At 44.6% G+C, this 282994-nt stretch overlaps 2 protein-coding genes across 5 annotated transcripts; one reads left to right on the plus strand and one right to left on the minus strand.

The window, feature by feature from the left end:
* The first annotated feature begins 104778 nt into the window (after nucleotides 1-104778).
* On the plus strand, nucleotides 104779-209051 carry HPCAL1 (hippocalcin like 1). 4 transcript variants are annotated; one of them, XM_048498590.1, is made up of 4 exons: nucleotides 104779-104923; nucleotides 198758-199159; nucleotides 200505-200610; nucleotides 207893-209051. In XM_048498590.1, the coding sequence occupies exons 2-4, from the start codon at nucleotides 198782-198784 to the stop codon at nucleotides 207988-207990; spliced, it is 582 nt and encodes a 193-aa protein (XP_048354547.1). In that variant the 5' UTR covers nucleotides 104779-104923; nucleotides 198758-198781; the 3' UTR covers nucleotides 207991-209051. The 4 variants fall into 4 exon arrangements, with proteins under 4 accessions (XP_048354547.1, XP_048354538.1, XP_048354557.1 ...); XM_048498581.1 differs by lacking the exon at nucleotides 104779-104923 and adding an exon at nucleotides 104976-105353; XM_048498600.1 differs by lacking the exon at nucleotides 104779-104923 and adding an exon at nucleotides 105828-105931.
* Nucleotides 209052-238001: 28950 nt separating this feature from the next.
* On the minus strand, nucleotides 238002-247840 carry ODC1 (ornithine decarboxylase 1). The gene is made up of 12 exons (XM_048498568.1): nucleotides 247598-247840; nucleotides 244227-244365; nucleotides 243966-244120; nucleotides 243678-243851; nucleotides 243392-243564; nucleotides 242911-243045; nucleotides 242728-242809; nucleotides 242348-242431; nucleotides 241580-241742; nucleotides 239599-239711; nucleotides 239117-239331; nucleotides 238002-238471 (listed from the first exon to the last, which is right to left on the minus strand). The coding sequence occupies exons 3-12, from the start codon at nucleotides 244065-244067 to the stop codon at nucleotides 238330-238332; spliced, it is 1383 nt and encodes a 460-aa protein (XP_048354525.1). The 5' UTR covers nucleotides 244068-244120; nucleotides 244227-244365; nucleotides 247598-247840; the 3' UTR covers nucleotides 238002-238329.
* Between the last annotated feature and the right edge of the window lie 35154 nt (nucleotides 247841-282994).

Genomic DNA, 282994 nt, shown 5'->3' on the forward strand with positions numbered 1-282994 from the left:
CCCCCCCCTACTCCACATGGAGTTTGTGGGCAGGGTACACAGTTGAACACTGGATTTGGATGTAGAGTTCAGTGATGGGGGCACAGTGGAGAGCCGGGCTTCTGGAGTGGGGAGATCTGAACTGCGTGGTGCCCCTGTCAAGCAGTGCCCGGGGCACAAGTTCTGGCTTGCCCCACCCTAGATATGCCGTTGGCTGCCTCTTCTTGGAGCCTCCTTGGATCCTTATCCTTTAATAAAAATAGTACACTCTTAGTAATTAGTTCTAACAATAGATACTAAATTACCTAAGATTGGAGCCAGCCATTTTGCTGTATATAGATCATACTGTGGGCAAAACAAGACCATATGATTCAGCGTTTCAAGCTTTTTCCATTCACATCTGCAATATCTTTCTTGGAACCCAGTCTTCGTAAAGCAGGATGGCTGATGGGATTGCATTCATCCAGAAAAAAGCTCAACGATCAGTGCGAATTGTTAGAAATTTCAAATAGGCTGGCAAGGCAGACGGGGGTACAAGACTCTAGACAATGTGGATATCCTATCTACTATTCAGGAGGGAGACAGCTGCAACTTTTCTCAACTCTTGCAATGTTTCCATCCATATTCCTAACATTCTTATTTTTTTAATCAATTAACTGGAACCGTCCATTCCCATAGTGGTCTTGTTTATAGAGAACAAAATGTTCATTCTCATTTTATAGTTTGGAGCTAGGCGCATACCTTCAACAATCTCAATGCAAGCTCTTCCCTCCAAGCAGCACCGAAAATACAGTTTCAGAGCTCCCAAGATCCTTTTTATGAAGTGGGTTAGAGGTTGATCAATTTTTTCATTCACTTCCTCAATCTATGACTGTCTCATCAGTTATTTATGGAGTTACTTTAGCCAGAAATATGGCCAGCTCTGAGGAAATAGAGCATCCTCGCTCCTTATAGCAATATCCTGAGATGGTATTATCCTGGCAATCTCAAGTGCTAATGTCTGGTGGTATTTCCAGCTACGATATATCTGAAATAGATCCTTAAATACTTGTTTTACCTGCTGCAAAGTCTGACCATCCACTGATCAATTAACTTTATTCAGGGCTGCACAATAAGTAAAAACTATTATCTTTGATTGATCATAATTAATTATTAATTAATTTACATAATTCTGAGGAAGACCTTCGAGCTCAGTGTAAACCAATTCCTGGCTTTCATTACTTAGCTTCTGTTGAACAGTAGCAAGCAGCCAGGCCTAAGTGAATCATGCAGGTCAGGTAGCAGTAGGTAGCTGAATAATATTTAAACATGGAAGATTATGGAAGATCAAGGTGAGATCAAGATATTTTCCTTTACTATGTACTTCAGAATAATATTTATAGAACTGTAAATTTATTCCACTAGAGGCAGTATGCATTATATTCCTTTCATCTTTGATCAAAGGAATATAGTTCTTATTCTTTTTCTGGCTTAAATAAAATGCTAAATTTTTACCTGGCCTCTCGCTGCTTTCCCAATATGACTGGCACAAACAAGTTAAAGTACATTTTGCTTTCACTTATACAACATTATTCGGCACACAGTTAATCTGTTGCAGTTGCCAGTAAATGTCTGGTGTGGGCAATATAGCAAACTGGCTTAAAAATTCACTCTATATTTTGAAGTCATTTCTTTCATTTTTCTAAGCTTCTTCTTAGGGGAAGCATATGCAATGATTCTCTCTCAGTAAAAGCTTAACAAGCATCTCATTCAGTAGCATGAGTACTACCGTGTTTCCCTGAAAATAAGGCCTACCCTGAAAATAAGCCCTATCATGATTTTTCAGGATTTTTGGAGGAAGCTTAAAATATAAGCCCTACTCCAAAAATAAGCCTACCGGTAGTTACAGATCAGGATAGTGTGATCCAGCAGGGTGCTCCCTGCCAATGTGGATGCATCTTGCATTACACATGATGGGGAAGCAACGGGGCTGCCGAGAGCCCACCTTAATGAATTGTGAAGGTACCGTATTTCCCCTAAAATAAGTCCTACCCTGAAAATAAGCCCTAATGCATCTTTTGGTGCAAAAATTAATATAAGACCCTGTCTTATTTTCAGGGAAACACGGTAGCTGTTCTTTGATTCATATTAAAATATTCTGTTAACACAGGCATTATTAAGAAGATAAATATTAAAACACCATAAATCAGGTGATCTAACGAAGTCTGGAAACTGAAGAACTAATGATAAAGGGAATAATATTAACATCTATATCACAGGCAATAATTTGGAGCATCAGAGAAGATGAAACAAGAAAGTAGTCTAGCTAGAAACAATTATGATGCACAGAAGAATAAAAGTATCACCCCTGTCCATTGGGTGTAATATACGCTAAGGATTAATAAAACCTTGTTTAGCCACATAGTCTTCTACAGCTCCTCATTCCTGGGGGGAGGGGTGGGTGGCCAAACACACCTCCCACACATCTCCTGCCCCCTCTGGCCTCCCTCACAATGTCTCTGGATCACTGTCCTAGCCATCCATCTCCAGTGGCTCTCTCAGCCACCTGTCTGTTCCCCACCCCCATGAGAAGTAGTGGTTGTAGGGGGCCTGGCAGAAGAGCCCTTCAAAGCTGCAACTTTGGTGGCAGGGCTCCAGGCAGCTGGCAAGTCCCTCCAGAGCCTCCATGTTGGCAGTTGGTCTTCAGCGACTGGTGGGGCCCTCCAGATCTGCCACACTGGTGGCTCAGGTAAGTAATCTGAGCATGCACAGAAATAATTTTACTTTTTTGGGAGGGGGTTAAACCCACCCCCAATGTAACTTTTGCAACTTTCAGGATTTTTCTTCAAATCTGCTTTCTCTCAATACGGACTCGATCAGTGGATTTATATATCCTCAGATATGTCCATGCTTGGCACATAACGAAAGTGAAACCTTTGGTGTGGTACAATTCTTAAAAAATTAAACATTGCTGAATTTGTTGGCAGTTGTTGAATTGAGCTGCAGTATGGAAGCCATAAATTATGCCAGTCATTTTTTTTAAAGTGCTAAGCATTTAGCTTGGCTGTAGAAAAAGATGAATAGTACAGTCGGAGCTGAATAACTTGGACTACATCCAGTACACTTGCATAATTAGAGGCTCAGACGAATAGGGATGGTAACAGATGGAGTTTTTTTTCCCTGGCATTCTCAGTGGGTTCATCACACAAAGTATGACCCCGGCCATACAACTAATGGTACATGTACACTCAATAGAAAGTCAAATGCTGGATTATTTCTGCTTGTCCATCAACCAGCTTGTTTGACTTTTTCATATTTCTACTGATGGACCTAAGTAGTCATGGGCATCCTTCATTTTATAATACTTTTTTGAAAGAAGGGCTGTAGGGATTGAATAGGCACAGAGGATACATTGGCTTTTCTCAAGTTCATGCAGATAAGCCGCACAATTGGTTTAAAGGAGTTTTGTCCAGTTGGCTTGGGGTGGTGGCGGCAGAGGTTTAGCAAGGGGGGAAAGCGCCAGGTGCACTGGTGCGTCCTCCGCCCCTGCCACCCCTCTGCCTCTGCCTCTGCCACCCCATCCCACCCCGGAACGCCCCGCCATGCCCCCGGAACGCCCTTGCCACGCCCCCACAGGGGTGCACGCCCGGTGCATCGCGCACATATACCCCTGTCACCTTGGAGCTACACCTCTGGGTGGAGTTAAGAGAAGATGCATGCATTTTTGAAAAGCAGTTAAGATACTCTGATACATTCTTCGCCATTTTAAAAACATATTTGTCTTTACCCAGGTTTGCCAAGGGGAGAGTGTTCTGTTGCCTCAGAAACTCAAGGTGGTGTTCCTACTTATTGCTGATGCTGCAACCATTCCTTTCATGTGCTGATTTGTTTATTCCTTCAGAACTATTCCTTTAGAACTATATAGCCACCTGCTTCTGCACACAAAATAGCTTTTAGAAGTAAAATGTGGACTACAACACCAGCAACAAAATAATCAGACATAAGTCCAGCATTAACCCTAGCAAACTCTTGAATTCAAACCAATATTAATTAAAACCTTACCCACCCCCCAACCATAAATGTACACTTTGGCATCAGTAGGTCTTAAAGGACTATAGAAATAAAATGACCTTCTGCAACTTCTGAACTTAACTACCAAAACCCACCTTTTTCAACAACTTCCCCGCCACAGCCAGAAAGCCCTCCATAGGGCTTAATGGACTTAAGCCACCCAAAAGGGTGCGGTAAGTCCAGGATCCGAGCCACGGCACAACTCCAAGGTGGAATCAGCTTCACACCTGTGAGTGCTCAGACCTGCCCCCACCATGCTGGTATCAGACTTCCAGCTTTTGAGGTGGCAGAGAGGACAAGCATGTTGGTGCAGCCTGTGCTTCCTCCTCAAGCAGATTCGGGCTCCCCCATCTGAGTTTTGTGGTTAATCTCTTGCTTTGAAAACCCCACGACAGGTCACCCTAAATTGACTGTGATTTGACAACCCTGTACAAACAAACACAGCTAGTTGTTCATGTTTTGAAACAGGGTACTGGACTAGATGGGCCGCTATTCTGATTCAGCAAGTCAGGAGGGAGCAAATTACTCACTCCAGAAACTCTGGCTTCCAAATTCAGATTCATTTGCCAAAGTCATTAAGTGTAACCATTTTGTTACCGCTGCTGCTTGGGTAACAATAAGTGATTTCAGCTCAGCAACTTATTGAGGCGCAGGAAGCCGATGTTCTTCAAAGCAAAGGATTTTATTTGCAGGTGATGGTCACAGCTCGGGCAGGAGAATCGCGCTCTTGCAACTCAGTGCAAGAACTTTTATTCCCCAAACTTCAAAGGGGCAAAGGGGCAGGAAAAAGAGGAGGTGAGGGGGCAAGTCCCTCACCAGACACCAATAAGAAAACAATAATACAAAAGCAAGATACAGTTACAACTTTTGAATGGGATTACAAAATCCCGCTGTCAAACGTCTTCTCGCGGGATCTTGCAATGGTGCTGAAGGGAGAGCAGATAACAGTTCATTCAGGAAATCCAGGTGGGCTCGCTACCGCACCCAGCTATCTCCTTTATCAGATGGCTGTTTCCTTTACTAATGCCCTGAGGCTCCCGCCTCACATCATTGCAACAAAGAAAAGTTCAAGCTGTCCAATGGTGATCCCTGCACGTTTTCCAACGACTGGGGACCTCTGGGTGCTGGCCACAGATTTGATTTGCAAGTCCAAAGGGGGTCTTTGTCTTTGCTACGGAGTCGGTTGGGTGTTGGTCTAAGCTGCATTCCAGAGCCAACTTTCTTGTCCCTTAATATCAGCCTTTACAGGCTACTGCTTTTGCTATTAGACACAAATTTCAAAAATAACATTTCTAAGCTTAAATATTAGGGAAACCTTAAGGGATAAACACATATACTTATAGGCAAGACTTTCCTAAATTAACAATAACAAAACCTTAAACTAACTGAAAAACCTAGTCAAACTAAAATCCTAAACAGCAGGCCCATCATAAATTCAACTAATTCAACCACCATATGCTACCCTCTTAGAGGGGAGTCCGGCCGTTCCCTTTCCTTAGGGAGGCCTCTAATTAAATTGGGTTTTGGGGCACCTGATATCTTTGTACTGACCGCTGCTTTTAATAGATTTTAATAGATTTTATTGGTTTAATAACTTTACTGATTGTAATGAATATTGTTGTGCACCGCCCAGAGCCCCCCAGGGATGGGGCGGTCTACAAATTCAATAAATAAATAAATAAATAAAAAAATAAAAAAAAACTAAAGAGGGGCTTTTATTACAGCTTGAAAGGGCATAAGCAAGAGGGAAACCATATAGCATTGGCACAGTCATACATAAGCGTTCTCTGTGAGTCTTATGGAGGCTTCTGAACCACACAAGTCTCTGCGTCTGGGCATGGAACCAGTGTAGTCAGACAACCTGACTTAGGAAAATATTGTGTTTATTTTCCTGGGCGGTAACAATCTGTCTTCAGGAAGACATGTCAGTTATAGATCCTCCTATATTTCAAACATGTTTGCTGAACAGGGATGACTTTCTGGTAGATCAATCTGTCAATCTGTTAGCAAGGCAGGTTTTTCCATATTGGAGCTTAAAGCAGCTTAAAGATCCAAAGACAAAGGCCTGATGCTTACATATAAAACCTAAGAAATGAACAAACATGGGTGTTTCCCTGTGATATTACTTCCCACAGATTTATTTGCTTTAAAAACTACCTGGTAAATAATAGTCAGGTCTCCATTTATCTTGTCCAGCATAACAATAGATATGAGGTGTTGTTTTTCATTCTGTGGATTTTGGTGCATGAGGAATTTTTCCAAGTGATAGTGTCTTATGTTTCCAAAAACCAATGAAGTGGGAAAAACTGGATCTGTATCACCTTTAAACGCCAGCAATTATTTACATAGTCTAATGGAATGTTTCTAGAACCTAAAAAGATCTTGCACATGAAGTGCCATGTCATGATAGGCCCTTTCTCCCTAACATCTAATTTCCTATATGCAGGGCTGCTTCCACACTAGGGAGATTTTCCATGGTCACCTGGTTGTTTATGTGATTCTGTGTGAAACTATCCTTACAACAAAGATTCGGGACAGACCAGGGTAATTTATTTTCTCTCTATTTTAGTGTTGGTTTCTCTTTCACACCCGGTATCTATTAAAGTCTTCCCTGCTGTGTTCTCATGAGACTCTCAGAATTTTCTGCTCATTCTGTTTTAATTTTTTTTACTTTGAGAAGCATGGGGAAAGCATAAAAAGTAGCACTGTATCTTTCAAAAAGTATTTAAAAACCCCGTGCATATTTACGAACACCTTCAGTCGTCCCCATCTAAAAGATAGTCTGAGCTGGGGGTGATTCTCCTCCTCCTCCTCCTCCTCCTCCTCCTCCTCAGAAAAACAAATGCAAGAGTAATACTGGATAGGAATAATGTAATACCTTTAACAACCGTTTAAAAAACTCATCGTTGTATAACCTCTGACAACCTCCTGTGTTTTCTGGTGCTGTTCTGGAGCAGCAGTGGCGTAGTGGTTAAGAGCAGGTGTACTCTAGTCTGGAGGAACCTGGTTGGATTCCCCGCAGTGCCGCCTGAGCAGTGGAGACTTATCTGGGAAATTCAGATTAGCCTGTACGCTCCAACACACGCCAGCTGGGTGACCTTGGGCTAGTCACAGTTCTTCGGAGCTCTCTCAGCCCCACCTACCTCACAGGGTGTTCGTTGTGAAGGGAGAAGGGAAAGAAGCTTGTAAGCCCTTTTGAGCTCCTATAGGAGAGGCAGGGGGGGGGATATAAAGTATCACAGAGCAATCCAAAGCAAGGTTATACTCTTCTAAGCCCATTGGTTTCAATGGAGTTAGAAGGGTATATTTCTGCTCATGACTGCCCTGCTCTTTCATATCTGGACTTTATCATTTCATTATAGCAGGGGTCCCCAAACTTTTTAAACAGGGGGCCAGTTCACTGTCCCTCAGACTGTTGGAGGGCTGGACTAAAAAAAACTATGAACAAATTCCTATGCACAAATGATTGTAAAATGTTTGATTTCACCTTTCAGCCTTTCTGTCATGGTCTATTTTTAGAATAGTGACCAAAGTATGTCAAGTACAGAGTGGGTTCCAAATATTGTTGGGGAGGCTGTGGAATACCTTCCCCTGTAAAAAAAAGCAGAACTTTCCCAATGAAGCATTCCATCTAATCCAGGATCAGGTATCTTCCTCCCTAGCAGCGAGCGATTCGCCAGCCTGGCTGATGCCAATGGGAGTGAGGCGGAACAGAAAGTCTGAGAGCAACACATGGAGTAGCCGAGAGGGAAGGGCGGAGCAGGCGTTGCCACATGTAAGGGTTAGGGTTAGAAACTCTGGGTCAGAAAATTCATGGAGATTTGGGGGTGCCATCATGTAACTGCAATCAACAGCCGTTGGGGCCGGTTCCTCCTCTCCCTCGAGCCCCCACTGCACATGAATGGAGCCATCGCCGCCATGCCTGGCGGGCCGGATAAATGCCTTCAGGGGGCCACATTTGGCCCCCGGGCCGTAGTTTGGGGACCCCTGCATTATAGCCTAGACATTCCATATTTTGTGTTCTGCTGCACATAAATATAGCTTCTAGATTTTACTCATCTCTGTGGAATGATAATGTGTGAGCTAACTCCATTTGGGTGTCTCAGAGGAAGCTGGGGAAATGAAGTGTGTATACAAACTGAGTTCTTTTATAGCCTGCTAAACTGTTGACAGTGATGGCAACAGACAGAATGAAACATCAACCAGTGCAGTGAAGCAAGAAGTGAAGTTAAAGGAAAATGTCTATAAATAGTCATTTTGCAGTGGTCTGTGAAACATTTTAATGGTTTAATTCCTGATGTGGTGCCATGGTACCCTTTGATGTGTTTCCCGGTGGCCACTGGTTTCTTGAGCTTCATAAGGTCCCTTCTGCACATGCAGAATAATGTACTTTCAGTCCACTTTGCAGCTAGATTTTACTGTGCAGAATAGCAAAATCCACTTTCAAACAATTGTGAAAGTAGAGTGAAAGTGCATTATTCTGTGGAAGGGGCCTGAGCCATTACCTAACTGTGTGACAGTGGCAACTGCTTCCAGGGGACAGGGGAAGGCTTTGGTCTCAATGTTCTATTTGATGATCCTTCAGGGCAACTGATTGGCTGCTGTCCAGGTGGTTGGACAATTACAGACACTAGCCTGATGTTCTTACATCAGAATTTCTTCTCTCTGCAGAATAATTTCTTTACCTGCCCTTTTGTTTGACCAATGTGCTTAGCTTTGAATATTCATACCCTTCACATGTCGGAACCCCCACAATTTTTGTCAGAAAGGATGATTGTACACTTTTGGATGAATTAATATGGTCTCATGCACAAGGGAAGCTGGCTCGGAAATGATTCAGGAAAAACATTGTGGTAAAAGTTTTTATGAAACCAACAGAGAAAAAGTTCTGTGGAAACATTTCTGGAACCAAAAGTGGGGGGGGGGGGGACGTGTGGAATACCAACAAAAATGTAATATTTGGTGGCAGGATGCATTTTAAATGGCTCATGCAGAAAAGGACTTTATTAAGGTGACAGGACAATACTTCTGCAGGTAAGCCTAGTCCTCACACTGATATTCAGAGGTTTGCTATCTTTGAGTACAGAACGTCTCTTGACAAATCACAGTATAACGGACCTATCCCCCTTGAAGTTGCATAACCCTCTTTCATAGCTATCAATTCATCCACTGGCAGTAAATTCCATAATTTAATTATTCTAGTAAAAAAATACTTGAGTACATGTCTTCTTAGGTTTTGGTAGCTGTAAAATGTTGATGGAATGTTGCTGTTTTCAAATGGTTTTATTGTATTGTTTTGAAATTGCTGTATGCCACCCAGAGCCTGACAGGGGAGGGGCAGGATATTAAAACAGATGATGGTGATGGTGATGATGTGATGCAAGGAAACTGACGAGATTGTAGATTACGTATTCAGCTGCTGCAGAAAGGTCACCCAGACTGAGTACAAACAGAGTAAAAACTCAGTGAACATAATACGTAGACATCACAGTTATTGAGGACAAGAAAGTGACCATTGTCAACATAGGAGTACCTGGTGACAGCATGACTGTTGAAAAAGAACATGAGAAGGTCACTAAGTACCACGATTTTGAAATCGAGATTCAGCAACTATGGCACAAACCAGCTGAGGTTGTCCCAGTCATAATCAGCACCCTTGGTGCCATTCCAAAAATACTAGAGTGGCACTTGAAGCATCTTCAAATCAACAAAATCAGTACCTGTCAAATTCAGAAGACAGCCCTGCTGGGATCTGTACGAATACTATGCTGATACATTTCAATGTCCTAGGCCTCTGGGTGAGGCTCAGATTGTAATGAAAGGACAACAACCAGCTAAAGAACTGGAAGCTGTGCTATTAAACAAAATTAAATAATGAGGATGATGATAATGCTTATGTTTCACACTTCCCCTGAAGTATCCTGTGTGGCTTTCCCAGCTACAACTGATGGCCAAATCACTGCTATTTGCTATAAATTCGTGAAAACTCTCCAGATAATTTTCAACCATCATTTAATTGTAACCATTCTCTAAATTAGCCCATTTTTACATGCTGCCTGCTGAGTTTCATGTTGAGTTTAGCATCTTAACGTAAAACTGTCTTTGAAGCTGAATGGAATGCTTGTATTGAAATTAAATCTTACTCTTTCCCCCTCTTGATTCAAGTTCCTAACCCCAGAGAATGGGATCATATTTAAAGGTTCAGGTGTTACTTTCTACTTACACTTTGGTCAGTACAAAACAAACTTATTTAAATGGGGAAATGAAATACAAAGAGATATTGATACTATATCCAACATAGGCCAAGATGCGGAGGTGTAGATCCAAGGGGACGGGGGGAGGTGCATGACACACTGGGCGTGCGTCCCTGTGGGGGTGTGGCAAGGGCGTGGTGGGGGCATGGTGGGGGCACTCCTGGGTGGGACAGGGGTGTTCCGGGGCAGGGCAGAGGATGCACCAGTGCACAGGATGCTTTCCCCCCTTTCTACGCCTCTGCCAAGATGTTCCACCACTTCAAAATACTCACATCCTAAATCCAAGTCTTATGGTACAGAGTACTATAAAGTTAAAGTACTGTACACTGTCTTTTGTAGAGATGTACCTCCCATTTTGTGTCAGTTGGAAAACTGAGCTTAGTCTAAAGAAGAACCAACATTTTCCCCTGTTACGTAGGGCCATTTCTATGCAAGTCTGGCCCGCAGGATTACTTCTTCCAAGCTGGCCAGCCAGGTCTGGCACAAGCCACCAACAAGATGCCTAGGGATTCCTGAAACCTCTTTGGTAAAAGCCACTGAGATTTGGGGGTTCCTGGAGTGTAGCCCACAAACTATTTCAGTTCCTCCCAGGTTCTCCTTCTGCATTGGTGAGCAAGTGAGCCCGGAGATGGCTGGGTGGCCAGCTGGTCAGAATATTCCCTGAGCGGCTGGCCACACAGCCAGAGTCCACCCTGAGCCTTTGAGTGGATGGTCAGGTGAGGCTGGGGGCACTCCCGGAGCTCTCCATCCTCTGGCATTTAAGATTATAGCCTAGGGATGCCTCATATATATACTTAGTCATTCAGAAGATTTAACATGAGAGATCTGTGATATCATATTCTGTTAGCTTAGCTTTTTTTAAAGTAGCCACAGGACTTCTCCCCCAGCCTTTCATTGGTCTAAATCAGGGGCCTGCAACCTGTGGCTCTCCAGATGTTCATGGACTACAATTGGCCATGCTGGCAAGAGCTGATGGGAATTGTAGTCCATGAACATCTGGAGAGCCACAGGTTGCAGACCCCTGGTCTAAATTGTTCTCCTCTCCCAACTGCTATGAGTTTTCCAGCAGAACAGCTGCAATATGTGTGTTTTGCATAGTGGAGCCAATCCACTTTGGGAGATTTAAGTCCGAATCTTAAAGACAGTTTTGTGGGAGTAAGCCCTATTAAATGTTACAAACCTCCCAGTAAAAAAAAATGGTTTGGATTGCTCTGTTAGATGAGGAAGTCTATTAGAGAAGAGATTGAACACAATACATTTTACTACCCCCACTGTTTTCAAGTTTTTAAAAAGGGGCGGGGGGCGGGTAAGAATCTGATTCAGCAGGGCTTTTATGTTGCATTTTGTTTATAGCTGAGTCACAGTTTTCTCAGTCTTTAGGACATACAAAGAATGTTCCATTTTCCCCCTTGCATTGTTTACCATTCCTGTTGGAAAAGCCTGCCAGAAAAAGAAAAAGAAAAATGCCAGCCACCATTTCTAGCTTCGCTTCAGCAATTCTGGATATTGAAGAATTTAACCTCAATCATTCTTCTTGGGTTAACTGTGGGTTATCTCCCATATTTAATGTGGTGGTGTGATGTGAGGCAACCAGATTGATGGGAAAGCCAGCCGGGCCAAGCTCACATAGCAGCTGCTGCAAGTGAAAAATCAACCCTCCTGTGCCTGAAGTTAACTTCAAGGGAAAGGCTTTTGGCAGCCGATCCTGAAGCAAAACAAGGTTTCTTGAGGTCAGTCTTCGCACTCTTGAGTCACTGCCTATTTTGTCCTCAGTTCAGCTGCTGGAGCAATTAAATCTTTGCGGTTGTTGTCCTTCCCTTGCTTTGAAGGATCCAGCTCTGTTATCCTGTGGGAGGATTAATAAAACTAACAAGCACAGGAAGAAGGAACTAGCGGATAACCATCTGTATACTAAGCGCTACAAAAACCAGGGAGAACCATATCTCTCTGTTGCTTTTGCACGAACCAAATGGCTGGTCATTAAGGTGGCACAAGACTTCAGTTCAGTTCAGTTCAGAGACCTTTATTAGGCAACAGGAGATAAATACAGATACAAACTGTGTGATAGTATAATCCGGATACAATTTGACGAAGTACAACTGCTCGTATTTCATAAAGTGAAAACTTCAGGGGGAGGAGGAGGAGGAGGAGGATTTGAAGCTGTATGGGAAATCAGACACAGAAATCCAGTCACTAGTAAACACAGTCCAAATTTTCAGCTCAGACATTTCGATGGAGTTTGGCCTGGAAAAGTGCACTACTGTGGCAATAAAGAGGTGCAAGATCACTGAGAGTGATGGGATTGAAAAGCCTGATGGCCACCTCATCAAGTGCAACCAAGATAACGCCAAGCACGGGCAAGTGAAGACTGTTGTCAGCAGAGAGTACACCCAGAGGGTCAGGAAAATTTTGAAATCTAAATTAAACGGCAGGAATACCATCAAAGCCATCAACACCTGGGCCATACCCGTCATCAGGTACACTGCGAGAATCATCAACTGGACACAGGCTGAGTTGGAAGCATTGGATAGAAAAACTCAGAACCTTATGACAATGCACCATGCCTTACACCCACGCAGTGATACTGATAGATTATACCTTCCCTGGAGATCTGGAGGCAGGGGCTTACTGCAAGTACAGCAAACAGTGGAAGAGGAGAAGCATGCACTGGCCGATTATGTGAAGGAAAGTCAAGAGCAGGCATTGATTGAAGTGAAGAACAGACATTTGCTGCAAACCCAGAAAACCAAACAAGAATACAGAAAAAAATGTGATTAAAATGAGGACTGAAAGAGGACACAACAAAGTACTGCACAGCCAATTTCTGGAGAAAATCAAAGGCAAGGTGGATAACAAAAAGACCTGGCTGTGGTTAACAACTGGAACTCTGAAAAAGGAAAAGGAATCCCTGATTTTAGCTGCCCAAGAGCAAGCCATTAGAACAAATTCGATCAAGGCCAAAATCGAAAAATCCTCAGATGATGCAAAATGCAGATTGTGCAAAGAAGCTGATGAAACTGTAGATCATGTCCTCAGCTGCTGCAAAAAGATTGCCCAGACTGAGTACAAACAGAGCCACAACTCAGTGGCCAAGATGATCCACTGGAATTTATGCAAGAATTACAACATAAGAACAGCTAAGAACTGGTGGGAACATTGTCCAGAGAAAGTAATGGAAAATGAGAAGGTCAAGATCCTGTGGGACTTTCGAATCCAAACGGACAAAGTGTTGAAACACAGTACACCAGACATCACTGTGATCGAGGACAAGAAAGTGAGCATCATCGACATAGCAGTCCCCGGTGACAGCAGGGTCATTGAAAAAGAACACGAGAAGGTCACTAGATACCGCGATTTGAAAATTGTGCTTCAGCGTCTATGGCACAAACCAGCTGAAGTCGTCCCAGTGCTAATCGGCACGCTGGGCGCCATCCCAAAAACAGTAGGGCAGCACTTGAAACATCTTCGAATTGAGAGAAATTAACATCTGTCAAATTCAGAAGGCAGTCCTGCTGGGATCCGCACGAATACTTCGCCGATACATTACAACTTCCTAGACCTCTGGGTGAGGCTCGAATTGTAATGAAGGCCAACAACCAGCTATAGATCTGGCAGCTGTGAAATCTACAATAATAATAATAATGATGAGACTCAGAGGATTATTTCACAATATTGAGGAGGAATTTGGCCACCATTTCCAATTGCTTGAGATCCTCATTGTTCAAGAGGTGGTTCAATTTAAAATTGGGGGGCATAGGTATACCGGCATTGGGGCCTCAAAAAATGAACTAGGTCTGAGATCTGTAAATTTTGGGCAGGCACAAGACTTGTGTCAAGCTGGAAGGGGGATGGAGTGAGGGTATATTGCAGGGGTAGGGAACCTGCGGCTCTCCAGATGTTCAGGAACTACAATTCCCATCAGCCTCTGTCAGCATGGCCAATTGGCCATGCTGGTAGGGGCTGATGGGAATTGTAGTTCCTGAACATCTGGAGAGCCGCAGGTTCCCTACCCCTGGTATATTGGAAGCTATTTTGGTGTCTAGTCTTCAGTTCTGTCGATAGAAGTCTGAATGCTTAATCCTGATGCTGTTTTCAATAAAGGAAGTCACTTGAACATGAAGTCTCATTATTGTACAATCCAGGGGCATGACACCAAGCTTTGGTCTCTTGCCAAACAATCCTATGCAGCATTCTTCCAGTCTAAGTCCACTGAAATAAATGAGCTTACTGGAATAATTCTCTATAGGGTTGCCCTGTTAATTTGCTATCGTCCTTTTCCTATCATCCTCTCTACCAGGAGGCCTGGGTGGAGAGGTCTTTGGTCAATGGGGTGACTCTGTCCAGGGAAGGCAAGTCACAAGAATATTGTCTGTGGGTAGTGAGCATAGAATCATGGAGTTGGAAGGGACCATATAGGCAATCTAGTCCAACCCTTTGCTCAGTGAACGAACAGCCTAGAGCATCCCAGCCAAGTGTTAGTCTAGCTGCCGCTTAAGCCCCTTCCGCTCATGCAGAACAATGCACTTTCAATCCACTTTCACAGCTGTTTGCAAGTGGATTTTGCTATTCCGCACAGCTACAATAATGAATTGAAAGTGCATTATACTGCACCTTTGGAAGGGACCTTGATGACTGCCAGGGAAGAACAGCTCACCACCTCCCTAGGTAGATGATTCAACTGTTACACAACACTTACTGTAATTTTTCCCTAACATCTGACTGGAACCTTTCTGCCCACAATTTAAACCCATTACTGTGAGTCCTATCCTCTACTGCCACCAGGAACTACTCCTTGCCCTCCTCTGACAGCCCTTCAAATACTTAAAGAGAGAAGCCATGTCACCCTCAATCTCCTCTTCTCCAGACCAGAGGCATAGCAAGGGGGGAAAGCATCCCGTGCACCAGTGTGTCCTCCGCCCCGTCCTGGAATGCCCCGCCCTGTCCCAGAATGCCCCCACCACGCCCCCGGAATGCCCTCATCACACCCCACAAGGGCGCGCCTCAAGTGCGTCACGCACCCATCCACCCACCCCTCCCCCTTGGAGCTACACCTCTGCTCCAGACTAAACGTTTCTAACTCCCTCAGCCTTTCCTCATAGGTCTTCAGGCCCCTGATCATCCTCATCTCTCTTCTCTGCATCAGCTCCATTCTGTCTGCGTCTTTTTTTAAGGTGAGCCCTCCAGAACTGCACTCAGTACTCCAGGTGAGGCCTGACTAATGCACAGTTCAGCAGGACTGAGACATCTTGCAATTATGTCTGTGTTAATATGCCCCAAGATCACATTAACCTTTTTATCACTGCATCACTCTGGCTGCTCATATTTAACTTTGACTGTTCACCTGTACCCCAAGATCTGGTTCACGCACACCGATACTAAGATGTGTATCCCCCATCCAGTATGCATGGCCTTCATTTTTGTTTCCCAGATGTAGAACTCAGCACTTACCACTGTTGAATTTCATCTTGTTCACATCCGCCCACTTTTCCAGTGTGTTCAGACCTCATTGAATTCTATCTCTGCCTTCTGTTGTGCTGGCTGCTCCTCTCAATTTAGTATCATTTGCAAATTTAATGAGTAATCCCTCCACTCCCTCATCTATATCAGCTCCTAACTGTGCCATGACCAAGAACTGTGACAGAAGCCACCTGATTTTAATGTCTGGCCAAAAGTGTGGGTTAGTTACTGCACTAGCAAGAAATATTCTTGTCAAAAGCTGAGTAATTGCTTCACTGAAAGCTGTCGTGCATCACCAAAATAGGCAGAGGAGGTATATGACAGCAGAGAGATCTGGCATGATTCATCCATGTAGCATCCCAAAGGTACATTCTTTTATAATAAGACTACAAAGAATGACATGTGCCATTTTCCTTAGATTGAATAGTGTTACAGCTTTGTCTATACATGCAGTTGATGGCTCCCACTGTATTCTGCAATTTGCTTTTTTTTGCTGTTTTAAGCCTTAGTTGTTTACTTTGTTTTAAATATTCACATCCCACTGTAAAAAAACAAACAAACCAAGTCTAGGTCTACTGAAATCCATTGCCTTTGACTGGTGTAATTCTGCATAGCATCATACTGTCAGACCCAATATAGGATTCCCATCACCATCTTGCCGAATGAGAGAAGATTTTGGGAGTGGCAATTTGGGAGGGTGGAGTTTGGGGAAGATGTGATTGCACTTCACCCCCAAACAGCATCACTTTCAATGTTGTTTTAACTGGGGACCCCAGATTCTCCCTTTAAGGTGGATTTAAAAGGAGAATCTGGGCTCCCTTGTTCGACCATCATTGAAAATGATGCTATTTGGGGGTGGATTCCAGCATCACAGTGGCCACCTATTTTGCACCGGAATCCATTTTCTCTAAAACTCAGATTTTGCACCGGAATCCATTTTCTCTAGCTACGCCTCTGCCCAGAGGGGAGGGCAGAGGGGACTGCTGGCTGCCAGCTGGGAGCCCAGCTAGTGGGGGGCGGGGAGTCTGCTGTCCTTGGCCTTGGAAAGCTGCTTTTATAAGCATTGGGGCGGGGCTTGGGGAGACATGGCCACAGCATGGCCCCTCCCCCCTGAACCCATCCCATAAAAAACCTATACCTACGTCCCTGGCACAGACCAAATAACTGGATCCTACAGTGGCATTACTGGTGTTTCTGTCAACTCCAGTGCATGAAGTGTGTTGCCCACCTAGCGCTCCAGGGGATGTCTCCAGATCTGCATGAGCTAGGGCAGTGGTGGTGAACCTATGGTACTCCAAATGTTCATGGACTACAATTCCCATCAGCCCCTGCCAGCATGGCCAATTGGCCATGCTAGCAGGGGCTGATGGGAATTGTAGTCCGTTAACATCTGGAGTGCCATAGGTTCGCCACCATGGAGCTAGGGCGTGAGAGGTACCATTTAATGACCTTCTTGGCTTGCCATACTAGGAAGTGCTGGCATTTAGCCTCTTAGCAAGAGCTGTTTCACCTTTCCAGGTCCAGTTCAATTTGTGTCTTACTTATATCCAGTTCAGTTCAAAGTTTCTTCCTGATGTAGCTTTGTTCTTACAATACTATTATCTGTTGGTTCTGAATCGTTTGTGAGACCTTCTCTTCATGATATTTAACAGCTATCATATCAGCTTTGTTTGATGTGCCCAGGCACCAGATTGAGAAGAAAATTGCATCCAAGTGGGAACAGTTACAAATTTGCTCTACTTGGCAATCATCCTGCATCCAGCTGTTTGTTTTTAAAAAGCAGGGCCAAAGACCAAAGTCTGTTTTCCCTGTGATTTTGTCAAAAGTTTCCTTAAGACGTTACTGCATTTTATCGATGCTTTTCAGATTCCTACTCTGTGTAAGTTTGCAGAAAAACTGATTGTGGGCAAGACTGCTGCGCTTTTCCAGCTTACTGTTCCAGTCAGAACAGCTGTTCTAAATTTATCTTTTAAAATGTATTTACTTTAATTTTCATCCTTTTTCTAGGATTATACATATCCCCCTCCCCCCTTACTTATCCTCACAAGATGCATTATGTTGAAAGAGAGTGACTGGCTCAAAGCTTTGCAGTTTAGTAAAGATTTGAACCCCTATCTCTTCAGCCTAGGGTTGTCCCCACCCCACCATTGGCTACCAGCTGGGGGTGGGTTGCCACGTCCAAGTTGGGAAGCTCCTAAATATTTTGGGAAGGATAGGGGCAGTAGGGCACAATACCACAGAGTCCACCCTCCAAAGCAGCCATTTTCTCAGGGGAAACAGATCTTTGTAACCTGGAGATCAGTAATAATTGTGGGGATCCCCAGGTCTCACCTGGAGGCTGGTATCCCAATCTCAATCTCAGGTGAAACACTCTAACCACTGCACCACACTGGATCTTGCTCCTTGGTGTTCAGTGGCTGACTTGTGGACATGCCTGCAGTAAAAGGGCTCACTGTGGCCCAGCACTCAGAAGAGCAGATGAAGTAATATAAACTTGGCCATTGATAGAACTTAAGCTAAACAGCAAGAGGAGCTTCAGAGTATATAAAGGGGCTCCCTCTACCACAGCTCATCATGGAAGAGTTTGATGGCTGTTTCTGAGATAAAAAAAACCTGCACTGGAATGTAAGAAAGACAGGAATAGGAAGCAGGAGACAGAAAAGGCAATTGGCTGTATGTTGTAGAATGATAGGATTCCCAGCCTCTGGGTGGGGCCTGGAGATCACCTGGAATTACAACTGATCTTCAGATAACAGAGATCAGTTCCTTGGGGGGGTGGGAAGTCTACTTTGGAAAGTAGCCTTTGTGGCATTGTATTCCATTGAGATCCCTTCCCTCTCCAAAGCCTGCCCTCTATCCCCAAATCTCCAAGAATTTCTGAACCCAGAGTTGGCAACTGTAGGTGACACAATGATCTTTTGTTAATCAGCAAATGAAAGGACTAAGATATAAATGCTAGTACAAGAAAGAAGAGGGAATTCCAAAGGACCCCAAAGCAGAAGATGGGCACCCAGAGAATCCTAGAACGCACAACTTCACACTCTTTCATGAACATTTTAGAATATTGCATTTGTTGGATTTGTATGGCATATACTGGATTGTACATATGCTTAAAAAGTAAATTTCCTAGAGTAGATGGAAAAGTATATTTTCAAGGTTGACTTCTCCCCCCCTTTTTAAGAAAATCTAGTTCTTTTTGTTGTTCATTCTGTGGTGATAAGGAAAGGTCACTTGATGTGGAAAAAAATGTGGAAAAGTTTTCTGTTACCATAGTCACCAAGTAGCAGACTTCACAGAAGAAGTTTATTTAGCCCTGTACCTTGCCTGTCCCTCTGTGAAGTGCCTCTTTCACACATAATGCCAAAAAATGAATGACTCTCCTTCCATCAGTGTATTTGTATGACTCATTTTTATGGCATTGCTGCAGCATAAAATAAAACCATGTTCCCATTCAACAAATATTTTATAGGTTTGAATATAGAAATATACTTTCTGTAGCTCCAGCATAACTTGCTTAGAAAACAGATAAGTCCCCAGGCCTTGGAAGAGCTGTTGTTCTATTGGGAATGTTAGACTATGTAAGCATTTGCTAAAATTATCTCTTGGCTCACTTTTTGAAATCATTATTACAAAATTATTGCACACCCTGCATGTGTAAGCATCTCATAGTAATTTCAGTTAGGGATTTCATTCTTTTTAGAGGAAATGTTTCTTATTTTCATTTTTTCATTTGCTTCATTTATAGTCTGCCTTTTTGCTGAGATTCAGGGTGGATTATGCAATTAGAATAATCACACAATGCAATAAAAACTAAATGACAAAACTAGAGAAAAGCTGCATAATACTGACGATGTAGCTGGATTACAAAACAGAAGAACCATGTAATAAAAACAACAACACAAAATACACAATGGGCAATGCAATTCTTTGCAGCCATGGCTGGATCTAATAGAAGCTTAGCTCAGTTATTGCCAAGGCTAAACTGACTTCCTCAATCTACAACCTGCTTGTGAAGTTTTTGTACATTAAAAAAATGGAAGGAAGGAGGACATGTTAGGTGCAATCTGACTTTGCCAAAAGCTTTCTTATCATCCTAATCCTTGGTTGCTGAGGTGACCAAGTATGTGCAGTTTCCTATGTGATACAAAACTATTCCTACAGGTAAAATATATTTGAAAGGTAGTAGCTATAACAGGAGAGGTTTTAGGAACAGTGATATGATGGCATACTTGGTCTCCTGCCCTGTACCCAAAGTGGGATGTAAACTTCCCTTCCAGTAGAATGGAGCGCCAGAGAGGACTACAAAAAACTGGATATGTTGACCAGAGCTCCTTAAAGTAAGGGCAGAATATAAATGTACTAAATAAATAAAATAAATGAACAAGAGGAAGGAGCCACCAGCCAGAGCGGAATACCCAGACAGCCAGATCTGAGTAACTAGAAATCTGTTTTTGATCTTTAATAAAACTGTTGATTGGATAATTACACAGATTAATCAATTAATGATTTTTGCTTACGGAAGACACTAAAACCAAACAGAGCAGTTGCCATTGTGATCAAGTGGAGGGCTTGTTTACTTGCTCTATGTCAGGCTACCATATTCCCAGTGGACTGAACAGAAGAATAACAGAATTACAAAGCCAGAATGGTTTGTTGTGTTTTTAACCCGCATTATAGAGACATGATTTTAAAAAATCCTTTCAGTTGTCTCTAAATTCATCTCTTGTGTGTCTGCCAAGATGGTGGCTGTCACATTATCTCTTTACATCTCTGTGTGTCTCTGAGCCAGTCATTCATTTGTCCAAGTTCACATTGTTTTCCATTTGCATAATCCTCTTTCTACAGGATCTTATGATTTGACAATAGCAGAATTTATCCTGTTCAGTTACGTTTATGTTTTGTTTTTTACTCCACATAATACAGGGATTTTCTTGTCATTCTACACAGTACTTGGGAAAACTGAGCCAGAGAACTAATCTCTATAAATGTAAATGTGTCAGGAGATTAAAAAACAAAAACCAAAAGTAGTAATGTATCAGCCTAAAAAGGTTTGGCATTTTTTTTACTTCACCAGTTACACATATTTATTTGAGAAATTCATTGTGATAGGGAAAGACCACTTCAATAAAGTGGCCCATTATGCATGGAACTCCTGCCTTGGAACTCCTTGTGGGCTTGCAGTGGGCTCTCCTTACATGTTTCTGTTTACACATGAGGACGCACAGTTTTTCTAGAGAGAACTCTCTGGTCCTGGTTCTCTTAACTTCACCCATCAGTTTAATCTTAAAGGCACAGATCTTAAAGGCACTTAATCTTAAAGGCACAGATCTCATACACTCAGTAGTCAAGATTGCTGGCTTAGTCTTTAAACTGCACTTTTATCAATATTACTGTTTCAAAAATACCCCCCCCCCCAATAAAAGAGCAAAGTAATTCCCTGGACCATATGCTGCTAAAGAAGGTGACCTTTGAACCAATATTCTCTGCCCCCTCCCCCCATTCCCTGCTGCCATGGGAGGACAGAGTGGCTTGTTATTTCCAAGTACTCCGTTATTATTATATAGAGATATCGATATATCAATGTAGAGGGTTAATGAGCTTCTTTTGGTTCACCTGAAGGACATGGCAACATGGAAGGAGGAACAAGGGGGAAGGCGTGGATAGTAGTGGGAGGGAGTGGGAAGGCTGGCTGTGGGAGGAGGGAATGTGTCCAGGGCAACTCTACGCTCACTGGCAAATCTGCCTGCATGGTGGCAAAGCAAAATTAAAATGGTGCTGTAAGTGGTCTCACTTGCCGTGGAGAGAATGAAAAGTGAAAGCTGGGCTTGAAGAATTATGTCTATACAAGAAATATTGCTGTGACAGACAATTGCCCCCACCATGCAGCAAACATGTGCCTAATAGCCCATTAAATACATTTAAAATCTAAAATAAAGTAAATACCTTTACAATTTAGAATACAAGGGGGGAGGAAATCTGTTTTTGTAGAATCTAGATCTGTATGTGCAGAAATCAAAGAGGAATTATGGGTGATATACTGAGTTTTTTTAATTCAACAGCAAGCTCCAGACGGAATACTTTCTTCTAGAAAGGGACTGCTCACTTAGTAGACAGCAGTAAGAATACTATCCAGTGTTGGTATATTTAATATTTCTTGTCCTACTGGTAATAATAATTATGACCCCTGAAGAGGGTCGTTTCTATTAAAAAACACGCCCAGTGCAAGGAGTAGAAAGTACGCCTTCCCTGTGCCAATGAAATTCTGCCCCCAGCATCCTCCCTTCTGACCCTTGCCTGCCCTGTGCCCCCCCACTTCTCTCCAGAGGCTTGTGTGTGTGAGCAGTGCAGAACTTCTCTTGGAAGAACAGCCACGGCTCCATTCACTTTGGCTTTTCTGCCCCCCACATGACTAAACGGCCACAGCCTGGGGACATTTGATCCCATATGTCCCTCTGGTCTACCCCTGCCCCGATGCACCATTTTAATAACCACAACAAGTATGTTTACAAAGCCATTGGTGAGTACATAGGCACAGGGTCACTGTTGCAGTGGCTTCTACACTTCAAAACATTTTGCTCACTATGACTCGGAAACAGCCTGTAAAATGGGACATGTAGTTCCTTAAGAGGAAATGTCAGTGACCGCCCCTATTGTCTCAGCTTCTGTCAATAAAAGATGGTTTTGAGATTCAGGACATGGGTTGGATTGGATGCAGAGCATGGGGGAGAGAAAAATATTGGAGTTACACACATCCCATAATCTCCAGTGTGACTTTGGAAATTGCATTGATCTCTGGCTACCTGATCTGTTTGCTGGGTGGGGCCATCCTTGTTCTTACCAACAGAGAAAGATGTCACAATATGGTGAGTGGAGCCAGCCGTGATTGATGATGTGGACTTTGAAGTTGGCAGTACATGGGCACTGTGATGTACTATTGATAATATTACTGGGGAAAGGAGGAATATAAGGAGAGGGGGCATGGCTCAGTGGGACAGCAGTTGCTTGGAATGCAGGAAGTCCCCTGTTCAATCTTCAATGTCTGCGGTTAACATAATCAAGTGGTGTAAAAGATCTCGAGAATCTAGACAGCCATTGCCAGTGGACAGTGCTAACTACTGGTAGTTGCTTTGTCTGTATCACAGGGGACACCTTCTCCTTTCAAATTGAGGTTTATAGGAGAGATACAGCTGCCTGTTTTATAGAAGTTAGGTTGAATCCAAAGGATTTTCAGTGGGAGAAAAACAGCTGCTGGGACTGTTCTAACAAATGCTTTTTATTTATTAGGTTTTTTGCAGCAAAAGCTCATGCAGTGATGAACAGGTAGCTTCTGTAGTAGTTCTTACATGACATTTGCATACCACATTGCGCAAAAGCTGGCACGAACAAATACCACCTTTGGTTTAATTTTTTCTTATCCTTGCATGAGGTCTAAACATTTCTTATGTCAATGGAAGATGCTGCCCGGTATGTGGAAAGGCATCTCTGGATCCAACGCATAGTTGATATGAATATTCATGTGCAAGTGTTATTTGAGTGTGTATGTGGGGTTTGCTGCTACAGGCATCTAGTACTGTGTGAGAGAAAGACTGTCTGATTTCTTTATACATTTGCTTTAAAATAAGTAAAGGTGTTCAAACATTATCCAGACCTTTTTCTTTTTTAAGAAGCAGGTTTTTCAAATACCTGTCTTCCTCTGGTCTCTGTTGCAGTGTCTGCAACAGTTTTGGGAAGATAAATATGAAGGTCAAAATTTTAGCATGCCAAAAGCTTGTAAAGAATTCCAACAAGGGATACATTTAAGAGTTTTATGATTTTCTTAAATAGCAGGTATATGACACAACTGCCATCTCCAGTAATGTGCTTGATTAGGCAGGCTGCTCTGGAGATCACACGACCGATTGTTCTCTTTGCAGAAAAATTGTGAGAGGAGCTGGTGACTGGGTGGGGCGGGGCTTTGGCTCATGAGCAGAATATGTGGTTTGCTTGCAGAAGGTCCCAGGTTCAATTCCCCAGAATCTGCAGTTAAAAAGGGATCAAGCAGTAGGTGATGTGAAAGGTCTGTAGTTGAGATCTTGGAGAGCTGCTGTCAGGCAGAGAAGATAATACGGGCTTTGAAAGACCAATTGACTGGGTATAAGGCAGGCTGTGATGGATTTGGAAAGGGCAGTTAGCAGGGGCATACTGCCCAGGGGGACATATGGGGTAAAATATACCCAGGCTGCAGCCATTTAGTCATGGGTGGGGGGGGGGGAATACATACACACACACCCCTCCTCCTTCTCTCTGGTCCATACACTGACTTCAAGACCTGGTGCAGAAAAACATTATTTGGTCGTGGTAGTGGAGGGCAGTCGCCCATACCCGGGGGTGGGGAGGGGTCTGAAAACTCAGATTTTGCACCAGGCTACATTTTCCCTGGATGTGCCTCTGGCAGTTAGTGTGGAGTACACCATTTGGTGTCATATTGATTGGTCCTAATAAAATGTCATATCGAATCATAGAATCATATGTAATTGTGGTTTTTGTTGTGCTGTTGATTCTGTTGCTAACCAAGCAAAAGAATTGTGATGACGTTTATACCCTGGCAATGCTGCTGCCTAGCATTTCAAAACCATAGGATCACCCTTTGGTTGGGAAAGAACAGAGCCAGTTACCAAAAGCAGAGTTCTTTTCATCCAGCCAGAACAATGACACTGTGTCCTCCTTTAAACCAAGCATGCAAAAAATAATAGATATTTCCATTTTTAAAAAAGTATTTCAAAATGGATATGTTTCAAAGAATAGTTGTTGGTATTTATCACTCACTATTTGAAAATTATTTATGTGAACTTTACAAAAAAGACCTGCTCTTCCCAGAACAAAAGGCTGGAGATGAGAAACTGACTCACTGGTCCATTTTTAAAGTGTTTGCCATCTCTTAGCTGTCTTGACCCCACGGGAGGAAGGGGAAGAAGACAAATTATTCCAACATATTATGGCTCCAGCTTCCTTAGAAGATAACATAACAGTTTGATAGGAAAACAATGACTTTGTTATCTTTTTTGTTATGGGTGAGGTGGGAGGAAGTGATGCAGAAAAACATTCAAAAATAGTGTACAGTACGTGTTGGATGCTGACTCACTGGTCCCTTCTGAAATGAGTCAGAACAAGAAGAATGCATGTCCTCTTATGAGCTGGGTTTTTTTAAAGCAAGGTGATCATTCGCTTTATTTTGTGCATGCATTATTTTGACGATATTGATTAATTCATGACAGATTAAGTCCTGTCCAATGTAAATCAAAGAGGAAGCCACAATTATAGATGGGAAAACTTCTTTTCATTAATGAACTGCTAATAATGGTCACAATCCACCCAAATCCATCATAACATCAACACGACACAGTCTAGAGGCGGACATTTGGATTTCTTAAAGACATCAGATTAGCCTTAGACATTCCTCCAACCTAAAAAGCCTTTCTCCAGATTAAGTGGCTCTTCCATTGGAGGCTAATGGGGTACATGCTTGCGGTTGTTGTTGGGAGGTTTTTTTGTCCCAATCTCTCCTGTTGTCCAGCAGGCATTTTTGTAATATTTGCTTTATTTAAAAAGTTGCGCTGATGGAGGCAGAGGCATACCTACAGGGCAGCATGTCTGTTACCCCTCATCAGATCACCAGAGAGAGACAAGCCGCCGACACGCCCCTTTAATTGAAAGAGGTAGATATGCTGATCCAGAGCAAATCCCAAAACAGCATCCATGTAAAAATGTTTACTAAGATCAATCAAACTAACAGAGTGATTCCAGAGGAGGAGTTGTGTTGATTTGTTGCAGCAAAAATAAACAGTCATGACTCTTTAAAGGTGAACGGGTTTTATTCTAGCTTAAGTGTTCATGCACTAGAGTTTACTTTGTCAGATGCGTGGTGGATTCTCCTTACACAGACATTAATTTATCAAGTCACGAAATCAAACAGCAGGGTCAAAGAGCAATAAATACAGGGTGAACTGTAATTATATAAATATAATTATGGAAAAAACAGATTTCATTCACAAGTACAATAATGGGGCATTTCTCTTGTGCTAAACTGTAATGGCTGAGGAATCTTAGGTCAGAAAGATACTTAGCCTCTATAATGTCTCAGGGAAAGCTGTTGTGGAATTCTAATTCAATAGGTGCTTTAGAGAACAATCATAAACAGGTCTCCTCAGAATCCTGCTTAGTGGAGCTCACTTCCAGGAAAGTGTTCTTAGGATGGCACTGAAGATGGCACCTCAGTCAGCTCATGATGGCTTTTCCTTTCTTCCCAGACTCCAAACTTCTGCTGACACACAGCTGGTGCTTCATGAGTGTGAATGTGGAGAGGGGAGATTGAATCAGAGTCCTCACAGACTGGAAAAGGCAAACACACAGCTTCCCTGCCTACTTGAAGAACAAGCTCCAGACCATTAACTCACATTAAACATCAGCTGACCATCTAGGACCATCAGCCAAATTGTATTGTCGAATGCTTTCAAGGCCGGAATCACTAGGGTGCTGTGAGTTTTATGGGTTGCATGGCCTTGTTCCAGTAGTATTTTCTCCTAACGTTTCGCCTGCATATGTGGCTGGCATCAGGAAATGTCAGAAGAAAATACTACTGGAACACGGCCATACAACCCAAAAAACCCACAACACCTTAGTCGTATAATTCTCCTTGTTCCTTCCTAGATGGCCTTCAGGAACCAAGTTAAAATGCCTGGGGTTTTGAATTTATGACTAAAGATAATTACTGTGGTTAAATTGTGTTTTCCTTTACCATTTATACAATCGTGGTCTGTTGTGCAGTGAACATACAATCTCTTCAAGTCAGATTCTTGGTTGCACTCATGTTTTCCCCACTCCTGAACTCACAGTGCCACAGATCAGATATTCCCCATGGTTTCTGAAAGTGAGTAAAATGTGACTTTCCCTCTTCCTTCACAAGGAAAGCAAAGGAGATGGCCATGTGTCACTATCTCTTCAGGTTTCCTCCCCCCACCTTTCCCTGCCTATCCAACAGCTCTTTCAGCCTCATTTTCACACGGCTGTTCTACCAAGAAGTCAATAGACCAGTTAAGTAAGTTCAAAAACACCTTTGTCACCTTGTGGAAGTGAAAAGTCAGGATAGAAATATATTAAATAATATATTTTTGACCTAGATTTGCATGAAGAAAAATATGTCCTGTCCCTTTAATTGAGACTTAGTGGGAAATAATTTACCTGATTATCATGAAAAGCTTCAAGTCCCCATTTCCACATATTAAGTCTGTATTAAACGAACAGGACACAATTTGTCCGGGCCTGTTAGGAACCCTAATCGGTCCTGACACACAAAGGTCCCAGTTAGCACAAATGAACAAATTATCATTTCAGACTTCTAAAATACACACATACAAAAGCAGATGATGGATGATATGGAAGCCATGACCTTTGAGGGGTTTTTCATTACCTCTTTGAAATTAATGATAAAATATATATGAGGTAGCAGGAACTGAGAAGGAACGAGATAATTTTTTTCCTTAGAAACTGGGACAGGCCACCCATTTCAGTGACAGAAAAATATTTTCTGTATTGCTGATAATTGACTGCTGTGAACTGTAAGCCATGATGATTTGCAACACTTTCAAATAGGGTTGCCAGCTGCTTAGGGAAAAAATGTTCCATCCTGCCATTTTTCTCCTTCCACTGCCCTATCAAGTGGCAGTAAGGAACAAAAAGTTCAGAGTAGGTCTCCTAGCATAGCATGAAACTTGAGAGCTCTGAGTGCATATCTTGTCTACAAGGTGTGGTGAGATCCATAAAAACTGCATCATGTTGCCCATGCCTCTGGTTAATAACATAAACAAACAGTGCTAAAGAGATATATATGAATGCAAGATGTTTATAGACAGGTATGGGTTGATTCAGAGAACTTGAATGATAAGGTGACTAACATAATATTGGCTGTTTTCACAAGGAGGTCTCTCTTATTTAGTTATTCTTCATGCATGTAGTTTCATGGTTTGTTCTTAGGTTTGTTTCTGCATTTGCTAACTTATGCTTTTTCTTTAACGTAGACATGTTTTGCACTGGATACTGAAAGAGATAGGCAGTGTGAGATAATGGTGTACACTTGTGGTTTTCCCCACCAAGCAAAACAGTGCGCACGTGACTGTTGCAAGTTGGGAAAATAGTGCAGGAGGCAAGCTGAAGCCATTTCACCATGTGACCACCTCATGATCTGTACTGGGCACCATGTGTGTGCTGACTGAGGCGAATCTGCAACACAGACTCCCATCTGACGGTTGCACTCAGGGTTGGGAGGACCCTGGACCCATCCTGTGCAGTGTATAAGCATGACATTCAGAGGTCCACTGGGTGCATTACTCTTGTTTCAGTCTACTTTGGAAGGAGCCATGACTCAGTAGTACAGCATCTGCCTGGCATGCAGAAGCCAAAAATTCAATCCTTGGCATCTTTACCTAAGAAAGAACTCTGCTGCTGCCAGTCTGAATAGACCAATTGTCTAACAGCCCAATCCAGACATGGAGGCAGCTGGGGAGGACACTGCTGCTGGGCCTCCTTGCTACCTCCAGAGGGCTTTTCAGAGGCATGGCGAGTGAGAAAATAGGAACAACCCTCCTGGCCTCCAGGAAGTCCTCCATTGGGGCCAATGGATTTACACCAACCAGGATCGGGGCTGCAGCACAATTGGCCACAAATCCTTGGTGGGAGCTGACTAACGTTGATTTCACCACAGGAACACCCCGCCCTGCCCCCCATACAGGTGTCCGTTTTGGGTGCTAGTGCAGCCCTGCTATACCTGGGAGTTCTGGCTTTTGCAGCATTGTAGCTGTGGGGTTCACAGCCTACATATTGGGCCCTCCACTGGCGCATTTGTCCCTTTCACTGGCAGGGTGTGCACCCGCACCAATGCAAGGCTGTGCCAGCTCCATGGATAAGTACGGACCTTCCCTGGGTTGGAGAAATGACAGGATAAAAATATAATAGGTACTTGAAATTATTGTTAAATGTAATTGAAGCCTATAAGTTTAAGTTACCTAACAGTGCACCTAATTGCAGCCTTGGAATAACTAAACAAGAGGGAACATCTTCCTAAAAGTATTGAATATAAATAAATATGCAATCGTGATACTGATGTATTCAAGGTAAACAAGGTGTTACCTTGAAAAATCTGTCAACCTGGCTGCTGCTGTAATCAGACACCAAATCAAAATTAATGAATAGCTCGTCGCATAATTTGTGGTGAATACATTAAAGTGAACTTGCGTGTGGTTGTATCAGCTGAGATGAAAAATGAAAATTGGTAATGAGTTAAACCTTTTAATTCTTTCGGACATAGAGTGTTGCATCACATTGTAATTACTGTACTGAAAAACCACAACACATTTAAACAGGCAACAAGCCAAAGATATGTTAGATACAAATTGTCCTGGGTATGAGTTAGGCAGTGTTTGAATTTTAAAATTAACAACCAAACTAAGAAAGCATCATGTTTATTTAAGTATTCTGTTCTGTGCTGCAGGGCACAATCCAACTGTATTCCAAAGTGCTGGTACCTGTCGAGCACAATCATTCTATATTGTCATTCAAAGTATGTTAAAATATGGGCAGAGCAGTGGTGGGATCCAAAAATTTTAGTAACAGGTTCCCTCGCCAGCCCCCCCCCCCCTCAGCAAGGGGGCAGAGGCATACCTAGGCAAACCTGAGCCCTGGGCAAAACCTGAGTTGGATGCCCCCCCATGGGCAGCCACCCCACCATGACCCCCCCCCCAAATTTTTTTGCACCAGGTCATTTCTAAATCATCATCACATTTTAGAAAATGCCCCAACTCACAAATCTGAACACAGCAATGATGAAACACACAGGTTCTTTGATAGAAACTGGTGAGATAAAAGGTACGAAAGGCTGAGAATCAATGAATTGCAGTACCTGAAAGGGATTAACCCAGTTCATGGAGTTACATTATTAGTCACAATTGATATATGGAACCTTCACGTTCAAAGGCAGTATGCCCAGGGGCATAATGCCCATTGAGCAAGGTGGGCACCTGCCCAGGGCACCACCTTGTGGGGGGCATCAAAATGCAGAGTTCGTTTTTGGGTATTTTAGTGTTTTTTCATTTGTGGCCTGCAGGGGGCGCAGTTTTTACGCTAGCACAACCAAAATTTCAGCGTATCATCAGGAGACTGTCCTTATGCTACCCCCCAAGTTTGGTGATGTTTGGTTCAGGGAGTCCAAAGTTATGGACTCCCAAAGGGGGTGCCCCCATCCCCCATTGTTTCCAATGGGAGCTAATAGGAGATGGGGGCTACAGTTTTGAGGGTCCATAACTTTGCCCCCCCTGAACCAAACTGCACCAAACTTGGGGGGTATCATTAGGACAGTCTCCTGATGAGACCATGAAAGTTTTGAGACTGTGCCTTCAGAAATGTGCCCCCCCAGCCTGCAATCCCCATTGACAGAAAACTCAATGCAGAACAAAGATTCTTGGGCAAATTTCTGGGATGTTCCTGCAGGGGGTGTGTTTAGACGTATCAGCACCAAAATTTCAGGGTATATGTCACATTTGAGTGGCATATGTCCTATAAGCCCTATGAGGCTTTCTAGCAGTGAGGGGTTTTGGAACTTTTATTTTGCTCCCCATGCCTCTGGAAAGCCCTCTTGGAGGCAGTAGGGTGGAGCTGCATTGGTGCCGCATCCCACTGCCTATGGGTTTGGTTGGGGCTGAAAGGGAGCTCTGACTTTTGAAAGCTTGTACCCTGAAAATGTTATTGGTCTCTAAGGTGCTACTGGACTTGACTCTAACCATATATTTTAAGTTAATTTCACAATGAAGACTGTGTTCACACATCAGTAGATATTTATTTATTTACTCCATTTATGGCCCACTTTTCCTTCCAGTGGGGACACAAAGAACCTTGCTACATTCTCCCCGTGTCCATTTTATCTTCACAATGGCCCTTTCCCCACTTACCTTTGACCACCCTTTGCTGCGTAAAGCTCTCAGCTACATGTGTATCTTCTGGCTGCGCTCCAGGCGTTCCCAGGACCTCGGGCTCTAAGTAGGGCTAGTCACTGTGCTTCGGTTTTGAGGAGCGCCAGGGATGCCGCGCGCTGATGGGGCGCGAGAACGGCAGCGTCGGGGCGGCTGCGCTGTCGCCGCCCTTGTAGTGGGGAGTGCCCCGGGACCCCGCACTACTTGAGGAGAGTAGTGCAGGGCTTAAGGTAAGTGGGGAAAGGGCCAATAACCTTGTGAGAGAAGTTACGTTGAGAAAGTGTGACTGGTCCAAGGCCACCTAGCATGCTTCCATGACAGAGTGGGAATTGGAACCTGGACCTCTCAAATCCTAGTTTGGCACTTTAACTGTTAGACTATGTTGAGGTGATATAGATGGATAAGACAGTTCAGTTAAAAATGGTTGCTATAATGCAGCAGTGGAGCAATATTTAATAATGTCCTGATTCAACCTACATTTCTTGTAGGATGAGCATATCTTTTATTTTCAAACATATCTATTATTTTCAAACATCTATAGGATTCAAAGGATATCTTCTATTTCATATTCTGAAATGTTTACTTAGTTTTGAAATGTTGCCCTGGGAATTGTAGCCTCTGTTTTCAGGAAGATCCCTGCTCTGTGAAGACCATTAAAACAGAATCCCATGCAAATAAATAGAGAACTGCTAACAAGGGACAATTTAATGCTTGTTCATATATGTAGAACTTCTTAGTTTATCTAAAATAAAAAAATGTTTGCTCAAAGGGTTTGTTTCTCAGTCAGGATTATCACTCATGAATTTGTTTACATGGAACTTACTTAGCAGTTGCTGTCAAAAAACAAGGATTATGGTAACACCAGCATTCTCAGGCCAGATATCTCAGTGTCTGTCTTCTGAAGAACAAACATTAAAAATGTTCATTACACAATATTTTCCCAGAAATACTGGGAGCCAATATTGACTAGTTGGCGGGTGGGGGTTTAAAAAATTCCATTCAGTGCTTCAATTATTTTGAAATTTTATTTTGATTAGTAAATATGTGGAGTAGAGAAAAGGAATATGCAGAATATAATAAAGACTGGTTAAATATCACAAGTGTTATGGAGGAGAAGTCGATCTATGGCTACCAATCTTGATCCTCCTTGATCTCAGATTGCAAATGCCTTAGCAGACCAGTTGCTTAGGAGCAGCAGCAGCAGAAGGCCATTGCTTTCACATCCTGCATGTGAGCTCCCAAAGGCACCTGGTGGGCCACTGCGAGTAGCAGAGTGCTGGACTAGATGGACTCTGGTCTGATCCAGCAGGCTAGTTCTTATGTTCTTATGTTCTTAAGTGTATATTACAATCAATATATAAAGATGTGACAGCAGAAACATGGTAAACATGAGGGTTGTGCACGCTGGCCTCCTCCATGACCATTCATTGTCAAAGGCTTTCACAGCTAGAATCACCTGGATGTTGTGGGTGTCCTGGGCTGTATATGGACACACAGCCCAAAAAACCTACAACACCCAGGTATTTCAATTTATTAATTAATTTTAAAACATTTATTAGCTACCTTTCTAATTTATAGGAACTCAAGGCAGCTTACATTATAGCATCCCCACCTTTTCCCCTGCAGGAACAGAGGTACTTCAGAAAATGGTAGTGTTTCGTTTAAAGCACTTCCCCATAGCCCTGTAACGCATCCAGAAGGTGAAGGAAGCCTTTTGACTTTATTCCTTTCCAGGCACACCCCTCATTGAGGCACTTTAAAATAAATACTTGAGGCAGATTTAAAACTTAAACAAATTAAAGATTTATTAACAGATAGAGAAAATGGGAAAGGAGGAATAATAACTTGGAGATGGATTTTGATGAGGCAAATAAGACAGGAGGCAGGATAAATATGTATAAACCATACACAAAAGATTGGCACAGACGTTCAGAGGTTTTGTTTCTCAGCACAGCACTTAAATAAGATTGTTTCATTTCAGTTCAGCTTAGATGTTAGATGTTATAGTTTCTTAGGTGTTTCACAGATTTTATACTTTAACTTTATAGATGATACTGGCGATTGGTTTCTCCACATACAGGGTTTTCCTAACACTGGCTTGGTACTTATACACAGTACCTTCACACAGTTAGAAAAACCCTCAACATATTGCGTAAACTCTCTACTGAGGTAAACCAAAGCAAACCCCAATACCCCAGACCAGGGGTAGGGAACCTGCGGCTCTCCAGATGTTCAGGAACTACAATTCCCATCAGCCCCTACCAGCAAGGCCAATTGGCCATGCTGACAGAGGCTGATGGGAATTGTAGTTCCTGAACATCTGGAGAGCCGCAGGTTCCCTACCCCTGCCCCAGACCCACTGGACTACAGGAATCCTTCTCCCATTAGAAGATATTCCTATCCTGATTGATTATGTCCCTACAGCTTGACCCTCCAGTAAACCCTTCCAACAGTATACTTTGTGTGTACATTTGCTTTCACCCAGCACTCAGGTTGATAACAGTCCCACACTTTGTCCCACACTTTGACTGGCTTCTTCCCTCAGAGATGTTTAGTTTTAGACACAATTATAGCAGATAGCATTTAACAGCAGGAATGTTTAAGATCAAAAAGGAGCTTACCTCCTCCTCTCTCTGCATCATACAGTTACTTGGCCAATCAGAGTGCAGGAGGTCACAGCCAATCAGGTGGCTCCCCTGTTCATCAGCCTTTCTGCCTCACTCTGGCAGATTCCACATGGTTCACTACAGCGGCTTCCCACCAGCATATATGATGCTGGTGGAGCCCAGGGCCGTTTGCACACTGAAGTGCGAGTGGCCCCAGAGCAGCTGCAGCCCGCAGAGGCACCTCCACACAGAGGGGACTTCGTTTTGTTACCTCCACGTTTTGTTTCCCCACTCCCCACAGGGTGGCATGCCCACACTGCCCTCCGACCCCCGGGGATCAAAGGGCAGTGTAGACATGCCTCCACATCCCTGCGGAGCTCCACAGGGAGAGAAGGTAAGTGTGCGTGGAAATGGAGGCGCCAAAAAGCCGTGCTGGCAGGAAAAGAAGCATTTCCGCCCCGGGGGGTGGGGGGGGGAACACGGGGCTGCCTCATTGTGGAGGTGGCAGTCATGTGAACAGTGCCCCAGGGACGGCGTTTTTACCATCCCTGGGGTTCGGTTTTTGGCCCGTGTGGAATCTGCCTCTGACTCTAAACAGTAAGTTGTTTTAGACAGAACTGCACTTTAAAAAAATCGTATTTCCATGCAGCCCATCACAATAACTTTTCTAGACAGAAGACTTTTATAGTGATTACATTTACTGCCATGGAATGAAAAAAAACACTGTTTTCAAAAGATGAAGCATGAAAATCTATTAGGCTTCTCCCCCACTCCCAAAAACCCCTCCCTTCTGATTCTTCCTTCCCTATGTAGCAATATATTGCTTGCAATGATTATGCTATTCTGATGTTTACAGTTTTACATGTAGTTTTCCATAAGGCTGACTGACTTCTCTCTCCTTCCCCCCCCTCCCCCCCCCGTGGCTGCACTGAAAGTACTTTGAAAATGCAAATTATCATATGATAAGGAAGGATTCATCATATTAACTCAGTCTCGACTTTTCAAAACTTTTCTTTCTCCTAAGCTGAAACCTCTAAGGCAGGAGGCTTTCGTGGTTCCCACATATTTTATGTAACATAAAAAGATTAAAACATACTTTAATAAACAAAGCTGGAACCTTTTTGTACAGCACCATTAGGATCACATACATGCTCAAGCACCAATTTGCCAGTGTGTTGGAATAATGAGTAATTTGAAAGCACAGACTAAAGTACAGATAATGACTCTCCTATTTATTCACTTGTCATTAGCAGTACAAAAGAGTTGAAATAATCTCAGTTGCTATTCATTCCATAATGCACAATCATCACTTCCATTTTTTTTTTTTTACAAAAAGGCTTGCTATAATTATTGCGCAAAAGGAAGAAAAGAAGGTCTAGATACTGTTTCCAAGGGATCAGGTTAAGCATCCTCATGGAAAAATGAGTTTGGAAAAAATAAGTAATTGTGTATCAGCTAGTCAGGTTTATTCATTGTTGAACCATCTCAGGTTACGGGTAGAATTCACATTGCAATGATGAGTGACCTTATATTTCAGAGTTCACATGCAGGAAGTTCATCCTCACACAACTACGGTACACTTTCAACCTTTATGCATCCAATTATGCTTAAAATTAGGAGTGTTGAGGAGCCCAGCATAGATAGAAGCCTTTCACCCTCCTCCTCCACTACAATAGTTATAAGTGCTAACCACTGAATTTAAATATGTTGTCAGGAGTTTGCTCAGAATTCTGACAAGCTCTGTCAAATTTGTACCGACATAGGTGAAATGTGAGCTTCCTGGAACAGCAGTGTCAACAGGAAATGTACATTAGAAACAATTACTTTGAGACTCAGTGTAGTCTACAGAATACAGAACAAATAAGAAGTCATGACATCTGGAAGTTAATTAGGAAGAATTCATGTCACTTGCAAAGTTAGGTTTTGTTATGATCGTATGTTCATGTCAGCTAGTATGGAGTAATTATCCATCTTTCAAGAACAGTTGTTATCCCACCCTGTCTCCAAGGAACTTAGGGGCAGTTGCATCATTTTTCCTTCCTCATTTTATTTATTTGATTTTTACCCCACCCTTCCCAGACAAAAGTCAGGCGCAGGGTGACTAAAAACATATAAAAATGATACACAATTAAGATAAAATACACTCTTTGGGCGATTCCCCCTGTCGATTAATTGTGTGATACTCACGTGATAAATCACGCTTTTAATCAGAGCTCCCCACCACTCAAGTGCTTCACCAAGGTTCTGGCACGCATTCCCCCACTCATCATGGTTTTTTTCAGAACCTGCATTGAAGTGCACCTTTAGCCAATCAAGCGCCAAAGCCAGTCCAATGGGGAGAAACAGAGGACAGACGCGTCTTATTGTTCCCACACTTGGAGCCTTCCTTTTTGTCAGAGGCTCTTTACTCCAAGCCTTTTGCAGAGAGAGCTGAGGAAGTGGTGGGATCCAAAAATTTTAGTAAGGTTCCCATGGTGGTGGGATTCAAACTGTGGGGTAGCGCCAATGGGGCTGGACGGGGCATGATGGGGGCATGGCTGGGCATTCCGGGGGTGGGGCATTCCTGGGCGGGGCTGTGGCAAGGATGCAGCCGCTGCGCCGGTCCTTGGGCGAGAAATGAATGCACGCAGGCACAGGCTGCCACGCACACCGGTGCACCTCCTGCTAGACTGCTTCAAGTTCTGCACACTACTGCTGAGAGGAGGGGCGTAACTAAGGCAAACATCACGTGGCAAAATCACCAATTAATAACCCCCTCTCGGCACACACAAATAATTAGTAACCTACTCTCGGGAACCTGTGAGAACCTGCTGGATCCCACCTCTGGGCTGAGGGCTGAGTAACTGAGTGTCTGCTTTGTATTCAGAAAGTTCTAGGTTCAATCTCAGGCACCTCCAGTGAAAAACACATTAGGGTGATGTGAACAAACTCAATCTGAGACCCAGAGAGCTGATGCCAGTCAAAGTAAACAATATTGACCTTGAAAGACCAATTATCTGAGAAAAAAAAACTTCATGTATGCAAGCCCACAGGATAGATCCATATACCAGAACTGAATAAGATTCCAGTTTCACAACATCATTAATGTGGTCAAGTTCTGAGGGATGAGAAAGTAGCTGAAATCCCACACACACCAAAAAAAGAGAATGAAATAGAAAGTACTGTGTTAAAGCAATAACTCTCATGTTGTTAAAACAATAACTCATGTACTCCTGGTTTTCCGCATAGTCAGTCCACAAGCTGCCAGCATGACTTGGTAATGTCCCTTCTACACATTGATTTCTCCTCTGCATCTTTTGCCTCATGGAGTTGGAGTGGAGCTGTTTATTTCTTCTGCCCATTCCAAAAATAATGAGGATTTTTCTTCTGTGCATGTTTGTCATCATCAGTGGTCTCATGCCACCTCTACCCTTTAAAAATCTTTTTTTTCATATGTTCTATTGCGTTACAATGATGTCTGCTATAATAGGGTTGTCATGTTCTCATAATGACAAATGCTGATGCCGTGGCTCGCCTTGCACTGTACCCCTAGAATTCCGTCAAATACGACATTAAATAATGTGTACATTCTGCAGCACTGTTATTGTGGTGCCATTAATAAAAGTAAGCTCGTTGGCCATTTCTTACAGCACAAAAAAGACGTCTGGGGGGCTTCTTAAAAAGAGACAACTGGTTCTTGTCACTCAGCACACCCACAATAAGAAAAAGGTGACTTCTGGGTGGTTTTCAGTCAGCTAAGGTGTCAAAGGGGGAATGAGGCTATTTCCTGCCCGACGGTTTTGCTCTCTGGTCAGTTTCACCCTCCACTGTCACCCGCCATTTTGTGTGCTGGTGAAGGGATTCTTCTTGCCTCCGTTTGCTGAAGATAGTCCCAGGACGTTTGCTCTGCAGGCTCTAATCCTATGCACTTTTTCAGCCCAAAAAGTACATAGTTGAACTCAACTGGTTCTGCCGATTTCGGCGACACATAGTTTTGCTATTTTTTATTTTCGAGGAGCTATCTTCGTAGCTACTTAGAAGAGAATCTTAGCCACTCAGAAGATGGATCTGCCGCCCACTGAAAAGCATTGGGTTGACCTGCCGTCTGCCAACCGACTTGGTTTTTTCTTACTGCTCAGAAAAACTGTGGCCCTGAGGCCATTGTTCTTTTTCTGAGCAGACATATTTGTTGTTGTGTGCTGCAATTGACAATGAAACAGAAATGTCACCTCTCATTTCAAGGGAAAGAGTTCTCTCTGCTGTCCAAGTATGCCACCCACATACAGATGGATCTCAATCAGAGAATGCAAATATTTTCCTCAATAATTGGCTGAAGTCTTATTACAAGGTGATTCTCTGATCAGTGGAAGATCAGCAGACATGCTTGAGAATTGCCAGGAAACAGTAAATGAAAGAACCCGGAAACAGTCACCATTACAGAAATGCGGTCATGGAAAACTTCCCAAAACAAAATGGCACCCCAAAAGCAGCACTGTACTATCCTTTTAGGTTTATGTACAAAAACTATTTAAGTGTCAATTTTGGAAAAAATATGTTAGTCATGTTGATCCCACAGTGAGGTGTAGAAATAGCATTACTGTGCCCCACACTTTAAGAAAAAACAGCAAAGGGGGCAGATGTTTACAGAAAGTTGGCAATAAATAGGACAGGGACATCCAAATTATACACCCAAAAGAGATACATTCAGTAAACAATAACTAATCAGCACTGATTGGGGAGGGAGAGGGAGAATTTTGATGTAAAAAAACATATGGAGAAGTACACTAATTGCTTAACAATCAAAATCACATTAAGAGGAACAGCAACTCCAAGAATATGATCTTGACTGTCACAGTGCTTGAACAACACAGTGTAAACCCTGGTGCTGTCTCCCAGTGATATGACACTGTAAACATGTTTTTTAAAAGGTACATGTCTTTCAGCAATATAACACTATAATCATTAAGCCAAAACAAATGCTTGGGCACAGGGGAGGATGAGAGGGCACAGTGAGGAAAATGGGTGACCCCAAAAACCCTGAATGAAGAATTCTGCACAAGCAATAAAGGAACTTAAAATCATTTCAGAAAAAACATCACACTAAAAGCGCAGACAGAAAAACTGGGGGGAAACAGCAGAAAATCAAACCTACTCCTAGAGGCACCCAATCGTGCAGAGAAAATATACACCCCCAAAGCAGCATGGGGCCAAAACTAAAGGTAAAGATCTTGGTTAGCTCCTGTTGGTTAGCTCTTGGTTAGCTGCTGTTGTATAAATATTGTTTTCCATCTCTCCCACCCAAGACAATCCCCATCATTAATTAATGAAACACAAAATGCTGGCTTATTCTCCTTTTTCTCTTCCTCATTTTCATATCGTACAATTCTCTGCTTGGCACTGTATGGCACCTTTCATCTGGCAATCTCAGAACACATATAACAGACATGAATTATTCAGACAGACTGTATCTATCTCAAACATAACTGGAAACTATAATTACTCTGTTGGTAAAAGGGTAACCTGAAGCAAAGGGGTTGGTGAGTGATTTGTACATGCTCCAAGAGAGTCCTGATGGTTTTAAAAGGAACAGCCACTAGGGAAGAGGGTAATTTACAATAGGAAGGAGGGGTGCTTCATCTCTGTTCTGCCTACTGCATTGTCTACTGCTCATTTCTTAAAATCAACATCTTTTCAATACCCCCCCCCCCCCAAAGTCTCTGGATTGCTTATTTGAAAAGGAAAATGAGATGCAGAGAAAGAGTGGTTAGAATGTAAAATAGAATGGAGTTGTGTGGATGAGGATTTGAATTCCCACTCAGGTCCATGAAACAATTCCCTGGATCTGACTCATTTTCCCCACAGTTGCCAAGCACTAATCTGCAGGGCCCATTTCAGACAATACTACATCTAGTGAGGGTAAGAAATGAGACTCAACAGGCCTGAAATATAACCAGGTTTATTGTCTCAGAACATTGTTAAGACCAACATTGAATTTCTCCTTCTGGGGTCACTCCCCAAATTACTGGGCTTAAGAGGTCCAACTACAAAGCACAACAGTACACACGGGACAGGCAAATAGTTCCCTTCTTGGGAAAACAGCATGGAGGGAAGGCAGGAGTCCCTTCTCCCTCCCATGACGTGGTCCTGAATCAAATCAGGTACCTATAGACTTTTAAAATGCAGTTTCCAGCAGTTACCCAACCTGTTAGGAACTCTATCATATAGCTTGACTCTCAGTCATGAAGTTTACTGGGTGCCCTTGGGCCAGTCACTACCCTTCAGACTAACCTATGGCACAGGATTGTTATGAGGGTAAAACCAAGATGAGGAGCATGTATGCACTGGCCCTGAGGTCTTAAAGGTGGAGGATAAATAGGGTTGGGCCATTTCCACACCATCAGATAAAAATTAGGATGTTTGCATATTATTGTTGGGATATTTTCCATACTTGGAAAAAAGTCTGTTGGTAATTGGGAGGAGGCATTGATGCTGGGATCAGTTATAGTGCCCTACCAATCATACTTGGTGGAACAGGCTCCCGGGTGAGATCAGGGCTCTGCGGGACTTACAGAGTTTCCGCAGGGCCTGCAAAACGGACCTGTTCCACCAGGCATTGGGCCAGCCGAGGTAATATCGATCTCTCGCCACATAATCAACATCTGGCCTCCCGTGGGTACGAGTAAGGGGGGAAGGGTGGCAGTTGAAGCCATCTGTGAGTTATATATGGTTCTTTTTTTAATCGGTTATTGGTTGTTGTTACTGTTTTAATTGTTTTAATTGTTTTTATGGCTAATGTTGGACACCGCCCTGAGCCCTTTGGAGGAGGGCGGTATATAAATGTGATGAAATTTTAAAAAATAATAATCTTGATATCATACAGAGCCTAGCCTCATGGACCAGAATAAGGGTAAGATGGATGTCAATTTTGACTCAGGAGTTAAGCAAGAGTTTGATGTCAAGAGTTTGATACCTGACACATGACATAATTCTTCCCATACATCTGTCCATTGATAGAGAGCTCAAACGATGTTAGGCTACCATCTGTTATGAATTTTCTACTCAACGGTTCCTGTGATCTTGTTTGTGAGAATGTTGCAAGTTTTTTGAGGAACTACTTGGTCAAGTAGCAATCATTGCCTTACCACATAGTAGTAACGGCTAAATTATTTTATGTGTGCGTGAATGTTGTGAATGTTCAACGCTGTTTTAATGTATTTTAATATTTTAATGTCTCAGTTAGTAGATAAATGCCCCTTTTTACTAACTCTGTAATTTATAATGCCAATAAAGGCTTTGGATGGGTTTGGATAATTCTTCCCGCTCTCAAATTAGTAATGCAGAGGCTTCAGATAATGTCCCTTCCTGAAGGCATAGCCACTTGAAACTGGTTAACAACAGCCTAGCCTAGGGATGCCACACCTAGCTCTGGTCTTACAATGACCAGGTCCGCTCCTTAAACTCACCAGCAAACCTCCTGCACCACCCTGCACCTTGTTTCTGATAGAATAAGGAACATTAACTTTATCCTGGAAACCTCCTGTCTAACAATTAAAGGTTGCCAAGCTTCCTGGGTTTGTTTATTTTAATCTAAATACACAGTGTTCACTGGCTCATTCCTGTTCACATGCTTATTGACACTTTCAAAAAAGGTTGGTGAGGCAGGACCTACCTTTGTAGAAGCCATATCAGTTTTTGCTCAGCCTGGTTTGCCCTTCTATATGCTTGGCAATTCTACCTTTAGGATGTTGTGGGTTTTCCAAGTTGTATGTCTGTGGTTCAGTAGTATTTTCTCTTGACGTTTCGCCTGCATCTGTGGCTGGCATCATTATAGTTTCCAGTCTTGATGCCAGCCACAGATGCAGGCGAAATGTCAGGAGAAAATACTACTGGACTACGGCCCTACAACCCGGAAAACCCACAGCATCCTAGTGATTCTGGCTGTGAAAGCCTTCGATAATTCTACCATTAATAATGCTCTCCACCAATTTACCTGGAACAGATGTCAGACTAGTTGGCCTGTAATTTCCTTGGTCCCCCTAGAACTCTTTTTATAACTGGTTATTACATTGGTCATTTTCCAATCCTCAGGCTGGTCTTAGGGACATGTTACAGCAATTTCCCATTTGAGCTCCTGAAGAACTCCAAGATGAATACCATCTGGTATTTACCATCTGGAATACCATCTGGAAAACCATCTGGTATTCTGGACTTGTTAGTTTATATGTACTAGAACTTCCTGCATTGTCACCACTATTTGTCCCATCTCCTCATTCTCCCTTGCCCAAAACATCTGTTCAGGAAAAGGTATCTGGTGTATATCTTCAACAGTGAAAACAGATGAGAAGAATTCATTTAGCTTCTCAGCAATTACTTTATCCTCTTGTTATTCCAATTGTCTTCCAATGGTAGCTGCTTCCCTAGCTATTTTTCTGCTCCTAATCCACTTAAGGAATTTCTTGTGAACATGGATGTGTTTGGCCTAATTTGATTGGTCTTGATTCAATTTAGCCAAATGTTAGGCCCAGCCTGGAAACCAGCAGGAGACTGGTGGGGCATTGGGACAGAGGGTGGCCATCAACAATGGCACGATGACACTTCTGGGAAAACTTGACATCACTTCTGGGGAAAATTGCCAGTATTCTTGAAATTCTAAGGCAAGATTGGAAGTAGCATCACACTGTCAGCCAGTTTAAAATGTAATTTATTTTTTTTCCTACCACCACCCAAGCTGACAGCAAGAAAGGTGAGGTGTGGGTGGGAGATTCCCTACTCTGTCTTGGAGGCTAGCAACCCTACCTAAGACTGCAGCACAAGCATATTATTTCAAAGAATCCTAACAGATAGGGATGCTAACCACCAAGGGAACACATGATTCTACCTTATACTGAATCAGACCTTTTGGCCCGTAAAGATAAATATTGCCTATTCCAGGGTTCCCCGATATGTGGGCACCACGTCACCCTCCAAATCTCCACAAACTTCCTAACCTAGAGCAAGCAATCCTAGTAACCACCCTCACACATAGATGTGTAAGACTGAGGACTTATACAGCATCCACTTTCAATCAGCAACCACTCATGAATTGCTAATGATGTGTGAAACTTTTTACAAATTAAAATCTATCTGGAATATGCATTTAATTAATGCCTTAAGGCAGAATAAGTTGGGTATTTCTCCTTTCTTTTGACAGAGCTTTCCTGTCGAACATAAATTATTTAAAAAGGCTTTGGACAAATCTAGCTAAAGTCACTTGTAATTAAATTCTATTAAACCAAAGTTATTCAAATTAGTTTGGACTAAGTTTGTCATGGCTAACTTTAGCAGGATCAGGCCCAGCGTTACTGATGCCATTAATTCACTTCAGCAATCTCAAGCAAAGGATTCAATTCAGAATGGAGATGTTCCATACAAACTCACGAATATCCCCTGAGATTCGGGGAGTGATGGTGAGCGACAGTGATAACAAATGATGAATCTTCTGTTGTTATATCGACTTCTATGGTTTTATCTTTTGTGGATTTTGATTGTAATTATTTGTTAGCTGACTAGGAGACAATTTTAGTCAAACAGCAGCTTATGAATAAATACATTATCCTTTTTTTTATTTAGAGAGGTGGTTCTTTCCATGGATGAGGAAGGTCTCATTTTTCAGTGTTGTACATATGGTTGTGATAAAAGAATCTTGTTTCTTTCACAGATCTTTTTAGTTGGCATTTTGCTTCATGTTAAATGGCTTCGGAACGTTTCATTCCATCATTTCACCGCCTTCACAAATGATCAGTGAAACTCCTAAGGTCAGTTTTGTAGAAAACATCTGGGATTGATCATCCAGGCATTTGGGGGAAAGCGTATTGATTCTACCTGCTTAGAGGTTACATCACTGTAATGTAGTCATACTTTTGCAATCGGAAAGGTTGTGTCTGTAATACAAAAAGGATTTTGTTTTACTACTATCTTCATGCAGCTGCAAAATTTTGTCAGTAGGATGGCACTGTAAACTTTTTATCATTTTGTTTTGAAGATTAAATTAAAACAAAGATACTGGGCAATTAGCTAGAATCCAGTCCAGTAGCACCTTACGAACCAAGAAGATTGGTATGTGAAGGGTGGGAAGTATATATGTTCTGGGCCAATCAGTTACTCAGAAACTAACTAGAGTTCTATAGGTATTATGATTTTTTTGAGTACAGAACAGAGTTCATTGCCGTGTCAGTGCAGAATAATTATTAACGGTTGATGAATTGGGGTGGGTGGGCTTATGACTCTAGTTCTCAAAAATAATCCTGCCTATGGAATAAATCAACGTGTTATCTGTAGCTATGAAGTCTCCCTTCTATTTTCCTCATTTTACAATTCCTGTAATGCTAGGTCATATACAAAGTTTAGATAAGAATTTGAAAGCCAGTGTTTCAGTCAATCATGTTTAGCGATGCCTGTATGAAACTATGAAGTATGAATTGCTTTACCACTTCATTAAATGAGATTTTGTGCAATCATTGTCAGTTTTTATGACAACCTTTTATTACTTCTGTATTTTTTTTTTTGGAAAAAAACCTCTCCGCTGGGTCAGCTGGTGCACTGCAATGCTATGAATGAAGTAGCACAGGCATTCACAGTAAATGACTATGTATTATTTATGCAGCACCATCAGCGTAAATGACATTTTACAAACCAAAAGGACAGGTCTACACCTCAAGGAATTTGTCATGCAAATTTCAACAGCGTAAAAAACAGGGAGGAAAAGGGGAGAGATGAACGGGAATTGTAGGGGTGCCAGAGATTATATCAGCCACCTATGTCGAATTTTCTCCTCTTCTACGGTCACAACAGAGTAAACCTTGCACCGCATTGCTCAGTGAAGAGCTGTGAAAAAAAAATCATTTTAACAATCAAAGCACATGGCATAAGAGTACACTTGCTATATTTCCAGTCAAAGAAAGTGCTAAATTGAGCAATTACAAATACCCAGAAAGGCTTTTAGATGTTGCTGAAGCCCTGAGATAAACCCAGATCAACAGGCATCATGCTGGCTTTTCTCTTACTGTTGCATGACAGCAAAATGGCTTCCTGCAAGACTGCCTGGCTTCCTGGGCTCCCAGGGATTTTGTACCCTAGTCTCCCCTCCCCCCATGGATCTGCCTTGCTATTTACTGTAATCCTTGCTGTGTTCATGAGACTATCTCTTCATGTGATGGTCATTTTTAGCTCAACACTTTGTCATGATTGGGACTCTGAAACCATGGCAACTGTTTATTTGCCCAGGAGGAAAGAGTCAGAGAAAACAGGAACTTGGGTTCTGCAGGAAAACCAGAACAGTTGGCCCATCTACAAAGATAGACAGATGGGAGTGCATCGCCCTAGAAACCTGATGAGGAGAGAAAGAGAGACATTGAATTACATTTTTGGTAGGCCATACTGGCAGTGAGCTGTACATCTCCAGGGAAGGGGGGCCGGCTTCGTAACTCTAGAGTAGGGGAGGGTTCACCTAGGCAGACAAAAGTCTTAATAGGTGAAATCTTACTTTCTTCTGGGTTCAAATACTTTGCCCAAGTGAGCAGTGAACCTCATGTCATCCTCCTTTGTAACAGTGCAGCAAGGGGATATGGGAATGTATTTGCTCCATCTAAGGTAACGGTCTTGTAATGTACCTTAGAGCAATAATTTCATTTTATTTCCTTAGACCTATATTCTCCTAAATATGTTAGCTATTTCCCACAGTATATATACTCCACTTGCTTTCCATTCCTACTATCAGATCCTCTGAAGATGCCAGCCACAGATGCAGGCAAAACGTCAGGAGAGAATGCTGCTAGAACACGGCCATACAGCCCGGAAACCAGACAGCACCCCAGGGCCTATACACTCTAAGGATCTGAACACATGGCAGGAAGGGAAGCTAAAGTTATTGGAAGCTCTACTCTATGTACTTATTCAGAGGCACTCTTACCAGGGTACCCCCAAGGCACTGGGTGAGAGGCTTGGGTTTTATATCTTGCGGTGATGGCAATGATGAGGAAACAGGCAAATCCATGCTTGCATATACCGAGAATAATCAGCATGCATGAGAGGTGCAGGACTGCTTGACACTCATCTCTTGTGAAACCTTTCAAGGCTAATGGCAGGTGGGCACATGGGGTGCAAGGTTTACTCTGTTGTGGTCCCAGAAGAAGAGAAAGAGCAATGTCATTAGAAAGTGCTGACAGTTGTGGATCTTTCTCTTGTTCTCCTACCCTAGCCCAGTCCTCTCAAACCCCAGGAACAGAATTGGAAAGGACTTGTGGGCAGAGCGAAACAAGGGAATCCATAATCCTTGCCCTCATGGACTTCTAGATCTAATTTAGTAGGTTGTGATCCTAAGAGCCATAAATGGACTTCCAGTCACAGAACAAGGTTTTACTGCTTCGTTCTTCCCAACTCATCCCTCTGAATTTACCGAATTGTGGGCAATTGGAGATCCTCAGGATTACAGTGGGATGTAGTACAGGAAGTTGCCGCTGGGAGAGAAATCCGTAGAGTTTAGAGGAGAGACTCCTGCGTGGAAGTGCCTTCCACTCGCAAACTTAGTCCTCTGGATCCAACGAAATACATGTTAGAGGGAGAAAACAAGCACATGCCACGCTAAAAACAGTAGAGAAGGAAACTGCTGCAAACTGACAGCACTAATGAGAGAAGATATATAAAGCAATGAAGAAATGACACAACGTGGTTGGAAATCCAATTAGAATAAAATAGAGCCGGAGCATGTGGTTTTTTGTTGATCGTTATTAAAGACTTTTTATTTAAACCTTCGTTGCATTTCCTTTGGGATGCATTATACTAGTGAAAATGACATCTGGACCTCCTCCAGAGATTTTCATATTATTTGTCCAAACAGGGGGAGTTGCATATAAAGCAGGGGTGGGCAATTATTTTTTCCATGGGGCCGCATAAGAAACAGAAAATATTGTGGAGGGCCGGGCCAAAAGGCTGAACTCGATTCTGCATAATAGGGGCTGATAAGTGACAGACAGGTGCACAGATCAACTTGGAATCAGTGGCAACAGTTCTGCATACAACACTATTTGGCACAAAGAATCACAGGCTTAACCTACCTGCATAGTTGTCCACTGTGACAATCAAGCAAGTAGGGAGACTTAAGTCCCTTTTCATCGACTGGTGCTTTTGAAAACCCCGCAGAAGCCGGCAGCCAAGGCAACCGGCTTCTGCGGGGTTTCAAAGACGCCTCGCTCCCCAGCAAGGCAGGGGGGGCAGTCAGGGTCATCCGGCAGGCCGGAAGTGGCCCGCGGGCCGTATAATGCCCAGGTCTGATATAAAGTGTTACTTACTTTATTCCAGTGGCAGGCTAGCTCTTGCTTGCACATATTGTTGGATAATGCACTCTACATGCACTGTAGCTGTCATTTGCAATTGCATTTTCTGTTGGCGGGGCAAAGGTGCACAACCTGATTAGAAGTGTAGATAAAGGTTGATTCGGGAACTAACATACTTGATAGTAAAGAGGAAAGAGAGAGAGAGTAGCCTAACTACAGGACTAACTGAGAAAATGAGAGCAACAGTCAGAAAGGAACTTCCCCGAGAAGGAGGAGGATATTGCCTTAACAGTAGCAAGCTGGAGATAGACAAAGAAAAACACCTAACAGGCAAGAAAATACCGATTTCACTATACTACCTAATTGTCTTCTTGCTGCCCCCTGTAGGGACATCTTCTCTGCTTCTTTATATACCAGACATTGCCTATTATTCCAACATTTTCCCATTTGAAATAAGGCAGTTACTGGACAGTCATGTCCCGACCAGTTGTTTTTAGTATAAAGCATTTTGTAGGGGTGGGGATTGTCTTACATTCAGGATCACATTTCTTTCAAGTAAACAGGATAATTTTTGTTTTGAAAAAATCAGATGAATAGCCAGTTGGACTGCAAAAAATGCTTCAGACAATGGAGTACAAAGAATAAAGGCAGGATAGAGGGGAAGGATTAGCATCCAAACCTTTTCCATTCTTCTTTAAAAGCAAACAAAACCAACACATTTCATTTTATGTATTTACATCCTGCCTTTCTTCCATTTGAAATAATGCCTGCAATAGAACAACACATAAAGAGCACGAGATCGAAAAAGAAGGGCAAATCAAACCAATTCAGGCACAAATTCTTTGATAATTTACGTAACTGTGCCACAGTGGCCAGATCAGGGGTCTGCAACCTGCGGCTTTCCAGATGTTCACGGACTGCAATTCCCATCAGCCCCTGCCACCATGGCCAATTGGGAATTGTAGTCCATGAACATTTGGAGAGTCGCAGGTTGCAGACCCCTGGGCCAGATGAAATGGTTGCTGCAGGAAACAGTCTGGGAGGGGAGAATGCAAATGGCTGTTGGTCCTGGGCAGGCTAATGGAAGGGGCCTCACTCTTTCACCTCTTTTTCCCATGCAGCCAGGTAGAATGGCTGCTGAGGGAAGCAGCATAGTAAGCAAAATGGCAATTGATCCAAGATGGGCAGTTGGTCACTTTACCGGTGAACAAACGGATCTGTGAATCCATACATCCTTTTTAGTTTCACAAACTTCTTTTTCAGAAGCTGGAGACATAGGGCGTTTTCCCACTTACCTTCTGCTGTGCGCTTCACTGGCTTAATGCCAATGTGGCTGAGGGTCCCCAGCACTCCCCACTACAGGGGCAGCGACAACGCAGCCGCACCAACACTGCCGCTGTCACACCCCCTCAGCGCTCATCATTCCTGGTGCTCTTCAAAACGGCACCTTTTGATGACCCCGCGCTTTGCACAGGGTCGTGGGGAAGCCCGGTGATCGTCAAAATGGCAGCTGAGAATAACGTAGACGGCATAGGGGAGAACTCTCTACATCATAAGTGGGAGAAAGCGGCATTTCATAGATGTATAGATGTCTTTTTCTCCAGCTTAGTTCAGATTGTCATGTGAAATCATGCTTTTTGAAAATTAACCAAGGTTAATGTGATTGGACAACTCACACTAATCCACAAACTATGGATTGTGAGGTTAGTTTTACTTTTAACTATGGTTTTGGGTGGTATACGAACATTGCCGTTTTTGCTGCAGTCTGGGTCAAGATGCCAAGGAATCTTTGTGACGGGGAGTGTGGAAAAGAGTAAAGGCATGAAGCTGGCATTTGTGGAGGCAAACCCAAAACTGGAATGATCATCTATAAGCCAAACCCTGGTTTCACAAACTAACTGTTGTTACAATAAACCATGGTTTCTGTTAGGTCTGAACTCTGAACTGTTACCGGATCATTCACCAAAGCTGGACCATGACAACTCTTTCATACATCAAGAAGATACCCCTCATAAGGACTTCAGTGGCACATAGTACAGATGCCAGGTACACTGTTAATGAGCTTTACTTCTTTTGGCAGCCTTCTAGTTTCAAGCTACCCTTTCCTGAAATGAATGCCAAGATCCAACTGCAGCTCTTTTAATTAGAAAGAATAGCCCAGCTTCCTTACTGTTGCCTAGTTATTGCCATAGTTTTTAAAATTAGCCACAGCATGGAAGGCTGCAACCCAAAGGGCACTGTTTCATGGTAATGACTGATGGTCTCCCTCTCTTTCCAATGAGCAAAAGGAAGAAAAGTAATTAATTTTCCATCAAGCAACGTATGTCTAAAGATGGGGGTGGGGGACTAGAGAACCAAAATTAAAGCTTCACTGGTTCCCACTCTTAGCTCTCGTTAAACAATAGTCACAGTCCATTGTTTCTTTTAAAGGTCAGATTCTGACAGATACAAGTCGGCTGGATATGGTGGGAAATTAATGATTTCTTCCAGGTCTTTCTCTCCCTTGTGAATGTGTGCACATAAAAGTTGGGAAAGGTAAAAGATGGTTGTTGTTTAACTGTGCAGTCTAAAGCAGAATTACACCCTTCAAAATCAAAAGCAGGTGTTAACTCTGCTTAGGGCTGGAATGTAAAGGAGTAGGAAGGACCATAAAATGTTTTGTGGGGCCAGGACCGCGTCTCTGGTCCTACACAGCTGAATTAGTTTAAGAAAAACTTAAAGTTAGAAAACACCCAAGGAACAGTTTTGAAACAGAAGATAAGTTTACTGGACAGCATAAGTATCTGACCAGGGTGTCCCCTTTAAGGGTAAGAGGCACACCCTTCATACAAAGGACCAATTTTATAGACACAAAATTTAGAAAGTTACAGAAGGTTACCCCTCCCGGGTGGCTCTCAAAAGAGACACGCCCAGCATAGGAAGAACCTTAGTCTTTATAGATACAAAGTACAGACGTCACACAGTTCATCCCCTTACGTTTCACGTATTATAATCCACACCTCTTTCACGTGCTACAAGCATGTACCTTAAAAATCTCATTGGATAGATCTGTCTCCTGGTCACAGTAAGACAGCCTCTTATTCTACGTATTACATTTCTTGGCTCATGCTGTTAGCGCGTGCCCTCTACCCATATGCAAAGGGCTGCCATAAAACTAGCCTCTGTCTCCAAGAAAAACCTGTTTTCCTAAGTTTGCTCCCAGAGAGAGATATGTCCTTAGGGTATGCAGCATTCCTTAGGATCATAAAACTTCCCTTTTCCAGCATGATTCTAACTTCAAATGATTTTACATACACTGATTCTAAAACAATAGAATTATAGTGAAATACTAATACACGTGAATCTCTCATCATTTCTGTGTTCATTTAACTATATAGAAAAACACTTTTAATTTAACTAATCACATTCATTTCTAACCCAAAAACCAAAGTTATAAAATGCATATGTTTGCTGTCACGTTGGCCCTCAGTGACAAGATCCTAAAGATGTTATCTTTGCTTGCCTGCATAATCACTAGTAAGCTGGTAACATTCCTTTTGACCTACTGCAAACATGCAGGCTTCAGTTGGTCACTATACAGAAGCACCCATTTTGATTCTTAGGATCTTTGGTTCATTTGGATTTCCATATTCCTTGATCAAATACAAATTTATAGACATTCTGGCCCATCCCCACAGTTTGTTTGTTAGATTTTAAAAGCTGGAAAACACTGTAGTTGTCACAGTTCTGCTACCAACAACAGCTTTTTCAGAGTGACTGACCCTGGGCCATGGAAGGAGTGGAAGCATGCATTTTATATAGAGATTGGCCAGAATTTTGGGATCCTCCATGATTGATCAGTTATGGAATCAATAGAGAGCTAACCTACTGCCTGAGCAACACATCAGAATGTTCATGAATATTAAAGACCAGACCAATGGGAATCAGTTACCCTGAGGAAGCTATTTTCAGCATCATCCCCTTGGTGAATGTCAAGTATTCTTCCATCTCCTAAGCCTGAACTGACCAAAGACAATGTTGGGGGCCATGTTATTTCCCAGGCTAGAGATGCAAGCCTCTAGGTGGGACTTGGGGATCCTCTGGAATTACAACTCATCTCCAGTCTACAATCACCAGTTCCCCTGATAAAATGGTAGCTTTGGAGGGTGGACTCTATGCGATTGTACCCCACTTAGATCTCCTGATAGTTAACAGGAGGGTTTCCAACACCGCAAGGATAATTCTCATTGTTCTAATTAACTTTCCACCCTCCCTCAATTGCCAAGATGGTTCATTCCACAGCATGTGCCTGGTTCTCACAATTAGGTTTCTGGTAGGAGGAGGGGAGAGAAAGACCTTGCAGCTTTTGGTGGTAATAACAACAACTTTGGTAAGGCAGAAGCTGAGGCAGTTAGGCAAACCTTTGGAGAGCAAAGAGGAGGGTGAGCGAAAGGTTCCTGACATTCAAAGATGCCAAGTTCTAAGCAGTAGGAAATGTTGGAATAATCGACTTCTGCATGCCTGGATACTGGGGGTGCTGTGTATCTCACTCTAACTGTGTTGTTGCCTCTCTTGTTTGCCCTCCTCGTCTGGGCCAGGAGACCACCCACTAATTTCCTTTCTTCCTCCATGCTGGTCACTTCTCTCCTGGCATTTGTGCTGAGCGCATGGACAAATGGCTGTGTGCTCCCGTGGAGCTTTTCCACTGAAGCACTCTCTCACTTGCACACACGTGACGGTGCGTTAGAGCGCCCACTTGTCGTAGGGAAAGTGATTTTTAGATTAGGGTTTCTTTCTATTTACCTATTACCAGAAACAAAGCTGTGAACTGGAGATTCTTGAATAAATATAAGTTTTACCTTTAACCTTTATCTCTTGGGAAGTTTCTATAAACTGCACTCACACACACTACTGGGCTGATCCATAATTCAACTAAATCTAACAGGAAACACAGACCCAAAGGTAATCTTCTTTGGCCAGACTAATCTCCCTGCTTCTCAACTGAGGCACTGTTCCATTTACAGGCCCCTCCAATTCTTTGTATCCCCACTCCCCCCCTCCCCGCTTCCCCCATTCAGTGATCCACTTGTGGCTGGTATAGTCTTTAGCCATGCAAGACTTGAGTGGGGGGCTTAGGGCTGGTGACCGTCACAGGAGGGCCTTAGGGTTGGTGACCTAAACCCTCACAGGAGAAGATTTGGAGGGGCTTGGAGCTGGTGACAGCTAATGGTTTAGAATGTGCTTTTCTTTCGCACCCCCCTGCCCAGTTCTCTCCTGAGGTGCTGCAATCCCTTGTGTGGCCTGGAGTCAAATGGGGCAAAGAGAAAGAGGATGGTACTTCTCTTGCTTGCGCCCCCCATCCCTAAAACTAGGAGCTGTGATATGCTTAGCTTTGCCAAAGGCCACAAGTGGATCTCTCCTCCTCATCTGACATGTTGCCTTCCCCAAAGGGGCTAATTTTACATCTTTGGAAGTGAGAGGAACAAGAGCAGAGGACCATGTATTAAGTGGCATCAAGTCACTTCTGACTTATGAATTAATGACCTCCAAAATATCTATTATTAACAGCTTTGCTCAGGGCATGCAAACTGAGGGCCATGGCTTCCTTTATTGTGACAATTCATTTTGTGTTGGGTCCTCTTCTTTTCCTACTGCTTCAACTGTTTCTTACTGCTTCAACTGTTATTCCTTTTCCCGTGACCCTTGTCTTCCCATGTCCATCAATAATAAGACCGCCATACTCCGAGATTTTCCCGGGGTTCAGCAGATGGACCTGGCTTGTGTCACCAAAACCTGGGTGCGTGAGGGCGAGACCGTTGCCTTAGGCGAGGTCGCGCCACCAGGTTTCGCGTGCCTCCACCGGTCACGAACCCGTGGCCGGAGGGGTGGGGTGGCAATGTTCATCCGTGATTCTATTCCCTTCAGGGCTGCCCCAGTCCCAGAGATTCCTGGCATGGAATGTGTCGGTCTTGAGTGGTTGGCCGTGGAGAGATTGGCTGTTCTTCTGGTGTACCGGTCGCCTAGCGCGCCGGGAGACAGCCTGCCACGACTGCTGGAGGTGGTGGCAGACTGGGCATTGCGGTTCCCTAGACTTATTGTCTTGGGTGACTTCAATGTCCATGTCGACGCCGCCTCATGTACAGCGGCTGCGGACCTAGTGTCATCCATGGCGACGCTGGGCCTCTCCCCTGTAAATTCTGGCCCCACTCATCAAGCCGGTCACAGGCTGGATCTAGTCTTTGGGTTGGGGATCGATATGGTCGTATCCTCTGTTGATAGAGTGCCATGGTCTGACCATTACGCCCTGAAGGTCCGGGTGGACCTGCCGCAACACACCTGTCTAGGCGACGGGCTAATTTATGCCCTTCCGCGGAGACTTATGGATCCTCTTGGTTTCCTGAATGCTCTGCGGGACCCTGACCCTGCCGGCACACTCGATGAGCAGGTGGAGGACTGGAACTCCTGGCTCTCCGATGCCATCGAGGTTGTTGCCCCCCGGCGTCCTCTACGCCCCTGTTCCCGGCGGGCTCCATGGTATACGGAGGAGCTACGCCACATGAAGCTGGTGCTTAGACGACTAGAGCGAGTATGGAGGAAATCTCGTGACGGAACTGCGCAAGCATCTTATAGGACGTTTATTAAAGCTTATGAGATGGCGATGAAGGAGGCGAAGAGAGCATTCTTCCCCTCCTCTCTCGCATCTGTGAGCTCACGCCCAGCACAATTATTTCGTATAATTCGGTCTTTAACCTCCTTATCGGAAGGTTCTACAAATTATCAATTGGCTATCAGCTGCGAGGCATTTATGAGCTTTTTCGCAGATGAAGTCACGTTGCTCTGCCATGACCTTCCCCCTACATTGACTACAATGAGTGAGCTGGAGGCTCCCTTGCCGTCTTCTGGCCCTTGTTTGGCCCAGTTCTCCCTGCTCTCCGAAGCCGCAGTTGACAGGGCCCTGGCTGCTGTTAGACCTACTACTTGTCCTCTGGATCCGTGCCCCTCCTGGCTTATCCAAACCTGCCAGGCGGAGCTACGACCCCATCTGTTGAATATCATCAATAGCTCCCTTGAGCAAGGAGTTTTTCCGAATGGGTTGAAGGAGGCAGTGGTCTGCCCACTCTTGAAAAGACCATCATTAGATCCAGGGGATCTGGCCAATTACCGCCCCGTCTCGAATCTTTCGTTTCTGGGGAAGGTAATTGAGAGAGTGGTGTTGGAGCAGCTTCAGGGTTTCCTGGATGACACATCGGCTTTCGACCCCTTCCAGTCCGGCTTCCGTGCTGAGCATGGGACGGAGACGGCTCTTCTCGCCGTCACAGATACGTTCCGTATGCAGCTTGACCGAGGCGGATCGGCGCTGCTGGTTTTGTTAGATCTCACAGCAGCGTTTGATGTGGTCGACCACGACCTTTTGGCCCACCGCCTGGCCGTTTACGGGGTGCGGGGCATTGTCCTTCAATGGATTGTCTCGTTTCTCCGGGACCGACGCCAGCAAGTGTGGTGCGGGGATCAAGCCTCCCGGAAGTGCCCACTTCATTGTGGTGTACCCCAGGGGGCGCTATTATCCCCGCTATTATTTAACATCTATATGCGACCACTTGCTCATCTGGTACGGAGCTTTGGGCTGATCTGTCATCAGTATGCTGATGACACTCAGCTCATTCTGTTGATGGAGGGGGGAGCGGTCACGGCCCCTGCAGCTCTACAGCATTGTTTGGAGGCGGTCGCTGGTTGGTTGCGACAGAGCAGGCTGAAACTGAATCCATCGAAGACGGAGATCCTTTGGCTTGGCCGCAAGGGAGAGGTGGGGGATTTCCAGCCGCCGGAGTGGGAGGGGGGCATTTTGGCGCCGGCCTCCTCCGTCCGTAGTCTGGGGGTCCACCTGGATTCGTCTCTTTCAATGGAGACCCAGGTGGCCCTTGTAACTCGGACTGCTTTTTTCCATCTTCGTCAGGCCCGGCGGCTGGCCCCCTTCCTCTCTCAGGCGGACCTAGCCACAGTGATCCACGCAACGGTCACCTCCAGGTTAGACTATTGTAACTCGCTGTACGCGGGCCTTCCCTTGCGTTTGATTCGGAAATTGAAACTGGTCCAGCATGCGGCGGCACGCCTGCTCACAGGGGGCGCTTTCCATGATCACATCCAACCTGTGCTGCGTCAACTGCATTGGCTCCCAGTGGAATTCCGAATCATTTTCAAGGTGTGGATTTTGACCTTTAAGGCCTTACGCGGCCTGGGACCCTCGTACCCATATGTCCCTACTCGGCCTCTGCGTTTAGCAGAGGCCAATCTGCTGGTGGTTCCTGGCCCCTCAATTATGCGGCTGGCCTCCACATGGGCCAGGACCTTTACGGCCCTGGCCCCGGCCTGATGGAACACTCTCCCTCCAGCTGTCCAGGCCCTGCGGGACCTTGGTGAATTCTGCAGGGCCTGTAAGACTGAGTTGTTCCGCCAGGCCCTTGGAGTGTCCAGTCGCTGAGATGCGCCCCCTCCCCCTCCCCCCTCCTTTGCTTTGCTCGTTGGGTTTTTGCTCTCTATTTTATAATTTATTTGTATATTTATTGTTATTTTAAGAAGAGTCTGGCCGCTCCCTCTTTTTGGGGGCGGTTTAAGGAATTGGGTTACGGGACGCCATCATCATTATTGTTGTTACTGTTTTGTCCACTGCTTAAATGGTTTTAATGGTTTTAATGGATTTTAGTGTATTTGGCCACCATTGTGACCCTTGTTATATATTGTGTATATAATGTTGTACACCGCCCAGAGCCCCTCGGGGATTGGGCGGTTTATAAATTCAAATAATAAATAAATAAATAAATAAATAAATAAATAAATAAATAAATAAATAAATAAATAAATAAATAAAGTACACGTTAGTCATTTTAACTTCTAGCAGCAAAATTACCAGATAAAGCTTTTCTTGGGCTGTACTTTATCAGGCGCATGTGGTGTGCTTGGTGTTTCCCATTTCAAAATTATGTGTCCTGTATTTTTTAAAAAATGGCAAGGCCATGCTGGCAGGGGCTGATGGGAATTGTAGTCCATAACATCTGGAGTGCCAAAGGTTCGCCACCACTGGGCTAGGCAGAAAAACTGTATCCTTGGATAGAGTTTGTGTGCATAGGGAATATTCAAACATGCAAACCCCCACCTGTTCACTGAATGATACAGGCCAAAGAAAGCTCCCTTCCCTTTCTGTGTCATTCTGCTGGTTGTATGAACTGCTGTTAAGATTTTACAAGGGCCTGCTTCATCCACTCAATCAAGAGTTAAGTATTGAAGTCACATGACTAGAATCACACGAGCTTCTGGAAATCTCTCTTTTCTTCTTTAAGCAAAAGAGGAGAGGTAGACATACAGGCTCAGACAGATCGGATATGACTGAAGGGGAAACTACCTTTTTTTTTTTACAAAATTTTCTACAACTTTTTTCTACAAAATTCCCTTGCAACTTTGCTATATTATTTATTCTGCTAGTTCATTGCAGTACAATAACTGCCTCTGATTTCGACCGTGATTCACACATTTCTTTTGTGTCCCACAAAGGGAATGTTTTCAGTACAAGGCCCATGACGTTTTCTCTTGGGTTACTTGTGGTTCTTGCATGTAGTTCTTGTATGTCAGTAAATATAGGTGCATTCTGAAAATATGGATATGTTCCTGGTTTCCACTGAAAAAGCTACTTCCTTTTATCTGTTACAAGTGTGTGAAGGGAAAATCCTTTCACTTTATGCCACTGTGGGTTGGGGTGTCCCTGCTGCAGTGTGTGTTTAAAATTCATAGTTTCAGTTCTGAGCAACAAAGAAACAGCCCTGTTTCGGTAGATGAGAAACAACTGTGTTTATTTCAATGGGGCTTGCTCTCTTGTGAATGTATTTCAGACTGCAACTAAAAATGTTCTAACTCCGCTTCTGATGTGTATGACTTCTTTTGAACTAAGCATCTCAGTTTTTTGACTTTTGAGCAAGGCTTGCATTTTAAACAGACTGCTTTTCCAGGTTTTGTTGTTTAGTTTCTAATAACCCTTGTTTTGTTTCTAACAATAGATCACAAACATTCTTATTTTAATAGATGAAGAGCTAAGGCAAACAGTTAGGGTTGGAGCCAGAAAAAAACTGTACGGTGTCCTTCTTGTGAAAAGGAACTTCCCTCGCTGCCACTCCCATTCACCCATTTTTCCACTGTCACCCGTTGCCATTAGAGAAGTCATGCACTCCGTTGTCCCTCTGATTGGTCTTCCCATCCCTATTCTTGGCCTCATGGCTGCTAAGGAAATTCTCTCCATCCTTGATCTCATGAAGGGCACAAATCCAATCCTCCAGGCTCAGAACTTTCTTCTCTATGACCCCTATCAGCTTACAAAAGTGTAATTATTCATAGAAGATAGATAGATAAGATAATGCACAAGTATAATTATTCCGTAACTGTTCATAGAGCTCAACATTTCTTCTCATACAACCCCCCCATATGAAGTAGTATACACTTTTATTACCACCCAACTGTTTGTCTGTGATTTCATGTGATTTCTAAAAGCACCAAACTCATGTGATTTCTAAAAGCACCAAAAGAGATAAATAACTGTGGTATGACTATTTTATTGAAGCAGTAAATGTTTCGTCCTGGTAGTGTGTTGTTCCTCGCTTTAAGTGGTGGTGAACCTATGGCACACGTGCCAGAGGTGGCACTCAGAGCCCTCTCTGTGGGCATGCATGCACAGAGTTTGTCATGTGGGGGCGGAAAATCACCCCCCCACACACACACACATCTAGGCTGGCCTGGACCTCTGGGCATGACGTGTGCTCACCGTGACGAGCAGGGAGGACTCGACTGGTGGACCTGGTACCTGTGTTCTGGTGGCTGCTGCCCGAGGGGAGGGCAGAGGCAGAGGAGGCGGAGATGCTAGAGAGGCACAGAGCAGTGCGTGCAGGACTTGCTAGAGGCTAGAGTAGGCTGGCCCCTGCTTGAGCGGGTAGAGTGGAGGCAGAGGGGTGGAGCGGAGGTGCTGGAGCAGAGCAGGGCAGAGCAGTGGGTACATGCAGGACCTGCTGGAGGCTGGAGCAGGCTGGCTGCTGCTGCTCGAGCGGTTGAACAAGCAAAACAGGTGCCTTTCCAAACACCAGGGAAATGCTCAGACCCAAGTTTTTGATGATCACCTGGGCAGATCAAGTCTAGGGTGGAGGAACCGAGATGCATTTAGGATTTTTTTTAAAAGCACACCAAGGTCTTTGCTAGAACTGCTTTTATTTTTCTGTTCCTGTCGCATTTTTTTGTCGGAAGTCAAGTACTGTGATGACATGTGAAGGAAAAACCGCAGATAAGATGGCTGCTCCACCAATTTAACTTTCCTGAAGTTATCCCACCCCTTGCACAGCAATCTTGCTTAGGATTGCCTTCCTTGACTGCTTTCCTTGACTGCCTTTTTACTTCTATTTTGTGGTGGGGGGTTTATTGGGTTTCGGAAAACGAAAGTTTTACTTCCCTCTCCCCCAACATCCCTCCCCCTTCCCCCATCAGGGCCCCAGTATGATAATAGTGTAATTATTTCAGGGAGATTGTAAGCATTAAACCTAAGACCTAGTTTTGGGGAAGCAGTGTAGGTAACCCTGTTAAGTGCTGTTAAACCCCACTGATTTTCATGGGAAGAACTAAAGTGTAATCCTTTACCTGGGAGTAAGCTCAGCTGCTGACAATGGGGCTTGTTTCTGAGTAAACCCTCCTAGGGTCGTGATTCACCCGTTCGAAGCGTTGCACGGTTGCTTCACCAAGCTTACTCCCGAGTAACATGCGCCTTGGAGCCAGTCGTTTTTTCTAAACTAAATCCTCAGTATTCAGGTTAAATTGCCATGTTGGCACTTTGCGATAAATAAGTGGGTTTTGGGTTGCAATTTGGGCACGGTCTCGAAAAGGTTCGCCATCACTGTTATAGGATATTGATACAGATCAGTTTGTGCTGTTCAAAGTCACTTGAGATTTTTATTTTGTTCCACTTGCATTATATGCATCTAAGACTGAAGTTTGTTCTGAATTATCTAAATATATGAAGCAATAAAATCCATTTTGGCTCACACTCAGACTGCTCACTTAGTTCCAGTTATGGCAGCGGTCATAAGTCAGCAATCTGTTAATGTTAACTACAACATGATCAAGCTGTGCATGGACAGTAATTGGATGTCATCTTGCTGAAGTCAAAACTGACCTCCCTTTTTCAGCTGTTTGCTGTTAGTCTGAGCATTTGGAAAGTAACGATGGAGCTGGGTTAGTGCTCCACAAAAATCTACAACACACATGTCAGCAGTGACAATTTCATTCAGTTTCCTTCTCCTATTTGAATAATAGTTTTCATTAGCACTGATTTATTTTTTAAATGAATCTTTGGCATCCAGCTTTTGTTATGGGATGGTAAATGACAATCACACACAGCTCAGTGCAAAAGAACTGCTGTTGTGCAATCTATTTAAGCCAGACATGTTATCTCTGGACAGTTGCTTAAAAATTGGTGGGGAAGGGTTCTTGTGCCCTTTACTTCAGAGGACTTTGTGGATGTATATTGGGGAGGTGCTTTAAAATCTCATAGCCTCCTGTGGACTCCTCCATTGAATCTGAGTCTCTTGGGGGACCATTTGGTCCCCCCTTCCCACAGTTCATCCCTTCAGGTAACCCATGGTGGAAACTTGAGGGGATGGCTCTCTTCCCAGTTTTCTCCCTTTTAGTTCTTCACCAAATATCCCTTGAGGGGATCAACCCTTGGATCTGGTAACCTGCTGCTATTTGATGAGTAACAGAATGTGAGATTATTCTCTCATCAGCTTGCTCCTCAGCTTTTCGAACAAGGCCTATTGCCATGGACTGGCTCTTGGATATTTATTTATTTAAATTAATAATTAATTGTAATTTTCTTCATTGTTGGGAACTTAGTGGAGGGGAGCTAACAAAGTTGCATCTGGTTCTTCACATATCCATCCAGCAGATCTTTGCAGTGGCTTGGGGGGGGGGGTTACCTAGGAATGGAGGGGCATAGAGTGGCAAACCACTGTTTCAGAGGATGAGATGGCAAGGACCAAGCTGCTGTGCCCAGACTGAATTCTACAGCAGATCAAACTAACCAGTATACCATTTCAGCAGAGTACAGCAGCAAAGCAAGGATTCACAGAGGGTCCTGCAGCAGAGCAAGGCGGGGAGGCAAATCATGTGGCCTACCAACTCTGCCCTTGGAGGGAGTTGTGGAGAAGATGGAAACTCGGGTCTCAATAATCTTCCATCTTTCAAACTTGCTACTCCTTTTCTTTTAGTTGGTTAAAGGTTACTCAACTTAAATCACTACAACAAATGATTTTGAATGTTGCTCTTATGAGTTTCCTGGACCAAAATTATTAGCCTTTTCTTTTGGTAGCTTATAATAACATTCATCTTTTAGGGGGCTCGTTAAGCCCACTTGTATTAACTGAGAAGAACTTTTTTTGATTCATTATAAACACAAATCACAAACAGTTAAAAAACTTTAAGAAATTAATAAACTGATAAAAATATTGTTTTACAGCCTTTCGGCTTGTCTGTAGTCTTAATGTTTTGAACTGTACCACGTAACTTAAATGACAATCTAAAAGGAAAACTCCAGCTATAAATAATCCCATTATTTTTCAGTGTATCTGTTAAAAACTTTAGGTTTATACATTTTTGTACCATTAGTGGGGAGGGTCAGAAAAAACTATACCAATTCCCTCTCTATGGTTAGTGGTACTTCTCTTAACTTTTTAACAATTAATTATTTAATAGCCAAAGATTCAACTATGTCACAACACACTTGATGGGTACCTGGAACCTTTGGATTCATATGGAAAACTTCCTATTTTCATCCCATCTAGTTAGTTTGATTCAATTATGCCTGAAAAAAGGCTTTCAAGAGATCCTATCACATCATTACTCCCCTCCTTTTATTGAATTCCATGTTATTTTAATTACTCCTAAGTTTATCTAGCTCCTCCACTTTGTCGTCCAACTCCAAGATCTTATCATCATTCCAATGAGAAATAACTTTTTAAATAGTACATTTAAAGTTTAGTTTCCATTTTCGAATGCAACTGGTTTAAAATTAATTGTTGATCCTTAACCTCACAGAGATTTATAAGTATCGCTGCTGTTTCCCCCCCTCCCATTTTGTTTCTAAATGCTTATTTAGAAATTTCCATTTCTTATCAAGGTCTCCACTAAATTAACTAACCAATCATTCCTTGACATCTAACATTAGCAAAGAACATTAGAAGAAGGAGAAGGAAAAGGAGGAGGAGAAGAAGAGAAGGAGGAGGAGGAGTTTGGATTTATATCCCCCCTTTCTCTCCTGTAAGCGACTCAAAGGGGTTTACCATTTCCTTGCCCTTCCCCGCTCACAACAAACACCCTGTGAGGTGGGTGGGGCTGAGAAAGCTCTGAGAAGCTGTGACTAGCCCAAGGTCATGCAGCTGGCATGTGTGGGAGTGCACAGGCTAATCTGAATTCACCAGATAAGACTCCACAGCTCAAACGGCAGAGCAGGGAATCAAACCTGGTTCCTCCAGATTAGAATGCACCTGCTCTTAGCCACTACGCCACTGCTGCTCCTAGTAGGTGAGGAACTGTCTTCAGATGCTTCATTTTAGGCATCTTGAGATTTTCTAACTACACACACCTCACTCAGCTATTTAACTATTACTGCTCAACTGCAAAGTAACAGCCCATCCAAAGAAGGGACTGAAAGAGCTCGAGGGAACAGTGCAGCCTTGCACCAGTGCATTTGGCCTCCTTGGCGGCCGTGCGTCCCACAGCCTCATCACCACAAAACCCGGAAGTTTGGGCCATGGCAGGGCTTGGATGCCAGCATGGGGAAGGGGGTGGGCCAAGGAGTTTCTGGGGGCGGAGACAACATTAGTAAACTCCTTCACAGGGTTTAGGGCTGCTTGCACAGTGCACCAGCCCTCAGACATATGCCACCCTTTTGGCAGTGTATGCTTTAAATCCTATGGGGCTTTCCTGAGGTGGGGGAATTTCAGAGCTTTCCCAAGCTCCCTGCGCCACCAGTAAGCCCTATTGGAGGCTGCAGGGTGGCATAGCGGCACCGCGTCCCACTGCCTCCAGTTTTAGATGGGGCTGCCCACCTTGAAATAAATTACATGTTCAAAAAGATAATGCAGACTTCTGCTAACAGCTTACCTAACCTCTCTAAAAATGCCTAAGAAAAGGTTGGCAGAGTTCTTGACCAGTACCTGAGTTCCACACCTGAGGGCCATGGAAGAGGGCCTACACCCTTTTGGTGCTGCCCTTCTGGTGCTGCCTAAGGCAGAGGTGTACCAGGATAAAATGGCGCCTGGGGCAACACCTCCCCCCGTGCCCCCCATATGCAGTGGATATGGCAGTGAATACTTCATTGTGACTGGCAAGTCTTTGGCAAGACCATAATTTTGTTGCTGTTGGCTTCAACGACCTGAAGATTGCTCTTTTGGATAGTCATTCTGGTTGGAAAACAATGCCTCAGCAATCACTGAAACCCTCATTAGTTTCTAAAGTCAATGTCAGCTGCAGTGCGAGTGACAAATCTCATTCTTCCAGAAGGCTTTCTATCTGCTGTCTTGCATGTGGGCACAAAGAGCAGAGTGAATTACTTCTCAAGAATATTGCTTTAGTGCAGTGGATATGGCAGTGGATATTTTATTGAGACCTGCGCATCTTCGGCAAGACCATAAACCTGTTGCTTTTGGCTGCAGCAACCTGAAGATTGCTCTTCAGAGTGAATTATTTCTCAAGAATATTGCTTGTGTAATAACTGATCTCCATCATAGTTACAGTTATTGCCATTTGAAAAGTCAACATTTACCCATCATGGTATCTTAGATACCGCAGTTACTCCGTTTGAAACAGATGAGAGAACTGGTTTATTTACACCGTGGCAGGCAGATCCTTGCTCTGCCCTTATCAGCATCTTCAGAGGTATGTCATGGTAAGATGTGTTCCTCTCTGTGCCAAGGAGAAGAACATATCTTACCATGACATGTCTCTGAAGATGCCAGCCATAAATCCAGTTGAAATGTTTGGACCAAAACTACCAGACCACGGCCACACAGCCCAGAAAATCCAAAATAGCCAGTTGATTCTGGTCAGGAAAGCCTTCAATAATGCTACAGTTGTTTGATTAAACCAATGTTAAGGTTGTCACCCTAGAAACAATAATAAAAAGAGAAGCAAAATATAAATTTGGAGAATCTACATAAGACTATGGCACAGCTTGGAGAACTGCAGAAAAAGTGTTTTAGTATCTCACTCCCAACTTTCTCTTTTGCTTCCTTTATTCTGTTTTTGGGCCCAAATTTATATTTTGCTTCTCTTTGAAACCTATCTTCATTCAGTGTTATGTTAACTTCAAACCATAAATAAAACGATATCATCTTTTTTTGTTTGTTTAACCCTGTGGGCTGGTTGTCCCAGAAAAAGAAACACATACACAGGCTTGAGATCTCTGTCTATCTTTCTGAGTATAAATAAATGGCAGCAGCGCGTGAATGGAACTGTGTTTGTGTCCCCAACCCCAACTCCAGATGCTTTCACACATGCTGAATAATGCATTTTCAAACCACTTTTAATGCACTTTGCAGAGGGGTTTTACTGTATGGCATTACACAATCCACTTTCAAACAATCATTAAAGTGCATTGCAAGTGGATTGAAAATGCATTATTCAGCTTATGTGAAAGCACCCAGTGTAGTATTAGAGTGAAAAAAAATATTAAAGTAGAATGGACTACCCCACCTGCTGATGTCTCTGTGAGTGAGAAAGACAACCTGGGAAGTGAAATGGTCACAGCTCTTTATATTTTAAAAGAGGCAGATGGGAAACAAGATTTTAATTCACATTGCATTGGAACCTGTGGTTCATCACCAGCTATTCCAGTGACAAATTTTCACTTTGCAGGCAAAGAAATGTGTTGACAAGTTGATCAGAGTAAATAGGTTCCATCTGGCTTCTTTGAACACTACAGGATAACTGCCCTCACTATTTAGTTTTTAAACCCTACAAGATATTTTCATAATTTCTGGATTTTACATTATCTAAATCCTCCCAGAGGACCCTACCTGTGATAAACCCTTTTGAAGGAGGGCACTAACAACAGCATACTTGGCCTGAGCTTTTCTGGAATTTGGTGTGAAAACTGTGAATTATGAAGACTACTAATGCTTTTTTTGGAAATACCCATTAAAAGACATTTCAGAGGATTAGCCTGACTCGGCAAGATCTATGTTGTACTCATGTTAATCTGGGAGATATAAACCACAGGAGAGATAGAAAGGAAATAATGAAAAAAATGTGACATTAAGTCCCATGGTTCTTCAAAATCCCTTTTATTGATCTGATCTGCTCAGTCCATTATCCCCTGCTGCGTGTAACCAAAAGATTGACCTTCATTCTTTTGAGAGGTTGAGGCTGCAACTGTTCTAAATACTATGAAAAAAGAAGGTAGATTGACAGTGCTGTCCTATACAGAGTTACACTCTTCTAAATCCCTTTACTTAAAGAGACATAGAAAGATGTAAAAAGCTGTTTAAGATTGCAGTGATTTCATCTAGGACCCATAGATAGGCCAACTGAACTATTTCCATCTGGTCCCGTACTTCTCATAGGATTTAAAAACAAAACATTAGAATACCCTGATAGAAAAGGCAACACTGCAGGATAAACATCTCTTCGTAATCCAAGAGACTGTGGGAAAATGAAGGATACTTTATTGAATACGATTGTTTCACTGAGAGAGAAGATGAATTCATTCTGTAAAGTCTAATGGATAATAATATCATGCTGCTATTTGTTCCCTGTTGTTCCGTATAGCTTTGAAAATCTCAAGTTGGGACAAATGTAGTTATTATTTAGCCAACCGAGGAGAAGGATAAAAGAACTGCTAAATATTATTGCCCTAGATGGGTAGAACTATCTAGCCATTCATGAAATACAGCTGTACCTAATTCCTCTTTTATCAGCATAGAAAGGATGTTTGAACAAGGTCTGTGGCTTTGCCAAGTAGTACAAGGAGCAAAAAGTTAGAAATTAGCAACTATAATCAACCAAGCAGTGTCTATGCAAAACAGCTGAAGTACAAAGGTTGTGAGTGACTAGACTTGTTGATTTGTTAAAACTGAATCAGTAAAAAAAACTTGAAAAAAGCCCGATTTAGCTTTTTGGGGGTTTATTTGGACTCAAATACAAGCCACGACAGACCCCCAAGTTGAATACTTAGAAAACCCCAAAAACCGAATCTGTATTCAGCTTATCGGATTTCAGCCACTTAAAAATTAAAGGGAGTTCTCCATAGTGACTAGCCACGACTCCCTTTGAACTGGCTTGGGTTTTTTTTTTTCCAAACTGGAGAATTCTCCCCCTTTCACCTTACCTACCATTTCTGGGTGTCTGTTGGGCTTTCTGTTGGGGGCTGGGGGGCTACTTAAAGCCCACCCCTCCTGCATTGCTGAAGTAGGTCTGGCTGTACTTACTCTCTCCTTTCCTTCCCTGGCCGCACTTTAAATGCCCCTTTGGTTTCCAGGGCAACAAATGGAATAGCTCCCTGGAGATTCTCTCCCAGCTAATGTTTGGCATACATTTTGGCAAGAAGGTTTAGCTCCCCACAAAGCTTTTGCATCTTTAGATATGGGGGTTGGGGGAGGAGAAGTAAGCTGGGGCCTCAGCAGCATAGCTGCAAAGTGCAAACACTACTGTTTGGCTAATCAGAAAAGGTTTTATAACCCTGGGATATTTGGGTGCCTGGCTGGCGCAAACATTATACAGTTCTGGTTCCTGGTGAGCCCATTGTGTTCCAGACTGAGGTAGAATGATAGTTCAAGATTTCCTTTGGTTCTTGAACTTGCCCTCCCTCTGGTCATTGGACAACCTGTCTTTGTGGGATACCACCTGTCCTGCAGAGGAGACCTGCCTGGAGAAGACACTGCTGAAGGGTTTGACTGACACAGTTTAATTTTTTTAATTGACTTAAAATTTTCATTGCTGTTTGTTTAGCTGTGCTTCATAGTGGGTTAATGACGAGGGAAGGAAGGCTGAGGGCTCAGACCCAAAGGACCAGGCTAAGCCTACCCAGGCTGAGTTTGATCTGTTTATTTAAAAATTACCTTAAGAGGGGGGAAGTGCTTGTTTTTCTTTGTTCTACCCCTTCTGTAAAAGTTTGATAATTGACTGTTCTGGCATCTTTAAAGAGTTCGAAAGATTTCTGATTTAAGATTGTTGTTGTTGTGCTGTTATACTGTGGTTGGTTTTGTTGCAGATTTTTTTAATTAAGGATTACATGATATCAGAGGGCATTTCCCCACTTACCTTTGCTGCCCTTTGCTGTGCACTACTCTCAACACGCAGCATCTCTGGTGCTCGCCCGGGCGTCCCCACAAAAATTACCTTAAGAGGGGGGAAGTGCTTCATAGGTGGTCATCAAAAGGCGCCGTTTCGAGGAGCGCTAGGGATGCCGCGCGCTGAGGGGGCGCAAGAGCGGCAGCGTCAGGGCGGCTGCGTTGTCGCTGCCCCTGCAGTGGGGAGTGCCGGGGGACCCCGCGCTACTTGAGGAGAGTAGCGCGGTGCTTAAGGTAAGTGGGGAAAGGGCCAGAGATTCATAACTGATATCAGCTACTTAGGCCTCAGAGTTTTTAGAGTAGCTCCTTCCAGGTTCCTTTGGAATTTGGGGCACTTTTAGTATTTGCACAGGAGGACTTCCTTAGACTAAATTTTAGCTAGTTTCCCCTGTTCTAAAACTACCCCCACCCCCGAATACTGACTAGCTGTCTTCCCAGGATCTACAGTAAAAAATATGCTCATGGAATGTGTCCGGGTGGTCTAGTAAGTGGGCAATCCAGGGGGGAGGCACTTTTGTGGTAGCTGGTTACTGATCCATGCGGTGATGTCACATCACAACATTTATTAGGCCGACTTTATTTACAAGGTGATTTGCTGTTGCTTTCCCCAGTCATTTACACTTTGACCCCAGCAAGCCATTACTGGAGATTATTGAGGAATTATGTTGCAAATATTTGTAATCTACATCCAAGTAGATAGGATATTGGAGGGCTATTTTAATGTGAGGCCAGGCAGATTAACGTTGGATCATCTTGTTAAATTTGATGGGGAAGATTTAGATTACTGCATAGACTGAGGTAATTTTGATAGAAACTATTAACAATCTTAAATTTAACTCTGCAGGGAAACAACTGTTAAAAGTTATGTTCATTAAATAACTTAATTCTCAACAGCATCACATGATAGATAACTGGGATAACTGTATATGTGTAAATTCCAGAGGGGTTAATAGATTATTTTCTAATTTTGGAAGGAATACTGCAATCTGTCAAAAATGTATGTAGGCAATTTCTTGGGAGCATTTTCCTTTGCGCTTAGTATTCCAATTATCGCATACATGTTTCTCACTAAGAGAGACTCATGCTGATCTTACAAGATGTGATACTAAATTAAAGCTCAGTATATGGACATGAGATAGAAACTAGAATCAGAGAAATTATGTTCTCTGAACCTTGGAAGAGCTTGGTTAGATGAATTAAAACTGATATAATATTTCAGTAGCTCCTCATTGGAAATCTTGGGTTCTCTTTTTGATGTATTTAAACCAGTTACGGTATTTTAAAACAAACATGTGTAGGTGATTACTTAATCCCTAGAAATCTTTGGTTTGATAAGGACTGTAAGAAACTAAAACAACTAGTTAGGCAGAAACATGTGTTTTGAAATTATAATACCAGAACCAATCTAGCAGAACTGTTCCAATTAATTAATTGCAAGCAAGAAAAAAGAGGTTATGATTCATTGTTGGGAGTTCTTGCGTATGGCTGGGAATACATCTAATGTATGTTTTTTCTGGAAGATTATAAATGAGTCAACAACATTTGGTCTGGAAATTCCATTTTATATGCCTTTGTCTACATAAGAACACTACCTTTTAACATTATTTTCAGCGTATCCCAGTAACAGATGAAGAACATGAGACGCCAGAAGTCCCAGAATGGCCACCAATATGCATTAAAGAAATGGCCCATTTAAAGATTAAAATCATGGAAGGCTCCAAGTCCAGACTTTTGCCCTGCAGAATTTCCGAAAGCAAGCTTTTCTTGGTGGCCCAGGATTCTTGCTCCTGTCTGTTCACAAATAAATGATACATGTATAATGCCTAAAATCAGGAAAAAGAATATTTTCTATAAAAATCAGGAAAAAGAATACTTTCTATTAAAAAAGGAAGTAGTTAGACCTATAAAATTACATCTCAATCAGTCCATTATCTATGATTGTACACTGCCTTTTCATAAGTTAAACTACCGGTAATCTTTTGGTTTCAATCAGCTGAATGTTTTGGACTGGAACAAGCTGAATTTCGAAAAGATTACTCAGCTGTTGATCACTGTTTAGTTCTTTTTTATTTATTAATGTGCCTTGTTAAACAGAGGAGTTCTGTTTGCAGCTTTTATTGATTTCAAGCAGGCATTTGATTCCAGTCCAAGGGAGAGACTTTGGATTAAGCTAGACAACTCTTCAATTGATAAATGCTTGTTGTGGTTAATTAAGCAACTGAATTCTAAACCTTCTGTCCAGATACATGCTGGTATTGAAGGACAATCTACTGATGAAATCCCATTCCATAAGGGATTTTATTAGCCTCATTCTTATTTAATATCTATATAAATGATTTGGCCCCTTATTTGTCCAGATACAGAACCCATATACTAGTACAGGCAGGATGGAAATTGCCAATTTTGCTGTATGGGGACAATTTGCTTCTACTACCATGCCCTCTGCTTGATTTAGGTAAACAATTAAAAGCATTTGTGTAATGCTGTGTAAAGACAGACTAGTCATAAATATGGGGGGAAATTAAATTATGGTGTTTGCTAAATCCTATACCACTATATAAGTTGTTCATAAATAGACAACCAATTGAGCAGGCAAAGCAATTCAGGTATCTGGCAGTCATCTTTCAATCAGGTTTGAACTGGAAGACCCATCAGACTAGAGCTACAGAAAACAGATTAATCAGTAATGCAGTTACTCAGTTCTTCACCTGAGGTGGCAATTACATACCAGATACTATTCAGATTTTCAATGCTAAGGTAATATCCCAATTACTGTATAGAATTGGTGAATAATTGAATTGATGAATAATTTAAAATTGCTTGTCTTGCCGACACCAGAGCTCATCACCTCAAGGATGGGTCAGCCATGTTTTTTCAACTCCTTGATGAATAATTTGATAAAGTTTATCTGAAAGATCTGCTTTATACCAAGCTGTGTTTCACATATTGCTCTTAGAGCTGATTTGGCACAGAATTCATTGGAAGCTTGTGCATGAATTTTGACATTTAAATTAAAGCCCCTCCCAAAAAGCCCTTTAATGTAAGGAAAATTATTTTGAATCTTATTCCTAAAGACCCTTAAATGCCATGGAAGATGATCCTTAATGGTAGACTCTAATGATTGGGTTCAGTAACAAAGATATGGACACATCGTAAAACAAATCAAACAGTTTTGAATTTGAATACAACAAGTACCTTACAGAGCCATGGCATGTATGCTTACCAGCATTCTTTGGAGTTCCTTCTCTTGTGCTATCCAAAGTACATAACAGCCCAATCCAGAACGGGCTGGGAGGCGGGGACGGCACTGCTTCGCCATCACCACACCATCACCATACACAGAAAAACCCTCTGAGAATGTCTCGGAATACAGAGATACATCACAAAACATGTGATGTATCTCCATTGGTGCTGGGTGGGCAGTGGAAGCCAACTAAGGTCAGCTCCATCCTCAATCTGCCCCCAGTACACCTCCTCAGCTTTTTGCACCAGCAGGCCTAGGTGAGAGTGGTGGCTTCCAGGTCGGGCATTGTGGATACACACAGCATTCAGATGCCAGAGTAAGTAACCCCCCCCCCCGGTGCATTTGTCCTTTGTGCTGGGAGGGTGGGCATCCACACTGGTGCAGGGCTACGTTGGCTCCAGATACGCGTCCATCCTCCCCCTCTGGATTGAGCTGCCCAGGGCCCAACAACCCCTCATTATAGAACAGCATTTATTCTTGCCCAGTTAAATTATTTTCCCTCAGCCATGTTTGAAGGCTGATTCACAGTCATAGCATATTCAGGCTGAGTTCATATATGTCGATCTAGTCAGGTCGATTCCTTCAAACATATTTTATTGGAGTGTGAAATCTTGTCTGATTTGAGAGAAAGGCATTTGTCCTCCCCGTTTATGTGTTTAAAGTGCCGTCAAATCACAACTGACTTACGTCAACCCCAGCAAGGAGCTTTCAGGGCACCTTCTTCTTACTAGGTCATGTGAATTCCTCATCTGAAAAAATGTCCAGTTTTTCTTTATAGAGGAGGTTCAGAAAGCTACCTTTGCAGTCACAAAATATTTAGCTGCAATGATTGCCTATAAGACAGTTGGGTCTTGACCTGTTCAAGACCCTGTGAGTCATAGAACAGTAAGATAAGAAGAAAAACCTCTGAACATCTCTTACTTTGAAAACTCTTTGGGGTCACTGTAAGTCAGCTGTGACTTGATGGCAAAAAAACCCAACCCCTCATGTAACTGTGGTGTCTGGAGAACAATCTTATATAATCTCTCTGTTGCTATGTGGCTGCTGATAAACATGGCAGGTTTCCCTGCCCCAGTTCCCTCCCTTCCCTCTCCCTCCGCTATGGTGGGTGGGTCATATCCAGATGCTGGGCCCTCTCCCTCCCCTCCCTTGCATGCCATCCCTCACTCTGTCCCCTCCCTCACTTCTCTTCCCTTGCATGCCTCCTCCTCCGTCCCTTCCCTCTCCCTTCTCTCTTCCCTTGCATGCCACCCCTCCCCCTCCCTTCCCTCCGCTAGGGTGGGTGTGTCATATCCAGATGCTGGGCTCCCTCCCTCCCCTCCCTTGAATGCCATCCCTCACTCTGTCCCCTCCCTCACTTCTCTTCCCTTGCATGCCTCCCCCTCCCTCCCTTCCCTCTTCCTCCCTCTCGCATGCCACCCCTCCCCCTCCCTCCCTTCCCTCTCCCTCCGCTAGGGTGGGTCATGTCCAGAAGCTTGGCCCCCTCCCTCCCATCCCTTGCATGCCACCCCTCACTCTCTCCCCTCCCTCACTTCTCTTCCCTTGCATGCCTCCATCTCCATCCCGTCCCTCTCCCTCCCTCCAGCTGTCTTTTACATTCAAGCTTGTTCAATATAGATGTGGAATATGGGTGAGGAAGTAGTTAAGTGGTGGTTGGATGTGAGGGAGGGCAGAGTGAGGAGTGTGAGGATGAGCTGAATATGTATGAGAGTATGTGTGTTGTGTGGTAGTAGTGGGTGAGGCACAGAGAGTGAAAGGTACCCGCGTGAGAGGGGGGGAACCCCAGCTGATGTCTCACACGGCAACATGCGTATGTGTTTCACTTCCACCTATGTACTGTTTCCACTGCTCATATCTGGCCATCTGAGCGAACATTCTAAGGGCACGAACATTCTAAGGGTGACAGTTACACACAGTCAGCTGCATGTCCTTCACCATGGAGCGCCAGGAAAAAGGCGTTTTATCTGGGTCAGGTGTGAAATTTCAGGTATGTGAACATTTAAAAACACTCTCGCCTGGCTGACTAAAGTGGCTGGAAATTGTCAGAGGAATTGGCCCAGCAGTTCCTGTGCTAGACCATCAGGAACAAACTGACCGTTTGCTTTTTATATATAGATAGATAAATGGTCATTCTTTCAGATACATTTTTAAGGCATCAGTGAAAAGCATCAGCTTGTCAAACTCATTATTTTTACATCTTGCTTTAAAAAATCCCAAGTCACAACAACTGTCAGAACTGTTACTAGAAAATTCACACTGGGACATTTTTTTATGTCTTCCAGATTCACTTGGACTCAAATTAGAGATTGGATTTACAATTGAAATTTCTCCTCCATGAAACTATTGAGGTAGACAGAAAACTGAACAAAAGGCAATGACCATTCTATGTGGAAAGACTTTTTTTCTTTGCCATGTTAGCCTCACTCTTTCTCATACACTGGATAACTTTGCTATCAAACGTATGTACAGGAAGTTTCTCATGATTGTGGAATGCAGCATTAATCATGTGCTGCGCAAAATGAAAATGCAAACCCTAGCGGAGGGAGAGGGAAGGGAGGGAGGGGGAGGGGTAGCATGCAAGGGAGGGGAGGGCACGTTTTCATGAGCACATACTGCTGGCCTCTGCAATTGATTTGCCGCTACTGTTCTTTTCCCTTTTCACCACAATAACCCACAGCAACACGTAGCCAGGTACTGCTAGTTTAAAATATATATACTTAAATTCAAATATCAGAAACTGGTTATGTTTGAAACTTTGACAACCTGTATGTGAGTCCAGAGATTGTGCTAAACTTTGTATTTGCATTACCCCTGCCTGAAGCCAGTTTCAGGGCCAAAGTGGTTAGGCTATGTGGACAGAGGGGTTTTTTAGTCATGAGATGACACTGAAGTTCAAGAGAAGGGAAAGTGGAAGAAGCTTAGATGAGTCATGGACGGTACCCAGACTTAGGCTATGATGGGAGTACAAAAATAAAAGGATCATTATCTACACAGATATCTAGGCTCAGTACTGAGTACAATTGTATGTCAGTGGATTTACAGATAAAATGGCAGCTGATGGATGTTGGCTTGAAGGTTCAGAGTAGATAAGGAGCAATCCTGCAGTCCTCTATGAAGCAGGAGAACTGTTTTAGAAGCGGAGTTCCAATGGCATTGTAGACATCATCAGTGATGGACTCCAAACTGTCAAAATAAACTCGTACTTCCTTCCTGAGCTCTAGCCCGTCTTCTGCTCTTTAGTTGTGGGACTTTCATGCAGGATTGTGCTTGCTTACTGGCATGTAAGATTTAATTCTTCTGGGTTGTGAAATGATATATCTCTGTGATATTTCATCTGAAAATATGTTGACACTTAAAGGTCTGTTATCTGACCCGTGAGTATCCAAAAAACTTGATTCACTGGCATCACTCAGAATGCACTCCCCCTCCCCATTAATGCTCCCAGCATTCCACTGGCAATCCCTGGGAGGGTTTCAGGGATGGAGCATGGAGAGGGGGATCATCACAGACACTCATGTTTGATACTCTTGGTCATGGTAAAACTATACAGATTGAGGGAGTTCCTAGAGCTGTGGTGGTGAACCTATGGCACTCCAGATGTTCATGGACTACAATTCCCATCAGCCCCGCCAGCACGTCCAATTGGCCATGCTGGCAGAGGCTGATGGGAATTGTAGTCCATGAACATCTGGAGTGCCATAGGTTCGCCTCCACTGTCCTAGAGTATTACAGATAGCATAACATCACTTCCGATGTTCAACTTATTGCCCACTTCACTCTTCTACTGCTCCATAGATCCAGTGTGGGAAATTTTGTGCAGGAGCAAATGGCAGGCAATCCAGTAAATCTACTTCCAGTCATCATATCACCCCATGGACACAAGAATGTGTTGTCCAATTCTGCTCACTCAGCTGGTCAGCTTGTGCCCCAGACGTAGCTCCTGACCTTGCCAACGTTTAGTTGGCAGGGTAAATACTTGTTCATGAGAAACCTGGAGGACTAGGAAACCTGAGGCCAGAATATCACCACTGGAAGCCTGCTCTGTCAGTGGGCTCCTGGGCCAAAGACAGTTCCATGTTTTGGGCACCCTGGGCACAGAATGCCTAGGAGCCCCTCTTCTTCTGTGCCCACTATCAGGATCCTTGCTGGTGCCCACCCACAGCCCCCTGCCTATATGTCTTTCTCCTGTCCCAGTTGTCTTTCCACTGACCTGCATCCTTTCTCTAATCGTATTGAGTGGTACATATAGATGGAAACACCACCGCTGCGCCAGCCAGTTGGTGTATGGATAGGGGATAGGGGATTAAAAGGCTCCCAGCTGCTGTCCCATCTCAGGATTTGCTGATACTGGCCCTGTCCCAGAAAGCTGACCTGTCATCTACCTGCCATGTACCATGTCTCCGTGGTGAGGAAGGAAAGGAAGGGTCCCATCCAACATGGAGGTTCACAGACATAGTGAGGCAGTGTGCTGGGGGCTAGAGCCCCAGATTCCCCTTCCCACAGATTCCTCTTCCCATTCATGTGGGGATGCATTTCAGGGCTCCACCCCAACTGCGCCCCACCCCTGAACTCCCCATGGAGTTTGGGACAGGGGCACAGTTGAACACTGGGCAGCAGAGCTTATCCTGCCTCTGAACTACACATGGGCTCATTCCGCACATGCAAAATAATGCACTTTCAAACTGCTTTCAGTGCTCTTTGAAGCTGTGCGGAATAGCAAAATTCACTTGCAAACAGTTGTGAAAGTGGTTTGAAAACGCATTATTTTGCGTGTGCGGAAGGGGCCATGGAGTCCAGAAGTGGTGCAGGCCCATTTGATGCCTCAGCTCACTCAGGTCCGGCTTTAAACTTCAGCCTTTGAGCCTGCATTTTAAAGCTTGACCCAGGCCTCACTGCAGGCCAGGATCAAACTGAGAGGATGGGGCTGACTGGCTTCCACGTTATACTGTTGGCTCCGCCCCTAAGCCTCAGCTGCTCAATTTGATCCTGGTCTCAACAAGGCTTGGGTTGAGCTTTAAACTGCAGGCTCAAAGCTGGACACGGGCGAGCTGAAACTAGCAACAAATGGACCTGTGCTGTTCCTGAACTCCATGTGGACTTTAGCGGCAGGGCAAACCCTGCTGGCTGGTGCCTCCGCACAGACTCCACGTGGAATTCAGGAGTGGGGTGCAATTGTGGGGGGGGCACAATTGTGAGGGGGCCCTGTGTCCAGGGTGAGCCCCAGATTCCAGTGTACACAGCTACAACCCTGTGGAGTTTGTCACCACGGTGTTCCCAGGGAGCAGGATTTCCTCTAGGTAGGGGTAGGCCAGAACAATAAACTTGAGTATTTAGCCCATTTGGTAACTGGAAACACACATTTCCCATGACTGCCAGATAGCAAAGTTGTACTGAATTTTAATCCACCCCACTCTGCTCCTTTGTCTTTATAGTAAATTAAATTTGAAATCTTACCAGAAGAGAGACGTAATGACATTGCTGCAGGAGAAATTCAGATAAGTATTATTGCAGTATCACTCTTTGTAACACACTGCAATGACTTATTATTTCTTTTTCATACTGACTCTTACCTTTATCAAGATACAGATAATATTATATTCATGAGCAGAATATTTACTATGCCCTCCTAAACCAAATTACAGCCTTCTGAGTTCATAGGTTTTAATGGATTCAGAAGGGGGTAACTCTGTTTAGGATTGCATTGTAAGAAAGCAAGCAGAAAAGCCATAACAACTCGGAGGAAGCGGAACAACTTTGATGAAATGGAAATGAAAAAGAATAAGCATGTCACAAGCAAATGTCACTGGGCAATATCAGAAACTAGTTTAGTATACCCAAGAGATACTCTAAATGACAGTTGCAAAGAAAAGCAAAACTATTCATTGTAAGATATGTTGATCTTCAATGTTTTCTTCCTGTTCCCCACCCCCCCCCCCCCCCACCCCCCCCCCCCCCCACCCCCCCCCCCCCCCACCCCCCCCCCCCCCCACCCCCCCCCCCCCCCACCCCCCCCCCCCCCCACCCCCCCCCCCCCCCACCCCCCCCCCCCCCCACCCCCCCCCCCCCCCACCCCCCCCCCCCCCCACCCCCCCCCCCCCCCACCCCCCCCCCCCCCCACCCCCCCCCCCCCCCACCCCCCCCCCCCCCCACCCCCCCCCCCCCCCACCCCCCCCCCCCCCCACCCCCCCCCCCCCCCACCCCCCCCCCCCCCCACCCCCCCCCCCCCCCACCCCCCCCCCCCCCCACCCCCCCCCCCCCCCACCCCCCCCCCCCCCCACCCCCCCCCCCCCCCACCCCCCCCCCCCCCCACCCCCCCCCCCCCCCACCCCCCCCCCCCCCCACCCCCCCCCCCCCCCACCCCCCCCCCCCCCCACCCCCCCCCCCCCCCACCCCCCCCCCCCCCCACCCCCCCCCCCCCCCACCCCCCCCCCCCCCCACCCCCCCCCCCCCCCACCCCCCCCCCCCCCCACCCCCCCCCCCCCCCACCCCCCCCCCCCCCCACCCCCCCCCCCCCCCACCCCCCCCCCCCCCCACCCCCCCCCCCCCCCACCCCCCCCCCCCCCCACCCCCCCCCCCCCCCACCCCCCCCCCCCCCCACCCCCCCCCCCCCCCACCCCCCCCCCCCCCCACCCCCCCCCCCCCCCACCCCCCCCCCCCCCCACCCCCCCCCCCCCCCACCCCCCCCCCCCCCCACCCCCCCCCCCCCCCACCCCCCCCCCCCCCCACCCCCCCCCCCCCCCACCCCCCCCCCCCCCCACCCCCCCCCCCCCCCACCCCCCCCCCCCCCCACCCCCCCCCCCCCCCACCCCCCCCCCCCCCCACCCCCCCCCCCCCCCACCCCCCCCCCCCCCCACCCCCCCCCCCCCCCACCCCCCCCCCCCCCCACCCCCCCCCCCCCCCACCCCCCCCCCCCCCCACCCCCCCCCCCCCCCACCCCCCCCCCCCCCCACCCCCCCCCCCCCCCACCCCCCCCCCCCCCCACCCCCCCCCCCCCCCACCCCCCCCCCCCCCCACCCCCCCCCCCCCCCACCCCCCCCCCCCCCCACCCCCCCCCCCCCCCACCCCCCCCCCCCCCCACCCCCCCCCCCCCCCACCCCCCCCCCCCCCCACCCCCCCCCCCCCCCACCCCCCCCCCCCCCCACCCCCCCCCCCCCCCACCCCCCCCCCCCCCCACCCCCCCCCCCCCCCACCCCCCCCCCCCCCCACCCCCCCCCCCCCCCACCCCCCCCCCCCCCCACCCCCCCCCCCCCCCACCCCCCCCCCCCCCCACCCCCCCCCCCCCCCACCCCCCCCCCCCCCCACCCCCCCCCCCCCCCACCCCCCCCCCCCCCCACCCCCCCCCCCCCCCACCCCCCCCCCCCCCCACCCCCCCCCCCCCCCACCCCCCCCCCCCCCCACCCCCCCCCCCCCCCACCCCCCCCCCCCCCCACCCCCCCCCCCCCCCACCCCCCCCCCCCCCCACCCCCCCCCCCCCCCACCCCCCCCCCCCCCCACCCCCCCCCCCCCCCACCCCCCCCCCCCCCCACCCCCCCCCCCCCCCACCCCCCCCCCCCCCCACCCCCCCCCCCCCCCACCCCCCCCCCCCCCCACCCCCCCCCCCCCCCACCCCCCCCCCCCCCCACCCCCCCCCCCCCCCACCCCCCCCCCCCCCCACCCCCCCCCCCCCCCACCCCCCCCCCCCCCCACCCCCCCCCCCCCCCACCCCCCCCCCCCCCCACCCCCCCCCCCCCCCACCCCCCCCCCCCCCCACCCCCCCCCCCCCCCACCCCCCCCCCCCCCCACCCCCCCCCCCCCCCACCCCCCCCCCCCCCCACCCCCCCCCCCCCCCACCCCCCCCCCCCCCCACCCCCCCCCCCCCCCACCCCCCCCCCCCCCCACCCCCCCCCCCCCCCACCCCCCCCCCCCCCCACCCCCCCCCCCCCCCACCCCCCCCCCCCCCCACCCCCCCCCCCCCCCACCCCCCCCCCCCCCCACCCCCCCCCCCCCCCACCCCCCCCCCCCCCCACCCCCCCCCCCCCCCACCCCCCCCCCCCCCCACCCCCCCCCCCCCCCACCCCCCCCCCCCCCCACCCCCCCCCCCCCCCACCCCCCCCCCCCCCCACCCCCCCCCCCCCCCACCCCCCCCCCCCCCCACCCCCCCCCCCCCCCACCCCCCCCCCCCCCCACCCCCCCCCCCCCCCACCCCCCCCCCCCCCCACCCCCCCCCCCCCCCACCCCCCCCCCCCCCCACCCCCCCCCCCCCCCACCCCCCCCCCCCCCCACCCCCCCCCCCCCCCACCCCCCCCCCCCCCCACCCCCCCCCCCCCCCACCCCCCCCCCCCCCCACCCCCCCCCCCCCCCACCCCCCCCCCCCCCCACCCCCCCCCCCCCCCACCCCCCCCCCCCCCCACCCCCCCCCCCCCCCACCCCCCCCCCCCCCCACCCCCCCCCCCCCCCACCCCCCCCCCCCCCCACCCCCCCCCCCCCCCACCCCCCCCCCCCCCCACCCCCCCCCCCCCCCACCCCCCCCCCCCCCCACCCCCCCCCCCCCCCACCCCCCCCCCCCCCCACCCCCCCCCCCCCCCACCCCCCCCCCCCCCCACCCCCCCCCCCCCCCACCCCCCCCCCCCCCCACCCCCCCCCCCCCCCACCCCCCCCCCCCCCCACCCCCCCCCCCCCCCACCCCCCCCCCCCCCCACCCCCCCCCCCCCCCACCCCCCCCCCCCCCCACCCCCCCCCCCCCCCACCCCCCCCCCCCCCCACCCCCCCCCCCCCCCACCCCCCCCCCCCCCCACCCCCCCCCCCCCCCACCCCCCCCCCCCCCCACCCCCCCCCCCCCCCACCCCCCCCCCCCCCCACCCCCCCCCCCCCCCACCCCCCCCCCCCCCCACCCCCCCCCCCCCCCACCCCCCCCCCCCCCCACCCCCCCCCCCCCCCACCCCCCCCCCCCCCCACCCCCCCCCCCCCCCACCCCCCCCCCCCCCCACCCCCCCCCCCCCCCACCCCCCCCCCCCCCCACCCCCCCCCCCCCCCACCCCCCCCCCCCCCCACCCCCCCCCCCCCCCACCCCCCCCCCCCCCCACCCCCCCCCCCCCCCACCCCCCCCCCCCCCCACCCCCCCCCCCCCCCACCCCCCCCCCCCCCCACCCCCCCCCCCCCCCACCCCCCCCCCCCCCCACCCCCCCCCCCCCCCACCCCCCCCCCCCCCCACCCCCCCCCCCCCCCACCCCCCCCCCCCCCCACCCCCCCCCCCCCCCACCCCCCCCCCCCCCCACCCCCCCCCCCCCCCACCCCCCCCCCCCCCCACCCCCCCCCCCCCCCACCCCCCCCCCCCCCCACCCCCCCCCCCCCCCACCCCCCCCCCCCCCCACCCCCCCCCCCCCCCACCCCCCCCCCCCCCCACCCCCCCCCCCCCCCACCCCCCCCCCCCCCCACCCCCCCCCCCCCCCACCCCCCCCCCCCCCCACCCCCCCCCCCCCCCACCCCCCCCCCCCCCCACCCCCCCCCCCCCCCACCCCCCCCCCCCCCCACCCCCCCCCCCCCCCACCCCCCCCCCCCCCCACCCCCCCCCCCCCCCACCCCCCCCCCCCCCCACCCCCCCCCCCCCCCACCCCCCCCCCCCCCCACCCCCCCCCCCCCCCACCCCCCCCCCCCCCCACCCCCCCCCCCCCCCACCCCCCCCCCCCCCCACCCCCCCCCCCCCCCACCCCCCCCCCCCCCCACCCCCCCCCCCCCCCACCCCCCCCCCCCCCCACCCCCCCCCCCCCCCACCCCCCCCCCCCCCCACCCCCCCCCCCCCCCACCCCCCCCCCCCCCCACCCCCCCCCCCCCCCACCCCCCCCCCCCCCCACCCCCCCCCCCCCCCACCCCCCCCCCCCCCCACCCCCCCCCCCCCCCACCCCCCCCCCCCCCCACCCCCCCCCCCCCCCACCCCCCCCCCCCCCCACCCCCCCCCCCCCCCACCCCCCCCCCCCCCCACCCCCCCCCCCCCCCACCCCCCCCCCCCCCCACCCCCCCCCCCCCCCACCCCCCCCCCCCCCCACCCCCCCCCCCCCCCACCCCCCCCCCCCCCCACCCCCCCCCCCCCCCACCCCCCCCCCCCCCCACCCCCCCCCCCCCCCACCCCCCCCCCCCCCCACCCCCCCCCCCCCCCACCCCCCCCCCCCCCCACCCCCCCCCCCCCCCACCCCCCCCCCCCCCCACCCCCCCCCCCCCCCACCCCCCCCCCCCCCCACCCCCCCCCCCCCCCACCCCCCCCCCCCCCCACCCCCCCCCCCCCCCACCCCCCCCCCCCCCCACCCCCCCCCCCCCCCACCCCCCCCCCCCCCCACCCCCCCCCCCCCCCACCCCCCCCCCCCCCCACCCCCCCCCCCCCCCACCCCCCCCCCCCCCCACCCCCCCCCCCCCCCACCCCCCCCCCCCCCCACCCCCCCCCCCCCCCACCCCCCCCCCCCCCCACCCCCCCCCCCCCCCACCCCCCCCCCCCCCCACCCCCCCCCCCCCCCACCCCCCCCCCCCCCCACCCCCCCCCCCCCCCACCCCCCCCCCCCCCCACCCCCCCCCCCCCCCACCCCCCCCCCCCCCCACCCCCCCCCCCCCCCACCCCCCCCCCCCCCCACCCCCCCCCCCCCCCACCCCCCCCCCCCCCCACCCCCCCCCCCCCCCACCCCCCCCCCCCCCCACCCCCCCCCCCCCCCACCCCCCCCCCCCCCCACCCCCCCCCCCCCCCACCCCCCCCCCCCCCCACCCCCCCCCCCCCCCACCCCCCCCCCCCCCCACCCCCCCCCCCCCCCACCCCCCCCCCCCCCCACCCCCCCCCCCCCCCACCCCCCCCCCCCCCCACCCCCCCCCCCCCCCACCCCCCCCCCCCCCCACCCCCCCCCCCCCCCACCCCCCCCCCCCCCCACCCCCCCCCCCCCCCACCCCCCCCCCCCCCCACCCCCCCCCCCCCCCACCCCCCCCCCCCCCCACCCCCCCCCCCCCCCACCCCCCCCCCCCCCCACCCCCCCCCCCCCCCACCCCCCCCCCCCCCCACCCCCCCCCCCCCCCACCCCCCCCCCCCCCCACCCCCCCCCCCCCCCACCCCCCCCCCCCCCCACCCCCCCCCCCCCCCACCCCCCCCCCCCCCCACCCCCCCCCCCCCCCACCCCCCCCCCCCCCCACCCCCCCCCCCCCCCACCCCCCCCCCCCCCCACCCCCCCCCCCCCCCACCCCCCCCCCCCCCCACCCCCCCCCCCCCCCACCCCCCCCCCCCCCCACCCCCCCCCCCCCCCACCCCCCCCCCCCCCCACCCCCCCCCCCCCCCACCCCCCCCCCCCCCCACCCCCCCCCCCCCCCACCCCCCCCCCCCCCCACCCCCCCCCCCCCCCACCCCCCCCCCCCCCCACCCCCCCCCCCCCCCACCCCCCCCCCCCCCCACCCCCCCCCCCCCCCACCCCCCCCCCCCCCCACCCCCCCCCCCCCCCACCCCCCCCCCCCCCCACCCCCCCCCCCCCCCACCCCCCCCCCCCCCCACCCCCCCCCCCCCCCACCCCCCCCCCCCCCCACCCCCCCCCCCCCCCACCCCCCCCCCCCCCCACCCCCCCCCCCCCCCACCCCCCCCCCCCCCCACCCCCCCCCCCCCCCACCCCCCCCCCCCCCCACCCCCCCCCCCCCCCACCCCCCCCCCCCCCCACCCCCCCCCCCCCCCACCCCCCCCCCCCCCCACCCCCCCCCCCCCCCACCCCCCCCCCCCCCCACCCCCCCCCCCCCCCACCCCCCCCCCCCCCCACCCCCCCCCCCCCCCACCCCCCCCCCCCCCCACCCCCCCCCCCCCCCACCCCCCCCCCCCCCCACCCCCCCCCCCCCCCACCCCCCCCCCCCCCCACCCCCCCCCCCCCCCACCCCCCCCCCCCCCCACCCCCCCCCCCCCCCACCCCCCCCCCCCCCCACCCCCCCCCCCCCCCACCCCCCCCCCCCCCCACCCCCCCCCCCCCCCACCCCCCCCCCCCCCCACCCCCCCCCCCCCCCACCCCCCCCCCCCCCCACCCCCCCCCCCCCCCACCCCCCCCCCCCCCCACCCCCCCCCCCCCCCACCCCCCCCCCCCCCCACCCCCCCCCCCCCCCACCCCCCCCCCCCCCCACCCCCCCCCCCCCCCACCCCCCCCCCCCCCCACCCCCCCCCCCCCCCACCCCCCCCCCCCCCCACCCCCCCCCCCCCCCACCCCCCCCCCCCCCCACCCCCCCCCCCCCCCACCCCCCCCCCCCCCCACCCCCCCCCCCCCCCACCCCCCCCCCCCCCCACCCCCCCCCCCCCCCACCCCCCCCCCCCCCCACCCCCCCCCCCCCCCACCCCCCCCCCCCCCCACCCCCCCCCCCCCCCACCCCCCCCCCCCCCCACCCCCCCCCCCCCCCACCCCCCCCCCCCCCCACCCCCCCCCCCCCCCACCCCCCCCCCCCCCCACCCCCCCCCCCCCCCACCCCCCCCCCCCCCCACCCCCCCCCCCCCCCACCCCCCCCCCCCCCCACCCCCCCCCCCCCCCACCCCCCCCCCCCCCCACCCCCCCCCCCCCCCACCCCCCCCCCCCCCCACCCCCCCCCCCCCCCACCCCCCCCCCCCCCCACCCCCCCCCCCCCCCACCCCCCCCCCCCCCCACCCCCCCCCCCCCCCACCCCCCCCCCCCCCCACCCCCCCCCCCCCCCACCCCCCCCCCCCCCCACCCCCCCCCCCCCCCACCCCCCCCCCCCCCCACCCCCCCCCCCCCCCACCCCCCCCCCCCCCCACCCCCCCCCCCCCCCACCCCCCCCCCCCCCCACCCCCCCCCCCCCCCACCCCCCCCCCCCCCCACCCCCCCCCCCCCCCACCCCCCCCCCCCCCCACCCCCCCCCCCCCCCACCCCCCCCCCCCCCCACCCCCCCCCCCCCCCACCCCCCCCCCCCCCCACCCCCCCCCCCCCCCACCCCCCCCCCCCCCCACCCCCCCCCCCCCCCACCCCCCCCCCCCCCCACCCCCCCCCCCCCCCACCCCCCCCCCCCCCCACCCCCCCCCCCCCCCACCCCCCCCCCCCCCCACCCCCCCCCCCCCCCACCCCCCCCCCCCCCCACCCCCCCCCCCCCCCACCCCCCCCCCCCCCCACCCCCCCCCCCCCCCACCCCCCCCCCCCCCCACCCCCCCCCCCCCCCACCCCCCCCCCCCCCCACCCCCCCCCCCCCCCACCCCCCCCCCCCCCCACCCCCCCCCCCCCCCACCCCCCCCCCCCCCCACCCCCCCCCCCCCCCACCCCCCCCCCCCCCCACCCCCCCCCCCCCCCACCCCCCCCCCCCCCCACCCCCCCCCCCCCCCACCCCCCCCCCCCCCCACCCCCCCCCCCCCCCACCCCCCCCCCCCCCCACCCCCCCCCCCCCCCACCCCCCCCCCCCCCCACCCCCCCCCCCCCCCACCCCCCCCCCCCCCCACCCCCCCCCCCCCCCACCCCCCCCCCCCCCCACCCCCCCCCCCCCCCACCCCCCCCCCCCCCCACCCCCCCCCCCCCCCACCCCCCCCCCCCCCCACCCCCCCCCCCCCCCACCCCCCCCCCCCCCCACCCCCCCCCCCCCCCACCCCCCCCCCCCCCCACCCCCCCCCCCCCCCACCCCCCCCCCCCCCCACCCCCCCCCCCCCCCACCCCCCCCCCCCCCCACCCCCCCCCCCCCCCACCCCCCCCCCCCCCCACCCCCCCCCCCCCCCACCCCCCCCCCCCCCCACCCCCCCCCCCCCCCACCCCCCCCCCCCCCCACCCCCCCCCCCCCCCACCCCCCCCCCCCCCCACCCCCCCCCCCCCCCACCCCCCCCCCCCCCCACCCCCCCCCCCCCCCACCCCCCCCCCCCCCCACCCCCCCCCCCCCCCACCCCCCCCCCCCCCCACCCCCCCCCCCCCCCACCCCCCCCCCCCCCCACCCCCCCCCCCCCCCACCCCCCCCCCCCCCCACCCCCCCCCCCCCCCACCCCCCCCCCCCCCCACCCCCCCCCCCCCCCACCCCCCCCCCCCCCCACCCCCCCCCCCCCCCACCCCCCCCCCCCCCCACCCCCCCCCCCCCCCACCCCCCCCCCCCCCCACCCCCCCCCCCCCCCACCCCCCCCCCCCCCCACCCCCCCCCCCCCCCACCCCCCCCCCCCCCCACCCCCCCCCCCCCCCACCCCCCCCCCCCCCCACCCCCCCCCCCCCCCACCCCCCCCCCCCCCCACCCCCCCCCCCCCCCACCCCCCCCCCCCCCCACCCCCCCCCCCCCCCACCCCCCCCCCCCCCCACCCCCCCCCCCCCCCACCCCCCCCCCCCCCCACCCCCCCCCCCCCCCACCCCCCCCCCCCCCCACCCCCCCCCCCCCCCACCCCCCCCCCCCCCCACCCCCCCCCCCCCCCACCCCCCCCCCCCCCCACCCCCCCCCCCCCCCACCCCCCCCCCCCCCCACCCCCCCCCCCCCCCACCCCCCCCCCCCCCCACCCCCCCCCCCCCCCACCCCCCCCCCCCCCCACCCCCCCCCCCCCCCACCCCCCCCCCCCCCCACCCCCCCCCCCCCCCACCCCCCCCCCCCCCCACCCCCCCCCCCCCCCACCCCCCCCCCCCCCCACCCCCCCCCCCCCCCACCCCCCCCCCCCCCCACCCCCCCCCCCCCCCACCCCCCCCCCCCCCCACCCCCCCCCCCCCCCACCCCCCCCCCCCCCCACCCCCCCCCCCCCCCACCCCCCCCCCCCCCCACCCCCCCCCCCCCCCACCCCCCCCCCCCCCCACCCCCCCCCCCCCCCACCCCCCCCCCCCCCCACCCCCCCCCCCCCCCACCCCCCCCCCCCCCCACCCCCCCCCCCCCCCACCCCCCCCCCCCCCCACCCCCCCCCCCCCCCACCCCCCCCCCCCCCCACCCCCCCCCCCCCCCACCCCCCCCCCCCCCCACCCCCCCCCCCCCCCACCCCCCCCCCCCCCCACCCCCCCCCCCCCCCACCCCCCCCCCCCCCCACCCCCCCCCCCCCCCACCCCCCCCCCCCCCCACCCCCCCCCCCCCCCACCCCCCCCCCCCCCCACCCCCCCCCCCCCCCACCCCCCCCCCCCCCCACCCCCCCCCCCCCCCACCCCCCCCCCCCCCCACCCCCCCCCCCCCCCACCCCCCCCCCCCCCCACCCCCCCCCCCCCCCACCCCCCCCCCCCCCCACCCCCCCCCCCCCCCACCCCCCCCCCCCCCCACCCCCCCCCCCCCCCACCCCCCCCCCCCCCCACCCCCCCCCCCCCCCACCCCCCCCCCCCCCCACCCCCCCCCCCCCCCACCCCCCCCCCCCCCCACCCCCCCCCCCCCCCACCCCCCCCCCCCCCCACCCCCCCCCCCCCCCACCCCCCCCCCCCCCCACCCCCCCCCCCCCCCACCCCCCCCCCCCCCCACCCCCCCCCCCCCCCACCCCCCCCCCCCCCCACCCCCCCCCCCCCCCACCCCCCCCCCCCCCCACCCCCCCCCCCCCCCACCCCCCCCCCCCCCCACCCCCCCCCCCCCCCACCCCCCCCCCCCCCCACCCCCCCCCCCCCCCACCCCCCCCCCCCCCCACCCCCCCCCCCCCCCACCCCCCCCCCCCCCCACCCCCCCCCCCCCCCACCCCCCCCCCCCCCCACCCCCCCCCCCCCCCACCCCCCCCCCCCCCCACCCCCCCCCCCCCCCACCCCCCCCCCCCCCCACCCCCCCCCCCCCCCACCCCCCCCCCCCCCCACCCCCCCCCCCCCCCACCCCCCCCCCCCCCCACCCCCCCCCCCCCCCACCCCCCCCCCCCCCCACCCCCCCCCCCCCCCACCCCCCCCCCCCCCCACCCCCCCCCCCCCCCACCCCCCCCCCCCCCCACCCCCCCCCCCCCCCACCCCCCCCCCCCCCCACCCCCCCCCCCCCCCACCCCCCCCCCCCCCCACCCCCCCCCCCCCCCACCCCCCCCCCCCCCCACCCCCCCCCCAGATGTTCAGGAACTACAATTCCCATCAGCCTCTGTCAGCATGGCCAACTGGCCATGCTGGTAGGGGCTGATGGGAATTGTAGTTCCTGAACATCTGGAGAGCCGCAGGTTCCCTACCCCTGGTCTTGACATATACATTCTGTGACCCCAGTCTCAATAAGGCCCATTAACACTTGGGAAGGTTGAAACTTTAGAATAGGTATTTCCACCTGGCTTGGTAACAGATCCAGAAAAAACAGCACATATTGTTAGGTCCCCCTTCTCTAGATTGTGGACTGGGAATCCCAATAAGGAGTTTGCAGGTCTGCAAAGTGATTTTTTTTTTTAAAAAAAAAATCTAGTATTGATTTGGCTCTGTAAACTTTCTTCCTAAGAAACAAAAATGAGATCTCACAAATGATGTACTATTTTTGCCCTTTTTTAAAAGTTACATGTTATTTCTTTTTTTTTCTCTAAAAGTAGAAAATAATGCCAGGCAGAGAGGACCCCCCACCCCAAATTAGGCCATTATCTATAGCCTTCATCTGTTAGTGCAAATTACAGTTATAATTATTAGTGGCAAAAGCAGCTGTGGCAGACAGAAAAAAACACAATTCCGTGTTTCCATTTTGCAGGGCATTTGATGACGTGCCAGTATGAAGCAGCAGGGATGTTAAAACAGGAGGCTCCCAGGTAAGCTCTGCCAAATCAAAAGTTGTTTTTTCAGATGGTGGTTTCCCCTCCCCCCCCAACCTTAATCATGTTCTCACAGGACTCCATACTTGGATTCCTTCCATTTCTTGCGTTGTAAATAGCCTAGATATAGAGATCAGCTACAAAAAGGGGAGTGGTGGAAAAATAATTCAAAATCAAAATACAAAGGGCACAGTGAACATAAAGAACCTTCAGAATCACACTTTTTATCAACCAAGTTAACAAGGATTTGACAACCAAGTTAACAAAGATTTAATAACCAAGCTAATAATGATTTAACAGAGATAATTCAGTGACAAGACTCTTATTCTGTGACTAAAGCAAAAGGAACCCCAGCACGATAAAAGAGTTTTGAATAATGAAAAAAATATTGTTAGGGATATTTGTGCACTTTCTGTCACATGCTGGAATATTAATCAGATTTATAATTCTTGGATAATTGCTTGTTTCCTGGATGATTGGTTGTTCCCCTGCTATTTACTTGTATCTTGAGCCTTTATATCTTCTGTTTCTTACATGTGATCTTGAGTGTAATATATATGTAGAGAAGACCAATGTGGGAGAATTATCATGAAGGTGAATTTAAAAAACTCCTTGAAGGTAGAAAATATGCCCTGAAGGCAAAGTGAAGATATAGAAACTTTCTGCTGTTCTACTCTTTTGTATGCACAGAGCTTTTTAATGTGAAGGCGCATTAGCATTAGAACCCATTCCCTACAGTCCAGAATGTTGCATTCTTTCCTACAGTCTCTGTATTTTTCACATTCGTTCTCTGGCATGTGAAATCCAAGGCCTGGTGTTTGTAATATGCCATTATAAAACTGAATCAATGACGAACATAATGTTATGAACTTTTGAGTTACCTGGGACAGCAGGAGACCACGGTGAAGCATGGGGGCTGCCAGTGATGGTGTGATGTCACTTCTGGGAAAACCCCAGAAATGATCTCACATATTAGGGTGTTGTGGGTTTTCCGGGTTGTATGGCCATGTTCCAGTAGCATTTTCTCCTGACGTTTCACCTGCAGCTGTGACTGGCATCTTCAGAGAATCTGATCAGATGCCAGCCACAGCTGCAGGCGAAACGTCAGGAGAAAATGCTACTGGAACTCATCCATATAACCCAGAAAACCCACAACACCCTAGTGATTCCGGCCATGAAAGCCTTCGACAATACCATCTCACATATTGCCAGTGGACTCCAAGCTGCGATGGGGTAAACCCTGCTCCCCCCCCCCCCCCCGCTACATGGGGTCTGGCAGCCCTGGTTGGGAAGTATCTGAAAAATGGGGATGGCAAACAATGATAGAACAGAATTTTTGTACATGGCGTAAATGAGTACACGTTTTTCCAATATTGCGTCCAATCATCTAGAGCAATGGTTCTGCCTAAGTCTTCAGCCCACGTTATCATGGTTTGTTTGACTTGTTCATGATGTGTTTTCAACTGAAGCAATACCTTATATATTTTACTAATGAGTTTATTGTTTGCTTTGAATAAAATTTTGTCAATTAACGTTTCTTTTAAATCAAAATCCCAGGTTGTTTTATCTTTTTAAAAATAACTAGTTATTTGATTATATGTATACCACTGGCAGTTACCACCATTAAAGGAGCAGCAGTGGCGTAGGAGGTTAAGAGCTCGTGTATCTAATCTGGAGGAACCAGGTTTGATTCCCAGCTCTGCCACCTGAGCTGTGGAGGCTTATCTGGGGAATTCAGATTAGCCTGTACACTCCCACACACGCCAGCTGGGTGACCTTGGGCTAGTCACAGCTTCTCAGAGCTCTCTCAGCCCCACCTACCTCACAGGGTGTTTGTTGTGAGGGGGGAAGGGCAAGGAGATTGTAAGCCCCTTTGAGTCTCCTGCAGGAGAGAAAGGGGGGATATAAATCCAAACTCTTCTTCTTCTTCTTAAGTGCAATTGGTATCTTAGCAAGCTTTTCAAGGTTAAAAATTTGTGATTTGCAGTTTGAAGATGTCATGTATCGAAAATCCTATGAGATCTCTTTTCTATAAAGTCCTGCTGGGTCTCCTCTTCCTCAAGCAGCAGCCGGAGGGAAAAGCCTGATCCGTGTGATACAGATCAGGGGCACTACTTAGGAAGGGGGAAGGTAATCTTCCTGCCAAGCTTGGATAATATGACAAAATAAACCAAAATTCACTGGCACCTGAAAGCTGCCATTGAGATTAATGTTGTTAGCCTTTAAGGTGCCACTTGTCTTTGTTTTATTTGGCTACGATACACTAACAGCCCCTTTGCTATCATTTTGTCAGGAGTAGCTTTTTACCTAATAGCTGAGGAGCTGGAGCAGAGTGGCAGCTAAGGGTGCGCTGAGAATTGCCTGGTTCAAATGCACTCACCAGGTGACTTCAGAAAAGCTGTTTGTCTTGCAAACTTCAGTGCAATATGAAGAAAAAATAGCAGCCTTGACAGGTCCAAGTACATTTCGGTTTGGTGAGTGCCTGGGTGGTATATTGTCTTGGGTTTCTTCCATAAGGGAAGAAAGATGGGGTATAAATAGATGAATTTATTATTACTTATTACTACATCATTACTACTAATTTATTATGTTTTATTACTACATTGCTCATGTAATTAGTTGGTAAACCAGTCACCCTGTCCAAATATGTAAAATACATGTAGCAAAGTGGTTTTTCATAACTCTTCTGGGTCGACCAGCAGCTCTGTGATCTGGCAACTATGTTGACATGCTACTTATTTCTTTCTTTCCATAGTCAAAGTCACACTGCCCTGACTCAGGATGGAGAAGGAGGAGGTTATACCACTTTGCTGCTCCATCTTCCTGTACCCTCTGCTGTTCCACAGAGAGTGAGCCGGGATACTTCATTCTTCCTGGACTGCTGCAGACCCTCCTTAAATAGATGACCCTTCCAATCCCCTCCCCCTGGCTTGTTGCTCCCCTTTACCCCTTCACCCAGCCAGAAATGCCCTGAAGCCCTGTCTCAACAGCAGCTACCTTCCAAATTGCTCCCTTTCTCAGTCAGGACTTGATGATGTGATGGGCTCCACTGGGCTGCCAATCTATTACTGAATCTAGAGGAGGGGTCTGCAACCTGTGACTCTCTGAACATCCATGAACATCTGGAGAGCCACAGGTTGCAGACCCCTGATCTAGAGTCTGCTACCCACCCTGCCTCTTCTGGATGTGTCTGGGCCCAGCTTCTGCAGCTGCCAGTCATGTATGGCTTGTCCCTGTCAAGCTAAGCTGACCCTGCAAGTCCAGGGCAGATCCTATCACAGAACACTACTTTTCTTCCTTTCTGTACACATACCGATTCTACATGCAAAGGGACATCTCCTTCTCAGCTCCCCCTCATGTATGTCACCAGAGTAATTCACCAGTGTGGTCTTGATGTTCTTCAGCCTAAAAGCTCCCAAATCCGGCTTGTCTGATAGACATGTGTTAACATACCAAAGAGATGGCATGTTTTCTCTTTTGGTTGTAAAAGCCACTCGCCCGACTGGATGAGGTCTTTTCCCAGCCTGTGTGACTCCTTCTGGGTCACTAAATCTCTGTATCTGTCAAACATTGCCTGTACGCCTCTCATCTGTCATAACAACGTTGAGGGGGAGCTGCCAACTTCCCAAAACGTGAATCTTGTTTATGAGGGTGTGGGCCACTTGATGAGCTCCTGATAAACTGGATGTCTAACACTGGAAGACCCCCCCCCCCCCTTTGCCTATCAGGCACTAAGATAGCCATGAGAATAAGCCCTAGTTTAGTAAATTAATGATGTTTACCTTTTATTTTTAAGCGTATGTTCTGATTATTATGTAAAGCACATCCACTTGGTTGAATGCACCCTTAAATGTGTGTGTGTGTTATTAGAATTTTTTCCTATAAACATCTTGGTGCTTTATTTAGATAAGAGAGCTACTTTTAAAAAACCCAGAGAATCAAATTTGATGCTGCTGCTATAATTACTGTATCAAACATGATGGCTCATTTTAGCTTGTCTCATAAATGTATAATGATATATTTTAGAGACGGCACATCTAGTTTCAAGATCTCCAAGAGTGACAGGGATATTACTTTGGTTATATTTTCCACATCAGCATTATAGCTGACTGGAGTAGCAGCTGTTTCTTCGTTTGTCTTTCTTTTTTTAACAGCTTGTTTCTGTTTTGTCTAGTGAAGATGGCATATAATGAGTTTTTCATCTGCTTTTTCTTTTCTTTTTTTAAAAAAATATGAACAACTTACCAAAGTATGCTCTTTTTATTGAAGAATATGCTGGAAAGTCACAACTGACTCCTCGTGGCCACATCCGCAGGGCGTTAAAGGCAAAAGATGAGCAAAGGTGGTTTGCCATTGCCTTCCTCTGTATAGCAACACTAGTGTTCCTTGGTGGTCTCCCATCCAAGTACTGACCATGACCAACCCTGCATAGCTCCTAAGCTTTAATTAGCCGGTATTACTTACTTACTTACTTACTTACTTACTTACTTACTTACACACACACACACGCACGCACGCACGCACGCACGCATGCATGCATGCATACATACATACAGAGGCGTTCCTCCCATTGGGCAAAGTGGGCAGGTGCCCAGGGCGCCACCTTGTGGTGGGCGCCAAAAATGAAGGTTCGTTTGTGGGATTTTTTGTATTTTCAGTGTTTTTTCAGTTTATGGCCTGCAGGGGGCGCAGTTTTTAGGCTAGCAGCACCAACATTTCAGGGATGTTTCTGGAGACTCTCCTGATGCTATAACCCAGGTTTGGTGAGGTTTGGTTCAGGGAGTCCAAAGTTATGGACTCCCAAAGGGGGTGCTCCATCCCTATTGTTTCCAATGGGAGCTAATAGGAGATGGGGGCTACACCTTTGAGGATCCATAACTTTGGATCCCCTGAACAAAACTTCACCAAACCTGGGAGATATCATTAGGAGTGTCTCTTACTGATACCACACAGGTTTTGTGACGTTTGGTCCAGGGGGTCCAAAGCTATGGACTCCCAAAGGGAGTGCCCCATCCCCCATTGTTTCCAATGGGAGCTAATAGAAGATGGGGGCTACACCTTTGAGGGTCCATAACTTTGAACCCCCTGAACCAAACTTCACCAAACCTGGGTGGTATCATTAGGAGAGTCTCCTAAAGATACCCTGAAAGTTTGGTGCTGCTAGCACCCACCAAATTTTCCCAGATTTTCCTTTTAAACCCCCCCCCCCCCTTTGGCATGGATTTAAAGGGAAAATATGAGGTCCCCAGTTTAAACATTGAAAGTGATGCTTTTTCAGGGTGGGGGAGAATCCACCCCAAAATAGCATCACTTTCAATGTTGTTTAAACTGGGGACCCCAGATTCTCCCTTTAAGGTGGATTTAAAAGGAGAATCTGGGCTCCCTAGTTTAAACACCATTGAAAATGATGCTGTTTGGGGGTGGATTCCAGCATCACTTGTTTAAACGAGGGAGCCCACATTCTCCTTTTAAATCCACCTTAAAGGGAGAATCTGGGGTCCCCAGTTTAAATAACATTGAAAGTGATGCTGTTTCCCCCAACTGGGGGGACTGGATACAACACCATGAAATGTTTTCATAGCAGTAATAAAACATTTTGAAAGAATTTTGAAAATGTTTTCAAAAATTTTTTTCTGCTGTGGGCATGGCCCATTGCTATGTTCAGATTTGTGAGTTGGGGCATGTTCTATAATGTGGTGGTGACTTTGAAACGACCTGGTGGAAAAAATCATTGTTTGGTCACAGTGGGGGAGGGTGATGCCCCCCCTCCATGGGGAGGGGGGCATCAAACTCAGGGCTCCAGTTTGCCTAGGTACGGCACTGCATGCATGCATGCATACATACATATATACATACATAGTCTTTATGAGCATATACATTAATCATAAAGTTGCAACACGAAATTCAATAAATCAAAACAACTAATAAACTTATTTTAAATTATCAATAATCTCAGATAGAAATTTTGCAACTGTCTCAGAGTAATCCGCAAGTGAATCGTCCAGGAGAAATTTTAGTTTCTGTTCATCTGCTAAACCATCACATTGCACAGAGTTGTGCCCGGTATTTTGCTCTTATGTGATGAGCCGGTATTAAGTTGGGCTGTTTGGGCATCTCCTTTTGATGAACATGGGAGGTATTCATCTAATGGATGTGGACATTAGGGTTGACAGTTGTGGAACCCTAATGCGCGTGGAACACTTTTTTGTTTTTCAAAAATGAAACTTAGACATGTGAGCATATGTATAGTAGTTGTGCATACTATGCAGTTCAGCAAAACCTCAGACTCAGTTTAATTTATGGGATAGCTAAACTTTTTTCTGAGCGCTTTAGTTTGTAGAGAGATAGTAGCTATTTGGAACCCTAATGATAGTAGAGAGATAGTAGCTATGTGGAACCCTAATGCGCGTGGAACACTTTTTTGTTTTTCAAAAATGAAACTTAGACATGTGAGCATATGTATAGTAGTTGTGCATACTATGCAGTTCAGCAAAACCTCAGACTCAGTTTAATTTATGGATAGCTCGCTTTTCTGAACGCTAGTTTGTAGAGAGATAGTAGCTATTTGGAACCCTAATGATAGTAGAGAGATAGTAGCTATGTGGAACCCTAATGCGCGTGGAACACTTTTTTGTTTTTCAAAAATGACTTAGACATGTGAGCATATGTATAGTAGTTGTGCATACTATGCAGTTCAGCAAAACCTCAGACTCAGTTTAATTTATGGATAGCTCGCTTTTCTGAACGCTAGTTTGTAGAGAGATAGTAGCTATTTTAAGTCACTGTGAGGGAACAGAATCAATATGTGCAAGGGAAGCAAGACTGCAGTATCTGGATCCACACCTTGGTTCAATTCCTTCATATTGGCTTGAATCAATTCCCATTGCTGAAAGGTACTTCCTCCATTTTACACTCACAGCAAGCACTTGCAAGAATCCTAAGACTAGGTTGCCCACTAGAAATTGGCTAAAGGTCCAGTAGTAAGATCTTGTAACATGGCTTACCGATAAGACTGCTTATTCCAGGTTAAGAAATTCCTGGAGATTTGGGGAGAGAGCTCTCCCAGATTGTGATGCCAGAGAGCCTGCCCTCTAAAAGTGCCATTTCCTCAACACAGTAGTCTGGCTATTATTAATTTTAGTTCTAGAACTTCAAGCCCCCAAGGTTGACAGCCCTACTTACAGGTTGTCACAGGGATATTGTAAAGGTGGAATGCAGGAGGGGAGAACCATTTACACCATCCTGAGCTATAGGAAGAAAGGTTGGATAAAAAATATAAGAGAAGACCCTAAGAATGCATTCTTGCTTTGTAAATTGAAAGCATAGTAATGAATCAACAGGTGAGTGGGTTCTAGTTGTAGTTTTTTAAAAGTAGTTAATGGGCAAAATCAGGCCAGCCCTGCCTTAATACACCAGGCACTGAATAATGCCACTAAAATGATTCCCTAATGGGCTGCAGAGTTGTGGTGTGTCTATATCTGAAACCATTCCCCCGCATCAAGAGCTTGCAGAGGATTGCTGAATTAAGGATTACCATGAACTGACACTTTTTCCTAGTGATATTACTGTGAAGACCGTATTGCGACATGTTTTCACAGATGAAGAAATAGATGTTCTGATAATAACAGTGTACTAATAGCAAAGACTTCTGCCCTTGCTCTTCGCTACACTTTGTTGGAAGTTTTCCTCCACTTCTGTATGTATCCAGCACAGTTTTGAAATGTAAAAAGGCCCTTGTTGTTTTGCTTAACAATGTGCTGGAGAATGGTAGTAGTTCTCTCACATCTCTTCAGAAGTTCACTACCAAGAACAGGGACTAGGGGTGTGCAAAAAACCCCAAACTTTTGGTAAAATTTGGATTTCGGTCTAATAGATCTGAAATTTTGGGGGGAACCTGGATATTCCTGAGCACTCATATAAGAACGTCTGAAAAAAAGGGTCCATTAGAACCAAATCTGAATTTTACTCTCTCCCTCCCGCTCCCTCTCACCCCACTTACCTTTTATTTCTGAAGCCATGGTGGTGGCCACCAAACCCCACATGGAGGCTGGAGGTGGCAGTGGATGGCTGCACAGAGCTGCAAACCAGGCCAACCGGGCCAAGTCCACTGGCCACTACTTGGAAATTTTGGGAGTGGAGCCTAAGAAGCTATGGTTGGGGAGGGGGGCTTCAATGGGACATAACGCCATAGAGTCCACCTTCCAAGGCAGCCTTTTTCACCAAGTGAATGGATCTCTATCGCCTGGAGGTTGGTTGTTGTAGTGGGAGATTTCTGGTTGCAGAGGTGCATTCTGAGCCTGACTTTCAGCTCTACACCACCTGCCGCCTTCGAAACCACATGGAGTGCAGAGGTGGACATGGAGTACAGAGGTGGCAGTGGTGGAGTTCTGCCCAGACCTGACCACCAGGTAACTGAAGCAGAGAGGGAAGGAAGGGAGGGGGTGTCTTAAAAAAATGAGATGGAGCAGTCTAAAAATGTCCCTCCAAATCATCATTATTCGAGTTCAGCTTATTGGCTCCCTTTAAATGCCTCCATTGGGGGGAATCCCCCCAAAATACTGATAAGGAACTAAAAAATACCAGTAAGGAATTTTTGGATTTTTTTTTTCAGTTTGACTTAGCCAACCACACACCCTTAACAGAAACAGTGATTGTCAGGGACTGAAGGATAAAATGTAAACAGCAGTGTTAAAAAGCAATGAAATGCAAGAGAAATGATATTTTGATCCTGCAGTCAATAAATCTGGCTGTAAGGTACCACATGATTCTTTGCTGCCGCAGGCTATGATTTTTCCCCCCTGTAAGAATAAGGTAGGTAAGGAGTATATATGCTAGTCAGTATAGATCAGAGACTTCTTCCTGTTTCTTTGAATGGAGGATGATGTGTTAATGGATCTCAAGAGTACACAGTAAGAGCTTCCTTTCATCTCGTTAGGTGTGACTATGGAAGACAATACACGAAAACTCACACTGACCTTTTGTTTTTATTAAAAAGGCATCATTGCAGAAGCTGAGCCAAATTTCTCAGCAGGGGCCCATCGCTGTGCTAAATCAGAAGAGTTTCACTGCTTAGCAGTGAGAATCTGCCCCACTGACTTCTTTCTCTCTCATTTTTTAGAATAAATCTAAATGTAACGGAAATTAATAACCGTTCAAGTAGAGAATAGCCTTTTCCCCTCCCAAGAACTGTGAAATTAGCTTTCCCACCTCTCCTCTGATGAAGTAAATAGGGCAGGCCTCTCAGACAGTGGCCCTAGAGGGCTGCTAAGTAGACAGCACTGCCCTTGCTAAACCAATGGTTTGACTCCATATGTGACAGCTTCTTGAGAAGGTTTCCAGGGGTTTCATTAGAAGGCTTGCTGGACCTCCCTGGCTTCATCCCCCATTGTTGTAAACTGAACCCAGGCCACTAGGTTAAGCCCAGCTAGCAACAGTGACAGAAGGTGTATGCTTGGCTCTTATCTCACTTCCTCCAGCTTTGCCAGAGGTTGCTTGGTTATCACACTGCCAATTGCAGCATCTCCTCCCCCACTGTCATTGATCAGTCCAGGTTGCTAAGTGTGTCTGTCATCTAATTTTCTTTTGTGCAATGGTTGACTTGGTTTGGGCTGCTTGGTTTAGATTCAAGTAGCAATGGCATGAGGTGCCTGTACCCAACATTTGTCCTAAGCAGTTTCTGCAGGTTCTTTTTGAATCAACAGCATCCAAATCTGCCCCTGCTACAATCCATAACATTATCATAAGAACAAAATTGCCTGTTATACTACCAGCTAGTTAAACGCCAGTGTGGTGCTGTGGATATAATGTTCCAGTTGGGCCAGGGAGACTTAGGCCCCTTCCGCACACGCAAAATAATGCGTTTTCAAACCACTTTCACAACTGTTTGCAAGTGGATTTTGCCATTCCGCACAGCTTCAAAGAGCACTGAAAGCAGTTTGAAAGTGCATTATTCTGCATGTGCGGAACAAGCCTTAGATTCAGACACTGCATTTAGCCATAAAGTTTGCTGAGTAGCCTTAGAGCTACACTCACTCACTCAGCCATGTGGCATACTGCCAAAAAAGATAAATAAGTGGGTTCTAGATCAAATCCAGCCTGAACTCTCCTTACAAGCTAAAATGACTACAGTACTCGGGTCACATTATAAGAAGACAAAAGTCACTGGAAAAACAGCAGTGCTAGGGAAAACTGAATTCAGCAGGAAAAGAGGAAGCCCAATGTGAGATTCATTGACTCCATCAAGAAATCCATGGCCCTCAGTTTGCGAGATCTGACTAAAGCGTTTTTCTTTAATAACTTCATGCCACTGTTGACTCAGTATTCCCATTTCTATGGTTATAAACACATTTGCTTTGTCCTCTGGCTTTTGATTTGGCTGCAAGCTTCGGTTGCGAGTTTTGGGGATTATACTTTCTATTCCATCAGAGAACAAATTACTTCTATCATCTAACAATTATGCTCCTTTCCCTGTAGAAATCACACATAGTTAGTTGGAAGCACTGTGGACGTTATTTGTGACTTTACTGAAAAATCAAAAAACCCGTGCCTTCCTAGTTATAAATCTCACAAACTTCAGCTGTGACACACTCGTGCCTTCAGAATGTCCGAATTACTGTCAAAATAATAGTTGTATTACTGACCTTCTCCCCTGCTTATTCCAAAGCACAGTATTATGAGCAGTTTTCTGGTATCATGTTTGGTTGCTATCCTAATGGATTGTGATGCTGTGTTTATTATATCCCAGTGCCTGCTAGTATCACAGCTGTTTGAAACTATACTTCTAAAGATGTGTATGAAGTATGAATTAATTAACCACAAGCACGTTTGTATATGATAAATCTCTTTTCAGAAGTTTAGAAGAAGCCTGAAACTATAGGCTTTAATCTAGCAATGCACAAGTGGAAATTTTTGTGAGATTGTGAGATCTCAGTTATTTTCCTTCGATTCGCCTGCAATAATGATCCTGTCCATAAAGCCAAATATTTTGACCACATGTTGTTCCTGACTCTCTCTGGAAATTAACTGATTAGTGCTTACCTGTGGCTATGCAAATTTTTATAGATGGCTATACCTGAGAGCAGTCAGTGGTCCTGAGGTCAGTGGCTGGAGCTCAGGCTCGATGGCATCAGACCTTATTGTCATTCTGAACAAAAAAAAATATACAATTTTGAGATATTTAATAATGTACAATAAAACAGGTACCGTAACTATTTGGATTGCTGAAGATACTCATTGGTACTGGAAATATTGCATTTAGGGCCATTAATAGTCAATAATAATCAAACAATAATCAAAATAATAAAATAATAAAGGTAGCATATCAAAAGCTAGGAAATCATTGAAATGAGGGAAAATGAAACAACCATCACCACCTTATATATTCTAATAGCAAAATCAGCCAATCTTTGAATATTTAAATCCAGTGACTGGAATTGTGAACAGGCAAACAGATCTTTCTATGAACCTGAAAAAACTTCCAGGTTTGCAAAAAGAAAAGAAAAAGAAATCTAAAAAAGAGAAAAAAGCATTGGAAGGTTTAAAAAGTCCAAAAATGTTAAGAGTGCTTGTAGCTTTAAGCAACATGTTCCCTTAGTGGCTGTTGCTACACAATCATACCATTAGAAGACTTGGTTCTGTCAGTAAAAGTGAGGGGAAGGAGGCAGAGCTCTTTCCAAGCCTATATTGATGTTTGATGGTGGGTACCTTGGGGCCAGCCTTGACTAGGGTTGCCAGCTCCGTGTTGATAAATTCTGGAGATTTTGTGGTGGGGTCTGAGGAGGGCAGGATTTGCGGAGGGAAGAAGTCTCAGCTGAATACAATGCCACAGAATCCACGCTCCAGAGCAGTTATTTTTCTCCACGGTGACAGATGTCTGTTATCTAGAGTTCACTTGTAATTCTATATCTCCAGATCACACCTGCAGAGTGACAGCCCTAGGCCAGGAAACAACCTCTGAGTGACTTGATATCACCTATGATATAGTGAAGCCTGGCTGCTTGCTATTGTTCAACAGCAGCGACTTTGTGAAAGCCAGAGTGGTATAGCAGGAAGAGCTTCAGAGTAGGGTCGAGAAGCTCCCTGGCTCACTTGGCCCAGTTAGATACTTTCAGCCTAATCTACCACACAGGGTTGCTGTGAGAATAAAAAGGAGAGGAGAATGATGTAGGCTTCGTTAGCCTCCACTATAGAGAAAGATGGATATAAATATGCCAGATAAAATATAGACTGGTGAATGGATGGAAAGGAGAGAATGATGCAGAGAAAGGGGAGAGGATATAAAGGGTTGCCAGGAAGAAGTGAAAGGCAAATATATGGGGAGGGAGATACAGAGGAAAGTGACATTCCCCCCAAAAGTCCTTGCAGTTATCCTGCCATGCAAGTGGGCCTGACCTTGTGACCAGCAACACACAACTGAACCATTTTGCACTGGTATTATTACTTCTCTGACAATTGATTTCTCTCCATTCCCAGAGAGCTGGACTGTTGCATATTTAGATTCTTAAGCTATTTTTGTCAAGACAATTTCCAATATTTTACTCATTTTTTAATCCATGCCCTATAAAGTTTCAAAGTGCATTCATTCTAAAAAATTATGCACCATTTTCTAGCTTTTGCAGGTGCGGGTCCAAACAAAATAACTGACCCTATGATCACTCATATTAAAATTTAATAAAAATTAATATCTCACAGCAGGTGGCAATTTCGAAAGCTTCACTGTGTTAGGTCTTGGAACCTTAAGCCAATAAATGGACTCTGAAGTGTTGATCAGTAGCGTTTATTATTGAGGTATACAAGCACCATACTTAGAGAAAGCCAGTTCTGGTGAAGCTGGCATTCCCAGTTCCCTTTATCCCCCACTGAAAGCCCCCCTCCCTCTTTCCCAAGAATTAGTGAAAAAGTCTTTGGAACCAAGACACCCCAAGGTCGGCAGCTGATAGCGAGAGAGACACCTTGCTTCCTGTCCCTATGAGATAATGGATGTAATTATTTTCTCACAGGACAGAGGTGCCAAGGGGAGCCTAGTTTTCTACAAAGCGTGTGAAGCCATAAATTAAAGATCAAGGAAAGAATGCGCAAATGGCAGTGGTTACATATAGCAGGCTGGTTACATATATCTCAAAGCAGCATTGGTTTGTTATTTCAGTCAGTTACATTGGATTAGGAATGCACTCTAATCACTCAGATAGCATCCACCTGACATTCTGTCCCCCTTAAGATCTTCCCCACATAGCCAATGGGGATATTGCTTGTGGAATGCTTTTATTAGCTGAGGGGCTCTGACTTTCGTCGCATCGGCCCATTCATTGAAACCTTCTAGGAAATGAGTCCAAGACACCAGGTACCGGAGCTGGCCCTCTAGTCCCGAGATGCATATCTTCTCCAATCCATTTGGGAAGAGGCACAGCTAACTTTGACTTGAAGCAGTTTAAAATGCATAGTGTCATATAATGGGCAATATAAGGAATAGAGAATAAGGTCCTCAAGCTGATTAGGACATCATGGACGACATCTCTAATCTGTAGGGACTGTGTTAAATCTTCCCTGCCAAGGGCATGGTTTGACATCCTGTGCTTGTAGAAGCTTTCCTTAGAGCTGGATTTGTTTAAGTAGCGAGAGAAAAATTGTTTATTCTGTTTTCAGGAAGGATCACAGCACGATTGACCATTGTATGACCCTATCTGCATTAGTCCAGAAATACACAAAAAACTGAGTAGCCAGTTACCAGTCGCATTTGCAGACCTCTCATCAGCATTTAATTCTATCAATCATTCTAGATTATGGCATTAATTAAATACATTTAGCATTGATAGAAGACTCTTCAGGCTCTTGAGGGAATTTTACTCTGAAACCTACACTGGCTCCCAATCTGGTCACAATCAAAGATGCTGGTACTGGCCTTTAAAGCCTTATATACTTGGGGACCAAGGGACCTGAAGACCACCTGCTCCCTTATAAATCTACCCAACCACTATGGTCATCTTTTGAGGCTCTATTTTGAGTGACTACACCTTCTTATATCAGGTGGGTGGCAACCTAGGAGAAGGCTTTCTCAGTCATGACACCAAAACTCTGAAACTTCTCCCCAGGGAGACTTGTTTGTCCCCTTTGTTTCCTCCTTCCGCCTGCAAAACTTTTCTTTTTATAAGTGTTCCCTCAATGATCCCTCCTTCCCGCCCAGTGTTTCATTTGTTGTTTTTATGTTTCATGTGCATTCTAGCTCTGGATTTAATTGTAGATGATGTCTCTCTGTTGGTTTTAATGGTTTTTAAGATGTAATTTTATTGTGTGTGTTTTTAATTTGTTAGCCACCTTGGTGGCAAATCAGAAGGAAAAGAACAATGAAAATCCTAGCAGCTCTTTTTTAAATAATAGAAATTAATAGAAAAAGTAGAAACATAATTATTTTAACTGGTAAGCTATAGCTCGACACCCGTTCTTCTTCTATGAAACCAATACAAACTGTCTTAGCTGCCGCAGCCCAAATCTAACTGCATAACTAGAAGAAGAAGAAGAGTTTGGATTTATATCCCCCCTTTCTCTCCTGCAGGAGACTCAAAGGGGCTCACAATCTCCTTGCCCTTCCCCCCTCACAACAAACACCCTGTGAGATAGGTGAGGCTGAGAGAGCTCGAGAAGCTGTGACTAGCCCAAGGTCACCCAGCTGGCGTGTGTGGGAGTGTACAGGCTAATCTGAATTCCCCAGATAAGCCTCCACAGCTCAGGCGGCAGAGCTGGGAATCAAACCCGGTTCCTCCAGATTAGATACACGAGCTCTTAACCTCCTACGCCACTGCTGCTCAGAGATTTTCAGAGCAATTCTAAGCAGAGTTACACTTTCCTAAATCCATTGCAGGTGATGAGTTTGGAAGCATATAATCTTTTTAAGGATTGCACTGTTGTTTACAACCCTGGCCCATCCAATCAATGTAGAGGAGTAAGAAAGTGCTGAAGAGCTGATATGAAACGGGCAAAGAATCAAGCATCAGCATCTGTTAGCAACAAATGTCAGCCCTTTTGGTAATTTATACCAAACATTCATCTGACCTATTGTTTCAAGAAAACAGTTCCTTGTGGGAGAAAGTAGTGCCTTTTGCACAGATTTACTTGAGATTTGAGAAATGAATGGATTACCTCTTTCAGTAGTGATAATTGCTGTGCATTTGAAATCCTCTAGAGTAGGGGTGACTATGGTGCTCCAGATGTTCATTGACTACAATTTGCCACCGTTTACACACCACTTGGCCATTCTGGGAGGGGCCGATGGGAATTGTAGTCCATGAACATCTGATGCACCATAGGTTGGCCACCCCTGCTCTAGGGTATCTTTTGCTGAGAAATTAGTATGACCGGCCCTAAACTAAGTAGGGGCAAAGACTGCAGAACGTAAGACTCTTATGTTAGTAAAGAGGTGATACTGCCTGCTTCCACACCAAAGATTTTCCATGTTTCAGCCACCTAACTGGTGTAGTTTTTCTTCATATTGCTCCATGGCATTCATCCTATGTTTGTACATTGATTGTTAACAAACGGATCTTTTGGCAAACACACAGACAGACACACCGCTTTATATTAAACCTGTTCAAAAAACCCCCCATTATTTCCCGGTTTGGATGCTAGGAAACAGCACAATTGCAAGGATTCAGTGAAATTCTCGTCGGTTACTCCCTTGACTTGTTGATGTCTGCAAGGGGGAGTGAATTGTTGGAGGTAGTTTTTTTTTTTAAGTATTGTGTTATTTCTATGCAATGCTGCATTCCCTGTGTGCCTCAAGAGAATGTTTTTAAAAAAGTAATACAGGATTGGTAGAGAATCCTGAGGATTATGAGAGAGTTCAATGCACATCCACTGTGAAATGGGACTGCTAAAATGGAAAGAAAATGGATTAACTCAAGCTGTTTGGGATCTCTTTCTCAAGGGCAGTTTCACACAGAATCACATCAGCATCCAGACTACCATGGAAAAACAGCTTGGCTTGAAAACAGAATATTTGCTTTGTGGAAATAAATAAAAAGCCAAAACTTCTGCCTAGGAAAGAACTGACGGATCAATTACTTCAATACACAAAGGATATAACTCTGCTTAGGATAGTAGTGTTAGATTATGAAACAAAAACCAGAAAACATTCTGCTTGGATCATTGATTAGCAAAAAATACAACTAGCAAGAGATACAGCAGCATTTGCCTAGCCCTAGAGGCATGGGCCTTGGGTTGCTAAATCCTACTTCCTTTGTTTCAGTAAGAACAAATGTCTATTGATGGAGCTACAGTGCAAAAACACCAGGGCAAAGAACCACTCACAGAGAAGCTCCCTGTTGTCTAATTTATCAGAACATAGCTTGCATTGCCAGCAATGTCATCTCTCTCTCTCTTATCCCAAGATTTATAATAAGGCTTTTTATAAAAATGGGGAAACAGTGGTCTGAACGTGGCTATCGTGTCTTATTATTTTGCCCCTTAGCAACTGCTCAAAGCTTGCATTCTGGAAAAGAAAATACCCAGAGCTAAACTGCAGTTGCCCATTTGAAAAGCACTCATTGCAGGGAAATAAAAAGAAAATCTCATGAATGATTAGGAAAACCAATCCTTTTAATGTCAGATGATTTTTCGCAATGCTATGAGACAGCAGGTTTTACAGCAATTGTTAATCAGAGGCATTAACATTAATAGCTAAATATATTATTAACAGGCTAATTGGATCTAATTGGCATGGATCACATGAATGTTGAAGTCTTCTGGGACAAAAAAGCTGTTCCAGTAAATGGAGAATGCATGGAGGTGAAGGCCAGGCCACTGTGCTCAACTGGAAGTGGGCAGAAGGGATAGCATGCTCACTCCCATATTACCTCGATGCAGACTGGCTTGCACATGCGCACAGGATTGCAGTTATTCATGCGCTGTATTGGATCGGATTGCATAAAGAGACAAGAAAAAGCTACGAGGACAAGGTATTCACTTTCTGTTGTGAGTGGATAAATAAAATGAGACCACTTTGCAAATCCATGAGCATTATGTGTGACATTCAAAATGGATTGCCATGGCTTGTTTAATTTTGTGCTTCAAGTAACTTATTTATGATCACATTATATTGACCATGAGTTGATGATCCGCCTCCTCACCAATGTTGGATTTCATGGGACAGTCCTTCAGTGGCTGATCTCACGTCTCTAAAGCTGAGGACAGAGAGGGGTGCTTGGGAAGAATAATTCAACACATAATCCTTTGATATTCAGAGTCCCGCATAGGGCAACAATATCACATTTTTATCTTTACTGTTAGCTAGATTCAGCTGGAAATGAATTATTTTTCCTGGAGGATATTTGCCAGGGAATTGAAAGTAGTAGGTCACCCCCCTCCAGATTCATGACCAAACAAGTCTATAGTGTAATCCATGAGGGGCAGGGGGGTGAATTTCATGGTGGCTGGAGATGACACCAGAATGGCACATCTGTTCCCCCTCTAAAGGGTAGTGGGGGAAACATGTAAAACAGCAGAAATGCCCAACTGCCATGAAACCCTCTCTGCAATTGGCTGCACCACATTTTTAATTGCAGGGCCACAGGAAGCTGACTAAAGTTGGCTCCACCCTGGGAATACCTGCATAGGAAACTCACATTGGAAACCCTAGCACCACATCCCCCCCCCCCCCCCCCCACAGCCTACCCCAGTGGATAGCACGCTGAGACTTTTAACTACACTACCAGATTTGTTAAGCATCATTTGCATCAGTGGCCACAGTATATTCCTCCTTTAATTGTTGGGGAATTTCAACAGAAGGGAGAAAATAAATAAAAACATAAAGAAGAGAAAGCTGAATACATACTGTAAAACTCAGGCTCCTTCTGCATATCCACTTTCATAATTGTTTGATGGTGGATTTTGCTATTTTGCACAGTAAAATCCAGCTGCACTGAAAGTAGATTGGAAGTGCATTATTCTGCTTGTGTGGAAGGGGCCTCAATATTCGAGTTGGGAATTACAGGTAGATCCTGGCTCTACGGATATTGACTACAGTTGTACATCAGAGCGTTTTTTAACAAAATGTTTCTCTTTACACATATTTTAGTCTTGTCTCAGATCTAAACCTTCTGGAGGTAGTTAGATTGAATTTATTGATTAACTAGATATCATATCCCTTGAGGACCAATACCACTGTGGTTTTTGAAAAAAAGCAGCACTGTTGACAGCAGCAGGGACACAGCAAATCTGCAATTCCTAGCCAAAATAAGTATTGCTGCTTAATGAAAATAGAAAAATGCTCCATCTATTTTTACTTGGCATATTTGGAAGTAGATTTTAAAAACTGAAATCAACATGCACATAGACATTCAAAAGACTCAGAGACAACAGATTCAAGTGACGCAGGATTCATCTCTCTGTGTGTACATTTCTATTAAGTTTGCAGAAAAATAGAAAAGACCTTTTCATAGTGAATTGAAATGGCAAGTCCAGTGATCAGACTTGTTGTTCTGGTCGTTGACTGTAAATAAATGATTTGGATTTGGAGACTTGGTCCTATTTTGTCATTGTTTTCTTCGTATGAACTTTAAAATAATACAATGGAAAATGCCCATTTGCAATCATTGTAGCTGCAGAAAGGAGCATACGGATAGAAGCTCTTCTGATAATTTGGCTTACTATATTTATTTGGAGGGACAAACTCCATGAAAGTAGTCCCGGAGCCACATTAATCGGTCTACAGCAAAATTAAATAGGATTTAGAAGACTCGTCTTGCAACCTTACCTAGCCTAGATTCAAAGACACTGGCAAGCGTTACAGGCTAATTGCCTACCACCTCAGGTACAGCAACCAAGCAGGGCTGTTGTTCAGACATCCCTGTTGTTCAGACATTGTTCATTCATAGGCAACTGGACATTTCCCAGCAAACCCAAACCTCCCGCTCAGAGACTTCCTTCCAACTTCCCACTCGCCTTCGGCTAGCTAGGCGGTGTGCATATTTACTAGGGGTGTGTGGAAGGCGAGACCAAACGCTACGCAACAGCGGGAGGCGCCCAGGCCCTCGAAGCTGTTGGCGGCGCAACACAACCCAGAGAACGCCCCCTCCTGTGCAGAGCGCGGCTGCTTTTCCCGAGGACACCGACCGGGCAGGTGTGTGCAGGCTGGGAGGGAAGCCGTGACGCGGGAGCGGGGCAGCTCTTGTCCTCGCAAGGGCCACCCCCTCGGGGGTCGGGGTCGGTCCGCTCTCTAATCTAAACTGCACTCCCTGCGGTTCCTGAGGGTCGGTGCGCGCAGTGCTGGCGCGCGATGGGCCACTGAGCCGAGGCTGCAAACTGGCCGGCTGCAAACTTCTGCCTCCTTCCTCCGCCTTTGGCCGCCGCGTGGGTCCGTTGCTGGCTTCCTCTCGTCGCTCTTCCTGCTCTGCCTCCTCGCCAGCTACGAGGGGAAGTAGGAACAGCGGCGGCAACAGAAAACGCTCAGCTGCTGCTGCCCCCGCCGGCGGCCGCAAACCTTCAGTCCCGCACGGTGCCCTGCGGAAGTAGCAACTCCGGGGAAGGACGAGCGCGCAGCTGGGAGGCTGGTAAAGAGGGCTTGGGCGCGGCGCTGGGGTGGGATGGGTGGGCTCCGAAGACCCCCTCGCTTTGGCATTTCACCCTATGCCTTCCACCCTATCCCTCGCCAAGGGAGTTGCTTAAGGGGCACCTTTTACCCTTTGGGTGTAGCAACAACTTGACAAGGATTAATCCCCTTCCCGACGCGTTATGCTTTTCACGTATACACACTTTGGGTGGGTGGGGGGTGCCTTTTTTACCCCCTTCTCCTCCTGCCTTAAAAAGGATCTCGTGAGATTGACTACTCTGTAGGTAAAAACGGTGGTGCCTGCCTGGAAAGGCGACATGCCTGGTTGCTCAGAATCGGACTGGGGAGAGAGCTTTGCGCTCCTTCCAGTCTGCCTGCGAGGATCCCAGCCGGAAGAGTCACTTTTTTCTCTCCGCGCAAGTCGTGGCAGCCTGAGTTCCATTCATTTGCAACGAGGTGGTGCTTTCGCTGCTACTACTTCGCCCGTTCGTAGATGTTGTTTAAGTTGTAACTTCCTTGCATGCCGGAAGTGTCTGGTTAGCCACAAACGTGTGTCGAATTCCGACTGAAGTCCTAAAGGTGACGTTCTTTCCCCCCTCGAAACAAATAGCTGTCCTGTGTATGAGGCGAAGCGCGCTTAGCTGTAGGGTAGAACAAAGAATGTTAAGTTTTTCCCTTCTGTACATTTTTGTCCGGTATATGTGTGCCCCCCCCCCCCACCCCGTGTGCTTGGTGCTTGTGCAGATGCAAATTAGCAACTACAGCAAAATGCTACTATGATGACTATTATGCTCACGAGGCTTGAGTTAAGTGTAGTTAATATTTGATTGGACAATTGTACAAAGTTCTAAGCTGTTATCAAATTATAAAGGATGCTTTCTAACTGAGATTAACTAGATACTCCTTCCCCCCTTCCCCTGTACAGGATGATTGCATTTCTTTCTGTATCATTCACAACCTGCTTTTCTCTTGGTATAAAAACCAAAATCTGGCTAATTATCTGTATACCCAGTAAAAAGGTATGGCATTTAGGAGTTGTGCGTGAGATTTGCATGGCCGCGCTTACTGGTAAATTATTTTGAGTAAGAGGGTCTGAGTTGGTTCAGCAGCTTTTCTTTGAGGGTGTATTTTTAGTTTCTGACTGTATTTCTGAATTTTGGAGATTTGGGGAATGACACACAAAATCCGCCATATGCCCACCTTGTACAAGTAGGTTTTGCTTCAGGAGAAGGGGTACATTTTGCTTGACAGCATCTGAAATGTGAAATTCTGTTTTTGAGTTGACTACCTTTTGTCTTTCAAAATTTTGTGAGTTTACTCTTCTAGTCTTAAAGCTTATTTAGCTATAGTATGGATTTAAGTGAAGCTTATTTCCAAGTAAATATAATTCTGAGCTCTAGGACTGATCTCAAGTTCTTGTAAAGTCTGTCCTGATCAAAAAATCGTAGCCACAAAACTGTGTAGGTTCAGGTAAATGCTTCTTGCATTAACGGGACTGATGACAGCAGAGGAGAATGATGGCCCTATCGTAATGTTTGAGTTAAGGAGCCATCTTGAAAAGAAAACCTTAAACTAGAGTGAGAACTGGGGTAAACTATTGCTGTGGTAAAGCTTGCCTCGCCTCTGTTCTTACAAAAATCCCTTCACTGCTTCCTTACCACACTAAAAAGAAAAGCTGTGACAAGAGTTAATCTATCGTGACTTTGGAGTGCCCTGCCAATTGGTCTGTGAGGTTTATTTTCCCTAGTAGATGATGGGTTGTACGGCTATTCCGTACTGCTATTCCTTCTCTCGCACAGCTGGAACTGCTCTTGCATGCACAAAAGCGCCTTCAGATGTACTTATTAATGAGCTTTCTACTTTAAGAAATCTTCCCTGAACCCCAGTCTAGCTTTCCTTTACCTGCCTGACTATCCCTACCCCTTATCATTATTATGTGATCACTGTCCAGTCTGTCTCGTCTAACCAGCATAGGTGATAGCTCTTTCCCAAAAGGTTGATGTCACATGTTCAGTAGTATGTCTCAATGCTGTGACCAAAACTGTGTCCCTGATTATTTTAAGGGGTGTCTAGTTGTATTGTCAGTTGGATTGGATTTACTTGATGTATCTGTGTGATCTCACTTGTTTAATTGAAGCCTCGCTGAGGTAGAAAGTATGTTTTGGTAACAAATGGATTTTATCTGATGAATTATGAGTGTTGATGTTCTTACGGAATGAATCTCCCCCCCCCCCTCCAATATGGGTGCAGCATAGAGGGCTGCAGCTTGGTAGGGGAGCATATGGAAATTGTGAATTCACCAAGCTGGTGAAAGACACAAGGGCACCTTTGGATCTGACTGACCATGGATATGGAACTGATGTCTGTGACAAACAAATTTGCATCTATAATTCATTTCTGAATCAAACAGAAATTCTTCTAGAACTGTGTTTATTACGGATTAGTCTTCCTTCATTCTTATTTTGTTTTGCAAACTACAGAACAACTTAATGAAACTCAAGATAACGAACATTTTATTTCAGATTTGTTGTGCCGTTATTTTGAAAAGGTTTACCAAGGCAACTGATGAGGGGGGGAAGGATAACCTGCATAAGAAATTGATGCATTATTTGTACTTCCAGCAGGGAACATTTACTGTTATATTGCACCGTGTTTGGAAAATATTACTTTCAGGAGTTGATTTTATTTTATTAAATTTAGTAAACGACTGTTCTTTGTTAAATATAGAATAGTATGATAATCTCCTTTAGTGCATTCTTCTATAATCAAGTTTTTTAAGAAATGACCGAAGATCATGCATGAATCCAACTGTATATACTTGGTCCCACTAAGTTCAATAGGTTTTATAGACTTTGAAAACCAGATATACTTTGTAGAATGTTATTAGGTTCCTTCAATACAAACATTGCTTATGTTGTCAAGTTCTGGCTCTGTTTCTGCACATATTGATATAGTTATGATTTGGTAGTAATTGCAGTTGGTTTTGTAGTTAGAGGAGCTGAAAGACTAGTCAATCCTTTTTCTTTGTAAAAAGAAAGGTGGTAATTTTTCTTTAACAATTAAATTTCTTGTGCTTGATAGACTACAGCATCTCAATCTTTCTTCATAGAAAAATGTGTATGAATTTGGGACGCATGACATGATGAAACAGGAGGGAGCTTAGGTCACAGTGGAGTTAATTTCTCCTGGCAAGGAGTAATTTATCTCTTGCTAAGGTTGACCGTATTAGTAAGGTAACAGTGGCTACCCGCTGATGTCTGAGCTATAAATGTTTCCATTATGAAGACAGGCTTCTGTCTATAGAACTCATCAGTTAAATATACAGTGCTCATTTCATTTGAAAGTGAACATGTTGCCATTTTGAAATGCAGCAAATGCATACGATCTGAACTTTGCCAGTTTATTGCTGATAAACAATTTCCCCTGGCCTGTTGATGTCTTCGCTTGCTTTACTTCAGAGAATAGAACAAAAATGAAAGAACTTGCGAAGAAAATGAATAGAGTGAAATGTTGTTCAGCCTGCACGAACACAGAGGAAGAATAATAAACCTTTAAAATCCCGGTTTGGGAAAGAGGGGCAGCTCACAAACAAACCAGAGGAACTGTAGGTGCAGACAGGCAATAATTTTACTAGAATGGGGTTTTAACATAATTGCTGAATTCATTGGTATTTCGGAATTAAAATTTGGAAGGAAAGTAGCTTTTAAATCCAGAAATACAGCATTTCCCCCTTAGAATGCTCTAACTAATAAACAGAATTGTGAGGCCTACAACACTTTTCTTGCTGGACAAGACTGGACGTAGTTGTGTCCATTTGTTCTGTAAAGCCCCGACATGGATGCCCAGGCTAGCTTGATCTCATCAGATCTCGGGAGCTAAGCCGGTGCCAGTCCTGGTTAGTACTTGGATTGGAGACTACCAAAGAAATCCAGTGTCAGGGTGTTGTGGGTTTTCTGGGTTGTGTGGCCGTGTTCCAGTAGCATTTTCTCCTGACATTTCACCTGCATCTGTGACTGGCATCTTCAGTTGATCTGATGGTAGTAAAGCAAGTAGAGTATATATACCCGTGGGATGTCCAGGGTGGGAGAAAGAACCATTTGCATGGATTAAAAGTGTTAAGGGTGCAGTTTGCAAGCGTGATTTGCATGTGTTAAGTGGAATCCGCCCATGTTAGCATATGTATGTAACACTAAAGTTGCATAATCAATTAGGAGAAAATGCTGCTGGAACGTCAGTCCAGTGTTGTTGTGCAGAGGAAATGAATGACAAACCACCTCTATTTGTCTCTTACCTTGAAAACCCTATGCGGTCACCATAAGTTGCCTGTGACTTGACAGCACTTCCCACCATCCCATTCTGTGAATTCTTCACAATTACTCTTAGCCATAATTTCCTCTAAAGGTTTCTTTTTTTTTTTTGTGGATGGTTTTTAATGGAGAGGGAGAAGGATTCAAACATGTTGTTTGCACAAACTTCCTATATTGCTCCTTCTACAAGAAGACTTTGCTTTGGCATCCATCTGTGCTTGTTTTGCATCATCCATACAAACATCACTCCTATTTGTCCACTGCCAAATTCTCTCTAATTTATTTTCATCCTTGCTGTAGCTGGTTTGACACGAGATTTGAAAGAAATTGCAGTCGTAACCTATATATATTTTTACAATAGTACTATTTCTTTTGCCTCAGCCCCTCCCCCAGTACCACCAGGGTGCTTTTTCTGGTCTTTTGAAAACAAATGGTGAATACTGTATTGCTATGTTGCATTGTAAAGCAGTTTTGGATTCTTTTTAAAGTCTGAAAAATCTGTCCAGTGGTGATACAGGAATTGGCAACTGCAGAGGGCTGCATTAAGGAAAATGTGGAGGGAAGCAACCATGTGGATGCTCTTGTCTTTGCATTCACAGTGGCAATAAGAACTTCATGGAAAATTGTTGCCATGTAACAACCTAAGATTTATTGGGGGGTGGGGGTTGACAAACAAGGATTGACAGCCTAGTTACAATATCACTTTTTTAAAACCAGCCTCATTTTTGTACGTTTTGCAACCTGCTTTGATAAGACGTTTGTTTTTCTTAAGCAGTGGTGTGGAAGAGAATGGATTATAGGATAGAATAAACTATACAAGAGTGGAATGCACATCAACAGCATATATCTTGACATGTCCACAGGCAGTTGAGTACAAATGTGACACGATTTAATTATTGTCTGATTTGAAGCTTCCTTGCAAAGTAATTAAATGGAGGCGAAGAGAATTTGCCGCTCCATTGTAACTTTAAACAGTTGTCATGGTATCAAAGACAACTCTAGAGGACCAATAATCTTGCCAGTGGGAAAATCACTCTGTGTGCCTGTTCAACACCCAAGAATGCAAGTAAGCTAGCAAGATCTCACACTTGCCTTTCAATCACTGCTACCACCCAGTTTATTCAGGGAAGCCAGGAAAAAAATGGATTCCTGGGGATCTTAGAGACAACTAGCAGGGTCCGGCCACACGTTGCTGTGGCAATTGTCCTTCTCATCACAGTCTGCAACCCACACAGATGTCCATGCAGGTCCAATGATCCCCAGCATAGCCTTTTGGGAGCAGCAGTGGCATAGTGGCTAAGAGCAGGTGCACTCTGATCTGGAGGAACCGGGTTTGATTTCCAGCTCTGCAGCTTGAGTTGTGGAGGCTTATCTGGGGAATTCAGATTAACCTGTGCATTCCCACACACACCAGCTGTGTGACCTTGGGATAGTCACAGATTTTTGGAGCTCTCTCAGCCCCACCCACTTCATAGGGTTTTGTTGTGAGGGGTGAAGGGCAAGAAGGTTGTAAGCCCCTTTGAGTCTCCTACAGGAGAGAAAGGGGGGATATAAATCCAAAATCCTCCTCTTCTTCCTCTTCTTCCTCTTCTTCTTCTTTTGGGGTAGTCAAATGGAATCCCTCTTTCCCTTTTCAATTCACAGTATTATATGGTTCTGTCTTGGTTTTTGGTATAAGGTAACCCTTTCCATTCCACAACGGAACTGTCCAGAGTGCGAGTCCCTCTGTCCATGAGGCTGGTTGACATGCACAGTCCTGGCTTGGGTAAGGCAGAACTGGGGCAAGGAGGCTATCCCAGGCAGGCAGCAGAGGCAGGGTGGTGAGGCGCTCAGATCGAGGCCAGCTCCCTGGGTTTTTAAAGGGCCATACGCAAAAGAAGCAGAGCCAGTAGTGTTGGTTCGCCCCCATCCCGCAGATTTTCTTAGAAGAAAAAGGCAAACTCCAGCTTGTTTTTAGTAAAAGAGAGCTGTGGCAAATATGGGTGAGGAAGTGGGTAAGTGGTGGTTAGCAGATGTGAGGGAGGGCAGAGTGAAGGTGTGTGAGGATGAGCTGGATGTGGATGAGTATGTATGTGTGTTGTTAATGGTAGTAGTGGGTGAGGCACAGAGAGTAGAAAGTTACCTGCATGTGTGTGTAGGGGGGGCCCCACCTGGGCGTCTCACCACGGCAAAGTGTGTTAATATGTGTTTTACTTCCACTCGTATTACCTAACAGTATTACCTGTTTACTGTTTTCACTGCTCATCTCTGCCCATCTGCACGAACATTCTAAGCCCTCATACCAAGCCCTCAGACCACAGACAGACAGGCTGCACGAACATTCTAAGGGTGACAGTTAAACACAGCCAGCTTCATGGCCTGGTGTGCCAGGAAAAAGATGTTTTACCTGGCTCAGGTATGGACTTTTGGCGATTTGAAGGTCCGATTACCTGCCCGCAACAGGGAGGGACGTCATGTGAAAATTTGGGGGCGATCTGTCCAGCCGTTTCGGCGTTAGGGAGTCACCAACAAACAGATGGTTAGCTTTATATATATAGATAGATTGGTTTTTGGGAACTTTGGTGGCTGCTGAGGAGAAAGAAGAAGAGTTGGATTTATAGCCCCCCTTTCTCTCCTGTAGGAGATTCAAAGGGGCTTACAAACTCCTTTCCCTTCCCCCCTCACAACAAACACCTTGTAAGGTAGGTGGGGCTGAGAGAGCTCCATAGAGCTGTGACAAGCCCAAGGTCACCCAGGTGGCGTGCGTTGGAGTGTACAGGCTAATCTGAATTCCCCAGATAAGCCTCCACAGCTCAGGTGGCAGAGCGGGGAATCAAACCTGGTTCCTCCAGATTAGAGTATACCTGCTCTTAGCCACTACGCTACTGCTGCAGGAGGAGAAAGAGGAGGAGAATGCGTGGGATGATCTACCTTTCAAAGAATTGACCTTTAGTGTTTAATTTCAGATTTCAGAAACCTTTAATAGGCATTAGAAAAAAGAAACTCCTAAAACAGTTAAAACTAAATAAGTTAGTTAAAAGAAAATTATTACAAGGCATGCAAAACATTTAATTTATAAAACAGTTTTATTGAAGTAAAATCTTAAATTAATTTTATCTATGTATTTATCTGCATAATTATTTCCCGCCCATCACTGAAGTTCCTGGACAGGGACAAATGAAATTATTTGTTCTGGATTACTCTAGTCAGGCCTGATTCAGGTACAGGCTTGCACTTAAGAAGCCCTAGGCATCTAGTTAGCTTTCATATACCAGATAATTTAGCTTGCCAAAAGGTACACTTCAGTAACACTATAGGTCCATTCTCAATATAATACAGAAGTAAATGCTGTTATAGAGTCTTTGCTTTCATTCTAAGCTTATTTTGTTAAGTATAAGGATTCTTAAAATAGACTAAATCAACAAAATATTATTCTATCTATCATTGTTACATGAATATCTAAAGGAAAGCAATTCATTTACCCAAAGTGAGCAGGTCACGGGCAAGGAGCCCCTAATGAGATGAAACTCTCCATCAATAGAACTTCTCATATTTATATTTTAGAATCATTTCCTAAAAATGGCCCCCTTGTTGGAGGTGCAAATTCTTATCCAACTCATTATCTTGTAACTTCAAATGCCATGCAAGATTAACTATAAATATCTTTTTGAATATATAAAATTGTTAGTTCATTCTCACTACTTTTTATCCTGATAAAGTCTGATCTAAAAATGATTATAAGTTTCTCATACGTGTGAACATATTTTGGTCTTCAACCAATATTTCCATCCTTGAATCATATCTTCAACTCTTGGACATTTTCACAATTCTCAGATGCTTCTGCACTCGGAGCTGAACAGATTGTATCTATCGATAATGTAGACTTCTAATCTATACCAGGCTGGGTAATCGTCATCACTGTGTTCTTCTTACAGTTCTTCAAGGCTATTCTGTTCTGGGCCACCTGGGTGACCTTGGGCTTGTCACAGCTCTATGGAGCTCTCTCAGCCCCACCTACCTGTTCTGGACCTATTCTGTTCTTGGACCTCTTTTCTTTGCATCCTTTCCTTAGAGGCCAAGTTTATTCTATATATGTGTGCTGCAGCATCTTCTATGATCTTTTTGGTTAAGTCCAGCACTGTTCCCCTATGTTTCTGACAATATCTGTGACAGATTGATTTTTGTCACCCCTGTAAAATTCAAATTCAGCATTCCAGAATTGTATACATTATTTTAAATTTCCAGTGTAATATGCCTGCTCTTAGCTCGTGTAGACAAAAGAAGATAGAGGAGGAAAAAAGGAAGGAGGGATTATAGAAAGTCATACCTAGACTGGTATAGTTTGGAATTTTATAACCTCTTGACCAAATGAAAGGAGAAGGAAAAGAACTTGACTTCAACACTGATGGTGTCAGTCAGTACACTGAGCAGTCTTTATATCCAAAGCATGTTACTACCATGGTATCCATAGACTGAAAATCCTACAAGCATATGGGTTGTTGCTTCAGGAACGAAAAAATGGAAACTGTTAGAGTGAAGATGCCAGCCACAGATGCAGGCAAAACGTCAAGAGAAAATTTTACTAGAGCATGGCCATACAGCCCGGAAACCACACAACATCCCACTGTTAGAGTGAAGTTATCTTTGCCACTCACTTATCCATCTCCAGCAAGAGAGGTACAGTTCTGAAGGTGGTGTGACCCATGGAAAGAGGGAAGCGCTAAGAAGGCAAGGTGCTACTTTTTAGTCTGTTGCTGAAGAAGAATGTGAGCTTTCCAATTACAAAGAATACTTTGTGTTTGTAGTCCCCCGTAGGTGCTCTAAGGAAGAACAGAAGAACAAGGCTCTTATTTCTTGTATTTCTCTGGTGAGAGAGTGAAGGTGGTTAGAATGAACTATCTATTTAATGCATTTTATCGTATCTTTCTTCCAAAGAACTCTAGGAGACATACACAGTTCTTCCCCTCCTTCCATTTTACTATCACAACAAATCTGTGAGGTATGTAACTGAGGTTGTATGAGAATGACCAGTCCAAGGTCACTCAATAAGTTTCACTGCAAGCAGGGATTTCAGCTCAGTACAGCACACACCTGCACATTTCTTTAAAATAAGTCTGAAAGCAGATTTACTTATTGATGTACAACAAAATGCTCCATATTCACCACTTGGTCACTAACCTTGGGGAGAAAAGCAGGGTATAAATAAACAAAAATACCTGCGTAAAAATAGGCCAACCATTACTCATCTGCAGAAAGGTTCAGCCGCTTCCCTTTCTCCTCCATCTTTCTCCTGCTCCCCTATTTACAAATTAAACACATTCATAAAAATTAATCAGTCGTGTCAGGTAGGAAAGGAGACAGCGAGTGGGAAGGCCAGACTCAAGAAATCGAGCGAACAACAGCAGTGCCTCTCCCCTTGCTGTTGTCAGAACAAACATCACAGCACTGGCAGATGCACTTCCATGATTCTTTGTGAACACACAGGAATGGGGGCGGGAGAGGAAGGAAGCAGTCCTCCCCCCCTCACAAGCCCTGCCAATTGAGCTGTGGATTCTGACTGAGGGTACCTGCTGCTGAACTGACGGACAGAACTTTCGCACTGGACTTTCCTGCAGGGAACGAAAGGAACTTCTTCGCCAGACCAGATGGGGCATGACGCATACCACCTCCCAGGATGGAGGGAAGCTGCTCCGTTCCCTGCCCCACCTCCCAGCCCGGCTCTTTCTGTGTGGTCCACACTGAACTCTGCAGGGTGGCTGCAAAGTAGGCTGGTCCCATCACCTCAAACTTTTGGTGTGTGAGGAATGGAGGCGAAGCAAGGGGTGGAGGTGAGTTTGCAGCCAGTCTCTCCCTCTCTGGGCACTAGCTTGTCTCCACCCTTTGCCTCACCCCTGCCCACCAGGGAAAGCCAGCATGGGGTGAGGAGAGGTGAGGTGGTGGTGGGACTAGCCTGCTTTGCAACTGCCCTGCAGACCCTGCAAGAGCAACATGCATGATGTGTGAGTCTCATTGTGCCAGGCACAACATGCTCAGCAGTTGAGCTAGCATGCACAGCCTCTCTGCCCACACCTGGGGCAGTTGTTTCCTCTGGCCTTCCCTAACTTTGGAATGAATTATATGTGTCCTCTGTTGCCTTTAAACAAAAACCTATTCAGTGCAATCCTATGTTGAACTACTCCAGCCTAAACACATTGAAATGAATGGGCTTGAACTGGAGTATCTTTCCTTACAATCACGTTGTTTGCAGATAATGTACTTGGCATAGTTTCATGCAGTCTGTTAGTGTTTGGTTACTATATATGCATTTGTTTTTTTTCTGGGAAGACTGTTGAACTGGCTAGGATAAGCAAATGAATTTTGTTGATGTCTTTGGGTTTTGGTACTTTCATAGCTTGCTTAGTTAAGATAGCTCACCTATAAGCTTGTTTTATTGTAAACCACTTTAAGCAAACTCAATTTAAAATTGGTGGATACTAGGTTAAAAATTGGGAATATGTGTGGTTATAAAAGGTGCCTCTCTTTCCATGATTCACTGAGCAAATATTTACTTGCTTCCAAATGCCTTTGACCTACAACTGTATGATTCCCTCTCTCTTCAGTTTTATAAAAATGTATTAAATAGAGCTCCTCTACTTATGGCTGAAATCCCATCAGCAAATGGGAAAAAATCCATGTAGTTTGCAAGTGCTCTGATAACTGCAGTCCATCTTAATTTTACCGAGCTGTCTGTCTTTTTGCACTGTGTACATTAAAGCCACTTTCTAGTAATTGACACTGTACTCTGGAACTAACTTTTGCAAATGCCTGTTGGTAGCTTTTCATTTTGTGTAAGTACATTTTAAAGAAGAGGGTGTTACCACTTTTTTTTAATGCTTTCCTTTGGATCTTCAAGCTATCAACTTTTTGTAAAAGTAAACTTTCCACCCTGCCTTGCACTGCATATGATTCAATAAGGATAAGTGCAGAGTTCTACTTTTGGGTAACAAAAATGAGAAGGACTTAGGTTGAATGGGGGATGCACTCTGTGTAGCCATGTGTGAATGACATCTTAGGGTATAGGTGGACTGTAAACTGAATATGAGCAGTTAGAATGATCTCAGTGGCAATAAAAGGCTAATGCGATCATGGGTGTCGTAGCCTTGTTGTACACTACATTGGTCAGACTGCACCTGGAGAACTGTGTACAGGTCCTTGTGTTTCCTTTCCAAAAGATTGAGCACTGACTGATTAGACTCCTGATCTCCAGTTTGAAACCGTAGTTAGTTTGTAATGGCAAACTGTTGTTTGCTGCAGAAGGAATTAATTAGCTTGCTGTGCATGAGGCAAGGAAGCACAGATTGCATGACTGAGTTGGAAGCTCCTTCATGGTTAGCTACTGCATGATTTTGCCTTAGTATACCATTGTGTCTGAGCCAGGCCTGAGAAGGGATGTGATTTGTATAACTGCTTAAACATGAGAAACAAATGTGAACTGCTTGACTCAGTTCTTTTCTGTTTGGGTAAATTCTTTGGAGATGACAGAATCATGCTGCTCAAGTTCATGAAAATAAGCTCCATGAAATAATTGAATTTGCTTCTTTTAAACAGCTTTTGTGCTTTGTAACCTTTAAGTGCAAATACTTCACAAAAAACTGGAGCTGTTAAACTGTGAGTAAAGAAATAGTTTGCAAAAAGGAAGAGCTAAAGGGTTAGGGTTAGGGTTAGGCTTGTGTTGACATCAGACTTTCAGGATGGTAATATAGATGCTGCTAAATTGCTAATCGAACCAGACTTTGTGGAGGAAGAACAGGAACATTGTAGTAATAGAAGGTAATTGGAGAACATGCTGATTTCTTGAACTGGGGTTAATTATTTCATCTATGGGCAAAATGAGATTTTTTTTTCATTTTGGACAAAATCTACCCTAATATACACTGTGCTAAGCCTGATAGATCACTTTTATTCCAGAATGTTCATTCCCTGAGTTCTGTTCACTATACATTAGACAGTGGAAAGAACTGATGGTTTCAGATGCTTCTCTTGTTTTCCCCACCCTCAGCAGTCCCCTCTAAGCCCCAAGTTGATTCCCAGGGGTTGCAGGATCCACTAATAGCCATGCGGGTCAAGATCTCTGCTGAGAGGACAGCATTGCCTTCACGTCACTTTCCTTCAGTTCTGTTCTGCTTATGGTATAGATAGGTGGAGTGATCTTGGCTCCTGGACTCTCCTCAATTCAGTGTCTAATCCAATAAGCCGTTAGTCCATATGGATCCCATGACCGTAGAAATTAACTTTCCTAGGACTGGAAAGGGTTTCTCAGGATGGAGAAAGGGAAAGATCTCAGATTATTATATTTACTGATTACTGGATTCAGCTCAAGGAATTTATGTTTTCAGAAAGGCCTCTGCAAAAACATTTCTCCATTTGCTGATTGAATAGTACTATCTATTACAATAGTTCAATTTAATTAGGATTGTCAACTCTTTTCACTACTGATGTTGTTTCACATGTTTTATTTTTCAGACTGTTAGAACTGTGCAACAGTAGTTGACTGCCATAAATCTTCTCAAGAACCAAATAGTGTGTAGGTAACTATTTGTGTAATGTGGTCAGATAATAAAGGTAGCTGCTCAGATCAAATAACTGATCTAAATTGTATGATGAGATTCCAGCTTCTTTGCCTTCAGGCTTGGTCAGAAAAGTGGTGCAGTTTGTGATTATGAATATTGGTACCAAAACATCACTTCTGGATAGCCAAAAGTATTTAAATGAGCAGCTGCAGCTCTTCTTTCCTTCATTGTAGTTCTACCCCAATCAGAAAGGAGAGGGCTCAATTTCTGAAGATGTAGCCACAGATGTCAAGGATGTGGCGACAGTTCTTCACTAAACATGCTTTCTAATCCTGACTTCCTTTTATCCCTGTCCCTCACAAGCTATCAGTCTATTTCCCAACCTAACAGACTTTACTGTTTCTAGTGCTGTATTAATAATGGTAGACAAATCAACTGTGCACTTTCCTATCAGTGCCCTGAATTGCAGAATCAGACACTAAATGAAAGGTGAAGTTTCTTCACTAGGTAAAAGGCCAGAATGGGGCCTTGCTTCATTATATTGCATGGAGGAAAGTCATGGCAGTCCTCTTTATTGTTTACTTTCAGAAATAATAATTGATTTCTTGAGGAAAATAATACAAATCCGAAGGGCCTGCTGAAGTGTAAAGTTGCCTTTTTGTAGCTTTGGCTAAGTTAACTTCTGCATTGTGTCTTTTTGAGCCTGCAGGCACCTTTTGGAGTTTTGAGGCAGAATAGTGGATACCACTACAAAATGGCTGCCACAGGAGTTGGAATGGAACCAACTACACTCGTATACACACACAAAAGTAACTCAAGGGGGGATAACACACACAGACAAACACACACCCAAGATGACCAAGTTGAACAGCTGTTTTTATCTTGCATCAAGACATTCAGTCAGTACTTCTACTTTCACAATGCCGCTACCTACTTTCCTGATGCTGGGAAAGCATGGCAGACCGTGGTTTATTGTGCAGTTTTAATAATCTGTAAAAGTCCCCTTTAAAAACCAGTGTTCCAGAAATGTCAAGATGCAGAGCACAGTATTGCAAAACTATGGTAGTCGTATTGTGAAGCATAGTAAGATCTGTCCATGAGTTCAGATGTTCTGCTCTGTGACAGGAGAGTAGCATGTTACACACTGTTTTCCAGAACATGCTTTTCTTCAGCAGTTCTCAATTAGTCCTGCAATTTTTAATTTCTGCTTCCCAGATGTTCAAGGCTATAAACTTGCTTGGTTTTGATTACTTTCCTATTCATATTACAAAAAAATTCATTTGTATTATTTAATGTAATTTTGCAAAAAAAAATCTAATTGAAATTCTACTTGTAAAAATTTTCTAGCAGATTAATTTCCTGTTCTTTCATTTTCTTCCTTCAGCATTCCCACAAAGCTTGTTAGTTCTTCTGCATACATGTAATAACAGTAGCAGTTGACTTCCTGTGCAGTTGGAAAGTGTGGTGGGTTGAAAAAACATCCTGAGCAGTTAATGTGTATAGATATAATTACGTTATCCTTACTGGAAACGCTTTGGCCTTAAGAAGAAATGAACTAAGTAATGGACACGGTTCTACATTATCTGTGTCCTCATTTCCCCTCTTATTTCCTCTCTCTCTCTCTGCTTCTCAGTACTTTATGATCAACTGCAACATGTTATGCGCAACAGTTGTCAGCTAATAAATGTACTACAATCCAAATACATGAAGGTGAAAATAATAAAACCATGCGTTGCTTTCAGAGTTCACCAGATTTTCTTAAACGATGTCTACTAAGATATTGCATTCCCCCTGATTCTGGATTCTTTTCCTGAATGATCTAAGGCTTTTGAAGCAAATGGCTTTGGAAAGCTTCAGGTTCAATTGTTCTATGCATGGATCCAGATCATATAGAATGTGCCTTAAAGATCAGGATTAGTTGACTATCATAACAGCTTTTGATTCAATGTTTTGAAATCACAATGAGAATTATATTAGAACCTTGGCAGTTTCAGTCACATACTTAGGAATTCATTGGAAATGTTAGTAGTGTGGTAGTTAGTGTGGTAATAGCTGTGAGACCGCAGTCCCAGAATGAAGCGACCTGTAGTTTTTCTTTTAAAAAACATAAGACTTTATTGAGGACTGATGCATGCGAGGGATAGACGAATTCTGGGGAATATAGAAAGAACCAAACCTTAAATCCCTGCTCTCCTTGGCCCACCCCCTTGCCTGGCCCAAGAGACACAGTTACAGTAAGATAACAAAGGGAAGAATACCAACATTCAAATACAGAGTTAACATTACAAAGGATAGGGGCTTGGCCACACCTTGGAGAGCTGTGGCTGCATTTTAGCTTTCGTTTCCTGGAAGGCTGAAAGGGGGAGGGGGGGATGAGCCAAGGGGCCCATCCTGACAATAACATCCTTCATGGTGTAGTGGTTAAGAGCAGGTGGATTCTAATCTGGATAACCGGGTTTGATTCCCAGCTCCTCCACCTGAGTGGCAGAGGCTTATCTGATGAACCAGATGTGTTTCCACATGCCTACATTCCCGTAGGGTGACCTTGGGCTTCAGAACTCTCCCAGCCCCACCTACCTCACAAGGTGTCTGTTATGGTGAAAGGAAGGAAAAGGAGTTTGTAAGCCACCTTGAGTCTCCTTACAGGAGAGAACGTGAGATATAAATCCAAACTCTCCTCCTCCTCCTCGTCCTCGTCCTCCTCGTCCTCCTCGTCCTCCTCCTCCTCATCTTTTGCATAATTGAAGTTGCCTTAGAACATGGATTCATATAGCCGAGAAATTCCTAGAGATTTGGGGGGGAAGCCTAGAGAGGGCGGAATCTGGGGAGAGGAGGGAGCTCAGCAGGAATATGATGCCATGGAGTCTACTCTCTGATGTGGCCATTTTGTCCATATTTTGGATATCACTTGTACTTCTGGGAGAACCTTAGCCTGCACCTGGATGTTGGCAAAATTACTGAGAACTCTGATAGTGGCTGTCTGGGGCCTGTGGCACAGAGTCTCTTTCAGCATTGTTTTGTGGTGGAGCTTGAACCTTATGTATTCATAGCATATTCAATGTCACTGAGATTTAGACTTCTTAAATCTGCTTAAGAGCTATAAGAATCCCAACTATCTGATTACCAGAAGCTGTTGCTTAAAAAGCTGAAATATTCGCTGGATAGTGCAGAATTTTACTGATTTGATGGGTAAGATCAAGTAGTTAGCAAAGTACTGTTCTTCTGGCACATAAGAAAAACTGTAGCCATACCTGTGAGTGTTTTGGCATGCCTATTAAACATGCTTTTGTTGAAGGTTGATTTTCACTTGAAACTATGCATCATTTGTAGAAGAAATATTTTTTCAAACTTGCCTAAATTTGCAAGACTCTCTGAAGACTTGAAGCTGCTGCTTTTATGGTGACTTATGACAGTGGCTTATTATTAAACTTGTGTTCATCTTCAACAAAGAGATCCCATAAAATCAATGAGACATTTTTCTGAATCAGTGTGTGTGCTCTGATAGTTAACTTGTTTTTAGAAAAAGAGTAATGAGTCCAGGTTCTTTTTCCTACACTGCCTTATCACTCTGGCGATAACACCATTCTTAGCTTTGGTCTCTGAAGGGCTGGCTGGTAGGTAGTGTCTGTATCCATAACTACTTAATTAGGCTGTTGTCATCTTTTTTCAAGATAACTCTATATTTTCATTATTATATATCCAATTCTCAAATTGGCTGCAGTGTGCAGATTAAAAGGTCCACACACTGTGGCCGTTTTGGTGGCATTTTGTGTGGCTGGAATAATCCCAAATGTTGCCCAATGTTGCATGGCTACAGATGAAAGATGGGAAGATAGGTGCAAAAATGTTGTTGGGGAGATGATTAGGAGGGGAAGAATGTCGTGATTGCTCAGGAATAAAAATTGGCAGATGATGGGAAGAGAACAAAAAAGAAGGTGGAGAAAAGGTAAGGAAGCAGAGAAGGGGGCGAGACCATGGGGGTCTGCAAGGAAGAGGGAAGGGAGGCTTGAAGGGAAAAATGGATATAGCATGTGTGATCTAAGTAATGGCACTGAGATGAGCCAAGTAGGACTAAAATTAAATACATAATTGCAGGACCACCAAGATTTGTATGTGAGTCATTTTTATATATAAGAGAAATTGGCAAATTGGCTCCAATACCTTTAGCTGGTAAGCAGTGGAAAGGACAACACATTGAAATTTGTCTTAGATTAGTATTTCTGCAGTATTCCAGAGAACAAGAGACCTCCCCAGGTTTGTTTTCCTACCCCTACGCATGAAGCTTGCTGGATTACCTTGGGCTAGTCACAGAACTCTCTCAGCTTCACCTACCTCACAAGGTGTCTGGGTGGGGAGAGGAAGGGAAGGAAATTGTAAGTTGCTTTTAAGATCTCTTATGGCTGAAAAAAGGGGGGTATAAATCCAAACTCTCTTCTTTCTTCTTCTCTTCTTCTTGGGCCAATCACTCTCAGCCAAATTTACTTAAAAGGTTTGCTGTGAGGATGGAATAACTCCCATGTATGCACCTCTGCTCTCTAAATTATCTTCAGCTCTTGCATGCTGTACCTTTGTTTTTTGTTTATGAAACCGCTCCCCTCTTATTAATCCATCTCATCCAAGGTACTTCCCAAACGAATCCTTCACTGCTCATCAGTCCCTGATAGTCATAACACGCTGCTATAGCTGTCTAATACAGATGATTACAAATCCACACAATGACTATGTCAGTTCAGTATTCTGGGCCTTACCTAGAGTGCTTCTGACGCAATGAAACATTGAGGAGGTTGATTCAGTATGCCAAAACTTGTGCACACTTGTGCTTTTACATAATTGCTCTTCCATACTTGTTGCTGTGCCAACTTGTGTTTCCTTTATGCATAGTCCTCAGTGTGATCTAGTATGCATTTTGATGGTTCTAGTTCTTAGGTTGTACAGGTAACAATTGCTGCTTAAAATAGACTTCCTTGAAATGTAGACTACAAATCAATATACTAAAACCAGCCTCTGAGAAACTTTTACAGTACTACTCGTTAAAAGAAGATGAAGGGGTTTGTTCCCTGCCAATAATTAGAAATGATAACAAGCCACAAAAGAGGTTGACTTTGGGTGATATTTTGAGCCCACATTTTTACATTGCAATACAGTGTAATGTAGTGAGCACTACAGTGTAATAATTTTCACTGGCTCTTTTATAGAGGGAGGCTGTATCCTGGCATATGTGTGCAGTAGGCCAAACTATGCTTGGCATGGTATCATCCTTGCTCTACTTCAAATGCTATAGTGAGCTGGGGTCACAGCAGACAGGAGGAAAGGCAGGTTGGATGCTAGTAGATTTTTCCTGTACAGCAGCATTAATTTAGTATTAAAATTCATATCGTGTTCAGACCAAAAGTAAAAAAAATTGAGTGAGGCCTTCGTGCTCAGTAGATCCCTTCTGCTCATAAAGCATCTATTAGGACCAGCCATTGTGCAAGTATTGCTTACATCCATCACAATACGAAAGGGACAAAAGGCCTGTTTTAGGACCATGTGAGCCCTTCCTTTTTCCTGGAGTACATGAAGGTCTAAGCGAAAGTTCAGCATAAGGTGCTATGGGACTTTTCGGACCAATTTTGATTGAAGAAATACACTTGTGTTAACACTAGTAGTCAAAATGAATCAAGAGGTCTAACTTTCTCTACAGTTACTGCGACATTGGAATGCAAGAAAGCACTGAGTATACCATGTGATGAAGTTTCATTTGACTATTTAAATTTATTTGCATTCAGTTTCAAGAGCTATTTATGGAATTTCCAAAGCAGTGGACATGCCCAGCAGGATTATTTCCCTCTTGGAATGCAGCTCCACTCATGATGCCATTTCTCAATTTATTTTAGAAAGTTTTCTTGGCTCCAGAAGCTGTTTACTGTAAGTCATAGGGAGCTGCTGTTCAAGAGAAAGAAACTCAGCATACCCTGGGATGTGCAGTATCCATAGGTGTCCAAACATTACAGTTTGTGTCCTAATTGACATATTAAGTGTTTCGTGTCTTTCAACTATAATGTGTACATTGGCACTTACTGCTGATTCTTTTTTCCAATTATGATGTTTATTTCTTAAATTTTAAAATCAGATTAATTGTCAAGCAATGTTCATGAAAGATTTGCAGACATGTGTGATTATACTTGCAGTGTTTAAATGTTGTGGAATAATGTAGAATATTGTGCTAGAAACTTGGATTGTAAACACGTTTCATAGAAACAAGCCATCTATTTTCAGTGCACATTTTTTTGCAAACAAGCTTTATAGGAACATAATCCATTGATTGTTGGTGGTTACAAATGGCTCTGAACTTAAAGTACAACACAGGCTGTTCTGTCTTGCTATGTACTGAACATTGTCTTTGTAGAAATTTGAACATTTGAGCATATCAGAATGAAGAGATGTCTCAGCTCTGGCCTCTTGCAAGCTTCTGCTGCTGTTTCACAGCTATTTCAATGTTCATCCTTTAATAGCATGGGATTACACAGTATTATCATTCTCAGATTGACTCAGGTGGAACTATTTTTATTTAATCTGTATTAAGGTATCATTGTACATCTCTGGTCTTGCAGTGTAGCGGTAATGCGATTTGCTATTTTTAATAGAAAAATCAGCATGACTGAATAAAGCCTGTCGCTACCAAGAACTGACAAGATTAGTCATGAACGCCCTTTCTGTGTTTGAGAGAATCTATATTCTTGATTTCTTTCAATTGAACATCAGTGGTTAGTCACAGAACATCACATCCCCCCCCCCCCCCCCACCTGTAATGCACTGGCTTCTTATCATCGGAAATGATAATATTTGAAAACGTTTGGATTTCAACTCCAGGGAATGTTGACATTTTCAGCCAAAGGAAAACTTGTAGCATAGTGCTTTAGTGCTAGTGTAGTATCTCCGGTAACAGAAACAGAGCTGCCAGCTGTCTGGTTTTCTCTTATTCAGCCCAGTATTTGTGCTAGGGCTGTTCATTCAGATATACCCAATCTGAAAATATACCTGATAAAACCTTATTTGGGGGGTATATTTGGATAAGAATACACATCAGAGAATCTTCACCAAAGCTGGTTAACTCAATCCTAACCTATAATTGCTCCAACGCCAAACCCTCAGCAAATCACTGCACAGGACTAATTTCCAGCTAAGCCCTGTGAGTCAACTTGGTCAAATGCTAGCCAGGACTGAACCTACTTCTAAGATCCCTCATAATTGCAGAGGCCCTGTGCACAGACTGTACGCATGATGTCTTCTCATTTCTGTTTCAAACAGAAAGAAACATTTCTGTTTGCAGTTGGTCTGCCACATCTTACCAAGTTCAAGTTCACAAGTATCACATTTGACAAAAGCATTTTAAAATTCTCTTGATGAGAGCACCTGTAAGAGATATTGTACTACATTCCCTAAAATCTCAACATCATTACTATTTAGTAATTTTATTATACAAGCTTTGGGAGAGATGTTACACATAGTTTGTGATAATAGAGCTTCTCTCAAGAGGTTATAATTCGGACAGGAACATGAGATATGTTCCAATGTTTCAACCTGGGATGGACAATGGTCGATTTCCCACCGAAAAAATGAATGTAGATACAAACCGGTATGGGAAAAACCGGGACCTTTTCAGCACGGTTTCAGCGTCCCCACTGCAGCTTCTGCCCCACAAACAATCCTTTTTCCCAGAAATGCAGCAGCATCGAAGGATTCCCCACTGAGGCGGATTGAACACGCGATCCGCTCAGGGGCTATCCCGATTGGCTGTTGCGTTGTGTTGGGGTGGGAATTGTTTTTTCAAACTTCCGGATCCACTTCTCTGCGAGCATGCACAGAACGACCCTATGCGGAAACGAAGAAATGGACGATTAAAGCGAACCCCTGTTTCTGCATGCCTCAATGTAGTCGGATCCACGTGGATACGATGTGTAGCACTGCTTTGTATTGCCTTCTACTCAGTCAATCAGTCAAAACCCGTCTCCAAACATAGTACTGTATATGGTACGCAATGGGGAACGCCCATGATTCTGTACAAGAACACTGATTGGCCCCTTTCTATTGTTTTACACCAGTCACCAATCCATAATGGTACTTCATATAGAAGCATTATCTTACCAGTACATGGAATTTTCTCAGTCTGATAGTTCCTTGGAAGAAAAGTTTTTAACAATGTATTCAAAGTAGATTTTGTAATGATCTCTTTGAAGATCCCTCATACTTCCACAGGGCTTTCTCTGGCATTCAAGAAGTAGTCAAGTGCTGAAGGCTCTAAAATGCAGGTTACAAGACCAATGGCTATAAGAACTGAAATTTATCCAAGCTATTGTAATAAGATGAGGCCAGAAATGTGCCCATTTGACACATCTGCACAGAACTTGCAATTCTAGTCAGAGTGGGTGTTAATGATTTTGCCTACAAAATGTTTTACAGTAAATAACATATTACAACACACACTTTTTTTTGCCCTCAAGTCATAGTTGACTTATGGCAACCTGTAAAGTTTTCCAGACAAGAGATATTTGGAGGTGATTTTACATTGCTTTCTAATGCACAGTGATCCTGTTATTCTTTGGTGACCTCCCATTCAAATACTAGCCAGGACTGAAACTACTTCTAAGAGCTGACAACATGGGGATAGCCTGGGCTGTCCAGGTCAGGGCACTTTGTAAATATCCCATAGTAAAGACATGGCTATCTATAAGCCTTGAACCTCTTGGGAAGTGGCTGACATTGTACAAATGCAGTTGTCAATAGAGAAATAAGAATTCTCATGCCATAAAGAACTCTGCAAAATAAATTCTAGCTCATGCTGCATCTTCTGTATACCTGCAATCTAGCTATTTTACCTGCTGCTTTATTGTCTGAACCTGCCTGTTATACCGAGAAGCAGTATGGGTTCCAGTAAGTGGAAGAGGGCTTTTTGAAGCCATCATGTCTAAGTTATCACCCTATTCTGTGCTTTAATATTTAATAGCAATGACAGGGAAAATACCTGAGGACCTCTTGAAAACCACCTGGATTTTTCAGATGCCAGGCACCATATGAATATTCCCGCCAGTTGAGATTTGGCACATCAGGATCCTGACCTTCCCCAGATAGTAGTTTGGCCTTGAAAAAGATGTATTATTCAGAGTCCTATCCAACTCTGAGTAGAACACAAAGTGTAGTGTATGACTTGCAACAAACATAGGATCAACAATGTATTGAGAAAATCCCATTTCATAACTGTGGTGGCAATAAAATTCTGAGCAATGCAATAAAAAAATCTATCAGTATGAATATGGAAGCCTTCTAGAACTCATCACCTGGGGGATGTGAATCCCAAGGTCATCTCCAACTGCTCTGTTAGAAAAGCTGCAGTTGGTGAACGTAGCATATAAGCAACCATCTGTTTTGAGTTTTAAGGATAAACACTATTGGGACAAACACAAGATGCACCTGTTCTGGATACACGGCTTGATATGGAATCTGGCTGCAGTCAAAATATTGAGAAATCCAAAGTAGGTTTCCCTATCTATTGTTGCAGTTTTGTGGGGCCTATAACATTGGCTGGACTTCACTGAAATACAATGAGATCCCCTGTCATCTTCCAACTAAATTGCTCCTGAATTGGTATACAGAGCAGGAATTTGAGAGCCACTCTGGCTACTGTCTAAAGCAGGGGTAGGGAACCTTTAACGCTCAAAGAGCCATTTGGACCCGTTTTCCACGGGAAAAGAAAACACTTGGAGCCGCAAATAATTTTTGACATTTAAAATAAAGATAATACTATATATATTGGGTTTTTTTTACCTTTTACTCCACTCATTCTGAGAAGCGCATGGATGTGCCTGCCCTGCTGCCTGCAGGGCAGGTAAGGATGAAGCCGGTGGCTTGCCCTCGCCAGCCGCCGGGAAAGCGCCTGCCCCGCTCCAACGGGGCGGGCGAGAGGGGAAGCCCGCAGTGCGGCCCAGCCGACCGCAGGCAGTTGGTGCGCCCGCCCTGCTGCCTGCAGGGTGGGCAAGGATGGGGCCGGCGGCTCGGCTCGTGGAGCCACAGTGCAAGGGCAGAAGAGCCACAGGTTCCCTACCCCTGGTCTAAAGCAATGAATAGCACAGTGTTAGTTATTAATTGCATCCTCCGAGGTTAGGTAGATCCCAGAGAACAACTTGTATGCTTCCACAACCTTAGCAGATGAGCAGACAGTCAAACTCTTGTACCTAAAGAAAAGTTGAAACTAATACATTGTATTAATAAAAGTCAACTGACTTTTGAGGAAAACAATGCTGTTAAGACACGCTATTGATTTCAAAGCCAGCGGTGACAGCTATGATGTACAGCGTTTGAGAAATAAGAAACTATAGTCATTAAGAAATAATGGCTTCTGAAATTAATGTCATCTGTCTAAACTGTTTTGAGATAAAATGAATTCCTGTAGGCTATCACTCTTCCATTACGAAAGGGTTATTGTCACTTTTTATGCTGGTAAAATTGCTTCGGTTCTGAAATCCGTTCAAAGTTTCTGTATTTTTATGAGGCAATGTTTTCAAAGGAATGGAAGGAAGCGAAAGACTTGTTGCATAGCACTGACACACAGTGAAATCTCCTATGGTATCTAGTAAGTGATATTATTAGTGTGGTCTCCCCATTTCCATAGGCACACATTCTCTTTTGCAAAGCTGGATTGCGCCTTTGTGGGGTGGGGGGTGGGGAGGGTACCTATGAACTCTTCCCATAGGCACTCATCCCATTTGCAAAGCTGGATCCTGGCTTTGCAGAGGGATTCAGAAGCTTATGGGGTGCCTGCGAAGATAGAGGAAGGACTGCCACTGTCTTCCTGAACATCTGAACAAAGGTAGCCGCATTCCCTATAGCGGCAGCCTTTGCAAGGGCTGCTGGGAAGTGTAGTCCTTGCCCCTCCAGAAAGAGCTAGAGTCTGAGCTCTTGTGGATGGCTGAGGATTACACTTTCCAGCAGCCCTTGCTTTTTCTGATTCATTGTCAGGAACACGCTGCTCAATTGTACAGTGGGATTGTATGTGTAATTTTGTGATCTTGTCCAATTAGTTAAATGTGATCTGGGGGAAAAACTAGTTTTCCAGTTTCATTTACTGTAAGTATTCTTCTCTTTGAGGACCTGTGTTTTCTCTTTTTCTTTATAAGTTTTGTCTAGAACGTATTTGGGAAACAGACTTCCTGTGTCTTGTTTGTAGCTCTGGTAGGCAGAATTAATCAAATGTTAAAAAGGAAAATGAGATGTGCATGCAGGCCCACATGTCCTCTTTTGAAGCATATGAAAAGCCTATTTAATTAGCCATCAGATCCAAACTGCAATATATTGTTTACAGTTGGTCTGCTTGGTCTGTTTAGTTTCATGATTAACTTTTTTTTTCTGAGACAAAAATGTGGCTAGAGGGACTGCAACTTAATGGGAACAAGCACAGGCCTGACTTTGCCCTGAGTACACTTTTTCTCTGAGAATTGCCATTCCCAAGTAGCTTTTGGCCTTCCTTGGAGTGAAAACATGTATTTTTTTCTCCTCCTCCTCCCCCCCCCCCCCCCGGGTGTGGGCAGTGGTGTGTTATGTGCCTTTTATCTGTGAAGGATTGCACAGTATAGAGGTTTAAAAGTGCCAGTCAGTCAGTGGAAGAAGGTTCTGTCATAACAGAGTGGTGGGGGGGGGGGGGATCCTAGGATCAGGAAAGTACCCCCTGATTTGGTAAGCTGACCTGCACTCTGATTGGTGGAGCAACCAGCTGATTCAGAGAGGGAGGAGGTATCTTTCTGAGAGGATAAGTTTTATGGAGCTTTTGGGATTTGGATTAGTGCAGGTTGACATCAAATCCCTTCACTGCATCTTGTACAGAAACACAAGTGTTCATGTGGGTTTTTTAAAATGAAACCATGTGTATCATTTAGTTCCACGGTTCCACTCTGGAACAGTGACTGAACAGTTGGCATGCCTAACTCTCTATTGCTCATTATACTTAGAGACTATAACATGAACCTACACATTCTACTATTTAGGTGGGAACATGTTTAAGATAGATTATTATCTGGAGCAGGAATCCTCAACTTTATTGAGCCTTTGGGTACTTGTGGAATTTTCAGAAAGGGTAATGGATTAAATAAAGAAAAACAGTAAATGTTAAAGTTACTGGATGAAGTGAAATACATTGCAAGTCTGCCGTGGGACAGGTTTGGAAGCTGTGGAAAGCCAAAATACTTTGTTAGAAATATTTTATTAGAGAGATGTGTGGAAAATGTGACACAGGCACACAGAATAAATGTTTGTTGAATTCTTCTGCTATGTGTCCAGCTACTGTTAATTCTGTGTGTTTGACAGTTGCTTTTACTTTGCATTATTTCACTTTTTTTCTTCATTTTGTAACTGTAGGATGATCTTGGTGTTTCAGGTATAAGCTAAGGAAAAGTTATTAATTTAATTGTTCATATTCACAGAAACATTACCTTTTTAAAAGTTAATGTTGGGGGGAGGTGTAATTAACCTGTATTTCTTTTTGTAACAATGTTAATGCATTTGTTACGTGACTATTACTTAATTAATAGACTGGTCCTTTTCATCGATGTGTAGGCTAATTGTTTCTAATGGGCCTTGTGATGAATTCTGCGTAATACATTCAAGGCTGCTTGAACTATGCAGTTCTATATTCAAGCACAGCATTGGGTATCAGACACAGAAAGTAGGATTGTGATTTTGGTTTTAAACTACCCTCTCTTCGTTCTCAGGATTGTGATGATGGCTTAGAAGCAAATGCCTGCAGAATCCAGAAATCTGGGCTGTTGCAGAGCTGCAGTGGTGTCTGGAATGAATGCTGGTGTGGGGGGGAGGCCAGAAAGTTCCAGGGGATGGACCCGACATTAATTGGCTTCCACCCTGGGTTTGCAGTTACTTGCACCCTGGTCCTGGACCTTTTGTGTGGCTCAAATCCATTAGGCCCTATGGAGGTCTTCCTGGTTGGGAAGGGTTTTGTTTGTTTTCCCCTCCCCATACCTCCAGAAAGCCCATTGGAGGCGCCACAGTGCTATCGCGCCGTGCTGCCTCTGGCAGCCACAGGAGGTCTGGATTGCATTCTTAGTTTTCCCAAGTGCAGAAATGTAATCTATATTTTTATAGAGATTTTATATAGCTTATATAGATTTTTTTAATATAGATTTAGCACAGAACAGATGGATCTGCTTACATATTGTGGACAGTACCGTGTTTCCGCAAAAATAAGACTGGGTCTTATATTAATTTTTGCACCAAAAGATGCATTAGGGCTTATTTTCGGGGTAGGGCTTATTTTATGGGAAATACAGTACCTTCACAATTCATTAAGGTGGGCTCTCGGCAGCCCCGTTACTTCCCTGATCTGTAACTATGGGTAGGGCTTATTTTTGGAGTAGGGCTTATATATTAAGCCTCCTCCAAAAAGCCTGAAAAATCATGATAGGTCTTATTTTCGGGGAAACACAGTATGTATTATAGACTGGAGCAGTGGCGGAGCGCCAAGGGGACCGGGGGTGCGTCGTGCACCGGGCGCACGCCTGGGGGCGGAAAATTGCCCCAGCCCCTCCCCCTTTTCCCCGCAGCCCCCCCCGGTGGCACACACACACCGCCCCCCTTCCCACACTTCCCTACATTCCTTTTCTTCTTTTAGTACTTTCTGAGGCTGAAAAAAGCGGCCTATTTACAGTTCAGGCTAAAAACTGCCTGAGGAACTACAGTTCCCAGGAGACCTTGGGGCCTAATCCTGCAACATTTATCATGCTTTTTCCAGAGGGCTCCCTAACTTCAACAGCAAGGTGGGAGGAAAGCGGTTCCATCTAGAGTAGCAGTGTTGATGGAAAGGGAAGCCCCAGTGCAGGAATGCCTGTAAACTGAACTTAGTTTCTGAGGCTTTCCCTTTCCAGAGAATAATTAAAATTAGTTTTTGTTCAGCTAATATTGTTGTGAAACAAAAGGACAAATAATGAAGAAGGGAGGGAGAGAGGGAGGTGGTACAGGACAGCAATAAAGAAATTTTATAGAAATGAATTTCAAATATTTCTCAATGGTATAAGAAATTGATTACTTTCAAACAGCATTTTCAATAGAAATTGTTTATCTGATATTTTCTTTTAATCCTTATGAGGATCCTTTTTAATGTGCAGTCTGATTTACTATAATTTTAACTGATATGTGTATCTAGTGCTGTTACTTTGGTAACTGTAATGTATTGTATGGTTTTAAGAGTCTGCAGCTGTTGCACTGTAATTGGTAATTAGTAAGTGTGTTATATTGAGCACAGCTGCAGAGTGATTTTAAGCTATGTGTGAGTAGCAGCTATGGAATAAAGTACTATGTTTTGTTCCTCCGACTCCTGTTTCTTGAGACATGACAATTGGCGACGAGGATAAACTTATGACGAGTCTAGCAGAGTTTTGCTGGAAATAAGGACTTACGTGAGTAAATTATGGCCTTTCAAGGGCAGCTGGAACAGTTTAATTTGGAGTTTCCTTTGAAGTGGCAGAGTTATGAGGCCCGATTGGAATTTTATCTTCTGGCAAATGGCATAACAGACCCAGAAAGGAAAGAGCCGTGTTTTTGAGCCTCTGTGTAATTTGAAGAGGGTGTTTGACCTCCCATACCTCAGCATTGATAGCGCCAAGAGACTTATCCAGCAACTTACCAGCTTGTAGAAATACTGACTGCATTTAAGGGAACGCATTTTCATTCCCCAACCGTCACAAATAGCTAGCCCCAGTGTTTTTTATAAACGTGATCACGAGGGGACTGAAAGCATTCCAGATTATGTTGCAGTCTTATGGCGGTTGGCACAACAATGTAATTTCTCAATTTGGAAGGAAATGTTAAAGGGATACGTCTGGTCTGTGGCCTGAGAGAGGCACCATTGCAAAAGTTGCTGCTGGTAAAGACAGACTTGACTTTTCAAACGTGACATACCAAGAAGCCTTGAATTTTGAACTTGCTGCAGCCTCTACTCGGGAGGTGCGACAAGCCAGGAGCCCACAGAGATTGCAAACAGCTAGCAGTAGGACTGTAGACCCGGGTAATGGGTAAAAAAATTCAGGACTGCAGCATGAATTGCAATGAAGATGGGGAAGACCACCACAACAGAGGGAGGATGTTAACAGAGAAATGTATATGAGTTGTGGTGGGTGATGAGAGAGAAAGGTGTAAATTTAGGAAGAGGCACAATGTTTCTGTGTTGTAAGCGTTGGGGGCATATTAAGGAGGGTGTGCAGGGAAGAAGGGCAGCAGGGACCAGGAAGAGATGTTCCCGGGTCATCTGCTACACACTCTGGGGATGCACCTTGCTGTCTCCTTTTAGCTGAAATACGACTGGCCAACCCCCATATGAGCAGTGTGATGAATTGTGTTTACGCAGCTGATGTAATTAACCCGCGTGCAACCCGAGATTCAGCGTAAGTTGGTCGGTGACACATGTGAAGATCCAGGATGTCCCTTGTAGTGATGGGGAAGTGGATTCTGGAGTCAGCATTCTCTCCATCGTTTTCATGGGACACTTATAAAACAATTTGCCCACAGGGTGATTTGGACATTCAATCTTGGTGACTTTACCACTTACGGATTATCAAGGACATAGAGTACCTGTGGTTGGCATGTGTAATGTCCATGTAAAATATCATATGTTTGATGGATGTTTAGGAAATTGTTAATAGTGGAAGGAAGGCGGACCCGAGCGAAACCTCTTAGAGGGTTGGACTGGTTTGGGAGGTTGGGAATTTTGCAATTACTAGATTCATGAGGTTATAGGAGAGGATTAACATGGGAGGAGTGCTAGTGGAAGAATTTAAGGAGTGTGTTTGCTGAGGGACTGGGAGGAGCCAGTATAAGGGTCCATCTATATCATTGTATCTTGATCCTTCAAGTACCCCAATAAGTCTAAAATCTGCGCCCGTATTCCATTTGCTGCATCTCTAAAATTTGGATGCAAGAACTAGATGGAGTTATTGGAACAGGGAATATTTGGAGCCAGTGGTAAAAATGCAAAGAGGTGAGGAACTCCAATTGTGAGCCTGAGAAGGCCAATGGGGATGTGCGCATTTGTGCTGATTATAAGTGCACAATTAACAAGGCATTGCAGAAACATCATTACCCAGTGCCCCAGTTGTCAGTCAGTTGTTAGCAACATTGGCATTGGCGGGAAAGGTTTTTGCAGAATCCAGATCTAAGCGCCCAGGCATACCAACAGCTGGAAGTGGATGATGCTACACTGCAGAGAAGCCCGAACTATAGTGACTCACAGGGGGGCATTCAGAGTAAAAGCGGCTGCAATTTTGGAAGTGTAGCTCCTGGGATATTCCAGAGTTTGATGGAAGAAATATTAAGAAACTTGCCGGGAGTCATACCGTGTATTTTGATGATGTCTTGATAGTGGGGTGCAACTGAGGAGGAACTGATGACACGCGGTCTGGAAAGTACTGCAAGTGCTTCTCAGATGTAGGGTTGCGTGTCAAGCGTGAAAAATGTGTGTTTGGAGTAGCGCAAGTAGAGTTTTTGGGATACATGGTAGATGCAAGGGGAATCCACCCGACATCAGCAAAGGTGAGGGCCATCCAGGATGCCCCAGCACCACAGTCAAAGCAAGAGCTACAGGCATTTTTGGGATTGCTAAATTTTTACCATTCATTCTTAAAGCATAAGGCCACAGTGGCAGAGCCACTGCACCGTTTATTAGATAAGCGGGCAGTGTGGCAGTGGACAGGTCAGCTAAGGACCCAGTGCTTGCCCGAGTCTTGAATTGGGCATGGAAGGGTTGGCCATTGGGTAAGTTAGAGGAAAAATTTAGACCATTTGGAATGAGGCAGCACGAGATATCCGTCCACAAGGGGTGCTTACTGTGGGGAAATAGAGTAGTGATCCCAGCAGCTTTAAGGATTAGCAAAGTGCTGGAGGCTTGCTTGCATGTAACAGAGGCACCCTGGAATAGTGAGAATGAAGGCATTGGCCCGTAGTTATGTGTGGTGGCCAAAGATGGATAAGCCGAGAGAACTCTAGAAAGAAGAATGGGTGGCCAGGTGCAGGGGAGTGTCCAGATAACGCGACCTGCCCCACCTCAGGCCCCTACCTATCAATGGGAGTCCACAAAAAGACCGTGGTCAAGGGTACATATTGATTTTGCAGGGCCTTTCCAGGGCCAGGTGTTTCTCATTGTAGTGGATTCATATTCCAAATGGCTAGAAGTAGTGCCAGTAATGTCCAATGACATCCTACAAAGGCAGTAATTAGGAGCACTCGTAAAGTTATTTGCAACCCATGGCCTCCGGATCTCACGGTGGTATGTCGGATAATGGGACAGCGTTTGTATCTAAGGAGTTTAGAGTATTCCTGGCTAATGAGGTGTTATTTATTAAGCCCAGGTTACCTCGACCCCTTTTCATCCCGACTCTGAATATATGGGCAGGCAGAAAGGATGGTCTGCGTACAACAAAGGGATGCATTCGCGGTGAATAGTAGAGAGGGGATTAGCGCATGCCGGTTAGGCGAATTTTTTGTTAACACAGCACATAACACCGTGCACAGCCACGGGGAGGAGTCCTGCGGAGTTGCTAATGAGATTCGGAAACTTACGGCGTTGCTGGACCCGAGATGCATCCCGATTCAGTTGATGATCGATCAGCTGAAAAGAAGACCAAGAAGTGTTGAAAGCACCTCGGACATTTGATAGGGATGACCCTGCGGTGTATGTCGAGAAATTATGGAAACGCAAGTCCGTGTTGGAGTCCCAGCAGTTCGAAGTAAAGAGGCAGCCAACAGGGCCCTTGTCAATGTATAAATTGGAAACTGAAGAAGGGCAGGCTGATCAAGAACATGTTGAAGGCAAGTAAAAGGAAGAGTGCCGGAGTCCAACAGTAAGATCAGGAACCCCAGGTCCTTGAGGAATCTAGGAAGCGTTAAGGGGGCAGATGGAGCTGCAGGATGAAGGAAGCAGTAAAATAGTCCAATTGTCCCCGAGGAACCTGGGGCGTTAAGGGCGCAGACGGAGATGCAGGATAAGGAAACAGCAAAGGGTCCAATTGTTTTGCAGAACCAGGAACAAACACAGACTCAGGAGCCAGGCCGGGCTAGCTGAAGGCGATCGCAGCGAAAGAGAATCCCACCAGATTATTACAGGAGTTAGGGGGGGGAAGGGGTGTAATGTATTGTATGGTTTTAAGAGTCTGCAGCTGTTGCACTGTAATTGGTAATTAGTAAGTGTGTTATATTGAGCACAGCTGCAGAGTGATTTTAAGCTATGTGTGAGTAGCAGCTATGGAATAAAGTACTATGTTTTGTTCCTCCGACTCCTGTTTCTTGAGACATGACAGTAACGGAGATAACAAATAAGTGCAATGTTCTCCAAAAAAAAGGAGACAAGGAAGGGGACGTATCAGTTTGTTTGTTTTAGCTCACATGAACATACCGGATGCTGCTTTATACTGAGGCACGCAACTGATCTATCAAGGTCAGTGGCATCTGCTGACTGATGGCTCTCCAGAATATCCAGTATCGATCTCCTACTGTCTGCTCCTTTTAACTGAAGATGTTTGAGGTGGAACCAGGAACTTCCTTCACGCAAAGCAGGTGATCTTCACATACTTTACTCAATAGCAGGATACCCTGGCCTGCAGTGTAAGCACATTCATAGTGGCCCCTTCTGCACACGCAAAATAATGCGTTTTCAAACCACTTTCACAACTGTTTGCAAGTGGATTTTGCTATTCCGCACAGCTTCAAAGAGCACTGAAAGCAGTTTGAAAGTGCATTATTCTGCATGTGCGGAATGAGCCAGTGAGAAGTTGATTTTTTGAAAACGTATAGAGATGCTAGCGCGTCTTTGTTTAATTCATTCATCATTTTATAATTCTTGAACTATTCTTGGAGTTCTGAGATAAAAGCCAATAATTGCTCAGTCCATTAATATTATTCCTATATCCTGTGCTGAATCTTTAATGATTACTTAACGGGCTGAGATTAAAACTGAACATTCTCAGCCCTTGAGGCAATAATTGTGGGATTTCTATTACAGTATTAAAATTATTAATAAGCTTTCTGTTGGTTTTCCAAAACAGAGTCCTATTGGCAAGCCAGACTACACATAACTTTTTTGGGGTTTGGAGGGAGACAATCATCTGCCTGATGATTGTCACGCAAGACTGAATAGTCACAAATGTCAACCCTTCCCTGCCTTCCTGGCCATTGCTATGGTCATTTGTGATCTGATAGACCAGCTCTAACAAAGCTGATGCTCATGCATGTAAAATTCATATTATTATTATGCATTTGTGTTCCCAGGTGCTCAGAGTGGGCTCAGTGGTGCACCCAGAAGGCCTGCAGTTCAGTGCTTGGCTTTTCCTGTTAAAGGTCTTGAGAAATACATACTGGGAAGAGAACTTTCTCTGCCCTACTGACAGTTCTTCTCCAGAGTCTCAAGAGCAGACTGTGCTGAGCTAGATCAGTGAATGGCGTGACTCTGTATGAGTTAGTTCCATGTGTTCTGATGAATCACTTAGCTACGTAAAAGACATGAATTTTAAAACTGGAGAGCAGCAGCAACTTTCAAAATGTATTGCTTGATACATCTTAGCCCAAACTATACATTTGGTCATCCAATGTTGTATGAAATATCAGAGCTGATTAAAATCTAAATGGGTATTTCCTGATTAGCTTTATCACTGAAGGAATGGGATTTTCCCCCCTCATGTTTTCCAGCACTGTCCAGGCCTTTTCCACATGTCCAGCTTACCACAGATTTTTCCCAGCGGTCAAACCTTTTGACTTGGAAATGCTGTCTGTTCAGTCATTCCGCACACCTCTTTTTCCCCAGTCATTTTGGGGGTTCCCCCTTTTGTCTCTTCGGTTGCATTTATTTCACGTGCTGCAGCTGAAAATGTATTATTCTTGATGGTGGGAGGTCATCCGTGATGCAGAAGAACAGCCCTCCACCTTTTTTGCTTTTGCACAGGCATTCTAGGAGTACAGTTCAGTTGCATTTTGAAGTGGCGATTCAAAAATGTTTCAGTCTCAATTTCCACCATTGAGAACCAACAACCCAAAATGGAAGCCAGGACAACTTTTAAAGCAAGCACCATTACCTGAAGAAACAGAAACATGTTGGGGAGGGGAGGGGGAGAAAATCTCAGCTTCTTCAGCAGCCTGGGGTCCAGAAAATTGCTTTACCTCCTCCTTTTGGGTGGGGGGATTATTTTTTGGAAAGGCCTACAGTATTGACATAACAGCAATATCAATATAACAGTATTTTAAAGGCTTTTACAAAGCCAGCAAACTTGAGACTACTGAGTGTGATGAGATCTGTGCCTTTGAGAGAGAAAGTTGATGGGCGGAGTTAAGAGAACCAGGAAAAGCAGGCCTGGGAGACTTCAGCAGACAAGCTGCTCATCACCGAGTGAGTGCCTCCTCGTGTGTAAATAGAAAAGTGCGAGGAGATCTCACTACAAGTCCACTGCTCAGTAAAGAGCCCCAAGGCAGAGGCATACCTAGATAAACTGGAGCCCTGGGAAAAACCTGAGTTTGATGCCCCCCATGGGCGGCCCCCCTTCCCCACCCTGACCAAACAATGATTTTTTCCATCAGGTCATTTCAAAGTCACCATCACATTATAGAACATGCCCCAACTCACAAATCTGAACACAGCAATGGGCCATGCCACACAGCAGAAATAATTTTTGGAAAACATTTTCAAAATGCTTTCAAAATGTTTTATTACTGCTATGAAAACATTTTATGTCATTGTATCCAGTCCCCCCAATTGGGGGAAACAGCATCACTTTCAATGTTATTTAAACTGGGGATCCCAGATTCTCCCTTTAAGGTGGATTTATTTGTGTGTGCTGAGAGGGGGTTACTAATTGGGTCTGTTTTTCTGTTAGAAATTTCCATTAGGTCCAAAAATCATAAAGTCCTGTTGTTTCCTATGTGGCTGGTTAGCGAAGGTAGAAAACGGGATATTTCTCCCTGTTGGGCTGTTTTAAAAACATGTTTTAGTAATATGGTAAAGTTCCTTGTTTAAGGAAAGTATCCTTCTTTTGATTTCTAGAAACAAAATTAAGTATTTGAAAGTATTAAGTATTTGACAGGCAGTCAATTAGAGGAGAAGTAGTTGTTTCTGTTGGCAGTAGACGATAGGACTTGCTATAATGAGTTTAAATTATGGACAGAAAGATACCAGCTGGAAATTAGGAACTTTTTTTACAGTAAGAGTTTTTTACAGTAATAGAGAAATTATTAATGCCCTGTCCCCGGAATGCCCGACCACGCCCCCATTGTGCCCCGCCCAGCCCCGTTGGCACTACGCCACTGTTTGAATCCCACCACCATGGGAACCTGTTACTAAAATTTTTGGATCCCACCACTGATTACGAGCCACTGCCATCAGTTTTTATTACAGTCACAGACCAGCTTAAGGTAAATAAAATAAAGAATAAAACATATTAAAACAGTAGATATGTATGTATCTAAAATGAATAAATGCAAAACCTACTGGTAGAAGGAAGTTGGGGCACGAAACGTATGGGAATATAAAGGAAACAAAATGAAAGCATAAATACAAAAGGAAAATTTAAAAAAAGCTTTAAAACTATAAAAGGGTGATAAACAGAATAAACAACAAAAGTGTTTATAGCTAGCAAATCACTGAGCCTATTGCACTGATCATTCTGAGGTGTACTTCAACAGCTGCTACATAGAACTTGGCCACATTGTATGCTATATCAGGATTGGTACCTGAGAGTGGCATGGGAATATAAAATTGTTCAGTGTGGCCTGAGAATTTATACAGCAAAGGTGAAATAATATGACTGCATATATTTTTATAATACTGACAGTGGAGAGGCCCATGTTCTATTGTTTCCACAGGGACATTTTCTCTCCCAATAAGAAATCTTCCTGTATCGGCCAGCCACTGCTCCAAACTTTAAGCCTGGCCAGTCCAAAGATCTGGTACCTCTCTGAGGAAATCTGACTGGGCCCAGCTGCAGCGCAGGATTCGTGTCTTCATGCGGTTGTTGAGGCTGGATGTACCATTTATTGAGGATAACCATTACTTTTTGTCAACTCAGTGGTAACAACAAATTTCCAGATCAGAGCAAATAAATATTTCTGTGGTCTTGTAAGCTCGCTGTCACCATGTTGGGTGCATGTATGTGTAAGAATTCCTCCAGCATGAAAAGGAGCCTCTGCATTTTTATTGAAGGGTTTCAGTTTTGTGACATTTCATCCCTCTGTGCAGCATAAGTACCTAGAAATCTGTACAGGTGCATACTCTATTGTGGCTCCCACCTTCTGGAATAGCCCTTCCAGAGAAAGTTAGGAAAGCTCCCACACTTCTGAGTTTCCAAAACCCAGAGACATAGCTCGGGGGGATGGGGGAGAGGTGCGTGACACACCCTGTGGGGGTGTAGCGAGGGCTTCCAGAGCGGGGCAGGGGCAGAGGGCGCACCAGTGCACCAGATGCTTTCCCCCCTTGCTACGCCTCTGCCAAAACCTATGTGGCACAGAATTGATCAGGTGACAAGAGTCTATTACAATGGAAAGGATTAATAAGAGGCTTTTTAAAAATAATAACACTGTAGATGAGACCATAGCGTGTAGCATGCAATTATCTATTTTCTGTATTTATTATTCTGCTCCCACCACATTTTCTCCTACCTATTTAGCACCATTGTTTAACATAGCATGCCCGTTACTTCTTTGCTTTGTTTCAAACCTCTGTAATACTAATCCAGTTACATTGCTGATTAGATGTCACATCCTTATTGATTTATACTACATAATCTGCCTGGAGTCCCACTGAGAAAGGTGGACTATAAATCAAGTTTAAAAAGCTATTGATTAGAATTTAGGATTTTATACTAGTAGGATTTTTAAAAGACTGCAACTGAGCATTCAGTCAGTGGTTAGTAGTGTAATGTTCAGTAGTTAATTTCACACAACTGGATTGGCCACGTATTGTAGTTGTAAAGTACCTACATTTGAATCAGTTTATTCCTTGACCAGGCAGGGGAGAAGGAAATATCCTTTTTTTAATCCTGATCCAAATGCTTATTAACACTCTTAAATAACTTTGGTTGTTGAAGAAGATACCCCTTTGCAGAAGTCATTCTGATTCGTCCTAAATAGGGCATATTCTTCTGTGTGCTTAAGAATGCTTTCTTCCAAACTTACACGGTACAAACATTTGACCAACTGGCATGTACTCTAAAAAAAAACCTGGAAGGTTTTAGCAGAGGGCATATGTGGCATGCCATGTATGTGTATCAACCTTTTTGTAATAAGGAGGTTTATTTCATGTTTAGATGCCATTTTGGATACCCATATTGCCACTAGAACACATTCTGTAGAGTGGCAGTATATGTATGTTCTAAATATATTGTAGTCTGGTGAATTAGCATGTGGGAGACTGAGGTTGAAATCCTTTCTTTGTCCTGAAGATCACTCGGTGACCCTCCCTCAGTTACATCTCACAGCAACCTTCTGCAGTAAGTAAGGCTGAGTATAATTTGGAGGGGTATACCATTATATGCTGATCTGAGCAATTTGCAGCAAGGTAGAATAAAATGGAGATTGTAAACGGATGGATATATTTTATTTATTAAAATACTTATAACCCACTTTTCTTCTTGGTTCAAGGTAGCTAATGGATAATCTTGATGCTCTGAGTAAACTTATAGGTCAGTGATGGCAAACCTTTTCGAGACCGAGTGGCCAAAAGCCACTTATTTATCGCAAAGTGCCAACATGGCAATTTAACCTGAATACTGAGGTTTTAGTATAGAAAAAACAGTTGGCTCCGAGGCGCGCATTGGTAGGTAGTCAGTGGCTTTGCTTTGAAGCAACTGTGCAACGCTTCGAATGGGTGAATCATGACCCTTGGAGGGTTTACTCAGAAGCAAGCCCCATTGCCAGCAACCAAGCTTACTTCCAGGTAAAGAATCATGTTTTAGTTCTTCCCAAGAAAATCAGTGGGGTTTAACAGTGATTAACAGGGTTACCTACACTGCTTCCCCAAAACTAGGTCTTAGGTTTAATGCTAATAATCTCTCTGAAATAATTGCACTATTATCACATGACAAACTCTGTGCTCGCATGCCCACAGAGAGGGCTCTGAATGCCACCGCTGGCACCCGTGCCATAGGTTCGCCACCACGGTTATAGGTAGTAAACTGTTGAATGACAACTTCTTTTGTTGGTTTTGATTAAATCAAATAATTTTGATTTAAATAATGAATAAATTACTGTAGGATGTATGAACTGAAGCATGGAGAAATCCAGCCCTAAAATTCTTTTTTCAAGCCATATCCACACAGGTTACTTGCCCAGGGTTCAATTCTTGGGAAGGATTTTTCCCCCCTCTGGTTCCTTAGAATATTATGGGGCACTGGGGCACTCTAAGGGTTTCCCAAAGTTGATCTCAACTCTTTGTATTGTTGAGATATAAGTGGAAAGCAAATCTCAGCAACAAAAGATGCTAGAGATTTTTGTGGTTTATGAAAAGCTGAGCTTACATATTCTTGGGAGAGAAAGCAGCCTAGGTGAAAAGTATTTACTCAGCTGCTGAATTAATGGAAAGGTTTTGAGAAGATTTGACCAGCAGTTATTGAAACGATAGGCTTTCCCACTCAGTGAGGGTTTTTAATAATTCCCTTTCTTCGTTGCTATCCTAAGAGGCCATAGAGTGGATTACAGCCTAACGTATACTAAACTGCAGGTTGCTCTTTTATGCCACTTGTTTAATAGAGAGAGAAAATTGGATCATATACGCTAACAAATGAGAATCACATTTCTTAATGTGAGTATTATGTTAGGAGAAAACATTTAGAGCATTTGTCAAGGCCGATAACAAGCTGAGATTGCTGGATCGATGGAGTGATTTATTTTCCATCAAAAAAGAGACGAAATCCTATTTCTAGATGCAATGCTTTTACTCTGCAGTCAATATCTAAAACTGCAGTTGACATTTTAAAGTTTCGAAGCAGGATGTGCCTACATTATCCTTGCCATTTTATATTATATATAGATAGATTTTAAAGATTTGTGTGGTTAGAAGGAGAAATGTAAGCATTTGTTCTGACAAATCTGTGTAATGTATCTGAAATTACTTTTTCAGAACTTCAAGGCAGAAGCCAAGGTCAATCTTGACACAGAAGTGTATCTAAGATGTATAATTAGCCCCTACACGGTTGACATTTTTGCCATCTTACAGTTTGGATTGGGATTGACAAAAGTTCCATCAGTGGGTACTTTTTGGATTAACTTGAGCTGGATAAACTCCATGTGTGATTCTCTTTGAGCTCAGAACAGCCAGAAGCATTTCCACTCATCTTGGCACTGCCTAACACATCCTGGCATTAAGCCAACGCCATGCAGAGCTTAGCTGACACCATAGAGAAGGAAGGCAGGTAGAAAGGGGAGTAATGAAGCCGAACAACGAGGATATGGAAGGAGTGCAAATGAGTGGAACAGAAAAGAGACTCCTAAATAATTGACAAGGATGGGTGTCTTTTAGGCCATGCCACCTATTTCTTCAGTTCATTGAATAAATCTTGATTACACTGACCAGGTGAAAAAAAACTAAAATTAGATGGATCGCCATGTTCCTCAGTATGGGTGTCCTGAAGCCATTCTTACGAGTGGTCACTTTTTTATGGCAGGAGAAGCCCATAACAGAACATGATATTTGATAAAAAAATAACCCTTTCCCTCTAACTGGATTGTGTTCTATTTCTGTCTCTTGCCAGTCCTTTCATTGGTATCACAGTCTCTCCCCTTTTTGTCATCTGCACGCCCCTCTGCATCTCCCAGTTCATTGGTATACCATTTTCATGTCCACTGCTTGCTCAAAATGCTCTTCTGTGTGTGCCCTTATCACTTAAAACATAAGCATGCTTAGTCCCCTAAGCTCTTTTTCTAGTGGCCAAAACTTGCACCCATTTTCTAAGATGACCCTTTGATTGCAAATGTAAAGCCTAAACGTGTTGACAGCTGGGTTAACGTTAAATGGAATGAAGTGAGGAATGTTGAAATACTACTGGTAGGTTATTCCTTTTAGTATTTAATCTTATGGCAGGGAAGGCTGCATGGTAGCCTGATCTCATTAGATCTCACAAGGTAAGTAGGGTCGGTGCTTGGAAGGCAGACCCCCTAAGGAAAACTCTGCAGAGGAAGGTTTCTCACTCGCCTATAACTGAGGGCCCTTTACGTGCACATATGTACACATGCACAATTTAATGACTCAGAAGATCCACATTCCACCCTAAAGGTTGTTGTGAGCTGATAAGGGTCCTGTGTTAAGTGCATACGTCTGTATATTTGTTTAATTGGTCAGAAGAAGCAGGTTCCCTTGCAACAGCAGTAATAGCTCCAGCTGGAAGTGAGGTGGTGGTATTTTGCCATATAAATAGACATTTCATTTCTTTGTTTTAATGTGGAGTTTTAATGTTTTAATGTGGAGTTTTAAGTGTATATTTCTGTGATCAAAAATGTAGTCCGGTAGAGTAAGAAAGAGGGGAATGGATGGGGAAGTGAAGTGTGCTGTGATTCGAATAGCAGCAAAGCCCATTTCATGTCGAAATGAAATGGGCTCTAGAAAAGAATCCTCTTCCCCTGCCACAGGCTTACCCCCATGCCTTCCTTTCCACACCAGGTGGCACACCTGCTCAGCTGCTGAACCTCTCACCCTGACGCCCCTAGAAATAAAGACGAATGAACCTTTCTGGCATTTGGGGAAGGTGGGCAAGTCTTTCCCAGTGTTGTCCTGCTGCTGATGTCTGCATCAGACGGACCAGGGTAACTTGTGAGAGTGGTGGGAGGGCGGGGTGGTGGTGGAGGTGGGAGGGTTGTCAAGGGTGGGGAGAGTGACGGCAGGCCCAGTGGGAGGGGTAGTGTAATAATTGAAGGATTGGAGCACCTTCCCTATGAGGAGAGGCTGCAGTGTTTGGGACTCTTTAGTTTGGAGAGGAGACGTCTGAGGGGGGATATGATTGAAGTCTATAAAATTATGCATGGGATAGAAAATGTTGACAGAGAGAAATTTTTCTCTCTTTCTCACAATACTAGAACCAGGGGGCATTCATTGAAAATGCTGGGGGGAAGAATTAGGACTAATAAAAGGAAACACTTCTTCACGCAACATGTGATTGGTGTTTGGAATGTGCTGCCACAGGAGGTGGTGATGGCCGCTAACCTGGATAGCTTTAAAAAGGGCTTGGACAGATTTATGGAGGAGAAGTCGATCTATGGCTACCAATCTTGATCCTCCTTGATCTGAGATTTCAAATGCCTTAGCAGACCAGGGGCTCAGGAGCAGCAGCAGCAGCAGGCCATTGCTTTCACATCCTGCATGTGAGCTCCCAAAGGCACCTGGTGGGCCATTGCGAGTAGCAGAGAGCTGGACTAGATGGACTCTGGTCTGATCCAGCTGGTTTGTTCTTATGTTCTTATGTTCTGCCGCAGCTGATGGCTGCATCAGGTGGACCGGGGTGGCTTGTGAGAGTGGTGGGAGGGCGGGGTGGTGGTGGTGGAGGTGGGAGGGTTGTCATGGGTGGGGAGAGTGACGGCAGGCCCAGTGGGAGGGGTAGTGTAATAGATATATGGTAAGATGGTAGCTGTACCGTAAAGATAAGGATTGAGTGGGTGGTTCAGAGGGAGGCTTTGTATGAGAGTGCTGAGTAGTGTTTGTGTGGAAAAAGACGCTCGAGTGAAGTGCTGAACAGTGTGAGAGAAATCTGTTTTCTGCTTGGAGGTTTTTAGCTGGAGTGGCAAGTTGGGAAGTTAAACTTTGTAGAAGTTATTGGCCTAAGTGGAAAATGAGAAAATGAGCCTGTGTGGCTGGGTCCAATCGAAGAATCATTTTGCTTATGTGTTACGTCCCTCTCAGAAATCATTAAGCTTGTTAACCATGCAGAAACAGTTATATTGTTTTACTTCAGAACTCAATTCATGTTTAAGAAAAACTGTTTGTTTAAGAAAAACTGTTTATTTTAGAGAAAAGGATCTATTTTTACCCAAAAGCCATCACTATACACTGACACTTCTGTCCCTCTACCATATACAACTAAGCATGCTGTTCTTTGGATCCAACTGAGACACGGGTCTGCAACTGCATGCAGCTCTTTCGTCCTTGTAGTGCGGCTCCGTTTGGCTTGGGTCCTCTCAGCCTCCTTTGGAGAGTCGCCCTAAGGGTTAATGGGAAAGAGTTCCCATTCCTAGAGAGGCACAACTTGAGATGGCTATCCCAAGCCACTTCCGGCTTCCGTGTCTCAGCTGCCTGGTTGGCTGATGCTGGTGATGACAGCGCGGGGCAGGGGTGGAGAACTGCTAGTGGATCCTCTTGAACAGGTGAGCGGCGAAGGGCGGGAAATGGGAGTGAGTTGTAGCAGTGCAGATTTTCAGCGCAATCCTAACCTCAGTCTGCCCCCCTTGAATGGGGGGTCAGGGGTTGACCCTGCTTTGGGTGGCCTCATTTCCCCCTCCCCCAGGTCTTTCTTGGGGGGCAAGGCCACATGGGGGACCCTAGCACCTTGGGTTGCAGCCCCCCCAGCAGCCCCACTGAGCTTCAGGGGCTTTCCCAATGGATGGCAGCCTGGCTGAGTCCAGGTGAGAAAGACAGTGTCAGGTTTTAAAGAAATTACCTGCAGCCCTGCAAGGTTGCACTCGTTGGGGCTGTTTGATGGGGAGGTGGGGGTGAGTGGGAATTGTTTGCTTCTGCATTGCCAAGGAGGGCAGGAGAGCATGGGGGAAAGCCTTGCACATGGATCTTGGAAGGTTTACTTCAGAATAAGCCAGTGGAGGGTAAGCTTGTAGATCGTGGAAGGGAGGAAGGCCAGGATCATCCTCAGCCATGGTTGTCGCGGGTTGCTAACTCCCGTCGGGCAAATCCCAGGACATTTGGAGGTAGATTCTCAGAAGCTGTGGCTTTTGGGACCAGGGTGGGGGCCATGCTCAGTGAGGAATATGGCTGTTGAGTCCACCCTCCATGGCAGACATTTTCTCCAGAGGGTGGGGGAGAAGCTCAGCCCCCCCCACCAGAAAGTTGACAGTCCCATTAAAGACATCAATTTTGATCCACCATCCAAGTGGAATTTGAGGGGGTTCTTTTGGGGGGGGGGCATAATCAGTGTCTTTCAGCACAAGAGAAATGTGTGAAATGGGGGTTCTATTGCTGGTCATTTGAATCATGTACAAAACAACAGGCTTTTTACTCCCCCCCCTTTTGCTTTGATGGGTAAAAATGGGCCCCAAAGAAGGGAACTTCTCCCTGCATGAGAATATATACAGTGTTATCTTCATTTTAGATGTCAAAAAGTATTTGCGACTCCAAGTGTTTTTTTGTGTCTAAATGGCTCTTTGGGTGTTAAAGGTTGCGGACCCCTGAACTAAGAGTTCTAAAGCAAGATTCTTGGGCAGAAGCGCAAATAAGGAAGGCAAGGAGAGATTGTAACACGCATCACTTTAGAGCACTATTGAGAGTGAGGCCTTTACAGAGGTTACACACAAAAGCATCATAAAGAGAAAAATGTTAAAATAATGATTATATATTATATACCTCATCACTTGTTGAGCAAAGAGACTTTGAGGCAGACTTAGGCAATTAGCTGTCTTGCTTGCAGACTGATCCAGCTGGCTGTCTTTATTAGAGGCAAGATTGTGTACGTTCGACAGATTGTTTGGTGATTTCCAGTGCTTTAAGGGTTTTTTCTCCCAGTCAAGGAAATGTTGGAGAACATTGAATAGAATTTCTGCTGAATTTTTAAATTTTGAAATGAGAGAAAAGCTGTTAAAATGTTTATTCACTAAATGCATAGCAGCAGTGGCATATCTGCCCAGGGCCAGGGGGTACTACTAATCTGGTCACATGGGGGGGCACAAAATTGGCGCAACTAGGTCCAGCAAGAAATAGACAAGGCAGCAGGAAGTCCTGCTGCTTTGTTGTCTTCAGGCTCCCTCAGCCCCGCCCATGTTGTCATCGACATGGGCGGGGTCAAGGATACCTAAGGATGCAGCCCCCACCCCTACCTCAGGCTCCCAGGAGCCCGGCAGCCAGCAGCCCGGCTTCTTCACTCCCCAGTAGTGCAGAAGAGACTGCCACCCTCCTTTTATAAGCACTGGGGGCAGGGCTCAGTGTTTATAAAAGTACCTCTTGGAGGATGGAAATCTCTTCTGCTCTCCCCAAGGGGAGGATAGAAGATAGGCTGCTGGCTCCGGGAGCCCGGGGTGTGGTGTGTGGCTTGGGGCAGAGCCCCGCCCCCAAGTGCAGCGGGGCGGGCGCCCAGAGAAAATTTGTCTCTGCGTACCATTTCCCCCCAATATGCCTCTGTATAGCAGAAAGAGGTCTTTGTCCCCAGTTTTTCCATAAGAAAGACTGGGAACATTTGGAGAGCACTGCAATTTTTAAAGAAAATCCTTTTCAAATGAGCGATAGTGTAGGTTGCAGTACCGTATACACTCGCGCATCAGTCAAGTTTTTCAGCCCTTTTTTAAGGCTGAAAAATGCCCCCCTCGACTTATACGCAAGTCAGTGATTCCCCCTCCGCGACACCCCCCCCCCCCCCACACACACACTTACTTGAACAAACAGAGTAGGCTTCAGAAGAGGCCTGCTGCCTGTGTTCCCTTCCAGGCTGAAACGGCCTGCTGGGAACCACATTTCCCAGGAGACCCTGGGAAATGTAGTTCCCAACAAGTCGTTTGAAGCCTGGAAGGGAACACAGGCAGCAGGCCTCTCCTGAAGCCTACTCCGTTTGGTAAAGTAAGTGTAGAAGGAGCGCTGGGGGGGTGGGGGGCGCCGAGCAGGGAACCCCCTCTTCCCCAGATGAGATACTCATTGAAGATGACATACTCATTGCTTCTGACAAATCTTGGCAATTATTTGTTTATAATAAAATCTCTCTTTTGAGTCCTGCCCTTGGGGAGGAAAACAATCTAGGCAACTGACAATCAGATGCAACTAAAAGCCCCAAACTTGCAGCTAAAGGCACATCAAACAGCTACCACCATGCTAAACCAGCAGCCAATCTTCCAGAGTGCAATTACCAAAATACAACATTTCAGAATACCCCCAAGAACAGCACAGCCTCTGCCTGGTTTCTGAAAATCAACACAGGGCCCCAGATACAGGGGATATGCCCAGGGTTGAAAACAATCTTTTATGAAGGCCAGTGAAATTGATCCAAAATGTGGGGCAAGCTTTTGAGCTCACTAGAACTGCTCTTCAGGTTGGTTAAAGGGACAGAAAGCAGAGTTTGCCAACTCTAGGTTGGGAAATTCTTGGAGATTTGTGGATGGAATGTAGTTAGGGAGGGCTTAGGGTTAGTGATGGTGAACCTTTTCGAGACCAAGTGCCCAAACTGCAACCCAAAACCCACTTATTTATCGCAAAGTGCCAACAGGGCAATTTAACCTGAATGCTGAGGTTTTAGTTTCGAAAAAATGGTTGTCTCCAAGACGCGCGTTACCCAGGAGTAAGCTTGGTAGTAGTTAATGGCTTTGCTTTAAAGCAACCGTTCAACGCTCTGAATCACGACCCTAGGAGGGTTTACTCTGAAGCAAGCCCCATTGCCAGCAACCGAGCTTACTCACAGGTAAAGGAGTAAGCATAGGCACCAGTCCTCCCAGCCGAGTCCTACCTGCTTGCCGCGGTGCACACACCTAGAGGTATGTGGGGGATGATTTTCTGCCCCCCACATGACGAACTCTGTGCGTGCATGCCCACAGAGAGGGCTCTGAGTTTCACCTCTGGCACGCGTGCCATAGGTTCTCCACCACTGCCATAAGAGCTTGTTTGTGTGTGTGTGTGTGTGTGTGTGTGTGTGTGTGTGTGTGTGTGTGTGCGCATTGTAATAAATATTTGATTGTTTAATTGGATTTAATTTTTCCAAAACAGGGGAAATGTGAGTTTTTCCTCTGCAGCTTCAACATTTCCAGAAACTGTACATCTTTATTTTTCTGCAATTGAAAATGTTCTACTGGATCCAACCTAACTTTTCCAACAGCAGATTTGCCTCCATTTATCCACATGGTGGTTCATTTTTTCTGCATTTTAAAAATTTAACACTTCATTCAAAGGGTGATTTGTGAATAAACACATATGAATATGCTCATCACATGGACCCTGTCTGTCTTTTTATACAGCTGTATCTGTCCTTTTTATACAGCTGTTAACTTAAATGCTGATGTGCTTTTGCTCACCTTGCAATTCTTTCTCCGTGTTTTGGTAGTGAAGAGGTTCCTTAATGCATGTGTATGATTTAAACTACTGGTATCTTGTCTTGATGACAAATGTTCTTCCTAATGTCATGACTAAGTTATATAGTCATGACTAAGTTATATAATATGCAACTTATCCTTGAAATCAGGCTCCATCCCTGAAGACTGGAAGATGGCCAATGTCACACCAATCTTTAAGAAAGGATCTAGGGGGGACCCGGGAAATTACAGGCCAGTCAGTTTGACATCTGTTCCTGGTAAATTAGTAGAATCTGTCATTAAAGATAAAATTATAAAACATGTACAAAAGCAAGACCTGCTGAGAAAGAGTCAGCATGGCTTTTGCAGAGGCAAATCCTGTCTTACAAACTTACTAGAGTTCTTTGAGGATGTAAACAGGCATGTGGATAAGGGGGAACCAGTGGACATTGTCTACTTGGATTTCCAAAAGGCTTTTGACAAAGTTCCTCCCCAGAGACTATTGAGAAAACTCAGCAATGAAGGAATAAGAGGGGAAGTCCTCCTATGGATTAAAAACTGGTTGAGAAACAGGAAGCAAAGAGTGGGTGTAAATGGGAAATTCTCACAATGGAGAGATGTAGGGAGTGGTGTCCCCCAAGGATCCGTATTGGGACCAGTGCTCTTTAACCTATTCATAAATGACCTGGAAGTAGGGGTGGGTAGCGTGGTGGCCAAATTTGCAGATGATACCAAATTATGTAGGGTGGTGAGAACCACAAAGGATTGCTGAAGGAGCTCCAAGCGGACCTTGATAAATTAGGTGAGTGGGCTAAGAAATGGCAAATGCAGTTCAATGTAGCAAAATGCAAAGTGATGCACATAGGGGCAAAAAATCCAAACTTCACATACACGCTACAGGGGTCAGTGCTATCAGTCACAGACCAGGAAAGGGATTTGGACGTCTTAATTGATAGTTCCATGGGAATGTCAACTCAATGTATGGCAGCTGTGAAAAAGGCAAACTCTATGCTGGGGATAATCAGGAAAGGAATTGAGAATAAAACTGCAAAGATTGTCATGCCCTTATATAAAGCCGTGGTGCGACCACACTTGGAGTACTGTGTTCAGTTCTGGTCACCACATCTCAAAAAGGATATTGAAGAGATAGAAAAAGTGCAGAGAAGGGCAACGAGGATGATTGAGGGACTGGAGCACCTTCCTTATGAGGAAAGGCTGCAGCGTTTGGGACTCTTTAGTTTGGAGAGGAGACGTCTGAGGGGGGATATGATTGAAGTCTATAAAATTATGCATGGGGTAGAAAATGTTGACAGAGAGAAATTTCTCTCTCTTTCTCACAATACTAGAACCAGGGGGCATTCATTGAAAATGCTTGGGGGAAGAATTAGAACTAATAAAAGGAAACAGTTCTTCACGCAACGTGTGATTGGTGTTTGGAATATGCTGCCACAGGAGGTGGTGATGGCCACTAACCTGGATAGCTTTAAAAGGGGCTTGGACAGATTTATGGAGGAGAAGTCAATTTATGGCTACCAATCTTGATCCTCTTTGATCTGAGATTGCAAATGCCTTAACAGTCCAGGTGCTCGGGAGCAACAGCCGCAGAAGGCCATTGCTTTCACATCCTACATGTGAACTCCCAAAGGCACCTGGTGGGCCACTGCGAGTAGCAGAGAGCTGGACTAGATGGACTCTGGTCTGATCCAGCTGGCTTGTTCTTATGTTCTTATGTTCTTATAGTGTTTGGATTTTAGTGTGTTGGTATACCAAAAAGAGTATTTTAATTAAAATCTGTTGCATGTACTTTATTCTTTGTATTTTGGAGACTAGTGTTGCCATTGAGTAGGAGGTGGAACAGGATGAGGAATGTTTTAGTGATAATATGTTTTCTTACAAATTAAATCAAGGGATTAGAATCTAGCTGTGGAGCTGGCGTGGGGTTGTACCAACGCATTTACCCCTTCTGCCAGCACACGTGTTGCCCCCACTGGTGGAGGAAGGCAAAGGCAATGGTGGCAAGCCATCCCTCAGCTCTGCCCCAGCAAAACCTGGAAGTCAGGGCTGCTGCAGAGTTGTGCTAGCATCCAATTGGACCTGACACGGGGTGGGGGGGGGGGGGGGCTAGGGCATTCTTGGAGATGGAGCCAAAGTTGGTTAGCTTCCACCCCTGCTTAGCGAGCAGATATACCACGGCTCAAGGCTTGTACTTATGCCTCCCTTTTGGCTGGCATAAGTTCATTAGACCTATGGAGGACTTTCTGGTGGCTGGGTGTTGGGGGGGGGGGGCAGGTTCTGACTCCCTATAGTGCCGGAAAGCCTTCTTGAGGTGACAGGATGGCGCAGCAGTGCTGCTGCCCCTGGCCACCTCAGGCTGTGGATCGGGCTTCGTAAGTATAAGTGAGATGATTAACACAGAACCATGGTAATCCTAGAACTTTATCTTGGAAGGAATCCAGGCAGAACTCCCTGGTAGACTTAAGCTCATTAAATAGGAAACAAATATGTCCTTGGCTGAAGTTTGTGTGCGCCCATTTGCTCACATCATTTTATTGCCTTATTTTTGTCACCAGCCTAGTTCAGTTTTCCAGAGGACAAATTCACACAATAAAGCGCAGTCACTCTGAAAAGATCAGTTATGCAAACAATGTGCCATTCTTGCCTGTATCTAGGTTTTCTCCTCTGAAAAAAGGCCAGCTTGAAATCTGATTTTCAGCTGTTTGGGCAATTTAGCAAATGGTGTTACTTTTGAAGTATCTTTGACATGATATGTCCAAACCTTCAGATGAATAGGTTTTAGCCCTACTTTTAAATAATACTGGGAACCCATGGCTTCTCATATATGTCTTGTTTATACATTTTAGTACTTCAGTTCAGTAGATCTATCTTGCATTGATTATGAACTGTAATGATTATGAACTGTAATGAAGAATGGTGGGTTCCATGCAAACCCCCCCATGCGAATTAAAAGTTCAAGTTCAAAATTAGCATCAAGGAATGAAGAATTAATTAATTTTTATTCTCCTTCAGACTCAGATTTCAATTAATGCATAATACCTGGGATGTGGGGGGAGATTCTGAAGCCGTTGAAAGGGAAGGAGAGATTTGGAGTGGAGGGGAGTGAATAAAATGGCTGCTCAGTTAAGACAGAATTGCTGCCATTTTACTTAGTCCCTTGAATCCTTAACCAAATTTCCTCTGACTTCTGACTACTTAGATATTTATCAAATTTTAGCTTCAGAATAGCTGGCTGTTTTTGCCAAGAGAAATTATGATACCATTTTTGCCAAATAAGTTCTTGTATGGTGCATGTCTGGATCACACAATTCTCCCATTGAGCAGAGGTCATCTTGTGGGTATTTCTCACCATCCAATTGGGGAGGCAGGAAACAAACCTTTTCGTCTTCCAGGTTGTAATAAGACCACCCCTCTTTCCTCAGTTCTTTTCCTGGTTAGTCAGGGAGAGCAATTCTTCGGTTGTCTTAACTATTTTTATTATATTCTATAGTCTGTTTTCTCCGTTGTTTTGCTCCACAGTTTGTTTGCTCTGTTGTTTGCATTTTTATTGCCTTATTACTTACCTCTATCCTTTTTATCTCTATCACACTTCCACTTCACTTTCTGTTTCTATTCTCATTCCCTTCTTCTCCAGGCCTTCCCCCCATCCCCCAAGAAGAGTGGGAGTCAAGAGTTGTTTATTTAATCAGCTTGTAAGGCACTCTGGGCATCCAAGCATCAGTGACGTAGGTATAGATTTTTTATGGGGGGGTTGGGGGTGAGGCCACACTCCCACCTGCCCCTGGGGGTATGGCCACACCTCCCCAAGCCCCGCCCCGGCCTCAGTGCTTATAAAAACAGCTCTCTGAGACCAGGGACAGCAGACTCCTCTGCCCCCCGCCTCGCCCCGCTCCCCCCCCACCGGCTGGGCTCCAGGCTAGTAGCCGGCAGTCCCTTCTCCCTCCCCTCAAGGCAGAGGGGTAGCTAGGGAAAATGGAGCCTGGTGCAAAATCTGAGGTTCTCCCCCCCATGGGCAGCTGCTGTGATGCTGGAATCCATCCCCAAACAGCATCACTTTCGATGGTGTTTAAATTAGGGAGCCCAGATTCTCCTTCTAAATCCATCTTAAAGGATGAATCTGGGGTCTCCAGTTAAAACAACATTGAAAGTGATGCTGTTTTGGGGTGAATTAAGTGGTGAGCTTCAGCAGGTTCGCACCACTTCGGCAGAACCGGTTGTTAAATTATTTAAATCCTCCCACTGGGTGGATTATCCCCCATCCTGAAACAGCATCACTTTCAATGTTTAATCTGGGGACCTCAGATTCTCCGTTTAAATCCATGCCAAAGGGAGTGGATTAAAAAAGAGAATCTGGGGAAATTTGGAGAGTGCCTGCTGTCAGGGGTGCAATTGTTAAGCTAGCAGCACCAAACTTTCAGGGTATCTTTAAGAGACTCTCCTGATGATACCACCCAAGTTTTGTGAAGTTTGGTTCAGGCGGTCCAAAGTTGTGGACCTTCAAAGATGTAGCCCCCATCTTCTATTAGCTCCCATTGGAAACAGTGGGGGATGGGGCACCCCCTTTGAGAGTCCATAACTTTGGACCCCCTGAATCAACCTTCACCAAACCTGGGTGGTATCAGTAGGAGACTATCCTGATGATACTACCTAGGTTTAGTGAAGTTTGATTCAGGGAGTCCAAAGATATGGATCCTCAAAAGGGTAGCCCCAAGCATGCATGGTTCCGGAGATGACAAGGATGACTTGCACGCCCTTCTAACAGCCAAGCCGGACCCAGACTCGAGGAACACACTTTCCTGGGCTGTTACCAGCATGGTCAAGTCCAAGGGTGGCAGAACTTGTCAGGGAGCAGAGCAGACAAAAAAGTGCGCCAAAACCTCACTCACAGACAAAATTGCCACCACTAAACACCAAATCCAGCCTAAATCTGCCGTGGGCCCCAGCAGCGGTGGTGTGACCATGTCGCTCCCTAGCTGCATAGCCCTACATCCTCCTCGAGAGTAATCCCTAAAGAACAACAAAAGGTAATGTAACTTCTCCTGGTCCTTAGAGGAGCCGGTGTTAGGGATACCTTAGAGGAGCAGGTCTTGTCCTGGGTGCAGTAATGCATTTTGGGTCTGCACTCTAGAAATCAGATCCAGACCTCCTCTCTTATGGTCACGAATAAATTGGATCCCAGGGAAGGGGAGAGTAAAATGATGTCCAACAAAAGCAGCCTGAAAAAGAAGCCTCTAAACTCCCTATAGACAGGCATCTAGAGGCTCACATAGCAACTCACATTTCAGAGTGGGGGATAAATTCCTTTCTGAGGAGCAGGAGGATGGTGAGCTCCTGTCAATGCTCAGACACACAATGCTTTCACCCAGTGCCCACAGGTTCCTTGGCATCACCTTGGCCACAGGGATTTTACTTGGCAACAACAACTGTGGTTCTCCACCCTCCTTCAGATGTCAGCATTATCTCCTGTATGCTCCTCTGAGCAGAGATATGTTGCAGCCAGTATTTTATCCAAATCCCTCCAAACTGAATTTGGAGATTATCAGAAGGCCCTTGATCAGAGAAGGCTTGAGTGAGGTGGTCATCAATGCTGTCCTAGCCTCTAGAGTAAGTCTACCATCTGGAGTTATGACATGACGTGGAAGGCCTAAATGTGTAGGTCTAATTGGAAGAAATCGATTCCACTTCTTCTGGACATTCCTACTATCCTGGCATTCCTGCAGGTGGGTCTCCAGACAGGCATTTGATCAGCCACAACCGGAAGGCAAGTTGCAGCACTGGCCATGGTTGTCCCATGGCTAGATGGTTGGCTGCTTACTCAACATCCACATATGGTTTGGTTCCTTAGAAGAGCCAAGGCGATGGTTTCACTGACAGTGCATAGGCTTCCTATAAAGGCAGCTGAATGCTGTTTTCCTTGCACTCACCAAGCACCCCTTTGAACCTTATCTTCAGTTACAGTGAAATTCCTGAGATTAAAAATCTGTAAAGTAGAAACAGAATTTGCTTATACTGCCAAGCAACTTATTGCTAGAGGTTCTCATGACAGTATTGCAGCCCACAGACACTATTGTGTTTATAGTAGATCTAGTCTTGGGCATACTACTTGTGGAGGGGCTGTCTGTTGCTTTATAAACCTCTTGGACACTTCCCTTGTTAAATTAGATCTAGCCTATGGCTTGCTCAATTAACTGCAGTACTCATTGCGCACAGTGTTTTGTTAAGGATTTTTCTGCCATTGAGAGGTGAAGGACAATTTGTCTCCGTCCCCTTCCAGCTAGATTACTGGCTCATCACATCCTTGCGCCATTTTTTGGCATCTTGCTGAAACACTTTCTGCTAACACGCTTACTTTGGAGAATTTAAATCCTTGTTGTACTTGCCTTTCACAGAGGTGTAATGTCTGACTTACCCTAGATCAAACTTGGCTTCATGGTCCCTATCTAAGACCTTTAGCACTGTAATATTCCATTTTACGCGTGGGTCAGGGTACTCACTCAAAATCCTGCCCTCAGGTTCATACAGTAGAAACGGGGGCTGCAAACAACATCCATTTATTAGGAGAAAATACAGAAGTTGGAGCAGTTGGTTTCAGAACAAGTGAGCCCATACATACTCCAGTTCTAGCTAGCAAATAATACTAACTAAACAGGGAGTCCACCCCATGAGACTAAATGAACTCACACAAATATTGGAGAGAAGCAGATTGTTCCACTGTAATATATGTAATAAATATACTGCAAACATGTTCTTCTGTTGTCTTCTTTTGTGTTGCAGCAACTGAGTCTGTAAATGTATCTAGAACTAGACATTCCCATGATGCGACTCGTGGATTGCTTGCTTTAGCAGTAATAAAATGATAATCATATTTTGGATACAATGCACAACTGTGTCCAAAGAAGACACAAGTAATGTATTACCCTGAGTGCCTATGTTACTACATTCTTTCCCCAGCCCCAAGAGTAAAACGGGAGCAAGATCTGTATAAACTTCCTGCTTCCTCATAATCTGCAACTTTCAGATAGCATGGGTCCGTTTCCTGCCAGCCCTGATCTATATTTTGAAAGTCATGGCTTTAGGTCACTATGTGTTGCCATCTGCTATAGCAATTATCTTCCTCTTGAAGAGTTCATTCTTGGGACAATAGCATAGCGGGAGTGCCTGAGGGAATAGAGGCTTTTCTGAAAATTGCTTTGTGCCTGAAGGAATCTGCTCTTAAGGAAAGGGGCTTCCTGTGAGTTTAGTTGTGGTGGTTGTTGTTGTTTTAGCCTTCTGTATCAACAGTAGCTTTCTTCTGGTACACTACTGGAAAGTTGGAGGATTACTGCTGTGACTATAGCAGATGAATAGAAGTACTAGTATCATTCTGTTCCTGCCACTTTATTGTGATAGAAAAGTTTCTTTTCAATAATTGCTGCATTATCCAGAATTCCCCATATTCTGGAGGGGTTTGGCTACAGTAGCAACTACGGTTCTAAATTTCAAAACAAAGGAGCACTCATGGATTGAAATACTTGTTGTATGGGATATGAAAATGTCTATACTCTCTGGGGCAAGGAAATAATTGACCACATAGGTGATTTTAAATTATTCCCTGCTCTCTGGAGTTAGCTGCTTGGCTGATAGCACTGGCAGTGAGATCCTTGCTGGTTAAGATATTTGACCTTAAGACTTTCCTATAGAAAGTATTGGTTCTTCACTTAACTGTGTTTAAATACTCAATTTACCCAAGGTGAAGATGACCCTGAATGTAAGACAACTCCTCCCCACCAAAGAATGGCTAAGCAGATGTTTTACTGTAGATAACTCTTAACTGATGATTCCTTTTTTCTCTTTTGTTTTTCTTTTGGTAGTGTACAAATATTGAAAGTTTTTCTAACCTTGACACTGTAGCAGAATTTATATGGACTATAAAATGTTTTAAGAGGCATTTCTGCTATTACTGTAGAACAGGCAGATCTAAATGTGAGAGTGACTTTTGAATATGCGAACATATATTTGAACTGTTTTTTTCTGAATTGATGGATGGTTATGCACGAAAGTGTCTCACATTTCATCCTTTCTGCGCTTGCAAATGCATAGATGGTTTTGCACAGATGATTTTGGTCTCCGTGATTATGTAATGTGGGTTGTTTTTTTCTTAATCCACAGCTCCATGCCTGAATAAATGTCTGGGTTCAGGGTGGGGGCTGGAGGGAACAGCATTTGGTTGTGAAAGCATTGCTTTTTATTTTGAATACTATTTTTAGGGTTTTTTTACAGTAGGTTCAAGTCTGACTGAAGTGTTTGGGTCAGTATGATTACCTTTCTCTGTGGATTCATCTTAATATAACTAGGTCTCCAACCCTACGTATACTCATCAGAAAACCATGCTCCCTAAGCTAATTGGAACACAGTTCCAAGTGAACATACTTTGGCTTGGGCTCTAAGACCTTTTCTTAGTCTAATACTTTGTCTAATACTTAAGAAAGATTTTGTGCTTATGTGTGTTAGTCTTTTTTGTTCGGAGGTTAGATAAAAATGCCATGAAGAGGCATGCGCGTGCATGGCCGTGGGGTGGGGATTGAACAAATTATGCCTGTTCAGTGGAATTTTATAGTGCTAGGTTTGTTCATTATCAACTCCAGAGAGTGTTCTCTATTACAAGTTTTGCCTTCTGGGCAATGTTTTTAATTGATAATAGAAGTATATAAAAATAGAACTGTTCTCCTTTGAAGAGTTAGACTGAATGTCACTGGTTTCATACAGTAACTTTGCACATAGAAACCTGGTTAGCTGATGCATACCATTTGGCTTGAAGTGAGCAGTGCTGGAGGCATGCTACATCTTCCCACGCCCACGTAGCATAAATAGACACATAAGCTGATCTGCTCTTCTCTTGGCTTGCATCTGGTAAAAGTCAGCTACGAATTCCTATTTTAAAACAGTGTCTTGCAATTGGAGGTATTTCTTAATCTTATTTTAATTTCTGACGTATCTAGCTACATAGGGCATTTTGAGGAGTTCATAAGCTGTTGTCTAGTATGCAAGTATGTAAACTGTTCTTCTCTTTTTGAGTTCAGAAGTGGAATGCGTACCAAGGCTTTTTTTGTATTATGTTCAATTTTTGTATATCTTGCTGGCAGGAATGTGATTTGGAACGTGATTTATTTATTCAAATCAGAATATGACACAAGAGAGGCTGAATGAATTATGAACTTGAAATTTTACTTTTCTCCTTTGGATAAATGGTAATGTTAGGGTGTCAGGGATGTTTCACGAATAAACTGGGCAGGTAACACGACAACAGGAATGAGGAAACTTAGGATAATGATATATAACAGGTATTTTGTAATCAGAATGTAGCTGATTGGTTTCACAGATAGGTGCTTCCTATTTTTGCGAGCTAGTCACTGGTCGATTCCCATGGGGGAAATATCCTGGGATACTCATGGTAGACATCCCAGTTCAAGGAGGGACTCCCCATGGCTCCTGGGCCAAATTCAGCTCTGTCCTGGCCCTGCCCTGCAATATCCTCCTCATCCCAGGATTTTCAAAAATCTCCAGGATTTCTGACGATCCCGGGATGAGGCCAGTATCATGGGGAATCGTCCACCGTTATCCTGGGTTATTTTTTCTGCCCTGAGTCTCCGTTTGAGCTGTCAGCCAATCACGGCACACAATGGGCTGGGCATTCTTAGAACGGGTGATGCAGGAACGTACCTTTTTTATGTTGTCTTCTTGGATACGAAGCTACAACCATGCAAAGGAAAAAATTGGATCACACCTTTTTTTGTGTGCTGCTCTTGGCCATGAAGCTCTATGCTTTGTGACGATGCAGCTATGTAGCCATGACGGGGGGGGGGGAACCCCCCAAAAAGGGACCGTTCGTTCACATTCCTGCCCCAAAGCAACTGCCAATCAGAGAATTAGCAACGAAAGAGCCGCCAAGCTGATCCCAGGCTCGTGGAAAGGAAGTGGATGTTTTGATCCTGGTTTCAGTTTGAAACCTTGGCTGTGGTGGGGAGGGACAGACCAGGATAAAAAAGTACTAGTATTTTATGGTCCCAGTCCAATCCCAGGATATTCCCCATGGGGAATCGACCACTGTTTACTTGAACTGACATAAGCTTCTTTGAAACAATATTTGTGGAGTTGGTGGAGGCAGGTACAAAGCACACAGTTTCCCAGTTTTCTTCCTTAAAACTAGTTTGGAATCATCCCTTTTACTTTTCAGCTATTTCTCTTAGGGAAGGATACTCAATTCATTTCACAAATACAGGATCCTTCGTGATCCTACACTAGTGTTCCTCTCACTCCAGCTGCAAGCTCCTGTCACTCACAAAATGTCATTTCCCCACACCATAATTTTATTTTGTTTTTTTCTGAACCTTCTGTCATTTAAGGTTTTATTAACAGGACAACACATTAGCTTTCCATCCACAAATATTTAAACCCAAGTTACATAACTAGTTAACCTACCATCAACAGACAAGTTCAGAGAGTGGGAAGGGGGTCAAAGCTGGTTGTAATATCTCTGCTCTTGATGAAAACAGATTTTTCCAGGCACATACTTCCTGAAATAACCATATGCCTTTCATCTAGTCCCAGAAATACCCAGGCTCCTTCACAAAATCCAGGAGCAGAGGACAGAAGTCATCATGATTGCTCCATTCTGGCCACATTGACCGTGATTCTCCATGCTCCATCAGCTGTCATCAGCTTCTCTAATGCAACTTCCTCAAATTTGGGACCTACTTCATCAGAGTCGAATCTGGCACCCAGAACTGGAACTTCTTCACTTGACCACATGGAGGTTGAATATAGCTACCTTTTAAGATCTGGCTTTAAAAAAAAACATGATGGCAACAAACTGAAAAATTGCATTCATGAGAAGATCAGACAGGCTTTGTTCCCAAAAGATTAATCAAAGATTACATACAATATGTGATTGATGCCTTTGAATTTAAAAAAAGAAGACTGCATTTATCTTTTTGATGCAGAGAAAGCTTTTGACAATACTTCTTGGAAATATATGCTAAAGATTCTGGAACATTTAAATTGTGGTCCTTGATTTTTAGAATGGATACAAAGAATATATGCTAGACAAAAAGCGAGAATTTTAATTAATGACACTTTAACAGAAGAGATTCAAATTGAAAAAGGAACAAGACAAGGATGTCCGCTATCACCATTACTATATATATTAGCCATAGAACTCCTTGCAACAAGAATCAGACAAGATCCTAGAATCACAGGTTTGAAAATATATGCTAAAGAATATGAAAAGCTATGCAGATGACGTGGTACTGACAATATCTAATCCTAATTCTTCAATAAAACATCTGATGGATCAAATAGAACAATATGGGCAATTCGCCGGATTTAAAAATAAATCATGATAAAACAAACATTATCACAAGGCTTTTCACCAAACAAGAAGTAAAAGATATTAAAGAGAAAACTGGTTGTGATATTTTCACCAACAAACTTAAGTGTTTAGGTATCAATATAAATGGTCAACTTGGAAGAAGATTCAAGAAGATCTACAAAGGTGGTCCTAATTCCAACTGTCCTGACTAGGAAGAATGGCAAGTGTTAAAATGAATATGTTGCCTAAGGTGAATTTTCTATTTCAAATTTATCTGGGCCTACAAAATACCAAGAGGTACGATTTAAAGTATTACAAGATGAGAAGAAAAGAAGAGGAATAGTGTTACCAAATATTAAATTATATTATTATGCAGCTGGACTAACTTGGATCACTGCTTGGATACTAAACCCAATTCACAATATTGTGAAATTAGAAATTGTGAGTCTTTCATCAGGTATACATAGCTATTTATGGCAAGAAAGAACAGATTCCCAAAAAAAAGCTGGTAAAAAAGATTGAAATGTAATAAGAAAAGGATTATTTGAAATATGGAAAAATATGAAAAAAACATTTTTAAGACTCAGCCCTGCAACTTCATGTCTAAAATCTCTGATAAAAGTGCACTAGGATGTTGAAACTTTGAAGAAGAACTGTAATATAATCAAAGAAATGATTAACAAACAAGGGGAAATTAAATCATGGCAAACAATAATGACAGAGGAAAGCAAAATACAATGGTTGACATATTTTCAGATCTCATCTAGACTTAAAAGAGAATTAAGTTCACAGAATGGAAAACTCAGATTTTGAAAAAGAGATCATAACACAGAAACAACATTTGATGGGCAGAATATATCAGATTCTACTGAAAATGGAAACAGAATTTATTCATCTTCCATAATGACAAAGTCATCCTGAGAAGCAACCTGACTTTTAGACCTAAAATCAACACGTTCCCTAGGCCCCTTCCGCACATGCAGAATAATGCACTTTCAAACTGCTTTCAGTGCTCTTTAAAGCTGTGCGGAATAGCAAAATCCACTTGCAAACAGTTGTGAAAGTGGTTTGAAAACACATTATTTTGCGTGTGCGGAAGGGGCCATACACAACAAGAGATTTGTCTCCCCTCCTTTCATTCACAGCTGAAGCACCAGAAGGAGGTTTTGTGGCACAAACTTGACGAGAAAGCCTGTATAATTAGGACTTCTGCTATCCAGAACTTGGGAGCGGTTATTGCAGTACCGCTATCCAATTTGGGTCATAAAGTTTCTAATGCAACCATCAGTAGATGTTAGAGAACTGCATGATAGAAGCTTATAGAATTCAAAAGCTCAAACCCCCTAAAGGAATTATGTCTCATTTCAGACAAAGTACAGCCACTAATGTAGCCATGGCCAAGAATACATCCATTGAAAAGATCTGCAAAGTGGCAATTTGGTCTTCAGTCACAACATTCATATAGCATTACAAGATCAACCTTTACAGTTCAGCAGATGCTGTATTTGGAAGATGAGTTCTTCAGCATGTACTGGAATCAGATAATGATGACCCACCCTATAGGGACACTGCTATGGGAAGTCCCAAAAGATATCCTCCTGCTCACTGGGAGAACAATCTTTGGTACTTGCCCATGAAAGGGGGGGGGGATCTCCTCTTGCCCTCTCACATCATGGTTTTCACCATGGACATATATAGTTCATTCTTCCTGGGTTTTTCCCTTCTCGATTCTTAAAATGTTATCTTCTATACTCTTACACAGTTCTCAGATGTTAAGGTTAAAGTTGAAGAGAACGTTAAAAGTTGAAAATTAGTTATAGTGTGATCATGTTGACTTGACTGGTAGTTTATTTATTTATTTATTTACTTATTTTTTTATTAGATTTTGTAGACTGCCTTATCCCCAAAGAACTCTAGGCAGTTCACAATATAATAAAAACCAGTAGTTCCTGAACTGAGAGAAAAGGGGTGGATCCCCTCAGGATACAGAAAGAAGAAGAATTTTGTTCCTGCCTCCCTGGCAAAATGGTGGGAATCACCCCAAAGAGTGGCAGTTATTCATAATGCTCTTTCCATAATAATTGATGCAGCTTTGATTGCATACACCCAGTTCTGATCTCCATCAGTTGCAGAACATTTAGAAAGGTGTAGAAATGGCACTGCTACCGTGATCGGATGTTAGTTCTTTGTATCTGGAAAGAATGAACAAGAATAAAGATTCCATGCTGTGTTACATGTCTTCCTTCTGTTTTACCTCATCTTTAAGAGAGTTATAGCATACATTATATCCATGCCAAAATGGTCATGCCTGTGTATGCCTGAGTCTAGATATGCTGGAAAGAAGATAGTTGCTGGCTTCCTGATCCTTGTAGGAGGACTTGAAATATCTGCAGCTTGCAGATGACCTTAATAGGCCTTGAAATATTTGTAGCATCACAGGTTTGCAGATGACAATAATGTTTTAAAAAGACTTTTTAAAAATAACTAAACATCTTCTTGAGGTTGCTTCTGTCGGGAAAGCATTTTGTGTCCAGTGCTGTTTTCCGTCCTATCTGAAACGAAGAGAAATTTGAGCCTGGAGCCATGCAACCTGATTCCTACAGTATCTCTTCTGCACATCTATACCCACATGTATCTCTCTCTCCCTCCCTCCCTCTCTCTTGTCTTTTAGGTCTAAATGTGTTTCAGGTAATTCATGCTGTAAAAAGGGAAGTTGCTTCAGCTATAAGTAGACACGTCAGTGTGCCTATTTGAAACAGAAGCTCAGATGTAGCTCCATGATATGCTACAGCAGTGGACTTCAGCCCATCGGTTGGGACCTGCAGGTGGGTCACAGAGCCCCACTTCTTGGGTTGGAGACCTTTACATAACAAACATGTCTTGGTGGTGCTGTTTTTATGAAGATGTGGTTCCTAGTACACATGTGTAAAAAGAAAGGATGCCATGCTGTTGGTCTTTCTTTACGTGCATGCTTGGAGAAGCAGCAGGTCATTTAGTGATGGAGAGATGTCCACCCTCTCTTTAAAATATCTCCCTTGCCTTCTTTTTCTTTCCCTGGCTTGGCTAGTCCCATCTTTGCCAGTTATCCATCTAACACTCTATATTCATAAGTTGTTCGGCACTCACTACCTGTCAGTTCATAACTCTGTCCCTCATCTCCCTGTTCTGCCACTCTTGGCCACATGGTTGATGTTCAGTGGGTACCATGCAACCACCCAGGCATTAAAGGTGGCTGCCTGCTCTTGGACTGACTGCATGCTACTTCTCTCCAGAAAGCAATGGCTTTACTGCATCTCTCTCTATGTGAATGTTTCAGGGGTTCTGTATTAAACATACTGATAAGTGACTTTTCTTAGGTCTTGGCTTGCCATTTCCCCTCAGGCAGTAAACAGGCTCCCACCCCTGGGCTCTAGGCCACACTAGGGATCTTGGCCCTGGTGGAAGCAAAACATGGAGTTATAGAGCAACATTCTATAGCAGGGGCCGGCAACCTTTACCACCCAAAGAGCCTTTTGGATCCGTTTTCCATGGCCCCAAAGATCTACTGAGCCGGAGAGGTGGCTCCACACGGAACTGCCTCTGGTTAAGCCCCTCCACTCACCTTTCTTTCCAGCGCTGGGAGGCGGAGGCCCTGGGCAGGAAAAACCCCTCTGCCCGGCTGCTCCATGGGGCAGAAGGGGGATGGCGGCTGCAGCCTACCTGGTGCCGCCGCCTCTCGCGCTGCAGAAGGCAGCGATGCCAGGCAGGGAAACCCCCTCTGCCGATGTCCTCCGTGGGACAGAGGGGGGATGGCGGCTGCAGCCTGCCCGGTGCCGCCGCCTCTCGCGCTGTAGGAGGCAGCGAGGCCGGACAGGGAAACCCCTTCTGCCCGCCGGAGCAGGCCTGCCCAGTGCTACCGCCTGCTCCGTAGGGCAGAGGGAGGTAGCAGCTGAGGGGTTGGCAAAGCGGAGATGGCAGCTGCTCTGGAGGGACACGCCCATGCTCCCCTTTGACCTCCAGGGGTCGGAGGGCAGCGTGGGCGTGTTCCTCCAGACCTCCAGAGCAGCCCTGGAAGGAGAGGTGAGTGGAGGGGACGTGAAAAGTGGCACCCTCACGCACGGAGCTGCCTCCGGTTCGGCCCCTCCTCTCACCTTTCCTTCCAGTGCTGCTCTGGAGGGGTGGAAGGACACGCCCACTCTACCTTCCAACCTCCAGGCCTCGTGGAGCCACAGTATAAGGCTGAAAGAGCCACATGCAGCTCTGGAGCCGTGGGTTGCAGACACCTGTTCTATAGCATTGTGACATCACTTCTAATTTGTGCTTGTAAATGATACTACAACACTCTAGGGATTCACTCTATGACTCCTAGAGATGAGTTAGTTCCTAGAATGTTGTTACATCAGTTCTAGGAACGAACAGTGAATGATATTACACAATTGCTTTCTTCACCCAAGATACTCCTGCCACTTGATGACAATCCTTCTCAGATTGCACCTTTCTTAAGTGAAAGAAGAATATAGGACATGTACAGAAAATATCCTGATCCATGTAAACCAAGAGACACAATACATTTTGGGTTATACAGTGCTTCTACAAGGGAATATCATATAAAACTGAATTTTAAAAAATTTCAAATGGACTCCTTTTAAATAGGCAGCTAGGTGAGACATGAAAGGCCATGTCTTTTATTTTTATTTAGAAGCAGGTCCATTCACATGTATAGAATTTTGTTTTAAAACAAGCTTTCAGGTATTTAGTGGTAATTCTTTACAGTGTTTATATTTGGAAAACCACTCGATGAACACAAGAACCTACCCTAGCAAATAAAACCATTGGTTTGTCTAGTTCAGTACTGCCTTTTCTGACTGTCAGAAATTCTCCGTAGATCTTGGATAAGAATATCTCCCAGCACCCTCTACCTGAGGTTAATTGCAGATCCCAAATTTGGAACTTTTTCCCTTCAAATCACATTTTTAAAAATTGAACCACAGGTCTTTCCCTATATCTGCTGTAACTGCAAATAATGTTGATTCTGCAAAGATGCTTGACAATTATTATCCCGATCCAAGACCCTGTCCTGTTTGACATAGTAACACTTGTGTTAATCCTAGCTGTGCCTGCTTGGCTTATATTAAACCATGTGATCATATATCTTTTTGACTTCCAAAAGATGGAATGAATTTGAAATCTTGAGCTTGAACATTACTAGAGAATGCATTCAGTTCAGTTACAGGTTGGCTGTGCCAAGTGACAATGTCGCAATAACTTGCATAGTTAGCCATTCTGTTTGGCAGGTCTGTATCCAACCTTAGGAATTATCTTTCCTGGATTTCCTAAAGGAGCTGCATGAATGGAGAGGAATGTGGGAGAACTCTGCAAACCTTTCACACTCAAGTGGTTTGGGAGAGACCTTTGTGTCACAAAGCTCCATTGAACATGGAGATTTAAATGAAAAACTGGTATCTGTACAATTCTACATGTTAAATTTCAGCTATGTCTTAACCCTTCATGCTTGCAGGGGACAGTTAAAAGTGTAACCAAATACTTTTTACAGCTTAACGTTTCAGGATTAGTCTTGCCATATACATTTATATGGGGGGGAGGGGGTGAAGATGCAAATGGAATTTCAGATGCAGGATCTGAAAAATGGTCTCTTGAATTCTGCACTTCACTAGGATAGTGGCCATTTCCCTTCTTTTAGTCCTGAATGATTTAGCTTTGTGTGTTACTGTTAATGCTGCTAAATTTGGCAGCCGGCCTTCCTCATACAGAGCCCATCTGTCTATGTGTGTGAATGAAAGAGACATAATTAACATGTCAAAGTAAATTTGAGATAGGAAACCAAACCCAGAAAAAAAAATTGGTTAAACTTTTTTCTTCTCTGCCTCCACTGAAATAGAAGTGTTGTTGACCATTCTTGTGGAAGTCAAGCAGAAGGACCCTCGAAATCAATGCAGATTACTTCTAAACTAATGCAATTCAAAATCAGGCTTTGCCTAACCATTCTCATGTGGTGGTACAGTTTAAAGGGGTTGTGGGTGTCCATATCTAATATCTAGTTTTATACCTGAAACCACCTTCAAGGGCTTTCGGTGCAGTAGACTTCATGGAAGCCTGTTGCTTTAAGGCAGCAATCCACCTCAGCAGACTGTGAAGATGAAACAGTTTAGGAGAAGGAGAGAGGAGCAATTAATCTGTCCCCTTACATCAGTGGTTCTCAACCTGTGGGTCGGGACCCCTTTGGGGGTCGAATGACCCTTTCACAGGGGTCGGCTAAGACTCTCTGCATCAGTGTTCTCCATCTGTAAAATGGATACGTGCTAGGGTTGGGGGTCACCACAACATGAGGAACTGTATTAAAGGGTCACGGGATTAGGAAGGTTGAGAACCACTGCCTTACATAGTTTTGAATGTGAAATGCATTTCCAGCTCCAACTTCCCCTTTCCATTGGGATGAAGTTATCTGGGGTGTGCTCTTATCCAAGGGATCCTCCCTGAAGAATTTCGAGAGGATGGCAGAAAACAACATTTTGGGTTTATAGCCAATTTAAATTTAAAATTCTCACTTGCAGGATGGACTGAGGCAGACTTATGATGAATATACGTTGGTGAGAGATTCTTACACTTGCACCTGCCTGTAATGTGGAAAATGGGCATCTTTGTTCATTTTGTGTTTTAATGGAGCATGTTGGTGAACCCAGACCTCTTGTGCCCTCTGCACTTTGATGAAGTGCTTTGTCTCAAGTCAGGCTGTAATAACAGCCTGGAAGGAAAATATTGGGGGAAGAAATGAGTATACAAAGTAAGGTTTAGGAGGAAGCAAGGTTAAACTTACTTTGCCCATATGCTTGATTTATGAGTTTAAAGAAAGGATCTACCACATTGTTTTTGCACTAATGTTGGTTTTATTCCGAGTACTGACACTAATAGCAACATAAACATGACCTTTATATTGCATTAAATGCCGTGGTGGAATCCAAAAATTTTAGTGACAGGTTCCCCGCAGAGGTGGGCGGGATTCAAACTGTGGTAAGCCAATATTAAGAAGTGAGGAGCATGATGGGGGCGTGGCCAGGCACAGCTGGTGAGAGGCATTCCTGGGCAGGCTGTTGCAAGGGCGCTTAGCCGCTGCGTAGGATCGCTTAGCAGGCAGGAAAGCAATGCTGCGCTGGCGCATGAGCTGCTATACGCATGCCGGTGCACCTCCTGCTAGACTGCTTCAAGTTCTGCGCGTTACTGCTGAGAGGAGGGGCATAACTAAGGCAAAAATCACGTGGCAAAATCACCAATTAGTAACCCCCTCTCGGCACACACAAATAATTAGTAACCTACTCTCGGGAACCTGTGAGAACCTGCTGGATCCCACCTCTGATTAAATGGCATGGGGGAATGGGCAAATAATCTCCTGGTCTTGTCTACTTCATTGATGAATTAGGGGTGGGAGAGCTTCTTACATCTATTGATTAACAAACCTTCATTCGACAAGGGGATGTCACATTGTAGAGCTGCCTCAAATTTAGCTATTGTGGGTAAAGTATTGGCAGAGCACCTCCATGAATTTCTGGGTGGCTTATTTGCCTTCGATCCTTTTTGATCTGGCTTTGTATCTAACTTGTTGCTCGAGTCTAATGGAAGGAATACAGTGATCTCTATATAAATGCTGTGTGGGATAGTTACTTAATTGAAATACAGGTATGAAATGCAGTACAGATATGAACTACAGTTCAAAAGCCACTGTTTAGATTATGAGACTTAGGAATTAGCAAAAGGAATTTCTCTAATTAGTTGCCTGCAACTATTATGTTTTTCCTTACCTGATTGAGAGTATTTCAGTGGGTATGGCCAAATTGGGTTTTAGTCATTGAAATCTGAAAATGGAAGCACAATTCTAATAAACCAAAGATAGGCCTTTACCATACGAGTTGTTAACAATTTATCTTGCTGCCAAGTGCTACTTTTTTCTTTTAATCCCATGTTGTTGTTTTTCCCCTCTGGTTTTGGGAGTGTTTTCTATTCATTTTTCCTGAATTGTTTTCCCAAGCTCTTTTTATATATATAACAGCCAAACACCTGGCCGTTATCCATGCTCTCAACCTCCCCTTCATGCATTTTCTCTTGCCCCTTCTCCTGTAAAGGAAATGTATTATTTTTATTATGGAACCTAAGGACAGAGAGTAATTGCCTCAGCACCTAAATTACCATGCCCTCTAAATTACTCTGTGCCCCCATGTAGTCAGTCAGCCTCCTCTTCACCTGCTTTCTCCGCCCCCCATCCTCCATTTTTGAAAGGAAATTTATTTTTTTCTCTTTGTCATATCGTATTAGAGATGTAACATTAAGGAAAATATTCTTTGTGTCTTCAGTTAGAAGCCAGTGAAATTGATAAGGGAAGTCACTTTTGCAGAAGGAATTTGACGAGGGACTGTTGCAGTAACAATTGTACATTACTGAAATTCCAGCTTGGCCAAAAAGTGTGTTGGGGAGGGGTTACTTCTTTCATGTAGTGGCCCCTGCTCCAGTAGATTTTATTGGGGGGTTTTGGGCTTCCATTTTGTGTGGGTAGTTTTCAATGGTAGAAATGGAGGCTGAGACACTTTTGAATTGCTGCTTCCTTGTAACTGCACATTGTAATTGCTTCCCGGAGCACCTGAGTGCAAAAGCAAAAAAGATTTGATGAAAGGGAAAATCTGGATAAACTGTGCATACAGAAAAGGCCACAATTTTGCATGTTATATTTCTGCAATTGCAGTTTAATCCTGCATCCAATTTCTTTTGTGTAAATATTGTGGAAAATGGTGGGTGGATGATTTAATTGGAAAAAATTTCTGTATTAATAATCCATGTACTGTAGTTTCCTAAATCTGACTTTGAAGTTCATAGTAGTGAAACCATCAGAGCTTCTAACATATGGTATTCAGGAAAAGAAAACTTGGTCAAATGGGGTCCTATAGGGAGAGAAAGTAACATGTGGATCGGTCCTCATTTTCATGTTTAGAAAAAAATGAGAATTTAATTAGTTCTAAGCTATTAGTATCATTAAAATAGGCACATGTTGTGTTTGGGCTATGTATTCTCTGTGTAAGAGGTGAAAAGGTTGTGTCTTTGAAATGGGCAGGGAACCAAGAGAGTTTTTGCAGAGCTTGAGAGTAGGGAGAAATATTAAAAGGAAACCAAAAGTTTTCCATTATGGTTTCCCCTAAGTGCTGCGCAGCCATGCCCTTCAATTTCATTAAAATAATGGAGCAGGACCTAGAATAATGAAGTGCCCAGCAAGTTCAGAAAGCCATTATATCCCAGAAGGCAGGTGGAATGCACCCTCGAGCATTTGAAAATGCACCAAATTGTCTCCTAGTAGTTCTGAGCTAAGCACTCTCTATGCGAGAAGGTAAGCCACAGTCTGCTTTAGATATTCCATTATTTAAGATGCTGGCATGCTGTTTGACCATTTGTTAGTAACCCGATATCTCCACGTAATGATTTCAGCAAGGTCCTCACTGCCAGCATGGCTTCACTTTCAGGCTTATTCTTGCCGAACAACTCTGGTTCCAGTAAAAGCTGTTCATGAGCTTTTCAAAGCTCACAATTCAGCCGCTGCTCAGAAGTGCGCTGCGCTGCTTTGACTGCCCTTTCATCCCGCAGCTTCTTAGTTACGTAAGTGGCTTAAGCAGTGCATTGCGGGCTTTACACTTGATCTCTTTTTGCCATTGTTGAATCTCTGTGTGCAGAATGTGACTTAAAAGCACTGTTTTTATTAAGCCTTTAAGGAAGAAAAAGGATACATTCTAGAAAAGGGGCAGTCGCACTGAACTGGATTACACTCTTATGCTCCAGGGCTAAAAACACTTTCCTGGGGCTTCTTTTGTGCCTGAAGTAGGTTTTTGCCAATGAAACGGCACAATAAATACAGTCCACATCTTAATACGAGAAAAATAACCATATTTTTCAAATGGTTTTTCTGTTAGGTAGCTATAAAATCTGACTCCACCAAAACGTTACTAGTAACAACCAGATAATCAAAGTAGTTTGTCTAGTGAACATGGGCCAGCCCCATGGTTATAGAGCAGTCTTCCCAGAGATATATGGCTGCCCTCTTTGTTGCTAATTGTCAGGAGGGATCTGAAGGCAGTTTTCTTTAATTTAAGAAGGCCTGATTTAATTTTTACTTATTGGCAGTCCTAATTGTGATCTGTTCTGTGTGTTTACAATAGTTTATTTATATTGTTTTTATCGCGTTTTTATAACTGTTTTGTTTATATTGTAAGTTGCCTTGAGTTCCACAGGGTAAAAAGAGTGCTAATAAATGTTCTACATAACATAAAATAATTGCAAGGCTTATTTAGTTAAATAGAAGTTCCAATTAAAGAGTTTGGATTCAATATGATATAAAAGTTGTAACAATAGTAACTTTCCGTGTAGGCAGAGAATGACAACATTTCAAATTGAGATCATCCTCTTGTAAGATGGTGGCATTTTGACAAGCTCAAATACTGTACAAGATGTACATCTACTGTTTTTGCTCTCTGTTCTACTCCCTTCTGCTGCTGTTCAGAGATTATGGCATGTGCCGCTGCCTCTCAGAGTGTGTAATGGTTTTTTTTTTCCTGGTGATGATATTTACAGGCATCATTTGCCATAGATGTCTAGGTGGATTGTCTTCCTTTGACTAAATCACCATGTATGTACCTGAGATGATAATTTGTGCCTCACCTTCTCAGTGGGAAACCTCTGAAACCGTAGTGTGCCTTTTCAGTATATTCTGCCATGGAATTGAGGAAAAGTGATTCTAAACTGTAAGCCATTCCCTGTGAAGCATTTCTGTTTTCCTTCCATGAAGAAGAAGAAGGAGGAGGAGGAGGAGGAGGAGTTTGGATTTTTATCCCCCCTTTCTCTCCTGCAGGAGACTCAAAGGGGCTTACAATCTCCTTGCCCTTCCCCCCTCACAACAAACACCCTGTGAGGTAGGTGGGGCTGAGAGAGCTCCAAGAAGCTGTGACTAGCCCAAGGTCACCCAGCTGGCGTGTGTGGGAGTTCACAGGCTAATCTGAATTCCCCAGATAAGCCTCCACAGCTCAGGTGGCAGAGCTGGGAATCAAACCCGGTTCCTCCAGATTAGATACACGAGCTCTTAACCTCCTACGCCACTGCTGCTCCTTCAGCAACGACATTGGAAAGGTTATTTGGTTGTGTGTGTTTTTTTAACTGGACCGGTACCTCACACTTCTCTGAAGGAAGGGAAATAGGAAGAGGGTCTGATGGTACGGAACTGCCCAAATCCCATTGATTTTTTTCCCCTCCGTTTTCCTGCCTCTTCCACCCTGGCTTGAAATTCTCCAGCCCGCTGTCTCTCTGATGGCTTTGTTGTGTCTGTTGTTTGCCCACTTTTGTCCATTTTTTTTCCTTTCTGAAAGCAACCCCCCCTCCCCCCAGCAAAAAAGCTTGTTTAAAGCTTGGGGCAAGCTATTTTCAACATGTGTCCAATTTTTCCCTTCTCTTCTCCTTTCCCCTCCCAAATGAAGGAATCTCTACTCTTTTGGAAATATTGTGCATTGTGTGTATGCCTTGGAGCATTGCCATTCTTGAAAGGAAACACTGAGATCTAGGCTTCTGCTGGAACACTATTTCTGGTTCTTTGTTTTCACTGCATGTTTCTGTAAAAATAATATCCATCAAGTCTTTGAAACAACATGTAGTGATTAACTGGCCATGTCATCATGCTGGATTAGAATCTCTTTTCCAAACTACTTGTGGAATGCTTCTGGAAGCCATAGGTATAATCCAAGTTTTGCTTTTCTTTTTTTTAAATACCAAAATCTTAATGAGAGGATATCTCATTATTTACTCCTCTTGAGAAAGCCAAATAAACTGTGATGTGTGCTGGCTATCTATGTCCGGAGTTTCAAATGAAAGGAAAAAAATAAGTACCTTGGGAATCCATTATTTTAATAGAACTGAAAGCACTGCTGCTTGCCCTAGTTTTTAGAAGTCATGTGACTCAGAAAGGACTGTCTGTCACCATCTTTATACACTGAGTAAATAGCATTTTAGTCCCATTCTTTTTAAAGCGCTATATTTTTGTTTGCTGTGAAAATAATATGATATTCAATTCAAAGGGAGTATTGAGCTGCCATAACAGTAGTGTTGAAGACACTGGCAGCAGCTAGTATATGTTTGATATAAAATATGTTCTATAGTACAGTGTGTTATGAGATAAGGGGTACTGGGGCGAGAAGAGATCTTTTGCCAGTTATAGTGATGGAAAGGGGGCCAGGCATCTCTGTGGCTGGGAAGAAGGGGAGAATGGCTGTACCATAGATAGTAAGTATCTTAGTAACTGTCCTTTTATTTACATTACTTGGAACACCTAGATCATGCCATTTTGTAGTATCCTGAGCACAGGTGTCAAACTCACGGCCCTCCAGATGTTATAGACTACAGTTCCCATCATCCCCTGCCAGCATCATGCTGGCAACGGATGATGGGAACTGTAGTCCATAACATCTGGAGGGCCGTGAGTTTGACACCTATGATCCTGAGTTTGTGCCTTTTAGAAATAAAGTTTGTGTAATGTGAGAGTCTGCTCATGTCCTGACCCACTTGCTGGCTGCTTGATCTCAGGGCAACCCACATGACAAGAGAGGAATAGGATTTTACCCCGCGGTGGTGGCGTGGCAACAGCGAAAATGGGCACAAAACAGTGGCTGGTCTTGCCTTACATTGGATTAACCAAACTACTTGCTATACAAGATAACTATAAATACTTGTTTGCGTACAATATGACTTTGAAATGCTGCTGGTTTAACCAAAACACCCTTCCTTGAACAGGCAATGTTTCAAAAGCCCCAAGGAGCAGGTAACTGAGGCAATTTTTCCCCTTGTTAAGTCACAGCTGATTTATGGCAACCGCTAGAAAGTTTAAAAATACTGAAAAGAGAAATTTGAAATGACCCTTTTGAACATATTTCAAGTTTTACTATAAACATCACTTTGTTAGGATTTTCCTTACCTAGGAATGGAGGCACTGTAACTTGTGCGACTCTTGTCCTGACTGTGCAATCCAGAAACTCCGATAAAGGAAAGACCCATAGGGAGGAAATGATCCCTTCCAAAACAAGCTTAAATAAATTGGTTGCTGTGGAATCACTCCTGTTTTTTTGCTGAGTTTGCAAGCTGACTAACACCTGTTGTCTTTATCTGGGACAATTAGTTGGAACAGTTGGAGGAAAAGGGTAGATGAATTGTTTTTTAAGAGTTCTAACTGGATATTTTGCTATATCAGATGGTCTGATATGCCGATTGATTATTTACACTTACATTACACCAGTGTTGTTTGCTCATGTGATTGCACACAAAGGATTGTATGGTATTTTCAGGGGTCTGCAACCTGCAACTCTCCAGATGTTACTGGACTACAATTCTCATCAGCCTCTGCCAGCATGGCCAAAAACAATGCTGGCAGGGGCTGATGTGATTTGTAGTCCATGAACATCTGGAGAGCCGCAGGTTTCAGACTCCTGTTCTAGATGATGGCTAGAAGTCTGGTGTTGTCCATAGTGGTCAGTAGGTTTTTGAGTCTGCTAGGAAGTGGTGCTTTGTCCCTCCATGTAGTTGCACAGTGGTTTCCAGAAAATGAGCCAGCTGTGTAGAATGGTCTGGGCTCAGATTGATAGTAGGGTAGAAATTCATTGAAGGCTTGATAAAAATTTCTCGCAGGCCTCCTTCCATGACTCCAGACAATACAGAAAGTGTCGGTGAATCTCAAGTAGTAGAAACACAGAACACAAACAGGGCTAAGGAAGTGTAGCTTCAAGACAAGTATGAATATGTTGGCATGTTATAGACCCATGCCAGGTACCCATAACAATTCTATTAACCTGAAGATACAAGCTGTTGCTAATTAATTCTATTATAATTAATTCTATTATTTTAGTTAGTTAGTTAGTTAGTTAGTTAGTTAGTTAGTTAGTTAGTTAGTTAGTTAGTTAGTTAGTTAGTTAGTTAGTTAGTTAGTTAAATTTAATAGACTGCCCTACCCCAGAAGGGCTCAGGGCAGTGTACAATAAAACCACCAACAAATAGTGATAAAACATAATACAACAACATAAATCAAAAGTGCAATAAAATCCATTAAAACAGTAGCAGCACTATAACTCAAATAAACCATATTTAGGATGGCGTCCAAACCCCAACTTCATACCTCCTGCCCCCAAGGGAGGGGATCGGCAGATCACTGTAGATGGTAACCAGATGGTACATGGGGCATCGAGGGGGCGGACAATCCGCGGCTAGCCTCCCGAAAGGCCCGGTGGAACAGTTCAGTTTTGCAGGCCCTGCGGAACTCACCAAGGTCCCACAGGGCCTTAACAGCTGGAGGAAGAGCGTTCCACCAGGCAGGGGCCAGGGCCTAGAAAGCCTTGGCCTGGGTAGAGGCCAGCTGCATCATTGTGGGTTCAAGGACCACCAATAAATTTGCCTCTGCAGAACGCAGAGGGTGAACTGGGACATATGGGGCAAGGCGGTCTCATAGGTATGAGGGCCCAAGGCCGTGAAGAGCCTTAAAGGTCAACACCAACACCTTGAAGATGATCCAGAATTCCACTGGGAGCTAATGCCAGGGTCAGTGTGTGACTAGCTACAGTGCGTATACCCTATTAAATCTGTAGTCTTTATCATGCCACAAGCTTACACTTTTTAAAAAATGTTTACTACTTATCTTATTTCCTTCTGTTCAAGGCAACTAACATGTGACAAAGCATAACATGTGAGACAAAAGCATAAGAGTTTGTTTACAAATGAAAGTAAGGCACGAATTAAAAACATTATTCTAAAGGAAAGATCTCTGGGAAAGGTGTAGGCAGAGCCGGCTCAATTTGGTAGACCATAAATCAACAACGATATTGCACCATCATTAAATGAAAACGTTTATGACCTTACAGCACAGATAAGAAGCTAGTACTACTCAGTCCAAGGCATTGACAGTCCCCAGGGAAGAGGTAAATGGGCTGCATGTTGCATATCATGGTTCATTAAGCAAATGGCAAATTACACCGGCATAGTAGCATTGTTAGAATTCTTGTTGTCAAGCTGTTAAAAGGTGGTAAAAAGACAATTAATTTGTTATATAAATGCATGCCAAGAGGGGAATTTCAACAGAATTGTAAATATTGGCATTTGTGTAAGGGAAAAAAGGAGATATTAACTGAATGGTGGGGGGAGGGGAATAATGTGTATGCATTAAATTGAAAATATATAAAAAGTATATCTAGAAAGTGTTGTAATTGCAGAAATGGTATCTCTTTTTTAATGGCGGAATTCTTGACCTTTGCTCCAGCTTTGAGTCAGGGTATGACTCAGGCATTATTATGGACTAAATTAAGCACAGCGTTCAAAGGAAGGAAAGGGAAGCTAATGTAGGGCAATTACGTAGAGAATCTCAGATGGATGGGTGGATGGATCAGTAAGTGGATGCCTTTCTTCCCCTTCTGATCTCCTAGTCACTTTGTGCTTAAATTAAAAACACAAAACGGTAAAAATTTTATATGCTGTTAACTGTCTTAGAGGCGTTTCATACAAGCTTTGCCCCACTGCAAGTGATAAATGTGCAGTCATGATTTCAGAATTGTCTGGGGAACTTGCATTTTTTCATAATTCTCATTGCTATGCAGTTGAAAAACTGCATGATATCTCTGCGCTTGTGCTCTTATTGTGTCACGGCTGAACTGTAAGCGCTGTGTTGTATTTTTGATGTTGAGAGTGATGCAGGCGCTTACTAGATAGTGCTTGTAGCATTGCTGGTAAGCAGTACAGAATGTACCCACACAAATATTACCATCTTATCTATGCCTGTAGTGTTAGGAGTACTGAAATTATTTTATTCTTATTGTTGTTTTCCTGATGAATGTAAACATGTGTGTCTCTGCAGTGGATATCCCTATGTGGCTTTTGGTTCTCCTAAACAAATATATGGGATTGGATCCAGTCAGCTTTTTCATGAGATCTCATCCAATTCTTTTCCTTAGTTCTGTTTTCATCCAACATGGCTGTTCTACATGCTGATTCTGCAATCCCCAGCACAACCTTTTAGGGTAGTCAAAGGGGATCTTTTTCCTATCCACCAAACAGTTGGTTGGATCCAACTCCTGACTTCTCCATGGATGGCTTTCTTGTTGCATGCCTGTTTGGAATAAGGAGGCACTGGTGTATTGAGATTTGTGTTTTCCCCTGAGATTCCCCTAAAAGTAGATTGGTCTTGATGTGGTCTGATACGGTTCATAAGAGTATCTTATTGTCAATCTCAAGCTTTAGATTATTGTGACTCGCTCTACTCTGGCCTGCCCTTGAACCTAATCCGGAAGTTGAAACTCATTAAGCATTCTGCTGTGAGGCTCCAACTACACCTGCCCTTTTCCATCTCCACTGGCTGCCTATCGAGTACCGGTTTATCTTTAAGGTATTGGTTCTGACCTTTAAGACCATGAGCAGTCTTGGTCCCACATACCTTAGGGACCACCTCTCCCCATATTGCCCTAGTTGGTTCCTCTGTTCTTTGGAGGGGAACTTCCTGGAAATCCCTGACCGAAAATCTATCCAGTTGTCCTCAACAAGGACCAAGGCCTTCTCGGTCCTGGCTCCTACCTGGTGGAATATGCTCCTGTCTGAAATCAGGGCCCTGCTTTCCCTGATGGCCAGCTGGGCTAACATCTGCTTTTGGCCTCCCAGGGGGAGGGACATATTAAATTTGTAAGTCGCCATCTGAAATTAGGTTTTTTTGGCTATGACTGTCATTGTTTTAATATATTTATTATTATTTTACTGTGATTGTTTTTTAAATGTTGTTGCCACCCTGAGCCTCTTGGGGAAAGGGTGGGGTAAAAATCTAAAAAATAAATAAAAATAAAGTGAATCGGAACCAGAAGAATTATGAGTTGTAGCCAGACACTTTATCAAGGAACAGTGTGCAAAGACTGTTCCTGTAGCAAAAGAAATGGATGACTGATGAAACTTTTTAATGGCTAAAGATAGAAGAGAAGCAAAAGTACAAAGCAATAAAAATCCGAAGTCTAAATAAAGTGTCCCAGCAACTTGCACATAGTGGCGAAGAGAACCAGTGTAAGGTAATAGAAGAGAACTGCAAAAAAGGAAGAACAGGAGATCTGTTCCACAAAATCTGAGGCATCAAAGGGAAATTTAAAGCATATTTAGGCATGCTAAAAGATCAATCTGGAAATACATTAACTGAACAGGACAAAATAAAGACAAAAATGGGAACAATATACTGAAGAATAATACAGAAGAGATTAAAGGTTAATAAATTCCTTCAAAGAAGAATATTTTGACAAAGATTCTGCAGTTTTGGAAAATGAAGTTAAAGCTGCACTCAAAGCAGTTGGGTGAAACAAATCACCAGGAGTAGATGGGATATTAGCTGTTTCAGACCATAGAATCAAAGCCATCAAAATCTAGCAAGAATGTGTGAACAAATGTGGAAAACAGAACAAGTGCCCATAGACTGGAAACAATCTATATTCCAATTAAAAAAAATGTCAGACTACAACTATCAGACCATCACATTACTCACCAACAAAGAGTATTTTGGTATATGGAATAATAAATGCTCGGTGTTCAATTCAGATTTTAAAAAATGAGGAGGCGCTAAAGATTATATTGCAAATTTACATTGGTTATTGAAGGAACAAAGGGTGTGCTAAAAGATGACAGGGTGATTGCAGAAAAGCTGAATGAATTCTTTGCATCTGTCTTCACCCAAGAGGAGGTGAGGAAAATTCCTGCACCTAGAGACCAAAGAAACTTCTTGGGAGGAGAGGCTGAAGTCAGAAGGGGAACCCTAACGAAGATAAGTGGTACAGGAACAAAGGAAGAAGTTCTGGCAGCCATTGATAAACTAAATGCTACCAAATCCCCTGGCCCAGATTGCATTCACCCAAGAGTTCTTAAAGAGCTCAAGCATGAAATTGCTGATGTTCTCACTTTAATATGCAACTTATCCCTGAAATCAGGCTCCATCCCTGAAGACTGGAAGATGGCCAATGTCACACCAATCTTTAAAGAAAGGAACTAGGGGGACCCGGGAAATTACAAGGCCAGAGTCAGGAGTTTGTTTATCTGTTTCCCTAAAGTAAAATTAAGTAGAATCTGTCATTAAAAGATAAAATTATAAAAACATGTACAAAACAATAGGACCTGCTGAGAAAAGAGTCAGCATGGCTTTTGCACGAGAGCAAATCCTGTCTTACAAACTTACTAGAGTTCTTTTGAGGGATGTAAACAGGCATGTGGATAAAGGGGAACCAGTGGACATTGTCTACTTGGATTTCCAAAAGGCTTTTGACAAAGTTCCTCACCAGAGACTATTGAGAAAACTCAGCAATGAAGGAATAAGAGGGGAAGTCCTCCTATGGATTAAAAACTGGTTGAGAAACAGGAAAGCAAAGAGGTGGGTGTAAATGGGAAATTCTCCACAATGGAGAGATGCTAAGGGAGTATGGAGTGTCCCCCAAGGGGATCCGTGTGGGACCAGTGCTCTTTAACCTATTCATAGTAATGACCTGGGGAAGTAGAGAGGTGCTGCATTTGTAAGCGTGGTGTGGCCAAAGTTTGCAGATGATACCAAATTATAGTAGGGTGGGTGGGAACCACAAAAGGATTCTTGAAGGAGCTCCAAGGACCTTGATAGAATTAGGTGAGTGGAGCTAAGAGAAATGGCAAATGCCAGTTCAATGTAGCAACAAAATGCAAAGTGATGCACATAGGGGCAAAAAAAATCCAAACTTCACATACACGCTACAGGGGATCCAGTGCTATCAGTCACAGACCAGGAAAGGGATTTGGGTGCTCTTAGTTGAGTAGTTCCATGGGAGATGTCAGCTCAATGTTTGGCAGCTGTGAAAAAAAGGAAGGCTATGCTGGGGATAATTAGGAAAGGAATTGAGAATAAAACTGCAAAGATTGTCATGCCCTTATATAAAAGCAGTGGTGCGACCGCACTTGGAGTACTGTGTTCAAGTTCTGAGTGGCCACATCTCAAAAAAAAGGATATTGAAGAGATAGAAAGAGAGATTGCAGAGGAAAGGGCTTAGACCTTGAGGATGATTGAGGGACTGGAGCACCTGCCTTCACTTATGAGGGAAAGGCTGCAGCGTTTGGGACTCTTTAGGGTTTGGAGAGAGAGGCGTCTGAGGGGGATATGATTTAGAGTCTACAAAATTATGCATGGGGTAGAAAGTATGTTGACCAGAGAGAAATTTTTCTCTCTTTCTCCACAATACCTAGAACCAAGGGGCATTCATTGAAAATGCTTTTAGGGGAAGAATTAGGAACTAATAAAAGGGAAACAGTTCTTCATAGCGTGCTTGATTTAGGTGTTTGGAATAATAACCTGCCACAGGAGGTGGTGATGGCCCACTAACCTGGATAGCTTTAAAGGGGCTTGGACAGATTTATGGAGGAGAAGTCGATTTATGGCTACCAATCTTGATCCTCTTTGATCTGAGATTGCAAATGCCTTAACAGTCCAGGTGCTCGGGAGCAACAGCCGCAGAAGGCCATTGCTTTCACATCCTACATGTGAACTCCCAAAGGCACCTGGTGGGCCACTGCGAGTAGCAGAGAGCTGGACTAGATGGACTTTGGTCTGATCCAACTGGCTTGTTCTTATGTTCTTATGAAGCATATGAGAGGATTGCAAAAAAAGATCAGTTTGCATTTCATAGATTACAACAGTAGAAAGACAATCATGCTAGAAAAAAATGAAGACAGCAGGAAAAGAGGAAGTGGAAACACCTGAGCAAAACTATTAATTTTAGGACATTTTGGAGGTAATTAATTTATATGGTGACCACTTAACATACACAGTCAGATTTTCTTATATTTTAACAGGATTACATTGCGCCGTGTTTTTATGTCCCACGTCCACACTGGACACATGCTTATGGATGCTGAGCTTTTTAAACTTCACATCATCACCTTAAACATCAGTGCTTGCCATTTGGTCTGTGATCAGTCACTGTTTGCCATTTGCTCAGTGAAACAATTTCGGTTTTGTCTCAGTGGAGATTGATTTCCCTGAATATAGTAACCAGCCACCCTTTTCCTAGCCTTCGTTCTTTTCTTCAACATTTGTCAAGCTGAGGTTCAGTTCACATGAATTTGAGCAAGTCTTTGACTTAGATATTTGCTCACTCTGCATCTATCCCAAACACTCTCAAATTCCTCCTTTTCATGGCAAAACATTGTTTGCCTTTACATCCACACCAGCTGTAGTTTATGCTTATTCTACAAAATTACATTTGAAAACTATGTTTCCAATTCTTTGTTTCCAATTCTGATTTTAGTGCAAATGTAAACCATAGTTTGGTGTTGCAACTCCACCAAAGTGTGAATTGCGCTGAAGCAGGAAATTGGAAGGGAGGAGTGGAAACATGGAAGTCAAGGTTTGGACTCAGTGGCCCAACCGTGGCTTGACCATTGCATCTGAATGTCAATTTTGTGTTATGTGCAGCATCCAAAACTTTGGATACTAAAAAACACTTTGATTCCGTCGACGGGGGCCTCCTATGGTCTAAATTGATGAAACTTGGAATGGACCCCAGGCTCCTCATGTTAATAATGTCACTGCATAAAAACCCCACCTGTCAAATTAGACTCAACCTTAGGCCATTTAACCCCCAACATAATTGTCTCCCGGGGAGTCACGCAAGGTTGTGAGTTAGCCCCTGTTCTATTTGATCTCTTCCTGAATGATCTTGCCCTGACCCTGAATATCATAAATTCTCATTGTCCTCATTTGGATAATGTTCACGTCCCAATCCTTCTATATGCTGATTATGCAGTTCTGCTGTCCCGCTCAAGGATCGGCCTCAAGAATTTACTCCTCAAATGTAACAACAATTGCATATTTAATCAGCTTTCAATCAATCAACCAAAATCCAAGGTGATGGTTTTCTCAAACCCTTGTAGTCCTATGACCTGGTCTATTCAGGGCTCAGTCATTGAGCAAGTTAGATCCTTCAAATATTTAGCGATTGTCTTCTAACATAAGCCTGGCTGGGCTAAACATAGAGACAAGGCCCTGAATGGTAGCAAATGTGCCTCTGCTGCTGTTCTGAAGTTTTTTACCCTTAATGGTAGCAGATTCATCCCAGGAGCCCTGAAAGTATCCAACACGAAAGTGGTTCAACATCTAATGTATGGGGTTCCTATATGGATCCACACATGGAAATCCAAGCTTGAACAGTTGCAGTCCAGCTTCCTATATAAAATCTTTGGAGTTCCACACTGTGTCCCCTATGCAGTCCTTTGCCTTGAGGCAGGACATCACCTTCTGGAAACCAGGATGTGGGTCGCCACTGTCAAATTTTGGGTGCGCCTCTGTTTCCATTCTGACTCCCACAGCTTGATCCAACTAGTGATGCATGAACTCCAGACCTCTAACTGGTGGCTACTAATCGAAGCTAAGATCTCCTCATTGGGCCTTGCCTGGAACTCCTTGCTTATGCTCACTGCCAATGAGGTTTATCTTCAACTAAAAAACAAATTATTTGAGCAGGAATATCAATATCTTTTGAACAAGGCACAGAGTTCCTGTTCACCCTTGTACTTTGGGATTATTCCCCAAAAGCTCTGTGTTGCCTATTATCTGAACCAACTTCCTAACCATAAACTCAGATGGGCATTATCAAGAGTAAGATGCAATTCCTTTCCATCGTCTTTACTTCAAGGCCAGTTCTTAAACATCGGCATAATCGACACTGTTCTTTCTGCCCTACTTATACTGACTCCCTTGAACACATCTTGTTCTCCTGTCCTAAGTATAACAGCCTTAGGCCGGACTTCTCTGCCTTAACCTCGGTTGGATTCTCAGATCTTCCTATCAATGCAAAGATGATTTTCCTGCTCAACAATCCCGAGGCTGAAATAACAGAAATCGTAGCCAAATTTTTGTGCGTGTTTTGAATTAGGTTCCCTTGGCTTCTGTCCATATTACTTTTACTGTTCTCTACTGGATTTATTTTTCGGCCCTATGTTGTATATGCCTAATAAAGGTCTCTGAATCTCTCTCTAAAAAATGCTTAAAACATTATCTTTATTTCAAAAATCATTTTTGCAGGTGGTTGTTTACAAATCCTCAATTATGCACCGGGCACAGGACAAACATAATCATATAGTGTTAAATCCCATGGAATCTATTCCCCTAACTGCAGCGCTAATAGCAGATTCTTTTCTTGTGTCAGAGGAAAATGTCATTAGCAGGATGGATCCATAAAATTCCAGTTATGCTGTGAGCAAAGTTCACTTCGCCTTGGTCACTTATTGTTTTATTTCTGCAATTAGGTGAATTTTGTAAACAAGTGTGACCTAGCAGAACAGGACAGGATACAACTTGAGTCTCTTAGCTGTGAAGATTCTATAAGACTAAAGACCATGAAAAGCAGGCAGAACATTAGTCGCTGAAGTCTGATGATAACAGTATGTACTGATATGGAAGAAGTAGATTTGGGGAAAAAATGTAGCACAGATATCTTATCAGAGGAGTAAACACTGTGGGTAATCCATAAATTAAAAAAAAGATTACGCCTTGTGGACCAAAACAAGGAGAGTAACTAAAGCATTTTATCTTTCTTAATTTCTCTGTGTTACTGGATGGTCCAGCATAGCAAATCTCCTAATAACGTGCAATGTGTTTTGGACTTGCCAGCAAAAATACATCCTGAATGTGGTTTAAACATTAAGCAGGGTTCGATTGACCCTGTACACAAGCTTGCTAAGCCCTAAAGAGGCTTTGATTCTGACAGTCAAAGGACATCTGGTAAGGAAAGTGTATGAACACTGTCATGATATAAATGAGTAACCCATATTGCATATCTCTGAAAATCCGAAAGCAGAATTTTGATTCTGAGTCCATTTCAGTTGTGCATTAATGACTGGTCTTCTCAGTATTGGCCTTTTAATAATATCAAAAGCAAACTGGTAGGATTAAATATTGCTCTGTATCTGTTGTTAATCTGTCACTTTCTTGAAGTCTTTCTTGCAGTGAAAATTGTGATTTGAAAAAGTTACAGTAGAATCTTTAAAGTTTGGAGGAAAGCGTTCTGGTCTATTGGATTTATTTATTTTTACCTTCAAGTCAAATTTGACTTATAGCGACCCCTAGTGGGGTTTTCAAGGCAAGAGCTGTTCAGAGGTGGTTTACCACTGCCTGCCTCCACATTGTGCCTCCAGTATTCCTTGAGGTCTCCCATCCAAATTCTTGCCAGGGTCAGTTCTGTTTAGCTCCAGAGATTTAACGAGATCAAGCTGATTCATCTACTCAAAACATACCCAATAGCAAACAGTTTTACAAAGCAGGCTACTGAGTGCTACCCTAGTGCTACCCAACTTTTGTCCCAAGCCATCTCAGCCCCGAGAATGCACCTGGCACACCCTGGACGTTCGCAGATCGCTCAAGGCCTTCATTTTGAGAACAGTGGACATTCGACAAACCCAATCTCTATTCATTAATGTTTCCACGCCCAACTTGGGCCATCAGATGTCCACAGCCGCCATTAGCATGTCCATCAGACTGTGTATAGTGGAAGCACACAAAGCTCTCAACGTGCCAGTTCCCAGGGGCATCACTGCTCACTCTACCAGAAGTGCAGCAACCAACGCAGCCTTTTGCAACAAGGCAGATCTGTAGAGCAGCCATCTGGGCCAGTCCCTCGTCATTTGTAAGACATTATAAATTACAGTCTTTGGGAGCGGCCGAGACAGTCTTTGGCCGCTGAGTGCTCGAGAACATACTGGATGCTTAGCGGTAGCCCACCTGGTTTGGGGACACTGCTTGGGGAGGTCCCACCGAGAAGGTCTCTGCCTCCAAGAAAACAGTCCATTGGTACTTACTGTGAAGTAAGTAGGCAGGAGACCTTCTCATCCCTCCCATGGCATCGCTAACATCCAGAATGATCTTCAGCTAGTCTCAGAAGGGACTTTAACTAATCATCCCTCTTTCACTAATAGGGATAAGAGTTTTTTTCTGGTTTTCACGCTTTACTGTTCGTAGTGTTTCGTTCTGTCCTTCCTGTTCATCTATAGTTATTTCTATGTAATTTAACACTGCTCAGTCAGAAGTAAACTGGGAGAGTATGGAGTCCTAGACCTGAACAGGAAGTGACGTTTTTAATCCTGCCTCCCTGAGAAGGGGTGGAAATCACCCACCAAGAAGGTCTCCTGCCTACAAGAGAAGGCCCCGTCACAGAAAGTACCAATGGACCGTTCCATCCATCATCACAAAAGCATTGTGTAGCTTTTCCCCTATCAACTGTAGTGGAAATTTTGCAGAATACTGATAGTCTCCATGTACCAGGAGGAAAATACAGTGTCTGCTGCCAGCCCATGGTGCTGGTACCTGCACATGTAAAAAAAAATGGCTGGATTTACTATCCATAATCCACTGTACGTTATCTCCCCATAACTTTGTGGATGTGTCCTTAGGTCTGCTTAGGTCATCTTTTCTGCTGTTTCCTTGTATGGTATGAATGCAGATGTTGAAGCTGGAGAGAAAATGTGTGTCTGTGTGTATTTAGTGCAGTGTGTACCCTAGTAAATTCTAGTCTTGCAGATGCATTTACAAAGTCAGGAAGGCAAAAAGGAGAGAAAAAAAAAACCCTGTGCATAAGTTGCCAAACTTGTGTTTCAGCTGCTTGGCTCTGTTGGATTTCATAACACCTTTTATTCTGGACTTCCTATATTACCTGTCAGGAAGGTAAAAAAAAAACAAGCTCCCCATGAATCCCTGCAAGAATCCATTACAATGTGGGAAAAAAGACTTGTAGAAAGTGAAGAAGAAAGCTCTTCCCACCCCCACAGACCTCTAATATTTCTTGCATGGGTTATCCATTTGCTTTGAGGAGACAAAAATCTCAAAGGCACATTGTTCTTCATTTTAAAGACCTTAATGGATTTTAGAAGGGGGGGGGGAGGGTTATGACTCAGCTGGTAGTGGTGGGGTGTAAGGTTTTCTTTCCTCCTTGCGGAAGCCTTTGCAACATTTATTGACTATAGGGACAATCTTGACAGTAGAAGTCACCTTGAGAAGTATAAGTGAATTTGGAGTACAATAAGATGTTCCGTGCAGTTTGCTGAAGAGCCCTCGATGGAATAGAGTCCCCAACTACCTCTATTTGACCTAGAGCTTTCCGAGCTCGGTGAATTCTCTAGCACTAAAGGTGAGGAAAACTGAACCTCTTGAAGACACTAATCCTCAGCTAAATGAGCCTACTGAAATAAAAGGGTTGTGAAATGTTCTGAATTCAGCCATCCTCCCTCCTTCACACATACACAGACACTAACAGAGGGGAGCAGAGAGATTGTATAGGAAACAGATCCTCCCATATACGGAGACTGTATTGGCACTTCATTGTGTTATGCCCTACACAGTCTTATCCTGAGCAAGGAGGCAGGTCTTGCCCCTTTGAATTGGTTATGATGCATACAGTTCCTCTGTTGGTAAGTCACAGGGAGCTGGAGTGGGTAGCCTTCTTCCTGGTTGTTTCTCCCTTGCTCAGCCACTGTGGCTCTTCCTTCATCTTTGCAATGATGCTGCAGCCTTCCTTAAGAAGAGTTTGGATTTATATCCCCCCTTTCTCTCCTGCAGGAGACTCAAAGGGGCTTACAATCTCCTTGCCCTTCCCCCCTCACAACAAACACCCTGTGAGGTAGGTGGGGCTCCGAAAAAAGCTGTGACTAGCCCAAGGTCACCCAGCTGGCATGTGTGGGAGTGTACAGGCTAATCTGAATTCCCCAGATAAGCCTCCACAGCTCAGGTGGCAGAGCTGGGAATCAAACCAGGTTCCTCCAGATTAGATACATGAGCTCTTAACCTCCTACGCCACTGCTTAAGGTTGTTCTTCTGCTGAGTTTGTTCTCCTGCAGGGTAGGGTGTCCTGGGCTCTGACAATTACACTGTGTGTATGTAGGTCTTCCATTAATAGAAAATCATAAGCTTATTATTTGACCTGTTATTCCATATTTTTTTCCTTCTCTTAATGCTCTCTCAATACTTCAGGGAACTTTCTTAAGGCAGCGAATCCCTCTAAGGTGTGTTCTTCGTCAGCTTTTAAGCAGATTCATTAATAAAAAGAATACCACAGGGCACTTAGTGAGGCATACACTTGAGAAGTTAACAGTTTCCTGGCCCTTTGGGTACAATTATACAAGGAGAGGTTTTGCTTTCAGCAGGTCAGCTTTGGTGTCACTCCATGGTATCATTTTGTGTATCTACACCAGTGATTTTCAACCAGGGTTCCGTGGTACCCTGGGGTACCGTGAGCATGCCCCAGGGGTACCGTGGCAATGCTAACCCTCCCCCCTCACTTTTGTGGTGTCTCCTGCCGGCGCCAGCAAGGACATGGAGCTGGCTCAGGGCAGGGCCTGCCACAAGGTCAGCAGCCACTTCCTGCCCCCCCCCCCCCCGTTCTTCACCCTGGGAGGGGAAGGTGGGAGGTGGTGCAAGCAGGGGCATTGGGAGGGGAAAGTGGGGTGGATGGCAGGGGTACCGTGAGATATGAAGAGTGAGGTCAAGGGTACCGTGACATCGAAAAGGTTGGTAAACACTGATCTACACATATAACCTCTGCTAATGCTCATGGTAGAATAAATTTTGTCAGACTTTTAAAAAGTGCCATCAGATCACTTGTTTTATTTTATTTTTGAATTATTTTATATTTACATTTGTTCTCTGCGAGGTACTCTCAGGGACTTCTAGTAAAGAAAATGAGAGGCAGTTACAGAAACATATAGAGGGAGAAGAACAGTTTGGATTTATACCTCCCTTTCTCTTCTGTAAGGAATCTCAAGGAGGCTTGCAAATTCCTTTCCCTTCTCTCCCCACAACAGACACCTTGTGAGGTAGGTGGGCTGAGAGAGTTCTGAAGAACTGTGACTAGGGCTCATTCCGCACCTGAAGAATAATGCACTTTCAAACTTCTTTCAAACTGCTTTCAGTGCTCTTTGAAGATGCGGAATGGCAAAATCTACTTGCAAACAGTTGTGAAAGTGGTTTGAAAACGCATTATTTTGCATGTGCGGAAGGGGCCTAGCACAAGGTCACCCAGCAGGCTTCATGTAGAGGAGTGGGGAATCAAACATGGTTCTCCAGAGTAGAGTCCACTGTTCTTTACTACTATCCCACTACTAGACATAAAGCAATTGATTTGAGTACCATATTATAACTCTTCAAGTTAGTCTTTCTTTTTAAAGACTGCAATCTGTGCTGCTTGCTGATATAGTTTCTTTGATTGAGGCAGAACTCTTAACTTGGACTCCTCCTGCTTTGTAAGCCCAACATGAAACCCTGTATCAAGGTGTACAGAGCCTGTAAGATGTTCTAAGAACTCCATATTATTTGCCTTGGAGGCTTCCTCGGCTTCTCCTCAAAAGCTTCGTCTCTCAAGCAGCTCCATTCCACTCCCTCCTTTCAGTCTTAAATTTTTGAAGAGCAGGACACACGCTGCTGGTTGCTGATAACCACGGGTTGGTGATACAGTGTTTGTGTTGCACTTCTGTTTTAGGTTTTTCAGTCTGTTAATCTTTTAAGCGTTGATTTCTGTGGCACTTCTTGTTTTCAGAGCATCTTGTTTAAACTGGGCTGCTATTCATGTAAAATGGCAGAATGGTCTTGATGAAGTGTTCAAGCAATGCAAATAAATGAACTCCATAAGCTAAACCGCTGATGTGAATTGTACATGGGTGGGTACTTTTCCTCCCTTAATGCGCTTCCAAGAGTTTCCATGGCAGATTCAGAGGATGAACCCGTAGAAAGTGATTCCATGAAACCTTTCTAGAGCAACTGAGTGAAATGTTATTTGGATGCTGTCAACAAGGCTTTCTTTCTCTGTCATGATTAATGAGCTATTTAGGTGTTTAGTTTTGTAGGAACTATCTAAAGCATGTCATGTCTGAAGGTTATTCTATCAGAAGTCTTAATAAATTGAGGTAAATGAAGTTACTTAATTGCCCTTAATAAATTGGTTTAGGCAACATGAGGGGTTTTTTTTATTGGAGCTCGTAACGCGGAGATCCAGATTTTGTTAAAGAAAATCCAACTGAACCCGAATAGCTGGACAATATTCTGTATTGTAAAATACCTTAACAGTAAGAAGTTAGGGTAAAGTTGCTTGCTGCTTGATAGAAGAGTTTGTTAGCTTAATTTGACTTTACAAATTATTGTTTCTTTAGAGGACAGGCATTTCCCCTATGTGGAAAGATATTAGTAGAATTAGTGGACTCTGTACCCAGTGTGGTTCAGTGGTTAGAGCGTTGGACTAATATCTGGAAGATGCAAGTTCAGATTGTAACCCCTTCATAGAAGCTTGCTGGGTGATCTTGGGACAGTCACATGCACTCAGCCTAACATCTCATAGGGTGATTGTGAGGATAAAATGAAGCCACTTTGATCCCCATTGGGGAGATCAAATGAAATAGTGTTGTCACTTTGAATCTGATAAGGTGATTGGAACTCTTAAGAAAAAAAGAACAGAAGGCTGTTTCTGAAGGCGCCCTAACCTAGCAAAGAATGAGAAGGTGATTTGCAAACTTGACAAAAAGTATGCTTTTTTGGTACTAGCAACCATGTAATTGTGATTGACTGATTTAGCTTCTAACATGGGAGCAGCCATTTTAGATTTAGATGGTATCACTTAATCTATTCAGCAATTTGATTTAAATGATCTAAAAGACATGCATTTTTCTGTGTCAACTGGTGAAAAGTTTGGCAATTGCTAACAGTGAAATATTATGCCTGCCTTTTCCCTTATGTGGTGTCTCTAAATCGCAAGGTGAAATGAGAGAAACTGGGTGAGGGGAAGTAAATATACTCCTAAAACATAATTCTTGTGTTTTGTCCAGGTGTACTATTTTGCAATTATGTGCATACACATAATGCAGTTGTTACAAAAGGTTTTAAAAATTGCAAAGGCTAACTGGGGTAAGTTAGGCCCTTCATGGGTAATCTCTGTTACCCTTGTCTAGACAACAGTTCCCAAACTTTATAGGATTGCCACCCCTTGCCACATCTCTAGTACCTCCCCTCCCCATGCACTTAGGAACACATACTTCTTTCTTGGTATTAGGTCTCCTGCAAATTCAAAACAGTGAAGTGAGTGCTGCTTTTCCTTTTAAAAGAAGAGAGACAGCATGGTGTAGTGGCTAAGAGTGATGGACTTTAATCTGGCGGACTAGATTTGATTCCCCACTCCTTCACATGTGTGGCAGACTCTTATCTGGTGAACTGGATTTGTTTCCCTGTCCCTACACATGAAGCCTGCTGGGTGACCTTGGGCCAGTCACAGTTCTCTCAGAACTCTCTCAGCCCCACCTACATCACAAGGTGTCTGTTGTGGGGAGAGGAAAGGAGTTTGTAAGCTGCTTTGAGACACCTTATAGTTGAGATAAAAAAGGTAGTTTCCCCTTCAGTCGTGTCTGACCCTGGGGTACCACTGTGAGCAGTGATTTCATAGGCAAGCCTCTTTTGTGGGGTAGTTTGCTATTGCTTTCCCCGATAGTTGAGATAACCAGGGTATAAATCCAAACTTTTCTTCTTCATCATCTTGCCTTGCAAAGCACTGGTTATAAGGCTCTTTGCCCTGGTTCCTCACCCCCCCCACCTCGGGGTACACAGCAAGGATAATGCTGCTTTGCCTTAAAAAATACATCTTGTAAACTCATCCTGCAAAGCAGCAATGACAGGGGCTCTTTGCCTTGGTTCCCCCCTCCCCCGGGCTACAGAGCAAGGAAGCTGCTGCCGCTGCAAAAAAAAAAATCTTGCCTTGCAAAGCAGACGCATCAGAGCTTCTTAGCCTTGGCTGCCTCCCTCCCCCAGGGCTACACAGTGAGAAAATGCTGCTGCTTTTCCTTTGAAACTTACCAATCACCACAAAGGTGGAAGGACAAGGCCTTTTTCTCACCAGCTGGCCCAGGAATCATTGCCCCACCCTCCTACTGCCCCCAAATTCCTCACCACCTCCCTCGATGTTTCCATTACTCCTGGGGGGCGGTACCACCCACTTTGGAAATCCCTACTCTAGTCTAGACCGATATGTTAAATCTAGCTAGTCACTTTAATCCTGGTCTTACTTTTCAGAACAGGATAAAAATAAACAGACAGATAAAACATACTTGTTAGTGCTTGGCCCCCTTAAAAACTAGGATTCCAGTGCTATCTCAGCAGATGCTGGGAGGTTTGAGGGGCATGTGTGTAAGGAAGATGGAGGATGTGGTGTCATTTCCAGGTAACATTCTATGCTGCCTTCCCCAGTCTTTGGTATTTATCATAAAAACTAAAGGAAGTTTCTAAAGCATTCTTTCCTTTTTCTTTCTTTTCTCTTCCTCCTCCAGTCTTTGAATGAACAGTGTGACTTAAATAGCATTTTGAAATGAAGATGGAAAGCAAGTATTTGTGTTGCTGTCAGGGTGTACAATTAGGCAGAGAGTTTCTCTAGTCTTTTACATGGCTTACTCCCCTGCCAGCTGGGAGCTTAGCTTAAACATTTCAACATTTTGGAAACAAGCAGGGCTCCATTAGAGCAAACAGTGAATAGAAATGAAGCTAGAAGGTTGGGATGTTTATGGTTTCCTGCAACACCAAAGTAGCTAATGATATAAACACAGGTTTCTGTTTTAAACCCGATGTGTTTTATTAATGAGCAGCTGGTTGCTTTTTTTGTCGCTGAGCAGGAACGTGTGTGTATTATTGCTAAGGCAGTATAGAAATTAAAGGAATACAGTTAGCTCTGTGTGGAGTTTGGGTTTTGATCACCGTCTCTAGTGACATCTTTCTTTGCTAACTGCCTCCTCCCTTAAAAAAAATGTTCAGATGATATGCAAATTGGATCCGGAAAGTGTTTCCCTTTCCTGAGCTACGGTATTTGCCTTCTGATGACAGAGTTTGGCAGAGTTGTTTGGCCAGAATACTTCCCTTTTGCCCTCTTAGTAAAGTGGTGACCTACTTCTGGAAGGCCTGAGGGTAGGATGGAATAGGGAAAAGTCTATGTATGGTATGGCAATCATCCCAAAAAGTCCTGGCTCCCCTCCAGGGCTCTGAACCAATCCTTGTTATTATAGCCTCAGGCAAATCAAGTGATGGTCTGCCAGGCAGAGCCCTTGGAACGTAACTGGGGGCTTTACCACGTTTTTTTCCTGTTGGTAATGGCCCTAAAATATCAGTATAATGCTGCAGTATTGTAATGATAGTTTAAGCTTGTTCTTGGAGTTCCCAGCTTCCTTTAAAAAAAAAGTAAGGCTCTATACCTTTTCCTTGTTGAAAGATTCCTTTTTCCTTATCTGTCCATAAGGAAATATTTGCTTTTTAAAAATGAAAGCTGGGAATTCAGAGAACCTGCTTAAACTATCATTACAGCAATATAGAGTCATTAAGTCATTTTAGGAACATTTTTCTTTTTAAAAAATCAAGGGTGTGCTGTGATGCCAGCCATGATGACAGCGCCCTCCATTGAAAATCCTCATTATTTAAAGCCATGTGCAGAAGAAAATAACCTGACTTCACAACTGGAAGATGCACAGGGAGTATAAATATGTGGAAGAACCCTGCCCAAACTGATTCCAGAGCTTGTGAATTGACTCCCAAGAAAATCAGGAGCAACTCCAGTGTGCGGAAAAGGTCTGGATGGGAGAAGATGAGCAAGCTTATCTTTTTTTAAAAAAAAGAGTGGGAAATTTGTGGCTCTGGAATACAGCTTCAGTTTAGCCAGGATTTTAATTTAGCTTTTAGGTAAGATTTGAGTAGGCTTAGGAGAGAATGCTTATTTTATTTAGGTAATAAATAAGCACCCTGGTAAAACCAGAATTATCAAATCTATCTGGGCATTTTGTGAAAACCAGAGGCTGTGAGTGAAAGCATAAACCTACACTTTTGGAGGAATCTGCATTTTGGCAATCAAATCTAATGAACTTTATAACTTGAGGTAAATATTCTTGGGAAAGGAAGCCAGAATCTCACCTCAGATTTAGAAAGTTTTCAGTCCCTTGGTCAGTATAAAGTATTCAGTCCCTTGAAGGGAAAGGTGGTACCTGCCTAGTCACATCTGAGAGTCATTTTACCCATTTAAACCGAAACATTCCATACACACAACTCCTACTCTGTTGAATACCTATTTTTGTTGTTGTTGTTCTGACTTCACTCATGTCTTCTCTGACCAGTCGAATATTTAGTAAACAGGGGAGTAAATTTACCTCATAAGTTTATCCATTATTATTATAGAAATATCTGAAGAGAAGACATTTGAGGGACATCAGTTTATTTTATTTATTTTTTATTTCAATTTATATCCTGCCCTCCCCAGCAGGGCTTATGCAGGGGTGGAGCGAGGGGAAACTGCACCCAGGGCACCTAGCTCCGGAAACCCAGAACGCCCCACCATGCTCCCATCACGGCACGCGCCTGGGGCATCATCGTCCCCCCCCCCAGCCCCATTGGCACTACGCCACTGGGTTTATGTGCTGCCAATGCTTCATCATAAAGTTATGTCACCCATTCTCCTGAAAGTGGGGGGTTGGTGATTCAAAGATCAAGAGGCCATTGAAAGAGGAGCCGTTTCAGAAAGGTTCCAGGCAACTACAGGGGTCCCTGAGGGGATAATACAATGTAATACTAAACATCATAAAGCTTCCCATAACAGCCACAAATGGACTACTACATAATGAAAGGACACCCAAGTAAGTTAGGCAATACAATTATGCCCTGGTGCCAAATGTGATGGTAGCATCACCTCTGGTTATGGAAATTATGTTATGGTGTTTCTGGGTGGCATTCCTCCACCCATTTTCTACTGAAGAAGAGGAGGGGTAGTTTGGATTTATCTTTCTCTCCTGTAAGGAATCTCAAAGTGGCTTACAAACTTGTTTTCCTTCCTCTCCCCACAACAGACACCTTGTGAGATAGGTGTGGCTGAGAGAGTTTTGAAGAACTGTGACTAGCCCAAGGTCACCGAGAAGGCTTCATGCAAAGGAGTGGGGAATCAAACCTCATTCTCCAGATTAGAGTCCACATCTCTTAACCACAACCCCACCGCTGGCCCATTGAGTGCCAGCAGGGAATGGGGATGCTTTGGGGTTTACCTTCCAAAAGTAAGCAAACAGAACCCCTACCTGGTAGCCATCTGGGAGCAACAGGAAGTCAAGGATATCTCTGTTTTACTTCCTGCCCAGATTTTAGAAGTAATTGCCTTTCTGCTCTCAGGTGGCTCATTGGAATGTCAGTACTGCTTGCTGGCCCCCACTGTCTCGTAACTGATTCATGAGTCCCGTTTCCAGTTTCCTGGATTCTGTTCCAGTGAGGGTGGGAAGGATCCAGGTGAAAAAATCTGTATTTGTAAAGGCAGCTAGTCACTACTTCCGTCTTCACAACAGCCCTGCCTCCTCTCCAGAAGCACATGACAGAAGAGGCGAGGGGGGGCGGGCGTGACACACTGTATTTGTCACACATTGTTCACTGTATACAAATAGTTTATTTATGCAAACACATATACAAACAAGAGAATCTGCAAATCTTTCAGGGGCTTGGTGCCTCAATAAACCTTGCATATAGCTGGGAAGGGGGGTGATTGTGGAAACATAGACTTGACTGATTGAGCTCTGTTGACGAACTATAGCTGTTTAGCACATTTGCTCCAGCCTTGAGCCTTTACTATCCATAGAACTTGGCATATATTTATGTTTTTCTTTGCCAATTGTAGTATAATGACAAGAAGGCAAATATACTGCTGGTCCTGTGTGGCTTTTGAGACAGTTCCTATCCCAATCATAAGTGTTCTTTTGTTTAATACAAACTCATACTCCATTTTCAGTTTTAATTTTTTCCTTCCTTTCAGAGGTCCAAAACTAAGATTCAGCCATTAAGGTAGCACAAGGTCCAGCACTTTGTAGCTGTCTTTTTCTTTAGTACAGGTTATGCTGATAATTCTCAGAAGCCGATTATACACAAGATGTCAGCAGGTGTGGGGGGTGAATGTCTGTCATGGCAAGATTTCTTGTATGGATGTATTTCCTTGAGTCATGCTTTCACTTTCCAAGGCAAGTGGCACCATTTCTAGAGTGACTTTTAAGTTGCTTCACCGCCAGAGCAGGCAAATTTACATTGTCCCGGACCTTGCCCCGGACATGTTCCCTCCACCCACTGCCAGCCTACCTAGTTCCACCCTTCCCATTCCCTCATACTGCCATCCATACCTTCCCCCTCATGCCTCTTCCATGTTGCCGACTCCTTCCTTCTTTTCTAAATGCTCATATCCAGATATTGATATCTCAGTATAATAATAATAACAACAGAGGGGGCTTTTCCAAGGAACAGTACAAGCAGAGTCTCTTTTGAGCTCCCCCCAGCTCCCCCCTTTTATTTCTGCCCTCCCCAGTGACCAGAAGGTCTTATTAAAACTTTATTTCAAACACACCTCTATTTTAAAAGAAGCTTCTCTCTTATCCTGCAGTAGCAGCTGCAGCAGCAAAGTGTATGTGGGAGGGAGGGGAAGGGGAGATTTCCCTTCTTCAGAAGTGTGTAGTCCAGGGAATCGCTTTGTCTCTTTCATTAGGAGGGATTATCAATATAACTGCAATTTAAAGGGCTTTAACAAAGCCCTTTATCTTGCAACCACTGTGTGAGATGAGATCTGTGCCTTTAAGAAGGAGCTGATGGGCAGAATTAAGAGAAACAGGAGAAGCAAAGGCTCTGTAGAAAAAAAGTGCAGCAGGAGTGAGTTCCTCCTCACGTGTAAACAGAGGAAATGCGAGGAGACCCCACTACAAGCTCACTGCTCAGTGAAAAGCCCCAAGGTAAGCATTCTGTTTATAATGGGCTAGGAACTTTACGTCTCTACATCATAGCTTGAGCGTAGGGTAATGGGTATTCTTTACCCTAGATTTAGGATCTGAAACCCTATTGCCCCAATTGTCATATTGTACATTTAAATTTCATGACTCAAAGTGTATGGTATAAGCAGAGGGCATGTTGCAAGTTTATATCTGGCCTAGAGACATTTTGTTTGGCCTTTCTGGGAAAATGCAGCACACAATCTGTTTTGTGTGCAAATGGGAAAATGTTTAGTATAAGGCGGTCTAGGGTCACTGGCAGCTCAAAAACATTGTCTCAGTATGCAGAACTCATGCATTCAGTTTGTAGGTGAGTGGTAGACAAACAACTGAACATACAACTTAGCCTCTGTGGTAAAATGTATTCATTTATTCTCAATCTCTGTAATATTCATAGACAGAATAGAAGAAATCTGGGGCTAAGGCAATTATGGCATACCTTGAATGCCAGTATCACACTTGCTGTGAAATAACCGGCACCAAGTACTTTGTACTTCTCTACTTTGTGTACAAGATTTCTGACTTAGCGAGAGGCCATGTGAACTGCCTGTAAAAAGTACAGTTGGAAAATCCCTGGTCTGTTGCCATTAGTTCTTTCACCTTATTAAGCGTCACTGCTGAAAAATTCTTCGGGAAAGTTCACACTGCTGAAACTATGGACTGCTATTTTTTAAAACTTTCTTAAAGCTGCAGTGCCCCAGGGTGGAACATAGACTCAGACTATGTCTGTACAAATCTCCTAAAACATTTAGAAAACTTTTCAATCCCCCCCCCCTTAGCATGTTTGTCTGCACTCCCCCCTTGAAACAGTTTATGGCTGCCATTACATGTCCCCCCCTTTTTTTAGTTAGTTGAAGAATCAATGCTTCCATGCTTTACAGCTTTGTGCTGTGATTTCTCCATACTTTGTATAATTGATGCCTCAAAGATTAGCCCCGCAAAATAACAGAAAACTCACAGAAATCATGAAATACAGAGGTGAGGGGAAGCGGAAAGAGTAAACTCACAAAATGGCGCCAAGGAGGAAATCCGACGATGGTACAGAGGTGTGGAAAATGTTTTAAAGAGACTGTGCAACCGTGAAGCCATTTTGAAAATGTTGCAGCCTAAAGAATTATTTTTAAAGGGGGTTCACCAAAACCTTTTTGAGGCTAGGAATAAAATGTTTTCAGTACCAAAGGGTGAAGAAACCAAGGGTGGAACTCCATGGAGGAAACACTTTATTTCCTGCTTCACGACATTTTAAAAGAGTGTGGAAAGAGCCTCAGTCTTATATAATTCTCCAGGCAAATGCTTGTGCCAGATCTACAGGATTGTTGAAAACCTGCCACTTAGTGTAATCTTGGAAATAGTCTTATTTTTAGCCCTTTACTTTCCTGATTGCATAATGGCAAGTAATAGCGCCTTTTGATTTGTTTTATTTTGAAGTAAATATTCAATTTGTTGAATCGCTTCTGTGTTCTCAAGCACATTTGCCTAAAATAACATGCATGTAGCCTCTTCTGTTCAGTGGAAATGGATGGTTTTCCAGGATGATTCTCTTAAATGTGGAAATAGCTTTTGGCCCAAGATTTGCTTTGGTTTTCTCCACTATCCTTACATCATGCTTATTTGACTTGAAATTCTTGAATCTACTTTAGAAATATCTCTATAAATTTTCCTCCCATAGATATGTATGTGTGTGTGTATATAGACCAAAAACACGGTTTGAGTTCCTCAAAAGTTTGTCATTTTAGTGAATTACTTTGGGAAAAGGTACTGGGAGAGAGCACCACATTGAATGTCTAATTTGAAGTTAAGTCACATAAATGTTGAGGTGAAGAGAATAAACTTACATCTAAAATAGGCAAAAGTACTCTCTGGATGCTGGCAATACCTGTGGAGCCCTATTTGTTGTTAATCCTTATACTTTTAAGTGAAACACTCATATAATGGTGTAAAAATTAAGGGGAAAAATTACTGGCATGTCAGTCTGATATAACTTTTTTAAAAAAACCTTCCCTCACCCCCATACTTTGAAATGATGCTGTTAGCAGCTGAGAGCTGGTAGGATTGGGTTGCAGTTCAGAGGCTTTCGTGCTTCTGGGCACTCTTCTGTGATTGGGATTTAAATGCAGCCATGGCTTTAAAGCTGACATGACTTCTCTTGTTGCAGCCCTAGACATTAATCAACAACAGAATGGGGAAACAGAACAGTAAGTTGAGACCCGAAGTACTCCAGGATCTTCGAGAAAATACCGAATTCACAGACCATGAGCTCCAAGAGTGGTACAAAGGCTTCCTAAAAGATTGCCCAACTGGCCATTTGACTGTTGAGGAGTTCAAAAAAATATACGCTAATTTCTTCCCCTATGGTGATGCCTCGAAATTTGCAGAGCACGTGTTCCGCACTTTCGATACCAACGGAGATGGGACAATTGACTTCCGGGAATTTATAATAGCGTTGAGCGTCACTTCACGGGGAAAGCTGGAACAGAAGCTGAAATGGGCATTTAGTATGTATGACCTTGATGGCAATGGCTACATCAGTCGTGCGGAAATGCTTGAGATAGTACAGGTAAGTGAATCACAGTGCTGGAAGTGTAAAGATCATCTGGCCCAATTCAGTTCCTTTTAATGCTCTCCAACAGATAGGTTGCTACACTTCCCAAGAGCGCTCTGAAATCAGTGTTATCCTGTTTAGATTCCTCCTTTTTGCTGGCTCTATCAAACTGCCTGCAGTTGATTTGGGAGAAGGCCGAAAATTTGGTAGCTTGTGGGCAACAAGGGCTTGGGCTTGCAAAAGAGAAGAGTTCTTTGAACAAGCACAACACTTATTTTTGATTGACTGCCTGCCACTGTTGGTCCAGAGTAGACAATGCCGAGGTAGATGGACCAGTGGTGTGACATTTATATGAAGCAATTCAGTATGTTAATACATGAATACACATCCAGGTACTGAACACTCAGAAATCCAAGACAGCCAACAACAGACTTCACAGTCTATAGCAGTTTGTATCATTAGGTATAACAAATACAAGCAAGGACAAGACAGGAACACATAATACACAAGTTACAGTGCCCATCTTGATGCTTGAAAATGGTAGGTATGTTAACGGTAGATAGCCAAAAAAAAAAAAAAAAAGGAAAGGCTCTGACAAGACTAGGCAACAGGAACAGAACCAACCTCTACTTATGAAGGACAGAATAGCTACAAACTAGATACAGAATATGTAATGCCAGACATTGAATAATCAACATCACTGAATAATCAAAAGTAGGGTACAATTACCAGAGTAAAATTGCCAAGGTTTTTTCGGTAGCAAAGGAGAAGTACACTGTCCACCAGAAACATAGAACATACAAAATGACAAGAGGTGCCGATAAATTATTGGTCTACACTTGAGCATATACAAGTTGTAAGAAAACAGTTTAATCTTATAGAAATGATAAACAATTTCATAAGGACCAAGTCTTGGCTTTGCTTTGGTTATTAAAAGTTGAAACAATCCCTGGAAATGTGGGATAAACTTGTAGATATTTTAATTTTCATAGCTTGGTATATATCCAGGGGAGGGTGGGAAAGGTTTATTTTTTATCATTGAGTTTTAATTTATTAATGTTGCCGCCTAGTATTGTTATCTACTGGGCAGTATTGTTATCTATCGGTATTGTTATCTACCCTTCGGGGATTGGGCGGTATATAAGTTGAAAAAATAAATAAATAAGTTGAATGAATGAAGCAAGCAAGCAAGCAAGCAAGCTTATTGGTTGTTTTAATGTTTAGTGCTATAACCTGCCCTGAGCCCTATAGGGGTAGGCCAGGATATGAATTTGAAAAATTAAAATAAATTAATTAACCTTAGACTTCCAGTTCCCACAATGTTATAAAACAGATTTCCTCTTACACTGCTTCCGTACAGGCCATCTACAAAATGGTGTCTTCAGTAATGAAAATGCCTGAGGATGAATCCACTCCAGAGAAACGAACAGACAAAATCTTCAGACAGATGGACACGAACAATGATGGTATGATTTCTGCAGCAGGCCATAACAAATGTTTCTGACATGTAGACCATTTATGTCTTTGCATCTGTTGATGTGCAAGTGTTCACAGCTTCTTAATCTCAGATCTAGAAATACACATGGCCACAATCTGTGACAAATACAGAATCCTGAAAAATCTGACTTTGCCCACTTTATTCAAAGTTCTAGGGCAGTGGTGGCGAACCTATGGCACTCCAGATGCTCGTGGACTACAATTCCCATCAGCCCCAACAATTGGCCATGCTGGCAGGGGCTGATGGGAATTGTAGTCCATTAACATCTGGAGTGCCATAGGTTCGCCACCACGGTTCTAGGGTCTGTAGATTGAATAGGCTGCGGCTCTCCAGATAGGAATCCACTTTATCAGCTTCTACCAGCATGGCCAATTGGCCATGCTGACAGAGGCTGATGGGAATTGTAGTTCCTGAACATCTGGAGAGCCGCAGGTTCCCTACCCCTGATGTAGAAGAACCTTGCCCACTGAAGGCAACAGTTGGGAAATACAATATTTGTTTCCTTACCATTTCTATCCCACTTTCTTTCCCCACCAGTATCCTATTCACACTTTGTTTCCAGTGCTACAGCCTCTGTCAAGGAATGTAAAACTTTATAAGCAGATTTTACTACTGGAATGAGGAAAGAAATATTACAAGTATTTAAAATTTCCAGCATTTTGACATTTTTTGCTACTGGTATAAAATGCTGATGTACCAGTTCAAGTTATTATATGAAACCTAGTGTAAAATACTGAAGATTGTCAGCTGCATTACCTGAACTGGACCCAATTAAGGGCCAAGCTAGATGCTACATGTGAGATCAATAAACAGAAAGACATCCCCTCCCCAATTTTATTTTTATCCAAAGCAGCTGTAGAAGGCTCCAAATTTCTTCAAAATAGCAGTTCTGAGAAGGTTAGTAATTGACTCTTTTCCCTTAACTAATTACCCAATATAAATTGCATTCTTTTCTCCTCACTTGCTTGCAACACTTTTGGGCTGTGATTTATAGTGGAATATGGGGTGAAGAGTTGAACTCTCTCTGTTTCTGTCAGATTCGGAGGCCCTTGCAGTTGCTTTTTAGATAAGGAAAATAAACATTTGGAGATACAAGTACGGCTTCTCTCAGCAAAGTCAAACTGTATCAAACCACAGCTGTAATGCATATATGACTGGGCTGGTGGACTTTTGGAGGAGCAGTGAGGATTTGGAGGATTAGAAAACAGCTGTACTTCAAGTGGAAAACACAGGATCCAAGCCAGAATCTTGTTAAAATCTTCTTTGCTCATTCATTTTACATTTAAGTGTGCTGCCATGTGACTTGAATACTATATATTCTTTTTCCAAAGTAGGGTGCAACTGTGACTAAGACTCCCTGTATCCACACGTGGGGCTTTTGAACCTCACACACAAATCTACAGATCAGTAATGTTTCTTGAGCTTCTAGACATGCATTTACACTCTTAAAAATATTTTTCAATAATGAACACAGATAAGAGCATAATACATGCTATTTGGAAAAGAAACCAAACGACAAAAAGAAAGTCACTCTGACTTTGCATTCGTAATAGTTTGCTGAACTGGCTCTTAAAACTTTGAAAGCTATTACGCTAAGGATCAATAGCCATATTCTTGTAACTAGATCTATGGCCATAATGGACAGCATTTGTCCTGGAGGTTGACTTCCGATGCTGTGATGTTTAAAAATGTCCGGAGACAGAGCCTCCCACCTCCCGCCGCCCATGCCACAGCTGCCAGAACAGCTAGAGAAGGGCCCTTACCGTGGCATAAGGTGATGGGGCCAGTAGCAGTGGCTGCAAGCCAGTGGCTGGAAGAGGCACAGACGTGGCCAGATAGGGGAACAGTGGGCTGCAGAACTGGTGTGTCTCCCAGCCAGCTCCAGGGATGGCCCGCCAAAGCAGAGCCAACCCCAGGATGAGAAAAGCCCCGGAAGTTTCAAGATGGCCTCCCAGCCCTGAAACCATTCAGGAACAGGCAGGGTCAGGATGAGGTTGGGGCAGGGCTTAAGGGGATGGTGGGGGGGGGGAATATAAGGATGAGGGCCTGGAGGGCTGAAGAGAAGAGAGTTAGCTTGCTGGTGTCCAGCTTCAGGGCAAGCCAGCAGCTGGATCAGGTGTCCTGTGGTATGGGGAGAGACCCAAGAATCACATTATCTGAGTCCCATGAAAGGCCCCCCCGGCACAATGGATATGGGTGCTCCAGGGCTCAAGCCAGAGGAGTGTGACACAAAATTGGAAGTTGCGTTTTGTTGGAATCCTTTGATCAGGAATTCCATCTGATATGGGGCTTAGAGTTAACTTTAGATGGGAGTCCAGCGATAGGAGAAGCTAGCTTTGAAGCTCATTCTTCCAGATGTTGTGGTGCTTATTATTAAAAGCAGATGAGGCAGGACAGAGATGTTCTTTAATTATCTCCACACAGGTGAGCACTTACATTTCTGGAAGAAAGTGTATTGTTATTGAAAGGACAGTGGGTTTCATGATTCGGTCCACTGCTGTTTCCTGGAAGTTGTCTCACCAGTCTGGTTCTGTGAAAATCCTGACATCAGCTTTTAATAAGTAGCCGAGGTCTCAAACTAGGTGCTTCTCCAACACAGAGTTTATGTCCCAGTCTAGCCTGAGACATTATATTGCTCTGGTTCTCAAATTTGCATTCCTTTTACATGATGGATTCAATTATGCCTTCAGCTAGGTTGTGATGATCAAAACTCACATCTGGGCTCTGGCCTCTGCTTGACTTATACCACAAGCATATGGCTAACCCAGTTATGAGTAGATAGAACAGTGGTAAGTTACAGTAGGACTAACGATGAATCACTAGTTATCTAATGGTACAAGAAAATGTGTGCTAATTGCCATCAAGATCAGCAAAGTAATAATAAATGGCAGACAGAATGGGTTTAATAGAAAACTCCCTACAAGAAAATACTATCAAGATGTCCTAGGTTTATTGCAGTTGAAGGTAATGGTATTCTGAATATCACTGAAGGCTCCCTTTTCTGGCTTTTATGAGATGCAAAGCAGCACACAACTTCAGCAGGAATATCCTTCCCTCTGGCAAAATGAATTTAATGAAAGGGTTTTTTTAATAATTGGAACAAACAGAATTGGATTAAGAATTGCCTTAGAATGCATTGAGCTTAATTGCCCATTGATATTCATTTGTCTTTGAGACAACATTTGAAAAAGGCAATGTTTTATAAACTCTAATAATTGTTTTTTTATTCTGTAGTACGTATATGATTATATATAAAATTTCTACAGAAAGGAAAAATATTGCACATTGTACCTAGTTGCCACACCAGTTGTGGAAGAACTAAAACAGAGGGGATCACTGTAACCCTGCATGGTTAATCAGTGCACAGGATCAATGCACTGGCTGGCAGCACTGTGTCCCCTCTTACATGTGTTCACCCGGACATGGCTATATTGCCTGTGATGGAATGGGCTTGCTTTACCTGGCAGGCCCTATTCCACTCCCCAGCCTCTCCCAGGGGTAGCCAACTTTTGCTGGAGAGAGCTAGCTTTCTCTCTGGGTAAACCGCTGCCACCACCTGGCTGTTTGAGGAACTGCCCACTGTGGAAGGTCAGTGCTCCCCAACTTCTTTTCCAACCTTGAGGCCTAGCCTCAGTTTCCCCTGGTTCCCCTCTCCTCAATTCCACAGGGCAGATTGGAGGTCCCAGAGGAAAAGCTGCTTGCAAGCTGCCATTCTCTCCCCCCCCCCCTATTTAGGTAACGCATCCAAGACGGTGGGGCATTCATGGTACAGAAAACAGTTCCCCATATCTACAGTTTTAAAAGTATTTATTAAAAATAAATTGGTCACAAGTATGTTTTAGCACTGCACCAGATTGAGCAAGGGTTTCCAAAACAAAGGAGATACAAACGCAAATCCCTCTCTCTAAACATACCCTAGCAGCTGTTGAAAATAGGGTAGGCACTTAAGGTTTAGAAGGTTACAATTCTCAAAGAGTTCCCATTACCTGGAAGGCTGAGGGAGCTCCCTGGATAAGCATGTGGTTCAAAGATGGCTGCTCTCTCCAGAATCCAGGCAAGAGGTCTGCTCCCTTCAGTGACCCAGCAGAAAGAGAGAGAGACCACACCTCTCTGCTCCCAGCACTTTCATTCATCCCCTGGCCCCACCCTCTTTTGACCTGGTCAGGCTGGGTCAAGATATCTTTTCCCCCAGATATCTTTTCCCTTTTTCTCCTGATGTCCTTCTGGCATCTTTTAAGTTCTCCAAATCTATGATCCCTGATTGGAGAAGAGGAGAAGGCGAGGGTGGGGGAAGGAGCCCATTTCTCCACAGTCCCTAACTGGATGTTGACTCTTTTTTTGCGATAAGGAACTGTTGAGAATTACTGGCTCTAATCACTGGGATGGAGCCAACCCATGCACAGCTTTTAGATACTATGCCTACATTGATGAACATGGGCATGGCCAACGGCACTCTGTTACATGCAGGATGTGGGTACACAGCATTATCCCTCCACCTTTACAGCACGTGCTCAGGGCTTAAATAATGGCTGTTGCACAAGATGTGGCATTCCAATACTGACTTTCAGATAGCTGTTAGAAAAATGAACAGCTGCCTATATTCGAGCTGTAACTTTTTTCCAGCTCTGTTACATTGTTTGAACAAGCACAGTTATGGAGGAATGCCTTGTAGAGGTCATTCGTGCTTCATTTGCTTATTTCAGAATTTTAATCCCTCTCTTCTTCCAAAGGGGACACATAACAACATACAGAGTACAATTTACGAACACACAATTTAAATAAACAGACAGGAAACAACATTTGACAATACAGTGCACCACATCGTAGACTACTCCTAGATCTGCAGTAGTGATCCACTTAAGGCATAGGTGTCAAACTTGCGGCCCTCCAGATGTTATGGACTACAGTTCCCATCATCCCTTGCCAGCATGATGCTGGCAGGGAATGATGGGAACTGTAGTCCATAACATCTGGAGGGCCGCGAGTTTGACATCTGTGACTTAGGCTATGAGCCAAAGGCCACACGCTCTTTGGCTCATGCCCTGGCCACACTCACACTAGATACCTGCGAACAGAAAAGAATGAAAGATCAACCCAGATGTCACTGATTTGCCGTAAAGATATTCCCTAACTTCCTCCCTGCTTGGGCAAATCTATCCTGAAAATAGATGTGTAAGTTCTTTTGCACGTCTGTTCAGGCCTCTGTACATGCAGCAGAAGTGAGAGAATGCTGTGAGGGTAGAATTGACTGTTCCCCACAAGTAGGAAAATGAGCACATCAGGGAAAGGGTTCAAGCTTTTCTCTTCTTAACCATCAACTTGCAGGGAACTCTAATGCCGAAGCACTTTTAAAAATAGGATCCCGTATCTTTTGCTTGAAGAGGTAAAGTCTGTTCTACCATTCAAAACTTTGTCACCACATTATGTTACATGTAGACCTGACCTGAGTATGAGGTGAGTAAAGAAGAAGTAAAGAAGAACAGTATTAAAAATGGGTGTAGGAAAGATCCTTAAAATCTCCTGTCAGATATTAAATAAGCTGAAATGATGTTAGCCCTTGATGAGTGGCGCTACATATTTTAGGAAACATGGATCTTGTTCCCTCACATCACCATGCTGTGAGTTTCCCAGCATCAATTAGCTGCTACCAGTCATAGTAGGGAAACTCCTTCCATAATATAAAAGCATGCTAGCTACTAGATATTACTGAAAGGTAATATAAGGACATACCATTACAGGGAATCCCCTTGTTCTGGCTGTGCCCTGATTTGAAAGTGATTCAGAGAGCCAAGTTAAGACATGGTAGAGAAGTTTAATGTTTAATAAAATTTAATTTAATAAAACAGAGGGGATCACTGTAACCCTGCATGGTTAATCAGTGCACAGGATCAATGCACTGGCTGGCAGCACTGTGTCCCCTCTTACATGTGTTCACCCGGACATGGCTATATTGCCTGTGATGGAATTGATGCTGGGAATGGAATTTCATTTTATTTTATGATTTTACATTTTATGTTTTTATTACTATTGATTGTTTCCTGATTGCTTACTAGACCTATATGACAATCATTAAGTGCTGTACCTTATGATTCTTGACAAATGTATTTTCTTTTATGTACACTGAGAGCATATGCACCGGAGACAAATTCCTTGTGTGTCCAATCACACTTGGCCAATAAAGATTCTATTCTATTCTATTCTATTCTATTCTATTCTATTCTAATGATTACTTAATTGCAAATACGTTGGTTGTGCTTGTTCGGGTGTCACTGCCCAAGTGGATGAAAGTGGAATTAACTTCAGAACATTTCTGTGTGGGCATAATTTATCTGGATTTTATTCAGGTTTTCACTTCTGCAAGAGAGCTATTCAAGGAAATAATGCATCCCTACATGTTTTACATTCAAGGAAATAATGCATCCCTACATGTTTTACATGCGGCTTCCATTAAATTGGTTCATATTGTTGTATTTTCCTTGATTGGTTTGCATTTGTAACAGATGTGAAAAACTTGTCTGGTCCTTATTCCTATTACTAATATTCTGTACCATAGATTGTATTGACGTTTCCTTGATCTGTACCGGGCCTAAAGACCGCCTCCCCATGCCCCCCCCCCCGGCTCCCTACGCCCCATTTCTGGGAGCCAGCAGGGAGACTGGGGGACGGTGGGGCTCAGGGGTGACTTGGACAGGAACCACAGGACTGCTCACCACCAAGCCCCCCCCCCCGCCCCGGCCTCCCTGTAGGCCAAGCTGCTGCTCTCTCCAGGGTCTGGGGAGGGCAGGAGCCGGCCTGCAGGTAAGCCAGGAGTAAGGCAGGTCTCAGGGGCAGGCAGCTCGGGCGCCCGTCGTTTTGTCACGTGGGGGGGCGGCTGTCATTTTGTCACATCACGAAACAGACGCCCAGGGACATGGCATACCCCATGTCCCCATTAGTGGTATGCTACTGGGTCTGCTAGGTTTTCATGAAAAAGAATCCTGTGAAAGGGATGACCCGGAGGCCAGTATCTGAAACAGGTGTATGTTACTAAACACTAAATTTACTAAATTTCACCTAAAGGCAACCTTTTGGGTGGTTTGTCATGGTAACCGTTTGATTCATTAATTCAGGAGTATTTATTCCACCTTAAACTCTTTGCTACGCTTACGTTTTAATCCTTCACTCATCGAGTATGCTATTTATGCATTACATTTGGCTGCCTTTTGGGGGGCACAAAGTAATTTGCTTTTGTTTTTTCTTCTTCTTCCAAGGTAAACTATCTCTTGAAGAGTTTATTAAAGGTGCCAAGAGTGATCCCTCAATCGTGCGGTTGTTGCAGTGTGACCCAAGCAGTGCAAGTCAGTTCTGATTTAAACTCCTGAACAGTTTGCAAACAAAATTACTGACTTGTTGTTCAAGCTTTGCTCGTAAATGGATGCCTTCTCGACCATTCCTCAGTGGTCAGTGAATGAGATACCACTGCCAGATTGTCTGTGTTTCCAAGTGAAAGAGAACCTCTCAACAGCGTTGATGCAACTCCTGCTTCCCCAATTTCAGGTTTATTTTTCATACCCCATACAATCTTAGGATTCACTCTCCACATGTAACATAAGGGTATGTTTACATACAGGTTAAAGAAGGGGTGATCACACGTGTCTTGGTTAATATGAATGGATGACTCATTAAGCTATCGATATATTACTTTTGTCCAACACAGCAAATGGCAAGCAGTTAATTTGCTGCCTGGAAAATGGCGCTGAAATGTGGATTAAATTAAGTAGATTTTTTTTTTAAAAAAAAGCATGATACCAATTTACTTTCTATGGGGAAAATTGCTTGCACTTACATAATGGTCTTTACATTCTTTTAAAATATATATGTGTGTATGTGTATATATATATATATATATATATACTATATATATATATATATATATATGGTGAAGTCAAATTTTAATATTTAGGTTATATTTAATATATCAAGTAGAATTCATGCTCCATCTAGTTGTCTGTGTTTATTCAAATCTTTTTTTAAAAAAAATGTAATATTTATGTAATAGAAATCCTGTTAAGACATTGCATGATTAGGTTTTTTTTTTTTTTTTTTTTTTTTGTGGATGGAACACAATGTTTAATTCCCGATTGCAACACTTGGTTCATTTTTACTGGTCGAGCATTTATGGTGTTAATGAAATCTAATAAGGATTAGTTCTACTTCTGTGTATCTCACTGCGGTGCCACTTGCAGGAACTGCAGCATTAAAAATGGCTTTTGCGGGAGGGAGCAAGATGAGGTTATTATCTACACAGGTCCTCCTACCTTTTTGCTGTCAATCTCTGTTAATAGTCTTGTGCATTCCAGTATTATTTAATATCTACCTAATGCCAAGAAATGTTAATTGAAATAAAGGCTGATTTTCTCGTCTGTCATATTTCAGTCGCCTAAAATGATCTTTAGACTTGCACGGCTTCTCTCCAGCAGAGAAGGAAAGAGGGTTTAAGTGGTCAAAATAGACGGTTCATCCAAAAACATTTTCTGCGTACCTCTTTTTTTTAAATGGAATCTGGGTTCATTCATTAGCCTTGCCCTTGTTTTTCCTTATTGCTTCCAACAAAAAACAGAAACCAGGCAATGTAATTGATGGGTGTTGGCTGCCTTTTTCAGCACTTTTCTTTGTCTCAAGTTACTCTTGAAGTTAGCTTGCGCTATCATCACTTGCTCACTTTTTTTCCACTTACCTCTTTGAGAGGTAAATGTGCAAAGCATATCAAATTATTCCCTGTAAAGAAAAATAGACGTTTTTTTAGGAGCGGCATTTAAAGCACCTATGCAAAATCTTAAATTGACAGCTGCAGATGCAGGACTGGTCCTCATGAGCAGACTTAGAATCGTAGAGTTGGAAGAGGCCACAAAGGCCATCAAGTCCAACCCCCTGCCATGCAGGAACACACAATTACTATCAGCTCAAGTCCAACCCCCTGCCATGCAGGAACACACAATTACTATCAGCTTTGAGTCCCAGAGGAGGGGTCCATTTCCTTGCTTCCAACAAGAGAAGAATACTGAGCATCTGTGAGTTTCGGCATTCATTGCATAGGTAAGTCTCATTCTGTTCAGTCCCATCAGCAGACGCTGTCGTGTCGGGAACGTTCTGGCAGTTTGCTTAAGTACGTAATTGCCGCTGTGTGCGTCTGCCGAATTTGTCCATCAGCTAGGGCAGTTGTTCAATATGTGAAACTGTCACCAGTGAAATCTCCATTAGCGTTTGAGGTTACGATAGGGTCCTCCTTTAAATTGTTTTCAGTCTTTCAGAAAACTTCCTTACTGACTTGTCGCATACTTATCAAGGGCATTTAAAACTTATTGTGTTCTTCATTCAGGTGTGGGGGTGGGTTGCATGATGAAGCACTTCTGTTAAAGCCCAGACGCATTTTGAAGCTGCAGAAAATCACCTACTACACAGGTGTCAAACTCACAGCCCTCCAGATGTTGTGGACAACAGTTCCCATCATCCCCTGCCAGTCCATAACATCTGGAGGGCTGCAAGTTTGACACCTATGACCTACTATGATTCCCATGAGGAATGCAAATGGCACAATCTGTGCTATAGTCAAATGATACTGAACTAGTGCAAACTGAGGATAGATAATGTGCAGATAGTGCAACAATATAATGACCTGCAGTGCATTTCTAAAAATCTGGCTTCTACAGATACTTCCCACGGCTTCAGGTATACTTGCTTGGACTCCATACTTCAGAGTAAAAATCGCTCTACAGGTTTTAATATAGTGTTGCTGGTTCTTGCTTAGGAAAACTCTTTTCATGTGAAGAGTTGGATACCACAGAGGATTTCTGCTAACAGAAAGGGGGCACTTTTTGCAATTTCTCTCCCCCTCCCCCAATAGGCTTCTGAATCCCACCCTTATGTTCTTGGGATTCCCCTATCCCCAGGGGGGTCTGATAGGAGAGGGAGGCAAGGAACTAATGCTCTGCTGGTGTCATTCCTTCTAATAGTACACAATTTTCTGAGGGATTAATGCCAAAATGTTTTAGTCTTTTATGTTCCATGGGGCAATGTGGAATGGTGATTCAAATGGTGAAAAGTGATTTGAAATTGGTGTTTAATCTTGGGTTTAAAATATTTCTGTCATTTAAAATGTGTATATGTATTCATTCTGCTTAAACCCTAGAATATGGACCACTATTTCTTGTACAAAGAAAACACCACAGGGCTATGCCCTCCCACTTTAACCACACAAAGTATATACACACAGAGATACCCATAGGGATACTATCCTGACTCAGGAAGTATTTGATAAGCCAGCAGAGACATAACACAGCAAAGTGTGTCCTTTCTTGTCATCACACAGGCTTGTGCACCCCCCCCCCCCGGACGCCTGAGCCTCGGCCTGGCCAGCTGGGGGGGGAGGCAGCAGGGAACCCTTGGGGGCCAATTGAGAGGGGGGCAAGTGAAGGCCGAACTTCAGATCTCCCCACCCCATGCTGATAAATACAATGTTGTAGGAGTTTATGGATCTGATATTGAGGTGTCTGTAGTGAATGGCTGGAATTTGTCAAAATCACCCTTTCCCTTATTGTGTACAGAGGTGTTGCTCCGCTTGAACAGTTCACAGTTAGATTAATAACCCCAAAAGAGAGTTATTAATTTGTTCAGATGGTAGATCATCCACACAAAACCTCTCCGGCAGATCATATAAGAATATTAATAATTTTGGTGGTGGATTTCTGAAGCAAGAAGCACAATACAACAAACACATGTTGTACACAATATAAATTGTAAATAGAAAGTGCAACACTTCCACTGGACCACAGTTCTGGCAAATAACCCTGCCCATCACCAAATCTCTCGAGAGTGCTGAATTTCAGGATTTTTGAAAGGAAATGTGCTAGGATCACTAGCTCTGACTCAGCAAACGCTGGGCCAGTATCCGCGGAGGGTGGCGTTTCAGGAAACACGACACCACATTCTCTGCAGCACTTTAGGAATTTCCCCAATTTCTACAGAAAAAGCCATACAGATGGTAGGGAGTCCTAGCCTGTCATCCAGAAGTAGTGGGCTGTTCTGCTACCCTCTATCAGAAATGACATCATTTCTGGACGATGCTCTAAGAATCCTTACAATCTCTATTCCCTAATCTCTGACTAGGGAAATCCCTAGAGCAGGGGTCTGCAACCTGCGGCTCTCCAGATGTTCACGGACTACAAATCCTATCAGCCCCTGCCAATTGACCATGCTGGCAGGGGCTGATGGGAATTGCAGTCCGTGAACATCTGGAGAGCCGCATGTTGCAGACCGCAGCCCTAGAGCGTCACTATGAATGATGTCTCCCCATTCTTTTCCCCACTCTCCAATTCATCATGGTCAGGGATTGCCTGCCATGGGCATGAAAATAGCAAGCCCAAACACAGTTTAAGATCATCCTAAATTTGTTGCAGAGTCACAAATACAAGTAGTCAATTAAAGGGAGAAGCAACTGTATATGGGGGGTTTGTAATAATGCAGTGCTGTGTATCCAACCATCTACAAACCTGTGGAGTAGGACTTTCCTACTCACTCCTTCAGTTACATCCCACTGCGGCTCCTAGGAATATTGATTGTGGTCAGTGGTCCCTTAGGAACCCCTCAGGGAGCAAAATGAGGGTCTCCAGTGTATGGGGAAATTGGTGGAAACAGCCTTCAACTCTTCTGCAAGCAGGAGGAGGAACTTCGCAGGAGAAACTGTGGTTTGATGCAGGTCAGTGATTTTATTCTGCTAACAGCAACAGGGCTTCTCTCTCTCTTGTACCGCAGATCTTTGCTGTAGAACAACTTCTGTTAAACTGTTATGATATAAAAGCTGCTGTGTATATAAAAACTTTTAACAAAGACGTGGAGTTTGGCATGTTGTATTTAGATGAAACTCGTCTTTCGTTTGTGTTGTAAATACAGCAAAGCAAAGGGACTGGATCAGGTTTGTCCTAATGGATAACTATTTGTACATTATAAAGGGTAGCCAGATTAATCTGTGAGCAACCAACCTTCCATTGTAGTAGAACAGACCTGCTCACCGTAATTCTTCAGAGCCCCACCCTTGTGTGCCAGCAAAATGCTGCATAGTGCTAGCCACAGAGAAAACAGTGAACCCAGTTAAGTATGTATTTATACAACTGTAGGAGGAGAAGCCACATCACTGGGTTTTTCATCTTTTGAAAGACTCGTTTTGCTGGAGGACAAAATGTACACAACTATAAACAGATTGTACCTAGGACAGTGATCTAGCTATGCATCATCACCATTATCATCAGCAAAATGAAGCCAGGATGACTCCTTTCATGATTGCTTTTTTAAAAAAAATCTTACCATGCTTGAATTGTTTAGCTTACCTTACTTTCAGCATCCTAGTATATCTAAGGATTTCAAAATTGATGAGTGTAACTCTCTCATGGTCATATAAAGCTGGAAGCATGCTTTTTGTCTTTTGGTAGGCTATGACTGAGCTGGCTGCTGGGCACTGAAGCATAAGGAAAGTGTATGAGTCAGTTCATCATGCAGACTGTGGAGAGCAAGGTTGAGTCCCTTCACAATCTACAAAGAATATGTGACTGAGTTTAGCAAACAAAGGCCAAGACTGATTTCACTGACTTGGTACAAACACGTTGACACACATGGATCTGATTTCATACAAGCAACCTTCTGAGTTATGAAAGGAAAGACCATGGCATGGTGGGTCCCACAGGATATCAAGCCATTTCTATCTCCCTCCTATGTTTAGATCCCATTGGCAACTCATAATAGAGATTTTGAAGAATCTCAAAAAGAAATGCTTTTATTACCAAATGCAACTTCAACAATTAACAAATGCAGATACTGACGTGGTTCACGTTTTAAATCCAATCAAATAATCGCTGTAGTGCTAGGTGGAGAAAGGTGCTGGTTTTTCAAATAACCAGCAAAGAACATACAAATAGTTCTGCCCACGTAGCTGCCATGATTTTGCTCCTCTTTCCTACAAGCAATCAGCAATGATGTAGTGGTCAGTGCTGGACTTAGATTGGGGAGATCCAGGTTCAAATACCCACTCTGCTTTGAAGCAAACTAGTCGCTGTATGACTAACTTACCAACCAGTATGTTGTGAGAGTATAATGAAGAAAGGGAAAACCATACAATTTGCCCAGAACTCTTGGAGAAAAGGAGGAATGAACACACGATAGATCTTTTTAAAAAACAAAACACCAGACTACAGGCCAACTGCATTGTTCAGTGGCATAATGCTAATGGTGACATGGGGTATCCCATGTCCCCAGGCGCACATTGTGTCATCATGTGGGGGCGCCTGGAGCCCCACACATAACAAAAAGGTGTGCGCCTGAACTGCATGCTGCTGAACCCTATCCCCCTCCCAACCTTCCTGCAGGCCATCTCTTGCCCTCCCCAGGCCCTGTGGAGGGCAGAAGCTGGCCTGCAGGGAGTGGGGTGCCATGATGGGTGGCCATGGCGCCTGCCTGGGATGCCCACCGCAGCACCCAACCCTCCCTGCAAGCAGCTTCTGCCCCCCCAGGCCCTGGGGAGGGCAGAAACTGGCCTGCAGGGGGCAGGGCGCCCCCAGCTTCCGTGGCACCCATCCAAACTACCCCTTGAGCCCCACCCTCCCTGCTGCCTCTTGTAAGTGGGGTGTGGGATGCCGGTCAGGAGGGCGCAGGGAGATGGTCATGCCCCCAGGAGTCATTTAGGCCTTGTACGCCACTGGTATTGTTTCTGACTCTTGCTTAGATACGGCTTTCTGAAGATGCTCCACAATCAATGAGACCTCCTCAATGGGAGGCAATGCTCCCTGCCCTCATTCTGCTCTTTTGAAGAGAAAGAAAGTTAAAAATAGCACTTGCCAGGACTAGGAAATGCAATACCTATCACAGTGATGGTGAACCTTTTCAAGACCAAGTGCCCAAATTGCAACCCAAACCCCACTTATTTATCGCAAAGTGCCAACACAGCACTTTAACCTGAATACTGAGGTTTTAGTCCTGCGTGCACCCGCAGCTCTGCCCTGCGCTGCTCCAGTGCCTCCACCCGACCCCTCTGCCTCCGCCCCACCCGCTCAAGCAGGGGCCAGCCTGCTCTAGCCTCCAGCAAGTCCCGCGCACACCGCTCTGTGCCTCTCTAGCATCTCTGCCTCTTCTGCCCACCCCCCCTTGGGCATCAGCAACCCGGAGCACAGGCACCAGGACCGCCAGCTGAGTCCTCCCTGCTCGCTGCGGGGCATTGTGCCCAGCGGCCCAGGCCAGCCTAGATGTGTGTGTGTGGAGGGGTGATTTTACGCCCCCCCCCCCGATGAACTCTGTGTGCATGTGCCCACAGAGAGAGCTCTGAGTGCCACCTCTGGCACTCGTGCCATAGGTTCGCCATCACTGACCTATCATCACCAGGACCTTTCATAGAGACCATGAAAACAGTGAATAGGACATAGCTTTGTGCTTGTTTTTGACTCAACTCTCTGGATCTATACAATGAGATGGCTCCCCTCCAGTGCGCTTCTTGGCTCTTTATTTTATCAGGTGCAGTGCAATTCTTTAAAACTAGCAAAGCTTTGCCAATTAAAATAGTATTAGCCTGCGGCTACCCTGGGCCTCATCCAATTAAAGCAGCCCACAACCTTGTGTTCCTACTAGATGTGATAATACCAGCAGGAGTTCACTCAGGATAATTTGATTGGCAACAGTGAGCATTAAATTTTCAGCTCCCATTTGGATGGCAGGACAGTTTTGCAGCAATTGAATCCATGGGATAGAAGAACAGAGGAAGTGGTGGGCCTAAACAGTTGGGCTTATTTTTTTCACAGCAGTCTCTGGATGAAATCCTGTACAGGGCTGCTGGAACTTCTACCTGGTGGCAAACCAAGAGGCTTGATACACATTGAATGCGTGTGTGGGTGCTTAAATATTTACCCCTTGTTTTCCTCCACAGCGCAAAGCATCTTACACAACCACATTTAAAACATATGAAGTCAACCCTCCATATACCCACTACCCCTTTGTGAATTTACTGGACCACTGTGGTCATCTTTTGGTGCCTCCACCTTCTGAGTTTAGCTTAGTGGCAACTCGAGAAGGCCTTTTTTGTTTATAACAACATTCTGGGATTGCCTCTCCAAAGAAATTCATCTGTCCCCTTCTGTTCCATCTTCTGCAATTAAGTGTTTATTATGTGTTTCTTGTTGGTTTTAATGTTTTTTTAAGATGTGAATTTATGTATTTTAAAAAATGTGTTAGACTTGTTTGTGGCCCTTTGAGGGCAGAAAGGCAGGGAATGGTGGCGCAGTGGTTAAGAGTGGTGGAGTCTAATTTGGAGAACCAGGTTTGATTCTCCACCTGAGTAGCAGAGGCTTATCTGGTGAACCAAATGTATTTCCGCACATTCCTGCTCGGTGACCTGGGGCTAATCACAGTTCTTCGGAACTCTCTCAGCCCCACCTGCCTCAGAAGGTGTCTGTTGAGAGAGGAAGGGAAAGGAGCTTGTAGGCCACCTTGAGTCTCCTTACAGGACAGAAAGGTGGGGTATAAATCCAAACTCTTCTTCTTCTTCTTTATAAATAAAACTGTCTGCCGCCTACATTCAAAGACCTAACAAATGAAATGACCTTGTAACACATTTTAAACAAATTCTGGAGACAGTGCCCCTCTTAGAAAGCCTGTGTGAGAGATACAGATAAAGCACAGTCTCTGGATGGTGAAAGATGGACTACATTAAAGGTGTAATTAATAGCCAGAGGTTGGCGCACAGAGCCATACAGGAGACAGTTCTTTAGAATTGTGAGTCCTAAGCCATAAAGGACTAAGTGTAGCAGCTAATTAATTTAAAGTAGGTGAGAATCATTTCTGCCATCTGGCCGCAGATGTACATACGTATCAAATTGAAATCAACACTAAAAGATCCATTGTAGAGGCATATTGTGGAGGATGATTGTAAAATCAAGGATGTGCTGGTGAACCACAGGTTTCTCTTCCTGTGCCAGAGATTGTTCTGTGACGTCATCAGATGGGAAAGGGTTACTGATGCTGAGCTTCTCTTTAAAAAAAAACCCCACAACCCCTTTTCTCTCATGTGTAGCTAATGCGCTTTTGGGAGTGGGTTGTGTACAGCAGGGAGTTATGCACCTGGTACTTGAATACAGGGAGGCGCTCACTGCTGGGGAAGAACGGGGCACAAATCAAATAAATAATAAATCATCATTAGGCATTAAAATATCATAGAGAGAGAAAAAATGTAATAGTATATAAATTAAGGGGGAATACTTTCTCTCTGAACCTCAGCTCAGGCTAAGCCATGGAATGGTGCTGAACACTTCAGGCAAAACCCAGGAGCCCACCCACTGCCATAATTTTTGGTTCCCATAGCTGAAGAGGCTATGAATATATTTGTCTGTTAATGGTTCTAGTTTGTGAATAATAAAATTACTTTTCTTCTATCTCTGGTGTGATTATTCCCTTTGAAATTCCTAGAAAAGAACCTCTTGGCAACACGCTCATGAAATGTATTAAACTGCTTGGATATCTTGCAAGATCTGCCAATCTTATAGTAAGTTACTAAACATCATGCCGTCATATACCAATTTTAGTCAGACGTGGAACATTTAGCCTTAAAAAGAAAGAAGCTCTTTTCTTGATTACAAGTTTCCTTGTGTGGTATCTTGGATGCAATTCTCATTCACCCCAGGCAATCATGCGTGTAGTTATTTATAGGCCTATACTATTTTGCATGTCTGGCTCTCATAGCAATGTGGTGTAGTGGCTGGAATATTCTATTTTGACCAGTAAGACTTGACTTCAAATCGCTGTTAATCCACGAAACATGTGTCCCCGTCACACGTCTGCAAAACTGAATTCAATGAGTTATTGTGAGGCCCCAAACCTTGCAAAGATTTTTAAAGGTGCTGCAAAGCAGAGGGTTTCAAGTGTGTTTTTGGTGGCTCATGAGGAGATCACTTAGCATGCTGGGTAATGGCTGGCTCTAGTCTTTTTATTTACATTGTATATCTGCGGACTGAGGTTTCAGATGGCTTTAATGATGGGAGAAGAAGAAGAGTTTGGATTTATATCCTCCCCTTCTCTCCTGTAAGGAGACTCAAAGGGGCTTGCAATCTCCTTTCCCTTCCCCCACCTCCACAACAAACACCCTGTGAGGTGGGTGGGGCTGAGACTGCTCCGCAGAACTGTGACTAGCCCAAGGGCACTCAGCTGGTATGTTTCACCAGATAAATTATGTATTTCACCAGATAAGCCTCCACAGCTTCAGTGGCAGAGCAGGGAATCAAACCTGGTTCCCCAGATTAGAGTGCACCTGTTCTTAACCACTACACCACGCTGGCTCTTTCAGTTCTGTTAATTGGGAGCTGCTTTCAGTCCTGTTAACTGGGAGAAAAGTGGGACATAACGCTTTGAAATGAATAAAATGAAGGTGGGAGAACCCAAAGGTATGGCTTCCTCCTGTGATATTTGTTGAAAGGATGAAATAAAATGGCTTAAGAATATTTAGTTTTATGCATGGCTTACTGGAGAATGAGGTTGATTAATGTCGTTGGATTCCAAGAGGATCACGTGCCCTTTAGAGTTTTAAGTAAATTACAATAAACATGGTTGATCCCATTTCTTTAACAAAAGACAGCTACATCTGGTGAAATTCTCTTTTCCATGTACCAAGGAAAGAAGGCAACTTGTGGATCGGGGTGTGAGAGGTTGTATGAATGATTTGGTATAAGAATCCCAATGCAGAGGACTCTCATTCCAGGTTATTATCTAGAAGGCATAGATTTTACAATATTCAATTTTACAATATTATGTGCATAATGTAACTTTTAGACTTATTCAGGGTTGTTCCAACAGACAGTATATGACTTATGCCAAAGGGATTTCAGACGTTTTGTTTCTCTGAGCTACATATTTTTTTCCAACAGCATCATACATTAACAGTCACAAAATGGTGGCATTTTAGGTGCAGCCAGTCACAAAATGACAACTTAGACATAAATTATAGCATTTCAGATCAGGTCTGAAGTGGGGAAAATTTGTTCATATATTTTCCCAATGCAGACGCTACCCGCACTTCAAATTGGAACTTGCTCTGCAGTGAAAAATGTACAATTACTTCTGTGTTTTTCTTGGAAGAGGAAAATAGCTTTGATGTATGTGTAAAAGCAGGGGAGTTAATAGCATTTTCCTTTCCTAACCTGGACTGAGTTCTATGGCTCCAAGTGGTAAACTGAAGTACTGCAGTTAAAAGCCCTGCTCATGATGACCTGAGTTCTATCCCAACAGAAGTTGGTTTCATGTAGCCAACTCAAGGTTGACTCAGCCTTCCATCCTTCTGAGGTTGGCAAAATGAGTATCCAGCTTGCTGGGGATAAAGTGTAGATGAGTGGGAAAGGCAACGGCAAACCACCCCCCACCCCGTAAACAAAGTCTGCCTAGTAAATTGTGATATGACATCACTCCATGCTTGAGTAATGACCTGGTCCTTGCACAGGGGACTCCTTCATCTTTTACCTTTCCTAATCAAAGCAAAGGTGAAGGGGGGGGGAAAGATCTGGATGTGAAAGGGCGCTTTCATTTTTCATCCAGAGCAAAGGTGTATAACGTGTGACACTTTAAATGTGGAGGGGGGGAAAGAGAGAAGTTGCTATGTTAGCTTTTAAAGGAAAGGATATAGAAATGAATACAGCAACTCTGGCAAAAGGACAGGGAGCTACTTTGAATTGCAAGACTGATTGGTGCTGGTTATGTCTAGAATAGTTCACTGCAATGTGCTCTACGTGGCATTGCCCTTGAAAAGGTTCAAAAACTTCCACTGGTTCAGAGTGCTTCACAAGGATATTGACAGAAGTAGCAGGTCATGGTGACTATCAGTCATGGCTCATCTACACTGACAACTAGTCTGTTTCTGGGCACCAACAAACCTGAAGGGTCGCTAATTGGGGTGGGCATTCAGTAAACCCAAACTAGAAAAAAAAACCCAACTACCTTGTCGGTATTTGGGAACAAAGGTTTGCCAGAAAAACAACAATGGCAATAAAAGGGAACTGAAAAATCAGATCCCAAAAGATGCTTTTTTTTCCAGCATTTTTGGGACCCATTTTGACTGCTGCTTTTATTTTTTTAAAAAGAAAACTTCTCTCTCTCTGTCCACTTACCTGAAGTCTGGCCTGGTCCAGCACTGAACTGCCCACATTGCCTTAGAAGTCCACGTGTACCTTGAAGGCGGAGCCTGCAATTTAATGCTGGGACTCAGCCAGGCTGAGCCCGCCGTTGAACACTGGGCTTGACCTGGCCAGCTTTAAATTGCAGTCCACACCTCCAAAGCTCACAGTTTAAAGCTAGACCTGGCCAAACCGAGCCCAGCATTCAACTGCAGCCTTGGCCTGGCTGGGTCTAGCTCAGGGGTGGGCAATTATTTTTTCCATGGGGCCGCATAAGAAACAGAAAATATTGTGGAGGGCCGGGCCCTCCTCCCGTCCAGACGGGGCGTGCTCAGGTCAGCCCTTCCTGCTCCTTGCTCTTCAGCGGCAGTTCGCATAGCAACAGTCACTCGCTCTTGCCACCCTCCCCACTTTTTCCTCTCACGGCGCTTACGCAATGTGGCGGAGCTCCGAGGGTGGGGAGAGAACTACAGCTCTTTTTAAACTCTCTCGCGATCCTCCCCGTCTGTTCCTGACACCACGCCTGCGTAAGAAGGTGGGGCTCCCTAGAGGGGGAAGTGCGCATGCGCGCGTGAGAGACCGAGAGAGGCTTTTTTTCATAATCCTAGTCTCGCACCGCTTCTCCTGGCCGCCATTTTGACGACAGGTTCTTCTAAAGCAGGGGCCAATCAGGGTCATCCGGCAGGCCGGATGTGGCCCGCGGGCCGTATAATGCCCAGGTCTGGTCTAGCTTTATACTACTAGCTCTGCCTCCAGAGATCATGTGCACACAGTTTAAAGCTTGAGTAGGCCAGGCCCAGCTCTCAACCCTATGCCTGTCTCAGGACTCCAAAGGTAGCAGGTGGTTCCAGTTCAGCTTGCACTGCCTGCTGCCTTCTAGACCAACATGGAGTCCACAGGCAGGCATATTTTCAGTTTTTTCAGCCCAAGTTGCTGAGTCTGATTAAGCACAACGGTGTGGGTAAAGGCCATAAACGCCTGCCTTCGTGTGAAATTGCAGATTCCCTAAGAATCCATTTAGAAGTGGGTGGAGTACCTGATAGTGGGGAAAAAAGGAAAGAAATGGGGGGAGGGGGGCAAGAAGAGAGACTGTGAGATGACTCAAACAGAAAGTGCAGCAAGAGGAGGAGGAGGAGAAGAAGAAGAGGAGGAGAAGAGGAGGAGGAGGAGTTTGGATTTATACCCCACCTTTTTCTCCTGTAAGGAGACTCAAGATGGCTTACAAGCTCCTTTCCCTTCCTTGTGAGGTAGGTGGGACTGAGAGAGCTTTGAAGAACTGTGACTAGCCCAATGTCACCCACAGGAATGTAGGAGCACGGAAACACCTCTGGTTCATCTGATAAGCCTCTGTCATTCAGGTGGAGGAGTGGAGAATCAAACCCAGTTCTCGAGATTAGAATCCACCTGCTCTTAATCACTACACCACGCTGGGAAATAAGACAACTGTTTCGGTGCAATCGAGCGCATGGAACCATTTCAACTGCAAACTAATAATCCTTGGTCTTCTTTAACTCATATTGGACAGCTGTATAATTTTTTTTCAGATAATAAAGAAGTTTGATTATTATGCACTAGCTAGAAGCTCTGGAATATATTTTCTTCAAAGCTAAGCAAAGGCTTTTTTGTATAGCCAGAAGTATTTTGGAAGGAATGCACAGCTTACCTCCTGGGTTGTTAATATTTGAAAACCCCTCTGCACGCAGCGGTCACCTTTACCAAATGCAGGGATGGTTATATTGCATATTAATGGACTTATTTCTGTGTTTCTGTGTTGAGGCAGCATTTTGGGAATATGCATTTATATTTTTTTAAAGGTAGTGATTTTAATATGGTAATATAGTTTGATGCCTTCTTAAGCTACCTAATCTTTTACAAGCCCTGTGTGGGCCTGTAGCAGAAATGTGTATGCTTATAGCTTGCAGAAATTAATGCTTGTAGCTTGCAAAGAGCAATAGTTATTGATTTAAACTTAGAACTGTAGGATCTTAAGAGTGTTTGTTTGAAGAAGGCAGTCAGTGCAGATAACAATCTTAGACCAGTGTGATGTTATTTTTTTCCTGAGAAGACCCTTACTCCTATCATTTTGGACCTGGCAGGAAGAAATGGGCCTATATTGCCTAACAATAGAGGAAGTCTTGTTGAGTGAAATACATCCTCCTAGTGCTGAATTGCAAGCTGTAGATTCAGCAATATGCCACAATATTCCAATCTTCAAGGCTTTTTAGAGACACTGGGTTCCACTCTTTGCTTTGGCAAAACCTCTTCTGCTCTTCCCTGTTAAGAGTATAATACTGTGATTGTTTATTGTTTTATGGCAATCCAGAAATAAAACAAAAGGGGGTGTAATGGAACTCAATTAGAAGGCAATGAACAAACCTACTACAGCACAACTATTGGCAACACCACAACTATAAACCTACTACACAAAACTAGGCACAAAGATGTAATCAAGTGTAAAAGTGCTCACATATATTAGTATACTATATCGCAATAAAACACAGCATAGACAATAAGAAACAACCAAAAACTGCAACTAAATATCACAAGAACAAATAGCAAAACACATGAAACAAAAATCCAAACACTCGTCATATTGAGTAATTAGGGAAGATCAGCAAAGTAGGTACCAGGTCCATAATCATAAATACATTAAATAATTGAATAAAAAAGTTATTTTATCTTTCCAATGGCTTGACTCAAGAGTCATATACAGATAAGTATAAAGTCTTTGGTCATTAAATCATGGTGTCATCAGGTAAGTAAATACTTATTTACTCTCTAATGGATTGACTCAAGAGTTACACAGTCCAAATGCCAGAATCTGAATACGGGACTTCTGACGCTCGTAGCTCTTCCTTTTGCAGCGAGAGTGTCTCTCGTAAGGTGTCAAGTGGAAAGCGGCAACATAACATTTCAGAACTGAAGAATTTACCTTGTTCATTTAAGATGTCTATTAAGAATCCCTGAGCTAAGACATGTTCAGGTCACTTTGAAGTGATCAAGCCTGTAACGTTTGGACAAAACAGGCATTGTCTATCTAGAAGTCCCGTCTTCAAATTCTGGCAGCTTGTCCTGTAATAATTGATAGTAACTCTTTTGGGGTGATGGATCAACCTCAGGTTGCCTGGGGAACTCATTACCATACTAAAATTCCCTCCTCCAGCCGCTAAAATGCCCACCTCCTTTAGTACAAGGGATCTGTTATTTTTATGATAGGAACTTAATCTGTGTTGACATGCAAAGGGATAGATTAAAGTAACGTAATCAGTGGTGTATTGATGGTATACCATTGTCTGATGTATGAACTACTATAAAACCAAGTGACTGAAATGCAACCATAGCTTCTGCCTGGTCAGCTATTTTACTGCAGCTTAATAAATCCTTTTTTTATTCTACACCTCTTACCTCTAAAAAGTCTCTTGTTGGACTCAGGGTCTTTGGGGACCTCATCCTGATCGACTACTAATGCGTGGTATCAGTACGATTGTAATTTTCCTTTGTTCCTGCACAATCTACATTTTTTTAGATGTGTGAAGCAGTGCCCAGGAGAGTAGCTGGCATTTTGAAATGTCCTAGGAATGTTTTCAGTGTCCAGCCTGACACCTGAACCCTAATATTTGAAGTCCAGTTGTCATCCTGTTGCCCTAGTTTTAGGCAGTCATTCACAACAATCCTATTCAGTTAACTGACTTCAGGATTGGACCTTACATTTGAACCATCAGCTCCTGGTCTACTCAAGTAGGATCTGAATCTCTTCCCCTAGTCTGAGTTTTGATGAATCGTTACGATTCCATTCTGCACCTGGATTTTTCCACTGTGGCTGTTTCATCTATTCTGTGTATTATCATGGGATTTAGATGACCTTGCATCGTTTCATGAGAAATAACACACACAGCTGGTGTAAACTAAAATGAGAGAGGTCATACCAGTCATCTCATTTCTAGCTAGCACCTCTGTTCTTATCTTGGGGACTTTGAAGTCCTCAGTTGCTTACAAGCTCAAATGGAACGCACACATGTGTGGCATTTCTTGCTCCAAAGATACTGACAGCCTTTTGCGGGAGGAAAAATATGAGTATCGATATGAGTACAGTCTAATCGACCCTGAAATTATTCCTTAAATTACCATAGAACTGGATTGCAGATTCATTATTTAGCTTTGCTGTCTTCATTTTCACTGCTTTCTATTCCCAGAGCCTCACTAAACCTTTTGAAAGCTTTTCAATCTCTCTCTCTATAAAACACAATGGGATTTTTTCTCTTCCCCCCCCCCCCACTGCACCTGTTAAGTAAATAATGCTTGTAACGTTTACTATTACTAGTTTATGTATGCTAGCTACATTTAAGTTGGGCAGCCCAGTACAGAAAACCATGTAGGAATGATTTAGCAGACATAAGGAAGCTATAGGGGAATGGTATTACCCTAAAGGCAAGAACCAATTTCCCTACCAAATCACCATCATATATATTTTTTTTCTTTATATTGTATTGGTACAACAATCCGATTCAGTGCGTACAGCCTTCTTGTTGCCTTATGTGGTACGAATTCTCACTATCTGGTTCTGTTTTTCAGCTGCAGCGGCAACTCAGTATTGCACAGTGAATCCAAGCTTTAAACTGCATCCATACTAAGTCCTGAAATATCAATGCAGACACGTTTAGCTATTTACTTCTATCCCACTCTTCCTTTAGGAAGCTCAGAACAGCTTAAATGGAATTCTTAGTGGTTTCTTGCCAGCCACTGATCTGCTTCACATCTGCTTAGTTTTCATTAATGCTAAACTAGCAGGTGGTCTCAGAAAGTTTCTGAGTATTTGCCATGACCTTTGCTCAATGCTAATTCAGTTCCATACCTCGGGAGTAGATCCAACCATGGTATGCAGAAAAGAGACACCCATTTCCATTCCCTTTTTCCTCTCTTGTGGCTGCAGGAGAAGTTCTGTGTTGCCATGCCCACCCAGAGAATGTCTCTGAGCAACAAATCGCAAAGGAAAGCAGATGTAGGGGTCTAGGGATTGCTGCCAAGGGATTGCTATGAACTAGATCAGGGGTAGGGAACCTGCGGCTCTCCAGATGTTCAGGAACTACAATTCCCATCAGCCCCTACCAGCATGGCCAATTGGCCATGCTGACAGAGGCTGATGGGAATTGTAGTTCCTGAACATCTGGAGAGCCGCAGGTTCCCTACCCCTGAACTAGATAGTCCAACCCTTGTACAGATTTATGCATTTCATGTATTGTTCTGGACATCCTGCCTGAAAAAGAATATTGTAGAGCTGGGGAAATTTCACAATCTATTTATTGCTGCTATTTATTGCTGTTTGTTGCTGTTATTACTTAAGGTAAAGTATTCAAAGAGTAAATCCCTTAAACTAAATTCCTATTTATTCGATTTTTACCAGCCTAAATTGATCAGATTAGGCCCAGTCAGTGGCATACCTAGGCAAACTGGAGCTCTGTGCAAAACCTGAGTTTGCCCCCCGCCATGGGCGGGCCACCTCCCCCCCCCCCCACAACCAAACAATGATTTTTCCCCCCACAAGGTCATTTCAAAGTCACCATCACATTATAGAACATGCCCCAACTCACAAATCTGAACACAGGGATGGTTCATGCCACACAGTGGAGATAATTTTTTGACATTTTCAAAATGCTTTCAAAATGTTTAATTACTGCTGAGAAAAAAAGATTAAAATAAAAGGACCCCAAAAGAAACTTCCGAATGGCTTTCATTAATTTTCCCGTATGACACTAACCCTAACCCTGTGATCCACGGGCAGGGATGTGTGCTGGGGATGGGGGGAGACTGCTAGAGCTTGCTCTGCCCTTGGATCCTGTGATTCATGGGCAGGGAGACATAATGGGGGATCTACTGGTTCAAGGGACAAGGGTCATCGTTCTGCATGCAATTTGTGGGATGTTTGTATTGCAAGCTGTTCTGGAGGACTCACGGTGGTACAATATTTTAACAGTACAAATCAATGTGTAAATATTAAACGTACTTAATCAGAAGCAGATAAACACACTCAAATACTATCACTCAGAATCAGACAAAATTTTGATTTCAATACTAATGTCTTAACACAGTCCACTCTTTTCTTGGTGATATTTCTGAACCTTGGTTAAACTTAAAGACCAAAATATGGGGTATAAATACTTCCTCGAAAAACCACCCCAGGCAAATACACCACCTTCACCACAAGGTAAGGGGTGCTGTCTTTCCAAGCATGTCCATCACCCTTCATATCCCTCTTAAGATCAGCATATGTTAAAGTTAACTGTAGACTTTCCTTCTTTTTATCACTTTCCTAGAGCAGCAAGTCCACAATGATGCTTACTGAACTGATGCAAAATCACCTTCTAAAGGTGTTTTGGAAGTGAGGCCAAGGGCACTTTCTCACATGCAGAATAATGCATTTCCAAGCCACTTTCAATGCACTTTGCAGCTGGATTTTAGGGTCCCCAGTTTAAACAACTTTGAAAGTGATGCTATTTTGGGGTGGATTCTCCCCCACTCTGAAGCAGCATCACTTTCAATGTTCAAACTGGGGACCTCAGATTCTCCCTTTAAATCCATGCTGAAGGGGGTAGATTTAATAATAATAATAACCTTTATTAGGCATTGAGAGAATAAAAGAGGGAAAGAAAACAAGCATTGGCAGGAAGGGGGTAGATTTAAAAGGAGAATCTGGGGAAATTTTGGGGGTGCCTGCTGTCAAGGGTGCAATTATTAAGAATAGCAGCACCAAAATTTCAGAGTATCTTCATGAGACTCTACTGATGATACCACCCAGGTCTGGTGATGTTTGGTTCAGGGGGTCCAATGTTATGGACCCTCAAATGTGTAGCCCCCATCTCCTATTAGCTCCCATTGGAAACAATGGGGGATGGGGCACTCCCTTTGGGAGTCCATAACTTTGGACTCCCTGAACCAAACCTCACCAAACCTGGGTGGTATCATCAGGAGGGTCTCTCAAAAAACTCTGAAATTTTGGTGCTGCTAGCCCAGGGGTAGGGAACCTGCAGCTCTCCAGATGTTCAGGAACTACAATTCCCATCAGCCCATACCAGTATGGCCAATTGGCCATGCTGACAGAGGCTGATGGGAATTGTAGTTCCTGAACATCTGGAGAGCCGCAGGTTCCCTACCCCTGTGCTAGCCTAAAAACTGCACCCCCTGCAGGCCAAAAACAGAAAAAACACTTAAAAAATTAAAATGACAAGCCTGCATTTTTGGCACCCGCCACAAGGGGGCGCCCTGGGCAAGTGCCCATTTTGCCCAATGGCAGGTACACCACTGGGCCCAGCTCATCAGAACTCAGAAGCTAAGCAGGGTTAGCTGTGATGCAGGGATGGTTCCAAGCTTTGGAACACCTTCACAGGGGGTACCTGGGCCTCTCACTCCTTGCACCACCACCAGGCCCACATCTGCCTGCTTAACAGCCCAATGCAGATGGGGTGGTGGTGGTGTGGAATGGCTGAAGGAGGTGGTGCTGGCTCACACTGACACACTTGCCATCCTGGCCAGCATAAGTGGTACTTACACTGATCAGGAGAGCAACCAGGGAGGCAGGGAGGCGCCACAGAGTCCAACTTGCCTCGAGCGGCTGCTTCCAGAATTTTGTCAGCTTAACTTTTAGGCAGGCGCAACTGGGGATGTCCCAGGGGCATTCCTGGAGGCGCAACTGACCTTAGTTAGCTCCCACCAGGCTTTTGACCCAGGAACACTGGAGGTGAGGAGGACTGGGTTATCCCACCCCTTTGGGCAGCATGGCTCCATTTTCCCCTATGGAGGGCTTTTGGTGACCACTTTGAAAATGCACTTTGAAAATGCAAGAGGTGATTGATCCTTTCAGGAGGGTTGTTGAGTTTGGGAAACATGATAACTAAGGGAGGGGACATGGTAGAGGTGTCTTTATATTATTTATGTGGAGGAAAAAATTGACAGAAAGATTTCTTCACTTTCCGCATAATATTGATGGGCAGTAGAATTAAGACAGCCAAAAGAAAGCAAATCTTCACACAAAGCATAATGAATACTTAGAACCTGGGCTATTGTTAAAGAAGCTGTGTCATACTGTTGTCCATCTTATAGAAGCTTGATTTATCTCAGAAGAAACAACAGCCTTTGTTTAAGAGGCCGACCAATGTTTTTAAAAATTGAAAGTTGCCCATTTAGGAAGCGTTTTGTGGAGAATTTCAAGCTTAGCTTCAAATGAGTTCCTTCTGAACTTAAGAATGGGGTACTGCTGCTACCTAGTGGCAGAGCTAGAGATTGCAGGTTTTAGCCATGTAGTTGGTTTTTTTCTTTCTTGCTACACAATTTAATAAGTGGTGATAAATGACTCTATGAAATTATACTGTAATTATGAGCTTTGTGGATTAATTCATGAGACTTCTTTCCTAGTGCATACACTACTGTTCTTCGCCTTCCCACTGCAAATTTAGTTGAGGGTTGCATGTGAACACCTCTTCTCCATTGCCAAAGCAAACCATCTTGGTACAAGAGAAGGGATTGGGTCTCAAGCAATGGCATAGCTACTATGGGGGGTGGGGGTGGCGCCGTGCCCCAGACACGTGCCATTGGGGTCACATGGGGTGCAGAAAATCGCCCCCCAACACCCATCCCCCTTCCCCCACCCAGCCCAGCAGAAGCCTGGAGCAACCTGGAGTTCAGCCAGCTGCTCTTTGCCACCTGGAGTTCAGCAAAGAGCAGCCAGCTGAACTAAGTTAAGTGGGGGTGCACAGGGAGCAGGGCACAGGCACCATTTTGACCTGGGCACCATTCTCACCCCTACGCCACTGGTCTCAAGCAGGACAGTGGCCTGAAATGCTCTTAATGAGAGACAACAGGGTGGAGACTGGCACCGAGAGGGTAGAAGGGGGTGATTTGTTGGTTCCCTCTGGTGGACAAAGGAGCACTCTCATAAAGAGGCTCATAAAGAGCCTTCATGTGGAAGACCCCACCTTGTTTAATCCTTGGAGTGAGATACAGGCAGTTCTCACAAGTGGAAAGGATAAGGGTCTCACCCAAGCACAGAAGATATTTCTTGTGCAAGTTTGTCTTTCCATCTTTGTGTTACACGTATCACACTTTCTGAAGAGTGTGGTGTCCTTCTGAGGTTCAGCCTTTGCAGAAGGCCAAGAACCTCAACAATGACAGAGCTACAGCAAAGGTACACAGCCCATAAATTGTCACCACTCAGCCCACCCACTGGCATTCTTCACCTCCCCAGGAGATTGGCCAGCAGCCAGAGATGCAAACATTAGGGCCTGACAACTTTGCGCTGCAGTGAACAGTTTGTGGAAAGAGGCCAGCCCAATAATGCGGCATTATCATCTTGTCCAAATGATGCATAATATTAGGATTAGGACTTAGATCATTACACACTTTTTAAATCATTACTGTGCAGAGGCATAACTGGGCCAGAGTGCGCCCGGTGCACACTTTGTGTTTTCCGCTCTCCTCCGCAGCGCTCCCCCACACTCTTACCTTTGATAAACAGCCTGGTGGGAACTATACTTCCCATGAGACCTTGCAAGCCCCAAGGTCTCATGGGAAATGTAGTTCCCACCAGGCCGTTTTCAGCCTGAGAGAAACAGGCTGCTTCTCCAGCCTGCACTGTTTATCGAAGGTAAGTTTGTGGGGGGAGGGCTGTGGGGGCAGGGGGCTATTTTCCGCCCCCCAAGTACGTGCCCAGTGCAATGCACTCCCTGGCCCCCTGGTAGTTGAAATATGCACAACACAACACAAGCCTTTATTGGCATATAAAACGGGACAAAGTTTTAAAACAAAACAAGGCTAAGAAATACAGTTAAAATTGTTAAAATTACTAATTTCCAGTATAAAATTTGCAACAGTTTCACAAAAGAGCACATCAGAGCTGTTCAGGAGATTGGGTATCTTATAACACTCATGCCACTGAGAAACCCCCTGGTAGTTACGCCTCTGTTACTGTGAACTTGAGGGAGAGGGCCAGGGCGGGGCAGGGTGCTGCTCAGCCAAAGGGCTTGGTGATTACTCCAACTGGCTGAAAGAGAAGGGGGCACAGTCCAGGCAGTGTAGAATGGACCAAACCATTGCAGAGGGCAAAGGAAAAGGGCCAAACAAGTGCATCAAGGAAAGCGGGCAGCTTCTTGCTGAGCTAGTTGTCTCCTGTCAGAGAGCTTTCAGGGTTGTTCCCTCCCCGCATTTAAAGGAACATTTAAAAAATCCCTCCACCTTTTGCTTGAAGTGATGCTGTTTCCTCCAGTAGGTTTCCTTTGCTGCATTCTGCTGCTGTTATGTGTAGATTCCACCTGTCAGGAAAGTAAGGAACAGGCATAGAGAGAAAGAAAACTTCAGCTGGGCCCTGGTTCCCTTAATTTGGATTTTAGCAATCCAGAATATGCTGGAATTCATGTCATTTGGGAGCATGAAACAGACATTTGTCATAGCCAGTCCTCCATCCCCTCCTTCACCCACCTCATGTGAGGGAACGTTCTATGGGTTTGAGAGAGAGAGAGCAGCCCACCGCCCCTCGACCTCTCGACCAGTAGTGAAGGGTCATTCCTCAGGTTTGAGAGTGACAGCAGCTGCATCTTGGATGAGGAGGAAGAGCCGGCTGTAAGTAAAGCAGCATCAGATCACTTAGATCCACCAATAGAACTGAGAGCTGTGCAAGCGCTCCAACCCAGCCCGGATGCACCACCTCGCGCTGACAGCCCAGTGCCAGGATTGTCTTCTTAGCTCTCCAGCAATCCTGTGCGCTCTCAGAGCACCAGTGCCCCGAGCAGGAATGGAGAGAGAGAAAACTGTACCCAGGGCACGACCTGCCTGTGCGTGCCCCCCCCCTATCTGCCCCTGCCCCTGGGAGGGGAGTCTGGGGGGGCAATTTTCCGCCATGTGACTCCAATGGCGCGCGCCTGAGGCATTGTGCCCGCCCTGTTGCAGCTTTGCCACTGGCCCAGAGCAAGCCCTCCCTCCAGCCCACCTTCCTACTTGGAGCAACTCAGCCAGAGTCTGCACTCGGAGCTAGATCATCTGCGCGCTGACTGTAAGTAGCCACAGGAGCAGCTCCATGGGGCAAGACCTGGTGGGGCAATTCCCGTCCCCACAGTGAATAACAGAGAGTGCAACCAGCAGACTCTCTGCAGAAGGCAACACATCAACTTGGCCTGCTGCTGTTCTGCCCCAGACCTGTGTGTTATTTCTGGAAGCATGCTCCTCGGCACGACTCCTGGACTCTGACTCGCGGATTGTTCCTGGACTTTTGCTGCTCAGTTGACCAGTGAGCACTCTTGACTTGGACTGTGCTCTGACCATTGCTTTGCCTGGTGTTTTGGGACTACATTAGTCTGTTGAATAAAGACCATAGACAGTTGCTAACCTCAGCCCACCTCCTTGGCTTCCCTGGCAGCCAGCCTGTGACAGTCACCTTATTTCAGCAGCTGGGGGTGGGTGAGTCTTCTTATTAGTACTGGAGAAGCTGCTTCTTGATCCTACTAAAACTGAGAACTTGTCCCCTTTCTGCAAACTCCAGGCTGTCTTCTCCAACTTGAACTCACTCTTGAGTCAATGGATTCCTCATCACCATGAATAAAGAAATTGCATTTGGGTTTTACAGCTCCTGACACAGGAAGAGAATGTGTGTTGTGCACACAGTGAGTTACACCAGTGAATTGCTATGGGTGTGGGTTACTGCCCCCTTAAAGCTTTACACACACGGCAGAATAACTCAAGAGTACCTGCAAGATCTCACTGTTGGAATCTGCCTGCTTAGACCTCAGGAACCTCCATGGCATTTTAAGCACCATGCTGTGCAAGACTGCATGTAACCCAGTCATTCTGCACCCAATCCTGAAAATCCAGAATGGAGATCTGTCCCGATTAAGCTGTTATTAGAGGCACCATCTCAAGGCACGGCCAATTTAGGTTTCAGGAGGGAGAAGCAGGGCTCAGGAAGATCCCAAGATTTGCTGAGGCATATGGTGGAACAGCAGCCAAGCCGCCGCCGCCTCAGAGTTTTCAAGGCAAGAGGTGTTCAGAAGTAGTTTGCCATTGCCTGCCTCTGTGAAGAGATCAGGCTAGTCTGGGCCACCCAGTACATACTGAGGCACATACTCAAAACTGACTGCATGTTTTCACATCGACCTCTCTCCCTTAGAAGCCAGCTTCATTTCTGAACTGGTTTTGCACTGAAGATGAAAAAAAAGTAATTGTACAGGACTCTTTTGAGTATGTGCAGAGTGCCTTTCTTTTTCATGGCAGCGGCAATGCAGTCTGGGCTTCCCTCCCTGTGTAAAGGGAGCAGAAGGAGCTTCTAAGGCAGAAATTGTTAACTTGGGAGAGGGGAGCAGAGGCCTGTGTGCAGCTTCCCTTAATTTTGCTAGTGAGGCCTTAGGAAGCTAACCCGCTGCCATTTCAACCCAACTCTTGTGAGGGGAGTGCAGTGTTTGGAGGGGACACAATTTCAATGCTTACCTTGAGTACCATTTTATGTAGATACACCCCTGCCCACAACAAAATTGTTAAAGGCATAGGGAAACAAAGCTTGTTACAGGAAAATCTGCATGGCTTCTGCAAAGGGACATCCTGTCTCACTAAGGCCCCTTCCGCACACGCAAAATAATGTGTTTTCAAACCACTTTCACAACTGTTTGCAAGTGGATTTTGCTATTCCCCACAGCTTCAAAGAGCACTGAAAGCAGTTTGAAAGTGCATTATTCTGCATGTGCGGAATGAGCCTAACTTTTGCCATACTTTGAGAAAGTGAACGAACATATAGATAATAGTGGCCCAGCTCGTATGCCATACTTGGACTTTGAAAAAGCCTTTGACAAGGTACCTCACCGAAGTACCTTTCTGAGAAAGCTTAGTAGTCATGGAATAAAATGACAGTTCCTTTAATACAGTCAAACTTTTTAAAAGACAGGAAAGCAGAGTGTAGGACAGTGCTTTAAATGGAGGGAAGTTAGCAATGGTGTCTCACAAGAATTAGCATTGGGGCTGGTGCTATTTAATTTGTTTAATTTGGAACTGGGGGAGAAAAGTATAGTGGCCGCATTTGCAGCGGACATAAAATTATTCAGGATGGGGAAAAGTAAGGCCAAATCTGTAGAACTTCAGGAAGATCTCCACGAATTGGGTGATGGACAACAAAATTGTAAACAAACTCAAATGTCAGTAAGTATAAGGTGGTGCACACTAGAATGAAGAACACTTAGCTTCAAGTATATGCTAATAGTGTCTGAACTTGTGAAGACTGAGACGGAAAGAGACCTTGGGGCCATATAGATAGCACAAGAAAAATGTCAATTCAGTATGCTGCAAAAGCAAACACAATTCTGTTGATTATCAGGAGAGGGATTGAAAATAAAACTATTGATATAATTCTCCTGTATAGATCTATGCGGCCACTTCATTTGAAATATCGGAAATACTCGTGTAGAAGTCGACCCGCATACAAGTCGAGGCACCTAATTTTACCACAAAAAAACTGGGAAAACGTATTGATTCGCGAATAAGTCGAGGGTGGGAAATGCAGCAACTACTGGTAAATTTCAAAAATAAAAATAGATACCAATAGAATGACATTAATTGAGGCATCAGTAGGTTAAATGGTTTTGAATATTTATTTCAAAGAAAAACAGTAAACTAGCTCTGTAAGTGGAAAAGAGGGTCAACAAAAACAATATGGTCTCAACAATAACTTAAAAAGTACGAAAACCTTAGCTCAACCAGCATCCAAGCTAAAACACAAGAGTTAAAATCCTTCAAAACGGGATTTTTGGTCAGGGGATGAATGTTTATGTTAGCAGTACCAACATTTCAGAGTATCTTTAGGAGACCCTCCTGATGATACCACCCAGGTTTGGTGAAGTTTGGTTCAGGGGGTCCAAAGTTATGGACCCTCAAAATGTAGCCCCATCTACTATTAGCTCCCACTGGAAATAATGGGGGATTGGGCCCCTCTTTTGGACCCCTTGAACTAAACCTCACCAAACTTGAGTGGAATCATCAGGATAATCCCTTGCTGATACCAGCCAGGTTTGGTGATGTTTGATTCAGGGGGTCCAAAGTTATGGACCCTCAAAATGTAGCCCCATCTACTATTAGCTCCCATTGGAAACAATGGGGGATGGGGGACCCCCTTTGGGGGTCCATAACTTTGTACCCCCTGAACCAACTTTACCAAACTTGGGAGTCTCTTGAAAAATCCCTGAAATTCTGGTGCTGCTAGCCTAAAAACTGTGCCCCCTGGCGGCCGACAAAGTAAAAACCCTAAAATATTTTTAATACACCTGACTCACGTATAAGGGGGGCTTTTTCAGCACAAAAAATGTGCTGAAAAATTCGACTTAAATGGTACTTGTGACATTCTGATCACCGTCTGTAGATAATAATTGCCTAAGGGACGGAATGTTGTGACAAGCCAGGCCTGGCAAGATAGTGGTGCCTTGGCACTCTGCTCCACCAGCCTCCTGTTTCTCTCCCTCCACCCTCCCACCCCACCCCCAAAACCAAGCTTTAGTGCAGTCTTTGGACACATATTCACATTCTCTCTGAAGTCATAGCCGTTAAGACAAATACTAGTGATGTATAAAGCCAATATAAAGCAGCTTTTGTGACTGCCACTGGCATTTAAGAAAACAAAGGAACACATGCCCCACTGCCATGGAGCTTTCCTCCCACAGAAGTGATTCATGCCCCTTCTGTTTTCTGTTCATACTCCAGAGGACTCTCAGCCAACATAGGACACCTCTGCCTTTTAAGGCTTCCGTCTAGGCCAGTGTGGTGTAGTGGCTAAAATCAGCATACTCGAATCTGGAGGATCGGTTTCATTCGCCACTCTACCACATCAGCAGCCGACTCAAATTCCCCACTCCTTGACACGAAGTCCGCTGGGTGACCTTGGGCCAGTCACAGTGCACGCAGAACTCTCTTAGCCCCATCTATCTCCCAGGGTGTCTGTTGTGAGGAGGCAAAGAGGATTGTAAGCTGCTGTGAGACTTGGAGTAGAGAAAAGCGAGGTATGAAAACCAACATCATCTTCTGACTCGGCAGAAACATGTTGGTAAGTTCACACTTGCACACCCTTCTCAAGAGAGCTGGCAGGTAAGTGAACTGTTCGGTGGAGTGTTCGTTGTTTTTAAGTCTTGTTACCATCACAATTTGGGGTGGTCCCAGCTCTAGCCCAATAAAGTAAACAATCAGCAAGGACCAAACACAATGAAGGGGGGGGGGGGTTCAGTCAGCATCTAACGTTGCCCAGTACCCACACATGCCATGAGGATTATCTTCCAAAGGGGTTCAAGAGTTTCCTGAGTGGCCATTAAACACACAAAAGCTAAACAAATCTGAAGCTTAATGTAAATTGGGGAACCATTTTTATTAGACTCCTGGTTTTACGCTTGGCCAATGAAAATGGAAAAGCAAAACTACAAATGAAACAAACGAGCGTACACAACTATTTGTGCTTTCTGCTCAGTTTGGTGGATGATGACACAGGTGGCCCATTAAGCATATGCTGCAAAAGACATCAGAATGGTGACAGCAGTTATTAGTTAATCATTTATCAACCTTGTTCTTTTAAAGAAACTTTTTAAAGAAACAGTGTTCTCTACTGATTGAGTAGGGAACAGGAATAACTTATACAGTTCAGTGGAGACAAGTGTTTTACTGAGAATCCAGTGTTCCCTTTCTGTCAAAACACTCTTCTCATATGTGGTTCTCCACCCCACTCACCACACTTGCCAACCAACCAAGATATACCACAGCTTTCCTCAAGGTGCTGGCAAAAGTGAGGCATTCTGGAAAAGCAAGATTCTATTCCTGTGGGATGGGCAAGTCTTCCTGTGCTGGGCTAGAAAGTTCATTTGGATTCTGACTAGAACAGATTTTTTAGCATGTTCTATCGTACTTCTCAAAAATCAACTGAATTCACTCAGGGGTTTTTTTTTTGTGAAAGTGCCAAATAGGTATTGAAGTTAACAGCAGTATTTTACCCTAAGTAAACACATTTAGGAAGAATCCCATTTTGTTGGACTAAACCAGGTTGAAATCCATAGTGTGAAGGTAAGATGGGAGTCCGTATTTTACGACAAAGCACACGAGCATGGAAATTATAGAATGAACGTGAAGCTGAAAATTGGGCCAACTCCAAAGCCAAGCGTATGGGTTTGAAAAAGGGAGGCCTATTCCCAATTCTTCTGTGCCTTCCCTTACATACGCCTACAGTTAAACACAAGAGACATCAATAGACACCAGCTGTTCTCTACAGTAGAAAAAAAACCAGTTACCTTTATCATCCTTTGTCCTTAAGTGATAAAAGTAATTGTGGTTTTAAAGGTAGTCTCCTGGCCTTCACCAGTCCGTTACACTTTACCTCCCTCCCCACCCCACCCCAAAGCTGGGTACTCATTTTACTGATCTTGGAAGGATAGAAGGCTGACTCAGTCTTGAGCTGGCTCCTGAAACCAACTTGGGTCAGGATCAAACTCAGGCCGCGAGCAGAGCTTGTACTGAAGTACTGCAGCTTGCTTACTATTCTGCACTACAGGGCTCTTCCTTCTATTACTAAGCCATAAAAGAAAGGTTTGAAAACTATCTATTTTTCAGGAAACAAGTTTTACAACCTTCACCACCACTCACAAAACCATTCTTGGAAATTTCCTTGGACAGCAAGAATGGGAAGCGGTACCTGTCAGAAGGCCCAAGTGTACACTACCTGAAACAGATCAGGCCGACAAATTTCCCTTCATCCTAAAAATTATGGAGCAAACATAACTATTGAAAAAGTACATGTGATATACAATCTCCTCCACGCTGTAACTGTCTGTACATATGCTGCAAGGGGAAAATCTGTACGTACCCATTGCTCCTGAGGTGGATCAACAACATACTGCAAAAGAATACCTTCCATATAGTCTCAGAAGCAAACCCACCCCATTAAGTTTTGTACCACCTGCAAATTTAACTGTATGTTGTTTTATACTTCAGTTCACAGAAGTACTCTTCTACCCAGATACTCCTGTAACATGGCATATTTCGCAGATGAAAAGTTTAAATAAGTAAATTTGCATATATTTTTGTTTCTCTTTATAGCCTTTGGCTTGGTTCCGATTTGTCAGTAATTGGAAAACTTTTGATCATACTGAAACTATGTATCAAATACTTGAATTGAGTTCAATGGCAGCGTTCAGGATCATTTTTTACATTGTACCTGAGCGGCTCAGTTGTTTCCATCACATCCAGCAGGGATTTTCAACTCAACAGTGGAGCAAGACTAAATGTTTCTTCAATGAAAAAGTGTGATTTTCACCAACTCCCCTTTCTTGTTGCAGACACCCAATTTGCCCCAATGCCATTCTTAAGGGTCTCATACCTCCAGAGCACCATTTCCAGGAGGCAAGTTGGCTGCAACCAGAGAGGGGAGCAAAGAGGTCTATAGGCAAAGTGCCTTCTGATTAGCAGAAAAATTGGTTTGGCGCCAACACAAACTATTTACAACAGATACAGGACGGCCTGCATGTCAAGGGGGTCCAGTTAAAAGTTACAAGTTGTACTAGGAAGCCAACTCAGCATCTTTTCAAAATCTAGTATTATTTTTGTATCACATAATGGCCACTTAAAAAATAAATGCTTACATTAGCAAGCTTTGCTGAGAACACCATTCTTTATTGTTCCACAGAGCAAACTAAACCAATCCATGTACAACACTAAGAGTAATGTAATGCCTAGACCGCTCACAGAATCTTTGTATTCAAAAAAGGGAATCGACATTTTATAGTTTCAATGACACAAAGCCTGCATCAGGTAAACTCAATTCAGATAGCCAAGACATGCTTAAATGGGAGAAATGTTACAGATGCATATGCAATTACAAAATATAAGACTTGTAGTACAATTCTCAGTAGAGTTAGTCCAGTCTAAGCCCGTTGAAATGAATGGGTTTAGACTGCAGTAACTCTACTAAGGATGACACTGTCAGTTCCAGAGTCCCTTGATTTCTTTTTACTTGAAATAGACACAGTCAAGAGAGTGGAGGCTTAAGCAGCATGAGAGGAGTTAATCTGGCAACCCAGGAGGGACATTTCACTTAGAAGCCTTCAAAATATATAAATAGTTTCAGCGCAGAGCAACTGACCAACTCCCAACCTTAAATCTATTTAAACTACATTTTAGATCGAACAGCAAAGAACTACTATGCAAATTATTTCAATAGACTTTATTGTAAAATAGTCTGGCCACAATACTATAATTCAGACCGTTCTGCCAAACGCGCAAGCTACAAATGCTTGCTTGCTTGGTCAGTTTTTAGTAGCGTATTTGAGATGTGAATAAAAATCCATATAAAACAATATTCAAATAGTTTCCATAGGAACACAGATAAATGTGACCCTTCCCATCTCCTAGCTGTCTACTCTGACATTCACGCAGACTCTAACCAACACATTTAAAAATTCTAGCAAGAATTAAGTTAATGGTCCCAAAAGCCCTAAAAAAAAAGTCCTTTCCTGAAATCTGCAAGTTAACCCCATCTATACATTAATGCTAGCTGAAGCACAACTTGCTGCATGGTGTTCAATTCCACTTTCCCAGGCACAGGACAGCGGCAAAGTGACATCCTGATCTTCCACTTCTGCTTGAAAGCCTTGCTCTTTTATCTGCTCCATCAGTTGCCTGCCGAGGAGGGGGAAAAAATGAATGTGAGGCACTGATTAATCTGTAGGAAATTAACATTTCCATATGACACCATAATAGTCAGCTACATGACATTAATTGTTTGTGCGCTCTGCACCATCAAGCTGCTATTTCAGGAAAAGCTGAAACGACAGAAGTAATTTCCTATAATTTAATTATGCTTCTATTGCTATAATTCTTCTCCTACCACTAGGCAAGCTTATTCTGCAGCTTTTCTGGTTTCCAAGAGTTCACCAGGAAGGGGCATACAGCCCAGGGGGACACATGGGGTCAAATGTCCCAGGGCTGCAGCCATTTAGTCACGTGGGGGGCGGAAAATCCCCCCCACACCCCTCCTTTTCCCTGGGTCTATACACTGACTTCAAGACGATGCAAAAAGACTTGTTTGGCGTCGTGGGGGGTGGGGGTGGCCACCTATATGGGGTGGGAAGTGGGCACGGAAAACTCAGATTTTGCACTTGGCTACATTTCCCCTAGATATGTCTCTGTCACCAGGCACTTTCCAGGAGCCCTGCCTCCTTGGGCTCTTGGTTAGTACCACTTTACCCACACCCAGTTTAAAAGTCATTCAGATTTACATGCTTCATCGAAGCCCACTTTGAACAAGTGAAGCAAATTACTAACCATGCTGGCCTTGACATTACATAATGTATTGCTGGCCTCTGGAAGCCATTGAAAGTCGAAGCAGCTGCCACGGTGTAAGCCCCCATGTTTTCAAACAGCATCCAATCTCCAACCTGCAATTCTGGCAAGCCACAGCGTTCAACTATGCGATCTAAACCATCACATGTTGGTCCCCATATGCTACAAGAATAGTATCTCTCATCTGGCTTGGGTCTCTGGAAAGAAAAGTTCAAAATATAAATAACTAAAACCAAGCTTCACATATTTGGTCACAATAGAGTTTAAAGCTAATAGAACTATGTTTAATCTTATTTTTTGAATTTGTTCCATCGCCTCACCCTGAGAATTTCAGTTACAAGATAACATTGTGACTGCTCTCCAAGACACACCCTTTCCAGTTATATGAAAACCTGCCATGGATTCGTGAGCAGTATGAACTGATTTCCTTGAATAGGAATGGACTATATTTGCCCATACTGTACCTTTTGTAAAACTGGCTTAACGTGAGCATGATCATATAGAATACAGTTAAAAGATCCATATACTCCATCATTTACATAATACATAAGAGTTTTGTCATTCTGCTCTTCTTCATCTATGGAAAAAAAACAAGGAAGATTTGCTATTATGTACACAACAGCCAGGTCAAATTTCATTACCCCATACATATGAAAAAAAACCACATACAGGATGATGGTCCTAGAACCAGTGGTCTCCAGATGTACCATTACATCCATAATCTCTATCATCAGTTTTGCCTTCAGCATGGGCCAATTGGCCATGCTGGTAGGGGCTGAACCTGCGGCTCTCACTGTTCAAGTTCCTGAATTCCCATCTGAGAGTCCGCAGGTTCCCTACCCCTGTCCTAGACAGATGAAGGTATAGTCAATCTGTGTATGGCTTGGGTCACTAAGGTTGGGCAGCTATTTTGGCCCACGCCAAAGTATCTTGACTTTTACCTACAAACAAGCGGCCATTTACAAGCCTGCAAAGTAAAGTACTACTTCTCCCCATCATCCAAGTATTTGGCTGACCAGCCTCCATTGACACTGCAGCAAGGTGAAGACAGACAATGCATCCCACTCCATGAAGGGAGCTCTCAAAAACACAATCCTTCCCTCCACCCAAGCTACCTCTGAGGGAGTACATTTGGCAAAGCGGAACCCCCACCCCCAAAATAAAGAACCCTCACACCACCCCCAAAAAACAATGGCAGTGATTTATGGGATATATACAACTAGAAACACGTAGTACACTGGCTGGCAGCTTCTTAAACGCTCTTTATAATTAAACTCCAATATTTCTATTCACATATACATACACAATAGTATCGTCTGTGAGCGTATTACAAGATGCCTTGCTACATTCTTTCAATAGTGGCTTGAAATTATATCAAAAATTGTGAGCCTTTGATAAGACGTTTATTTCATTCTATAAAATTTGGAAGAAGCTATTTCAACAATAACTTTGAGATACGTTCTGGATTACAATACTGACTTTGATTTCAGCCAGTGGGCATGACAGCACATATCCCGGCATGTTCTTCAAGACTTCCACTGGATGTCCGGGAGGTGCATTTAAAAATTGCCCACGCCTCCATAGACCCCGGCTGGGGCATTTAAGGGGCATTTTAATAAGATATTGTACTTAGTTTGATTAATTGGAGTAATTAGAGTGACTGGGAGATACCAGTATTGAAAATGTATTTGTATACTCGAAAATGGTCAATTATTTGGGTTTATTAATATGCATAAATATATAGTAAAGTTATATTATATAAAGAAAGAATATATGACAATACTATTGTGTATGTATATGTGAATAGAAATATTGGAGTTTAATTATAAAGAGCATTTAAAAAGTTGCCAGCCAGTGTACTACATGTTTCTAGCTGTATATATTTCAGTACGTAGTGATTTATGGGAGCCAAAAAGCAGATCCTGAACAATGCTGATTTTTTTTGATACTTTTGGAATACTTCAGCCCTGCCATCATTTAAAAAAAAAGGGGGGGGGGGAAGGAATCGCTTTTCCCTTCCCTCTCTCCCTCCTTTACCTGTGGGGTGGTTCCAATGTGCAGTTCTGCACTGCTGCCACCTCCAAAGTCCATGTGTGCTCAAGAGGTAGCAGTGCACAGCTGAATGCTGGGCTTGGCCAAGCTGAGGCCAACATTCAGCTTGGCATCATCTACAGCCTCCAAGACCCACATGGCTTTTGGAGATGGCTTGGAATGTTTGGTTAAGTTCAGGTTATGGAGATTTGGGGAAAAAAACAAACTTCTGGAAAAAAGCAGGGGGGGACGGGGACGCATACCAGCATGTGGGTTTGGTTTTTTTCAGGTTTTTTTTAAAAATTCAGATCTATTCAACCCAATCCCAAAAAATACCAGGGGAAAAGTGATGCGCACCCCTAATCTCTATCACCGTAGAACATTTTTCTAGCTGTACTGAAATTCAGTACATACCATCAGAACCACCTTGCTCCTTTATTACAACTTTCTTTGCAATTATGTTAACGGCCAATGTAAAAGCTGATGCAACGTAGTATCTGCCAGGCTCTGCGATAATTCTCACTCCAGAATCTGAAGGAAAATATTTGTCCAGTGCAGGGTTGATTACATTTGTTATCTAAAAATGGAGGAGACACGTCATTAACATTTTAGGCAGTATCCGCTAGGATAGTTCATTATGTAGCTATATCGAACCTTTGGCACTCCAGATGTTATGGACTACAATTCCCATCAGCCCCCCAATTGGCCATGCTGGCAGGGACTGATGGAAATTGTAGTCCATAACATCTGGAGTGCCAAAGGTTTGCCACGTTATCTTTCTTCAAGAATAAAGTTCTGAGTTACTTTTCACACTAGTTGTGTTGTTGCCATTTCAGGAATTGGTGACTGTAAAGCGGTATTAACATTAGGTGGAAGGCTGAAACAGGACACCGATGCCCGGTATCTTGACATTGCTGCACAGAACTCTTTTGAAAACTACACCGAAGCAAGATACGTTTTCCTCTATAATAAGATCAGCGTGTTTATCTACAAACACACTACTCCAAAACATAAGAACTTATGCATAAACTCCCACCTATAAATACTTCAACAAAGTAATAATTAACCTTTTTAAATAAATCAGTCTTTAACCAAATACAAATTGTAACACACACACCCCTAAAACTAATGAGAAACAAACTGTAAGGAAATTACTAAAATTTAACATGCTAAGATTCATACCTCTTCAAATTTAAGTTTCACATCTTCAGAGCCGGGAAAGCCACCACCGATATCAAGAAGGTGCATACAGAAACCAAACTCAGTCTAAAATAGAGGGACATATCAACTTAGAGCTAGCAATGCAGTGTTAACTACTTATATTTTGTGGCGCCATTACATTTAGAACCATTATAGAGACTTGTGAATCTTAAGAACAGATAATAAAAGACTTAAAAATAGAAACAATTCTTTGGACTAGAGCTTTGGACATCATGTAGTCCAACCCCCAGCACAATGGGTCATAAATTAGAATTTCCTATTCCAGAAACAATGCTCCCACTCGGGCATTCTACCGTCCCACAATATTTAAGTTCTATGAAAATACTCTTTGTTGAACTTACTCCCATATCGAAGACATAGCGGGCATCAGAAATAGCCTGCACAAAAGTCTCAGGATCTGTGCAGCCGCTTCCAACATGGAAACTAGAAAGAACAGAATGAATTAAGTTACGAGGTAATTTTTTAATGAAGGCAAGCAAACAGGCAGGAAGTGTAACATTTCTATTATAGGCGATGCTATTCACCTGACACCAATCACATCAATATTCAGTTCTTTCGCTCGCTCAAGCAGCAGCCTGCTGGTTTTGAGGGTAGCTCCAAATTTGACGCTCAGACGACAAACGGCTTTCGAATCGTCCGTTGCAATGCGCAGGACCAGTCTAGAAAACATTGGAGAGCTCACCTCAAGAACAGTTTTAGATTACGGGATACACCTGCATGCAGAATACACTTTTGTATTAAAACTTATTCTCAGCACAACTTGCTCTCGAGTTAGGAAGAAGTGTCGCTAAGTTTACTGTTCAAAACCAACTACAACCCAAATAATAATTGATACAGAAAACGTATATGCTGCCTCTCTAAAGAACGTTCCCAAATGCTTTGAGAGTTAGGAAAGCTGTTCAAATCAGGAGCATCTTCAGTCGGCGTCTGTACCCCACCCCTCCACCCCCATCAAGCAATCAGAATATGGTCAAAAAAAGCAGTTTTGTTACCAAAGTTCCTTACTTTGCTTTTGGGTGGGCTCTTGAAATTTTCATTAGCTCAACTTCACTATCAAAAGTCATCATCTGCACACCGTTATTTGCTGCGTGCTTAATCTGAGAAACTTGCTTGCATGGATTTGCATATATTATACGTTCAGGAGGTACACCAACACTCTGGACCAGCTGTATTTCAGTCTGGAAAGAGAACAAATTGGTTTTGTACGTTCTTCACTAGCAACTCCTTGTCCAACTATATGCCGGATCAAGGGCATGGTCAGCCAAAAAGCTTTTGAAGGGTAGCCACGTACTTTACTAGCACAGTCAAATCCAGCACCAAGTGTTGCGAGAGTCTTCACTACAGCTATGCTGTCATTACACTTGACAGCATAGAAGGGGGACACTCTTGGAAGGGCTTTGTACCACCGCAAGTGCTTCTTGAGAATATCCCCAAGGTCAGCAACATAGAATGCATCTTTATCATCCTGGAGACAAAGAGAACATTCATCAGTCAATGTGACATTGCCTAATACTGTATGCTGCAATCATACCGAACTCCTGATTTTGTAAAGTTTAACCTAGGCATCTAATATACTTACCGAGGAAGAGACTTCATTTATTTTTTGGTCTACAATATCTTTTGCGGCAAAGCCTTCGTCCAGGAAAGTAAAATTGAACTCGTCGTTGCTGAAGCTGTTCATTTTCCTTGGTGTTTTCTTGATGCTACCACCAAGTTTGCTTTCAAGGTAACAAACTATGGACACACAGAAAAAGGGTTTGTTAACTATTGCTAGCTAGACACTCAAGGTCAATTGACTGAAGTGGAAAAAGTCCCTTTAAAAATGGTTGCCTGAACTTACAATATGTCAGCTAAGATGCAGTTTTGAAGGACGTTCCCTTTGAGCTGTCTTCCTAGGGAGTTATTTCCAGGAAAGCAGGATCTTGAAATAGAAAAAGTAATTCCTAGGCAGTCATTGTAAGATGTTGCAATGAACTGATCTGAAAGGGAAAAAAAGATTGACAAAGCATGTGACTTTGGAACTCTACAACAATCATACTTGACTGTCACATTTTTATCCTCCACTCCTTCAATTAGTTTTAGGCATGCATGGTTTTCCCCTCCACTGTATCCTCACAATAACCCTGCAAGGTAGCTTGCACCCAACTCTTTCCATCAGTCTAAGGACTCCCAGCAAGCTTCAAGAAATAACAGGGATTTTAATTTGGTTTTCCTAGTCTGACATTCATACAGAGTGTATCTTTTAAAGACATCAAACCTGTAAGCAGCTTGTGTATAGTATGAAAAGCTCATTGAACTTCCTGTTACAAAGTCAGCCTGCACAATAGAGATAAGCAGAAACTCCATCCCACAGGTTGGGATCTACAGGTGGGTTGCAGAGGCCCACCTACATGGTAATAAGCTCTATGGAGTCACCATTTCGATGCCGCTCTTTGAAAGGGCTTATGGCTGGCGTGCACATTCAGAGAGAACACAGATATTCATCCAACCTCAAAGTTCTGCTCACCATGAAACTCACAGGGTGAGTCTGGGCCAGTCACATACTCTCTCAGCTGAGCCTACCTCATAGGATTGGGGTGAGGATAAAATGGACAAAGGGAGAAAAGTATGAAGCTCCAGGGATGCTCCACGGAGGAAGAACAAAGTAAAAAAATGTACTAAATGAATGCCTAGCAAATGAGAATGGGGCTGCATGAAAAGATGCTACTAGAGTACATACTCCTGAATTTTTATCAAAGAATAGCAAGACTGACTTAGCTGTTTGTACCAATGATTAATAATTATGCTTGTTTATTTTGAACAGCTATTTCTTTAGTTGCAGCCTGTCAATAACAAAGCTCCTACTGGTTAACACAGAGAAAGGGGCTGGATGGATAAGATAATGAGATCAGATAGAAAAGCATTAATAAATTGAAAACATATAAATTACTTGACAGCCTTTACTAAGTCTTTCCTGCAGACTTTACCAAACCTCAATAAAGCTGCTAATATTCTGTCATAACGCATAGTATGAACCTCAGTTACTCAAGTGTTCCTAAGCAATGAACAAAAGACATTGAAAAACAGTAATTTAGTTTAAAAGACAATCTAAACAAACCTTTGAACTTGTTCTTCCTAACTCAACTAGTAACTTAAACCACAGCTGCCTTTGTATCAATTAGAGCCAGTCACTTTAGAGTCACATTGGTGCTTAGGATGTAATTCCAGATAGATTTATTTACGAATAACTCAATGATATTCCAAATAATTTTAATTAGTGTTCATCACAGGGAATGCAAGACCTCCCATGATGGGTAACCCCAAAATAAATGGAAATATCTGTACTTGCTACAGATCCTGCTTATTTCTTGGTGTGCTCAAAAAAACTACAACAGGCATTTTTACTCATGTTATTTCAAGAATAGAAAGGATCCAATAAGTATTCCAAACAAAGGGCTATTAGAAGGTTAAGGAACAGTCCTGAAAATATTCAGCTAAAGTAGAAATATTATTCAGCGTAAAATCAGTATAAAGCATTAAGCGAGAAGGACTACAAAAGATCCAGTTAACTGGAAACTTGAGGCACTTAAAAGTGAATAACACTCTTCACTCTAAGTACTGGAGATAACGTCAGCTACTTTTCCAGTGTATAACTCGTCAGCACGCTAAACAGACTGACCTGGCACAGAACTTCTGACAGGACATAGGCCTCACTGCTCCCTCTGCACACTGCCAATCTATCCAATCTGGAAGCAAAACTTGTTAACAGAAGCTCAAAAACTAAGTCAGTCCCCTCCCAACCAAGGCTGGGCAAACACTACTCCTTCCTAACCTAATGCGATGACAACTGTGCCAAGGAAAAGCACACAAATGGCTATGTGCAAAGGGGTGGAGCAGAGAGAGCCATTAGAAAGGCCCGCATCGGCAGTTTCCCTTTCTGAAAGGGAAAAAGCGTAGGCCAAATTTGGGAGCAAGATAACCCAGTTCCTACAGCTTTCTTAAGGTCGCAGTGAAAGGAATGCAACCTGTCAAGGCAAAGGTAAATTCAATCCATAAGAAGTTGACCAGGCTCTCTAGTCAGATCTCATCAGATCATGGCCTATAACAGATGCCAGATGTTTCATTATTCCAAATCTGCCCCCCCTCCCCCAGTAAACTTTGCTCTCACCTCCCCAATTGACAATGTCATTGGTCACTCTGTCCAAATTTCACTGGTCCCTCTGTCCAACCAAAGTGAGCAGCGACTGAAGCATCTTCTCACCACCCCACAGCAGTTAAACAGAAACAGCGCACAGCCAAACACTTCAGACAGCCCACAAACTCCCAAGAGCAAAACATTTAACAGCTCCCCTTGATCAATGTGATTAAAACGGAGCATGAAGAATGCAATTCAGCTCTTTCCTCCCACCAAGAAGTCAGGAGTATTCAGTCTGAGAGATTCATTATTCCATCAAAAAGGACACAAAGAGAGAATCTTTGCTGCAGGGCGACGGAAAACAACATCAAATGAATTAGAATGGCTTTTCAGAGATTAATTAGTTTTTGTCGTGAAAGAAAGAACAAATAAATCAATTAAAAGAAAAGCAGAAATCATTTTTTTAATCCTCAAATCGAATACTGGGGAGGATGAGGGAGAAGTCAATTTAAGTGTGCACGCATACAAGCACTTTTTAAAAAAGTTGCTAATAAAAGATGGCTTATGCTTCAAAAGAGGGGTTTTTAAAGTGCAAAATTTAACAAGCCACAAGGAAAACGGTTCCAAACTACAAGGTTCTTTAAGCATTTTTTATAATGAGAACACGCAATCGCCCCCCCCCCCCCCAACAAACGGCCTCGAACCATAGATGATAGAAAAAGATTCAACAAAACAGAGCAAGATGGAACTTGGCAGACTGCAGAAGATATAGTTAAAAGCAGATAGAAGAATTTCTATCTTCTATCTAGAAGAAAAGAATCAATTATAGAATCAGAAGAGAGAAAAAACCAGACAGATGAATGTCAAATAAGATGTACTGGAGAGAATAACAGAACAGGGCAGAAGAACATTTTAAAAAGATAGTAAAAAAGATGTAGACGAACGCTACACAAATGACACAATGCTGGGCTTTTTGTCTAGTTAGTGCTTTCCTTCCCTCTGGCCAAGGTCTGACTAAGCGACCGCCGGGCCGGTTCCTTCCGGCTCACCCCATTCATTCAATTGCACGTGGCCGCTCGCCCAGTCGGCTTCCGTACCTCCAACGGTAGTGGCGGCGGCTCCTTCAGCAGCGGCGTTTCCCTCCCCTGCGCGGCAGCCGGTGGGGCTCGACGGCTTCTCGCCCACCCGTTCCCTGGGCCTGCTAAGCGCTGGCTACTGCGGGAGAAGGAAGGGGAGGAGCCGGACCGCGTCAGCCGCCGCCGCGCAGGCTGGTAGTGGCCACCGCACCGACCACTTCGGCCTCTTCGCTTGACAAAGCCCAACCCGCGCCGCAGAGCCTGTATTTATAGGCCAGGTCGTGTCTCCATGACAACGCGCCAGCTCAAACCAGCCCCGATCGGCTGCGACCGGGCCGCAGCCTCCGCCACCCGCTATTATGACGTCACGCAGAGAGGGCGGGACAGCTCGAGCTCAACGTGATGCTCGAGGCGTCCATTCCCTGCACTTCCTTTGAGGGAGATTTAGTGGGATTTAAGCCGGGAAAGTTGATGCTGGGACAAAAAGGTTTTCGTTCTGAAGGTAGTGCAAAGACTCAAGAGCCCGTAATGCGGCATTTTAAAGACCGATAGGTTTTTATTTCAGCACCAACTTTCCCAGATTAGATCCCACTTGTGATAATTATAAAGTGCCTTCGCCTTAAAACGTCACAAAAATTCACAAAACCTCTCATATAAATATACGTTTGTGTGTCTGTGCCTTAAGGTTTCTCAAAACTCCAGCGACAGCAAACCTTCAAGACAAAAACCATCATTTTATTAGCTTCGTTTATGCCTGATTTCTATTATTATAGCCCATCTGTGTTAGTTCATGGAAGAGTTTTTTAAAAAACACAAACTTTTATTTTTAAGGTGCCCCAAGACTTCTTTTTGCTGAAATATATAAACAGGGTTCCCCTATCCGAGGGGAAAAAAACAGTTCTATGCAGTTCTTCCAGTTCAGGTATAGAGGTCAATGCTGGAAGTATCAAAATGAAAATGTCAGTAAAACGGGGTAAGATCAGACCTTGTTTGCAGTATTTTGAAATCATTACTAACTTTATCCATTTATTAGAAAACTTTTCTTCCTTGAAAATGCCATTCTCTGGATGACTTGTAAAAGAAGAACTGCAATGTTTTGTTTCATTTAAGTAGCTGGAATGTTAAACATGGGAAGGAAGACAGACTGTTACAAGCTGTTATTTAGTGTAGCAGTTTGATTTGTTTACAATTTCATCAGTTCCTATCCAAGTTGTCATGTGTTCTGCAGGAGAAACAGGAGAAAGATCGGCTAGCCCAGCTCTGCAGTTCTTTCTAATTGCTCCATTACAAAGAGACTGCTTTAGAAGGCTGCAGGCGGAAATGCAACAGGTACAACCATCCCCACTGTTGTAGATTCTTGATGGCCAGTTGGACAAACTGAATTTCTGTCTGTTACACAGCATCACCTCTCTCACCTTCCTTTTAACTCTATGTGACTATTATGGCTTTTGGGGGATAGGGGACATTATTCTATCAAAGTACTAAAACAAAAGAGAGCCGCCTATGGTCAGTTTTCAATTTTCCCACACCTGCCCATTCATTTCCATTATTCTGGCCTGAGCAAGGATGTTCTACTGACTGCAATTGGGAACTAAATGTCCCTCTAGAGAACCATGAAGACTGCAGCTCTTTGTCTTAATTTCCTCCCTCCCCCTCGTCTCTAGGCACTATACACTTCCATTCTAGCTGCTGTGCCTCTTGTGCCTTTTACTGTCACCACTTGAAACAAAAATACAGTATGACTGGAAAGCCTGTGGTCAGCGAACAAGCTGCTTATAAGTAGGCACTTTTAACGTGAGTTCCTAGCTCAGTGACTGTGAGTCATACTCCATTCTTCTAGGACAGGAAGCAGATGGGTCAATGGCTGGGGTCCATGCAAAGCCAAAAGCAATTCAAGCTTGAACTGGCACAAGCTGTCTCTGGACCTTGAAGCATTTGCTGCATTGCTTAGCCAGTTGTCAACATAGCTTTCTTTGTTCAGAGTTTGTACTTTAAACAACTCAGTCATCTTGATAGAAAAAGAAGAATCTGTTCTGTTCAAATTAAAGACCCACCGCCAAATCCTTCAGAGATTATGTGTTAATATTTTCTTCAGGAAAAATGAAAGTAAGCTTGTGTGTATTTTGGAAGGTTGCAAGTCCACTCATGCAATATTAATACAACATAAGCTGTTACCTGTAACATGGGACCAGGAATCTGGTATTAGCCTTGAACAGCTTCAAACTGCTTTTCTCAGACAAAGCAGGCAGGAATGCAAGATCCAGCAGATTCTGCATGGAACCTCTTAACCTGAGTATTCTTAACTTTCTTTTTTTTAACCATCAAGTTACAATAGTATCCCTGTAAAAATTTTAAGACGAGAGATGTTCAGAGGTGGTTTGCCACAGCCTCCCTCTATACTGCAAGCCTGGTATTCCTTGGTGGTCTCCCATCCAAATCCTGACCAGAGTCTAATCCACTGAGATCAGGCTAGCCTGGGCTATCCAAGTCAAGGGTATTTGACCTAGACAGACCTAAAAACCACACTGTCTATTGACATTTGTGTCTGAGAAGTACAAAATAAAAACCACAGACCCAGCAGTGTATGGAGCCTCTGTGGTGCAAAAAATACAGATGCAGACACTTTTTACAGGCGTGGCTATCAATATATCTATTTCTGAACTGCACCATCTAGGGTTTGATAGATAAAGCCTCAAAATCAAATTAGGAGCAGACCAGAGATTTTAACACCTCACAATAATACAAACCACCCTTGTAGCTTTAAGAAAAGAATGCCCACTGAAATCTTAGCGGTTGTTGGAGGTTGCTAGGCAACTGTAACATTTGCCACGCCTTTAATGGAAAACCATGGGACTGGGAGACCAGAATAGCCCTGGAAAAGGTCCTCCTGCACTGTCATGTCCCCTGATGGAGGAGAACTGACTAGGGACAGCCCCCGTGATGACCACTGAAGACTCATTACCCATACAATTCAGTTTAGCCCAGCAGCAGCAGCCGCCATCACATGACTCAGCCTGACCCAGCAGCAGCCACTAAACAATAGGGTCAGTTACCACATAGCCCAGCCAGACTTCCCAAGGAGATGCTGTCAGGGCTAGGGAAGACAAGAAAGCTGAAGACTAGGGGCCAGGTGAAGGTGGGTTGATGAGTGGGTGGGAAGGAAAAAAGGAAGTAGGTCTAGAGGTGGCAGCCACTGCACCACTAGTCCTGGCCAGGGGCTTTCCCCACTGACAGAGTTGAACTGATTTCTACCTAGGTTCGCCTCAGTGCCACTGAGCTCAACATTGTTTTGTCTCAGTTCCCCCCCGCCCCCCGAACTGCGACATCCTTGTCACAGTTATGAACTACACTTTTCTGCTGGAACAAGGTCGATACCACTTCAAAGTGGGGAAGCATCGAAACAACACCTCATCCATTCAACCAATCATGAGCCGTTTTTGTGGCATGCGCAGAACGGGAGAGTTGTGGTGGGCAGAAAGCACATGTAACTGTAAACTGTAAAAACTGTAAAAAAAAAAAGAATGCTCCTGTTTCCTGCCGTAACACAAGCGCCAATCACGATCGAGGAGCAAAACAGGCACCAAGATGATCCCGCCCACTTAGCTCGGTTCCAGGGGGCCAACTCAGTTGCTGTGGGGACAGCCTGGAATTGCCCTCCACTGAAGGGAACCGAGTCGACCTTAGCTCCCTTCTGTAGTGGGGAAAGCCTCCAAGCCACAGGGTCAACCCAGCTGAGAGGATATACAGGGAAAAATGAGATTACTCCAAAAGTCTTCCACTCCTATACTATTAAACTTGAACAGTAAACAGATTTCACCATGAAAATACCATGACACACACCTGGATGCTTGTCTGCTGTCTGAGGCAGAGATGTAAACTGTGAACAGTGTGTAACAGTTTTCTCTCTGTGATACACCTCTGAAGATGCCAGCCACAGATGCAGGCGAAACGTTAGGAACAAGATCCACCAGACCACGGCCGCACAGCCCAGAAAACCCATCACAACCAGTTGAATCCGGCCGTGAAAGCCTTTGACAATACATGTGAACAGAAAGTATATTTGAAGTATCTGTCTATAAAAATCATGCAATTCATGACAATCCATGACATGACTCATTGCTTTTCTGCCTGAATGGTGCCACAAAGAACTGTAGCTGTGATTTTTATAGTCCATGTTCATGGATGTGTGAACTATGCTTAGATGGTGAGTTTTGGATGCCTCTAGGTAAAAATATGAGATTCCCATATTAAACTATGCTTCAGACATATGCTTTCATGATGTGGCAGCACTATAAGTTGCTGGATCTACAATTTTAACACCTTGCGATCAATGATTTTATGAAATATTTTGAGGTTTGTCCAGGTAAAATTCAGGAGGCTCCCTTTTTCACCATGGCAGTGTCACAGGGTATTGTTCTGTGATCTTTATGGGTGTAGTTCCAATGAGCACAACTTCTAGAGGTATCATTATATGTATTTTAAGTCCACACAAATCTATTCAACAAGCAAAAATAGTAGCATTTCCTGCCCCAGCAGGTTTAATCATCCTGCCACCTGCTCTAAATGGAAAGAGATTTTCTTGTCTTCACCTGGTCACAAAGGCCCAAAGGGGGAAAGAGGTTGTGTTTCTTCACTCCTTTATGCTACAAGCAAAGAAACCAGCAGCAAGTATAAACCCTTAACTGAACAGAACTGTCAATTTGGATGGGGGAGAGGTGTCCTGTTCCTTTAATAGGGTGGAAATGATCAGCTGAAACTGTTCATGGCATGGTTAAATACCTTCAACTGATAATTTATTGCAAATCAAACTGTTATTAAAGGGATAGCTAGACAAGCCAGTTTGAAAGTTTACAACCCTAGCTTAAACATACCTGTGTGCTTGTAGCAGCCAGATTTGGTGCCTATTGCATTTGAAAGCACTGTGTGTGAGAGAAGGCCTGCTTTTATCAAAGAACTCAGAAACCCAACTAAACTCTTGAATCATTTTTAACAGAAACTGCATGACTGGTTGAACACTGGGGAGTTGCTGATAAAAAAGAGGAATACCTTAGGACAAAGCAGAGCACAGTGGTTTAAACAAAGGGTTATCAGAGGGAATTCAGCTGATAAAGATAAAAGACTTACCTTTGAATGGCAAAGTGACCAGAAGTTCATGAAGGAGAAACAAAGGGACAGTAACTTGGAAGAGATTACCTCAGCATAGCAGAAGCAGCCACTATATTAAAAAAAAGAGCACGTAGGTGTGATATAAAAGAGCAAATAGGTACAATATAAAATCATACAAAAAGTAGTCCAAACACTCTTGCAGCAAAACAGTGACCAATCATCATGGGAAAATAGTAGGAAAATTCTCAATATTACAAGGGTTGCTGTAGTGGAGAAGCTCATGCAGGAAATGTTTATTTGTTCACCTATAATTTAGATTCCACCTTTCTCCCCACTGGAGACCCAAAGTGGCTTGTATTGTCTTCCCACCCATCAGTTTATCCCTGCAATAACCAGAGGCATCCTCCACCCCGTCCCCTTGGAGCTACACCTCTGGCAATAACCCTCTGAGGTTGGTTAAGCTGAAAATAAGTGACTGGCCCAAGGTCAACAAGCAAACTTCCATTGCAGATTAGGAATTCACAGCTGGTTCCCCCAGATCTTAGTCCATCACTCCAACCACTGCACTACAATGTAAAAAAAGAAAAAGGGATACTTTTCTATTAATGTGTCATACATAGGTAGAGCAATAAGTGCCCACGGAAGTAAGCCATGCTTTCTTAGGCTAAACTGTTTGCAAAGAAACTGAATATGAAGGACATCAACTCTCAAAAGAGATTCAGGTCTTACAGTTATCTCAAAAAGTATTTCAGAATCTTCCTACTTTGCCTCAGGCAGAAGCCGTACTCCCATGTCCAGGAAGCAAGTTCAAGTATATTAGATACTTCATTAGATACTTCATCGACACAAATTACAAAAAGAAATGGTTTTGATTTCACTGTGTATGCAACAAATTGTTATACACAATCTTCTCAGTCATAGAACTGTCGACAGACAAAAACAGGGGTGGGGGAGGGAAACATTTACGGAATGTTAGGTGACACCCATTTTTAAGGAGAGATCGCATTTTACAACATGCCCTTCATGTTACAGCATTTCATTTCATTTGTATTTTACAACATGCTCTTCGTTTTACAGCATTCAAACCCTGCTTCCAGGAAATGGAAATGGCGCTAAAATGATGGCGGGGGGAAACCTTGGAATAACTAAGGAAACCACCAAGCCTATCTGTGGTGTGCATCATGATTCTTGCCAACAAGAAAAGTGGGAGAAATGTATTTATGAAGACCTAGAAGCTATAGCTGGAGTGTGAAAGTATACTTTCTTCTCAAAGTGGTAGGAGCCAAAGTCACTGCTAAATCTGGTATCTCAGATTGCTGGCAAATTTGTTTAACAGACTGAAGTGTCAACTGTGTTTTGGAACTAGTATGGCTCTGGGATCTTTTAGAGAAAAAATGTTCATCATTGTAAAGACTTTCTCTCCAGTCTCTAGTAGTATACAGCCCTTCTAGAATACTAGTTCAGAAAGATACCATTTTTCTCCCTACAACTCCCACTAGTTAAGAATCTGAGATGCTCCTTCCATACAATACAGAAGAGAGTGACAAGGATAATCTGGGACCTGGAGACCAAGCCCTTCAAGGAAAGGCTGAGGCACTAGGAGATATTCAGTTTAGAAAAGAAGAGGTTAAGGGGGGACATGATTGCTCTCTTTAAATATTTGAGGAGAGCAGAGAGCAATTCCTGTTGACAGAGGATAGTACTTGAAATAATAGGCTTAAGAACCATAGGTGTCAAACTCGTGGCCCTCCAGATGTTATGGACTACAGTTCCCATCATCTCCTGCCAGGATGATGGGAACTGTAGTCTATAACATCTGGAGGGCTGCAAGTTTGACATCTGTGGCTTAAGTTATGGGTGGGGAGTATTGTCTGGATATTGGGGGGGGAACTCTACAGTAAGAGTTGTTTAGCAGTGCAATTGGCTGTGCAATTAGGGAGGTGGTGAGGTGGTGAGGTCCCCCTCACGTGCAGTCTCCAAGCAGAGGTTGGATTAACACTTGTCAGGGATGCTTAAGGCTGATCCTTCATTGAGCAGGGGTTTGACAAGATGGCCTGTATCGTCCCTTCAAATTCTATGATTCTATTACTACAGTGTAAACCAAACAGTAAAATGCAGGGCAGTTGTATTATGCAGACTAAGTAATTAACAGAACATGGGAAAGGTTACTAGCTAAGTGCGACTTACAATTCTTGAACATCTGGTTCATCCTCTGCTGGAGACTGGCGGATGAGGGCATGGTACGCACACACTTGCACTAAGCAAAATCAAAGCAAACAGCAAGCAACATGCCACTAAGCAAGCAGCAGCTCATAAAGTGACAGATCCTTTTCAGCTCTCCACCAAGCAAGTAAAAAGGGCATTAACCAATTTGGATGTTGGATCCTGGAGCTCAAAGTCCAGCAGAACCTGGTCACCTAATATAGAGGCATCAATATATCAAAAAGATATCTACATTTAATAAAGAAGAAGATGGCATATGCTGGAAATGTAAAAAGCATATAGGAACATATTTACACATGTGGTGGGAATGTCCCAAAATAAAATCATTCTGGAACAGCATTCTCAAGGTTATGGACAATATATTCAAAACAAAAATAGATAGGAAACCAGAAACAATATTACTAGGAAAGACTAAAAACAAAATAATAAACAGAAATATTTATTTATATATCTATTAACAACAGCAGAAATAGAAATAGCAAAGATATGGAAATCAAATGAACGACCACAGATAAAAAACTGGGAAAGAAATATATCTAATATAATGAATATAGACAAACTTACATGGAAGTTTATAGGACACCCAGAACATTTTTATAGAACATGGAATCTATTTATAAATCATTTAAATATATAAATCATAAGGTAGCGAAAATATATATTATATACTTTGAGATTTAAATTTTGACTTATTGGAATTGATACAATTGTAGCAATTAAATCTACAAAAAACAAATGTTAATTTACGAAAATTTTCAAAATGTAATTGAAAATTTGATTATTAATTGTAAAGACTGAAAATTTAAATGTCAATTGTTTTTTTTTTGATGTTAACAAATAAAGTTATATATTTGGAAAAATATATACCAAACCGATGGCATGTTTTCTCTGAGTTGTAAAACCAAGACTCCCCATTGAAATAGAGTTGTTTACAGGCTTTGGGGCTCTATCTGCATTTCTCTGCTCACATGTGAGGAGGCAATCCACTGCTACTACTCATCTTGCTTGCTGAAGCCTCCAGGGTCCCTGCTTTTTGTAGTTCTCTTAACTCCACCCTTCCACTCACTCTTAAAGGCACACAGTCGCAAGATTGCTGGCTATGTTAAAACCCCTTAAATTGCTGTTATATCAATATTGCAGCTAGATACTGTAGCCTCTTTCCAAAAATAATCCCCCCTCCCAATGAAAGAGGCAAAACAATTCCCTGGAACTCATTCTGCTGAAGAAGGGGACTATGTCCAAGAACTGACATTCTCTCCGCTCCACCCTCCTGCACTCCATACACATACTTGCTGCTGCTGCTGCTGCTGCTGCTGCTGGCGGGAAAGGCTTTTTATTTCGATGTACCTTGGTATTCCTGCATTAGATCTACTCCCAAATCTGCTCCCTGCCACCCCTGTAGTGTGTGGGGGAGTCACACCATCCCTGCATTTTGCTTCCTTCGAGTTTTCTCATTTCTCATCCCTTCCCCTGCCCACCCAATTGTAGTTCCTCTCACTCGCTGAGCTAGCAATTCAGAGCAATCTGAAGGGCTTTTAATTAAAAAAAAACATTGCTTGAGCAATAGATCTTTGAAATTAACATGAGATTAATGGTCTAGCAAAGTAATGCTAGACCACAGATCCCCACCACACACACACACACACACACACACACACACACACACACACACACACACACACACACACACACACACACACACACACACACACACACACACACACACACACACACACACACACACACACACACACACACACACACACACACACACACACACACACACACACACAAGGCAGCAGGCAATCCCCCAAGTGGGTGCATGGGAAAACCAAGGAAGCAGCAGCCAGGCAGCTCAACTGGGGACACTTCACATCAGTAAAATCCCTGTTTAAACAAAAAAAAAAAATCACAGGAAAATCCCACTGTGAAGCTAACAGCCACATGGGAACCAGTAAGTACACAAAAGCTCAAAGCATTCCTATAGGTGAAAAGCTCACATTTAGCCAAAAGGCCCTTGGTTGTGTAAATGGATTTTGACATGCAACCCCACATGTTCATTCTGATTTAGTACAGTCCAATAATGATAATACTACATATCCTTTCATTGGCTCCAAACGGTTTGTTCTTAGGAGGAGAAAATGCTGCAACTTTCAGTACATGTGCAAAATAGGATAGTTGGTGCAGAAGTGCAAAAAAAAAAGTGTGTCACGGCTGACTACCAGTCTCATTAATCAATCCACAAAAGAGGTAACATGTCCTCTGGTCTTGCTTTGTCTTCCATGAACAAACTGTCAAGTCATTTCTTACAAACCTTCTAAAGTTAACAGGCAGTCATGTAACCAGCAGTTTTGAAAATGGTGGTTGTAATAATGCTGGCAATAGGAAAATCAACCTATTGCAATGTCAATGGGGTATTTTTTTTAGCTACAGTACCAGAGGCCTTCTCAACTGCTTGGTACAAGGCCTCAAAAACATCAGTGTCTTATTATAGCCCACAGTCTCTGGCAGAATGGAAGAAACTGCTGACTGAGAACGTGAATAAAATGTCCCTGCGTATTTTGTTACATTATCCCAAGTCTGCGACTACTGACTGCCTCTACTGACTACATTACCCTAAGTCTCCTACTTTTGCTGTATTCTTATGGTTCTCACTGTACAAGTGAGCCCCAATAGTGACTTTAAAATATTGGGGTGTGGAAGAGGAATTTAAATTATATAACGGTGTTTTAAAAGCATTCTTGCCTCTTCTCTGTTCATTACTTGAGCGATCTACCTGATTGTAGCTCATACAAATAACTACCGTATATACTGGCGTATAAGACTACTTTTGAACCCTGGGAAATCATCTGTAAAGTGGGGGGTCGTCTTATACGCTGGGTACGTAGTCTTATATGGCGAGTATAACCCAAACTCTATATTTTAACTGGGAAAGTGAGGGGTCATCTTATACACCCAGTCGTCTTATACGCCGGTATATACGGGGTATGTAATAGTCAACAGCATGCTGGAGACTTGAGTTAAAATTCAAAGCAACGAATCAAGACCCCGGGGAAGTCACTTTCTCAGTGTAATTTAATGTTAAAAAGAAAGACCAACTATTGCCTAAGCCAGTATACCTTTCTGAAATTATTTAGACCGGCATTCCATTGTCAGGATTAAGCCAGTGTAGGGGAGTTTTAAAATTTAACAAGTTCTTTGTTTTTTATTGTGTTTCATTTAGTTGTTGCTTATGTGCCCCAATTCCAAACCACAGCTCCACTCCAGTTTTCATCGAGGATTAGCTAACTGGTAAAATCAAGTGGAGGATAACACTTTGTAATCCACCTGGGGGCCCAGTGGGAAAGGTGGACAACAAATGAAAATAACAGCAGCATTTCCCTTGGAAACTGAGAGAACTGGACAATGCAGATAATATTGTATCCTTCTCACTATAACTTATTGTAGTAGTTATAGTCTATGCTGGTAGGGGTTATAGTTATAGGCCATGCTGGTAGGGGCTGATGGGAATTGTAGTTCCTGAACATCTGGAGAGCCGCAGGTTCCCTACCCCTGGTCTATATATAAACAGTATAGTATATATAATTAGACAAAAACTTTTCACCTTGAAATGCTAATAATTTGTGGTGAATTTGGTCATGGTGAAGCATTAAAAAAATTCATCCCCATACTTAAAGTGCCACAGCCCATTCCACTATCTCAGGATGCTACCACCTTACTCTACTACAGCGATTCCCAACCAGGGTGCCGTGAGCATGTCCCAGGGGTACTGCGGCAATGCTACCAGCCCCCCTCACTTTTGCAGTGTCTCCCGCCGGCACCAGCAAGGATATGGAGATGGCCCAAGGGGCAGGGCCTGCCGCAAGGTCAGCAGCCACAACCCACCCACCCCACCCCCGTGCTTCCCTTCACCCTGGGAGGGGAAGGTGGGGGGGGGGGTGGCAAGCAGGGGAACTGGGAGGGGAAGGTGGGGGGAAGATGGCAGGAGTACCGTGAGATATGAAGAGTGAGGTCAAGGGTACCATGACGTCAAAAAGGTTGGAAAAAACTGCTCTGCTGTATGTGCAGACCAGAGGTTAGCAATGTACTAAATAATGCAAGCCACCTAAATACACCCAACGTGTTTAATGTTTATAACATTTTGTTGGTTAAAGGAGTAGGAAGTTCATACAGTAGTATTTCAGCTGTTTGCGCGCACGCAATACACAGAGTCCTGACCATCATTGTGCCCTTTGTCTGGATTTCCCGTTATCTGATTCTCCCTTTCCCCAGAGGAGTTTTGGAGAACAGACAGTTCCTTTGTGAAGAAAAAGAGAGTTCCTCACAACAGAGGTGACACATATCTATTGGACCAATTTCTCAAGGAGAAATGTTGTCAAGTATCCTTTTGAATTCTGATCAACAAACTTCAGCATGCCTCAATAACATTTTTTTCACTATTTTCTCTCAGCAGCAGAGTTGATGTAATAAGTGTGGTGTTAGACGGTATCCAGTTTAGCTGTATCTAGGAACTCAGCAGGTTGCTTTTGGAAAAGTCCTCAGCAGACATGTGCCGGATGTTCCCAAGTGAAACTTGTTCCCAGATACACAGGGGCCCAACTTGGACTGGCATCACAGTGTAACGGGAGAGGAGGTTTAAGCTGTCCCCACCTACACAGTTTTTCCGATTTGAATTATCCCCAGAGTTTTAATGGCTCATTGAAAGAAACAGACATTCACTGACTCAGACTTGATCGCAAACAACTGAACAATAAATAGAAAGAACTATCACTCCTTTCTTTAGTTCTCTGACCTCTGACTAGAAACTGCATTTCCAGTTAGTTATCCTTGCTAAATAAATCTCTGTTGCAGCTCCCTCTGTTGGTCAGGATATCCATATATTCATTCTAACATTTAAGGAGCTGCTATTCTTCCCAATGAAGAAACTTTGGCTTTTCTGCAGTTTACCACAGTTTACCCAACAGTCATAACATGTGTCTTGGAAACATCTGTTAAATCATTCCACACACCTCCATTCCCACTGTTATTTTCTCCCTTGTCTCTTTGGTTGCATTATTCCACTTGCTGCTGTTGAAAACATATTATTCCTAATGATATTGGGATGTTATTTGTGATGCACAAGAACAATCCTCCCTTTCAGCCAGTTTCTCCTCTCCCTCATCCTCCATTTTTGAAAAGAATCTTTTAAAAAAATTATATTGTGTTAACAATGTAATGTAAGGGCACAGATACAAGCCAGGTCATGTCATAAGGCAAAGATATAGTGTGCCCACAGTTAAAAGTGAGTGAAATTGACAAGGGAAATTGGTTTGCAGGAGGAAATTGACAACAAGGGACTGCTGCAGTACAGTCCCTTGTCAATTTCTTCATGCAAAAGCAACTTCCATTGTCAATTTCACTTGCTTCTAACTATGGACACATGATTTCTTTACCTAAATGTGGCATCAATAATTCAGGATTAAATTGACAGAGCTGTTTGTGCCCTTATGTTATATCACTTATGCAACAGAGAATTTTTCTTTTAAAAAAAAGACCTTTCCAAGACAGGATATAAGGGGGAGCAAAAAATGGCTGAAGGAGAGGTTGAACAATTCCACAGAGTCAGGTGTGTGGTGGGGCAGAGAAATAAAGACCATTTCAACATGATCACGTGATCAAGGGAATTTGGTTTAGAAATGGATCACAAGAATCACAGTAAAAGTGCTTGGGAAAACAACAGAGGAAAAAAGAGAGGAAAACATTTCTGGAGCCAAGTGAAAGAAAACAACATGTGGAATGAAAAGAAAAGAACTTAGCATTTGGCAGAAAGATGTTGTAAAGAACTCATGTAGAAAAGATCTTACAATTACTGATGGACTACACATAAGTTTCCCTAATAGGACAAACCCTGGGGCTATTTCAGACCAGGAAACTGACATTTGGGACAGAAAGTTTTAAGTCTTCTCTTTTCTGCACACCATGTTCCTTATCTGAATTGGGCCTTGGCATACCTAGGAATCCTAACTTGGTATAACAGTTAGAGCACCAGCTAGGAACTGGGAGACCCAGGTTTGAATCCCTACTGTGCCATGGAAGCTTGTTGGATGACTTTGGCTTAGCCTAACCTACCTCATAGAGTTGTTGTGAAGGTAAAATGGAGCAAGGGAGAACAATGTAAGCCACTTTGAGTTCCTGTTGGAGACAAAGACAAGGCATAAATAATGTAAATTTTTAAGTTTTTATAAATTTTCTGAGAAAGGCTCCGTTCTCATTGATTTCCAACATCAAAACCACAATAATAAAGGGACCTCTCTTCTATGAACTGTAACAATTCTCCACCAGTTGTGTGAATCTCTTTGGTGATTTTAATTTTTTTTAAAAAAACTAAAACAGTCTCTGAGGCTGCATATCTGAGATCTCAGTTAAGTAATGGGACTAGGAAGGTGATTCTTTAACCTTTCTCTTCTTTCTCAGGGTTTAATTACATACTGTTTTCCACAGAGATGCCCCTCGGTCAGGTGAAGAGGCATGCTCTATAGTTCTATGCTTCCCAGTTGCATTCAGACCCAATCCAGATTGGAATTGCAGCACACAGAGTAGGATTTAGATCTTCAACCACATGCTGTTTTCCTGATGTGAAATGTCCCCCAGAGGCAGTATTTGCTTTGTTGTGGAAATGTAATGTGTACTTCCACAGCAAGCAAATCGCTATTCTGTGTCTTGAAGCTGACCCTTTTTTTCGTTTGTCCTGATTCTAATAGGGCCCACACGGGCCTAGGATAGGCCTCTTCACTTGATCAGGGATGGTTCCTGGGGGAAATGTAATGTAGCTAGGCCCTCAACAAGCTAAGATTGGATCTGGCAAGGAAAGAGGTTGATTATGAAGGAACTTACAAAGTATGGCACAGCAACATGTAGAAGGTCAGTGCTATTTATTTCTGAAAAGAGGTTCTACAGAACGATCTCCCAAACTAAGACTGGAGGCACTGTAGATGTATCTAATAGCCCAGTTCCCTTGGAGTAACAGTTTGTGATTGGGATGACTGGGACTCTTTCTCCCCAGTTTTCTGGTGGCTGACATTTAACCACACAGCCCAAGATGACTTGCATCAAAACCCAACAGCAGATCTTTAGTGGTTCATAGATTCTGATGAAATGTGAGTCTATATAGGCCTTCAATTTTAGGAGTTTATTAAATTGTAATTAATTAATCCCCCAATATCCCAGCAAAAATTATTAATGAATAATGCTCAAAGCTACCTTTCTAATTTCACATTTACTTATGCAAACCCATAGTTGGCCAAGATGAAGTCAGCACCTGAAATTTCACATACACAGTACTGCTTGAAAGTTAGGCTCTTATTTTGTTTTTTTTTACTATGTTTTTAATTGCAAACATAGAATATGCTTCCAAGATCCTGGCCCAATCCAGGGTTTGGGGGGCCCTAGCCAGAGAGTGAACACCCCTCCCCTTCTGTGCCCACCACTGACCAGGTCTCCTGCTTATGTCCTCCTTTCTTCCAATCTACTCACACCTCCGACTTGCCTGTGTGTCCTTCCTCTGCCCATTTGCAATCTCTCCCATCTCCTATTTCAATTTAGCAATTTACTAGAATATCAGAATAGCTGTGCTGAATCAGACAAATGATCCATCTAGTCCAGCATCCTATTTCATACATTAACCAACAAGATTCCACAAACTAGTTACAATGACTAAATCGGGGGGGTGGGGGGGTGGAGAGGGCAGAGGAACCAGGTGCCATTTACCTGAGTCACGTGAGGGTCACATGAGGATGTGTAATCTGGATCTTACAACCCTACCTCCCATCCCCAACTAGTCGCCAGGGAGGGACTGGAAAACCCTGTCAGACACTCTCAGCCTGACCTACCTCCCAAGGCTATAAGGTGATAAAGCAATTTGATAAACTATTTAAGGTCCCCACCAAGGAGGAAAGTGGGATACAAATAAAAAATAAAAATATGCATCTAGAAGAAGAAGAGGAGGAAGAGGAAGAGTTTGGTTTTATATCCCACCTTTCTCTCCTGTAAAGAGACTCAAGGTGGTTTACAAGCTCCTTTCCCTTCCTCTCCCCACAACAGACACCTTGTGAGGTAGGTGGATCTGAGAGAGTTCAGAGAGAACTGGGACTAGCCCAAGGTCACCCAGCAGGAATGTAGTGCGGAAACACATCCGGAATCAAACCCAGTTCTCCAGATTAGAATCCACCTGCTCTTAAACACTACACCACACTGGCTCTCAAAGTGACATGATTAGACCAGGCCAGCTTGTTTTCTAGTAAATGGCCTTATCCTATGAGCATTTCAACTCTTTTTCTGACCTGGTACTCATATTTAGACTCTGCAGAGTGGGATGCATTTTTAATTTTTTCTACTGCATATATTTGTCATTTTTCCATTTCCCTCTACTCTTTCTCCCCCTATTCAATATTTCTTCTTCGCTCTGTGGTGCCCCCAATATGACCCACATAAGTTGCGCTGCAACCTAATTGTGATTTTTGATCCAGCAAATGACAACCGGATGAGTCACCCCAAATGCTCTGAAAAGTTTCTACAATGTATCAGGAGATAAGTAGGGCGCATATGTTAAGTAAACAAGGCTTGCTCCCGATCATCTTCAACCAGCAAGACATCAACTGACAGAAAAAAGGCCAATTACTTTCCTATGACTTCAATCCCGCAGCAGAATAAAACCTTTACCATGGTAACTTCTGTGTCATCAGACACACTTTTTATTTTGAGAATCCAATAGGTCTGTTGAAAAGTGGTGTCGAGTTTCCTGTGCCACTCATTTGCTTTCATATCAAAAGGCCCAGAATGAATTACGGTTTTCTCATCAACCATACCACACTGAGTTTTGCCGAAGTGTTTCAATTTTCCAACATTTGTGTTATTTTTGTGCATGCAATTTGCCTACTACAGTCCAATCTGCTGTGACTTTTTCAACAGGATTTGTTTGACACTCAGGATTGGAACAATTATTAACCTGTTGCCTTTTATTTCTTCAAATTGGCATTCAAGAAAACGTTGCGATTGGGGTTTCAGACCTCACTATGGTATAGTTAGAGTCCAGAAGTGTAAGTAGCTGGAGATTTTTGAAGTAACACATTCACCAGTTGATGCACACTTAGTGCTTAAGTATTAAATATGACTAAACATTAGCATGGCAAAAGAATAAAATGGCTCTATATTCTCAAGATACTTTTGTGACTGAATAATTAAACCTAGACATATCTGAAACACAAGGTTTTCCAAACTTCTGCCACATTTTATCCCCATCCATTCATACAACAGCGTAGACAGGATTTTGAGTCCTGGGGCAAACCACCTAGTTGAGTACTGCCTGAAGTATTAAGTTGAGTACTTCTTGTACCCCTCCCATCTTATGCACACAAGCAAAAGAAATACATTTCAAATCATAACCTTATTTAACTGCATATCATATCCACCCTTCCTTCCCTCCCCTAACTAATTGTTCCTTAGTTTTCTTTTTCTGATAGCCACTTATTGATCAAATGTCAGGTATTGTGTTATAAAAAACTTTATAAAAATTGAAAACACCAAAAATTAGAAAACCTGCTGTAATATGTTAGATTATACAGTATTAAGAACAATATAAACGTAAATACTTCCACAAATATATGTAATGTCATAGATCATATAGAACAAAAAGCCTTACTATTTTGAAATCCATCTGTGTATCTACTGAAGCCCAGGCTAGCTTTTGGTAGTACTTTACGAGTCATTTGATTGGTCCTAACTTGAGATCCTGTCTGCTGGAGCATAGATGTGGTTTTGTAGAAACTGCCAAAACATGACTGATGGACAGCCCAAATCAAGGCCGGGAGTCTCTTATTGATACCACTCAGGTTTTGTGAAGTTTGGTCCCCCTGAACCAAACTTCACCAAACCTGGGTGGTATCATTAGGAGAGACTAAAGATACTCTGAAAGTTTGGTGCTTCTAGCTTAACAATTGCACCCCTGACAGCAGGCACCCCCAAAATTTCCCCAGATTCTCCTTTTAAATCCACCCCCTTCGGCATGATTTAAAAGGAGAATCTGAGGTCCTCAGTTTAGAAGAAGAAGAAGAGTTTGGATTTATATTTATATCCTCCCTTTCTCTCCTGTAGGAGACTCAAAGGGGCTTACAATCTCCTTGCCCTTGCTCCCTTACAACAAACACCCTGTGAGGTGGGTGGGGCTGAGAGAGCTCCGAAAAGCTGTGACTAGCCCAAGGTCACCCAGCTGGCATGTGTGGGAGTGCACAGACTATTCTGAATTCCCCAGATAAGCCTCCACAGCTCAAGTGGCAGAGCAGGGAATCAAACCCGGTTCCTCCAGATTAGAATGCACCTGCTCTTAACCACTATGCCACATTGAAAGTGATGCTGTTTCATGGTGGGTGATAATCCACCCCAAAACAGCATCACTTTCAATGTTGTTTAACTAGGGACCCCAGTTTCTCCCTTTAAGGTGGATTTAAAAGGAGAATTTGGGCTCTCTAGTTTAAACACCATTGAAAGTGATGCTGTTTGGGGGTGGATTCCAGCATCACAGCGGCTGCCCAGGGGGAGGGGCGCAAAACTCAGATTTTGCACCAGGCTCCATTTTCCCTCTATGCCTCTGCCCAGAGGGGAGTGGCAGGGGAGGGCAGGGCAGGGGAGTCTGCCATCCCCAACCTCGGAGAGCGGCTTTTATAAGCGCTAGGCCAGGGGCGGGGCTTGGGGAGGCGTGGCCATGCCCTAGGGGCGGGTGGGTGTGTGCCCCCCTGACCCCCCCCATAAAAATCTATACCTACGTCCCTGGCCACACACCACTCCCACAGGTGAATCTGCCTCCCCCTTTTTGGATGGGGTTCTTAATCTAACTTGCAGGTTTGACTGAAGAAAAGTTGTATTTAATTGATTCCATTGTGAACCCCCCCTAGAGACTTTGGTATAGGGTGAGGTAAAATGTCATAAACCACCAAACAAATAAATAATCATCGCCTCTTGTTTTTTCAGGAGAAAATTGCATATCTGGAGGGAAAGGTTGGTAACTTGATTCAACAGAATGGATAAAATGGCTGTTAAATGGTTTGATAATACTGATACAGTAGAGGTGGTATGGCCAGAAATATGTTAATCAAGATTTCTCATGAACAACACCTATTTGCATACATAATAAATGTTCTTCATTGTAATGAACTGATTTCCAACTCTGGGAGCGGTCAGAAACCTTCTGATGTGACAGTTGTCCTGGTGCCTAATTGTCTGGGTTCAATTTACCAGACAGCAGGAGGCAGAAGTAGCAGTGAAAAAAGGAGAACTCATCAGATAAGTGTCTGTCAAGGATGTTGTCCAACCAGAACAATTGGTTCATCTTCCAGCCAAACAGGATTATCACAGTTTATCTTTCTATCCACAGTTTCCACTTTCTGGCTTTAGGAGGGTTGTCTGATTCAGAACAAGTTTTGGTACTTGTTTGCATTAGCTGTTTTGCTCTCTAGGATTTTGTCTGCCAAATGCCAGGCAAAGGTTTGGATGCACATTATGGCAGAGCAAAGGGAGGCAATTGGACCATAGTCTTGGCCTCAGGCTACATTTCCTGATACCAGTGATATCTAGCCTTCTTGCAGCAGGGAAAAGAAGCAGGCAGGCATAGCTATAATAATAGAGGCGCTTCATGCACATTATAAATAAAACATCTTGCAGACGTTTTTAAAAGAACCAGTGTAGCTGCATAGTGCGGACAAAAAAAGTGTCGCCAGGGAAAGTTCTTTTTCCCGCCTCCCCCCAGCTCTTATTTTCATTTTCTCCACAGCTTGTGCCTGCCATTTTCTCCCATTTGTGATTCTCCCTGCTACCTGCCATTTGGTGAAGATTTCCCTCAGAAGTTTGCTTTGCTTGCAACTCATCTGCCTGCAATTTCACTGCATAAAGTACATGAATAAAGTTAGTTTGGACCAGGATCCCACGAACGTGTCATTTTTTCCTTCGTTTGTTTTGAGAGGGTGTCTTCAAATCTACGATGACACAATATGAGAATTGGCAATATGTACATATTTCGAGTCATATTTCAAGTCCAAAAGGAACAATAAAATAGAAGGGCCTTTTCCAGGAGGCAATTTACCTGAAGGTGAAGGGAGTGAAGAGCAGGAGATTCCCATAGACGTTTTTCTTTGTTTAAGCCACCCAGCTTCTGGTATCTCCACTGCAAGTACACTACACTACAATGGAATAAATGTAAATGTAAATAAATAAATAAAATTTTAAAAATAATAATGTAAATTGTCCAGTAATCACATAAGCAACATGATCATCATAGAAAAAAATCCTCTCCTGTGGAATCAGCTATGGAAGCAGAGGTGAGACACAAGTAATGTGAATGAACAATCTGGGATTTGTAGGTTTTATGCAGGAGTCCAGTTGCACCTTTAAGACTAACAAAATGTCTGTCAGGGTATGAGCTTTCAAAAATAACAGCCTACTTCTTCAAGGTGCTCCTGGACTCTTGTTTTTTTTCTCCTGCTACATACAGACTAACCCAGTTATCTACTGTGATCCATCTCTGAAGGTCTCTTGCCTTAAAAACCCTACAGCATAGGTGTCCAACTCGTGGCCCTCCAGTTGTTATGGACTACAGTTCCCATCATCCCTGCCAGCATCATGCTGGCAGGGGATGATGAGAACTGTAGTCCATAACATCTGGAGGGCCACGAGTTGGACACCTGTGCCCTACAGGGTGGGCATGTCAGCTGTGACTTGACAACAATAAATAAATAAATTAAAATTAAAAATATATAGATGCAGAAGCTTTATAATGCTCCTCAACAGGTACAGTGTACTTTCCCAAACTGCTGAGCAACTATAAGTAATCTCCACTACATCAGTACTTGACAGAAGGACAGATTGTTCAGTCAGAATTTCGGCTCTGGAATTTCTTGGTTTAGAACCCTATCACTGACTTTCACGAAGTCTTCAGTTTGCCCCAAAATGTTTTGCAGAACTAGAGACTTAACTTTCCAAAAAAACAGCCCACAGAAATCATCTACGGCAGCCTACCAGGGCTTTGATAAATCTCTACTTTGCTGTTTTCCCGAGACTGCAAAAATAAAGGAACTATCAATCATTTCGGAGATCATCACATAGGCTTGGCAGGATGCTTTTAATTTGGTGAGTCATGCAGTATGTAAGCCTGATTCAAAGTTTGGTCATCGCTGAATTCAGATAACCTGTTTTTACTGTCTTCCATACAGTGACAGCAAACCTTATGCCTCAGCTTACCTACTTTCTAGGAACAGTTTCTCATTTTCTGGTATTTCCTCCTCCTCCTCCTCCTCATAAACCACTGTTACTGTAACAATCTTAGATATACTGGTCAGCTTATTAACATAATTATTGCAGTGTGGGAGCAACAGACACAATCCCAAGTACCATTCTGCTTAACTACGGTAGAAGGAATTATTTATTTGCAAGAACTAGAAGACGAAGAGTTGGATTTATATCCCACCTTTCTCTCCTGTAAGGAGACTCAAAGGGGCTTACAAACTCATTTCCTTTCCCCCCTCACAACAAATACTCTGTGAAGTATGTGGGGCTGGGAGAGCTCCAAAGAACTGTGATTAGCCCAAGATCACCCAGCTGGTATGTGTTGGAGTGCACAAGCTGATCTAGTTCACCAGATAAGCCCCCACAGCTCAAGTGGCAAAGCGGGGAATCAAACCCGGTTCTCCAGATTAGAGTGCACCTGCTCTTAACCACTACACCACGCTGGCAGATGTAGGGCAAAATTCAAACGCAGTCAAATAACACAAAATGCTCACCTTATTCCTTTTTGCCATTGGGCCCATCTCCTCCTGTGTCCTTTAAATGAAACAGCAACAACTACTACTACCTGAAAGGATGAACACAGTATTGCAAAAATGTAAAGTGGCTTGAATTCAGTTGCGCTGGCCTGATGCATTCTGCTAAAAACCACAGTGCTGAAGAGTACACTGAGTGACACATAGCAAACACAATATAGATGAAAAGAAGCTGTCAGCAATGTATAATAATGTTTGTGGGAGCCCTAGTGTGAATATGGGGAGCATTCAAGGGTGTCTCTATTTTTATCTGTGAAATGTTGGAGAGTACACAACAAGCATCAGCAAGAAATACTGACTGTCTCAAAACATGCTCAAATAACTCAGATCATGGACATTTTGCCACAGCCTTGATGGTTTTGTAAATTAGATGGGTAGCATAGTCAGCACTTTGCAGAGGTCCAAATTTTTTTGCCTTGTCTAACAAGCCCTGGCAGACCTATGCAAGGAAGCTTCCATAGTTGCTAAATGCTTCTCTAAAGAGTTCCTAATCTCTCGCTTTCATTAGCATCAAAAGAGATAAAAAGACTCTAATCAAATTCACCGAAAAAAAGAAAACAATAAATTAAAACTGAAAGAGCTGAAAGATCCTGAGCTTTAGCCTCCACTGTATACTGTATTGGCTTTGATGCATTATTCGAATTGTAATAACTTTCACCCATTGCAAGGAAAAGATTTTTTTCCAGGCATGAGATCAAAGTGAACGGCTAAAGGGTATTTTGGGTCTCAAGCACAAGGAGCTTCCAGACAAGTGAGTTGTGACTGCTTATGTATCCAGAAATGTTGTGACAGAGAAAAGTCTTTTTGTGGGTGCAAAAACAACCAAGCGTTAACTAGAAGTAGACAGCAGTTTCTCTATATTTTTCAAAAGAACTCTACTGGCGTTGAATTTAAGAGAAGGCCCAAAGTAGTTCTGTTTTGAGTAGCACAAATACAGTCAGGCTGGAGGCACCGCTGTATCTTTGTCCTAAAGCATAACACTGTTTGATATCAAAGAATAACTGGAACATTACAAAACACTGATCAAACCACTTGCAGACAAGTTCTAATGAACAGCTACAAGGAAAGCAGCCGGCATCAAACATATGATTGGCTCTTTGGCTGGTAGTAGAAAAAAAATGCAAGTCTGTATAAACAAAGAATTGACTGTAAAAAAAATTCAGACCCAACAAACATGAACCCAAATGCAAAGATTAACCTTGGGAAGCCGGTTAGTTAAAATAGAACATTTTGTACCACGTGGATGGTGCAAAACAGCCTTTGATGTCCACATAGGACTATCATTTCTTCTAGAAGGCCAAAAATGAATATACCGGTAGTTCAATTGTGTACACATTTTAAACAACTCATTGGCTAAATCCTCATTGGTTGGGGATGGGGGAGGCGGGAATATGTCTAATAGCAATCCAGTGACAAAATGACTTTCTTTACTCACTTGGTACTTGCCACCTGTAATATTTTCAATGGAATGTCAGTTTTATTTTAAAATAATAAAACTTATGAAAAGAAAAAAACACAATGGCAACTATTACTGCTTAGTATCTGAGTGTGGGTTGCATTCAGAGAAATCAAAATATCAACCCAGGTGTTTCTTTAGCGTGACTGCTTTTTTACACCGGGGCTCAGCGTAGAAGAAGAAGAAGAGTTTGGATTTATATCTCCCCTTTCTCTCCTGCAGGAGACTCAAAGGGGTTTACAATCTCCTTGCCCTTCCCCCCTCACAACAATCACCCTGTGAGGTAGGTTCTCCTTAATCTGACTCTCCAGTCTCTCAATCAGCGTAGCTTTAAAACCATCACAGGACAGAGCTCACTCCTCACCTCTGTTCCCTAGCACACACTGAACAGAACTCCTTTCAAAATTACTTCACATCTGACTCCAGGAGTCTAGCCAGCCAATCCCAAGAAGTCCCCACTTAATCCCTTGTGTGCTGCATTACAACTGCAGTAAATATGACTGTGTGTTGAAATCCGTTACACTACTCCTAATTTTTTTCTTTTCCCAATTTATGTTAACTTTTATCTCTTGCTAAAGTAACTGACAGCACAATCTCTGAGCTGGAGGGCTGAGGAGCCGGTGTGACCCTGCTGCTGGCATCATTACCAGTTCAGGTGGCATTGGCTCCCGGTGGAATTCCGAATCATCTTCAAGATGTTGGTATTGACCTTTAAGGCCATTCGCGGCCTGGGGCCCTCATACCTTCATGACCGCCTTGCCACACATGTCCCTAGTAGGCCTCTGCGCTCTGCAGAGGCAAACCTGCTGGTAGTCCCTCGCCCCTCAATAATGCGGCTGGCCTCTACTCAGGCCAGGATTTTTACTGCCCTGGCTACTGCCTGGTGGAACACTCTTTCTCCAGCTGTTAGGGCCCTGCAGGACCTTGGTGAGTTCTGCAGGGCCTGTAAAACTAAGTTGTTTCACCAGGCTTTTGGGGAGGCTGGCTGCAGATTGCCTGCCCCCTCCTGACGCCCTGTACCACATTTTTATACCATCTCCATCACTGCCTTTGTACTATATTTTACCATCTTAGCACCATCTTGGCCCCCTTCCGGCCTCAGGATCAGATGCCATCAATTCAATTCATTTAAATTGAATTATTTAATTAATTAATGTAGGTCAATGCTGCTGCTGCTTGTATTTTAAGGGATTTTAATATTTATACTGGTAATTTATAATTTGTTTTTAAACCTACTGTTGTATTGTATCTGGATTGCTGTTGTACACTGACCAGAGCCCCTTGGGGATTGGGTGTGTTAGATTTCGTTTAGAGTCATGGATATGCCCAGTAGTGTGTGTGACTGCAGTTTATAGAAAGTTCTCCAGAGACATAAAATGTAAAAGGTAAAACTTACATTTATTCAATCATCTTCAGTTCACAACTTTGTTCCAAGAAAAGTAAATAGAAAGAACCCTAGTCTAAAGAGATTACTTTCCCTATGACAAGTGGGCACAACTAACGCGCCATCACGTGTGTGGAGGTGAGTGGATGCTGCAGTGGCAAAGGGCCCACTGAGCAGGCTGCCATTGACCATGCGCTCGGTTCAAAGGCTAGAGCAGAAGAGAAGCTAGCATGGGGAAGAAAGGAAGTTAGTGGGCGGTCTCCTGGCCCAGACAAGGAGGGCAAACAAGAGAGGCAACATCACAGTTAGAATGATATACAGCACCCCCCAGTGTCCAGGCAGGCAGAAGTCGCTTATTCCAACAGGGTGGTCTATCAAATTTAATAAATAATAATAAATGGAACCTATGTTGTTGAGAGGAACAATAACGCCAGTGGCACGAGCCGTCAAGAGGAGCACTAGTACCAATTGAAGGAGCCAGCACCAATGAGGACGTTCCAGGGGCATTCACAGGGACAGAACTTACTTTAGTCTACTTGAGAGCAAGGACGTAAGTATAGATTTTTTTATGGGGGGGTTCTGGGTAGGGCCACACCCCCACTCGCCCCTAAGGCATGGCCACGCCTCCCCAAGCTCCGCCCCTGGCCTAGCACTTATAAAAGCAGCTCTCTGAGGTCGGGGATGGCAGACTCCCCTGCCCTCCCCTCCCCTGCCCCTCCCCTCTGGGCAGAGGCATAGAGGGAAAATGGAGCCTGGTGCAAAATCTGAGTTTTGCACACACACACAACCCAGGCAGCCGCTGTGATGCTGGAATCCACCCCCAAAGAGCATCACTTTCAATTGTGTTTAAATTAGAGAGCCCAAATTCCCCTTTTAAATCCACCTTAAAGGGAGAATCTGGGGTCCCTAGTTAAACAACATTGAAAGTGATGCTGTTTTGGGGTGGATTATCCCACACATCACTTTGGGGTGGATTATCCCACACATCACTTTCAACGTGGCGTAGTGGTTAAGAGCAGGTGCATTCTAATCTGGAGGAACCAGGTTTGATTCCCTGCTCTGCCACTTGAGCTGTGGAGGCTTATTTGGGGAATTCAGATTAGCCTGTACATTCCCACACACGCCAGCTGGGTGACCTTGGGCTAGTCACAGCTTTTCGGAGCTCTCTCAGCCCCACCCACCTCACAGGGTGTTGTTGTGAGGGAGCAAGGAAGCCAGGAATATTCAGAGTTCCTGGTGGCTGTAAAGTCTGGTGTACAAGCAACTATGTATGCTTGAATATCAACCTCCCTGGCTTCCTGGGGGCCAGCGGGAGCAGGTTTGTGGCCATGACAAGCAGCTCTGCCAGTAAACGGTGCTCCAGCACAAGGGGAGCCTCTGGGACCCAGTTGGATCACCACGCCATGGGAGAGGCCGGGCATGGGTATCTGGCCATTTGACGGACCAGCATGCACCTGGGGACATGGGATACCCCATGCCCCCATTAGCGGTACATCACTGAGTCACATTGTAGTGTAGTGTACTTGCAGTGGAGATACCAGAAGCTGCGTGGCTTAAACAAAGAAAATCGTCTATGGGAAACTCCTGCTCTTCACTCCCTTCACCTTCAGGTAAATTGCCTCCTGGAAAAGGCCCTTCTATTTTATTGTGGTGCCAACCTCAGCAAGTAAGTTATTTTTTTGCAGGGGGGGGGCTCAGCAGAGGGTTGGGGGAGTGCATGTTTTGTAAAGGTATGCCACTGGTTGGTCTGTTTTCATTTTTTCCCTACTCTGACTGATTGGCAGTGGCTCTCCAGGGTTTCAGGTAAAGGTCTGCATCACCTGCCACCCAGTTTTTTTAAACGAGATTTTTTTTTAAAAAAATCTCAGATGCTCTACCACTGGGCTGAATGGTTCTTTCCATGCCACAGGCAGGCATGTTAATTCAGGCTTAATTCAGTAAAGGCTGCAGCTGGTTTTAGAAGCACCATCATCAAATTATGAAATGCCATTTTTTCTCCTGAACCCTTGGTACGTGGAAACATCTTGAGAAAGGAAGCATACTTCCTGCTGAACTGATAAATTACCCCTCCTTTCCTAATTTTGTTTTTAAAAAAGCATCACCATAGTTTCCGATAAGATTGCCAAATTCCAAGGTTCTTCCCTAATTTTCACATCATGCAGATGTGTCTCCTTGAATTTCCCTTTCAACTACTAAACTTTCTGCATGACATTAAGCAAATTAGTATATTCTTTTTTTTATGTCAAGGTCTGAGAACAGCTGAAATATTTTCAGCCTTGATGAAAAAACAACTTGCTTTGTGTCTAAGTAAATGTACTTACTTCCTTAAAATCATATGCCTAAATTCTCCATCAGATGAAAAAAATTGTTGGGGTTCACTTGAAAGCAAAATCTCCCATTAGCAAACAACAAAACAGCAATAATTTCACATAGAAAACTGGCTAGCTAGCCTAGAATCCTTCTTTCTATCATTTAGTTTTCTATGTGAAGAGAATATCTTGCTGTGGAGAAACTAGATTTGAGTCCAGTAGCACCATAGAGTCCAACAAGATTTTCAGGCTACCAGTTTTGGACAATCCAAGCTCCATCAGATAAGAGTTGAAATGGAGACTTCTGAATCCTTACATCCCATTCAGAAGACAGAAGGGCTGTTGCAAAAAAGGAGCATCAGAGGTACAACAAACAGGGTAATCAGCTTGATTAGATTGGGGGGGAAGATGCTGGGGGGTAGAAAATTAGCATCTGTAGTGAGATAAGAATCTTATGTCCCTGGTCAGCTCTGGGGAGATCCATTGTTCTGAGCTTGTGAATGAACTCAAATCCAGCAGTCTCATGTTGTAATCATCTCTTGAAACTTCTCCGAATATTGCTACTCTTTGGTCAGCAATGAAATGACCTTGAAAATTAAAATATTCCCCCACTGATTTTCAAGTGTTTTGGATTTTTTATGTCATATTAATGTCCATTTATTCTTTTGTGTAGGGGCTGACCTGTATGGCACAGAGAGTGGAAAGGCATTGCTGGCATTTGACAGAATAAATATGATTGGAAGATGAACGAATGAATGAATCTGAGATAGTATGGCTAGTTTTGTTAGGTCCAGTGATTGTTGCAGTGGACGTGGGTTTAATTATATGAGCCTCCTTCTGTCATCTCAAATGGTATGGTCCAGACACAGATTTACTACCTCAGGGAGAACAAACCTATTGATTGATGATCATTGGAATACAAAGGAATATACATGGTAGGAGCCAACAGGCCCTGATGATTGGTTGTTGTGGGTTTTCTGGGCTGTGTGGCCGTGGTCTGGTAGATATTGTTCATAACCTTTTGCCTGCATCTGTGGTTGGCATCTTCAAAGGTGTATCACAGAGAGAAGTGTGTTACACACTGGCCCTGGTGACTTCTATAGCAAAAACCTGTGCACATGCTTAACCCTTTCCTTTGCAAGAAATCATAGTGGAAAGGGCCTACAGGGGGGAATAACCACAGCTAGAGATAGTTTACTAAGTACAGAGGAGGTCTTGTAGTTAACTAGAAGTGATGCTCCTGGGCCTTTCACCAGGAGTCAAAAGCTATGTAGAGATTTCCCCGCTTGCCACCTGAATTAAATTGGAAAGTAGAGGGGGGGAAAATTCATCCTGTGTTGTTGGAAATTATAACCGGGTTGACAAATGTTCAGTTTTACGTGATTCCCAATACAGGATTTGCAACAGTACTCAAGCATAAGAAAGGTAAAATTGTTGTGCTGAGAAGAATGTGTGGTATGAAAAGCTGGGAGCAAAGTAAAAGAAAGTCAAGCCTCTGGCTGACTGAGAGTTATGTGCCAGCAAACAGCTACACAGAGAAATGGGGGAGAGAAGAATTTAAAGAAGGGGGGAGGCAATTTTTAAGATAAAAGTAATAGAGATAAGTTTACCTGATACCAGTGTGCTGAACTGGGTAGAGTATATTATCCGTCTTGAACTACAGGTTGAGAGCAAGGGCTTTAGACTGAAATTCCTAAGGTCCAGGAAAAAAATAAGACAGTAAGGGAGGGACAGTCATTTATGGCAAGGAAATGTCCCAAAGAAAGAAGAGCACATTTGGCAGTCTCTGTGAATTAGGCTCATTCCGCACACGCAGAATAATGCACTTTCAAACTGCTTTCAGTGCTCTTTGAAGCTGTGCGGAATAGCAAAATCCACTTGCAAACAGTTGTGAAAGTGGTTTGAAAATGCATTATTTTGCATGTGCGGAAGAGATTGCTATGGTTTTGGCTTGCAGAGTAATGATTAGTTTTAGGATCCAGCACAAAAGAATGCCAAAGAAATAATTGTACAGTCTAAGAATTCAGGATGAGACTCTATGGATTCCCTGGTTCTGATTGTGTGTGTGTGGGGTGGGGGGGGAGCTTTCCAAAAAGCTTACAAAAGGTGATTACATCCAGGCAGCATGGTGGTGACTTCACCCACACCCGAGGCAAGCTAGGCAACATTCAGGCAATGTTAATAAAAGGTAATCAAGCTCACTTGAAAGCTGCACTCAGGAAGACTTGAATTTACTGATGAAATTATATTGGTGCCAGGCTTTGCAAGCCCCGGTGGTAGTGGGTAGACATGAAGTTGTCCCATCAGTGAATCAGGTTCCCACCCAAGGTTTTAGCCATTCATTAGCATAGCCTAAGGAAAGCCTTGACTTCACCTTCGCCAAAGCAAGACATTGCCAGCTTCTTAAATGGCCTTCTTCACAGACAGTATTATCTACTGAAGGTCCTCTCTTTGCAAAAACAAACAAATAAAACCAGCCCGGGTCTCCTACGAACTTTCTAAGTTGCTGTAAAGACAAACAGGATTGACTGAAATCAAGATCTTGGCAGTCTGAGCAGCTTCAGGATGCTACCTGGAAGGCCGGGGGTTGGGGTGTTGCCTTTAATGGCCAAAGCACTCAAGCTGATAGGAGCTGTTAAGGGAGGTATTATCAGAATGAGAAGCCAGAAGCAAGTGGGCAAGCTATTTTTACCCAGGACCATCTGCCAACAAGAGCTAGTGTGGTATATTGTTTAAAGTGCTGGACCAGGATTTGAGAGGTGCCCATGCTGAAGTTTGAAGTTTATTTTGGGCTAGTTACATATTCTCTGTCTAAAATATCTCATAGGGTTCTTGTGAGGATAAAATGAAGGTCTCCAGTGGGGAGAAAAACAGGGTATGAAATAAATTAAACAGATCTTTATCCTTCACCTCCCCCTCTCTCATTTTCAACCACTTGTTCCAGTTCACGCATCTTTTTCTCTTCTCCCTTGGAGAGACTGAAAGATGGATATCAAGGAACGTATAATAAGAATATTTTGAAAACCCATGCAAAAGAGGGTAATAATTCCACACCAGAGATAAAGTTGAAGGAGAGGGATTTGAGACATCATCCTTTCCCACATAACACTCAAGAAAAATGTGTCAGATGATGGGGCAAAATGTCATCACAGCAGCAAGCTCCACTCCCAACCTTTGCATGATCTAATCTTTGCAATGGCAAGTTCTGCCAACAGGTTCATACAAATGATAACCTGTAACCATCTCTTCACATGATGAACTCTGAACATGTTAAAAATGAGGGAAAGCAATGTCATTATTGCCGTGTTCTCCAATAGAAAACTGTACTAATTCTCCTTTCTTTTATCTTTCTGAGACTTTTGGCATTAAATCAACGCTATATGGTTGCATGCGAAAAGGCTGGTGATAAAGGAACATAAAAGGAACACCAATTGCTGCATTGCATGGCACTCTGAGTACAGCAAATCCAGCCCCCAGGCAGGGAAGGAAGTGAAAAACCAGGATCAGAACTGTAACCCCTGAGGAAAAAATTCAGATGTTCAGTGTGCTTGCTCGGTAAGTCATCCAGTGGGATTCCAGTGATGTCACACATTAATTTATGGTTGGCATCCTTTCAATAGATTATGATAATCCAGAAGGCTCATACTTTACATGATGCTGAGTGTGTGAGGGGAGCATTACTGTTGTTTAAAAGTGTATGAAGTTACTCATTTCAATGTAGGCCTTGAGATGTAGTCCCTTAAGAGACTATGATCACTGGCAGAATTTCTCATCTTGTTTTTGAAGGACATGGAGAATGTTGCATAGGTGAACTAAGTAGAATTACCAAGTCAGTTGGAACCACAAAGTTCTCATATTCCAGCCCTTGCAAAACAAAGTCATTCATAGGTCACCCTTGTAGTGATATAGACACCAAATCCAGCATGTCAGAAACAGAAATCCAATTACTTTTGGAGATTGAAGGACACCTAAAAACCAAAATATACCATACTTCTGAGGTAAGTCAGAACTGGTGCTCAACCTGTCTTGTAGTCACATGTCTGATGAGGGAAACTCACCTTTGAAGCATTCTGTTGCTTTTTTCAACTCAGGAGTGCTGGTTTCAGACTTCCACAGTTTTCACCAGCAGAAATGGCCACAGCGTGGACCTTTGCTTCTTCCTTGATTGGGTATCCGTGACTCACATGTACTGTGTATTTTGGCCCTAAGTTTGTGAAAGAGGGGCAATTTAATATGTCTCCCCTTCTGCAAGACACTGAGCTACCTGAAATGTCCTAGGGGTTAATGGACCATCAGTACTGTCAAAGGGTGATTCTGCACAGGTCAAGTAAAACAGGTTGAGGCCTTTTTAAAAACTGTTTGGGGAGGAGTTCCCACGGAACTCACCTGCAAAATGGCTGCTAACCCATTTTAGTGGCCAGAATCCGAGTTAAATGAAAATCACTAATTTAGCAACTTTTTTTCATTAACCTGGGTTGCAAACACTTCCTGCTTGCCTGTGCAAACTACGGCAAGCAGGAAGCACTCAATCCTCACCTACTTCCCTCTACCATTATGGTGGATTCCCCAGGGAGCCGCTATTAGAGGGGATATTCTAACAGGCAGCCACCATACTGTGCAGGTAGGTGGGGGAGATTCTCGTGTGGGGGGATTCTCGGCTGTGCAGTTCGCATGGAAACACAACGTTTCCATGCAAACTGTGCTGCTTCCTGTCTCCCAATGATCCCAGCTGGCTCCTGCAGCCACCATTCAAATGGCCACAGAGGCAGCAGAAACGGGATCCATAAACCTGTTACTGCCTATGCAGAATCAGCCAAAGGGAGCAAAGAAAGGGAGTTGCAGGGGAATGGGAGAATTCAGGGTAAATCATTGCCCCCCCTCCCCATTCTAAAAACTTGTATGTTTTCATAATATGTGACTGGATGTAGACCAAGATGCTAATGACTGTAAAGCAGATAGCTTCAGATCATGTAAGCCATATATGCTTTATGGAAGACTAGACCTCAACATGGAGTCATTGGGTCTCCAGCTGGTTGAGGAGGGAGGGCTTACCTACCTGACTCTAAAAATGGAAACTGGATCCTTAAAGTAGGTGTAAAACATCTACAATGGAAATTTTACTGGTGTCGACTGAAAGCTCACTGATGTGGCAGACCCTGGTGTTCCCTACAGGGCATTGAGATCTGACAAGATATCAGGATCTGAGGCGGATGTTAACTGCCTTGCTAGAAGATTTTTTAAATTGATTTTTATGCATGAAGCATTTTAATTTGATGTTGTTAAGATTTGTTTTTAAGCAGTTGGTGTAAGCTTTGTAAAAGTGTGGGCAGATTTTGTTTTTCATTTTAAAAAACGTGTGAGAGGCTACAGGTCAATCCCTTACAAATCACCACAGCCTTTGTGAGCACGCAGCATAAGAACATAAGAATTAGCCTGCTGGATCAGACCAGAGTCCATCTAGTCCAGCACTCTGCTACTCGCAGTGGCCCACCAGGTGCCTTTGGGAGCTCACATGCAGGATGTGAAAGCAATGGCCTTCTGCTGCTGCTGCTCCTGAGCGCCTGGTCTGCTAAGGCATTTGCAATCTCAGATCAAGAGGATCAAGATTGGTAGCCATAGATTGACTTCTCCTCCATAAATCTATCCAAGCCCCTTTTAAAGCTATCCAGGTTGGTGGCCATCACCACCTCCTGTGGCAGCATATTCCAAACACCAATCACACATTGCGTGAAGAAGTGTTTCCTTTTATTATTCCTAATTCTTCCCCCCAGCATTTTCAATGTATGCCCCCTGGTTCTAGTATTGCCGAGACTCTTCCAGCTCTTTTATTTTTTTATTTATAAGTATTTACCCCTCACCTCAGCAACTCTTCCAAGGTCTCATACCACCTCTCTAGGAGCTTGTCACTGGCCTCAGAATGGGCAGGAGAGGGCAAAAGTGAGCCTTCTCCTTCCCTGGCTGCAAGATTCCCAGTCCTGTCAGAATCTTCTCAGTTTGATTCCTCCTTGGCCTTTTCTCCAGATGTGGTTTTAAGGGCTTTGCCCCACCCCTTTATTAGACCCAATGTGCATCATCCCAAATTCTGGGCACCTCCCCCAATCCTCCCTTAAGTGCTGTCTTTCCCTGGCATCTTTTCTTCCCATGTCTTCTGCTTCCCTCCTCCCTCTTTTTCCTTACTCGATCCAGAAATGTCTTGTGTTCCTGGCCCTGCTTCATCCATTCTCCTTGCAAGTAGGTGCCTCCTTCCCTAGATCTCCCTGGCTACTCTTGCACTGATAGTTATCTCTCTCTTCAGCTCCTGTCTGCTGGCTTGTATTGGGGCAAAGCTGGGGCCCTGGGATGCTTTGGACTTGACTGCATCTTGTTCTTCTAGCCTCATTATGAGGCTGGAACAGCAGCCACGCTCTGATACTGTCCCCAGTTGGCCTGGGCCACGCTGCAACTCTGCCCAATGTCCTGCCTGCTGCCCTTCTCCCTGGTTTAACCAGGTAACTGAGGAAAGTTCTCCAATGTCAGAGGTTGCAGGGCTGTACTGACCTCTGGATACCCCCCTCATTTTCAGTCCTTTGTCATCTTTGAAGGCCCATGACATGAAGTTGCAGTGGCATGTCAGTGACCAGGTTGGTGCCATTTGTGAAAGTAAAAGGGAGAAGAGAGAGATACCAGCTCAAGATATGGACATTGTGATTTTTTCATTTTGCACATCCACTGCAGAGGCACATGGTCTGTGATTAAGGTGAATGGATTGTTCACCAGGTAGTATTGCGCGGCCGCAATAGCGCATTTCACAGCTAATACGGCTTTCAATTTACACCATTGAAATGTTGGGACTGAACAATGACTGTGGTTTCTCATGTACAAACCTGTGGTAGGATCCATGATAAACATGGTTTCACAAGTACAGGCCTGTCTCACTATTTCATCTTCTAATGATATATTTGAAAAATTAGGGGCAACACAATATATTGGGAATTTTTGCTGGACTCCATTCCTCATGCCAGTAAACGTATACATCTCTGTCTGTAAGGAAGTGAAGTTTCTTTTTTCCTCAGAACTGTTTACAGAGATTCCAACTTAAGGAACTTCAGTACTGGCATAACCATCATAGCATAGCACGAGGAAGGAAGGAAGTCAGCCTCAGGGCTGTTTGGTCTCAAAATATACCCAGAACTAACAGGCAGAAAAAGTCACCAAACATGATTATTCCAAATGAGTTGCAAGGGCTTTTTGTACTGCAGTGCCTCAAGTTCCAGAGATGGCAGTTTGCTGAGGCATAGCAGGAGAGCAGTCTGGGATATTCCTTTCTTTAACCTAGGGTTGCCATTTTCCAGGTGGTTGCTGGGATTCAGGGGCGTACCTAGGCAAACTGGCGCCCGGGGACAAAGCCTGAGTTTGGCGCCCCCCCCCCCCCCGGCCTGGCATATGGGCAGCCACCCTCCCCCACCATGACCAAACAATGATTTTTTATACCAGCTCACAAAACACCTCCCACTCCCAGCAAAACATACATGGCTCTCTCCCCACCAACTCTTTTCCTAATTTCCTAATCTCAACAACCCTATGAGGTAGGTTGTTAGCCTAAGAAACAACTCCAAGCCAGTGCAAGTGGGTATTAAGCATGTAAATCTCTCACAAATCACCCCCAGCAAAACATTTACCAAACAAATGTCAGCATCATCTCTCACAAAACACCTCTATTGGAATCCACCCTCAAACAGCATCACTTTCAATGGTGTTTAGGGAGCTCAGATTCTTCTTTTAAATCCACCCTAAAGGGAGAATCTGGGGTCCCCGGTTAAAACAAAATTGAAAGTGATGCTGTTTGGGGGTGGATTCTACCCCACCCTGAAACAGCATCACTTTTGAGGGTTGGAGATTCAAATGAAACAAATAGCTGATTCAGATGGAATCTGGGCAAATTTGGGCACATTCGGACAAAAATTGTCCGATTATGTCCTGCCCAAATATGAACAAATCGCGAATGCAAGGTATTTGGGCTCTTTTTTTGGGGTATTTTGGTGTTTTTTCGGGTCCTGCAAGGAGCTCATTTTTAAAACTAAGCGGTGCCATGATTTCAGGGCATCATCCAGAGACTGCCCTGATGATACCACCCGAGTTTGGCGATGTTTGGATCAGGGCAGCAAAGTTATGGACACCCAAATGGAATGCCCCCATCCCCATTGTGGGGATGGGGAGCTAACTCTGAGATGGGGGCTACCCATTTGAGGGACCATAACTTTGGTCCCCTGAACATAACTTCACCAAACTTGGGTAGCATCATAGAATAGTTAACAGATGATACCCTGAAAATTTGGTGTCACTAGCTTTACAGAAATACAACCCTTCCAGGCACCCCAAGAATTTGGCCAGATTCTTTGTTTTGCAGTGACTTTGCTCCATTGTAGCTAATGAGGAATTTCTGAGGCAGGCTGCACATTTTTTTTTGAAGATAGAGCCAGACTTTCAAGGTGGCTCCATAGGCCTTGAGTAATAGCATCCAAGCCCGGTGAGCTTTGCTTCTGGAGTGGGAGTTGAGAGAGAGTTCTGAGAGAACTTAGCCCATAGGCTTTCATATGCAGGAACAGGGAAACAAAATAGAAGTATTTTGGGGGGGCACATAAAATTGAACCCCCAGAAGCAAAGGTCTCTAAACCTGGATGCTATTACCAGGAGCCCCTCCTGGAGCCACCCTCCAACTCTCGTCCCTATATCTTACAAAATGTGCAGCCTGCCTACACACTCAGAAATTCCCCCTTGGCTACAATGGAGCAACGTCACTGCAAAACAAAGAATCTTGGCCAAATTTCTTGGGGTGCCTGGAAGGGGTGTATTTTCAAAGCTAGTGACACCAAATTTTTTAGGAGTATCATCTGTTAACTATTCTTATGATGCCACCCAAGTTTGGTGAAGTTATGTTCAGGGGACCAAAGTTATGGTCCCTCAAATGGGTAGCCCATCTCAGGTTAGCTCCCATTGAAAACAATGGGATGGGGTCACCCTCTTTGGGGTCCATAACTTTGCTGAACCAAACATCACCAAATGTGGGTGTTATCATCAGGACAATCTCCTGGATGGTACCCTGAAATTTTGGTGCCATAG

The sequence above is a fragment of the Sphaerodactylus townsendi genome, linkage group LG01 (genome assembly GCF_021028975.2).
Source record: "Sphaerodactylus townsendi isolate TG3544 linkage group LG01, MPM_Stown_v2.3, whole genome shotgun sequence".
Taxonomy (NCBI): Eukaryota; Metazoa; Chordata; class Lepidosauria; order Squamata; family Sphaerodactylidae; genus Sphaerodactylus; species Sphaerodactylus townsendi.

Bases quoted from the DNA above. Each gene is read 5' to 3' on its own strand.
- HPCAL1 (XM_048498590.1), top strand. From the start codon at position 198,782: ATGGGGAAACAGAACAGTAAGTTGAGACCCGAAGTACTCCAGGATCTT. The intron at 199,160-200,504 runs GTAAGTGAATCA...GCTTCCGTACAG, and splicing joins AAATGCTTGAGATAGTACAG to GCCATCTACAAAATGGTGTC. The intron at 200,611-207,892 runs GTATGATTTCTG...TCTTCTTCCAAG, and splicing joins GATGGACACGAACAATGATG to GTAAACTATCTCTTGAAGAG.
- ODC1 (XM_048498568.1), bottom strand. From the start codon at position 244,067: ATGAACAGCTTCAGCAACGACGAGTTCAATTTTACTTTCCTGGACGAA. The intron at 243,852-243,965 runs GTAAGTATATTA...CTTTGTCTCCAG, and splicing joins TAAATGAAGTCTCTTCCTCG to GATGATAAAGATGCATTCTA. The intron at 239,712-241,579 runs GTATGTACTGAA...TTTTTTCCATAG, and splicing joins GGAGCAAGGTGGTTCTGATG to ATGAAGAAGAGCAGAATGAC.